The 253,107-nt window shown below is 48.3% G+C and overlaps 9 protein-coding genes, 1 long non-coding RNA gene and 1 pseudogene across 37 annotated transcripts; 5 read left to right on the top strand and 6 right to left on the bottom strand.

Annotated features, from left to right (window-relative positions):
* Nucleotides 1–70,668: 70,668 nt before the first annotated feature.
* HYI (hydroxypyruvate isomerase (putative)) lies at nucleotides 70,669–74,059 on the top strand. 2 transcript variants are annotated; one of them, XM_010371881.2, is made up of 8 exons: nucleotides 70,677–71,070; nucleotides 71,158–71,269; nucleotides 72,334–72,448; nucleotides 72,636–72,714; nucleotides 72,805–72,854; nucleotides 72,939–73,008; nucleotides 73,122–73,256; nucleotides 73,354–74,059. In XM_010371881.2, the coding sequence occupies exons 1-8, from the start codon at nucleotides 70,872–70,874 to the stop codon at nucleotides 73,464–73,466; spliced, it is 873 nt and encodes a 290-aa protein (XP_010370183.1). In that variant the 5' UTR covers nucleotides 70,677–70,871; the 3' UTR covers nucleotides 73,467–74,059. The 2 variants fall into 2 exon arrangements, with proteins under 2 accessions (XP_010370182.1, XP_010370183.1); XM_010371880.2 differs by having other exon boundaries at nucleotides 70,669–71,070; nucleotides 73,122–74,059.
* On the bottom strand, nucleotides 73,503–139,440 carry SZT2 (SZT2 subunit of KICSTOR complex). 11 transcript variants are annotated; one of them, XM_010371882.2, is made up of 72 exons: nucleotides 134,466–134,568; nucleotides 121,081–121,206; nucleotides 120,602–120,775; nucleotides 119,834–120,004; nucleotides 109,547–109,678; nucleotides 108,657–108,798; nucleotides 108,129–108,235; nucleotides 104,846–105,056; nucleotides 104,463–104,633; nucleotides 103,810–104,044; nucleotides 103,490–103,619; nucleotides 102,551–102,693; nucleotides 102,146–102,298; nucleotides 101,904–102,018; nucleotides 101,471–101,688; nucleotides 100,487–100,702; nucleotides 100,059–100,137; nucleotides 99,716–99,810; nucleotides 99,276–99,444; nucleotides 98,969–99,083; nucleotides 98,767–98,880; nucleotides 98,379–98,549; nucleotides 98,109–98,203; nucleotides 97,744–97,867; nucleotides 97,477–97,641; nucleotides 97,188–97,392; nucleotides 96,807–96,922; nucleotides 96,439–96,685; nucleotides 94,758–94,899; nucleotides 94,500–94,592; nucleotides 94,276–94,354; nucleotides 93,879–94,172; nucleotides 93,574–93,715; nucleotides 93,294–93,401; nucleotides 93,143–93,206; nucleotides 92,767–92,952; nucleotides 92,229–92,396; nucleotides 92,064–92,151; nucleotides 91,867–91,938; nucleotides 91,477–91,678; nucleotides 90,161–90,260; nucleotides 89,322–89,451; nucleotides 87,322–87,474; nucleotides 87,137–87,239; nucleotides 86,945–87,050; nucleotides 86,742–86,853; nucleotides 85,827–85,945; nucleotides 85,551–85,715; nucleotides 85,195–85,279; nucleotides 84,868–85,032; nucleotides 84,601–84,768; nucleotides 84,063–84,196; nucleotides 83,262–83,428; nucleotides 83,040–83,137; nucleotides 82,823–82,955; nucleotides 82,511–82,641; nucleotides 82,284–82,384; nucleotides 82,034–82,210; nucleotides 81,566–81,833; nucleotides 81,385–81,464; nucleotides 81,175–81,300; nucleotides 80,856–81,055; nucleotides 78,669–78,759; nucleotides 78,394–78,474; nucleotides 78,237–78,311; nucleotides 77,489–77,702; nucleotides 76,961–77,114; nucleotides 76,689–76,811; nucleotides 76,176–76,581; nucleotides 75,932–76,048; nucleotides 74,487–74,555; nucleotides 73,503–74,329 (listed from the first exon to the last, which is right to left on the bottom strand). In XM_010371882.2, the coding sequence occupies exons 1-72, from the start codon at nucleotides 134,490–134,492 to the stop codon at nucleotides 74,186–74,188; spliced, it is 10,299 nt and encodes a 3,432-aa protein (XP_010370184.1). In that variant the 5' UTR covers nucleotides 134,493–134,568; the 3' UTR covers nucleotides 73,503–74,185. The 11 variants fall into 11 exon arrangements, with proteins under 11 accessions (XP_010370184.1, XP_030769051.1, XP_030769057.1 ...); XM_030913191.1 differs by lacking the exon at nucleotides 134,466–134,568 and adding an exon at nucleotides 139,314–139,440 and having other exon boundaries at nucleotides 73,505–74,329; nucleotides 94,264–94,354; nucleotides 120,602–120,769; nucleotides 121,057–121,206; XM_030913197.1 differs by lacking the exon at nucleotides 134,466–134,568 and adding an exon at nucleotides 139,314–139,440 and having other exon boundaries at nucleotides 73,505–74,329; nucleotides 78,237–78,280; nucleotides 78,411–78,474; ... (1 more) ...; nucleotides 120,602–120,769; nucleotides 121,057–121,206.
* MED8 (mediator complex subunit 8) lies at nucleotides 134,653–140,517 on the top strand. Of its 2 annotated transcripts, none has more exons than XM_010371879.2 (7): nucleotides 134,653–134,699; nucleotides 136,032–136,150; nucleotides 136,805–136,949; nucleotides 137,454–137,594; nucleotides 137,782–137,863; nucleotides 138,226–138,474; nucleotides 139,349–140,517. In XM_010371879.2, exons 1-7 carry the CDS (start codon nucleotides 134,694–134,696, stop codon nucleotides 139,411–139,413), a joined length of 807 nt encoding a protein of 268 aa, XP_010370181.1. In that variant the 5' UTR covers nucleotides 134,653–134,693; the 3' UTR covers nucleotides 139,414–140,517. The 2 variants fall into 2 exon arrangements, with proteins under 2 accessions (XP_010370181.1, XP_030769061.1); XM_030913201.1 differs by lacking the exon at nucleotides 134,653–134,699 and adding an exon at nucleotides 135,189–135,211.
* Nucleotides 140,518–146,444: 5,927 nt separating this feature from the next.
* On the bottom strand, nucleotides 146,445–156,435 carry LOC115892273. The gene is made up of 3 exons (XR_004052172.1): nucleotides 155,486–156,435; nucleotides 151,836–152,028; nucleotides 146,445–147,004 (listed from the first exon to the last, which is right to left on the bottom strand). It is a non-coding gene; the product is annotated as an uncharacterized LOC115892273 (long non-coding RNA).
* A 91-nt stretch (nucleotides 156,436–156,526) lies between these two features.
* On the top strand, nucleotides 156,527–161,220 carry ELOVL1 (ELOVL fatty acid elongase 1). Of its 3 annotated transcripts, none has more exons than XM_010371878.2 (9): nucleotides 156,592–156,705; nucleotides 157,027–157,130; nucleotides 158,987–159,046; nucleotides 159,231–159,421; nucleotides 159,620–159,700; nucleotides 159,834–159,890; nucleotides 159,981–160,086; nucleotides 160,168–160,304; nucleotides 160,485–161,212. In XM_010371878.2, exons 3-9 carry the CDS (start codon nucleotides 159,001–159,003, stop codon nucleotides 160,704–160,706), a joined length of 840 nt encoding a protein of 279 aa, XP_010370180.1. In that variant the 5' UTR covers nucleotides 156,592–156,705; nucleotides 157,027–157,130; nucleotides 158,987–159,000; the 3' UTR covers nucleotides 160,707–161,212. The 3 variants fall into 3 exon arrangements, with proteins under 3 accessions (XP_010370178.1, XP_010370180.1, XP_030769050.1); XM_030913190.1 differs by having other exon boundaries at nucleotides 157,027–158,343; nucleotides 160,485–161,185; XM_010371876.2 differs by lacking the exon at nucleotides 157,027–157,130 and having other exon boundaries at nucleotides 156,527–156,705; nucleotides 160,485–161,220.
* A 198-nt stretch (nucleotides 161,221–161,418) lies between these two features.
* On the bottom strand, nucleotides 161,419–165,697 carry CDC20 (cell division cycle 20). The gene is made up of 11 exons (XM_010371875.2): nucleotides 165,612–165,697; nucleotides 165,222–165,451; nucleotides 164,980–165,128; nucleotides 164,797–164,893; nucleotides 164,522–164,650; nucleotides 164,230–164,426; nucleotides 164,026–164,120; nucleotides 163,658–163,886; nucleotides 163,374–163,499; nucleotides 162,305–162,422; nucleotides 161,419–161,668 (listed from the first exon to the last, which is right to left on the bottom strand). The coding sequence occupies exons 2-11, from the start codon at nucleotides 165,400–165,402 to the stop codon at nucleotides 161,490–161,492; spliced, it is 1,500 nt and encodes a 499-aa protein (XP_010370177.1). The 5' UTR covers nucleotides 165,403–165,451; nucleotides 165,612–165,697; the 3' UTR covers nucleotides 161,419–161,489.
* Nucleotides 165,698–170,055: 4,358 nt separating this feature from the next.
* Nucleotides 170,056–187,387, bottom strand: MPL (MPL proto-oncogene, thrombopoietin receptor). Of its 2 annotated transcripts, none has more exons than XM_010371873.2 (12): nucleotides 187,261–187,387; nucleotides 186,937–187,069; nucleotides 186,444–186,622; nucleotides 185,589–185,887; nucleotides 185,032–185,194; nucleotides 184,648–184,774; nucleotides 178,534–178,718; nucleotides 178,229–178,371; nucleotides 176,197–176,356; nucleotides 175,858–175,954; nucleotides 172,309–172,396; nucleotides 170,056–172,106 (listed from the first exon to the last, which is right to left on the bottom strand). In XM_010371873.2, exons 1-12 carry the CDS (start codon nucleotides 187,337–187,339, stop codon nucleotides 171,852–171,854), a joined length of 1,908 nt encoding a protein of 635 aa, XP_010370175.1. In that variant the 5' UTR covers nucleotides 187,340–187,387; the 3' UTR covers nucleotides 170,056–171,851. The 2 variants fall into 2 exon arrangements, with proteins under 2 accessions (XP_010370175.1, XP_030798119.1); XM_030942259.1 differs by having other exon boundaries at nucleotides 171,240–172,106; nucleotides 178,229–178,407.
* LOC104669026 lies at nucleotides 172,819–173,397 on the top strand (annotated as a pseudogene). Its single transcript, XR_748924.2, has one exon. The product of XR_748924.2 is annotated as a 40S ribosomal protein S13 pseudogene (transcript).
* A 9,648-nt stretch (nucleotides 187,388–197,035) lies between the features above and the next one.
* TIE1 (tyrosine kinase with immunoglobulin like and EGF like domains 1) lies at nucleotides 197,036–220,256 on the bottom strand. 3 transcript variants are annotated; one of them, XM_030942257.1, is made up of 24 exons: nucleotides 220,195–220,256; nucleotides 218,879–219,035; nucleotides 214,872–215,186; nucleotides 214,694–214,804; nucleotides 213,042–213,197; nucleotides 212,758–212,889; nucleotides 212,459–212,599; nucleotides 212,107–212,235; nucleotides 211,009–211,154; nucleotides 210,614–210,758; nucleotides 208,319–208,477; nucleotides 208,017–208,154; nucleotides 207,547–207,843; nucleotides 206,726–207,016; nucleotides 206,178–206,368; nucleotides 202,728–202,938; nucleotides 202,464–202,574; nucleotides 202,068–202,258; nucleotides 200,767–200,880; nucleotides 200,586–200,656; nucleotides 198,832–198,872; nucleotides 198,650–198,746; nucleotides 198,427–198,526; nucleotides 197,036–197,493 (listed from the first exon to the last, which is right to left on the bottom strand). In XM_030942257.1, the coding sequence occupies exons 2-24, from the start codon at nucleotides 218,934–218,936 to the stop codon at nucleotides 197,422–197,424; spliced, it is 3,417 nt and encodes a 1,138-aa protein (XP_030798117.1). In that variant the 5' UTR covers nucleotides 218,937–219,035; nucleotides 220,195–220,256; the 3' UTR covers nucleotides 197,036–197,421. The 3 variants fall into 3 exon arrangements, with proteins under 3 accessions (XP_030798117.1, XP_030798118.1, XP_010370173.1); XM_030942258.1 differs by lacking the exon at nucleotides 212,107–212,235; XM_010371871.2 differs by lacking the exon at nucleotides 220,195–220,256 and having other exon boundaries at nucleotides 218,879–219,039.
* A 13,642-nt stretch (nucleotides 220,257–233,898) lies between these two features.
* Nucleotides 233,899–237,273, top strand: C12H1orf210 (chromosome 12 C1orf210 homolog). Of its 5 annotated transcripts, none has more exons than XM_010371869.2 (4): nucleotides 233,899–234,046; nucleotides 235,689–235,787; nucleotides 236,444–236,560; nucleotides 236,705–237,273. In XM_010371869.2, the coding sequence occupies exons 3-4, from the start codon at nucleotides 236,542–236,544 to the stop codon at nucleotides 237,025–237,027; spliced, it is 342 nt and encodes a 113-aa protein (XP_010370171.2). In that variant the 5' UTR covers nucleotides 233,899–234,046; nucleotides 235,689–235,787; nucleotides 236,444–236,541; the 3' UTR covers nucleotides 237,028–237,273. The 5 variants fall into 5 exon arrangements, with proteins under 5 accessions (XP_010370171.2, XP_010370170.2, XP_010370167.2 ...); XM_010371868.2 differs by lacking the exon at nucleotides 235,689–235,787 and adding an exon at nucleotides 234,398–234,580; XM_010371867.2 differs by lacking the exon at nucleotides 233,899–234,046 and adding an exon at nucleotides 235,259–235,350.
* A 9,741-nt stretch (nucleotides 237,274–247,014) lies between these two features.
* TMEM125 (transmembrane protein 125) lies at nucleotides 247,015–251,090 on the bottom strand. Of its 6 annotated transcripts, XM_010371860.2 has the most exons (5): nucleotides 250,915–251,090; nucleotides 250,209–250,321; nucleotides 249,288–249,357; nucleotides 248,669–248,824; nucleotides 247,015–248,429 (listed from the first exon to the last, which is right to left on the bottom strand). In XM_010371860.2, exon 5 carries the CDS (start codon nucleotides 248,285–248,287, stop codon nucleotides 247,628–247,630), a length of 660 nt encoding a protein of 219 aa, XP_010370162.1. In that variant the 5' UTR covers nucleotides 248,288–248,429; nucleotides 248,669–248,824; nucleotides 249,288–249,357; nucleotides 250,209–250,321; nucleotides 250,915–251,090; the 3' UTR covers nucleotides 247,015–247,627. The 6 variants fall into 6 exon arrangements, with proteins under 6 accessions (XP_010370162.1, XP_010370161.1, XP_010370160.1 ...); XM_010371859.2 differs by lacking the exon at nucleotides 249,288–249,357 and having other exon boundaries at nucleotides 248,657–248,824; XM_010371858.2 differs by lacking the exon at nucleotides 249,288–249,357.
* Between the last annotated feature and the right edge of the window lie 2,017 nt (nucleotides 251,091–253,107).

The following is a 253,107-nucleotide window of genomic DNA, read 5'->3' as shown; positions in this document are numbered from 1 at the left end:
TCCTCACTACAGCATATTCCCATCTGCCCATGCGCATGTCTCTCCCATCCTAAAAAAAATTCCCTCCCTTGGCCCCACACGCCTCTCCAGAGTGGGAGAGACTCGAGTGCCTCTCTGTTCTCCTTCCCCACAAACCCAAGAGCCATTTCTATAAGACGCCTCTATTCCTCCATCTCCTGCTCGCTCCCCAGCCCACCACAACCCTGCTTTCTAGCTTTCACTGATGTTGCTCTTTTTTTTTTTTTTTTTTTTTTTTGAGACTGAGTCTTGCTCTGTCGCCCAGGCTGGAGTGCAGTGGCGCCATCTCAGCTCACTGCAACCTCCGCCTCCTGGGTTCAAGAGATTCTCCTTCCTCACCCTCCCACCCTTACAGGTGCCTGCCACCACGCCCAGCTAATTTTTGTCTTTTTAGTAGAGACGAGGTTTCACCATGTTGGCCAGGAGTTGATCTCGAACTCCTGACCTCAAGTGATCTGCCTGCCCCGACCTCCCAACGTGCTGGGATTATAGGCGTGAGCCACCATGCCTGGCCTGATGTTGCTCTTGACATAATGACTCTTCCCCTCCATTTTGCCAAAGCTAATGGCTGGGCCTCTGTTTCCAGCTTAGTGGACTCCTCAGTGGCCTTTGCTACTTCCTGCCATCAGCCTGGGTTCCTTCAGTGCCAGTGCAGACAGACAGCTCCTGGACCTCCCGTCACAGTGGCCGACCCCTGAAGGCTGCCCAGCCCACTCTTTCTAAGCATCCCACGCTGGGTCCTGTCCTCTTCCAAAACTGCTCCTCTCCTGCTCCCACTTGCTCCCTCTACCTCGCGATCACGGCTCCGTCTCATCGGATCTCTCTGCTGTTGACCTCGTGTTCTCCTAGAGAGCTCTCCTCAGCTCTCTCCTTTTCACTTTTCTCCTGGTCCAACTTAGATGCCAAGGTCCAACATTTTAATAACACTCTTGTCAATACCCCAAGCCTCTTCGCCTCTCTGCCTTTTTATCACATTTGTCTGGCAAAAAGCCAGCTCCAAGTGAGCCCTCCTGTCTGCCATCACAGGGCGGTGCTCAAGCAACAGCATGACTCCACAGGTCAGACGGATGTTCCCTTAAAGCGGGGCCACTGACTGCATAGGGGCCCTCCACGTGGTTCTTCAGTCAGCTTGGAACCCCACTGTTCGTAATGGTTATTTCCAGCCCTCCCCGTTCTCTTTACACCTTCAGCCAGCCCGTTTTGCCCTTGCTGTCAGATGGGACCTTGCCACCTCTTTATAGAGAGGATTAAAGCCATCACAGAATTTCCCTGGCTCTCGACGAGCACATTCACACACCTCCCCACATCTGCCCTCTCTCCTGCTGCCTTAAAGGAAGCACTCTCTTCCTCTCTCAGGCCAGTGTCTCTGCCAATCCTAGATTCCCTACCCTCTCCTGCTTCTCAGGCCCCTCATCTATCCATTGTCCCCTCCTTCCCTGAGCACCAACCCCAACCTTCAACTGGAGCCATCCATAAACCTACTCCCTGCATGCTTACTTTCTCCTGCCTTTCTCTATCCACTTTATTTATTTTATTTTTTGTAGAGGTGGGGTCTCGCTATATTGCCCAGGCTGGTCTCAAACTCCAGGCTTCTAATAATGCTTTCACCTTGGCCTCCCAAAGTGCTGGGATTACACATGTGAACCACAGCACATGGCCTTTTCTTTCTTTTAAAATTTCAAAAAGCTTTTGGAGTACAAGTGGTTTTTAATTATATGGACGAATTATACAGTGGTGAATTCTGAGATTTTGGTGCATCAGTCATCTGAGTATTGAACATTGTACCCAATATGTATCCCTCACCACCCCCATCCTCCCTGTTCTGAGCCTCTAAAGTCCACTATACCACTCTGTATGCCTTTGCATACTCACAGCTTAGCTCCTGCTTGTAAGTGAGGATGTATAGTATTTGGTTTTCCATTCCTGAGTTCCCGGCCTCTCCTCCCTCCCTCCCTCCCTTCCTTCCTTCCTTTGTCTCACTTTGTCACCCAGGCTGGAGTTCAGTGGTGCGATCTCGGCTCACTGCAACCTCCACCTCCCAAGTTCAGGTGATTCTTGTGCCTCAGCCTCCCGACTAGCTGGGACCACAAGTGCATGCCACCATGCCTGGCTAATTTTTTTTGCATTTTCTTTTTGTAGTAGATTTAGGGGATTCGCCATGTTGGCCAGGCTGGCCTTGAACTCCTGGCCTCAAGTGATCTGCCCACCTTGGCCTTCCAAAGTGCTGAGATTATAGGCGTGAGCCACCACGCCTGGCCCCAGCCTCTTCTTTCAGAAGAGTGTTCTGTTTGCCATTATGGCATTCCTACTCACTTCATCCAACATTTGGTCAAATCTGGCTTTTACTATCTCTGCCCCCAACATCTTCCCTGAAACACAGTGTTTGTGCTATGATCTCCATGTCTTAAAATTTGAAGGCCATTTTTTTTCCAGTATTCATTTTCTTAGACCTCTTAATTACTGCATTCTTCAAACCCTATCTTCTTTGGCTCCCTTGACACCATACTCTCCTGGTTTACCTCTTAACTCCTTGGTCTTCTTCTCAGTTTCCTTTGCGGAGTCCTCCTCCTCCACTCAATCCATTAAGTGCTCCTGTCTCCCAAGGCCCATGCCTTGGCCTTTCCCCTTCTTACTGTGGACTCTGCCCTGGTGATCTCATCCATGCCTACAGCATTGAGTACTGTCCATCTGCCGATGATTCACACCTTTATGACTCTTACCCAGGGAACCTCTTGTGTAAGCCCTTGATGGAGAGGAGCCCACCTAGCTGCCTAGTCAACATCTCTACCTGTGTCCCGAAGGCACCTCAGCCCCAGCATGCCCAAGACCTCCCTCCCGATCTTTACTCTCTGACTCCTTTCTCGAGTTCTCCGTCTGAGTCAGTTGCCCCACTGTCCATCTATAGGCAAGCCAGAATCCTAGGACCCATCACCAAATCCTGTTCATTTTACCTGCAGATCACCTGTCTAATCTGCACCTTTCTCTTCAACTCCGCTGATGCCTCACTGGTCCAAGCCACCATTAACTCTTATCTGGACCTCTGCAGCACCTCCTCACTGATCTCACTACATCTGCTCTGCCCCTCCCCCATCTTATCTCTGTGCTGCAGCCGCAAATGGGGTTATGTCACTCCCCCATGAAAACCTTCGAATGGCTTCCATGGGGCTGGATTAGGAGCCAACTCCTCCACATGGATGAAACGCCCTCCCTTTGCCTACCTCCCCGCCTCATCCAGCACAACATTCCCAGCTCAGTCCTCTGCAGCGGCACCAGCTTCCTTTCAATTCCTCAAACATACTGCATCTTCCCCTTCCCTCTCCCCATGCTTTCTAGAAGACTTTTCACCCCACCTCCTTCACATGGTAACTCATTCTTCATTTTTGGCTCAAGCATCACTGCCTTGGGGCAGCCTTTCCCTGACCCTTAGTCTGAATAAGTACAGGGCCCTGTTGCTGTCTGCCAGAGCATTCCTTTACACTTCTCATTACACATTTAGTGGATTGATGCCTGTCATCCATGTCATTCACTCAATAGCTATATGTTAAATCCATATAAGGTGTCTAGAGTAATGTCTGGCACCCAGTAACTACCCAATAAATGTTAGCTATTGTTATCCTCAATATCTGGAGACCAAGGAAAGACAGAAGAGCCCACAAAGGAGAACAAAGGGACGGTCACTAGGAAGGAAAGAAGAAAAGCAGGGGAAGTTACTCTTTCACTCATCTCCTCTATTAGGTTCACCCTTCAGATGCCGTTCCTCCTGTGGCACCTGGAGCTCTTCTCCCAGATATTTGCGTGGCTGGCTCCTTCTCATTTTTCATGTCTGTCTTAGGTCAGGTTCCCTAGGGGAAGACCCTGAGATGAAGTGATTTATTAAGGAAGGGTTCCCGGGGGAAACTGGCAAAGCAGAAGGGGAAGCAGAACAGAGAAGGGTGAGAAACCAAGCAAGCGGGGGATTTCAGGCCATGTTCTTGGAAGGGTAGCTTCAGCCTGACCTCAGGGGTCCCGGAGTGGAAATTTATGCCTCAGTATTGTCCCCACCCCCGCCAAGGGCATTGGAGTCTTCATACCTCCTACCCTCCTTAGTCATCTGTTGAGGGTTACAGTGGGGCTGAGAATGGTGGGTGATGAGTACACCCTCTTCAGGGCCTTTCTAGCTTGCATGCAGACACAGTGTCTCCAGGAAGTCGAGGACAGTCCTCCATAAAAGAGCTGGTGCTAGCTGCTGGAAGGCAAGGCACGCTGAAGGTGGGGCTCTGTCTGCCTCTCACCCCTCACCAAAAATGGTGGAAGGGGATCTGAGGGGTCTGTCGTGTCTCCGCTGAAATGTCACTGTCTCAGAGAAGCCTTTGCTGACCACCCTATCTAAGATAGTTTTCTATCACTGCAACAGCACTCTCTTTATTTCCTTCATAGAATTTAGAAGCATCTGTAGTTTGATTTCATTTTTGTTTAACAACTGTTTCTGCTGCTAGACTCTAAGGTCTAGCAGGGCAGGAATCTCCGTTACTTGACTCTCACCAGATCTTTAGCACTAGGACAATGCTTGGCATACAGGAGGTGCTCAATCCATCTTTTTTGAATGAATGCATTAGTGAATTAGGCACATGCACTGAGCGCTTAGTTGGGTGAGAGGCAGGTAACTCTAGACGTATGTATAGGAGGCTAGCTGCACCGCGCTGGCCAGAATGTGACCCGCACAGTTGTGCTTGTGAAAGGGGCCATAGAGGGTCAACTCCCCTCTGAGGCAGCAGACATTACCCCAAGGCTGTGTATCTCTCTGGGTCCCCAGCCCTTTGTGCAAAGTGGGATGGAGCCCATGGGGATCCAGGCATGTGGGCAGTGGGATTCAGAAGTATAGGGGAGCTTCTGGCAAGGGGCTTGAAGCTGCATAGGTGCATGTCATGGACACCTCCCTACACACGTGCCACCAACACCACCCAATGCCTCAGGCTAAACTGGCCTCAGTGAGGGTAGACTAGGCTGCAAGAGGGCGGCCTTACATTTGGGAAAATATGGCCCTGGCTCTGAATAAGACCCGTGGCACTTATTAGCTGTGTGGTCTTGGACTTCTCTAAGTCTCAGTTTCCTCTTTTGTAAAAAGGGGATAATACTTACTTTGCAGCATTACAGGAAGGACATGAAATTGTGTTTGTAAGGAGCTTCATCAGAGCCTGGCACATTGTAGGTTCTTGAAAATAGAAGCTATTTGATGATTGTTAGAATTAGCATAATCGAGCCTCTAATAGCACCAGTTTGGAGAACTATTTAAAAGCTAATCCCATCAGGCTCCATACCCTGGTAATCCCTGACTGTCTGAATGAGAGCCCGTTTCAACATCCATCCACCTTCTTCTGCAGTCGCCCTCCCCCATCCAGCTCCCCACTGCTCCTTCCTCAACCTCTTAAACTCTCAGCCCCTTCAGACTTCCTCCCTGCAATTCCCGCCTAACTGAGGACACAGCAGCTGCCTCCAGGGGAGGCCACCATTCCACAACCACAGAGTAGTGAGGCAGAGCAGCGTCTTCCTCACTTTCAAAAGCCACTCCCACATCATTATTCCTTCAGCCTCATGGAAAAATCCCTGCTCATTTAAGGCTCATGCCATCTGGCTCTTGCAATTCATTTATTCAACTAAGATTTATTGAGTGCTTTTTCCTCTTTCTATTTCCGTACTTTACCTTCTTGCAGAAAAGATTTCAGTGACTTATAAAAAAAACATGGAATAAAAGATTCCTGGCACATAGTAGGGCTCTCTATCTAGCTGTGAGTAGATGAATACGCTTTGAAATGTCACATAGATGTTCACCTCTCCCCAGTGCCCCTTCAGAGGTGGGTTTCATCAAACATAAATAGTGAAGTAGAAGACTCAGTCTTATGCCTCTCTTGAATTGTTCACTTGGGAGCTGGCTCACCATTTCAAATGCTCTTCTAAGCTCCACAGGGAATCACATCCCATAATGCTGGTCACCACCTGGAGCTTGCAATATCCTACCTCAAGAAAATAAATATTTGCTGTTGTTATTATCCATAAGAAACTCTATAAGCAAACCATTTTAAGGACATGTGGTGCATTTTAAGGGCTGCCACGTGTTGCAATTTGTCTCTGCTGGGAAGGATTTCCATGGGTCCCAATGAAGAGGTGGGGGATGAGGCAGGTTCTCTGCCCCTTCACCACAGCCCCTTTTTATTCTCTTTAAGACCATTGCCCAATACTGGGCTGCCATATTTACTTGCTTTAATGAAGGGCAGTGCAACTTGAAAGAGGAATTACAACGCAGGAAGAGAATGTGATAGCTGGGTAATAATGAGGATTTTCCCAGAGACCAAAGAGAAAAGTACCTAAGAATCAAGTGCTATCTTCTCTCTCCTGTCCTCCATTAGACAGCCTCTCTCCAAACTGCATTCTTCATCAACTCTTCCCACACCCACCAGCTCAGGTTTTTTCACTTTCAGAAAATCCCTTCCTTCCCCACCAGACTCGTGGCTTCCTTCCTTTCCCTGTGCAATTCTCCCAGTCAGGATAACTCCTTTGGAGTCATGTCTGCAGGCTTCATCCAGTTGCATCAGCAATGCTCCAGTTGGAACCTCCTTCAAGATCATTCTTGTGGAGAAGGGTGTTGGCATTTGACAGCCCATCCTTCAAGATGGGTGAGGACCATCTAATAGGATTTTCTTTTCAATATCCAATATTTCCATTGGCTTCTTTACATATTGAACCTACTAAATAAAATGCATTTGTATCCGTAGCCCGAACAGACATTACTTCTTAGGTCTAGTACATTCTAAAGCCACATTGAGAAAGGAAATAATTCCTTAATTGCCTCATAATTAGCAGTGTGTCTTCTCTATTCCCTGGGAATCAGTAAATCCGATTATTGTGGCAAGGGTAGATGTCTGTTCCTTTCTTTATCCCCTTTGGGGTTTGTTTGAATAAGAATATGGTCATAGTTCCTTTAATGATTTCTCAATAATTTTCACAAGAGGAGCTTTGATGGTTTGATTTTAGGGATCCTCAATTACATCCTTGCCAAGGGCTGATATCAATTTGGGGAAAGGGAAAGGGGAGGACCTATACTCCCAGTTAAATAAAATTAAAGATAAATATATAAAGAAACAGAAAAAAATGACAACAAGAACAGGAATCAAGACAGTGTGACACTGGCATGGGATAGACATCAAATCAATGGAACAGAAATGAGAGTCCAGAAATAAACCCTTGCACTTATGGTCAATTGATTTTCCACAAAAGTGCCAAGGAAATTCAATGGGGAAAGGATGGTCTTTTCAACAAATGGCTCTGACACAATTGAATATCCACATGCAAAAAATATGAATTTAGACTGTTGTCTCATGCCATGTGTAAAAATTAACTGGAAATGGGTCATAGACCTAAATGTAAGAGATAAAACCCTACAACTCTTAGAAGAAAACATAGTAATAATTCTTCATGACTTTGGGTTAGGCAAAGAGTTCTTAAATGCAATACCAAAAAGCACAAATAATTTAAAAAATGAAAAGTTGGACTTTATAAAGATTAAAAACTTCTCACAGAGCACCATTAGGAAAATGGAAAGACAAACCACAGACTGGGAGAAAATATTTGTGAATCATATATCTAATAAAAAAATTTGTACCCAGAACATATAAAGAACTCTTAACAACTAACTAATAAGAAGGCAAATAACTCAATTAAAAATTGCGTGGGATGACCGGGCACGGTGGCTCACGCCTGTAATCCCAGCACTTTGGGAAGCTGAAGCAGGCTCATCACCTGAGGTCAGGAGTTCAAGACCAGCCTGGCCAATGTGACAAAACCCCGTCTCTACTAAAAATACAACAACAACAACAAAATTAGCCAGGTGTGGTGGCATGCACCTGTAATCCCAGCTACTTGGGAGGCTGAAGCAGGAAAATCCTTTGAACCTGGGAGGTGGAGGTTGCAGTGAGCCAAGACCACGCCAATGCACTTCAGCCTGGGCAACAAGAAGGAAACTCCGTCTCAAAAAAAAAAAAAAAAAAAAGAAAATTTGTGGGAGGCTAAGGCTGACATAGGTGAATTGCTTGAGCCTAGGAGGTGCAGATTGCAGTGAGTCAAGATTGCGCCATTGCAGCCATAGAAAAGGATGAGTTCGTGTCCTTTGTAGGGACATGGATGCAGCTGGAAACCATCATTCTCAGCAAACTATCGCAAGAACAGAAAACCAAACACCGCATGTTCTCACTCATAGGTGCGAATTGAACAATGAGATCACTTGGACACAGGAAGGGGAACATCACACACCAGGACCTATTATGGGGAGGGGGAAAGGGGGAAGGGATGGCATTGGGAGTTATACCTGATGTAAATGACGAGTTGATGGGTGCTGACGAGTTGATGGGTACAGCACACCAACATGGCACAAGTATACATATGTAACAAACCTGCACGTTGTGCACACGTACCCTAAAAGATTGCGCCATTGCACCCCAGCCTGCGCAACAGAGCAAGACCTTTTCTCGAATAAATAAATAAATAATAAAATAAAAACAAATAAAAATTAAAACTAAAATTAAAAAAAATTGCAGATGAACGCAGTGGCTCATGCCTATAATCCCAGCACTTTGGGATGCCGAGGTGAGTGGATCACTTGAGGTCAGGAGTTTGAGACCAGCCTGGCCAACATGGTGAAACCCCATCTCTACTAAAAATACAAAAATTAGCCAGACGTGGTGGTGAGTACTTGTAATCTCAGCTACATGGGAAGCTGAGGCAGGAGAGTCGCTTGAACCCAGGAAACAGAGGTTGCAGTGAGCCAAGATTATGCCACTACACTCCAGCCTGGGCAACAGAGTGAGACTGTCTCAAAAAATAAAATAAGGCTTAAAAACTGAAGAGACATTTCACCAAATATCATGTATAAATGGCCAATAAGCACTTGAAAAGATGCTCAACCTCATTAGTCATTAGAGAAATACAAATTAAAACCCCAGCAAGACACCACTTCACACCCACTGGAAAGGCTATAATAGAAAAGATAGGCAATAACAAGTGTTGATGAGGATGTGGAGAAACTGGAACCCTCGTACATTGCTTACGGGAATGTATAATGGTGCCGTACTTTGGAGACAGTTTGTCAGATTCTTCACATAAATTTACCATGTGACCCAGTAATTTCACTCCTAGGTATCTATCTGCCCAAGAGAAATGAAAACATATGTCCACAGACGGATTTATGTGAGAATGCTCATAGTAGCATTATTCGTAATAGCCAAACAGTAGAAACAACCCAAATTTTTATCAACTGTGAATGGATAAACAAAATGGAGTATGTCCATACGGTAGAATACTATTCGGCAATAAAAAGGAATGCAATATGGATAGATGCTACAGATGAACCTCAAAAACATTATGCTCAGTGAAAGAAACTAGACCCAAAAGATCATATATTGTATGATTCCATTTGTAGAAAATGTCCAGGCAAAGAAAATCTATGGAGACAGAAAGTCGATGAGTGATTGACCGTGGGAAAAGGAACTGACTGGAAATGAGTGCAAGGATTCTTTGGGGGATGATAAAAATGTTTTTAAACTAAATGATGGTGATAGTTGCACAATTCTGTAAATTTACTAAAAATTATTGAACTGGTCAGGCGGGGTGGCTCATACCTGTAATCCCAGCATTTTGGGAGGCCAAGGAGAGTGGGTCATGAGGTCAGAAGTTCGAGACCAGCCTGGCCAACATGGTGAAACCCCATTTCTACTAAAAATACAAAAAAATTGCTGGATGTGGTGGTACGTGCCTGTAGTCCCAGCTACTCCAGAGGCTGAGGCAAGAGAATTGCTTAAACCTGGGGGTGGCGGTGGAGGTTGCAGTGAGCTGAGGTTGTGCCACCACACTCCAGCCTGTGTGACAGAGCAAGACTCTGTCATGGAAAATAAATACATAAATAAAAATTATTGAACTATACACTTTTTAAAAAGACAACAGGGTAGAAAAAAGAAACAGAACCGAGAGTAATATTAAGATCTGAAGGTATTCATAGTAGAGATGGACTCTAAATATGACTGAGCTTCCTGACAGTCAAAGGAAAAAGGGAAACAGGCTTGATTATGTGATTCCTAGGTATCCTTAAGATTAAGAACTAAACTAAACTAAACTAGGTATTAAGGAACAGCTTTGTTTTTTCAGTTCCTTAGACTTAAGAAAAATTTCTTCTAGCGAGAGGATAATACATGAACTAGTGAACATCCTGATACTAGCCTACAGTGAATTTATTTTATTTATTTATTTATTTATTTATCTATTTGAGACAGAATCTTGCTCTGTCACCCACGAGTGCATTGGCGTGATCCTGGCTCACTGCAACTTCCGCCTCCTGGGTTCAAACAATTCTCCTGCCTCAACCTCCCGAGTAGCTGGGATTACAAATGCCCATCACCACACCTGGCTGATTTTTTGTATTTTTAGCGGAGATGGGGTTTCACTATGTTGGTCAGGTTGGTCTCGATCTCCTAGCCTCAGGTGATCCGGCCTCCTTGGCCTCCCAAAGTGCTGGGATTACAGGCGCAAGCCACCGCGCCCAGCCTACGGTGACTTTAAATATTTTTTGACAGTTTCATATACTGTCTCTTATTGTCATTGGAGGAATGAAGCTAGAGTTGTGCTATCCAATATGGTAGACACTAGTGACATGTGGCTATTTAAACTAAAATTAAATAAAATTGGAAATTTGGTTCCTCAGTCACCCTAGTCAGTTCCAAGTTCTCAATGCTTACATGGGCTAGTGGCTTCCATACTGGACAGTGCCTATATAGAACATTTCCCTCAATGCAGAAAGTTCTGTTGGACCTGCTGGTTTGGAGGGCAGTTTAGTAAAAACACATAAAAGTTGGGAGTTGAAAATGGTGGTGAAGGGGTGATGCGGTCTCAACTTTGGCCAGGGCAGAGCTTTTAACTCTACTTTCATAACCTCACACATTGAAACAGGGACAGAAAGACGGGTTGGGGAGAGGAGTAGAAATTTTATTTTTAAAAATAGGACAAGGCTTAACATAGTTAATATTTGAGCTTTTGAACATGGCATGGTGGGATAAACTGAGGTCCATCAGGGCACACTTGCGGAACAATGTTTTGGTTAGTTGAGCTGTTTAGTTAATGACTGCGCTTTTGTTTTGCAGAGTACCCTTTGGCTAGCTTCTCATTTGCTGAATGGTATATTCGGGCTGGCAGGATTTTTATATACAAAACAGAAGAGGGCCAGAGCCAGCCTGGCAGGAAGAGGCTGTGGAGTGGACAGTGGGTGGGAGAAGGGGAATGAGAAGGGGAAAAATGTGGTTAATGACCTTGGGAGAGATGTTAAAGGGGTATGGATTTGGAAGGAGATTCTCCAGGGATTCTGCTGTGCATAGGGTCACGTAACCTTCTCCTCCAGCTCTTCAAGAAATGTTCAGTCACTTGGGAGTTGGCTTTGTACTGAGGGGCATTTCATGATATGCAGGGACTGACTTCAAGTCTGGTCTTGGGTGTCAGACGCAATGGCTCAAGAGGACCCAGTCATGTGTGGGTTAAAAGCTGGGCCTTGTCTGGGATTTTCTCCCCATCGAGTGATACCCAGCTGCATCATGGTTAAATTGTTCTTTTCAAACTCCAGAGTATAACTTCACTAGGACTGCCAAGCTTGCAGATTTATGGCACAAAGAAATGAAGATTGATCAGCCTGAGAGGGGATGGAATTTGGAATACCAACTTCAAATCAGGGGGAAACCGTGGCAATCACCCTGAGATAGAAATGACAACTATGGTGGTGCAAGTTCCTCTCTGTGCCCACATCTGCCTTCCTGAAGCATGACATGTACGATGACCAGGGTGACAAAAGGGACATATGGTCACCTGACTTGTCACCAGACAACAGCTCTTTCCGCATCATGACACAGGCCATATGCCAAGAGGGGATGGATCTTGGCAGTGTGAAAAGTCTGTCTGTCTTGTCAATATTCCACCAACCAGTGGTGCCCATCTCCACCCCAGCCTTCCTCATCTGGAGAGAAACTGAAGGAATGAACAGCTGATAGCTGTTCATTGAGGTAGAGGCAGACTACTGCAGGAGGTGAGGCAAGAGATTAGAGGAGACAACCAGTCCAGAGAAAGTGCTAGAGGGTTGGAAGAGGCTTTCCTCCTTCTGGCCTTGAGCAGGTGGCCATTTGGGGTGCAGCGAACGCCCGCATGAAAAGGCCCTTGCTTACTAAGGTGCTGTTTGGGTTCAGCCATTTCTGAAAACATTTCTCTGGCTACTCTCCTCATGTGTTGAAAGAAACACTCAAGTCAGATGTCAACAATGATTTCATACATTTTCCTTTGATTTTTTTGTTTGAGACAGGGTCTTGCTCTATTGCCCAGGCTGGAATGCAGTGGTGCAAACACAGCTTACTGCAGCCTCCACCTCCCAGGCTCAGTTGATCCTCCCACCTCAGCCTCCCGAGTAGCTGGGACTACAGGCATGTGCCACCACACTTGGCTAATTTTTGTTTTGTTTTGTACAGAAGCAGTCTCACTATATTGCCCAGGCTGATCTCAAACTCCCGAGCTCAAGTGATCTTCCCGCCTTGGCCTTCCAAAGTGCTGGGATTACCACTGCATCCAGGATTTTGTACATTTTTCTATGCTTCAAGTGTGCATTTTTTGACTGATATAGTTGTTTATGAGAAATTTTTTCCTTCCTTGCGTGCTTAGATTGTATCTTGGAGTGAAATCATCCAGAAGTGTGGAGTAAGGCCAGTGTCAGCTGTGACCAGATTCCAACACATCTGTGAAGTGAGCCAGCGTGGTGGCATCCGAGGAATGGTGAGCAACACACCCAGGAACAAAGGGCGTCTGGCATGAGAGGGAACAAGAAGCCACCCATGGGGGAGGCTGCAGTTTCTCCAGGCACTAGCACTGCCAGGGGATGTGGTTATTGAGAACTGATGGTTCAACCGGACAGCCACAGACAACCTCTAGGAGAGGCAGCTGGGAAGACAGCTGTGGGGACACATGTGATCTGACCAGGTCTGAGGCAGCAGCCGCAAATTGTTGTCACTAACGAACCATATGGTGATCCACTGCCACTTTCCAAGGCCTGTCTTTCTTTGGCTACAGCCAAATTGGAGAATTAGCTGGTATGTGGTAGCAATCACCAATTCTGTACATTTCAAGCTGTTTGTGGTTTCACTAACATCTCTAATTATCCCAGGGATGTAGTATAGCTTTTATTTTGTTTGGCTAGGGAAGGAGAAGGCAGGAGATCACACTAGGTCCTTCCTCTGGAAAAAAAAGAAAGCCCTTAATCCATGTAGATTGGGGATCTGGTGCGGGAATGCAGGCTGCCGGTGCTGTAGATTTCAACGACACCTTCGGAAACCAGGAGAATGACAGCAAGATACGGATGGGGCCTTGCTGGGCCTTCCGTGGGGTGGACTCAGGTCAACAGCTCCGTTTACCCTGACCCCGTACATTCCCACTCTGACCACGGCATCACGGTAGCATTCTGGAGTTCTAGAAATCGGTGTTAGCTCAGAGATGGTATCCAGGTATCTTGAAAATGTCAGGGGCAGCCTCAGGCCCTGAAAGAGGCTAGAGTATTAGGAACAGTAGGGATCAGCTAGTCCATGCTCTCACCTTACCCTGCTGACCCACGTAGCCCTTGCCTCCCTCACCACTCCCCCTCAGAAGGTGTATTACTCAAGATTCTTTCTGTTGCACCTGAACAAGAAAGGACAATATATTGGTTGAGATAACTCAAAAGCCCAGGGTGTGGAAGAAAAAGTTTAAATTGTGCATTGTGCTTTTAATATGAGTCCGTTATAACCAGTATTTGTTTTTCTTGTATAACTTATGCAAGGGGGAAAAAAAACTTTACAAATACTTTTTTTCCCAACACCAAGAAAGTATACCAGCCTTGTACTGCTGGTTGGTTTAAATAAAACAAGAGTACTGAAGTCATACTCAGCTCAGGTGAAATATTACAGGGTTGCTGGAAAGTTCAATTCCTTATAACAAACTTACAAGGAGTAAATACAATTTTCTACAATAAACAAGCGTCATAGTCTCAGGGTTAAGGGTTATAAAACAATAAACCATTGCAGTTAGAGTAGAAAGTCAGAGGAGAGCTTCACGCATACAAACTACTCAATATCATGATGACAAGGTATAAAATAAGAATAAATGTAATTTGAAATAAGATCTTAACTCCATATGGTTAATAGTCTCTCTCTTTCTCTCTCTCTCTCTCTCTCTCTGTGTGTGTGTGTGTATTTGTCTCCCTTTCTCTGTACTTTGTACCTTTCCCCTTACTCCTAATTTTTGCCACACAAAAAATTATGTCCAGTCCAGTGTTTTGTATTCTCAAACGCACTGTGTCAACAACTATTCATTCTCTGAAGATTCCTTATTTATTGGGATTGAAACCTCTGGTTTCAATTACAATGTTAAACAAAGATGAAATAATAGACTGGAGCTTATAATATTTTATTTTCTCAAAGCCTAGATTAGATACTCAGAAATGGCTGGGTTCAGGGACTCAAATAACAGTTATCACGTTTCTCTCTGTTTCTGTGCCTCCTTCCCTCTCCATCTCTCATCTTGGTTTATTCTCTGGTTCACATTGCTTGTTGCCCTCATTCTCTTCTATTGCAGAATTATTCCTTCACATGGACAGTGAAAATGGCTAAGGCAGCTCCATCTTCCACTCTCAGAGAATACAGGAGCATTTTCTTGATAGTTCTGACAGAAAACTCCCAGGGAAGAGTCTGATTGGCCCAGCTTGGTCATGTGCCCATCCCTGAACTAATCACTATGGCTATAGATTGGAAATGGAGTAGTCTGATTTGCAGGCTCATGTCACACACCCACCTTTGGGTCTTGAGGATGAGGACTGAGTGGGGATCAGTGCCCCCTAAGCCACATGGAATGAGGAAGGGGTGGTTCCCTAAAGGAAAGAATGCCGGCAGACAGTCTTGATCTAGGACAAACAGATGGAAGGTGGTGTTATATCAGGTTGATGGGGATAATAAAATTGTGATGTTGCTCATCAATGGCCATTTGGCAGTAAGGTCCAATACTCCATGAACAGACCAGGTTTTTTTTTTTTTTTTTTTTTTTTTTTTTTTTGAGACAGGATCTTGCTCTGTTACTCAGGCTGAAATACTGAAATACAGTGGCTTGATCATGGCTCACTGTAGCCTAGACCTCCCAGCTTCAAGTGATCCTTCTGCCCTAGTCTCCTGAGTAGCTGAGACTACAGGTGGATGCCACCATGCCCAGCTAAGTTTTAAAAATTTTTTGTAGAGATGAGTTCTCAGTATGTTGCCCAGGCTGGTCTTAAACTCCTGGGCTCAAGTGATCCTCCTGCCTTGGCCTCCCAAAGTGCTGGGATTATAAGTGTTGGCCACTGCCGCAGGCCCAGACCAGCATTTTTAATGCTGATATGGATTATCAGAATACATCTAAGGAATGTGAATTTGGAGCACCCTTCAGGTGTGGGCTGTCGCACCCTTCACTTCCCAGCACTGAACTGGGTATGGGGAGGCAGGCTGGGTCCCGCTCCAGTGGCCTGTAATTCCAACGTTGTTTTCATGTGCTCTGAAGGTTTAGCTGCTATGTTACAAAGGTCATGTCCTCGGGTCACTGAGACCATCTTTAATGAGGGAGCGTAGACCATTTGGAATGGCAAAGGGGTCTGGAAAAGAGGCTTGGCTGACAGCCTAGGGCAATGCTCAGAAGCTGTACTTAGAGCCTTGAATTATATAACCCAAATCTAGCTCCCTGCCCCAGATGAATGTAGGGGACTGGCAAAGAGCTTTGCTAGGAAAACGTCTAGCTGTGGTCGACAGCGAAAGGGAAGAAGTAGGTCTCTTGGCAGGAAGGGTACAAAGCTTCTCTTACGGCCTGAACGCCATTCTCTAGGAATGACAGAAATTGCCCTAATTATTAGGTATTGTACAGGATTCCTTGTGCCTCATACACGGTCTGTGGAAGCAGTTGGTACTGCTTCAATGCAAAGGCTACCCTGCGGCGCTGAGTCCACGCACGATGATTTTAGGCCTTGGGGAGGGAACAGATGCTAGGGCTAATTAGGGCATGATTCCTCTGGCCCAGGATGGCAGAGGATGTCCAGATAAAATGTGACACCTGCGCCCCAGTGCAGTTCATAGAAAACACTGCCCACCAACCCGCCCGTCTGGAGATGACTTAGCGTGGGATGCTCTTTGAAAATGGCACACCTTGATTGCTGTCTTCTGAAACTGGACAGTCGAGTCTGGAGGGCGTACTTCCTCCCGTGCCCAGCTACCCCAGCAAGGATCAAGCAGCATCCTCGGTGGCAGGAGGGTGGTGGGAGAAGTTCTTTTCAGTTTTTGGATCTTCTGTTTTGAGATCTTCTCACCAAAAAATGGTGAGATTTTAAGAATTATTTTACCCGCAGAACTTCAATTGGCAAGACTGGAATCGCTCCCCAAGGGGACTCCCCAGCCCAAGGGACTGAACAGAACATTATTAAATGTGCTTGGCACGCTCTATGCAAATCGGATAGGGCTGTAGGGCTGGTGTGAAGATGTCCTTATCCACACGCTGCCCCCGGAACGGTGCTGCTGACTGAGCAGTCTATCTTGATAGTCGGGCTGCAGCCATGATCACTTGTTGATTTTGTTTTGGGCTTCACAACAAGGAGACAGGGACAGTCTCATTCAGGATGCCACCAAGCTGAAGGATAAACTCCAAGTGGCTTATGGCTTGTCACTGCACAGAAAACAAGATCAGAGCCTGTAGAGCAGACATCTGTTGTTTTGGCCTGCTCCAAAGCCATTTATCCTTCTCCCCAGTCTTTACTTGGGGAGTCACACCTCAGCCACTCTCAGTCCTTGCAGTTTAGGGGGAAGGGCAAGGACATTAATGACAGCCTTTAGGCAATGAGAGATAAAGGCAGATTCCTGATGATATTGTTCAAGCCAGGGGTTGGCAAACTTTTTCTATAGAGAGCCAGTGGTAAATCTGTTCAGCTTTGTGGGCCATGTGGTCTCGGCTGCAACTACTCAGCTCTGTGGTTGTAGGGTACAAGCAGCCATAGACAATATGTAAACAAATAAGCATGGCTGCGTTCCAATAAAAAGTTATTTACAAAACAGGTGGCAGGCTAGATTTGGCTCACAGGCTGTCATTTACCAACTCTTTGTTTAAGCACCTGGATCCAGCTGAGCCTGAAGCTAACTGACTCTGTGATTTTTCAATGAATGAACCAGCAAATCCCCCTTTTTTTCCCCTATAGTAATTTGCGCTGCTGTTCTGTTATTGCAACTGAAAGATTTCTTTCATTTTATCCAGGTGTAGAGCCAGGTTTGCAGACTGGAGATTGAGTTTCAAAATGGGTTTGGTGGCCCCAGATAGGCAGGAGATAACTTAGCAATCGAGAAAATTCCATATCTGAGAGGGGATGGGGCAGGACTCCTGACAGTTTCTAACATGCAACCAGAGGCCAGGACTGTTAAGGCGGTATGTCCAAACAGCCAGCCACCCAAAGGAGACCTGGAGGAGTGGGAATCCACCTGTCTGAGGGCACTGACTATACCTCCCATGACAAGCTAAACAGGAAATGCCCCAGAGAAGCCAGCCTTCTTTTTTGATGAGGAGTGAGTAGGAGTTGGATGGTGAGGAGGAGGATGGGGAGACAAAGCTGACCGGTGACCCTTTGAAACGAAAACCCAGTGACACCTTGACCCCAGGTTGGGGTGAGACACCCATACATCTGTGGGGATGTGGGAAGCCTTCTCCACCACACTTTCTTTTTTTGAGATGGAGTCTTGCTCTGTCACCCCAGCTGGGGTGCATTGGGGTGATCTCGGCTCACTATAACTTCTATTGCCTGGGTTCAAGCGATTCTTGTGCCTCAGAGTCCTGAGTAGCTGGGACCATAGGCATGTGCCACCACATCCAGCTATTTTTTGTGTTTTTAGTAGAGACGGGGTTTCTGCCATGTTATCCAGGCTTGTCTCAAACTCCTGACCTCAAGTGATCCACCTGCCTCGGCCTCCCAAAGTCTCTCCACCACATTTAATCTGGAGACGGCAAAATATAATGAAGAGGAAAAGAGGAGCAACAAAGGACCGGTGATTCCCTCCTAGCCTGAGTGGCAGGTGGAGAGCTTGGTGCTGAAGCAGAGGGGCATGTTTCAGCTCCCCTGGGGGCTCAGAGAAATCCACTCATCATTCGGGTGAGGGCTTAGAGGATGGTTTTGCCTAGGACAAACATTCCCACTTGTCTAGAGGCTGTCTGCTCTGTGGGGCAGGTGGTATGCCCGAGGCCCTTGCTGCCCTTCATGTGGAAGGGATTTCCACACCCCTTTGTGAGGATATAGGAAACTCCAACCTCAACAGATTTCCCATTTCTTAAGGGGTTGAATCCTTTTCTGGAGAGGAGAGGAGCTGGGAGCAGAGACCCTTGGACTGGATCGGGTTCCAGGCCTGCCTCACCTGCTGGTAAGCAGATGCCAGGGGACAGACCCTGCAGCAAGCAAGGCGCTCTGCTCCCAGGATAGGAAGAGGCTGAGAGTGGAGGCTGGAACATGCTAGGGGAGCATGAGAGGTTTGCAGGCCTGGAATAGAAAGAGTTTGCATTGAGAAATGATTACAGAGAGACTCTGTAGCCAATGTCATCTGCATTTTGCCCCTATACCCCCGGGTCACTTTTGCACACCAGCAACCTGAGTGCTTTCACCTATAACAGCCTGTACTCTATCTTTGCCAGAGGCTGAGCTCAGGCTCCTGGAACCCATTTTAAGTGAATGCAAGGAGGGTGCAAGTACCTGGGAATTTATGTGGGACAAGGGCAGCCTTTACCAGGGATTAAGGGGTTCAGGCTTAAACCTTGCAGCTCCACTGCTCCCTGGATAGGATGCCAACTGACATGTGCCCTGCACCAGCCTCAAAGTCCTGTGAAGGGATTGGGCCAAAGTCACCCTCTGTGGGACACTGCTCAATAGCCCACCGTTACTCAACCCCCTTCCTTTCTTGGTCCCCACGCCTCACTCTCCTACTGGCTCTTCCTGGGAACTCTTCTTAAATCACCTGCATGCGAATCTTCCTTCCGGGGTTTGCTTCTGAAGAGGGAACCCACATCGAACTCCCAGCTGCTAAAGCTATTGTCCCTGTGGCTCTGTGAGCTGAGGGCTCTGACCCCTGATGGTGGACAGCTAGGAGGCCAGGTCTTGAGTTAGTAACCCCAGGTTACCAGATGTGGGAAGGCGCTCCACACATGTGCATGAGTTCCAGAGGTGTTCGGAATGAATTTGACAAGGGGCACTGCACAGCTTTGAGAATCTGGAATGTCTGAAGCCAGCTGGAGTGGAACCAATTTAGCCAGGGTTTCCTAACAATGTTAGACCCTCCAGAATCTAGAGGGTCACCTGCATTCCAGCCCTTAGTGAGCGGGCAGAGAGGAAGGCAACCCAAATCAGAGTTGGGATCAGAGGGGAGATGAATGTGGGGAGCTTAAGGTGAGCAGGTCCCAATCTCAATAGACAAGGCCCTGCTCTGAGGGGCCGTTTGTCAGCCCCTGGCCCTGGCGGGACACCGCTCCTGGTATGTCTCCGAGGGGGCAAGTTTAATCCGTTGGGATTGCAGGGCCAGGGTCATACAGCCTCAGGGACAGCACAGAACAGCCCAGGACTTTGTGGCACCCTCCACCCTCTCATGCCCTGGAAACATGTATGGCTGATGGCAGTGAAAGCCATCTGTGGCAGACGATGATGTGGAGAAAGAGCTTGGCAAAGACTACCTTTCCCCTGGGAGGGATGGGTCGGGGTGCCGTCGTGGGTGGGAGGAGCTGCCCCAGGCAGAAGGTTGGGCAGGCTGGCTCTGTTCCAGGTGAATCCCAGGTCTTGTGGACGTCCCTCCACAGAGTCAGACAGGCTCCAGGACATCACCTGGAACCTGTCCAGGGTGCTGGTGGTAATCACAGGGTTCCCCCGCGGGCCAGGCTGGGGCTGGCAAGAATATCCATAAGCAAAGTTTCAGAGTTGAAGGCAATGGATACGGGGAGGTGGGGAGGGGACGAGGGTGCTGTGGGGCTGGGCTGGAGCTGGAAATAACACACCCACTTCTCTTTGCTGAAGACCACAAGTATTTCTAGCAGGAGAGGGTGGGGAGATGAACCAAGGCCTCCTAGGGGGCCTCTGGCTAAGGATGCCCAGGTTTTACACGCTAACTTTGAGAGGGTGTCAGGGAGGAGGCTAGAGCACATAGAGAGAGAAGGCAAGGAAGAAAGGTCGGAGAGCAAGGAGAGGAGTGTGCAGCTGCTGTGGATGGGGAACTTGGGGGAACAAGCTTGTGGGGAGCACGATGACTCCTGAGTCGTCTCACAAAACCTTCAGTAAAAAGTCCACATTATCCATCACTGCCTTTGGAGTTGGAATTCTGTTTATTTGGGATGCAGTAACATGCGGGGACTGTCCTCAAGGCTGTCAGGAGGAGCAGGCCCAGCTCGGCGCAGTCCACTCACACAGGCGACATGATAAGCCGGAGAGACATAGAGAAGGTTCAAGTGGGGACATGAGAGAGGACCCTGTGCTTGGAATCCAGATGAAGATCTCTTTTTCTGCTCCTCTATTTTCCAGAACAAACATGATTCCATGCAGTCCGAAGAGGGCGGTTAAGACAGAAGAATGGCTTCGGGATTCAGAGAAGGCGTCCAGCTCTTCTCTAGCTCGGATGGGGAGTGCGGGCTGTGTTCATTTGGAGACCACCTCCAGCCAGACTGCCTGCCCTGGCCTGGAGAATATTTCAGGGGACCTGTGTCTGGGGAAAAGGGGATTGGGGAGCCCCCAGTGCCTGTCTTGAATTGGGTCCTAGGCCCATGAAGTGTGAGTCCTTCACAGCTATAAAGGATTCAGGAAAAAATGGAAGGACTCTGGGAGATCCTGAGAAAAGCAGTGGCCTTGAGCAAGTGATAATGCCACTGCTGAGTGGAGGAGGGGCCCTCTCCAAGCCTGGCCAGTCTGTCACTGCCAGGACTCTCCGTCTCCAGGGCTGGCCGACTGGGGAGCAGAAATGTCTCGGAGTGATGCTTGTGAGAGTAACAGGTGGAGGAATCGGAAGCATAGTGCTCTTGGGACCCCAGCTGTATCAAAGGCTGACACGCCTGGTGAAAGGCAGGTCTTATGTCTTTGCTATGGGTCTGTTATTAAGAAAAATAAGATTGGGCCGGGCCTGGTGGCTCATGCCGGTAATCTCAGCACTAGGCCAAGGCGGGTGGATCTTTTGAACTCAAGAGTTCGAGACCAGCCTGGCCAACATGGAGAAACCCCGTCTCTACTGAAAAATACAAAAAAAAAAAATTTACAATACAAAAAAAAAAAAAAAATAGCTTCACATTGTGGCACACTATTAGGGAGGCTGAGGCAGGAGAATTGCTTGAACCCAGGAGGCAGAGGTTGCAGTGAGCTGAGATTGCACCACTGCACTCCAGCCTGGGTGACAGAGGAAGACTTCATTTCAAAAAAAAAAAAGAAAGAAAAAAAAAGTAAGATCGTTCTGAATAACAACAAAAAAAATTCCTTCCTGTTGCTGACATCTGCCTAACTTCTAGGCTTATTGTTCTCAAGTCTATCACACCCAATTCATATTTATAACAAATGTTTTGCACCAACCAAATAACATTCTCTTTACCATCTTGAAATAAATACGTAAGTAGGCTGGGCGTGGTGGCTCATGCCTGTAGTCCCAGCACTTTGGGAGGCTGAGGCAGGCGAATCATTTGAGGTCAGGAGTTCGAGGCCAGCCTGACCAACATGATGAAACTCCATCTCTATTAAAATACAAAACTTAGCTGGGTATGGTGGCGGGCGCTTATAGTCCTAGCTACTCAGAAGGCTGAGACAGAAGAATTGCTTGAACCTAGGAGGTAGAGGTTGCAGTGAGCCGAGATCATGCCCCTGCACTCCAGCCTAGGCAACAGAGCAAGACTTCTTCTCAAAAAAAAAAAAAAAAAGTAAAAGAAACAAATGCATAAATAATATTACCTACTATGTATATAGTTTCAAACATCTAACATGTTCAAATGTCAAAATATCCAAATAAGGGCCCCACAGTAACATAAAGGTGACATAAAGGGAACGTGATACAGGATTAGATCTCAATTATGACAGCACTGTAGACATCATGCAGGGGCCACAGGCTTATATGTGGATGTACAGTCACTGAACATCACAGGCAATCACAGGCATAAATGCAGTCTGAGACACTGTGATGTGTTGGCACGAAAATACCTCAAGGGGCTTTGCTCCCAGTGGTTTTCCTAAGTGCTAAGCAACTATTGGAAAAGTTCTAAGCAAAACAAAGGTCACTCTTCCCTTGATCTACATTGTAGTTACCGCGTTCCTGGAGAAGGGATCCATGAGGGAGTGAAGTGGCTCGGGGTACCGGCAGGACTGGGAGGTATGGGGAGCAGTAAATCCAGGTTCAAAGCCTTCAAAAGATGAGAAACCATGTGTAGACAATCCCCCAGCATGCACTTAGAAAATTGTGGGGGACACTTTTTGGTGGTCACAATGATTAAAGGGGTGTGTGCCATTGGTATTTAGTGGTCAGGGACCAGGGACGCTGGATGCTCTGGGAGCCTGGGATGATCCTGCACAGTGGAAAATGGCTCCATATCCTGCCTGACTCGGGAATATCACGCTGGACTTCCATGCAAGTGCGTAAACCTGCTTATAATGATCTGAATCTAGACCCTAACTCTGCGTTATATGAAAACAGTGTGTGGTGTCCTCAGAACCGTGTGGCCCTAGGACTTGGAGCCTCTAAACTGATGCGGCAGATGCTGAGGGCACTGCACATGCATGAAGGGGTGCTCTAGTCTGTGGCCTGGCCCTTGAACACAGCCAGGGAAGTGGGCATCTGGGCAGCCCCTCTCCAGATGAAACGCTAGCTTCTCAACACCTGAAATCAGAGGGTTATCGGGGGTGGGGTGGTTCTACTAACCTGCTTTTCAGGCTTAGAGGGGCAAAATGACTTGATAGAGTCTGTGTAGCTCTTCTCCGGTGGATCATGACGATGGTGCCCATGACGCAGAGCTTCCCAAAGTATGAGGACGCCACCTGAGGCCCCTGTCCTCAAAATGTAGCTTTGTGTAGAGCAGGTACAAGGTGACTTGGACTCCTCCATTTCTCATCCTCAGCACAAAGCCAGCACCTTCAGGAAACTGTTACTAACAAAAAGACAGACGGGGCAGGCTGAGAGGGAGGCAGATGTGAAAAGCACTGGCTGCAGAAAGTAAGGAAGGCAAGAAGCCCATTATGCAAAAAATGAGGGAGCTACTGCATTTGTCCAGGTGGTACACTTCTTTCTTCTTGTTGGTAATACCTGTAATACCTGTTATACCTACTGAACTCTTGAGACTTCCTGGGGCAAAGGTCAACTGTGCTGCCCTGCCTACCTGACTTTCCCAGACCCTTAGGGAGAGGTGGACCACCCAGACCTGGCCAATCAGAATGGTTTTTTCTTTTGGACAGAGCAAAAACACCAGGGGATGTAAGCCAGACCAGTCCCCAGGTGTCTGGGCCCTGTGTATATACAGATGCTGAGAGAAACAAGTGCTTTTCTTTTCTTTCTTTTTTTTTTTTCCTGGTGTTGCTAAGCTGAGGATATGTGAATTTGGAACTGTCAGTACCCATCTCCCCTGGCAACATGGAGGAAATCCATCTATAGCTGGAGAAAATAAGATCAGCACATGCAGGGGAGCAGAGGGAGCCCTGCTGGCACTGAGCAAGACTCCAGACCCAGCTGTGCCAGATGCTAGAGCTGCCCACAGCCTTCCCAGCTAGTGAGCTGATACATCCACCCCTTGTTCTTTTTTTTTTTCTTTGCTGTAGCTAGTTTGAGACGGATTGCAACGTGAAAAAGTCCTGACTTCCACAAATAGCATTAATTCACCCATCAAACGTCTATTATATACCAGGCATGATCTTATATCCTAGAGTTATAAGACTCAACAAGTGGATTTGATCCCTGCCCTCATAGAGCTTACTGTTTTGTGGGGGAGACAGCACAAAAACAATTCCACGATCAATTAGTTTAAGTAATAAGGCTGAGAAATGCTATGAAGGAGCATCCGTGATATTAAGCTCCATGAGGGCAGCAACCTTAGTCTCTTTCATTCACGGCAGTATCTTTGATGTCTAGAATGGTGCCTGGCACATAGTAGGCACTCAATAAATACTTATGTGGAAAAAGGAATGAAAGACAAAGTTTAGGGAGCTATAACAGAACATCAAGAGGAGTAGAGGTGGAGGAGTTAGGGAGAGTTTTCCTGAGGAAGCAACATTTCAGCTGACATCTAAACAACCCTGAGGGGTTGGCCAGACCATGAAGGCAGAAGGAACAGAAAGTGAAGAGAAGGCAGGAGGGCACAGGTGTCGTGAAGGAGAAAGAGGAGGCCAGTGCAGCTACATTACAGGCAGCAGGGAGGAGTGTCATGGCTAGTGAGGCCACTAAGGTCGGGAACACTCACCAGAGGCTGCCATGGCCGCGCTAAGGAGTTTGGGTCATATTATGAGAGCTGTAGACAGCCAACATTCGCAGTAGTAAGTGAAGCCGTCAGGGGCTTTGCCCTCAAAAGTAATGAATGGAAGTGGAGAAAATTCGTGTATTTTCAATCTTGGGAGATGACAAAAGAAATAGAACATTCTATATAGCAAAAAGCAGAAAATAAAGTATTCCTAGGTAATGGAGATGCAATGTGAAAAAAGATTAAAAAAGAACCTGGTACTGGCCGGGCGCGGTGGCTCACGCCTGTAATCCCTGCACTTTGGGAGGCCAAGGCAAGTGGATCACTTGAGGTCAGGAGTTTGAGACCAGCCTGGCCAACATGGCGAAATCCTGTCTCTACTAAAAATACAAAAATTAGCCGGGCTTGGTGGCGGACCCCTGTAATCCAGCTATTCAGGAGGCTGAGAGAGGAGATCTCTTGAACCCGAGAGGCAGAGGTTGCAGTGAGCCGAGATCACGCCATTGCACTCCAGCCTGGGCAACAGAGCAAGATTCCATCTCCAAGAAAAACAAAACAAACAAACAAACAAAAAACTGGTACTAGGATCTCAAATGATTTCAATAAAACAAGGGACATGATTTCAATAAAACAAGGTTGTTCAATAAAACAAACCTGGGAAATTGGGTTCAAGTGTATTAATGATGTTTTCTTGTTTAAGGGAGGTTATGAATTGATTTGTTTCCTGACATTGACAGAAAAGGGAGAAGTGGGCTGAAGGAAATCAGAGAGATCCATCTGAAGGCTGTTGTGTTCCTCTAGTGGGAGCTGATGGAGAGGAGGGCATGGCCAAGAGATATTAGTGATCATGACAACCAAACAAACAGATATAATAGTCACATACCCAAGAGGAAGTGATTTCCTGAGCTGAAAATGATTGGGTAAACCAATCAATAAGTTCCAGAGAAAATTTATACAGAATTATATACCAGGACCTAGCCTTACTGAAAAAAGTCTTTTCAGCTGGGGGTGTGGTGGCTCACCCCTATAATCCCAGCACTTTGGGAGGCTGAGGCAAGCAGATCACTTGAGTCTAGGAGTTCAAGACTAGCCTGGGCAACATGGTAAAACCCCATCTCTACAAAAAAATACAAAAATTTTGTGTTTTTTTGGGGTGGGGTGGCACATGCCTGTAGTCCCAGCTACTTGGTGACTGCGGTGGGAGGATCGCCTGAGCCCAGGAGTTCGAGTCTAAAGTGAACTATAATCATGCCACTGTACTGCAGCCTGGGTAAGAGAATGAGACCCTGTCTCTAAAAAGAAAAAGAATTTTTCCAAGATGAAGGAAAAATATTAAATGAATCTGTCCAGGTGCGGCGGCTCATGCCTGCAATCTCAGCACTTTGGGATGCCGAGGCAGGTGGATCACGAGGTCAGGAGTTCAAGACCAGCCTGGCCAACATAGTGAAACCCCGTCTCTACTAAAAATACAAAAAAAAAAAAAAAAAAAAAATTAGCCAGACATGGTGGTGTGCGCCTGTAGTCCCAGGTACTTGGGAGGCTAAAGCAGGAGAATCACTTGAACCCGGAAGGCGGAGGTTGTGGTGAGCTGAGATTGCACCACTCCACTCCAGCCTGGGCAGTAGAACAAGACTCCGTCTCAAAAAAAAAAAAAAAAAAAAAAAGAAATGAATCCATACATGAAATTGTGTTACAAAGCAGGAAATTTAGGCTGGCCTTAGGTTTTTTTTTTTTTTTTTTTTTTTTTTGAGGCAGAGTCTCACTCTGTCGCGGGGCTGGAGTGCAGTGGCCGGATCTCAGCTCACTGCAAGCTCCGCCTCCCGGGTTCACGCCATTCTCCTGCCTCAGCCTCCCGAGTAGCTGGGACTACAGGCGCCCGCCACCTGTCTCTACCAAAAATACAAAAAATTAGCCAGGCGTGGTCAGACGCGGTGGCTCATGCCTGTAATCCCAGCACTTTGGGAGGCCAAGGTGGGCAGATCACGAGGTCAGGAGATCAAGACCATCCTGGCTAACACGATGAAATCCTGTCTCCACTAAAATTATACAAAATTAGCCGGGCGTGGTGGCGGGTGCCTGTAGTCCCAGTTACACAGGAGGCTGAGGCAGGAAAATGGCGTGAACTTGGGAGGCGGAGTTTGCGGTGAGCCAAGCTCGCACCATCGTACTCTAGGACAGAGCGAGACTCCATCTGAAAAAAAAAGAAAAATTGCCGGTCGTGGTGGCAGGTGCCTGTGATCCCAGCTACTCAGGAGGCTGAGGCAGGAGAATCACTTGAACCCAGGTGGTGGAGGTTGCAGTGAGCCAAGATAGCACCATTGCATTCTCTAGCCTGGGCAATAAGAGAGAAACTGCCTCAAAAATAAAAATAAAAATAAAAATAAAAAAAATTTAAAAAGTGTATATATATACATAACAAAAATAGTAGGCATAAGTCCAAATACATCAGTAATCACAATAAACCATTATTGCAAATGATACGATTGTCTCCCTAAGCAAAAAAGATAATCAATTGTAAAAGTATTAAAATCAAGAAAAATGTTCAGGAAGAATGCCAGAAATAAGACTGATGTACTAAAAATCAATAGCTTTTCTATTAATCTGTAGTAATCATTTACAACAACTTCAAAATATCTAGGAATAGACTTAAAGCAACATGTGCAAGATAAGGAAATGACAAACGATTCAATAGAAAGCAAAGGTTGTGAATAGTCAGTTTACAGAAAAAGAAAAACAGCCAATAAATGTAAAAAAAGTTCCACCTCACTAGCAACCGGAGATATGGAAATTGAAACAATACTAATATCAAAGGTGAAAAATGATTTTTAATATTTAGTGATGGTGATGGAGGGGGGAACAGACATTCCTATGGGAATAAAAATCGGTAAAGCATTTTTGTAGGGCAATTTGGGAATGTTTTAAATTTAAATGCTTATGTCTTTTGACCCAATATTCTGCTTTCAAGAATCTAGTCTCAAGAAATATTTTCCACTCATGCCAAGATATTCATTGCAGAATTATTTATAATAATAAAAAAGGAGGAAAAGAAATATTCAAAAGTAGAGGAACGACCAATTAAATTATAGTACATCCATATGTAAGACAGTGCCAAGGGGCTGCCCCTCTTCTCTGCTTATATAGATTGAATGTTTCACCTTGAAACAGGTCTCTTCCTTTCAGGGTAAGATAACTTTAGTGGTATCTGTTATTTATGGCAGTGTACATTAGATAGGGACTCCTTGCCCTAAGAGAATGGTGAAATGGAGCCTTTTATGGCTTCATAAAAGCAGGATTCTTACATATGTCTTCAATATGTAGACTTGGTTTTTGAGGAGAAGGTGAACAGGTTTGCAAAGAAGTCCAAGGCCTTCCGGGAAGGAGTGGATGGTCATTTCAGCCCCTCTTCTCTGATATTTGAGAATGGGGAGAGACCTGGTCAGGGGAAGCCTGATCCTGAAGTAGATCTGCTGGCAGGAGAACACACCATGGTTTCCAGTGGGGAAATCACCATGAAGGGAGAATCTGGACTCAAAGCAAGTATCCAAGAAATCACAGGGAAAGCTGTTTTGAGAATCTATAGCTAAGTTGCAGCACCACTAAGAAAGACTCAGGCTAGCAAGGAAGCACAGAGAAGAGACACATTCATCGGACTGTGGGGGCCAGGGCTCAACAGAACACCCTGTGGTGCCAGCTGAAGTGAAAGAGGATCCAGCTAACCCACTTTCACGGAATGATATGTAGAGACAGGAAACTACAGTGTTCTCTAAGGCGCGGTACCACTTGGGCCTCTACAGCAATCTGACCTTATCTCTTACTGCACCTGCTAACTCCACATCACACACACTGGTCTTGACTGTTCCCCTAAACACACTGGCAGGCACCTGCCAAGTCCTCCCTCCTGCTGTTCCCAGTACCTGGAGAGTTGTTTTCTCATACCACCTCACTTCTTCTGAGCCACTCAAACGTCACCTTCCTTGTTCACTCTTTAAATAATTTGCAAACACCTTCTCTTCCCAGATGGTTAGCAATCCTATTGCCTTTCCCACTTAATTTTTCTCCACAGCACGTAACACCTTATTTGTTTTGTTAATTGTTTATTTCTGATTCACCTCCTCCCACCCTAGATAGACTATAACCTCCATGAAGGCAAGTTTGGTTCACTGATTTATCTCCAGGACTTAGAACAGTGCCGGATACATAGCAAATGCTTTATGAATACCTAAGGAAAGAATAAATATGTACTCACAGAAAATCGCTAAAAAACATACTAAGTGAGGCCGGGCGCGGTGGCTCAAGCCTGTAATCCCAGCACTTTGGGAGGCCGAGACGGGCGGATCACAAGGTCAGGAGATCGAGACCATCCTGGCTAACACAGTGAAACCCCGTCTCTACTAAAAATACAAAAACTAGCCGGGCGAGGTGGCGGGCTCCTGTAGTCCCAGCTACTCGGGAGGCTGAGGCAGGAGAATGGCGTAAACCCGAGAGGCGGAGCTTGCAGTGAGCTGAGATCCGGCCACTGCACTCCAGTCCGGGCGACAGAGCGAGACTCCGCCTCAAAAAAAAAAAAAAAAAAAAAAAAAAAAAAAAAAAAAAAAACATACTAAGTGAAAACAAGGTAGATTACTAAATAATACACATAAAATCATATCATTTATGTAAAAGCCATGTATGTGTTTGTGTGTGTTTGTAAGGATGCATGCCAAATTATCATGGAGAGGGGAGTGGGGTGGGAATAATTAAAGTGATTAATTTTTTAATTACTTAAAAATTAAATTTTCTTTCGTATATTTCTGTATCATTTGGCAATTTTTAAATATATGAGTATTTATTACTTGTACAATAAAATAGGTAATGAATACCTAATAACATAGTACAAGGGTAACAGTTCTGGAACAAGGTCTTAACTTTTGGTATTGGCAGAGTGGCTTATATCAGACTAGTCCTCTTTAAGATAACAATGATAAACTCTGATCTAAATATTTTTTTAAATGGTATGAAGCTGCTGGAGAATGACAAAAAAAAAAAAAAAAAAACAACAGGCAGAAACTTGATGGGATTTAATTCTTAAAAGAAAGGAACCATGCTGGGTGAGAGCCACATTTCTATAGCTTTCTTTGGAGAGCACCTCCCAGTTCTTGTGGAACATGGGGACACAGAACAACTAGAAGTTGTGGCCTGAGGAGTCAGAGGACAGAGTTGGAGATTGCTGGAGTGGCAGGAAATTGAGGAGGTAAAACCGGACAGGACGGAGCTACAAAAGCAGAGCACCGAATCTATGTGCACATTTTTCTCAAATCTGCGGCTGACACCTAAACTACATGAGTGGAGATTCCAAAGAGATTAGGGGAAAATAACAGCTGGAAGCCTGAAATTGTTGAGCAGAGATGTCAGTACCTGTGCACTTCAGGGGAAACAGTGTTTGGAGTTTGAGTCTCATTATGTTAGGCGAGCTTGGTAAACACCTCGGGCCTTCCATTGACATCCCAGGGGGACCATGTCCAGGTCCAAGAGATTCTCCTTATAAATGAGGACAAAACTAAATAAATGCATTCTAAAAAGTGTGAAAACCAAGCCTCCACTAGATCTGAGTGATATGGCAGTAATCTACCTGTCTGCTAGAACAAAACTCAACTCTGTTTGAAGGCAGGTAATAGAATACAGAATCTCCCCAATGTTTTACCTGCAACATCCTGTACGCAATAATATATTACCAGACATGTGGAGAAACAGGAAAACATGACTCTTAGTTAAGAAAAAAATAAGATAATAGAAACAAATTATCAGATAATCCAATGTTGGAATTAGCAGGCAAGATAAGTGATAAATGTGTTAAAGATCCCATAGGAAAAGTTAAAAATAATGTGTTAAGAGATGGGGGGAATTTCAATAGAGATATAAAAATGGTTTAAAAAAAAAAACAACAACTGCAACTCTGTGATTATACCACAACTCTAAATGTGAACTGAATTGTACACTGTAACCAGTGAACTGTGTAGTATATAAATTATGTTTAAATAAAGCTATTATATTGAAAAGAAAAAAAGCCTGGCCTGGTACAGTGGCTCATGTCTGTAATCCCAGCCCAAGAGTTTGAGACCATCCTGGGAAACATAGTCAGACCTCATTTCTACAAAAAAATAAAAAATTAGCCACGTGTGGTGGCACATGCCTATAGTTCCAGCTATTCAAGAGCCTGAGGTGAGAGGATCACTTGAGCCCAGGGGGTTGAAGCTGCAGAGAGCTATGATTACACCACTGCACTCCAGCTTGGGCAACAGAGTGAGACCCTTATCTCAAAAACAAAACAAAACACCCTAATGAAAATTATTGTACTAAAAACATACTAATTAAACTAAAAACACTCATTGGTGTTACAGGCCGAGAAAATGGGGGTGATGACCAACTCAGTGTACCACTGGAGACTATATAAGCAAATGGAAAACTGTTTTCACGAAAGCAGGATGTTGGAGAACTGACAACTGTGTCTGCCGCCAGAAGGGATACTGAGGGTTTTCCCACCCCCCAGCACAGTGTTCCTTGTGATTATCTATAGGAAATCTGAAGCCTGTTGTACAAAAAAAGAAATTATGTGTACCTGTGATAAATCAAGCAACTGAGCAACCATTACCTCTCCCTCCCTGCTCTTTCCACCTCATAAATATGAGGGGCTGTGGAAGCTCAGGGCTGCATTTGCTCACTAGAAGCAAGGAGCCCCCTGACCCCTTCTTTTAAAATAGATCCTCTTGTATTTATCTTTATTTCTGCATTCATCTCCCTTCATTTACTCATATAGAAACCATCAGCAACACGTTGGCACTGGGTATGGTGGTGCACACTTGTAGTCCCAGCTACCCAGGAGGCTGAGGTAGAAGGACTGTTTGAGCCCAGGAGTTCAAGTCCAGACTGGGCGACATAGTGAGAAGCAAGACCCTGTCTCAATAAATAAATAAATAAATAAATAAATACTCATTGGACAGGATTAAAAGATTGGGAAAATGGCCTCCAAAGACCCTCCAAAACTTTACCCCTTCAGGCCCCATAAGCAGCAATAGCAACGATAACAACAACAAAAACTGGCAAAAATAGGCAGAATCAACTTTTTCAAAGTTCTGAAAATTAACCAAAGGCTTGCAGCTACTTGGGGACAGTGTACTTAGAAGAAACAAAAGTTGAATCTCAGTAAGAACAGCAAACTTTGTGCCATTTTAACTTACCCTAGTCTCATTCCCCACTCACCAGCTTGGCAGTAGCCTTGAAAAATAACAGCTTGCATTCCCTCTTAGGAAGTCCTCTTGGCAGCCACTAGAGGAGGCAAATAGAGGTGGAACCCTTCCAAAGACCTGTGCTTAAGGAAATTGTCATTATTTGGCCTATCTGGTAGTTCCTTGGAAGACCCCAGTTACAAGGATGACTTGAAGCTAGCCCATTGTGAATAGCCTTCCTCCTGGGTAGGAAGAAATGTTTGTTGGAAACAATTAAAGGCAAATGTTTTAACTTCATGGCTGCCTGAAGCAATGAATAACAGTTGGGACACACACACACACATACACACACACGGAACTTCCTTTCCACTCCCCACAAACTCAGACTAACTAAACGGCTTAAAAGGAAAAGCTGGGAAATTAGATGTCCAAAGGAGCCTCGAAGAACTCTGCCATATTCCTGGAAATTTGCAAGCTGACACACATGTGTAGGGCTGTGTGTGTGCTTAGGATAGAATGAGAAAGCTCTAAGCTCTCACTTGTGGCTGAGTTTGGTTTTCTGTGCAAGTAGGAAGTGAAGGCTAAGGCGCAGTTGGACACTACCTGGCTGAGTGTTAAAGGTATGTCCTAGGCTGGGTGAGGTGGCTCACCGTTTTGGAGGGTCTTCTGGAGGCCATTTTCCCAATCTTTTAATCCTGTCCAATGAGTATTTATTTATTGAGACAGGGTCTTGCTTCTCACTATGTTGCCCAGTCTGGACTTGAACTCCTAGGCTCAAACAGTCCTCCTGCCTCAGCCTCCTAGGCTGGGTGAGGTGGCTCACGCCTGTAATCCCAACACTTTGGGAGGCTAAGGTGGGTGGATCATGAGGTCAGGAGTTTGAGACCAGTCTGGCCAACATAATGAAACCCTGTCTGCACCAAAAATACAAAAATTAGCTGGGCATGGTGGTGGGTGCCATAATCCCAGCTGCTTGGGAGGCTGAGGCAGGAGAATCACTGGAACATGGGAAGTGGAGGCTGCAGTGAGCCGAGATCACATGTCCCTGCCCTCTAGCCTGGGTGACAGAGCGAGACTCTGTCTCAAAAAAAAAAAATTGTGTCCCAACACACACACACACACATACACACACAGCGCCCCTCAGTAAAGACTGGGATGACTTTTTTGCTTCTAGTTAATAAAAGAAATCACTGGCCAATCATTAACTGACCACTAAGATGGCTGACTAGAGACTTCATTGGCCACATACAATAAAGAATGTAGACTTTACAGAATTAATCCAGAGAAGTCACTGAATAAACAAACAGCTGTAACAACAACAACAACACAGGAGAGGGGGGAAGAGTCTGACTTTCAGGTTACCACATTATAGCATTTAAAAAGTCCAATTTCGGCTGGGCGTGGTGGCTCAAGCCTGTAATCCCAGCACTTTGGGAGGCCGAGACGGGCAGATCACGAGGTCAGGAGATCGAGGCCATCCTGGCTAACACGGTGAAACCCCGTCTCTACTAAAAAATACAAAAAAAACTAGCCGGGCGAGGTGGCGGTGCCTGTAGTCCCAGCTACTCGGGAGGCTGAGGCAGGAGAATGGCGTAAACCCAGGAGGCGGAGCTTGCAGTGAGCTGAGATCCGGCCACTGCACTCCAGCCTGGGCAGCAGAGCGAGACTCCGTCTCAAAAAAAAAAAAAAAAAAAAAGTCAAATTTCAACCAAACATTGTGAAACAAAATTGTATTCACAAGAAAAAAGGAATACATAGAAATTGCCTCTGAAGAAAGCCACATGTTGGACTTACTAGGCAAAGACTTTAAATCAACTATTTAAATATATTCAAAACACTGAAAAAAAATCTATGTCTGAATACTACATACTACAGGAAAGTATGAGAATATATCTGTATCTGTAATGTGTCACCAGGTATAAAATATCAATAGAGAGATATAAATTATTATTATTATTATTATTATTATTATTTTGAGCTGGGGTCTTACTCTGTCACCCAGGTTGGAGTGCAGTGGCACAATCTCAGTTCACTGTAATCTCTGCTTCCCAGACTCAAGCAATTCTCCCACCTTAGCCTCCAAAGTAGCTGGGACCACAGGCACACGCCACATCTGGCTAATATTTTGTATTTTTGGCAGAGATAGGGTTTTGTCATGTTGTCCAGGCTGGTCTCAAACTTCTGAGCTCAGGGCATCCACCCACCTTGGCCATCCAAAGTGCTGGGATTACAGGCATGAGCCACCACGCCTGGCTGAGAAATTTTTTTTTTTTTTTAATGGAAACTCTGGAGTTGAAAAATACCATAACTAGAATAAAATATTCACTAGAGGGGCTAAATAACAACTTTGATCTTACGGAAGAAATAGTGATTTTGGAGATAGCTTCAAATTACAAATGCAAAAATTGGCAATTAGAAAAAAGATCAGCAAAGAAAAAGAGGAATTAAACAACACTATAGACATCTATAGAACACTCCACCCAACAATAGCAGAATGCACATTTTTCTTAGGTGCATATGGACTATTCCTGAGGATAGATCATCTATTAGGCCATAAAACAAGTGTTAATAAACTTACAAAGATTGAATTTATACAGTATATGTTCTTCAACCATAACAAAATGAAATTAGAATTCAAAAACAAAAAGAATATGGAAATTCATAAATATGTGAAAATTAAACAGCACACTCCTAAATAATCAATTAGTCAAACAAGAAATCACCAGGGAACCGGGCAGAGTGGTGTGTGCCTCTAATCCCAGCTACTTGGGAGGCCAAAGAAAGAGGATCACTTGAGGGCAGGAGTTCAAGACCAGCATGGGCAACATAGAAAGAGCCTATCTCAAAAAATAGAAATCACAAGGGAAATTAAAAATTTCTTTGAACAGAATGGAAAAAAAAAATCACAACATGACAAAACTTATAAAATCCAGGAAAAGGTCAGGTGCAGTGGCTCACGCCTGTAATCCCAGCATTTTGGGAGGCCAAGGCGGGCAGATCATGAGGTCAGGAGATCGAGACCATTCTGGCTAACATGGTGAAATCCTGTCTCTACTAAAAACACAAAAAATTAACCTGGGCCTGTTGTCCCAGCTACTCAGGAGGCTGAGGCAGAAGAATGGCATGAACCCCAGAGGCGGAGCTTGCAGGGAGCCAAGATCATGCCACTGCACTCCAGCCTGGGCAACAGAGCGAGATTCCATCTCAAAAAAAAAAAAAAAAAAAAAAGATATCCAGGAAAAACAATGTTTAGAGGGAAATTTATAGCTGTTAAAGGCATACATAAAATAAGAAGGAAGCTCACAATTCAATAACCCAAACTTCCACCTTAAAAACCTAGAAAAAGAAAAGAAAATTAAATCCAAAGCAAGTAAAAAAGGGCAATAATAGGCTGGGCGCGGTGGCTCAAGCCTGTAATCCCAGCACTTTGGGAGGCCGAGACGGGCGGATCACGAGGTCGGGAGATCGAGACCATCCTGGCTAACATGGTGAAACCCCATCTCTACTAAAAAAAATACAAAAAAAACCCAGCCGGGGGAGGTGGCGGGAGCCTGTAGTCCCAGCTACTCGGGAGGCTGAGGCAGGAGAATGGCGTGAACCTGGGAGGCGGAGCTTGCAGTGAGCTGCTGAGATCGCGCCACTGCACTCCAGCCTGGGCGACACAGCGAGACTCCATCTCAAAAAAAAAAAAAAAAAATGGGGCAATAATAAAAATTAAAGCAGGAATAAACAAAATACACTATAGAAAAATAATAGAGAAAATTAACAAAACTAAAAATTAGTTCTTTAAAAAGATCAACAAAATTGACAAACCTTTACTAGACAGTTTTAAAAAAAGAAGACTCAAATTATTAAGATTAAGAATGAAAGTGGGGACTACTGACCTTACAGAAATAAAAAAAGGACTATAGTTGTATGTCAATAAGCTAGATACTCCAGACGAAATGGAAAAATTAATAGAAAGACACAAACTAGGCTGGGCACAGTGGCTCACGCCTATAATCCCGGCACTTTGGGAGGCTGAAGTGGGCTGATCATGAGGTCAGGAGATCAAGGCCATCCTGACCAACATGGTCAACTAAAAATACAAAAATTAGCTGGGCATGGTGGTGCATGCCTGCAATCCTAGCTACTCGGGAGGCTGAAGCAGGAGAATTGATTGAACCCAGGAGGTGGATGTTGCAGTGAGCCAAGATCATGCCACTACACTCCAGCCTGTTGACAGAGTGAGACTTTGTATAAAAAAAAAAAAGAAAAAAAAGACACAAACTACTGAAACAAACTCAAAAAGAAACAAATAATCTCAATAGACATAATAACGAGTAAAGAGATTGAATTAATAGTAGCAGTAGTAGTAATAGTAATAATAATAATATACTATCCACAAAGAAAATCCCATCCCAGATGGCTTCATTAGTGAATTCTGTCAAACATTTAGAGAATTAATACAAATTCTTCACAAACTCTTCCAAGAAATAGGAGAAAAGTAAATACTTCCCAAATCATTTTGTGAGGCCACTACCACTCTGATATCAAAACCAGACAAAGACAAGAAAACCACAGATCAACACCGCTTATGAATATGGATGCAAAACTTCAACAAGATAATAAACTGAATCCAGCAACATATAAACTCAATTATACACTTTGACCAAGTGAGATTTATCCCAGGAATGCAAGGTTAGTTTAATATCTGAAAATCAATTACCATAATGCACTGTATCAATAGAGTAAAACCTCAAAACTTCATGATCATCTCAATAGGTTCAGAAAAAGCATTTGACAAAATCCAACCCTTTTCATGAAAAAACACTCAACAAACTAGAAATTAATGTCTGAATTTATTCTACTGTGGTTGGAGAAGATATATTGTATGAGTTCAATCTTTGTAAATTTATTGACACTTGTTTTATGCCTAACATGTTGTGTATCCTGGGGAATAGTCCATGTGCACTTGAGAATAAAGTGCATTTGGTCTTTTTTGGGTAGAAGAGCACATCCTCCACATGATAAGGGGCATCTATGAAAAACCCACATCTAACTTCATATTTAATGGTGAAATACTGGATGTTTTCCTACTAAGTTCAGGAATAAGACGAAGGTGTCTGCTTTTGCTGTTTATACTCAACATTGTACTAGAGGTTCTATCCAGGGCATTTGGACAAGAAAAAGAAACAAAAGTCATCAAGATTGAAAAGAAAGAAGTAAAACTATTTCTATTTGTAAGTGGTATGACATAATGCTGTTATAGATAGTCCTGAGGAATCCACTTGAAAACTATTAGAAATAATCAACAAGATATTTTGTTGCAGAATTTAAGGTTGCAGAATTTAAGATTACATATGAAAATCAATTGTATTTTTTTTTTTCTGAGAAGGAGTCTCACTCTGTCACCCAGGCTGAAGTGCAGTGGCACAATCTCGGCTCATTGAACCCTCCTTCTTCTGGGTTCAAGTGATTCTCCCACCTCAGAACCTGAGTTGCTAGGATTACAGGTGCGGGCCACCATGCCCAGATAATTTTTGTATTTTTGGTAGAGACGGGGTTTTGCCATATTGGCCAGTGTGGTCTTGAACTTCTGACCTCAAGTGATCTGCCCACCTCAGCCTCCCAAAGTGCTGGTATTACAGGCATGGGCCACCACACCCAAGCAAAAATCAATTGTATTTCATAAAATATACACTAGTAATGAACTCTGAAAATAAAATTAAGAAAACAATTCTATTTATAATAGCATCAACATGAGCAAAATACTTAGGTATAAATTTAACAAAAGATGTACAAGACTTCTAATATGGTCTGTTTCTGTGTCCTAACCCAAATCTCACCTTGAATTGTAGTTCCCATAATCCCCACGTGTCATGGGAAGGACCTGGCAGGAGGTAATTGAATCATGGGGGCGGTTACCCCCATGCTGTTCTCATGATAGTGAGTGAGTTCTCATGAGATCTGATGGTTTTATAAGAGACTTTTCCACCTTTGCTTGGCACTTCTCTCTCCTGCCACCATGTGAAGAAGAACGTGTTTGCTTCCCCTTCTGCCATGCTTGTAAGTTTCCTGAGGCCTCCCCAGCCATGTGGAACTGTGAGTCAATTAAACCTATTTCCTTTATAAATTACCCAGTCTCTGGTATTTCTTCATAGTAGCATGAGAATAGTCTAATACAACTTCTATACTGAAGACTACAAAACACCGTTGAAAGAAATTAAGGGAGATTTAAATAAATGGAAAAACATCCTGTTTTCTTAAGTTGGAAGACTTAATATTGTTGCAATGGCAATATTCTCCAAATTGATATACAGATTTAATGCAATTTCTATCAAAATTTCAACTGCCTCTGTTGCAGAAATTGACAAGATGATCCTAAAAGTCATATGAAAATGCAAAGGATCCAGAAGGGCCAATATAATCCTGAAAAGGAACAAAGTTGGAGGACTCCCACTTTCTGATTTTCAAAACTTACTGTAAAGCTGCAGTAATTAAGACAGTGTAGTACTGGAAAAGGACAGCCATATAGATCAATGGAATAAAAGTGAGAGTCTATGGTTAATTGATTTTCAACAAGGATGCCAAGACTATGCAATGGAGAAAAGAACAAAAGAACAATCTTTTCAACAAATAGTAGTAGGACACTGGATATCCACATGCAAGGGAATGAATTTGGACCCCTGACTCACACCATGTACAAAAAACTAAATCAGAATGGATCAAGGATTGTCTTTTTTTCTTTTGAGATAAGGTCTCACTATGTTGCCCAGACTGTTCTTGAACTCCTGGGCTCAAGCAATCCTCCCACCTTTGCCTCCCAAATTGCTAGGATTATAGGCATGAGCCACAGTGCCTGCAGCCAGATCAAAGATCTTAAGAGCTAAAACTATAAAGCCCTTGGAAGAAAATATAGGGCTAAATCTTCATGACCTTGGATTAGGTAATAGTTTCTTAGGTATGACACCTGAAACACAAGGAATTAAATAAAAAAATAGATAAATTAGACTTCAAAATTAAAAACCTTTGTGCATCAAAGGACACTCACAGGAAAATGAAAAGACAACCCACAGAATGAGAGAAAATATTTGTAATTTACATATCTGACAAGTAACTTGTATCTAGAATAGAAAGAACTCCTACAATTCAATAATGAAAAAAAAGACAACCCAATTTTAAAATGGGGGCCGGATGTGGCATCTCATGTCTGTAATCCTGGCACTTTGGAAAGCCAACACGGGAGCATGGCTTGAGGCCAGAAATTAAAGACCAGCCTGGGCCACATAGTGGGATCCCATCCCTAAAAAAAAAAAAAAAAAAAAAAAAAAAAAAAATTAGCTGGATGTGGTGGCCTGTGCCTGTGGTTCCAGCTACTTGGGAGACTGAGGTGGGAGGATTGCTTGAGCCTGGGAGGTTGAGGCTGCAGTGAGCCATGATCAAGCCATTGCACTCCAGTGTAGGCAACAGAGCAAAAACCCATAAAAAAAAAAGAAAAAAAAAAAAAGGCAAAGGATCTGAATAAGTATTTCTCCAAAGTAGGTTTACAAATGGCCAATAAGCACATTAAAATATGCTTGATGTCATTAGTCATCAGGAAAATTCAAATCAAGGCCTCAAAGAGATATCACTTCACACCCACTAGAAAGAGGCTATAATAATAATTTTAAAAGAGCAATAGCAAGCATTGGCACAGCTGTGGAGAAATTTGAGCCTCATGCAAGGCTGGTAAAATGTAAAATGGTGTAGCTTCTGTGGAAAACAATTTGACAGTTCATTTAAAAGTTAAATATACAGGCTCAATACCGAATACAGGTGGCTCATGCCTATAATTTCAGCATTTTGGGAGGCCAGGGAAGGAGGATCTTTTGAGCCCAGGAGTTTGAGACCAGCCTGGGAAACATAGTGAGACTCCATCTCTATAAATAAATAAATAAATTAGCCAGGTGTGGTGGCACATGCCTATAGTCCCAGCTACTTGGGAGGCTGAGGTGGGAGGATCACTTGAGCCTAGGAGTTCAAGGCTGCTGTAAGCTGTGATCACGCTACTGCATTCCAGCCTGGGTAACAGAGTGAGACCTTGTCTCAAAAAAAAAAAAAAGAAAGAAAGAAAAAGAAAAAAAGACAAACACAAGAGTTATGATCTAGTAATTCTATTCTAGGTGTATTTCCAAGAGAAATGAAAACATGTGTCCACATAAAACTTATACATTAGTGTCAATAACAGCATTATTCATAGTAGCTTAAAGGTGGAAACTATGCAAATGTCCATCAACTAAATAATGGATAAGCAAATTGTGATATATCCATACAATAGAATATTATTTATGCATACGTGGAATGAAGTGTTAATTCGTACTACAATATGATGAACTTTGAAAAATTATGATATGTGAAAGAAGCCAGACATAAAACGTCAAATATTTTATGATTTCATTTAAATGAAATGCCCAAAATAGGCAAATCCATAGAGACAGAGAGTAGATTAGTTGCCCAGGGATGGTGGAAAGGGGGAATAAAAAGTGACTGCTAATGGTGATAGAGTTTCCTTTTAAGGTGATGAAATGTTCCAAAATTAAATAGTGATGGTAGTTGTGCAACTTTGTGAATATACTAAAAACCACTATTTGTACACTTAAAAAGGTGAATGTTATGGTATGTGAATTACATCTCAGTTAAAAATAAGCAGAGTAGACACAATCAAATAAAAGATTAGGGAACTTGAAGATAGATCAATATAAATAATCCAGACCAAAGCATGGAGATAGAAAAAGGAAAAGAGAGATGAGAGAAGGGCTCTTCAATGAGCATCGTGAGATCTGATGCAATGTGAGATTGCATCAAAAGTTAACACCCATGTAACTGAAGTCCCATAAGGAGAAGAGAAATAGAGTGGAGCACAAAACATGTGTGGATTCCATTTAAAGAAGTGTTGGGGGCCAGGTGTGGCAGCTCAAGCCTGTAATCCCAGCACTTTGGGAGGCCCAGGCAGGCAGATCACGTGAGGTCAGGAGTTTGAGCCTGGGCAACATGGTGAAATCCCATCTCTACCAAAAATACAAATATTAGCTGGGTGTGATGGTGGGTGCCTGTAATCCCAGCTACTCAGGAGGTTGAGGCAGGAGAATTGCTTGAACCCGGGAAGTGGAGTTGCAGTGAGCTGAGATTGCGCCCTTGCACTCCAGCCTCTGTCTCAAAAAAAGAGCAAGACTCTGTCTCAAAAGAAGAAAAAAAGAAAAAGAAGTTTTGGGCTGGACGTGGCGGCTGACGCCTGTAATCCAAACACTTTGGGAGGCCGAGAAGGGAGGATTGCTTGAGCCCAGGAGTTCCAGACCAGCCTGGGCAACACAGGGAGACCCTATCTATACAAATAAAAAAATTTGCTTTTTGAGATGGAGTCTCATTCACTGCAACCTCCACCTCCCAGGTTCAACCAATTATCTGCCTCAGCCTCCTGAGTAGCTGGGATTACAGGCGCCCACCACCACGCCCAGCTAATTTTTTGTATTTTTATTAGAGACGGGGTTTCACTATCTTGGCCAGGCTGGTCTTGAACTCCTGACCTCGTGATCCACCTGCCTCAGGCTCCCAAAGTGCTGGGATTACAGGCGTGAACCACTGTGCCTGGCCAAAATTTTTTAATTAAAAAAAAGTTTGCCTGAAAATGTTCTAAATTTGATAAAAGTGTATAACAACTCAAGATCCAAAAAGCTCAGAAATTCCTAAGCTGGATAAATACAAAAATAATAACACCAATGCACATCAGGGTCAAACTGTTGAAAGCCAGAAATAAAGGGAAAAAATCTTAAAAGCAAAAAGAGAAAATGGACACATTATACATAGAGAAACGATGATAAGAATGTCAGCCAAGTTCTCATGAGAAACAATATAGTTCAAAAGACAATTGAATGGCATCTTTAAAGTACTGAAAGAAAAAGATCAACCTAGAATTCTATATTGAGTGAAAATAGATCTTATTTTTAAAATTTTATTTAGAGATAGGGTCTCACTCTGTGGCCAAGGCTGGAGTGCAGTGACATGATCATGGCTCACTTACAGCCTCAACTTCCCAGGTTCAAGTGATCCTCCCACTTCAACCTCCCAAGTGGCTGGGACTGCAGGTGCCCACACCACATCCAGGTAATTTTGTTTATCTTTTGTAGAGATGAGGTCTCACTATGTTGTCTAGGCTGATCCCAAACTCCTGGGTTCCATCAATCCTCTCTCCTTGCCCTCCCAAAGTGCTGGGATTACAGGCATGAGCCACTGTGTCTGGCTAAAGATGTATTTTAAACATGAAAGTGAAATAAAAACATTTTCAGATAAGCAAAAGTTGAGAGAACTCGTTTTCCTTTAAATGTCTGTCTGTCTATGAGTGAATGGGGCTGAGCAGTGTATAATTCAATCCATTTATATTAACATTTATGAAAAACACATGGTAAATTATTTTGCAACATGTTCAATTTTCTTTCCTTTGGTATGAATTTGGCTAATATGAAGTTGACTTGGTCTTCAAACTGATATTAAACTATGTTCCAGTATAATTTTTGAGAAAACAAAGTTATGAATTCTTTCTTCTTTCAGTTATGAATTTTTAATGCAAAATGCTGTTGACCTGTGTTTGCTTCATCTCTACGTCAGGAGAGGACCTAGAACCCTTTTCTCTCTGATCAAATGATAAAATTGGATTGTTAAGGCAAAAAATTTTTGTTATATAAATTTCAAGAGATTTATTTGTTTGTTTGTTTGTTTATTTATTCATTTATTCTTTTAGGTTCTCACTTTGTTGCCCAGACCGGAGTGCAGTGGCACCATCACAGCCCACTGTAGCCTCAACCTCCTGGGTTCAGGGATCCTCCCACCTCAGTTTCCTGAGTAGCTAGGACTACAGGTGCACGCCACCACATTCGGGTAATTTTTTGTAGAGATGAGTTTTCATCATGTTGCCAGGCTGGTCTCAAACTTCTGGCCTCAAGCAATCCTCCTGCCTTGGCCTCCCAAAGTGCTGGGATTACAGGCATGAGCCATTGTGCTGGACCAATTCTTAAAGCCACACACAGGAGTAAAAAACTCAGAGCCACTGCGCCAGTCAATAGTATGATAATTTTGTTTTTGGGATATTTCACTTAAAAGCAGGTTTCTATGACTTTTTTAGATATCCAGCTGGCAATGAGCAACAGAAAATAGTGGGGAAATATTGTTTTAAAAGTTGATTCAGAGATATCACTTCTGAACAAAAAGAAGGAACAGTGAAATGGTAGCAGGACTCTTAGACCTCTGTTTTGTACAACACAAAAATAAGTTCCAGATGGGTAAAAAACATAAATAGTTTATTTCAAGCAAATGCTGTCTGGAGAAACCCTCCCAGTATAGAGCACTTAACATGCTGGATGAAATACAAGAAGCATCTTTCTTTTTAAAGGCATGGCAATGTTGTCAGAAAAGGAAGAAGAATGATCAGAAATAAGGAGAAAACACCACTCCAGAAAAATTCCAGCCAGAGCTGGTGTTTGCCTGGTGACATCTGCCAATCCCTGGAGAACTAGCAACGTGCAGAGGACAGAAGTTGAAGCGTGAGGCTTAAGGGGCAGGAAGGTTGGATTGGAACTCCCCACATAAAGCTGGGGTTCCCTGAGGATAAAGTAGAGAATTGAGCAAACTAAAAAAGTCCCACCAACAGAAAAGGACAATGAAGACTACCTGTTTCCTAACCATGGCACTGTCCTCACTTGCAAGCAATGCCTCATAACTGTGTGCTTCAAAAAGAAAATCTTTAAGCCTAAGATTTAGTTAAAGTGATTCTGGGATTGTAGTGCCCCAAACTGCCCCATAGAAACAAACATAAATTGACTGGGCATAGTGGCTCACACCTGTAATCCCAGCCCTTTGGGAGGCCGAGATGGGAGGATCACTTGAGGTTAGGAGCAAAAACAGCCTGGCCAACATGGTAAAACCCCATCACTACTAAAAATACATAAATTAGCCAGGTGTGGCGTCAGGCACCTGTAACCCCAGCTACTCAGGCAGCTGAGGTGAAAGAATCACTTGAACCTGGGAGGCAGAGGTTGCAGTGAGCCGAGATCACGCCACTGCACTCCAGCCTGGGTGACAGAGTAAGACTCCGTCTCAACAAAAAGGAAAAGGAAAAAGAAACAGACATAAATCTTCCATGGAGGAACACATTTTCATCCAGGGCTCAATTCTCACAGATAAATTTCCAAAGAATGTGAGTTCACACACATTTAAAAAAAAAAAAAAAGTCCTCAAACATAGGAGATAATAAGCCACTATGTGTGAGTCAACAGAAACAACACACAGCAGAAGCAGACCCGTACCTATGATAGCTACCAGAATTATTAGATGATTTGGCAATGGAACAACAGACCATTGAGAGGGATTAAACAGAGTCGAAAAGAAACCAAACAGAACTTCTGAAAACTGAAAATAAAATGGGAAAAAAATAGAGGTCAAAAGGGTAGTTTATACACAGGTGGAAAGAAGATAAATCTAGAAAATTGTCCAGAATGCATTAAGAGGAGATGAAGATAGTGAAAATATGAAAGGTTAAGAGACATGGAGGAGTGAATGAGAAGATCTCACATAAACCTAACAGAAATTCTAGAAGGAACAGGGGCTGCAATATTCAGAGACTGTGGCTGAGAATTTCAATACTAGATAAAATATGCTAATTCCCAATATCAGATTCATAAGGACACACTATTCCCAGACAGTATAAATAAGAAGAAATATACATCAGCACACATCTTAGTGAAACTGTAGAACATCAAAGATAAAGAGAAGAGAGAAAAGCCAGATTATTATATGAGGAAAATAATTAGACTAAAAGCTGACTTTTCAATAGCCACATTAGAAGTTAAAAGATGGGAGCACTGGCTGCGCGTGGTGACTCGCGCCTGTAATCCCAACACTTTGGGAGCCTGAGAAGGGCGGATTACCTGAGGTCAGGAGTTTGAGACCAACATGGCGAAACCCTGTCTCTACTAAAAATATAAAAATTAGCCAGGTATGGTGGCGGGCACCTGTAATCTCAGCTACTCAGGAGGCTGCAACAGGAGAATCACTTGAACCCCGGAGGCAGAGGTTGTGGTGAGCCAAGATCATGCCATTACACTTCAGACTGGGTGACAGAGCAAGACTTCGTCTCAAAAAAAAAAAAAAAAAAAAAAAAAAGAATGAAAGAAAACAAAGCTGTCCAACCAGTGCCAAACTGAACTTTCCACCATATCTCAGAATCTGATATTCCCCAAACTACTTGCCATTTTCTTTTCAGTAATCTTTCTGAAGGGCCTGTTGTTTAGTGAATTTCTCTGTTATTTTAAGCCTTTAAACTGTAAATTCCATCTCTTGCAATAAATTTATTTCTTTATTTGCTTTATTTTATTCAAAATTTCAGGTATTTGGCTCCCTTTTTATTATATGTATATATATGTGTGTGTGTATATATATAATATATATATAATTTTAAGACAGGGTCTCACTGCATTGCCCAGGCTGGAGTGCAGTGGTGCAATTTCAGCTCACTGTAGCCTCAACCTCCTGGGCTTGAGTAATCCTCCTGCCTCAGTCTCCCAACTACAGGTGCACACCACCACACCCAGCTAATTTGTGTGTGTGTGTGTGTTTTGTAGAGATGGGGTTTCCTCATGTTGCCTAGGCTGGTCTTGAATTGTGGAACTCAAGGATTCACCTGGCTTGACCTCTCAAAGTGCTGGGATTACCAGATGAGCCACCATGCCCAGCCCCTTTTATGTTACTTTTAAATTTTTCAAATTATCTGTTATAGGGCATTCTTCCAGCAACAAAGGGCAAAATTTAACTGTTGTGATGAACCACAAGGACTCTAATTTTTAATTCTATGTGTTTAATCATTGTCTCTTTATTTGAAGACTTTTAAAATACAGATATCATTTTTAAAGAAACAAACGAAAAAGAGGGGAGAATATTATCTGCAAAATACTGGAAAAAAGTAATTGTTCAATTGTATGCTCAGCAAAATCTTGTTCAAAAGTGAGTGCAGGCTGGGTGTGGTGGCTCATACCTGTAATTCCAACACATTGGGAGGCCGAGGTGGGAGGATCCCTTGAGGCCAGGAATTCCAGATCAGCCTGGGCTGGTTATGATGAAACCTTGTCTCTACAAAACACACAAAACTTTTCCAGGTGTGGTAGCATGCTCCTGTAATCCCAGTTACTCAGGAGGCTGAGGTGGGAGGATCACTTGAGCCCAAGAAGTCAAGGCTGCAGTGAGCCATAATTGTGTCACTGCACTCCAGCCTGAGTGACATAAGGAGACTCTGTCTCTAAAAACCAGAAATAAAAACAAAAGGGAAGAAAAATATAGGCATTTTTCAGGCAAACAAAACCAGAATATGCTGTATTTACTTTCAGTTGACTAAATAAACTGCTAAAGGGTAATCACATGACATACTCATCATTAAGGAAATACAAATTAATGCCACAGTGATACCACTACATACCCACTGGAATGGCTAAAATTTAAAAAGACTGACCTTATCAAGTGTTGGTGAGAAAGTGGAGCAACTGAAACTCTCATACACTGCTGATGGAAAATATAAAGTGGTACAATCACTTTGGAGAACAGTTTGGCATTTTCTTAAAAAGTTAAACATACATCTACCACATAGTCCAGTCATTACATTCCTTGGTACTTACCTAAGAAAGATGCAAATATCTGTCCACACAGAGACATGCTATTGTTTATAGAAGCTTTATTTGTAATTGCAAAAAACTAGAAACAACCCAAAGTCTATAAACAGGTGACTATATAAATAAATTGTGAATATACATATGATGTAAATATTATCTGGCAATAAAAAGAAATGAATACTGATACATACAAAAGAATGAACTTCAACATAATTATGCTAAAAGAAGCCAGACCAAAAAGAGGACATTTTATATCATTCTATTCATATGAAATGCTAGACTATGCAAATTAATCTTTAGTGATGGAAAACATCAGTGATTACCTGGGGATAGGGTGGGGTCAGGCAGGGGTGGGAGGGAAATGAGGAAACTTTTGCAGGTGATGGGTATGTTCACTATCTTGATTTTGGTGATGATGATGTGAGAGCTTATCTAATTTAAATACATATAGTTAATTGCCCTTCAGTTACACTTCAATAAAGCTGTAAAAAAAAAATAAACAAAAACAGAAAGAGAGAAAAGAAAAGAAAAGAAAAAGAAACAATTCAGTGCTGTGCTGGAGCCCACAAAATTTGAACATCTCTTCGCACCTGCACATTCAATGATGTTATGCTGATGGCTTGGAATAAGCCGTGATGGGAGTACATTTCCACACCAGAAATTGACTACAGTTCAGGCCCTTTCCCCACCCCTGAGCCAGTTTACTCATCACCAGTGGATGTGTATCAGGCATAATGTAACATCGCAAATTTCAAAAGCAGCACCTTAAATGCAAGAAAAAAATTGTGAACAGACATGAAAAGCATGTGAATAAATCTAAAAACAAAACTACAAAATTTTGTTGATGTCAACTTTGTGAGGTTAAAGACAACCAGGTAGATCTAACACACAGGACAACAGTAGCACGTATGTCTGAAGTGGGGCAGTTGGAGTTCGTACATCCCCAAATCCTTGACTTGATTGGGAGGATGATACAGATATTGACTTTAGACATTTTGAGATGAAATATGAATGCTAAACTGGTTTAGAATAACCACTAAAAGCACACCATTTGAATGCATGCTTTCAAAACTTATAGAGGAAAAATGCAATGAGAGAAAAACCTTAATTCAGTCCAAAAGAAGGCCTTGCCCTTCACCTGCAATTCCTCGCATGCTCCCACCACTGATAATGTGGGTGATGATGATGTCACCACATGCCATGGATTACTCACTTCCTCATTCTTCCCCAGCAAGGTTATCACTGTTTTCCTCAAATACATGAGCAACGGAATTCCAGAATCCCATTTTGAGGAACTATTTTCTGATTTCACAATTGCTGTGTTAGTCTGAGTTCAAATAGGAAACAGATGGCACACTGAAATTAGTATAATTCAAGGAGGCTTTTATGAAGGGGCCATTTATGAAGGTTTGGACAGGGTATAGGGGACTCACAAAGGATAATGTGGTCATCCAGAACTAATAACAGCAGAATTACTGACACCCCTAGATGAAGACAGGGAATGGTTTCTGGAATCCAGAAGGAAATTCCTGTAGAGTGGGCCACGTGGAGAGCAGTGGTGACTTGTGGTCAAAGGACACAGCCAGCCCAGGACCTGTAAGGGAGCTCTCTGGCTGGGGATCTGCATTGACTGAACCCAATACGAGGCCAGGAGGCAAGGACTCCACTGGCATAGACCATGCGGGGGCTCTCCTAGGAAAGGGAAGGGGGAGGAAGGGTGGAGAGTATATATATATATATATATGTATTTTTCTACACAGCGTCTTTCTCTGTTGCCCAGGCTGGAGTGCAGTGGTGTGATCACAGCTCGCTGCAGCCTCAACCTCCTGGGCCCAAGCAATTCTCCCACCTCAGCCTCCTGCGTGGCTGGGACTACAGGCATGTACCACCATGTCCAACTAATTTTAGTGTTTTTCGTAGAGACAGTCTCACCATACTGCCTAGGCTGGTGTTGAACTCCTGGGCTCAAGCAATCCACCCACCTTGGTCTCCCAAAGTGCTGGGATTACAGGCGTGAGCCACTGTGCCTGCCAAGAGTATTTTATATCTTTCATATACATTTACATATACATTTATATGATATATATCCATTTGTCTATATCCCCTCATATATTTGTCATATATCATACATATAGTGTATGTTTAAATTAATATGGATTGTTTAAAACAACAACAATAATGTCTTGTGGAGTTTAAAACAAGTAGAAATAACAGGCTGGGCGCAGTGTCTCACCCCTGTAATCCCAGCACTTTGGGAGGCCGAGGTGGATGGATCACTTGAGGTCAGGAGTTTGAGATCAGCCTGGTCAACATGGTGAAACCCTGTCTCTACTAAAAATACAAAAATTAGCCAGGCATGGTGGCAGGAACCTATAATCCCAGCCACTGGGAAGGCTGAGGCACAAGAATCCCTTGAACCTGGGAGATGGAGGTTGCAGTGAGCCGAGATCATGCCATTTCACTCCTGCCTAGGCAATGGAGCAAGATTCCATCTCAAAAAAAAAAAAAAGAAAAAGAAAAAAGAAGTAACATAGATGACAAAAATTACACAAAAAGGAGGAAGAGGAGGATAAATGGAATTAAACTGTTGTAAGTATCTTTCATTGTTTGAGAAGTAATAAAAGATAAAAGTACTAATTTAAGGCAAACTCTAGTGAGCCAAGGAGTTCTATTTTTTAAATATACTTGTTATTTTAGATAGTTTTAGATTTACAGAAACATTGAGAAGATAGTGCAGAGGGCTTTCCTATGCCCCACATCCAGTTTCCCATTATTAACATCTCACATTATGATATATTTGTCACAAGTAATGAATCAATATTGATACATTAGCTAAGGTTCACACTGTATTTACATTTCTCTAATTTTTACCTACTGTCTTTTTTTTTTTTTTTTTGTCCAGGATTTGATCAAGGATCCCACATTACATTTACTTGTTATGCCTGCTGAGGCTCCTTGTGGCTGTGACAGTCTCTCAAGTGGATATGCATATGACATACACATATACATTCATGTGTCCTTGTTTTTCACAGTTCTGAGCAGCACTGCTTTTGTATTTTGCAGAATGTCCCTCAGCTGGGATTTGTCTGATGTTTTTCTCATAATTAGATTGGGGTGATCTGTTTGGAAGGAAGATAGGACTAGTGGTAAATTGTGATTAGCATCACATCCCATCAAGGGGAACCCACTATCCACATGACCTATCGCTGGTGATGTTGACCTTGATCACCCAGCAGAGGTAGTGTTTGTCTGGTTTCTCCACCGTAAAATTATTTTATTTCACCTTTCAATAGTGTACTCTTTGGAAAGAAGTCACTATGTACACCTCATAATTAAGGAGTGGGGTATTATTCTTTCCCTCCTCTTCAAGGGCAGAGTATCTACATAAATTGTTTGGAATTGTTGTGCAAGAGAGATTTCTCCTCTCCCATTTATTTATATATTTAGTCATTCATTTATATCAGTCCGGAGTCATGGGTATGTATTTTATACTTTGAGTTATAATTCAGTACTATTTTATTTATTATTTTATTTATTTATTTATTTTTTGTTTAAAAATTTTCAGTGTTGCCCATGGGGAGCTCTTTCATTTGACTCCTGTGTCCTTTTGGCATACTCTCATCATTTTTTAACACTCCTTTACTTTCTGGAGCTACTGTATGATTCAGGGTCCTCCTATATATTTTCTGTTTCAACTTAAGCCATCCATTTCTCTGAGAAGCCCTGCTTTCTGTTATGAGAATGGCATTAGAACTGGATGCTAGGGGTGTTCTTTGTTCCTAGGCCTTCTCAGCTGACAGAGTAAGGGAAGCTATGTGTGTGCACTAGCCTGCGTACACACACATGTATGTATATGTGTATGTCATATATAAGTATGTATGATGTATGTCCTATGTATATATGTACGTATGTGTGATATACAAACATATTTCTAGATGTAATTATCTGTGTCTATACTAAACTAAACATGAGTTCATAGTGATGTAAGGAGATATCTTAATCTCTATAGTAACCGCTTGAAGAATAAGGAAAGAATGTATTAATAAAATTAACAAGGTAATAGAGGAAAAAATAGAATAATAAAAGTAATTAGTCCTGAAGAAGGCAAGGACAGAGAAATAAAGGAACAAAAACCGGATGAGACAAATAGAAAACAAAGAGCAAGATGATAGATTTAAATGTAAAGAAAAAGAAACAGTATCAGGAAAAGTTTAGGGAAACGTTCACCACGCCAAATCCACTCTCCACTCTTCTTCCCCCTGCGCTTTCCTAGGAGAGCCCCCGCATGGTCTATGCCAACGGGGTCCTTGCCTCCTGGCTTCGTGTTGGGTTCCGCCAATGCAGATCCCCAGCCAGAGAGCTCCCTTACAGGTCCTGGGCTGGCTGTATCCTTTGACCACAAGTCACCACTGCTCTCCACGTGGCCCACTCTACAGGGATTTCCTTCTGGATTCCAGAAACCATTCCCTGTCTTCATCCCTTCAGGCCTAGGGGGGGTCAGTAATTCTGCTGTTATTAGTTCTGGATGACCACGTTATCCTTTGTGAGTCCCCTATACCCTATCCCAACCTTCATAAATGGCCCCTTCATGAAAGCCTCCTTGAATTATACTAATTTCAGTGTGCCATCTGTTTCCTATTTGAACTCAGACTGACATAGCAATTGTGAAATCAGAAAATAGTTCCTCAAAATGGGATTCTGGAATTCCTTTGCTCATGTATTTGAGGAACACAGTGATAACCTTGCTGGGGAAGAATGAGGAAGTGAGTAATCCATGGCATGTGGTGACATCATCATCACGCACATTATCAATGGTGGAAGCATGGGAGGAATTGCAGGTGATGGGCAAGGCGTTAAGAGATCAGGCGGCGCTGGCACTTAATTGCTATGGCAACAACGGTGATTAAAAAGTAGCAGAACCAACTGGATTCTTTTACTATCCTAAGAAGTTATATAGGGAAAAAGAGAAAATCAAAGCTATGGAAATACAATTAAAAAGACGCGTGGAAAACCAGAATGCCTCTATGGTAGCACTGACGGGCTCCTTATTTCTGTTAATTGAAGGGTAAATATGGCTAAGAACTAAGCCTAGGATCTGACTGTTAAAGTTGTAGATTTGCAGCAGCAATTAAATGCGTAACATGGCCAAGTCTCTTATGCCAAGGCAAAGTTCTCGGGGAGGAGTGGGACTGTCAGATACAGGAAGGGGATACAGGATGCCCGAAAGGCAGGCCTGATAGGGCGGAGACTTTTGAACCTCTGTTGTCCTCTGAACCTTTTATTCTGGCTGAAGGAGCTATCTCTCCTCTGTATAAAAGCCTTACAATCATTGTTCCCAGGGCAGTTGACCGATAAGCTAATGCTAATTCTCCTTAGGTCCCCTCCCTTACCTCTTATTACCTTCAGGCCCATAACAAAGTACAAGGCCTGCTCCAGAAAAAGCTAGCTGTGCTCTTAAAGACATGCAAAACCTTGCCGAGGTGGACAGTCAGGATAGTCAAGGGAAAGGTCAGGGAGTGGACTGGGAGGATGGTAGACCGCCGATTCTCTAGGTGTGGTCCTTGGACCGACAGCATCAGCATTATCTGAGAACTTGTTAGAAATGCAAATTCTCAGGCCTAACCTCAGATCTATAGAATCAGAAACTGTAGGGGTGAGACCCAGAAATCTGTGTTTTAATAAGCCCTCCAGGTGATTCTGATTCGCACTAAAGTTTGAGACCCCCCACTCCCTGACATAATAGATCCATTAGATTCCCATGTTCCTGAGTCTTCAGACACCTTCCTCTACAGCATTGCTACTCAGAGCTGTTGTCCCAGATCAGAGGCATCAGCATCACCTGCATCAGAAAATGCAGAACCTTCGACCCCAGCCTAGACTTACCAAGCCAGATTCTGCATTTAAAAAGATGCTCAGGTGCTGTGCCTGTGCATTGAAGTCGGAGAGGCCTGTTCCACAGCGGTGGCTCTCGAACTTTGGCATGGATCAGAATCACCACACTGTGAGCAGCACTGTGCTCTGCAAACCTGCTCACTTCTCCCTCACCACGGGCCCTGAGAAGGTCTGAAGGACGCTTCCTTCACTAAGGTATTCAGAAGTCCTTGAAGAGCTCTGTGGTGACTGTCATCTATAGGCTGGAGATGAGAGTTGGGGACAATGCAAAGGAATTGGGTTCCTTGATCTTAAAGAGAATAATGGGACCCTACAGTAGATGAGGCAAGGTGGCCATGCTTGCTGGTCAGAGAGGAGGTAGCCTCCTGCGAGCCACAGAGGCAGAGTGGCCATCAGAGTGCTGTGATCTGTAGGGAATTGTGACGCAGCTCTCTAGAAATGAAATACTTGGGCAGCCTGTGAAGGTGCTGCCTGACAAATACAGGTGAAAAATTCTAGGTTTCTGGGTAGAAACTGGAGGAGGATTCTCGGCCTTTTACCCAATTCCTAGACCTAAGTCAGTTCATAAACTTGGAGACGTCAATGGAGGAGGGTCCCTGCAATGTGGTCACAGATGTATATTGTGTGTCTTCTCCAAAGCCTTCCTCAGAACGGCCTGCAGCCATTTACCAGGGAAATACCAGCTACACACGAGTGAGAAGGAAATATACTAGATCTTCCCAAGGTTAATAGATATTAGCCCTGAACTCACTCTGATCCCCAGAACCCTGAAGTGCCACCATCATCCACTAGTGAGATTTGGAACTTATGCAAATCAGGTGATGTATGGAATCCTAGCCCATACATCCTAGTCTGTCTAACGTGGTGTCCACAGGATCAGGTATTCATCCTATGTTTTCCCCTGACTCCTAGAATGTGTAGAGAAAAGGGAGATACGTAATAACTGGCAGAATGATTAGATTGGTCCTTTGACCAATGAAATGAAGGCTTTTGTAGTGAAAAGGAGGGCAAAGTGGAAGCTCCTGTTGGTGGAGATCCCTCCAATGCTCACTTCCATGCCTACCACACCAAGAAAGTCAAAAATGATCCTTCAACCTGGGGGAAACCACAGTGATTAATGCTACCACCAGAAACTTGAGATATGCAAACGTGACAATTCCCAGGACATCCCCATTTCACTTACTTATCTGGCTAGTGCAAAAGCCAGACGGGGCATGGAGAAAGAGATCTTTGTACATTTATTCACGTAGTGATGTGAGTCACAGATGCAGCACTAAATGTGAAATATTTACTGTGGTAATTCCACACAGCCCATAACACCTGGCATTCGGCTTCTGACCTGGAAAACATTTTTCCCCCCAGGAAAATCTGATGCAGTTTGCATTTACATAGCGGGGCAAATAGTATACCTCTGCTATTTTACACCAGGACAATATCAAGTTTCCTTTTCTCTGTCATAATATTGTGTGATGGGAACTTGATCATCTTGATACCCTACAGGATGTCATTCTGGTCCATGACATTGATGGAATTATGTTAACTGGACCTGGTGAGTAGGAAGCGTCAAGCACTCTAGATGCCTTTGTAAGACAAATGTATGCCTGAGGCCAAGAGGCATATTATGTAAGCGAAGTTTCTAGAGGGTCATTGGTCTGGGTAATCCTTCTCTAAAGTGGGAGACAAGTTGCTTGCCCTTGAATTTCACAACACAATGATGGAGACACATTTGGTTTGGAGGAAGCCGACCTTGGACTCCTCCATCTTGAAAGGAATAGAGGTTTTCCTTCATGCAGTAAACACGTATTCTGGGTACACATTTGTCTTCTCTGCCTGAAGTGCTTCTTCCCGCATCACTTGCAGACTTACGGAAGGCCTTATTCTTCACCACAGAATCAAATACAACGTCATCTCTGATAAGGGGACCCATTTTACAGCACAGGAAGTACGGCAGTGGGCTCCCGCCCATAAAATTCTCTGGTATTATGATGTGACTTATCACTTTGATGGCAGTGGCAGCCTGTCTGGAGTGGCTGCTATCATCATGCTGGCTGTGGCAGGGAGGTGTGGCCAGGGCGGCACACTCCGCAGAGCCAGCAGGAGCTGAGGACAAGTGGGAGCCCTGACCCTTCTGCGTTGGTGGGGCAGGAGCTCCCTGGGTGGTGCAGCTGCGGCTGCCCAAGTCGTGGCTGCGGACTCGGGCCTTTCACTCCACAGAGCAGGAAGAAGCCCCACCCTTCCAGGTACAGTTACAACTGCCCAAGTCATGATTGTGGACCCAGGCATCCCTGTGCTCTTGGGAGGTCCAGGAGCAGGCAGAAGTCTCACCTATCTGGGTGTAGCTGCAACCGCCCAAGCCACAGCTGTGGACCCAGGCATCTGGGCACTCTCAGGGGCCTGGGAGAGTCCCCCTTCCCCCTGCAGGCTCAGAGGTGTCTGCTCCCACTGCCTGGCCTCTTCCCACTCCCATGCCTGCTCCGATCTCAGAGCAAGGTTGGGGCCAAGGCTGAGTGCTGTCATAGCCTGGCTGGGTGTGAGAACACTTGGGGCAGTGCTAACATGCCAGCCCCCTGCCGCCTTGGCCCCCTCCAGACTTTGGGCACTAATCAGTACAGGAGGGAAGCCAAGAGGAAGTTGAGGGCATCTTGGCGCAGGCTTGCTCCTTGGCACAAACAGCCTGGGCACCATCAACAGCAGCAGGAGGCAGACAAGCTCCTGCACAGAAGGCCTGCTGCACAGAAGGGAATGGGTCTGTGGTGAGGCTCCACCTTCAGGCCAGGGAGGGCCTGAAAGCTGGGGGTGGGACTGCCAGTCTGAACTTGTGGTGCCTTTTCTGGGCCCACCCATGGCCACCCATGGACTAACCAGTCCACACTTTGGCCTCTCTGAGGCCCACAAAAGCCCCAGGCTTAGCCAGAGCTGAACAGATATCTGGATGACCATCTGTAGAGAAAAGTTTCCCACTCCAGGGCCTCCTCTGAGCTATTCTGTCACTCCATACAGCTCCTCTTTGCCTTGCTCATCCTGCACTTGTTCACATACCTCATTCTTCCTGGACGCAGGACCTGCCAAATGGCGGGGCTGAAAGAGCTGTAACACAAACAGGGCTGAAACATACCCCTTGCTCACCACATTGCGGGAGAAGAGGAAAGAAGAGCTGTGGCCCTTTGGAGAGCCCAGACCTGGGAGCTCCCCGAGCCAGGGCTGTGACTCCCTCTTTGAGGCCCTGAAGTTCCTGGAGCTTCTGAAGTTCCTGGAATCTTCAAGCTTCCAGGTGCCACCATGCTCCCTGGTGCCAGCCATAGAAGCTGCTTGCAGTGCACTTGGTCCAGCTGCAGCCTTTCCAAGAGTCAGCACCTGTGCTGACACCTGGAGCTGCCCACCCCACTGCAGCAGCCAGCATGCTTGCCTGTAAGCAATGACCAGATCCCATGCTTGCTCACTCACATACCCCTTACTACTCCACGCCTGGCTTGCCCTTGGCAGGCATGGCATCCAGGTCAGTGGCATGAGCTGAGTGCAGCCTGCCAGGCTGAGTGGGAGGAATGAGCCCAGTGGGCCCAAGCAACACTTGGGCAAAGGCGTTACTTGCCACAGAGGCTTCCAGCCAGAAATGCAACACCCAGGGATCCTGCAACAACTTGGAAGCAAGTAGCTTGAGAGAATGGTGAAACAGATTACTAAAGGTTCATTACAGTGCCTGCTGGAAGGCAACACCCTCCAATGTTGGGGTGCTCTCTCATAGGATACAGTGTGTGCTTTCAATCAGAAGTCAATATATGGTGCCCATAGCCAGGCTGCATAGGTGTAAGAACAAAGGGATAGTGGTGGGAGTGGTCCCTCTCACTATCATACCTAATAATCCATTTAAAGACTTAAAGACTATCCTTGCAATCTTAGGCTCCGTGGATCTGAAGGTCCTAGTGTTCAAAGTGGTAATTCTACCAGGAAAAATGACCGTTGTTCCAGTGAACAGACAAATAAGAAGCCCTCTTTCTTCACTGGGGCAATTGGTCCTGATTCCCAGGGGATGATTTTGTTGCTGGTATATGGTAGAGCCAGAAGAATGATGTTCAGGGCACCTCTTAGTCCTCTCTTGCTCTAAAGTCCTGGTCAGTGGAAATCTGTGACAACCCAACAATGTCAAGACCATCAAAGATTCAGATCCTACAAGAAAGAATGTTAGGGTCATTTCACCAGGTAAAGACACCCATCCACCTGAGGTGCTGGATGAGGACAAAAGGAACCTGGATCGAGTGATGGAAGAAGGCAGAGGTGATTAGCAGTTTAGGCCCCATTCCCAGCTATGGAAATGGGGACTATAAAAACTGGTTTTATGTTAGCTTACTGTTTGCTCCCTGTATTAGCTGCTGCTGCTTCTTCTTTTTCTTCTTCTTTTTTTTTTTTTTCTTTTTAGAAAGAGTCTCACTCTGTCACCCAGGCTGGAATGCAGTGGTGCAATCTTGGCTCACTGCAGCCTCAACCTCTTGGGCTCAAGTGATCTTCCCACCTCAGCCTCCCAATAGCTGGAACTAGAGGTGTGCCCTACCACACCCAGCTAATGTTTTTTCTTTTTGTAGAGATGGGGTTTCACTATGTTGCTCAGGCTGGTCTTGAACTCCTGGGTTCAAGAACTCCTTCTGTGTCGGCCTCCCAAAGTGCTGGGGGATTACAGGCATAAACCATTGCTCCCGGACTCCTGTATTAGTTTTTAGGGTTATATAACAAATTATCACAAGTTAAGCTGCTTAAAGCCACACCCATGTATTAGTCCACAGTTTTGTACGTCAGAAGTCTAGGCCTGGTGTACATGGCTGGATTCTCTGCTCAGGGTCTCACAGGACTAAAATCCAGGTACTGTATGGGCTGCCTTCTCATCTGGAGCTCAGGGTCCTTCTCCAAGCTCACATAATTGAGGCAGAATTCAGTTCCTGTGACTAGAGAACTGAGGCTCCATTTCCTTGCTGGCTGTCAGCCAGGGGCTGCTCTTAGCTCACTGAAACCACCCACACTTCTTGCCACAAAGCCCTCTCCATCTTCAAGGCCACCAATGGAGGGTTTTTCATGTATCACACTTCAAATCTCTTTCACCAGGAAGAGCACAGTTCCTTTTAAAGGCTCACCCAATTAGGTCAGATTTACCTAGGATAACCTCCCTTTTCTAACTGATTTGGGAACTCAGTTGCCTCTGCAAACTCCCATCACAGCAGCCCCTTGGTTTGTGTTTGATTGAATAACTGGGAGAAGGTGTGTGGCACTCCAGGGTGCAGGAATTTGGAAAGGCTATCTCCGAATTCTGCCTACCACACCACGCCTCACTTTTACCCAATTCCTTATTTGAAGAACACCAGTGGAAGTCATGCTTTAGGTTTCAGGGGGAATTATGCCGGATTGAAATTGCCTCTTGATAAAACAGTAGCCAATGGGACTTTGTGCATTCCCTTTGATGAGGACATGAATTTTTCACCCATATCAAAGATAAAAGTGTATACTGAGGGAAGAAAGAGAACTGTGCCAGATATATTCTATTTGTGCCTCCAGATCTCTTTCCTCCTCTCTCTCTGCCCAAGTAGATGGACCTGTGTTGATTACATCAATGGCTTCCCTTGCCCTTTGACTCTGTTTGCTTTATCAAGCAGGGAGGTCTAGCAGGAGATTAGAGGGAGAAAAGAGAGTAAGGTCAGGTTACTTATTTCTCGGGCTTCCTCCCTGTAGGCTTGCCTTGGCTACTTGTCTCCCACAGCCGGGGGCTTCTGCTCCTCTGAGGGCAGTTATGACTCTCTTCTCCTGGATTCCAGTAACTCCTGTGCCCCCCATCACTCTTGTAGGCCTCAGAGGCCCTAGGTTGCTGCAGTATCCCCTGTATCTCTTCTAGGTTTTGCCTACACCTTCATAAATAGTCCTGTTATTAAATCTCCTGAATTATCCTAATTTGAGCATGCCATCTGTTTTTTGTTTGGACTCTGACTGATTCAAGAACCTATTAAGAGATAGACACAGGAATGTGGCAGATGGAAATACAAATATTACTTTTATTACCATCAAAACTGATACTGGACAATATGGCTTAGGTCTGCTAGGCAGACAGGTTTGCTAATATTTCACTCCTGAGGTCAACCGCAAGGGCCGGCTCCTGTAAAACTTAGGGGCAGGCATGGAGGCAAAGCAGGGTGCATGCTTTTTCACAGAGGGGAGGGAGGATGTGGCTGAGCTGAGCATTTCGGCTTCTTCTTCTGCCAAAGTTACCCACCAGTTGAGTCACTTCCCATCCTCAGGGTAAGACTGGGAAGGTGGGGCAAGAGGCCAGGAGCCTTATTCTCAAAGGCTCCTTCCACATAGGAACAGAGTCCCGAGAGGGCCAATATTTTGAATAGTGAATGACACTTTAAATAAAATAGAAAGATAAGGAAAAACAACCAAACGTTTAATATCCAGAATTTTTATAAAGAACTCCTCTAAACTGATTAATTAAACACTGAGAATCCAACTGATAGCCAAGTACAGTGGCTCATGTCTATAATCACAGCACTTCGAGAGGTTGAGGTGGGAGGATCACTTGAGGCCAGTGGTTTGAGACTAGCCTGGGCAAAAATAGCAAGACCCCATCTCTACAAAAAAATATAAAAACTAGCTGGTATGCTCCTGTAATCTCAGCCACTTTGGAAGCTGAGTAGGGAGGATCGCTTGAGTCCAGGAGTTCAAGGTTACAGTTGTGCCACTGCACTCCAGCCTGGGCTACAAAGCGAAATCTTATCTCAAAAAAAAAAAAAAAAAAAAAAAAAGAAGGGGGATGAAGACTTCAAATAAGCAACTCACAGAATTTTTATTATTATTACTCCTGAGGTTGAACATCTATCCAGATACTAATGGCCAATAAATATCTGGAGAGATGTTCAACTTCAGGACTAGTTGAGGACTTGATTCTTACAAGTGTTTTTTCCCCTTCAGGTTGGTAAACATTTTAAAGACTGACGTTATCCAGTGTTGATGAAGACATGGGGAAACAGACACTCTTAGGGGCTGTTTAGTAGGAATATAAGTTGATAAAACTGAAGGACAATTTGGCAGTGAATTTGAACCTTAAATGTGCATATCCTTGACTCAGAAAGTCTACTTATGGGGACCTAAGCTGGAGAAATATGAATATTTGTATGCCACAAGAAAGCATATACAAGGATGTGTATTGCTTGTTATAGTAAAGATTTGGAAACACTATTGTTACCTATCAGTAGGGAAACAATAAAAACATATCTTTAATATAAACACAGTTAAAAGACTGGCTAAAGGGAGAGAGCACAATAAGGTAAATTGATTTATTTTTTTATTTTTGAGATGGAGTGTTGCTCTGTCATCCAGGTTGGAGTACAGTGGCACAATCTCAGCTCACTGCAACCTCTGCCTCTCAGGTTCAAGTGATTCTCCTGCCTCAGCCTCCCAAGTAGCTGTGACTACAGGCGCATGCCACCACGCCTGGCTAATTTTTGTATTTTTAGTAAAGACGGAGTTTCACCATGTTGGCCAGGCTGGTCTCAAACTCCTGATCTCAGATAATCCACCCCCCTTGGCCTTCCAAAGTGCTGGGATTACAGGCGTGAGCCACTGTGCCTGGCCTGATTTTATTTTTTTAAGGGAAGACTTCCTATATATATTGCTAAGGGGAAAAACCAAGTTGTAAAAAGTACATACATAACACCATGGGTAAAATTCATGAGTGTAAACATTAAACGAGGGAAGGATAGGATTGTGTAGTCAGGGTTACTGAGATTTTTTCCAAATTACAAACTTAATGTAAAAAACTGTTTATACCTGTACCCTTTGAATTTTACAAATGCTGGTTGTATTTAAGTTTGCATGTGGTTGAGTGTGCCGTTAGTTACCATTCCATAAGTTGAGACTGCCAAGGGCCTTTGTGTGTTACCAACAGCATGCAAATGTAAGGGAGGGGCCCAGAAAGGCTTCTGGATGAGATCCAGAATATTACCACCCAGTAATAGAACATAAACTAAAGATACAGGGCCGGTGATAGGAACTTCCTTTTAAAGACAAAAATGTATAACATGGAACGGCAAATATTATAATATTCTTCTAAGAATATAGATGATAGCTCATGCAAGCACAAATTTTGTAAAGTGACTCAATGCTGTTTTGTATAATGCTATTATTATTCAATGTACTGTGTGTGAGATGATTCTGTTTAAATTTACTGAAATTTTAGTTATAGAGTTCTAACGTAGATGTACCATGGATATTCCCGTATGAATGCTTGGATACAATAGGAAACTATGAAAGAAAAATTTTACCCAAGATTTAGTTTCCTTTTTGACATTGTTACAAGCCGTCACGAATCCATGTAATATGGACTATTACTGGTAAAATTGAGTAAAGTAGGAAAGAAAAATTCCGAAGCTTCAGAAATGCAGGCTCAATGGCTCAAAAAATAATAATAATAATAGAGTGACACTTGAATGTTGATATTCCTAAATCTAGACAGCTATAACTGAACACATGGTTGGGTGTGAAAATGTATAACATGATATATGGAATCTGATTTGAGCAGACTGTAGGAAAGTAGTAGAAAGATTAGTAGCTCAAACAAGAAAGTTGAATAGAAATGAGGATGCTCTTGTTTAGAACAAGATAGGAAAGACTTTAAAGAAGACTGGATGAAATAAAACACATTAGTATAATGTGTGAAAGACAAAGATTGCTCTTAGACACTGAAGTCCCTAATTCTCTGTCCCAACCTCCACTATAAGTTATATGAAATTATATAAATTCATAAATTGATATAAATACATAGCCCCAAAGCCCCAGGGTTTGGGTCTTTAAATTTGTTTTTACCGAGAGATCCAAGTATTTCCTGCAATGTGCACAATGCCAGATCTTTGGATGGGAAAAGCAAGTTAGTTCTGGGTTATCTTGATTTTGGAAACATTTAAGATGAAGTAAGAAGGCCAACCTGGCCAGGCGCGGTGGCTCACGCCTGTAATCCCAGCACTTTGGGGAGGCCGAGGCAGGCAGATCACGAGGTCAGGAGATCGAGACCATCCTGGCTAACACGGTGAAACCCCGTCTTTACTAAAAATACAAAAAATTAGCCAGGCGTGGTGGCGGGGTCCTGTAATCCCAGCTACTCAGGAGGCTGAGGCAGGAGAATGGTGTGAACCTGGGAGGTGGAGTTTGCAGTGAGCTAAGATTGTGCCACTGCACTCCAGCCTGGGCGACAGAGTGAGACTCCATCTCAAAAAATAAATAAATAAATAATAATAGTAATAATAATAATAATAATAAAAAGAAGGCCAACCTGGTTGATTCCCTTACAGAAGCTCCAAGCGCTAAACACAACGCCTCTCTTGGTTTTTCTTTGCCACTTCTCTTTGTACAGTTAGCTCTGGCTGACCATCCCCATAAGTATGGTTCTATTAGGATGCAGAAAAGAGGAAACATATCGGATGGGCAACCTGCAACATCTGAAAGAGGTATTGTGGCTGGGCCAGCTTGGGTCAGGTGCCCATTCACTGACCAATCACTATGGCTCAGAAGAAGCAATCATATAAGAAGATGATAGCCCCATTCATACATTAAGGTGAAGAAGTGGTGAAAGTGATATAGTTCCCCCAAACAAGGGAATTGTTCCTAGAAAAAGAAAGAGATCCTCTATTAATAATCAATTGTGGCTAATAAATTACTCCGAGACTCAGTGACTTAAAACAGCAAACATTTCCTACCAAAGAGTTTCTGTGGGTCAGGAGACCAGGTATAGTTTAGCTGGGTATCTCTTACAAGGTTGTAAGCAAAATGTGGGCCAGGGGACAGGGATTTTAAGGCTCAGTCGAGGGAGGATCTGCTTCTGAGCTCACTCATGTGGCTGTTGGCAGGCCTCAGGTTCTTGCCAGCTGTTGGCCAATGTATTAGCTTGGGCTGTGATAACAAAATACCATAGACTGGGTGGCTTCAACAATAGTCATGAATTTCACACAGCTCTGGAGGCTGGGAAGTCCAACACCAAGGTGCCTGCAGATTTGGTTCCTAGTGACAGCTTTCTTCCTGGCTTGCAGATGCTGCCTTCTCAATGTGTCCAGAGAGAGAGAGAGAGAGAGAGAGAGAGAGAGAGAGAGAGAGAGAGAGAGAGAGAGAGAGAGAGGGGTGGGGAGCAAACTCTGGTTTCTCTTCCTCTTCTTACAAGGACACTTATCCCATCATGGGATCCCACTCCCATGACCTTATCTAGACCTAGTCACCTCCCAAAGGCCTCATTCCTAAATGCCATCACATTAGTGGTTAGGACTTCAACATATGAATTTTGGGGAAACGCAAACACTCAGTCTGTAACAGCAAGAACATCAGTTCCTTGACACATAGGTGTTTCCACAGGGCAGCTCACAACACGGCAGTGGGTTTTCCTCAGAGCAAGTGAGTGAAAGAGTGAAAGGAGCCAAGACAGAACCCACAGCCTTTTTGCAATGTAATCTCTGAGATGACATCACACCACTTCTGCAATATTCTGTTTGTTTGAAGTGAGTTGCTAGGTCCAGCTCACAAACAAGGGAAAGGGGGTACATGGGGGCATGAATACCAGGAGACAGAGATAGAAGGAACCACTTTTTGTTTGTTTTATTTATTTATTTTTTGAGATGGAGTCTCACTCTGTCACCCAGGCTGGAGTACAGAGGCGCAATCTCTGCTCACTACACCTCCACCTCCCAGGTTCAATCAATTGTCCTGCTGCAGTCTCCCGAGTAGCTGAGATTACAGGCATGCACCATCATGCCCAGCTAATTTCTGTATGTTTAGTAGAAATGGGGTTTCCCCATGTTGGCCAGGCAGATCTTGAACTCCTGACCTCAAGTGATCCACCCGCCTCGGCTTCCCAAAATGTTGGGATTACAGGTGTGAGCCACTGCGCCTGGCTAATTTTAATTTTTAAAAAATTTTTCATAAGTTATTGGGGGACGGGTGGTATTTGGTTACATGACTAAACTCTTTAGTGGTGATTTGTGAGTAGTATATGCCACACCCTATTTGTAGTCCTTTATCCCTCACCTCCTCCCACTCTTCCCCCCAAGTCCCCAAAGTCCATTGTATCATTCTTATGCGTTTGCATCCTCATAACTTAGCTCCCACATATCAGTGAGAACATACAATGTTTGGTTTTCCATTCCTGAGTTATTCCACTTAGAATAAGTCTCCAATCTCATCCAGGTCATTGCAAATGTTATTACTTCATTCTTTTTTATGGCTGAGTAATATTCCACTATATATATATAATATATAATATAATATATATTATAGACATAAATACTATATAATACTATATATAATATATGTATCACAGTTTCTTTATCCGTTTGTTGATTAATGGGCATTTGGGTTGGTTCCACGATTTTGCAATTGTGAGTTGTGCTACTATAAACATGTGTGTGCCAGTATCTTTTTCGAATAATAATTTCTTTTCCTCTGGGTAGATACCCAGTAGTGGGACTCCTGGATCAAATGGTAGTTCTACTTTTAGTTCTTTATGGAATCTCCACACTGTTTTCCATTGTGGCTGTACTAGTTTACATCCTACCAGCAGTGTAGAAGTGTTCCCTGATCACGGCATCCATGCCAACATCTACTGTTTTTTGATTTTTTAATTATGGCCATTCTTGCAGGAGTGAGGTGGTATCACATTGTGGTTTTGATTTGCATTTCCCTTATCATTGGTAATGTTGAGCATTTTTTCATATATTTGTTGGTCATTTGTGTATCTTCTTTTGAGAATTGTTTATTAATGTCCTTAGCCTACTTTTTGATGGGATTTTTTTTTCTTACTGATTTGATTGAGTTTGTTGTAGATTCTGGATATTAGTCCTTTATCAGATGTACAGACTGTAAAGATTTTCTCCCACTCTGTGGGTTGTCTGTTTACTCTGCTGACTGTTCCTTTTGCCATGCAAAAGCTCTTTAGTTTAATTAGATCTCAGCTATTAATCTTTGTTTTTATTGCATTGGCTTTTGGGTTCTTGGTCATGAAATCCTTGCCTAAGTCAACATCTAGAAGGGTTTTTCCAATGTTATCTTCTAGAGTTTTTATAGTTTCAGGTCTTAGGTTTAAGTCCTTAATCCATCTTGAGTTGATTTTTGTAATAAGGTGAGAGATGAGGATCCAGTTTCATTCTCCTACGTGTGGCTAGCCAATTATCCCAGCACCATTTGTTGAAAAGGGTGTCCTTTCCCCAGTTTATGTTTTTATTTGCTTTGTCAAAGATCAGTTGGATGTAAGTGTTTGGGTTTATTTCTGGGTTCTCTATTCTATTCCATTGGTCTATATGTCTATTTTTATACCAGTACCATGCCATTTTGATGACTGTGGCCTTAAAGTATAGTTTGAAATAAGGTAGTGTGATGCCTCCAGAATTTTTCTTTTTGCTTAATCGTGCTTTGGTTATGCGGGCGGGCTCTTTTTTGGTTCCATATGAATTTTAGAATTGTTTTTTCTAACTCTGTTAAGAATGATAGTGGTATTTTGATGGGGATTGCATTGAATCTGTAGATTGCTTTTGGCAGTATAGTCATTTTCTTTTTTTCTTTTTCTTTTTTTTTTTTTTGAGACGGAGTCTTGCTCTGTCGTCTAGGCTGGACTGCAGTGGCATGATCTCAGCTCACTGCAACCTTTGCCTCCCAGGTTCAAGCTATTCTCCTGCCTCAGCCTCCCTAGTACCTGGGGCTACAGGCATGCACCACCACGTTCAGCTAATTTTTGTATTTTGAGTAGAGACGGAGTTTCACCATATTGGCCAGGCTGGTCTCAAACTCCTGACCTTAAGTGATCTGCCCTCCTTGGCCTCCCAAAGTGTTGGGATTATAGGCGTGAGCCACCACGTCCAGCTGACAGTATGATCATTTTCACAATATTGATTCTATCCATCCATGAACATGAAATGTGTTTCCATGTGTTTGTGTTGTCTATAATTTCTTTCAGCAGTGTTTTGTAGTTTTCCTTGTAGAGGTCTTTGAACTCCTTTGTTAGGTATATTCCTAAGTTTTCTTTTCTTTTTTTTTTTTTTCCAGCGTTTGTAAAAAGGGGTTGAATTCTTGATTTGATTCTCTGCTTGGTCACTGTTGGTGTACAGAAGAGCTACTGATTTGTGTACATTAATCTTGTATCCGGAAACTTTGCTGAATTATTTAATCAGTTCTAGGAGCTTTCTGGAGGAGTCCTTAGGGTTTTCAAGGTAAATAATCATATTGTTAGCAAACAGGGACAGTTTGACTCCCTCTTTACCAATGTGGATGCTCTTTATTTCTTTTCTTTTTTTTTTTTTTTTTTTTTTTGAGACGGAGTCTCTGTCGCCCAGGCTGGAGTGCAGTGGCGCGATCTCGGCTCACTGCAAGCTCTGCCTCCCGGGTTCACGCCATTCTCCTGCCTCAGCCTCCCGAGTAGCTGGGACTACAGGCGCCCGCCACCACGTCCAGCTAATTTTTTGTATTTTTAATAGAGACGGGGTTTCACCGTTTTTGCCAGGATGGTCTCGATCTCCTGACCTCGTGATCCGCCCACCTCGGCCTCCCAAAGTGCTGGGATTACAGGCGTGAGCCACCGCGCCCGGCCCTTTATTTTTTTCTCTTGTCTGATTGTTCTGGCTAGGACTTCCAGGACCATGCCGAAGAGGAGTGGTGAGAATGGGCAGCCTTGTCTTGTTTCCATTCTCGGAGGGAATGCTTTCAACTTTTCCCCATTCAGTATTATGTTGGCTGTGGGTTTGTCATAGATGGCTTTTATTACATTAAAGTATGTCCCTCATATGCCAATTTTGCTGAGGGTTTTAATCATAAAGGGATGCTGGATTTTGTCGAATGCTTTTTCTGCATCTGTTGAGATGATCGTGTGATTTTTGCTTTTAATTCTCGTTTATGTGATGTATCACATTTATTGACTTACCTATGTTAAACCATCCCTGCATCCCTGGAATGAAACCCACTTGACCGTGGTGGATTACCTTTTTGATATGTTGTTGGATTCGGTTAACTAGCATTTTGTTAAGGAGTTTAGCATCTATGTTCATCAAGGATATTCATCTGTAGTTTTCTTTTTTAGTTGTGTCCTTCCTGGTTTTGGTATTAGGGTGATGCTGGCTTCATAGAATGAATTAGGGAGGGTTCCTTCTTTCTCTGTCTTGTGGAATACTGTCAAAAGGATTGGTACCAATTCTTGGAATGTCTGGTAGAATTCTGCTGTGAATCCGTCTGGTCCTGGACTTTATTTTGTTGGTAATTTTTAAATTACCATTTCAGTCTTGCTGATTGCTCTGTTCAGAGTATCTAATTCTTCCTGATTTAAGCTACGAGGGTTGTGTTTTTCCAGAAATTTATCCACTTCTAGGTTTTCTAGTTTATGTGCATAAAGATGTTCATAGTTGCCTTGAATGATCTTTTGTATTTCTGCAGTGTCAGTTGTAATATTTCCTGTTTTGTTTCTTAGTGAGGTTATTTGGATTTTCACTCTTCCTGGTTAATCTTGCTAATGGTCTATCGATTTTATTTTATTTTATTTTATTATTTTTTTGTGACAGGGTTTTGCTCTGTCACCCAGGCTGGACTACAGTGGTGCAATTATGGCTCACTGCAGCCTGGATCCCCCAGACTCACGCGATCTTCCCACCTCAGCCTCTGGAATAGCTGGGACTACACACACATGCCACCATGCCTGGCCAATTTTTATATTTTTGTCGAGATGGGGTTTCACTAGGTTGCTAAGGCTGGTCTCAAACTCCTGGGCTCAAGTTATTCTCCCGCCTCAGCCTCCCAAAGTGCTGGGATTACAGGTGTGAGCCACCCGCTCTGACCCATTGGGAACCATTTTACAGGCTGCCTGCCATAGGTTCTGGGCAGACAATACAGTAAAAGATCACTATACTGAGCAGTGACAAGTTGAGTCTAAGAAGTGATCATTATAATTCAAACCAGACAAACAATACAAACAAGTTGAACCTGTAGAAAAATCTTGAGATTATGATACCACAATGAGGATGTTAATATCAAATGTGCTAACAGACGGCCGTAATGCATACAGGTTTTAAAAATGTGTTTTTATTAAATATAAAACAGATATAAAATGATATTTATAAAATATATGTTAACTGTAAAGAAGAGTAGTAAAATTAACATACATGAATGTGCTATCCAAGGTAAGAGAGAGGACAACTAATGCTTTCACAGGCTCCAATGCTACCTTCTTCCGTCCTCCTCTAGAGGTCGTCACCATTATGCTGAATTTTGTGATAATTATTCACTTGTTCTTCATTGTTTTACCAGAGATATCCATATTCCTGCACAAGATACTGTTGGTTTTCCCTGCCTTTGACTTTTTATCAATGGAATCACACTGTATGTATTTCTCCGTGATTTGCTTCTTCCTCTAGAGATTATGTTTCTGAGATGTATCCACTTGATGCTTTCATAATGATGTTTTTCAGTTCCAATTAAACTTCACTAAGCTCTTCATATATTGTCCTAACACAAGAACAAGTTCAGTTTTATCATTTGAGCCACCAGCTTTCTCTGGTACAACATGGTATGACTATACTATTACACAACTCATCTATGTATGTATGGATGGACATTTGAGTTAGTTCCATCTTTTTGCTACATAAATAGTTCTGCTGTGAACATCACTTTACTTTTTTCCCGGTACACTTGTGCAAAACTTTCTTCAGGGGATACACCTGGGAAAGGAACTGTTGGATCAAAGGCATATCAGCTTTAAGAGACAATGCCAAATTGTTTTCCAAGGAGGTTATAGTGATTTACACTCCTATCAGCAGTTGTTCCAAATCCTATCCAATATTTGATAATGTCTTTTTTATTTTTGCCAATCTGGAAGGCATAAAATAGAATTTCATTGAGGTTTTGATTTGCATTTCACATGAGTTGTAATATGTTTTACTGCATTGCCAAATGCTATCCAGTGATCAAATGAGACTCTGAACTCTGTACTAAAGTTTTTGCCATTATCCATGCAACTATTTACAAATTGTTGTTACTTTAATACCACACCTGTGCAAATTATTTGGTTAAAAGTTAAATACATATCTGTGAAGTACAATAAAGCTGGAAAAAAAAGGCAAATGCAAATAATCCAAACTTGTGATAACTTAGTCTCATGCCTGTGTTGCAAGGTGGGATAAGACATAGCTAAAGGTGAATAAAGCAAATAATTTTCATGGACATTGCACTCCTTATATATTTATTTGGGCATATCATGTGAAGGTGTTGTAAGGGAATTAAGGGGAAAGTGAGTCATGTATGTCTAGTTTATACATAATCTTTACTGCCCTAAGGGATGTCCAAGGAAAAAAGGGGTGGACCATTGGGAGTTGGACACATTTTGTTTCTGACGCAGAGCTCAGCAGATGGTGGTGCTTTCAACATCATAAATGGAATTTGCATACTCAGAGATCAACAGTGAGGTGGTAATAAAGGAATTACTTCCTCTGGATGTTACTCTGCATTGTCGATTTTGGATTGCACACACACTAAAGTTGGGATTGATTACAATGTTAAGCTTAGTGAGATCTTGACAGGACGATACCCAAGAAACACATTCCAAGACAAGGCAAAGGTCCTAGTATAAAACCAGTTGCAAATGAGCAAGAAATCAGGTGATCAGTGTCAGTTGGCAGCAGTCTGTTCTTTGAGGCAGAGCTGAAGAAACGGAACCTTCTAAGCATTTGGGTTCACCACGGGATCAGGCTGGATCCCTGGTGTCTGAGTTCGCCTCATTTGAGATGGAGTTGAGTGTTGACAGAACAATCAGTAGAAGCTGGGTGTTCCTAATGTTGTACTTTCAGCTTTTCTGTCAAAGGTAGCACAGACGATAGATCAAGATGACGTTTACTCATGAACTATTGGGATATAGATTTATATTTTTCAAAGGAAATTTAAGACATCAATAACTTAGATATGTTCCTATTTTTGACCATGTAATTCTACCCCTAAGAACCTGCCCAATCAAGTGGGTTATTGTAGATGAAAGTAAAATCATTCAAATTATCTCAAGAAACATTAAGAGGCTACACAAAGAAACCCAGGAAAGTCTAAGCATCCCAGCCTTAAGTGCACAGACCTGGGAGCAGCTATGGGTTTGGGCACCCCTGGGACGACATGGGCTTCTCACTGTGCTATCTCTATTCACAGGACTTGGTTCCCCTCCTGGAAAGGAGGCTCTAGCTTTTCTTTACCATAGGACTCTGTCTTATTTCGTTTCTACAGCCCAGTCACGTTCTGGCAACACCACCTGTTGACTCTCAGCATTTCTTTGTTTGAACTCTTGATTGGTCAGATTATTTTTCCAAACGACGCAAGTAAGAGGTCTTTGACCAGTCTATGGATTGGCTGTCCTGGGATCAGATGACCTCCCTGGTCCAATCAGCTGGGGCTAAGGCTAAGAGAGGACAGCTCACCCATAGCTGCTCAATGGTGCCGTTTCCCTTGCAAAAGACAAACGGCGTGAACGGGCAAACACTGTGATGCACATCTCTAGAAAAAGACTTGAAAAAGAGTCAGGGCCGGCCGGGCGCGGTGGCTCAAGCCTGTAATCCCAGCACTTTGGGAGGCCGAGGCGGGCGGATCACGAGGTCAGGAGATCGAGACCATCCTGGCTAACACGGTGAAACCCCGTCTCTACTAAAAAAATACAAAAAACTAGCCGGGCGAGGTGGCGGGCGCCTGTAGTCCCAGCTACTCGGGAGGCTGAGGCAGGAGAATGGCGTAAACCCGGGAGGCGGAGTTTGCAGTGAGCTGAGATCTGGCCACTGCACTCCAGCCCGGGTGACAGAGCGAGACTCCTTCTCAAAAAAAAAAAAAAAAAAAAAAAAAGAGTCAGAGATAGGGACTAAAAAGTGCATGAAAGTGCGCTTGCAGCGCGCGCGCGCACACACAATATCCAACCACAAAGTACAATAAATGACTTGCTGCTTAGGTGTGCAACAATGAGCAGCGAAGGCACAGATTTTGAAGGCTATTGGAAAACACGAGGAAATGCTCACAAAATAATATTCCATGAAAAAGGGCTATAAAACCGCATATCCCGAATGATCAGAATTTCCAAAGAAAAAAACTGCATATTTTAAAATTTGGACGGGAAAGCTAACAGGCTAGTGGTGTGATAACTGGTGGTATAAAAATGCTTCTTTATTTGGTTACACAGCTTTCAAATGTTGCTTAACGAACAGATAGCATTTTTATAAACAGAGGAAAGACTCAGTATTAAAGTGCACGTCCCACCATTGCAACCTGGCCCTCGGGCAGCCAGCTCTCTCTTGCCCCGCGTCCGGCTTTCGGTCCGAGAGCCCGGCCTCCCCACCTTCTCCCCGCGCGAGCCCCGCTCCTTTTCCGGCTGCCCTCGCCCCGCCCCTTCGCCTCTCCCCGCGCTCCCTCTCTCGCTCACGGAAGGCGCTTTTCGCGAAGGCCCGGATTTTTACAGCACTTCGCTTTTCTAACCCCGAAGAGTGCACGTTTGTTCGCAGGGCCAGGAAGGAGAGCCCCGCCCCGCCCGCCGCCTTTGGAGCCCTCGGACTCTGCCCGGCCCGGCCTCCCAGGCATGGCGGCGCTGCGCTTCTCCGCCAATCTGTCCTGGCTATTCCCCGAGCTCCTCGGCCTCCCCGCGCGGCTGCGGGCCGCGGGCAGCTCGGGCTTCGAGGCTGTCGAAGTGGCCTGGCCTTACGCGGAGCCGCCTGAGGTGCTGGCGCGCGCCGCGCGAGAAGCGGGGCTGCGGCTTGTGCTGATCAACACGCCCCCGGGTGCGCCGCGGGCCGGGAGGCTGGTGGGGGGCGGGGCGCGGGCAGGGCAGTGCCCGAGTCGGGGGCTGAGGTCCGTTCTCTTTGCAGGAGACCAAGAGAAAGGGGAAATGGGGCTGGGGGCCGTCCCCGGGAGACAGGCGGCCTTCCGACAGGGTCTGGAGCAGGCCGTGCGATACGCCAAGGCCCTGGGCTGTCCCAGGTACCCCGCCTCCATCCGAAGCCCCACCCCTCTGTGACCCATGACCCTGCCGCAGGTTCAGGGAGTCGAGGACCTGAGGTCTGAGACGCTCAGAAGTCTGAGCCCACTGGCCTATCTCCGCCTCTGCGGTCCTGGTCCTTTGTAAATTGCCTTTTATATTTTATCTGTCCTGTGCCAGTCCGTTTGCCACTCTTTCATGCTCACCCCATGCTGGGATCCCATGCTGGGAGCTCAGTCTGCCTAGGAAGATAGGAGAGTAAATATATGCAGTGATCCATTTGAGGACAGGCCTATTCCAGGAAGCTGTGGGAGCAGGGGTAAGCACCTAACCCTGTCTGGATCAGAGAAAGCTGCTTACAGGTAGTGATGCTTGGACTGTCTTCAAGGAGTGGGCATTGCTTGATGGGCAGAAGGTAAAGTATTCCCAGCAAGGGTGCTGTGGCAAGAGGCAGCCTGGTGTGTTCTGCAGCGTTCCTAAGGCTGGACATGTATGTAGCCTGTTGGGGTGGGGAGGCCTGGAATGTCTGTTCAGAGCTGGATGTGGCTGATAAGATCAGGGGATGATGGGAGGAGGTGGACGGCTCAAATGGGGCTGATCAAATGTCAAATCCTGCAGAGGCCAAACAGGCTCAGAAAGAATTAGCAAGAGGGGATCACTACGGGTCAATGGTGGGGGCAGAAAAAAGATGGGAAGAGTCTAAGTAGTAGATGCAAGGAGAGGAAGTAGAGACAGCAGCACGGAATACCTGAGAAGGGCAAGCAAGGGTCAGGATAATTTTTAAAGGTGAGAATTTAGCAGGTTATAGGTTGAGGAGGAGGACCGAGGGAAGGAAAGGTGGAAAGTACTGGAGGCAGGGGGCGGTGGGTGGACGCTGAGGTGTCTGGGAAAGGGCTTCCCCTAGGCCGTCACTGAAGTGTCTCTGAAAAGTGCTGGGATGCCTGGGCATTGTGGCTCGGGTGCCATGGACTGGAGACCTGGGGAGACAGGCAAGGGCCGGCAGGGAATCCTGGAAGAGGTGCAGAGAGCCAAGGGAGGCAAGGCCTCCAGTCCATCTTCCTCACAGGATCCACCTGATGGCTGGCCGAGTACCCCAGGGAGCTGATCGAAGAGCAGTCAAAGCTGAGATGGAGATGGTTTTTCTGGAGAATCTGAGGCATGCAGCTGGGGTTTTGGCTCAGGTGAGAAAGGTGGAAACACACATGTACTTACATGTCTTTGTGGGTGTGCGGAGGAGGGGGTGCACAGTGGGGACAGCACGTGAGGCTGCCAGCCTAGGTCAGAGGGACAGGTGAGGGCCTTGATCAGTGACTGATGGGGGACAAACTTGGGAAGGAGCTCTATTCACAGCACCCAACATGCTGCTAGGAGGACCTCGTGGGACTGCTGGAGCCCATCAATACCCGCATCACTGACCCCCAGTACTTCCTGGACACGCCCCAGCAGGGTATGACCCCAGCCCTGTCTCCTTCTGTCCCTTTTGATTCCTGTGTTCTCCTCGAGGCTCACGGCCCCCTCTCCCTGGCTTCTCTTACAGCGGCAGCCATCTTACAGAAGGTCGGAAGACCCAACCTCCAATTACAAATGGTAAGTGGAAGAAAGGGGGTACTTCGAAGACGGGAAGGAGGGTGGGGCCTGCGGGGTCTCGGACTGTAGTATCCTCTTCCCCAGGACATATTCCACTGGCAGATCATGGATGGGAACCTGACAGGAAACATTCGGGAGTTCCTACCCATTGTTGGTGAGAGGAGCTTCCTTTGCCCTCCCACCCTTTCAATCTCCACATCTGTTCTTCAGGCCCTGGCAGGAGCCTGGACCCCACATTTGTCCACATCTGTCCACATCTGTCCCCAGGGCATGTGCAGGTGGCACAGGTCCCAGGCCGAGGGGAGCCCAGCAGCCCCGGAGAGCTGAATTTCCCCTATCTGTTTCAACTGCTGGAAGATGAAGGCTACAAAGGCTTTGTGGGCTGCGAGTATCAGCCTCAAGGTGAGGGGTGGCCCTGGGGAAGGGAGCTCTGGAGGGACTGGACAGGGGCTGTTTTCTCCTTGTCGGCTGAGATGCCGAGGCCTCCCTCTCCCTACAGGAGACACAGTAGAGGGCTTGAGTTGGCTACGTTCATACTGGGATAGGCGGGGCCACCCAGAGGTGGCCAGCGAGGGCCTGCACACCACCCACATGCCTCTAGACAGCGAGTGAGATCCCATCTCCTCCTCTGCATTAAAGACGACCTGCTGAACATTGTCTTATGTCTCTGTTATGGGGTGGGGGGGACACATAGTGTCTAACACTTCAGTTTCTGTTGCTTCCCTCCCATTAAGAAGCCAGTGCCAGGGTTGCTGTGGAGATAGGAGAGCTTCTGAGCCCACCTTCTCATTAAAGGATGAGAATCCCAGGGTCTGAGAGCAAAGGGACTTGACAGTGGCCACAGGTGTTTCAAAGGCAAAGCTGGGATTGGAACCCAGGTGTCATCTCAATGGGAATGTCCAGCAGTGATGTCCAAGTGGGAAGTGAAGACCCGAGGGCTCAAGGGACACAGGTGGCTGACCGTGGTCAAAGGCTGGGGGGCAGGATCAGGTAGAGGAGCTCTAGGGGGTTTTTGCCACCCCGTGTGAACTCCTGAGACTCTACCAGGTGGGCAGAAAGGAGTACCCCAGAAGGGCCCAAGGGGTCCTTGGGGTTGACCTGACCCTCTGAAGTCCTGGATGGGTCACTGGCTGCGGGTGTTTGAGGAGGGCAGTTCTCTGCTGCCAGGCTGGGGCAGCAGACCCCCAAGACATAGTTACAAAGCCTTTGGTGTCACTCAGTGTCTGGCTTGCCGTGGGGCCCAGAATGGCTGGTCAGTCCTGCCTCTGGTGGGCAACCTTGTAGACCCATGATCCGAGGAACAGTGACATGCAGTGGTCCAGTCCACTCCCTCAGAGGAGGCGGGTCCAGAGGGTGAAACAGGCTGTGTTGATGACAGACTCCAAGTGGTGGTAGGTGGAGACTAGTTGGGCAGGGGGGCTCTCGCTGTCCTGGGGCTGTACTGGGAAGGGCTCTCGGAAAACCACTGTCAGAGACTGTGGGGAACATGGTGGGGGTGCGCTGGTGAGAGGAGGGCATGGGTGGGGACAGGAGGCAGGGCTCAGAAAGGGTGGGCACCCCAACCCGCAGGCTCCATACATTTGGGGTACAGCCTTCCACAAGGCTGACACAAAGCCCCCGACTTGTTCTCACCGTCTTTCCTAAGTGGGAGTCCAGAAACACCAGCACAAAGCAGTCAGTGAACTTCTGATTCAGCACAACCTGCAGTGAAAAGATGAGAAGGGGACTGAGGTCTCTTCCCCGAGGTGACACAGACCCTTCCACAGGGCATCCTGAGGTGAAGGGAGGATGAGGAGAGGCCTACTTCCATCTCCACGCCTCACCCCATCTGCACCCCGAGGTCACATAGAACCATGTCTCCAAATTGAGCCTCAGTCCTCATCCTCACTGGCTTGCCGGTCAGCCCATCTGAGCTGCGTCAGAATGTGGGGTAACAGTTGATCCTGGAGGCCCCACACAGAGCCTGGTACACTGAAGCCAATCAGTGGAGAGTGCTGTACCCCTGGCACAACCTCCTTGCCTCCTGTCCTGGGACTCCTCTCTGACCACCCCTGGGATTGTCCTGTCCCCTTATGTCTGTCTGCTCCCTAACACTCTGCTTGGTGATCCACCCCGGGATGATTTGCTCTCCCAAGGCTTCAGTTACCACCTGTTCACAGAGCTGCTGCCTACGACTCTCCTGAGCTTGAATCCCTGGTACCCACAAACCTTGCAGACAGTGAAGGGCCTTATGGACCCCAGACTCAGCTTCCCCCAGGTTGGACTTGTCACCCTTCCCCAAAACCCACTCCTGCTCCAGCCTTCCCACCACCCACAGGGGCACCCCCCTCTATTCACAACCGCTGACACTACTGCAGCCTCATCCTAACAAACGTCGGCTTCTCTGGGAGACCCTTCCTGCACCCTGAAATGAATCCTCTGCACAAGCGCTGTGCTGCAGGATACCTCACCTGGCTCCACCTCCTACTTTCTCACTTGGAATCTTCTCTCGTAATGCCTCCTCTCTTGAACCTCAGCTCTGGCCGGGCCCATCTCTGTGGGCTCCTTAATGCCCCATGCTCCACCACCACAGCTCTCTCTACCTGTCCTTTATAGCAGCGCTTTCAAACTTCAGTGTGCACACAAATCAACTGGGGAGACTGGCAACCTGCAGATCCCGAGTCAGCAGTCTCAGATGTGGCCGGAGAGCCTGCGTTTCAGCAAGCTCCCAGGTGCTGCGGCTGCTGGTCTGTGGACCACACTTTGAGTAACAACGCTTTAAAGCCCACGGAGTCCTTTCTGGGGCTCCAGCCTACTGACGAAGTTCTGAGAGCTCCTTGGGTTGTCAGTTCCAGAGCCTGGCCCTCAGGATCTCAAGCCAAGGCTTGTGTTCTTGGTGAGTCTTTGAGGGCAGAGCTGCTCAGAGAATCACGTACTGTAGCTCGACGCCCGGTACTGGAAGGGTTTTACATGTATCTGTGGAGTCCCATTCTGTCTAGGCCTCCAGAGGAGAGCTTGTTTGGTCAGGCTAGGGGCGCATCTGTCTGGTGAGGATTTCTGCTATGTTTCCCTTTCAGAGTAAGCTCAAGGGGACTTACCAGGTACTGAGTTCCCAAGTCTGGGCTTTGGAAATGGCGACAACTCTGGGGGAAGCGGCTTAGGAGAACTTTGATCAGGCTCTGGTACCAGGAGACTGTCATGGATAGGAAGCAGTCCTGGGGGAGGAGCCACAGGCCTGAGTCTTCTGTGCCAGTCACCTCAGATTCCTGTGCTCTCTGCCCTGGCTGCCAGTGGAATTCCTGGCATCTATCCCAGCTCTTTTGGGAGCCCACAGTCCCTTACCAGCTGGGGGTCGATGTCCCCAATGGATTTGGTATGGACTGCTTCTAGGAGCTCCTCTAGCTCTGCCAGAGCCAGGCGCCCCCCTAGCCGCAGTCGATCAGGCCCTGGTGGCTCCAGCAAGAAGAGGCGCTTCCAAAGGGTGTCCCGACGGCAGTGCCCTCCAGCCAGCCGTACCAGCTGAGCCAGTCGTGCCCGTGCCATGCCCACCTCTGCAGCCAGTGGTGGGAACAGAGGAGCCGGTCCTGGCGCTAGAACGAGCCCTGAGGCCTCCCCAGGGCTGCCAGCTGAACTCCCAGGAGCCTCTGGCTCAGGGGGCAGTCTGGGTGGCTTCCGGAAGCGGCGCATGTCAGCAGTGAGCCTGGGGAAGAGCTCTCGCTGGCTGGTGAGCACCACGAAGAACTGTAGCCTGGGGTGGGGAGCAGGGCAGGAGAGTGGTGGTCATAGCAAGAGACACACAGGGCAGGGCGGGGCAGGCTGGGAAATGGGCGTGTTCAAGGTAGGGGATCTGCTGACCGCAGAACGTGCCGCTCAGCCTCTCCTTGCTCCTCAAAGGGTGCAGCACAGTGACAGACAAGCAGAGACACATCAAAGTCATCCTGGTGGCGAAGTCCCTCAGAATCCAGGTAGGAGCCAGAGCTGTGAAGGACAGGTTGGGGAGATGTCAACTCTGGTGTTCTAATGAAACAAACCTCACCCTGCCCAAGAAAACACGGGTCTCCCTACTGCAAGTATGTCCCAGCCCCAGCTCCTGCAGCGTGCATGCTGGATGCCCCTCCCAGCCTTACCTGTGCCATGCCGACACCAGGGCATACTCATTGTGTTCTGGGCCCCCTGGCCGGGCCATTCGCAATGGCTTCATGTGATAAGAGCTGGCATGGTCAGCCACGTAGTTGTACAGCTGGTGGGCAGCGATGAGTGGTGTGGGGAGCTCCAATGTCCCTGAGGGGTAAGTAACAGGAGACAGCAGACACTAAGCCTAGGACAGACACACTGATCTGGTGGGGCACAGGGATGGGAGTCTTTAAAGCTCTGACTGGCAGGTAGAGAGGGTCTGCTTTCCTTAGGAGCTCCTGCATTCCTGTGGAACACTGAGATGGGACAAAAGTTACTCAGAGGGCAGGGAACATGTGACATGGGGTCCAAACTCTGGTAAGAAAGACACAGGACAGAAACATGGGGACATGATATATGTGACATGAGGTAATTAACAACATGGGACCACCTGTCCAGGGAGGTGGTTCCACCAGCCCTGACCTGGAGGCACCTGTGGCCTGTTCTTTTTTGGGTTCACTGGCTTGCCCTTGGGCACTGACCTTGGTAAATGTGATTGCGGCCGAAGTGGGGTCCGTCGGGGTGGTGGGCCAGGAAGTGTCGCAGGAAGGTGGTGAGGTGGTAGCCGTGCCGCAGCACCAGGTGGGCGCCTAGCACGTGCTGGTGCACAAGGCGCAGATGGAAGTCATAGCTGAACGAGTGCACGTGCATCAGGTCCCGCACCTTGTCACACTCCTCTGTGAACAGCATAGACAGCTGGGGAGGCAGCAGCAGGAGACAGGGTTAGGGTGTGGCTGCACTGGCTGCCCAATACATGTTTCCCTCCTTCCGCGGGATGAAGTGCAATCTTTCCTCTGCGGCTGTGGCCCAGTGGAATGCCCTCTGCCAGAATGGTTTCTGTGGGAAGGCCTCCTCATTCTAGCCTCCCTTTTTCATACTGTATTGTAACTACTTCCATGAAACTAGGGCCATTTTGAGAAACTGGGCCATTTTGCTGTATCCCAGATTCCACTAGGGTCTGCCACAGACCCTAGATGACTACAGGCCAGACCAGGCACTGTGCTGCCTCAGGGCTACAGCTGAACACACTTTGGATGACCGACGGGATCAGCCTGGTAGTGAGTGCAGCTCACCAGAATGAGCACTGACCTAGCCAGGCCACAGCACTGGATCAGTCACTAGGCCAGCCTGCCCACTGCATTACTCTACTGCCTGGCAAATGGGACATGGAGCTATGCTGCCCACAGGACACTGGGGTGCACTGACTGTGCCTACACCTCATCCACATACCTGTGAGTTGACAGCCTGCCCCATTGGGATTCGGGAACATTCCAGGGCAAACTGTTTGACACAGAAGTAACAGCCCTGGAGGGAAGGTGAAGATGAGATCAGGAAGGCAAGAGACAGGTGGGTCTGGCTCTCTCCACTCAGTGCTCCTCCTGCTTACCTGGAATGTCAGTTCCATGAGGATGATGCCCCCAGGCAGTGCCCGCTGCAGGTGGTAGGTGGTTACTGGAGAGCTAGTACTCTGAAGAAAGGAAAAACGGGGCAAGGATTGGGGGCTCACTAGCCTCGAATCAGTAGGGTGGAAGTCCCTTGGACCCTGACTTTAATGGTGTCAGTCTGGGATCAGTGACCTCGGTACATCACTCAGGGTCAATGACCTCAGGCCGTGGGAAAGTAATTCAGCATCAGTAACTTTACCATTATATGACACGTTACCTTGGGGCTCCCATCAGTCTTGGTTTTAGGGCAGGAGAAGGAGCCTCGACCCTCTGTTCCAAGGATAGCCATGGCCCGTGGCCGGCTGGTGCTGCAGAAAAGGAGGAGGGATAAGAGGATGAGGCAGGCAAGTGGCATGCAGTCACAGTGATCAGACCCAGAATCCGTTTTACATGGAATCATTTTGCAGGGTAGGAAACAGGCCCACAAAGGTGCCACTGTGAGTGGCAAGGCTGGGCCTGGAGTCCAGGTCTAGACTGCAGGGCCGGGCTTTCTCCACAGCAGCTGCTGCTTCAAGGGAGGCAAAAACAGTGCTCAGTAGGGAGGTGGAGTCTAAGCCTCTCTGCTACTGAGAGGGTGCGTGCTAGGCAGGAGAGAGAAGGGGGAGGGTGATGCATGTCTACGATTTGATTAGGAAAATTCAAGGAGATGCTTGATGCCTGGTTAGGTACCTTCCTCTGAGAGGGAAAAGCTGCTGTCTTTTGATTGGGGGATGGCAGTTCCAGGCTTTAAGAGGCATATTGCTCATCACAGTTTAGTGCAAAGGATAGGGGAGAAGGGAAGCATGGGAAGGACTGCGAAGAAGGGACAGAACAGAAGGGGTCAGGGGGACCCACTCACGCCAAGGGGCTATAGAATGCCAGAATTCTTGCTGGGGGTCAAAACCTCTGGCGGAAAAAGTGTCCCATTTAAACCTCAAGGAAACTGGGACAAGACTTAGTGATTGTTAAAGATTGGTGGGAAGGGAAGGCCTGGCTTTAAATTTTGCTGCAGAAACAGTTTTTTTTTTTAACTCAGTGTCTTGTTTTAAAAAGGAATTCAGATTTCGGGGGAAGAGCGTAACTGATGGCAAGTGTGCAAATTAAAGTCCTTTAGAGAAGCTCCTAGAGCTGGGAACTGTCAAGGCAGCACGCTGTGCAGCTCCTCCCCAGGGTTGGAGGGGCCAGCCTGGCCTCTGAGATGGGAACACAGGAGAGGCAGGCGCGCCTTCTCTTCCTAATGCCTGGAAGAGAGGGAAACCTGGGTAGTGGAGAGCTGGGCACAGAAACATGGGAGAGTTAGAACTGGCTTTCTGGACTACTGGCTTGAAAAGGTTCTAACTGAAAACAGAGGAAGGAGAACATGCCTTGATAAACTCACAAATCTGGAAACACAAAAGTAGCTGTGTGTAAGATGAACAGCTCATTTTTCGCATACAGCTACTGGGAAAGGGCAGGGAACACAGAATCTGGAGAGGAACATACAGCACGGGCCACAACCATGGGAATCTGAGATTTAATGGTGGATGAAAAGGTGGCTGCAGAGTTGTCCCTGCGCTCAGGGGAAATGGAGGTGGTGACAGAGGGGCTGCCTACTTCCCAAGACTCAGACCTGTCAGTACTGGCCAGTGGGTGAACATGACCAAGAACAGACCGAGAACAGTGATGCAAGTAGGCCTAGCATAGAGGTCCTTGGTGAGAAAAGGACTTCCCTGGGCCAAGAACCACATCAAATCTCAGGAGAGGTCAGTGGGATGATCAGGACAGGAATCATTAAGGCCTAGATCCAGAGACTTAGGAGTATGTACAAGATTCACATGTGCAGGCTGGACGTAATGGCTCACACCTACAATCCTAGCACTTTGGGAGGCTGAGGTGGGCAGACTGCCTGAGTTGAGGAGTTCAAGACCAGCTTAGGCAACATGGTGACACCCCATCTCTACTAAAATACAAAAAATTAGCCAGGCAGGGTGGTGTGCACCTGTAATCCCAGCTACTTGGCAGACTGAGGCACAAGAATTGCTCAAACCCAGGAGGTGGAGGTTGCAGTGAGCCGAGATCGCGCCACTGTACTCCAGCCTAGGCGACGGAGCGAGATTCCGTCTCCAAAAAAAATTCACATGGGGGGATGTATGCAAGCGTGTAAGTGTACAAGATAATGTGTGGGCATAAGCTTTGTGAGAATGGACACAGTTCTGTGTACAAGTGTCATCATGAGTTCCACAAAGCATACAAGGTCTGCAGGACACGTCCGAGGGCTGTGTGAAAGTATCCAAAACCCTCACACGTGTGCGAACCTGGTGGGATGAACATGCACGGGCCCAGCCCGAGTTGTCAACATAGGACCTTGTAAAAGGAAGAAGGGCCTGTGGGGCCTCACTTGCAGTGCAGGAGGAGAAGACAGAAGGGAAAGCAGGGACAGGCTCACCTGCGGGCAGGTGAGGGGGGCCGCAGTGGTACCAGCACAAAACCTATGCTCTGCAGATACTGCACATATTGCTGCAGGAAAGCCAAGCTCAGCTCCTTCAGCCAAGGCTCCTCACGGGCTCCCGGGGGCGACACATCCAAGGATTCACAGCTTGTGGGGGCCTCTCGGCTTCCAGACCCTGACTCAGGGCGATGGCGCCGCTGTGAGAGTAAAGATCAAGGAAGATTCTCCTCACCGTCAACCATCCTGCTGGGGATGGAAGAGGGGGGTCACTGTGGGGTAAGCAAAGGTCTCCTAGAAGTCTGGGAGTCAGCCTCACCTGCCCCTCAGGGAGTCCAGAGGTCTCTGGGGGCCCATGCAGCCAGGCAGCTGGGTCGAAGAGCATGGCTGTTGCACAGTAATGTACCAGGCGGGATGACTGCTTCAGGGTCTCCAGCTCTCCAGCCTGGGGAAACAGGGCAGTGAGCATGGAGCAGTGACGGGGCAGGATCACAGATCCTCGAGGAAGATGCAAGCTGGGGTCACTCACACTGATGGGCATGGTGGCTGGAGTAGAACGCTGCTGCCAGGTTACAAACAGGTTTTCCATCTTCATCTGGCGCTCCAGCTCTGAGGGTTGAAGGCATTAATAGTAGCCCCAGGCATTGTCACCCGCTTCCTCCCAGACTCTACAGATTTCCTGTCCCCGCTACCTGTCCCAGTACCCTCACCTCTGCGCTCTGCCATCTTGATCTCTAGGAACTGTTGTCCATGGTAGGTGACAGGATCAGGAGGTCTGGGCACAGGACCAAGTATGGAGCTGGGGCGGGCAGCCGTGATATCCCTTAGGGCCTCGTCAAAGGGGAATGTGTCCAGGGGAAGGGGACCCCCACCACGAGAGGACCCACTCAGCCGGCCCTGCTCACGGCTCAGCGGGGGACTTGCACTCCGGATGAGGGTCTCCACTTCCATGGTTGGCAGCAGGAATGGGTTTGGCTCCTGAGAGACGGAGCATTGCAATGGGTTCACAGCCTTTGCCCTCGGACCCTCTCTCTCATCCCATGGCTTCCTCTCTCAGACTCTCCCTCCCCACTACCTCTGCCCTCAGTCTGTCCCATCTTTCCAGCTTCTGAGCTGGTTTTTCCTTTAACTGACCTCCCAGTAGCCAGAACTATAGGAAGAGCCAGAGCAGCAGGTACCTTTTCGTCTCGCACGGGGAAGTCCAACTGGCCATAATGATGGAAGAGTCCAAGCTTCTGGCTGAGTAAGCAGAAGATGAGATGGGCTCGTGCATTCTGCCACTGCACCAGGCGAACCAGTGCTCGGCCCAATGCTGCCCCCAGGTCTGGAGCCCAGTTGTAGGTCAGCAGCTGTAGCTGGAGGTCGGGGGTCAGGGTCAGTGAGAATATGGAACCCCTCTTCCCACCCAGTCCCTAGCCCCATATCTACCTTCTTGTCCACGACCTCCAGTAGCAAGAGCCTCTGCCGGGGAGCATTTCGTCCTGAGCTCCCATCACCTCCTGGCTCGAAGCGCTGCATGGCTTTGGCAGCTACAGGGTGGGGGAGGGGCACAACAGGGGCCTGGGAACAGATCCCCCTTGATCCCACCCTCCCCTCTGCAAGGTTGGAGACCCCACCAGTTACTCTTAGCCTACCCCCACAGGCCATGCCCTCACCCTGCTGTGTTGGTCTCCTCCACTGCAAGAAGTTCCTTCCCAGAAGCAGCAGACGCCGCTCAGCTGCAGGGCGGGGAGACGGGCCCAGTTGCCCAGGGGAACAAGGGCTGAAGATCTCTGGCTCCGAACCCCTATTGAAAGGGAGGGCAGACAGAAAGGCCATCCATGACACCACTCCCTGGCCTAGTCTTCACCTCCCTGGGCCTTGTTTCCACCTCTCCTAGCTCAGTTTCCTCAGGTTTGGCTTCCTATAGGCCCAGCTTTTAGCAAGTTTAGGGGAGTTCCCTTCAATTCTATAGGATCTACACTCACAAACGCTGCTCAAAGATGCGGACACTGGTGTCTCCAGCCATTGAGGTGACTAGTGCGGTGAACTCAGACAGGATGGATGGAAGGAGGAACCGGGACACCATGTGGGTGGAGCTTCTGGACACTGAGGCACAACCTGGGAGGCAGAGGAGTCACTATGGAGCTGCAGGATGGAGACCAGGCTGGGGTTGAGGGATGGGAGGGGAGGCTGGGGTCTCACCAATCTGAACCATAAATTCCATCCAGCGCCGAGCAGCACGGGCAAACACAGGATGAAGGGTCCCCACCTCACCCTCTTCTAGCTGTGTGGTCCGGCGTCTGAAAGACAGTGGGAGTAAGAGCCTCATGTCCATACATGACACTTGTATGTTTATACAGACCACGGCCCATCTGTGACTTCACACCCATACTCTCTCAGGGCACAATACCACCACACACACACCTTTGTCTCTGGGCTCCAGAATCTGAGCCCGGTGCCCGCTCAGCTCCACCGGGAGTCCGAACACTCTCGGTTTTGTGACGCCTCCGGCCCCGAGTGTCTTCTGGCCGATCCAGGACAATGTCATCAGTTGTTTTGGGGGAACCCAAATCCCCACATTCTGTTTTACTCTGGGGGCAATGCAGTGAATGAGGAAGGGCTACTGGGAAGAGGAAAGGTGTGGGATGGAGGCACTATGGAACAGCAGTCAGCTAGGAGGATTCAGAGGTCTGGGTTCAGACCCTAGCTTCCCCAAGGGCAGGCTAAGGAGCCCTGGGCAGGTTACTTAACTTTCCTGAGCCTCACCTTCCTCACTGTAAAAGCTCTACTTATCTTGCAAGCTGTCGTGAGGATCCGACAAGAAAAATGGAAGTGAAGGTACATAGTAAGTTAAGGCTCCTTCTACATCAGTGAGAACTGCCACATTCTGCAAACTCTAGTCCAAAAGACAGAGCAGTTTTTGTTTTGTTTTTTTTAAGAGAGTGTTTCTATGTTGCCCAGGCTGGAGTGCAGTGGCCATTAACAGGCATGATCACAACGTACTACAGCCTTGAACTCTTGGCCTGAAGTAAAATCCTCCTACTTCATCCTCCTGAGGAGCTGGGACTAAAGGTACATGCCATGGTCTCTGGCAGGTCAGAGCAGTTTTATATGGAAGGAGACTGTGGCAAGGCCTATAGGGGACTGGGAGGCAGGAGGGAGTGTAAGAGGAGCTAGGAGGCAGGCAGAAAGGTAGATGCCCACTTCACCACTTCCTCCCATTACCAGCATATCCCAGAAGCTACGCCGGCCAGCTTTGCTGGGTGGAGTCACAGGCTCCCCAGGGACAGGGGCAGGGGGAAAGGTGCTAGCTCGGCCTGCAGAGCTCTTAGTTTCCAACGATCCGTTCCTGAGACTTCCTGCGGACACCAGATATTACAGACACCCATCACTGATCATCAATCCCCATTCCAGAAAACTGAATCTCAAGACTGATATGACAGTGACCTGCCTCCTCCTCTACCTGTCAGTGAATGACAGTATATACAACTGATAGTGTGCAGCCGCATGTGTTAATATGAAGTGAGCTTCTGATGCAACAGCCCTGTCTAAGTGGGTGAGCAGCTGCAGCCATTCACTGCTGCCAGTGTAGCACCTGGATGATGCACAGACAAGCTCATGGACAACTGTAAGTAAGTGATTCTGATGTAGTAGTTTTCTGTAATGCTTCCCCTAAACCCCATCTTTGTACCCTCACCTGCCACACTGTCTTGCCTGGATCTGTGACATTCTCTGGACCCCAAGGACCTCTTGACTTGCGTACCTGGGGGTGTGTCCTCTGTACATAGTGAAGCTGGTAGCAGCTGAAGTTCGATGATGGCATCGGCCAGGGCCTGGCGAGCTGCTCCTCGGAACTTCTCCTCCAGCTGCACAATACTGATGTTCCCCTTTTCCCACACATCCAGTCGAAGCCGTGGGGCCCCATTCTGAGCTGGAAGGAGAACAGGGGACCCTAGATCCCCCTCTACTCACCACCCTTACCTCCCACAGCAATAACTGAACACCTCATCCTCTGACCAAGCTGTCCCACCTGAAGAACCGTCCACAACAACCGGGCAGCGGATGACCTGGGTCAGTTGCTCAAATTCCTCCTCTCGCAGTGGGTCTGGGGGTCCCGGAGAGGAGGGGGGCCACAACGCCACTGACAAGGGGGCCCCTGCTTCATCCACAAAGGCTAGAGTGATGCAGGCAACCCCTGGGTAGAAATGCATAGGAAGGTTCAGCTGTGGGACTTGCAGACCACCCCTCCCAAGACCCTCCACTCAGCTGCAAGCCTGGGAAAGGTCCTCTCAGCAACAGGATGACAAAAGGCTTTCCCTCACCTGGTGGTGCCACAGGCCCGTGCCCTGCACCATACCTTTGCCCCCAGTGCCCTGTCCACCAGGCTTGTTATACAAGTAGATGTCCAAGTCAGGGAGGCCACCCTGTGGTGGGAGTGGATGCTGGGGAAAGAACAGCCACAGAGCACTAAGACCAAGCAAATGGACAAAACCCTCAGGGATGGGTGCCCACAGTGGGGAACATGGTGCAGGTAGACATGGGAGCACGAGAAGACACAGGTGGGTAATAATGGTCCCCAGGGGGCACGGGTATACCCGGGTCCATGGACAAAGGTACATATAGTGGTATCTGTAGGAAAGAGTCAGTAAGGATGTGCGTGGGGCAGGCGGCAGGGGTGCACATGAGTGTGGAGAGAGATGAGAGCAATCTCACTTGGAAGTGGTTCCGGCTGTTGCTGTCTGTGTACTTGGGAGAGTGCAGGAAGATGAGCAAGTTCTGCCGTAGGTACCACGCCAGGGCTGGAAGCCAGGGCCTGCAGGACGTGGGTAGGGCCAGATGCAGCACCTCTGAGGGGAGACTTCCAGGGGGCTGGATGAACTACAGAGTGGGAAGAAGAGGGCAGAGCTGAATGCAGAAGTTCCAGCCTAGACTGTCCCAGCACCTGTGGCTGAGTCTGGGAAGGATGCTGGTGCCTGGAGGGGAGCTGACCTCCACATCAGCTGGCGTTAGCTTGCAGTTCCGAACAAGCATGACTGTGATGACGTCCAGTGTGGCCTCATCCAGGCGCCGACACAGAACTCGCACGAGCTCATCCGTGATCTCAGGACCTTGACACAGCCATGGTGGGAAGGTGGGGACACTGGTAGAGGAACCAGCTACCCCCATAGCAACCCTAAGATGCCAAACTCAAACAATTCCCTGTATACTAGAGGCAGTGTTACGAATGCTGGCTCTGGAGGTAGTCAGCACTAGGTTCCAATTCTGCCAAGCTGCTCACTATGTGACTGTGGATACTTTTTGAGTTTTACTCTCAAAACCTCAGTGCCTTCATCCATAAAATAAAAATTATAATAGCATCATCCTCATTAGTTTGTTGCAAGAATTACACTAGAAGTTATGTAACAGTCTCAGCCCAAGACCAGCATGTTAACTGAGCTATAAATATTAGCTGGAAAATCCAGTTGCCTACTGAACACCTCGGGCAAAATATATCACAAATAACCATCCTCTTAACCCCGAACCCGGTCTGGTATCAAGCCGGTGGCACCACCAGTTCTCCAGTCACCCCAGCTCCTCTTCCCCAAGCTGCGCCTCAATCAACTGCAGTCCTATCCCTGAACATGGCGGAAGCCAGTCCCTTCCCATGCAGCTCCTGCTTGCGGAAAGCCCTGAGCACAGCAGGAACTAGAGGAGGGGCCCAAGGCGGAGTAATACAAGGTTCTAAGAGAAGTTCCAGAGGGTCTGGAGCCTCCAGCTAATATTTATGGCTCACTTAGTATGTGCCAGGTCTTGGGCTGCAACTGTTACATAACTTCAGTGTAATGCTTGCAAGGTTCTAAGAGAAGTCCCAGAGGGTTCTGGAGCCTCATGTGGCCACTCCCCTACCCCCTCCTCAGACCTTACCTGCCTGCCCAACACCATGGACCAGCAGCTGGATATGTCTGTCCACTTGGCCCACAGGACGAGCAGCATCTGAACTGCGGCTGGAGGCCATGTCTAAGGGAGAACGAGGACCCTACAGAGAAAACTGTGGTCAGGGTCCTGGCTCCAGAGAGCAAAGTGCAAGGGGGCACACAGGGGCATCAGGCAGTGGGAGTGATACATGCCGAGGCTTCCTCAGAGTAGATGGGCTCTTGGCTTCGGGACAGAGCGAGGGAAGGGGGCAACGCATCCCCTTTCCATGGTCGGTCACTGCAGGATGTCTCCAGGAGCCTGGGAGAGAGCAGCATGTCTTTGGACATGCCTCCTCCCATGCCATCCTTAACTCATGCCCTACCCACCTTCCAAGGGCCACGTACCGAAGATAGTACACAGCCTTCGTTGCTCGTTCCTGATAAACAAACATGTTTTTCCGGTTCACCACAGAGAAGGCATTGAGCACAGAGCGCAGGGCCTGGATGGCTGGGGAAGTAACATGGGCTCAGGAAACTGCCTTTTCCAGATCCTTCCAATGCTCACCTGCCCTGTCATGCCAATCACATACCCCGAGAGACCCCCATGCTGGGTCCCATTTTGAGGCGTGAATGGACTCGGATCACAGTTCCCCACACAACATCACAGGAGAAATGGCCAGGGACAAACTGCATTGTGGCTGCCAGGTACCCTCGAGGCGCACAGCTCTCATCAGCAGCATAATCTGGGGGAAGGGGAGCAGGGATTACAAATGGGACACGCCACCCTCTGCCCTCCACAGACTTCTCACCTGGGAACTGGTATACTTGCCCTCTCCTCCAGACCTGTCCCTGATTACTGCAGATAAATGATGATCATTTTGGGTAACACAACAGGGCCAGGCAGACACGTGCCCTTAGGAACACAGGTCATAGCACAAAGGTTTCTAGAAGTATCTAAAGGAGACTTAGAGAAGGAGCTAAGGAGAGGTAACAAGGCAGACAAAGCATGAGGAAATTCTCAAGATCATGCCAAGAGATTCTGACCCTGTCATAATATGTGTCAGTAGCACTGTAGCACTATGTCCTCCGGGGAGTTCCAACAGTAACCTCATTAAAACCAAAAGGGTATGGCTGCTTATGCACACCAGCTGCAGAGGAGGGATAAACTGTGTCCTGGGGTTTGGAGGACAGAAGCGCCAACAAACCCAAAGGGTAGTGTGGCAGTACACAGGAGCCCATGGCCACAGTACAATGCCTCCTTTGACCCTTTTCAGGTTTCCAGGGAGCTTGCGGTGGATCAAAGTGGCAGTTTTGCTCTCAGAGAAGCTGCTGTCAAGTGTGAACAGCACACAGGCTACCCAGGAGGCTGCAGTTTCTGTGTAGAGGCAGAGGCTCTGGAACGGAATGCTGGTTGCTAAGGGTTTCAGGGGAAAATTCTGGAGAGACTAAAATGAGGAAGGGCTGTGTCTGGGGTTCTGACTGGTCTTACATCTCAGGCTGCTGGAAGTCATTTTGAAGTAAAAGTGTTCGCCTGTCCTAGCGCATCTTCAATTTGCAGAAGATGCCTTCGAAACCATGAGAGTCCACTAATTATGGGGACTCTGCTTTGATAAGGAGGAGATCCCAGCATATGCTGAGAGATGCACTCTCCTGCAGATGTCAGAAACATTTGTCTACAGACTTGCTGAGAATGTTAAAAATAATGAGTAGTCTGATTTTACTTTTAAACCAGAGAAGAACTGCAAAGGAATGTTATGGTTCAGCTTTTCCTCTATCCGTTTGTGTGAGAGGTTATCAGGAGTAAGAGAAGGGAGAAGTGTTGAGACTTCAGTTACTATCTTGAATGGATTATCGTGTTCCCTTACCATGACCGGAAATCCCAAAGCAGTCCTGTGGCTGCCTGTCTGGAGGAACAGCCAATTAGAAGGCCAATTCTACTGGCCTTCAGGCTCCTCCCCTCTGGATTTCTCTTACATGGGAACTGGCCTGCTTGTCCTCACTCCCCCAAACTCTTCATTCCTGTCTATTTCCCTGCCAGGGAAAGACGGTCATTCTGGGTAACGAGACAGGGCCAGGCAGAGGCAGGCTCTTAGGAAGACGGATCATGGCCTGATGCCCCTTCAATGATCTCTCCTCTTCTGTATTCTTCAACCTCTCCCTCTCCACTGGCTCTTCCCCTATAGAATATAAACACGCTCAAGTCTCTACTTTATTTTAAAGCTCCTTCCTTGCCCCCATCTTCCTTTAGTTACTGCCGTATCTATTTTCTGTCTTCACTGCCAAGCTACTTGCAAGAGTAGTTATTCTCTGCCCCACCTATCACCCTCTTTCACTTTTAATTTCATCTGCTTTCTATTCCCATCTCTCTACTGAAAGTACTTCCATGAAAATCACTGACGTTCATCAGCCAATGACGTTCAGCAGCCAAGTCCAGTGATCCTTTCCTGTCCCATCCTTCTTGCTCTCTCTCTAGTACGTGGCACTGATGACCAAGTAATGAGGACTCTGCCCTCAGCTTTCATCAGAGTATTCAGTAAAAGAAAGGGCAGCAGCACTGCCTTGTGATGGAGGCTCGTGGGTGGGATCTCACCATCACTGGGCAGTGGTGCCCGCTGACGGGAGTGGAAGGGAGTCTCGCTGCGCCACAGATCTTCTTCACTCTCGGCCACCAGAAGAGAGTTACACACGTGGCTGTCATGAAGGTCTTGAAGAAGCAGTCGCTGGGAGAAGGAGCACGAGGTCAGGGAACGGAAGTATCTCCTCCTAAGTGGGTGGTGGTGGTCAGGGGTGATCAAATGCCAGAGAGAATGACCACTATCACTGGGGATTGGAGGTCAACAAGAGTATCAGTCATCACTGAGAGGTCAGAGCTCAGGCCTCTGAGAGTGATTCTCAGTCAGGGACACTTGCCCCTTTAGCGCCAGAATCTGTTCACCATCCTTCGGGTCTCAGCTTAAAAATCACTTCCTCTAAGAAGCTTCCCCTGATACTTCAGATGGTCAGATTCCTGTTACATGCTTTCATAGCAGCTTCTACTGTTCCTTCTAGGATTCTTCACAATTGTAATTGAAATAAGTTGTGTAATTCAGTTGTCAACTGTCCCCCATTCTATACAAACTCCACAGAGTTACAGCGTCCCTCTGTCTGGGTCACTGGTATATCACTAATGCTAGCACAGTGCAATGAGAGGGAGTATCTCATAGTTACTGGGATGGTTTGAGAGAGTAACCCACTGTTACTGGGGGTGGGTTGTGGAGCACTCCCAAGGTTGTAGGGAGCTGGGGGAGAAACAGCATCCTACTAACTGGGGGAGTCAAAGACTTTCCATAATTATTGATTCTGAAATGGACCAATAGCCTCTGAAAATCAAGTTCTTAGAAATTTGGTTCTCATCTCTTCTGTCTCAGGGCCTGGAGTCCTGCCCCTTACCTGGTTGACCTCCCTGCAGATTTCCCCAACTCGCCTCACCAGGAGCTGCTGCAGGTGGCGACACTCAGTGCCTGTCCCCCCATCCTCCCGAATCAGGCTCCTGGGAAGGAAGGATAATCTGACCAGAACTGCAGTGAGGAGTTATATGTAATGGCATGATACGTATATATGACATAACTGCAGTTATATGTATCACGAAGGGGAGGGAAAGTCATGGAGGTGGGGCCAAGGGAAACCATGAAAAGGGAGCAGGCTTGGACAGAGGTAAACTTGGTGGGAAATGGAAGAGACGGAATTCTCAAGAGCAGTTCTGGATGCCGAGGCTCCACACTTGCTTCACCAGCTCCCATACGGGCACCACACTGAGGCTCCTTTATGCTATGCACCTCTTCTTTCTTCTCAAGTCTTCGTCAGAATGGTGGTTTTCCTTTCTTCTCAACCCCACCTTACCCTGCACATCCAACCCACCTCTGAGATGACAGCAGTAGTAAACCGATGCCTATGCAGGAATCCTGGCTTTGTCACTTACTATGGCTATGTGTAGCCCTCCCTACACATGGTGAGCTATTTAACTGACCTGTGCTTCAGTTTCTTCACCCAAATAAGGATATTAATACGCCATAGGGTTGTTATGTAGATAAATGAGTGGATTCATGTAAGCACCAGAACAGTGCCTACCACACAGTATGCACCTGATAAATATTAGCTATTATGCCTTATTATTATTATTTTTTTGAGACAGTGTCTTGCTCTGTTGCCCTGGCTGGAGTGGAGTGGCACAATCTCATTCACTGCAACCTCCACCTCCCAGGTTCAAGATTCTTCTGCCTCAGCCTCCCAATTAGCTGGGACTACAGGCGCCTGCCACCACGCCCAACTAATTTTTGTATTTTTAATGGAGACAGGGTTTCACCATGTTGGCCAGGCTGGTCTCGAACTCCTGACCTCAAGTGATCCGCCTGCCTCGGCCTCCCAAAGTGCTGGGATTACAGGCATGAGCTACCACGCCCAGTCTTATTAGGCCTTATTTTTATACATGAACTTCTGAAGCTGTTGTGAACCTTATATGTTGTTAATGCTCAGCTAGAAGCCAAAATCCCCATCAGCTTTTTGACTCCTATAAGACAGTTGAATGTGATGTGCTTAGCTGTAAGATGTGGAAAGTGATCAGGAGCCACCAACCTAAGAATACAAGTTGGATCTCTACCCAAGCTCTCAGTCCCAAGTCTTACTTCTAACACTGGAGAGAGGTACTGTGGGAGCAGAGAGAAGAGGTTAATGGGAGTGTGAGGGTGCAGGCCCTGGCTTCTACTTACCGTGCATGTGCATACACTTCTACACGGTCCTGCAGGACCCGGACAATGAGCCAGAAGTCAGGCAGGCAGGGCCCAGGGAGGCCTGAGAGTGAAGGCTGTGGAGGTGCTGGCCCAGGTGGAGTCCGCAATGTGAAGGGGGCCTTCTCACCAAGGGTGTCATTGGGACCCTCACTGTCTGAGCCACTGCTGCCACCATCATAACCTGTGTCAGATGCACTGAAGGTCAATCCCATCCGAAGCTGGGCCTGACTCACCTGATCCTCCAGGTGCATCCAGCTTGATGCACTTCAGATTAGTCCCTTCTGCTGCCTCCTGCCCAGACCTTTCCCAGTGCAGCCCTAAGCCCACCTCCCATCAGCTTAGAGTCCTTCACCCCTCCCCCCAGCTTACCTAAGTGGTCTGAGTCCACACTGCCCTGACTGGACATGAGACTTAGTCCCCGGCTGGGCCCAGGCTGACTCCCTGGATAGAGAAGGAATATGCCTGGAGCCTCTCTCAATCCTGTCTAGGGCCTCCCTCCAAAAATGGAAGCATGGTCAGGGATCTGGTCCTGGCCCCCAGACTTTGCGGCCCAAGTACTCTCTTACCTCCCTGTGGCACGCTGGGCAGGCTGATGAGGGGGACACCCTCACAATCCTCTGGGGACCCAGGTGCTTGGGGGCTGGCTGTCAGGGTCTGAGAAATAGGAAGTCAGGACTGAGGTATAGGCCCCACACACCCACCACCCCGCTCCATTCCCAGGTGAGACTCACCTCCCTTTCGATGCCTTCAGCCCTGTCTTCGTGACTGTGCCAAGCCCAGGCTGCTGAAGAAGGCTCCCCATGGGACCCACCTGGCTGTTGGCCAGCTGCCACAAAGAAGAAGCCACTGTCAGGGTCTTCAAGAAGAACATGGCCAGGGAGATGGAGGCGACGAAACTCCTAGAGAGCAGGAGCCAAGATCACAGTTTAGGCAGGGCAGCCCTCCCTACACATGGTGAGCTACACTTCCTCATGAGACGCTCCTAACTACCTGGTAAAGCAGATGCTGGCATCCCCACTGCTGAGGTAAGAAAAGGTTCAGTGACTTGCCTAAGGTTCAACAGGAGCAGTGACCAGGTTGGGAGCTGGGTTTCTTTCCACTGAGTTGGGCTGCCAAGCACAGGGGTGAGGGCAGACGATGTGGTCAGTAGGGAGACAGGAAGGGTAACTCTATGAGCTCGAACTAACAGAGGGCCTTCCAGTACTGTGCCTGGGACCCAGGGAAGGATGGGCCCCAAGGTGACCCTGCAGTGTTCTGAGGGCAACTTACCTCCTTGAATTGTGTGAGGGAACGCTCTGGCCCAAATACAAAACTCAGTGGCAGAGTTTGGCGAAGGCAGGTGGAGCGTCCAGGCGAGCTATGGATATGGGCAGCTGCGCGGTGCAGGGCAGGGCTCTGGGGGATGCCCCCTCTTCGGAGTGCCCCCACCATCTCATCTTCCAACAACCAGCGGATCTACGGTTAGACAGCAAGTGACAAGGGCACCTCCCTTGCTTCCTTGGGCATCCCCTCAACCCAGACTAGAAGATACTTTGCCTCACAGACTGAGAGATGTCTCACTTCTATCCCAGAACAAAGGGGGTACCTTATCTTACTCACCTGATGGAAAGGGAATCAGTTACAGTGTTGGGGGTGAGGGGCTCACCTCATTCATGGTGGTCTCAATAGCCAGTCTGTGGGGCGTGGCCAAATTGGATAGTCCTGGGTGCCTAATTGGAAGAAAGGTTAAGATACTAGTTTCCAGAAAATGAAATTGAAAAGGAGTAATGGACTCTGAGAGGGAGATAAGGAAGTACCTCTCTTCCTCTGGGGGTGGCAGTGGGGGCCCTAGGCCATCATCTGACCTTAAAGATGATGGCTGCCCTGGGGATCGTGGGAATGAAGCACTGCTTTCAGATGTTGACCTGAACAGGGTGGGAACAAAAGTCAAAGGTCAGGAGCTACTATCCTACCAGGGCCTCCTCCTCACTCCTTTCGTGGACTCCTCAAGGTCTCCTTAGTCCTCAAGTGCTCTAGATTCCCTCAGTGGTCCCCCTACCCCCCTTCCAAAACCTCCCACCAAATTTGCTGCCACACCGGTGGTGCTGAGGGTCTGAGGCCGTGGGGAGCTCCACTTCCAGGGGCAAGGTCAGCACGAAGACATCCAGAGTCACACTGAGGTCCCTCAAGGGAACTCGGCCTCCAATTGGGGGGCCCTCCAGACTGGAAAGCACCTGGCCTGGGAGAGGAGGGAAGTTAGCAGTTGCTGAGGGCTGCTCTAAGACAAGCACAGATTCCAAATTCTAAGTGTTAAAAAACATAACCCCTAGGCTCCCCTCCACTCCCACACAGGCAGGCTGTTTCAGGACCTTTGGCTTTCCCCTGGGCTGCCTCAAACTCACCCAGGCAGGTAGGCAGGCTGCACACAGGTACTGAGCTGTGCTGCCCACGTAGCCGCACGGAGCATGTGAGGTGCAGGAAGAGTGGGGGCAGGTCGTGCAGGAGGCTCTCAGGCCCAGTGGGTGAGTCGTCCCCCAAGATACTGAAGGAGTCTTCATCAGGATTCACAGTGTCTACATCTGACAGCGAAGCAGAGTCTAGCCCAGCAGGCCCCAGGTCTGATTCACGGCTCTCCCGGTATTCTACCTCTAGCTCTGGGTCACTCTCAGTGACCACACAGCAGGCAGATGTGTCTCCTAGTAGTGCATGTCACGTGGTCAATGGGAGAGGCTGGCAGTGGAGGCCCCTGAATCTCGGTGTGAAGCAGCCTTCCCCACCTTGACTCACTTGCCCACACACCTTCTTCTCCCATAAGCTCAGCCTCTGAAAACTCCAGGTCACTGATTTTTCTGTCTACTGTGTCCCGAGGCTCCTCATCCTAGGCAAAAGAAAGAGACAGTTTGATCTAAGGCAAGACAAGAGCGACAGCCAGGTCTCAGGGAACCAAGACTCAAGAGGGTCTGGGTGGGCCTCTGGGGCTGTGGGTTGAGAGCACAAGAGAGGTAAGGAAGAGAGCCACTCACTTCTCGCCTGCTGGATGGAGGGCAATAGAAGAAGTAGTGGGGATTGGAAGGCACTGTGCGGAAGTGGAGACGACTTATCTCTAGGAACTTCTCCTGTTATGGGGTTTAGAAGGAGGTTAGAATGTCAGCTACCCCTCAACAGGACACTACTCCCTACCCTAGGGCAGGACACATGCATACCACCAACCCAGGAGAGAATCCTGTCCCTCTGCACAGGCAGGACTCTACACCTCTTCTACCCTCGCCCAAGCTTCCCACCTGGATGACGCTATGAAGGTCACCATGGGCCTCTCCTCTGAGCTGGCAGACATCTGTCAGAGAGATCTCTGGCCCAGGGTCTGGATTGCCAGGGACACGGGTGCTCTGACACTCAGGCTCGCTTAGGTCCTCGGTCTCTATGCTGAATGGTTGGGGTAAGGATGTTGAAGTGTTAAGAACCACCAAGTTCTGAAGAAGCCTGCCTCCCAACTAGGGAGCAGCACAGGAAGCCTTTTTGTCCATAGGAAGAGTGCTTAGCATAACGGCATGGGTGGTGAAAGAGGCAAGGAGAACCAACATAACACATTTTGGCTCTAACCTCCATATTGCTTTTTCTTTTTTCTTTCCTCTTTTTTTTTTTTTTTTGAGACAGGCTTTTACTCTGTTGCTGAGGTAGGAGTGCAGTGGTGCCATCACTGCTTGCCTTCTGAGTAACTGGGACCACAGGCATGTGCCACCACGCCCAGCTAATTTTTGAATTATTTTGTAGAAACAAGGTCTCCCTTGGTTGCTCAGGCTGGTCTTGAACTCCTGGGCTCAAGTGATCCTCCCGCCTCAGCCTCCCGAAGTGTTGGGATTACAGGAGTGAGTCACTGCACCTGGCCTTAACTTTAACATTTCTTTTTTTTTTTTTTTTTTTGAGGCGGAGTCTCGCTCTGTCGCCCGGACTGGAGTGCAGTGGCCAGATCTCAGCTCACTGCAAGCTCCGCCTCCCGGGTTTACGCCATTCTCCTGCCTCAGCCTCCCGAGTAGCTGGGACTACAGGCGCCCACCACCTCGCCCGGATAGTTTTTGTATTTTTAGTAGAGACGGGGTTTCACCATGTTAGCCAGGATGGTCTCCATCTCCTGACCTCGTGATCCGCCCGTCTCGGCCTCCCAAAGTGCTGGGATTACAGGCTTGAGCCACCGCGCCCGGCCAACTTTCACATTTCTTAATGGATGGGGATTTCTATGAAACAGAGTAGCGATAACTCCCAGTTTTCTGACTTGGATCACTAGGTTGAGGGTGGTATCTTTCACCACGAATGAAGAAGAAAGGTGGAGAATCAAGGGTTAGTGGGAAGAAAATGCATTCATTTGCGGTGCATGAAAAGTGGGTATCTAGAGCTCCAAAGAGAGAACTGGACTGGAGTTCCAATCTAGGAGTCATCAGCATATCCGTCCTTCTGGTTCTTCTGTTTCCCCAACGCTAACACACTGCAGATGCTAGACCCATAGCTGTCTGCCTGCTTGCCTTTCTCCTTCTCTCCTCCTCTTCCTCCCTTCAACAGTGACCTGTTGAGCCCCTAAGGTGAGCTGGGGACTTAGCAGTGAGCAAGATACAGTTTTGACCCCCATGAAATTCACAGATTGGTTGGGGAGATTCCTACTATTGTGTGGATGTCCTCAGAACAAGTCTCTACTTTCACGGTTAGCACCAGGGGACTCCCTATCCCTGACTCAGCTCATCACTCAACGTCAAAGCAGGGGAGATGGGGAGAGCCTGGGAGGGAGACTGCTGCCTGTGCCAAATGCGGAAGGAAGGCTGCATGGCAGTCAGCGAGCCGGCGACAAAGCACTACTGCTTCTCAGGTGCTTAGATACTACCTTGGAGAGTCATTCCCCTGGACTGGAAGGTCCTTGTTTATAGGGACTTGGTCTGTGTACCTCCTTATCCATCATTCAAGTACAATCCTAACCTGGATTCAGAAGCTAGGATAGCTCGTTCCCGAGGCTCAGCACCCTCCTCCATGCTGCTGCTGAAGGGCCCGGGGCTGAGAGGCCCAGGGCTTGGGGGTGCATGAGGCAAACCCCAAGTGTGGCCACACAGTGCAAGCAGAAATGGAGTGATGTCTACTTCTTGTAGTAGCTCCTCACAGGCATCTACCGCTGTCAGCAAATCCTGGGAAGTCACACTCTGTGCTTGCTGCAAGCTGCGGAATAGCCCTGATGGAAGTGGAAGGGGCCATGAGGCTCAAGCTCTGGAATGGCCTCTCCAGTCCCCACCCTATAATCCCTGTATCTCCCCCAGGGCCCCACTCCTCCCTCCCACCACCCTCCTGCTCACCACGGACATAGCACCGCTGTGCATGCTCCTGCAGTAGGGCACAATGGTTAGCTGCCTCCTTGTACCGGGGCTCCATCCAGGCTGAGGATGGGGAGGGGTGGTCAAGGAACTGAGTCCTAGGAAGGGGAGGGAAAATGGAGCTTGACTAACTCCTTTAAGTGATACCTCAGACTCATTAGCCATCTACACTCCAATGGATCATCTACAGACACATATCAAGTGTATTCATGGCCTAACAAGTTCAAGGGTTTGCTGAGGGAAATCAAGCAAGGAGCCAGCAGGATGTGGCAACTTACCTGCCCATGCCCATTAGTGTGTACTTACTTCTTGGCTGGGAGCCATGGCCCGGCGAGGACATAGGTCAACACTGAAGGCACTCACCGGAAGATGAGGTCTCGGGGCGCCTGAGGGGGCTGCATGCCAACCATTTGTTCCCTCAGCGCTTCCAGTGAACAGCTGTAGATGTAGACAGGACACCGGGTCCGGGGCCCATCTGTACTCTCAGTCTGGGAAGCCTGACGCCCAGCGTAAGCCTGTAAGTCTCGACGGAAGGGTGGGCTTAGCTCTCCTTGATTCTGGGCATTGTCTGTGAAGAAAAGGTGTCATGTGGTCTTCCAGCCCTGTCTGTTTCCCACTCCCACTCCTGCCCACCTTGAGTCGGCAGCCTTACCATCAGCCAGGGTTACACTGAGGACAGGGACTTGGGACTTTGTAGCTTTGACCCCAGTTCCTTCTAGATCTTTCAGACTGGGAGCCCCACTCCAATCCCCAAACTTAGGCTTTGTCTCCTCTTGAGGGGGTCCCTCCAGGCCACAGGCAGCCAGACGCTGGACATCTGAAGAAGATGAGACAATAAATCAGAGCTGCCTGGTGGGCTGGTGTGGGAGCTCAGGGGTTTGTATCTGAGGGAGTTCGTGAGGAGGTCAGTGGCTGGCACCTGAGAAGGTAGCTGGGAGAAAAGTCAGAAACACATGCTGGGGGTTCACAAGCCTTGCATAGCAGCGCCACTGAGGGGGCTGGGCAGAGATGAGAGGCTTGAGAGTTTCAGGAAGACCTACTCTCTGTAAGAGAAAAATAGAAATTAGAGCAATCTATAAGCGAATGTCCAGCCCGTTTCCCTCCACCACCCTAAAGCTGACTCATCTTAGGTACAGCTTGAAAGATCCAGGACAATGGAAAATGACGGCATTCTGTCATTGGCAGATGCCATTTAGTCTCAATGGCGGTAGAAGGTTGGGGCCTGAAGATGTGGTGCCAGGAGGTCAGTGTGACAAGGTCTCATGGAGAAGAATCGGTGCTGACCAGGGAAGTAACAGCGGAGTCTCCTGTGGCCTGGGTGCTGCCGAATGCTTGCTCCTTCAGGATCCCATGAACTCCCAGTAGTGGCCCCTCGGCACCTACAATCGGGGTAGAGATGAGTGAAAGAGGGCAGAGCCAGCAGAGAGGTAGGACTCTGGGTTGAAGAAAGGGGGAGGAAGGGGAAGGCCAAAACTCAAAGACGGAAACCACCCGTGAGGGTGGGGGAAAAGGGCTGGGCCAGGGTCTGGTGTCAGGAGGATGTGGGTAACTCACCTGGAACATGGCAGGTCCGCCGCAGCACCTCACTCAAGAAGGCAGCCTGGTCAATGGGTGTCAGTGGGATCTCCCGGTCACTCAGCTCCTGCCCTAGGCAGCTGTGCAGCAGGCACAGCACCATGTCGTTGGCGGGACAGGACCCCTCGGCGAAAGGGACACCCTCTGGCTCTGCCCGACACACACTCTGCTCAGCACCAAGAGCCTCCTGCTGCCCGGTGCCCCCGGCTCAGCCCTGACCAGCCAGGCCCCTCCTTCAGCCTCATGGGCTCCTCCTGCCCCCGCCGCTCATCTGCTCACTTGCTGACCCATCTGTTTGTTATTTTCTAATACTTCCAGGCTTGCTGGCCCTTTAGGTGTGGGGTGAAAGGGTACCAGGTTCACCCACCTCTGGCAAGCAAGAGGAAGAACATCTGGAGCTGCTGGCACTGTGGCAGCAATCCCATTAGGTCAAAATGGAAAGGGATCTCATGGACACAGGTGTCTCCTCCCTGATCCAATCCTACAAGGGAGGAAAGACAGGACACAGTGAGACAATGATTATTCTACCCACTCCCCTGCTCCACCAGTGGGCCACCTGCCCCACTCACCATCAGAGACCCTCGGCTCTGGGGGCACAGGACCCCACTCCTTGCTTTGGCACAGCTGTATCAGGTATTCAAAGCTCAGCATGGAGCCTATGCAGGCAGCATCCCGTGGATGGAGCTACAGGAAGAACATCAAAGGTCAGGAGTCAACCCCTCTTAGCCCAGGATACCCTGGGTTCCAGCTCTTCAGGAAGCTTCAACAGTCCCAGCCATTCAGAGGCACCAGGAAGCCCACAGACTGCAGTACTCCAAAGGAGATGGTACCCCAATCCAGTGAGAGAGGTTGGGGTACTGTTCTGAGGACACTCACAGCTTGTGGGATCTCAGAATATGTCAGGTCCTGGAGGTGCTTCCAGCTTCCAGGGCCAGGTCCCACTCGCCCATACTGTGGCTCCACCCACACCTCGGTGACCAGATTGAGCTCTGAGTCTCCCTCCAGGGCCTCCACTTCCACATCATTGTCATCATCTGTTGAGAAGCTAAAGGAGGAAGGGGTCTGAGTCCAATGCACAGCCTCATGGCAGGGAATGAACCTCATGGAGGGAAGGAGGCAGGCACAGAGGGCAGCCACGAGTCACACAAGGCCTTCCCAGACCAGCATCTGCCTGATGAAGCATCTAAACACCACACCACACCCACTCCCTGACTTTGGGATCAAGATCATTTCAGGATATGGGAGCCAGACCTCTAGGGGATGGTGGGGAGAAGGGTGACTCTGCGGAGGCGGCCCTCACAGAGGGCCTGTCTCACCTGTCTTTGGTGGAGGTAGAGTGTGGGGGGAAGAGGATATACTGGACAACACAGGTGTGCTTCTCTTCAGCTGCAGCCTGCCCTGGTGGTTCATTCTGTGGGCAAAATGGGAGATCTTGAGCAAATCCCAGCCGAGGCAGAGATCTGGCTTGGCTTAGCTCTGGCCCTCAGAATTTCAGTTCCCTCACCACACTGTCCTGACTGCAGCCTCAAACCTTGCACCCTCTGGCCACACTGTCCCTGTGAGGCAGAGTTTCCAGCAGTCCCAACCCAGCTCAGAGGCCAGTGTCCCTGAGATTATGACAGACCTTGGCAGGAAGGTGTCATGAGGGATGGCACATACCTGAATTGGAAGTTCCAGAACCATGTTGATGATTCCTTCTCCACTGCAGGCAAAGTGGAATCCTTCAGAAAGTCGGACTCTGAAGCCCCATAAAGGCCAAGGCAAGGCCAGGATAAGGGAAGAAGAGACACTGAGACTACAAGCTTTCCCCACACACACCCACCTCCCAGCAGTTCTCAAGGAGCCAAGTCTGCTGGTGGCCCTGCTCAAACTGGTGGTCCCTCAGGGTATAACAAGTCCAATGAGGATGAGAGAGGCCAAAACAAATTGAGTGATGGGAGCAGACAGGGAGGGCAGTAGCAGATGCTGCTCTATACTTGAGACTGGGAATTAGAGGGGAAGTGTGTGCTACAGGCTTTCTGCTAGTGCCCCAGTCTACACTTGCTCTCTCCTTGCCCTGAGTGGCCTGGCAGACTTGGATGACATACTCAGTGAGGATGGAGAGGAGCTGGGCAATGGCACTGAGAGGCAGCGCAGGGGCCAGTCCTGACGGGACACTCCAAAGCCAGCGCTGATGGTAGAGGTAGCGGGACAGTGATGCCAGGCTAGAAGAGGCTGAGCGGCCTGACACCAAAGGCAGTGGACCTGGTGGCTCCAGTGTCAGCAAGAAGGGTGCCCGGTAGTCCAAGGGTAGCTTCTCATATCTAGGAAATGGGACAACTCCCCAGCGATCTCTACTCATCCCCGGCTAAGCCACGCCCTCCACACCTCTGTACCATTCATACCCCGCTAAGCCACGCCCTTCCACACCTGTACCACTCATACCCCACTAAGCCACGCCCTTCCACACCTCTGTACCACTCATACCCCGCTAAGCCACACCCTCCATACCTCTATACCACTCATACCCCGCTAAGCCACACCCTTCCACATCTCTGACCTACTCATACTCTGCTAAGCCACGCCCTTCCACACCTGTACCACTCATACCCCACTAAGCCACACCCTCCACACCTCTGACTCATACCAGGCTAAGCCACGCCCTCCATACCTCTACCACTTGTACCCCGCTAAGCCACGCCCTTCCACACCTCTATATCACTCATACCCCGCCAAGCCACACCCTCCACACCTCTGTACCACTCACACCCCGCAAAGCCACGCCCTCCACACCTCTACCACTTGTACCCCGCTAAGCCACGCCCTTCCACACCTCTGACCTACTCATACCTCGCTAAGCCACGCCCTTCCACACCTCTGTACCACTCATACCCTAAGCCACGCCCTCCACACCTCTGTACCACTCATACCCCACCAAGCCACACCCTCCACACTTCTGTACCACTCACACCCCGCTAAGCCACACCCTTCCTTTGTGTGGTAGCACTCATACCCTGCTAAGCCAGACCATTCCACACCTCTGTACCACTCATACCCCACTAAGCCATGCCCTTCCACACCTCTGTACCAACCTGATGAGCAGTTTGTCCAGTGGCTTATGCAGGACCACAAGGCAGGGCCGGTCAGAGAGGGCCTGCTGTGGCCCCAGCACGGGGGATGACTTGGAGGGAGAGCTGCCCCCGCCAGCGCCCCCTAGCCCTTTTCGTTTCACCTTGGGCGTTGGCTCCTTGCTTTGTACCCGGTGAGGGAAACGCAGCTGCAGGATCTCTTCCCTCAAGCCTGACACAATCTGAGGGGAGAATGTGGTCAGATCCTCCTACTCCCATCTCCTACAGGTCTGGGAGACGGAGCCCACAGACAAGGTGAGACACAGCCTTCTTCTCCAGGTCTTCCTTGGTCTGGGGACTCCTCCCTCTATTAGACCTGGCCCTGTGGGGTTTGGGGAGAGGGAGCTAGTCTACACCCCAGGGCTCCTTGGTCAGAGTCAGTTAGGGCCCAGCTCACCTTGTGTCGGGCCGGTGCTGGTGTGCCAATGGGAAAACCCAGGCGAAGAACCATGCATGGGGCCTTGGAAATGATACGGACCATGTAGAAGGAGGAGGGGGGCTGGTCTGGGGCACTGGGGAGAAATGGGAGTCAGTGAGCAGTCCGAGGTTGGCAGGATGTAGGAGTGAGGTCTGGGGTTAGAGGTTAGAGGGAGACATGGGATGAGGTGGGGGGGCATGAGGGGACATCACTTTGCCCACCTGGAGAGCAGCTTGACATAAGAATAGCCCTCAACTAGTACGAAGCTGCTCCAGTCCCGAAGCAGAGAGGTCAGGGAGGAGTGGGAGATCCTGCACTGGATAGTGCTGTAGCGCCCATTGCTGCCCGGGGTATGCAAGTGCTTGGGGATTGGTCTAGGAAGAGGGGTGTGGATTGAGGTTAGACCTCCCGGCCCCAGTCTTGGAAAAAAGGAATAGACTACTATCTCTTCTAGGCCTTGCCTGAGGTTATGGGGACTGATGAGCAGGGAGGCAAGGAAAAGGCTATAGTTTTTCCTTGGCCACAGTTGGTAAGAGCTCATCTGCTGCTCCCCCCGTTCCCATCATTCCCTATCCCCCAACCCCGATACTCCACCCCAACTACGGCCCAGCCCTAAGGGCACCCACGTGTCGTGCTCCAGGATTAGCACCAGGCGATGCATGTGCAGCCATCGCTGCCAGGAATTTGCATCCATGGACAGCACTGGCTTCCAGTAGGCAGCAAACTGGGCATGGGATGAGTCAGAACCACTAGGCTGGAGGGAGAGCACCTGGGGACAGGAACGACAGCACTATATGAGCATTTGTAGAGGACCAGGGTACAAACTGCAAAGAGCGAACAAAACCATGGGTAAACTCCATTCAGAGTCAGAGACAGCAGTGGCTTGAGGCTACAGCCCAGCCTGAGACAAAGCACAGTGGAGACAAAAACTGCTTCCACTGTGAAGACTAGATTTGGATGACTGAGCCCAGGGACAGACTGCGTAGTCCTTTAAAGCTGAATCCAGGAGAAGGATGGAACCATGAGCCCAGCTTATGTCACTGACTTGGGAGAAAAGCCACCGAATGGTGGCAGGACCTCATGATGTGGCCACTGTACATTAGCATAAGCCACCTGCCCATCACTGTTAGGCTGACAGCGTGGACTGAGTGTGAAGACAGCACAGGACAAAGGAAGTTGTGGTATTCAGGAAGTACGCAGTTCATGGTGGCTGGTGGTGGATGCATACAAGTAAAGGTGACTGAGGGAGCCCAGAGTATGCCACATGGAGATGGGGCAAGTGCTAATGGTCTGCTGGGGCTGGGATACCACCACCTAGACAGTGTGTGAGTCTTTGCCTCTGCCACCTGTGCTCTGTTCAGGACAGCCTGTCTCTATAGATCCTCCTCTTCCCTGGGGCCTTAGGGTGAGGGAGAAGAGAAGCTCTCAAGGTTAAAGCTTGGGCTTCTGGTTTAGGTGCCCTAGACGTGAGAGAGAAAGCAATAGAAGGTGGTGGTCCTGGGCTCCAGATGCTATACAACCCAAATTGGCATGAAATGGGGCTACTACACTTCAGAGCTACTCACCGGGGTAGTGGAGCCTGGAGGGATGTAGAAGAGTGGCACTCCGCTCTTGGTGCTGTCAGGAAGCGTGAAATGCTCAGGCACTGACGAGAAGGACTGAAGGTGGGCAAGCATCTGGTCTGTCTGGTTGATGCTGTAGAATAAGGGCCAGGCCTGAGCCATATCTGACTCTGCTGGGTGCAGATGAGGGGAGCCTTAGAGGTATTTGGGACCCTGGATATAAGCCTGGTTCTCTGGGTGATGGTCCCCAGCTCCCACCTTCACAAATCTGTCCCTCCACACAACAAATGGGGCAGCATTCCTTGAGTGATGACTTCACTGACCTCTGCAGCGTGTTCCAGAAACGCCGGATAACATGGGTACGATACAATGAACGGATGGGCTGCCTTAGTGCACAGGACACATCATGCAAAATGTCGTAGCCGCCTTCCATTGTCACTTCCACCCGTGTTACTCGAGGGCCCTCAGGCTCCAGGGGCCAGGGTGCCATAGCCACGTACTCAATGCGCATGTTGTGTTTCCACAGCAGCACCAGCTTTACCTCCAATTGGGACCCTCCTTAGGGAGAAGTGGGAGGGCCAGTTAGGAGAAGGCATAGGACTCTACGCCTGGGATCGAGTTCTATCTGAAACCCCCACCTATCTCATGGAACCTAGCCCTGCCAAAGGTTCCAAGCATGGTTCCACAGGTTTCAGGCCTACAGCTGGCCAACTGACACACAAGTTTGTAGAAACAATCTGAAAACCAAGCCAAGTTCAGGACCCTACACCACCCTCAGCTGGTTCACCTTGGGCAAAAAGAGATGGAATTGGGAAGCTCCTGCTAAGAGAATTAAGCCTTGATGACAATTCAAAACCCACTGTCTCAAGCGATAAGGTTTTCACTGTGACACTCTTTCATGTGTGGTACATGGGGGTCTTCCCACACACAAATTCCTGAGAGATCTGTGAGATTACAGCAGGTTAATGACCCTTACCTTTGGCCAGTGTGACCTCTCGGACACTGTAGCCCTCTCGAAGTCGCACAGACACAGTGCTGACCAAGTCGGCTGGCACCTCCTTCTCAGTGTGCTTCTTCCGGCGCAAGGCCAGGGCAGGGTTGCTGCTTGCAGAGACCAGGTGCTCATTAAATAGTCGGTGCTGAGAGCCTGGAAGACCAGTGGGGATGGGGAAGGAGAAACTGGCTATCTGCCAACTAACTGACAGCTCTGTAGGGCGAAGGGGCTATGCTGAAATCACTGTGAGGTAACAGTGCCAGTGGAGCCAGCTCCAGTTACACTTTCAGTACTCCAGGGCACCATAATCTCTGGGCCCATTCTATATTCCCTCCTTCCCACACCCACCTCAGTGTGCCTCTCACCGCAGTAATATTCAGGGTTCAATGCTTCCCCACTGCGCAGGAAGGAATAGAGGAGAAATGCCCGGTGGTAGACAGTCAGACCCAGGTTGCCTGGCTCCGGCTCAGGACAAGTGGACAGGTAGGAGCCGAATGTTGCCATTGCGATGAACTTCATTAATTCCACATTGGGCACATGGCCAAAACTGCAGTCATAAGAGTAAACTCCTCCCACCTGAAAAAGTGAGCAACTGAAGACCTAGCTCCGACAGAGGCTCAGGAGAAGGAAGAACAGGAGAGAAAGAGACTGAGCTAGGTGGCTGCTCCCATTCCCTGGACCACAGAGTGGGAAGTAAGCCAGTGTTTTCCTAGGACAGACCACTGTCTGTGTCTTTCCTTCTTTGAGCCCTTCTGTCTGATGCCCATGCTAACTGGCCACAGTACCCTCTGCACTTCCTCCTCGATACCTAATGGCCCACCAGGCCCACCACCTCCTTCACTAAAGATTTTGGCAACTGGTTCACTGACTTCCTGTCATCATCCTGAGAGGCTTCAGTTTATCAACACTTCTCAAACTTTAGGGTGTATAAAAAACACCTGGGGATTTTGTTAAACTGCAGTAGGTCTGGGGTGGGGCCTGAGATTCTGCATTTCAAACAAGCTTTCTGCTAGTCTCTGGACTACATTTTGAATACAATAGCTGTAGATGAGAAATTAGCAAACTACATATACCCTGAGGGGCAAATCTAGTGCATCACCTATTTTTGTGAATTGAGTTTTATTGGAACACAGCCACACACATTCATTTTGTATTATCTATGGCTGCTTTCACGCTTCAACAGCAGAGCTGGTCCACAAGGCTTAAAGGTTAACTGGCCTTTGCAGAAAGTGTTCGCAGACCTGCTCCAGATGACTCATTCAAGTCCCTGCCCTCTCAGTTCCTTAACTCTCATCTCCAGTAACTTTCTCTATTCCGCTCACCTGCCTGTAGGCTACACGCTGGCTCTTGGCTTCACCTGGAACAAATTCATCTTTGCAATTTCTAATTGCCACAACCCACTGATTACATACAGCACTATACCCTTAGGTTCCTCCCACCCTCCTCCTGCTGCTGCTCTTTGACGTCACTGAGACTGTCAGGCCTTGAACCTCTGCTCTCTCCAAATCTATCCACATTGTCCTGACCCTCCTTTCTCGACCCAGCTTGGACCCTACATTCAGACAACTTTGTAAGCATTGCTCTCAAATCCTTGGCCCTCTTCACTCTCGTCTGCTTCTTCGAAACCCCAACTAGGATCACAGCCTCTGTTCTTGGCCAGTGGTGCCCAAACAGAAAAAACTGACAGTTGCGTAGGGTGGCACCACATCAAAATATGACACTCAACTCTGCTAGTCCTTCAGGGCAGTCCTCATTACTGTTCCTTCTTCCCAACTCTGGCCTCTCTTCCTTACAGTACTCGGCTTCACCTTTTACTTCAGAGATAAATCAGAGGCCCTTCGCAGAGCTGATCCACATCTTCACTTCTACTTTCTAGTTTCAGAGAAAGAAACGACACTTCCCTGCTCCAAAAGAATCCCTCAATCTGTTTCTTAAGCCTATGCCCTCCTGTCAATTCAGAGACTTTACTCCACCAGCCTCCCTTTTCCTTTCTTTATTTTCAAACTCTTCTTCACTACAGACCCTTAGACACATGCTTAAGTCTCTAGCTTTAAAAACAAAACAAAACACTCCTTTACCCTGTACTTCCCTCTGGTTACCATTCTCTCTCTTGCCCTGCTCTCGATCTCAACAGCCAAATTTCTTGTGTCAACACTTGTCCCTATTTCCTTCCTTCTATCCACTCTTCAATCCCCTCACCACCTCTTGACTAAAATGGCTCTGAAAAACATCCCCGTGACCTCCTAATCACCAAATCCAAAGGGCACTTTTCATTCCTCAGTTTTTACTTGATCTTTTTGCTGCTTCTCACAGTGTAGTTACCATTGTGAGAGGCAGCAGAAAGATCAAGTAAAATTTTCTTCCAAAAATTCTGACTTCTCTGACACCACAATCTTCTGGCTCCTGGCTGATTCTTTATTCTTTGCTGGGCCCTCTTCCTATGAAAGACCTCGAACACTGGTGTTCCCCAAAGTTCTTCCAGGACCCTCTTCTGTTCTCAATTACCATCTGTACCCTGACAAATCTTAAATCTCTACCTCTCAAGCAGTGTTCGTCTCCTGAATATCAGGATCTGTGTATTCAACTGCTATCTGCTACAAACAGCAGCCATTTATTAAGTGATTATGTACAACGCTAAATACTTTAAACACATCTCACCTCCCAGTGAGTTATGTATTTTTACAACCTCCATTTACAAATGAATCTGACCTAGAGGTGAAGCAATGTGCCCAATGTCACCCAGTTAATAACTGCAGTCAGGATTTAGACCAGCACGCCTAACTCCAAAGGTGATCTTAACTGGCTGTGTTGAACCACAGGCACCTCAAACACAACATACACAAACTTGCATTCATCATCTTATCCTCACTCTACCACAACTGCTTCTCTTCCTTTTGCTCTGCTGCTACCCAGTCATCACTGGAATCAGAGACTTGGAGACATCTTTAAGCCCTCTTCTCTTTCATCTCCTACCCCCATCTTGCTAATCATGAAGTCAGGTTGACTCTGCCTCTTCATTTTTCTCAATCCTCTTACCCCTAATTTAAGCCCTGATCCTCTCTCACTGACTTTCCCCCGTCCTTCACCCAGCAGCAAGAGTGACCTTTATAAAACATTAACCCAACTAATGACTTTCCTTCTATCTATCTGCATCACCCACAGAGTTATGCTTAATCTCATTAATAAAGCAGAACCAGATTTTCACGTTCTGGCCTGTGCCTACCCCTTCAGCCTTGTTTCCCATAGCTTTTTACCTCCTTCCCTACAGTCCGTCAATCCAATTTAGCTGCAGTCCCTGACTATGCCTTTTACCCCTTTGCTTAAGCTAGTTTGAGCGGGTTTTCTGACCCTTGCACTCAAAACAATAATGACTAATCTGCGGGGTGAGGTGGGACTGGAAAAGACTGTCAGATTTTAAATTCTGCATTCTTTCTGCTTTAACAGCTATTTCCAAAATCCCAAGGAAAGAGGAAAAAAATGAGAGTCCTCTCCTACCATGCTACCTACCTTCCAGACATGACTCCTTCCCCCCATGTAACTAATTAATTGACTTTACCTGGGAAATCACTGCCTGTAAGAAAGTAGCCAGCCATCCACCTTTGTGTGAGATATTCCATTTCTCTCTCATCCTTCCTAAAAAGTCCTCACCTGGACAAAGGAACAAGCCACAGTGCCACTGCGAAGCTGGTTCAGCAGTGTCTCACAGACAGCAACATCAGGAACACTGGTCACCCCATCCGTAATCACGATAATCCCTGGAGCAGGAAACACTAGATCAGACCCGGAGACACTGGACAGACCAAAGTCACAGGAAGGCACCCAACTGACCGGGCCCTGAAGGGCTCAGTGTCCTCCCACCAGTGTGGGCAGTTTCATAAACGATGAAGATTTACAAACTTCAAACACCTTTCCTTCTCCCTTACCCTCTTGCTTCTTCCTCTTGAGTGCCAGATCATAACCTCCCCTAAGTGATACCCTTGGAGCTCTACTCCTTCTAGGGAGTTGTCAGAGCCGAGGGTTCCTGACACACACTAATACAGACATATGTTTTGCAAACAAGGAAACAGATCCTCTTCCCTGGGGCCCACTGATTCCCCGGAACTGCTATCTTTGTTAGCAGTTAGCCCCACCCTTCTTCCCCGCTTCCCCAGTCCCACCAATATTCCTTCTACTGACCTGCACTGGAGTTTGACGGTAGTAACTGCAGCGCCAAGATGCCCTGACGAATCATACTGACCAGTCCAAGGTCAGCTGTCACCATGGAGACGCCTACCTTCCGGCCCAGTAGGTCCCCTGAGTCTGGGGACTGGTCTTCTGCCTGCCCCAAGTTACGGAAAAGACAAAATGGGGCAGATGGCATTGCTGCCCCATCCACAGCAAAGCCAGAATTTACAGTCCAGCACTTCTCAGGCCAGACAAGCCGAATCCTGTGAGGACCCCAATTCCTCTACTGTGCGACTGAGTCTTTACTGTGCTCCCTCCCCATGTGTGCTCAGATACTGAACTTCAGAGGCGAAGGGAGTTCGGCACCAGATGAAGCTTCAGACTGTACTGAAGTAGGGCTTCTCCATCTTTTGCCAAGAAGGGCCCCTTTCCATATTTTTCCATCACTGTTACGAAATATTTTATACCTCAATCAAATTACATGACCAGTCATCAGGCACACAGAACTGCCATTTGCCTGGCTACTTCTGGGGTACCCAAAGTGATGAGACAGGGAAGTCTAGTGGGCCCAGGCAGCTTTATCCCCGGTTGTACAAAATGCTAACTAGAGGTCAAAGCTACACATGACACCTTCTCAGATCCACTGGAGGAGAAGATCTGGGGCTAAAAAAAAATGCAAACAAATGGATTTCACATTTTCTCCCTGAAAGAATCTGTGTTTTGGGGAATATATCTGAGTCCTGCTCCAACAGGGAACGTGTCATGAGCATGCCTATCCTTGTCTCACTTTGCCCCAGCTCTTAGCCTTTTTCTGTGCTATTTGGACTATCCCTCCTCTCTGCCCTCTGTCCTTAGCTGCTCCTCTTTCTAAGCTGCCTCTGCCCACTTTCTCTCTTACATACCTGGCTCTGGGGATCATACTGCTGCTGCAGCATGGTGGCCACCTTATCCTCAAAGAGGCAGAGCTGCTCATATATCTGCTGCAGGAACACCTCCTGCTGGGACGGGTCCAAGAGGCAGCCTTGTACCAGCACCTAAGAAGCACAAGGGAAAGACTGAGACAGGACGGTCAGGGGGGCACAGACCACTACACTTCTGCTCTGTTTATTCTCCATAGCTCCATCTAGACGATCCTGACTTCCTACCCAACTAGGGTCTATGATTCCACAACCAATTTCCCCCTTATCCAATCTCCATCAGTCCTCAGCCCAGGTCCCCAGTTATTAGTCATCTTTATCTGGGGTCACAACTTCCCTCTGATTAGGGTCCTCCACACTGGGCTTCCCCAGTCCCCCACATGGGCACCATAAGATCTTCTATTAATAGCTTCTTCTACCTTGGTCTACAGGATGTCTTATGAGCCGCCCTCCTCAGCCTGGCAAAGTCTCTTTTATTCTCATACTTTTTAATGCTTTTTTATTTCTAAGCATACTGACCAGCCCAAGATCAGCTGTCACCATGGAGACGCCTACCTTCTGTATACACAGAGGCTATTCTGGACCTTTTCAATTTTACAAAAATTAGCTGGGCATGGTGGTGGGCACCTGTAATCCCAGCTACTCGGGAGGCTGAGGCAAGAGAATTGCTTAACCGGGACTTGGAAGGTGGAGGTTGCAGTGAGCAGAGATCACGCCACTGCACTCCAGCCTGGGCTACAGATAATTTTCTGTATCAAAAAAATTTTTTTTTTTTAAATTTTTGTGGGTACACAGAAAGTGTATATATTTATGGGGCACATGAGATATTTTGATACAGGAATACAATGTATAACAATTACATCATGGTAAATGGGGTATCACCCACTCTTTTTTTTTTTTTGAGACAGAGCCTTGCTCTGTCACCCAGGCTCGAGTGCAATGATGTGATCTTGGCTCACTGCAACCTCTGCCTCCCGGTTCAAGCGATTCTTCTGCCTCAGCCTTCCTCAGCTGGGATTACAGGCATCGGCCACCACACCCAGCTAATTTTTGTATTTTTAGTAGAGACGGGGTTTCACCATGTTGGCCAGGTTGGTCTCAAACTCCTGGCCTCAAGTGATCCACACACCTCGGCCTCCCAAAGTGCTGGGATTACAGGCATGAGCTACCATGCCTAGCCCAGCTCAGGCATTTATCCTATTTTTTGTGTTACAATCCAATTTTACTCTTTTATTTTAAAATGTACAATAAATTACTGTTGACTGTAGTCAATCTACTGTGCTATCAAGTACTGGATCTTACTCATTCTATTTTTGTACCCATTAACCATCTCCCCTTTCCACCTCCCCCAACTACCTTTCCCAGCCTTTGGTAACCATCGTTCTACTCTCCATGAGTTCAACTGTTTTAATTTTTAGCTCTCACAAATAAGTAACAACATGCCAAGTTTGTCTTTCTGTGCCTGGCTTATTTCACTTAACACAATGTCCTCCAGTTCCATCCATGTTGTTGCAAATGACAAGACCTCATTCTTTTTTATGGCCGAATAGTATTCCATTGTGTATATGTACCACCTTTTCTTTATCCATTCATCTGTCAATGAACACTTAGGCTGCTTCCAGATCTTGTCTATTGCGAATAGTGCTGTAATAAACATGGGAGTGCAGATATCTCTTCCATATACTGATTTCCTTTCTTTTCGGTATACACCTAGGAGTGAGGATTGCTAGATCATATGGTAGCTCTATTTTCAGGCTTTTGTTTTTGTTTGAGATGGAGTCTCACTCTGTCATCCAGGCTGGAGTGCAGTGGCACTATCTCGGCTCACTGCAATCTCTGCCTCCCAGATTTAAGCAAATTCTCCGCCTCAGGCTCCCAAGTAGCTGGGATTACAGGCATCTGCCACCACACCCAACTAATTTTTATATTTTTAGTAGAGATGAGGTTTCACCATGTTGGCCAGGCTGGTCTTGAACTCCCGACCTCATCATGATCCATCCACCTCAGCTTCCCAAAGTGCTGGGATTACAGGTGTGAGCCACTGCGCCCGGCCTATTTTCAGTTTTTTGAGGAACCTCCAAACTGTTCTTCATAGTGATTGTATTAATTTACATTTCTACCAACAGTGCGCAAGGTTACCTTTTCTCTACATCCTCACCAGCATTTGTTATTGCCTGTCTTTTGGATAAAAACCATTTTCACTGGGGTGAAATAATATCTCATTGTAGTTTTGATTTGCATTTCTCTGATGATCAATGATGTTGAGCACCTTTTCACATACCTGTTTGTCATATGTATGCCTTCTTTTGAGAAATGTCTATTGAGATTTTTTAAGAAAAAAATCCCATTTTAAAATCAGATTATTAAGTATTTTTTCTTATAGAGTTGTTTGAGCTCCTTATATATTTCTGGTTTTAATCCTTGTCAGATGGGTGGTTTGCAAATATTTTCTCCCATTCTGTGAGTTATTTCCTCACTTTGTTGATTGTTTCCTTTGCTGTGCAGAAGCTTTTTAACTCGATATGATCCTGTTTGTCCATTTTTGCTTTGGATGCTTGTGCTTGCAGGGTATTATCAAGAAATCTTTGAGCTAAGCACAGTGGTTCACATCTGTAATCCCAGCACTTTGGGAGGCCAAGGTGGGAAGACTGCTTGAGCCCAGGAGCCAGAGACCAGCTTGGTAGAGACCTCATCTCTATAAAAAACAAACAAACAAACAAACAAACAAAAAAACCCTAAAAATTAGCTGAGTGTGGTGAAATACACCTGTGGTCTCAGCTACTCAGGAGTCTGAGGCAGGAGCATCACTTGAGCCCAAGAGATCAAGGCTGCAGTGAACTATGTTCACACCACTGCACTCCAGCCTAGGAAACACAGCGAGACCTTCCATGGAGAACACAGCCAGTACCAGAGTTTATGCAGAGTGTGGGCTTAGTGGCAGGCACCTGTAATCCCAGCTACTCAGGAGGCTGAAGCAGGCGAATTGCTTGAACCCAGGAGGCAGAGGTTGCAGTGAACCAAGATCACACCACTGCACTCTACCCCGGGCAACAAAGTGAGACTCTGTCTCAAAAAAAAAAAAAAAAAAAAAAAAAGATAGTGAACTTTTCTGCTGTATCTTGTGGGCAGGTGATTTTGCTTTTGTTTTTGTTTTGCATTCTTCCCCCTCCACAAGCCAAAGTAATTTCATTTGGTTTCTACTGTGTGGACAGTGCTGGAGCTCAGTGCTTGACAGAGAATGTGGGGCTGGCTGAGCTGTCGGTCGCAGACATGGCAAAGCAGAGAAACTGTTCTGGTTCCTGCCCAATCACAAAGGGGCAAAAGCCTTTCCCAGGGAAGAGGGTATTCAGGAGCCAGACTTTTGGAGAGGAGGCAGTTTCCAGTCTGCTGGGTGACTGTCATTCTGCATGTGTTCCCTGAGCTGGAAAGGGCTGGAAGCATTACGCATGAACCATGGAGAAGTAGCAATCACCCCTGTCATGGGTAAAGGGGATCCTAACTGGGCCCCCTGGGTCAGGCTAGAGCCAACACTGTCAGCCACCCCCTCTGGCCTGCTGGCAATGCCACAGGTGCCCAAGAAGATGAGGGATACCTGTGCCAGAAGCCAACCTGGTCTTTCCAAGGGGCAGTGTCCCCTGTGAAGACAGAAGTGAGAGAATAAAGTTCCCTATAGGTCCTCTATCACTTTTAGGTTGTGTTTTTCAATTGCTGACATTTCAGAGGGGACCCTCCAGAAGGCCAGCTGGCTTCCCCCAAGGACTGCCCCTTTGCTGGGAGTGGATTTCCACATGTGCCTTTGATTTCATATAGATCACGCTTTACAGTCACCAATTCAGCTGCCAGTCCCTGGACTGGGGGTTGGTGTTTTCTACAGAAGAGGAATGGCCTCCCTCATCCTGCTCCCCACCCAGGCAGGACAGCACAGGATCCAGCAACTCAGTGCTATCAAGACCCCCCCAAAACCCCAATATACCCCACCTCAGAGGCCTTGCCTGGGCATCCTGAAGCCCCTGTTCCTTGCCATACACTGATGCCTGGCAGCTATAGCAAATGGCTCACGTTCTTTGTCAAAGGCCTGCAGTGAGATGGTTTTGTTTCCTTTGTTTTATGAGTTTGTTTAAAATTGAAATTAGTTATTTCCTTCTGCTGAACAGTATTAAATAGAGCAGGATGTTGAGTTAATCTGCTAGACTGCGGTTTAAAAAAAAAACCAGAAGAGAAATATTTGCCTAGTCCAGTGTCATGCGCGTTTCTCCAATGTTTTCTTTTAGTAGTTTCATAGTTTGAAGTCTTAGATTTAAGTCTTTTTTTTTTTTTTTCTTGAGATAGAGTCTTACTCTGTAGGCCAGGCTAGAGTATAGTGGCGTGATCTCGGCTCACTGCAACCTCTGCTGCCCAGGTTCAAGCGATTCTCCTGCTTCAGTCTCCCGAGTAGCTGGGATTATAGGCGCCTGCCACCGCGCCCAGCTAATTTTTTTTTTTTGTAGTTTTTTAGTAGAGATGGGGTTTCATCATCTTGGCCAGGCTGGTCTTGAACTCCTGACCTCATGATCCACCTGCCTTGGTCTCCCAAAGTGCTGGGATTACAGGCGTAAGCCACCGCGCCCAGCCAGATTTAAGTTTTTAATCCATTTTGATTTGATTTTTGTGAGATAGGAGTCTAGTTTCATCCTTCTGCATATGAATATCCAGTCTTCCCAGAACCATTTATTGAAGAGACTGTTCTTTCCCCAATGTATGTTCTTGGCATCTTTGTCAAAAATGAGTTCACTGTAGATACACGGCTTCTGGGTTCTCTATTCGGTTCCATTTGTCTATGTTGTCTGTTTTTATGCCAGCACCACACTGTTTTTGATTACTATAGCTTTGTAGTATAATTTGAAGTCAGGTAATGTGATTCCTCCAGTTTTGTTTGTTTTGCTCAGAACAGCTTCAGCTATTCTGGGTCTTTTGTGGTTCCATATAAATTTTAAGATTGTTTTCTCTATTTCTATGAAGAATGTCATTGGTATTTTGATAGGAATTGTACTGAATCTGTAGACTGCTTTAGGCAGTGTGGGCATTTTAACAATATTGATTCTCCCAATCCATGAACATGAATATCGTTCCAATTTTTGGAGTCCACTTCAATTTCTCTCATCAATGTTTTATAGTTTTCGTTGTAGAGATCTTTCACTTCTTTGGTTAAGTTAATTCCTAGGTATTTTATTTTAAACTATTGTAAATGGGATTACTTTCTTGATTTCTTCTTCACATTGTCTGCTGCTGGCATACAGAAATGCTACTGATTTTTTGTATGCTGATTTTGCATCTTGCAACTTTATTGAATTTGTTTATCAGTTCTAATAGTTTTTTGGTGGAGCCATTAGGTTTTTCCAAATAAAAGACCATATCATCTGTAAACAAGGATAATTTGACTTACTTTTTTCCAATTTGGATGCCCTTTCTTTCTTTCTCTTGTCTGACTATTCTAGGTAGAAGTTCCCTTTTCTCTTTTTCACCCTCAGTAGATAACTCCCACCCTGTGCCCTCTTCAAAGAGAAAGGAAGTCAGTCAACAGAAACGCCCTGCTTACCCCAGCCTCGAGGGTACACTACTCTCCAACTCTCTGAAAGCATCCCCAAAGTCTACTGAATGTTTACATCTGTGTCTTTGTTCTTCCTTCAAGGTGCTGAAGAAAGGATTCCTCTTCCTCCTCATTTTCCCTATAGCTAATCTGTCCATCTAAATCTTGAGCCTTTTGTCTAATATCTTCATTATTTCTCCATGGGCTCCTTTTCTTCTACTTCAAACATAAATAAGTGTCCCCATCCTAAAATTGTATATAGACCCAGCAGTCCCTGTGGTGGCCCTCAGGATCTCACCTCTCCCCATCACACTCCTACAACCAGCCCCACATGTCCACTTCTCCCAGACCCTGACCCCATGGAACAACTACTTTTTTACTCCCTGTTCCCAATTGGAAAGTGGGTGGGGTGAGCCAGAAGAGGGAAAGCGGGACATTGTCTCACTCTACAGGCCCATGGGAAGGAAAATGAGCAGAACTGGAGCCATAAAAAGGTGAGAAAGACGTTCCTATTCATGTTATTTAGAATAATGAAAATTGGGAAAACCCAAGTGGCCAAGAAGGGGCTGGCTAAACATATGATAAAATACGATGCAACAGTAAGTTAACAGGTCAGTAAAAATCACGTTTTCAAATAATATTTAGTGACATAGAATGCCCATACTATATGTTAAAAAAAAAAAAAAAAAAAAAAAGCAGGACAGGCTAGGCACAGCAGCTCATGCCTGTAATCCCAGTACTTTGGGAGGCTGAGGTGGGAGGATCACTTGAAGCCAGGAGTTTGAGACCAGCCTGGACAATATAACAAGATCCGGTCTCTACAAAAAAATTTTTAAAAATTAGTTGGGTGTGGTGGCACACACCTGCAGTCCTAGCTACTTGGGAGGCTGAGGTGGGAGATCACTTAAGCCCAGAAGTTCAAGGTTACATTGAGCTATGATCATGCCTCTGCACTCCAGCCTGGGCAACAGAGTGAGACCCTGTCTCTTAAACAGAACAAAAAACAGGACATAAAATCACGTGTCTAGAATGAGTCTCTTGATTCTCCCTTTCTCTTTAGGTAAAGAGATGGAGGTGAGGGAGGAAAATTCCATAAAATGTTTGCATTTAAGCAAGGCACAGTGGCTCACGCCTGCAATCCCAGCACTTTGGGAGGCTGAGGCGGGCAGATCACAAAGTCAGGAGATGGAGACCATCCTGGCCAACATGGTGAAATCCCGTGTCTACTAAAATTACAAAAAATTAGCCAGGCGTGGTGGCACGTGCCTGTAGTACCAGCTACTTGAAAGGCTGAGGCAGGAAAATCGCTTGAACCCAGGAGGTGGAGGTTGCAGTGAGCCCAGATTGCACCACTGCACTCCAGCCTGGGTAACAGAGTGAGACTCTGTCTCAAAAAAACCAAAACAAAACAAAACAAAAGGTTAGAATTTAATACAATACCCAGAAACAACTGCTGTTGTTTCTGGGTATTGTATTATAGATGAGTTTTTTTTCTTTATATTTTAATGTATTTTGCAAATCTTCTTTGATGAACATGTATTATATATGTGAACTAACTTTTTTGAGACTAACTTTTTTGAGACTTTTGGGTCTCACTCTGTGGCCCAAGCTAGTCTCAAACTCCTGGCCTCAAATAATCCTTTCGCCTCAGCCTCCCAAGTAACTGGGATTACAGGCACGCACTGCTGTGCTGTGATTTAACAGGATACATCTTGTTCTTTTTTTTTTTTTTGGAGACAGTCTCATTCTGTTGCTCAGGTTGGAGTACAGTGGCGTGATCTTAGCTCATGGCAACCTCTGCCTCCCAGGTTCAAGCGATTCTCATATTCGGCCTCCCAAGCAGTGGGGATTACAGATATGCACCACCACAACCAGCTAATTTTTTGTTGTTGTTGTATTTTTAGCAGACAGGGTTTCGCCACATTGGCCAGGCTGGTCTCAAATGCTTGGCTTCATGTGATCCACCTGCCTTGGCTTCCCAAAGTGTTAGGATTACAGGCGTGAGCCACTGCGCCCAGCCAGGATACATCTTGAGGGAGCTACAGAGAAAATGAAAAGACTGGCTCAGGGTGGCCAAGTGGCCCTGGGGCTTAACTGACGAAATCCTCTCCTTCCCTCTTCCCTCTTCCCTCTAGCTGCTGTCCTTATTCAGGCCTCCTCCTCTCACGCATGCTACAATAATCTTCGCCTATTCTCCCATCCAGACTTTGTCCCCAAATCCATCCTCCATATTAGCCACAAAATACTGTGATCTTCCCAATGTACACATGTGATCCTGTTACTGTCCGTTTAAAACTTTCAATGGTTCTCCACCACCTATGACTAATTATTTTAATAGCTAACATTTGCACATTTTCTATGTGGCAAGCACAGTTCTAAGTGCTTGATATGAATTAACTCAATCACCATATGATATAGGCAATGTTAATATCCCCATTTGGAGAAAGGACACAGATGAACAGAAAGGTTAAGTAACTTGCGAAGGACATACGACCAGTAGGTGGTACAACTAGGAAGCAAACACAGGCAATGTGATTCCAGATCCAGTGCTCTTATCCTCCACACTGAACTCCCCCCATAGAATAAAGCACAAAGTCCTTAGCGTCATATTCATGGCCTTTCATAACCAGCTCCCACTTATGTCTACGGTCTCTTTACCATCCCTTTCCACATTCAAATTTTACTCTGTTGACAATAATATGTAGTTCCCTAAAATACCTGTGATTGAGAGTACAGGTTCATAGTACCATGTATTTGTTTTTGCTGGTCCCTCTGTCAGAAAAGTCCATTTCCCCTTCTTTGAGTGGTTAACCTCAATTCTTTCTTCAAAACTCAGTTCAAATGCTGCTTTGGGCCAGACACAGTAGCTCATGCCTGTAATCCCAGCACTTTGGGAGACAGAGGCAGGTGGACCACTTGAGGTCAGAAGTTTGAGGCCAGCCTGGCCGACATGGTGAAACCCCATCTCTACTAAAAAAATAAATAAATAAATAAATTAGCCAGGCGTGCTGGTGGGCACCTGTAATCCCAGCTACTCGAAAGGCTGAGGCAGGAGAATCGCTTGAACCCAGGAGGTGGAGGGTGCAGTGAGCCAAGGTTGCACCACTGCACTCTAGCCTGGGCAACAGAGCAAGACTCTGTCTCAAAAACACAAAAAACAAATGCTGCTTGGTCTGAAAGATTTCTCTGTTGTGGCCCCATGCTTGGTTGGGTGCTCCCTCTTGGTGCTCCAATAGCACCTGAGTCATCTTATCGGTGCCCTTATCACATTCAACTGCAATTACCTCCCTTTAATGTCTGTCTTTCCCACTAAATCCTCAACTCTTCCCATCAGGAGAAAGACAAGATCTGATTCACCTGTGTGTTCAGGACCTGCTCAGGCCTGGTATAGATCAGGCTTCATTAAGTGTTTGCCAACCTGAACCAAGTTTTGAGTGATTATCTAACATCCATGCTCTCCCTGCCTTGGCTATCAGTGCCTGCAAAACCTGGCCCCCATCTGGGGATGCAGCCCACAACTGACAGTCCTAACAGCTATACTAGGAAAGCACTTTAAACTAGTGCAGAGGGTTGGCAATCCCTGCCCTGAGATCCAGGTATGCACCAATTTTGTAGATATATGTTTCAGACCCTTAGATCCTGTTCCCAATACCTTCTCTCTCAAAGCCAGTTTGATAGCTAAGGTGACAATGCAGCCATCAGGGACAGTTTCAGGGAAAGCCTTTACCAGTGAGTTAAGGGTGGTTAAAAGCAGATGAGGGGAAACTGGGCCAATGCTTATCTAAGTCAAAAACAGATATTCCAGTAACAGACTTGGCCATTCTCCCAAAGGAGTGTCTTGTGATAGCCTCCTTGAGTGCTGGATAAGCCCTGTAATTATCTGTGTGGTCAGTATTATACCCAACAGTTCACATGGCCCTCAAAAAAACAAATGACCCACGCTGGGCGTGGTGGCTCATGCCTGTAATCCCAGCACTTTGGGAGGCCGAGGCAGGCAGATCACCTGAGGTCAGGAGTTCAAGACCAGTCTGGTCAACATGGCAAAACCCTGTCTTTAATAAAAAATAAAAATAAAAAAAAATAAGCTGGGCCTGGTGGTCAGTGCCTGTAATCCCAGCTACTCGGGAGGCTGAGGCAGGAGAACCACTTGAACCCAGAGGGCAGAGGTTGCAGTGAGCCGAGATTGTGACATTGCACTCCAGCCTGGGCGAAAAGAGCAAAACTCCGTCTCAAAACAACAACAACAACAACAACAACAAAAACAAAAAATGACCCTCCTCTATCGTTGAAACCAATTATATTTCTGGGTTATTTGTTGTCTTTCAAAATCACAAAACTATTCCAAAATACCATCTCCTGAGGGTACAGCACATCAGCAAACCATCCAATAGAACTAAAGGAGAAGGAGGGAACAGAGAAAACAGACATCCAGTGATCAGAACCAAAGAGATTTACAGGAGCAGTGAAAAAGGCAGTTGTCCAATCAACACCAACTGACCCAAAGTCTATGAGAAAGCCCTTTAAGTCCAGAGGAACTGGTTCTTCTCAAGAGGAGAGAGACTCATGAGGATAACTAGAAAATAGGTTCAAGAAGCTAGCAGAGCTGGGGATTTTGGGGACAAACAGCAGAGACAGGATAAGGACTTGGTCAGAGGACTAATAGAAATTTGGTCTGAGGGTACAAACTTGGAGAGATGATGCAATACCTGGTGTGACTGCAGTCCAATGATGGAGGAGTAGGCCTGGATAGTTATGTAGATTTCAGGCTGGAAGTTGATGCAAGATCCAGGCACTCGGAAGGGCCGAAGCAGCCCGCCTAGGCAGCGGGACAGGGCATGGAAAACTTCATCAAACAAGATCTCCCCTGTGGAATCATCCTGAGGGCAGAGAAAGAGTGCTCAAGGGCATCCAAAGGCAGCCTTAACCAGAGGGCAGAAACATACAGCTTCCATGGGTCAGTAGGACCCTTATCTTATGGTTGATCATACACCCAAATACAGTGCCACACATGGAACAGTTTCTGGGATGTTTTTTGGAAACAAAAACAAAACCAGGGTCTTGCTTTCTTGCCCAGGCTGGATCGCAATGGCCTGATCCTGGCTCACTATAGCCTCGACCTCTTGGGCTCAAGCAATCCTCCCACCTCAGTCTCCCGAGTAGCCAGGACAGGTGCATGCCAGCATGCCTGGCTCATTTTTGTATTTTTTATAGAGAGGGAGTTTTGCCTTGTGGCCCAGGCTCGAACTCCTGAGCTCAAGCAATCAGCCCACCTTGGCTTCCCAAAGTGCTGCAATTGCAGGCATGAGCCACCACGGTTGGCCCAGTTCTGTTTTTAAACACCCACCATTCCTTTATAAGCCTGTCTTCTCTCCAAAATGGTAGGCTGGGACCATTTTTCACTTCCCCGCAGGCCTCTCCCTCTCCTCACCCCCCACCCCATCCTTTCTTCCCACAGTCTCCCTTCAATCCTTTACCACAATGCCAGTAGATGGGCTAAGGTCCAGCTCAATGACAAACCGATACTGCCAAGCCAGGAAGGTGACTCGGGTGGAAGGTACAAGGAGGAATGGCCTTGGGACCACTGGTTCATCTGGTTGCCACCCAGGGGGCAGGACACTGAGGACTTCCAATTCCTGTTCAGACTGAAGCTGAAAATTAGGATGGTAAGAAAAGGAAAGGATCAGGGAAGTACCCCTTTTTCCCAGGACCTGCCTTCTATATCCCAAATGACACATCAATGGCTCCACCTCCCTCAATCTAACCATATACTCTTCCTCTCACTTTCTGGAAAAATTATTTTTTAAAATTTCCATCATCTTGTAGGCAGTCCCTTGCCCTAACCAGACTTAGAGCCCTCAGAGTTAGTCTCCCTCCCTGTCTGTTTCCAGCACTCTCCTAAAAAACAGATCCTTTTGGGCTGGCCCCTCACATCTTTCGTGTGTCTAGGGCTCACCAGCATCTCCTGGGGTGTGGCCTGCACAGTTTGGTGCAGATGATTGAGGAACCAAGCCAGGCGAACATTTCGGGAGATTCGATAATCCTTTTTCATTAACAGGAACACCTGCCCAGCTTCTTCCACCTGGAAACAAAGAGATATTAATACATCTTTAAAAAATGGCACCAAGTACCTGGAACACACAGATCACTGTACAAGTAACTTGCCCAATGAACTCACCATCTGTGAGAGGGAAAGCAGCAGAGGTGAAAAGTTTACCCCAACCTCCATGCAAGGTGTTCCCGGGGAGTCAATTCTCAACTCTCTGTTCCTGTTGGCCCGACACAGACCTCCATATAGATGAAGTGACCTTTCCATATTGTTTCCACAAAGTTTATGTGAGTTTCACCTATAAACTATAAGATTTTGAGGGCAAGGGCTGCATCTTGATTCTATTTTTGTGCCCCTGTGCTTGGCAAACTGCTACAAACAGCAAATACTAGAACAAGTCCCTAATACATGACATGAATGCCAGATAGTTACTCCTAACAAGTCTTGACAACAGCAGGAACTGAAGACATTTTCACGGAAGGAATAGCAAGCCTTCCGAATACCTCAAAATCAAATCTGTGTGGGTCATAGTCCCCACCTCCGCACTTTCAGTTGTCAGCCCTCTAGTTCTTGCCTCCATTGCCTCATGGGTGGCCACTTCAACAATGTCCTTGCCCATGTCCTTGTCCTTCCACTATACAAGTCCTGTCAAATCTTATCTTGGGATGAATTTGACATTTTCCCTTAACCACACATATACTACGGCAGCTGCACTTGGACAGAAAGAAACTTGTCAGCTTGCCAGCAGTGCCCACTCTAGCAGGACTTTGCCAGTCCTCTGAATTCTCCTGGCCAGCAGTCTTTCCTGTTCCCCACAGGAGGTTTTCCAATCCCTCAATCCCCTCCCAGCAGATAAACTTGCCCACAGTTCACAGAGGAAACAAAGGTCAACTGGTCTGAACTCCCCAGTGTCTCTTCCTGATTAATCCTTATCGGTCACATTCCTTACTCCCTTTCTCTTGTCTGTCCTACACAAAATGGCAAATTTCTCCTCCTCTGTCCCTGATTAATGAGGGGAAGAACACCAGGTGGCAAGAACTGAAGAGTAGGTAGTAGAGGAGAAGCAAACAGAGTTAATAACTGCCTGTTGAGAACCACGATGTTGAAAGAAAGGAAGAATTTTTTTTTCCAAAATGGGGAAATATGCATGGAGAGAAGACTGAAAAAGCCCTGGAAAAGCAATAATGAAGAGTTTCTGATGTCAGAGAAAAGTATGGAGAACAGAGACACAATGGCTGTGAAGTTGTAGAGTCTTTCTTCTGCTCCAAGACAGAAGGGTAAAAAGATACAGAAAGAGGTACTGGAAAGTGATAAGGATGATAGCAGAAGACAAGAGGAACTCACATTTATTAAGCACCCAAAATATACGCAAAAGTACTCTGTAAAAGAAGAAAAAAAAAGGGGGGGCCGGGCACAGTGGCTCATGCCTATAATCCCAACACTTTGGGAGGCCGAGGCGGGTAGACCACCTGAGGTCAGGAGTTCGAGACCAGTCTGGCCAACATGGTGAAACAAACCCTATCTCTACTAAAAACACAAAAATTAGCTAGGCGTGGTGGTGGGCGCCTGTAATCCCAGCTACTTGAGAGGCTGAGGCAGGAGAATCGCTTGAACGCTGGCCAACATGGTGAAACAAACCCTATCTCTACTAAAAACACAAAAATTAGCTAGGCGTGATGGCGGGCGCCTGTAATCCCAGCTACTTGAGAGGCTGAGGCAGGAGAATCACTTGAACCCAGGAGGTGGAGGTTGCAGTGAGCCGAGATCACGCCCCTGCCCTCCAGTCTGGGCAACAGAGTGAGACTCCATCTCAAAAAAATAAAATAAAATAAAAAGTAAGAAAAAAAAAAGTACTCTGTAGAGGCCAAGTTCAAGAATTTCAGGTTCGGAAAGTCTGGGTTTGAATCCCAATTCAGCCTCTTATTAGCTGTGAGACAGTGGGAAGGGTGTATCACCTCTTTAAGCTTCAGTGTCCTCCTTTGTAAAATAGAGATAATTACAATACCAATCTAAAGTACTGTCCTGTGGAGCAAGGAAAATCACGCATATGAAGTGCTCAGTACAATGTCTGGTAAAAGTTAACAATAACAGCTAGGCATAACGGTTCAAGCCTATAACCCCAACACTTTGGGAGATTGAGGTGGGCAGACTGTTTGCATCTAGGAATTCAAGACTAGCCTGGGCAACACAATAAGACCTCAACTCTACTACGAAAAACACAAAAATTAGCCGGGTGTAGTGGCTCGCGCCTGTAGTCCCAGCTGCTCTGGAGGCTGAGATGGGAAGATCACCTGAGCCCAGGAGGTCGAGGCTGTAGCGAGCCATGATGGCACCACTGCACTCCAGCCTGAGCAACAGAGTGAGACCCTGTCCAAAAAAAAAAAAAAGTCAACTATTTATTACAGTTAACTATTACAACACTATACCAGGTTCTTTTTTTTTTTTTTTTTTTTTGAGACAGAGTTTTGCTCTTATTGGCCAGGCTGGAGTGGCATGATCTCGGCAGTGGCATGATCTTGGCTCACTGCAACCTCCGCCTCCTGGGTTCAGCGATTCTCCTGCCTCAGCCTCTCAAGTAGCTGGGATTACAAGCAACCGCCACCAAGCCTGGCTAATTTTTGTATTTTTAGTAGAGACGGGGTTTCACCATGTTGGCCAGGATGGTCTCGATCTCCTGACCTCGGGTGATTCACCTGCCTTGGTCTCCCGAAGTGCTGGGATTACAAGCGTGAGCCACCACACCCAGCCTATGCTAAGTTTTTTACGTAAGTAAGCTCATTCAGTATTCACAACAAAACATTTAACAGGAGAAAACAGAGGTCCAAAAAGTTAAGTGATTTAACATAAGCAGTAGGTGTAGGCTCAGAAGTCAAACCAAGGCCTGGTGAGCTGCAAAAGACCATCTACTGAGAGTGACAAATGGATAAAACTGAGGTCTCATGAGCATAAGAGATTTTGTCACGAAAAGGAACACAATGTGGGTAATTAGCAGAAAGGATGTTTTGACATAATCAGAAAGATAAAAAGAGAAGTTAAATATTAATACGTTGCGATTGCGTATTATATTATCTCTCAATAACATCTAAAATCACATCTTAGGGCCAGGCACTGTGGCTCAGGCTTGTAATTTCAGCACTTTGGGAGGCCAAAGCGGGCAAATCACTTAAGCCCAGCAGTTTGAGAACAGCCTAGGCAACATGGTGAAAGTCCATCTCTAAAAAAAAAATACAAAAATTAGCTGGGCATGGTGGTGAGCACCTGTAGTCCTAGCTACTCAGGAGATTGAGGTAGGAGCATCGCTTAAGTCTGGGAGGTTGAGGCTGCAATGAGCTATGATCATACCACTGCACTCCAGCCTGGGCAAAAGAGCAAGATTCTGTTTCAAAAAATAAATTTAAAAAAATAATAAAATGAAATTACACCTTGGGAGATACTACTCTCTATTACACTGCTTTCCAACACTGTGTTGAGACAGGCCCTGGCTAGGTTTTTGGATTCATCCTTTGAGTGAGTTTAAGCTACTAAAGGGATTCCACAAGACAGTAACATTATATGTGCATTTAAAAAATTACCTCTGGTGGCTGGGCACCGTGGCTCATGCCTGTAATCCCAGCATTATGGGAGGCCGAGGCAGGCGGATCACAAGGTCAGGAGATCGAGACCATCCTGGCTAATGCAGTGAAACCCCGTCTCTACTGAAAGCACAAAAAATTAGCCGGGCGTGGTGGCGGGCGCCTGTAGTCCCAGCTACTCGGGAGGCTGAGGCAGGAGAATGGCACGAACCTGGGAGGTGGAGCTTGCAGTGAGCTGAGATCACGCCACTGCACTCTAGCCTAGCAAGACTCCATCTCAAAATAAAATAAAATTAAATTTAAAAATTCCCTCTGGCTACTGTGTGATTCAGAAAGCACCCCACCGCTAACAACTAGGGGAGATGACAGTGGCTTTGACTAGAGCTACTCAAACTAGCCATTCTGTGAACTATGTGAGACTCAGTCTTGATGAGATAATGCCAGGATGCAAAACCACCCCTGTCTTTCATTGTGAAAATCTTATAATGGAAAACAAAAAGTTAGCTGAACAGTGAACTTAGTTGCATTTCAAGGGATCTTTAGGACAGGACAGAAAAGAACTGGTGATTAATTATAAGTCAGGACATAGGAGGAAAGTAACAAAAAGGAAGGTGTCAAGGATGATTAAAGTAGCACTGGAAACCAGTATGCTGCAAAATGATTTTTTTTTTTTTTTTTTTTTTGAGACGGAGTCTCACTCTGTTGCTCAGGTTGGAGTGTAGTGGTGCGATCTTGGCTCACTGCAACTTCTGTCTTCCCAGTTCAAGCGATTCTCCCACCTCAGCCTCCTGAGTAGCTGGGACTACAGGCATGTGCCACCATGCCCGGCTATATTTTACATTTTTAGTAGAGATGGTGTTTCACCATATTGGCCAGGCTGGTCTCGAACTCCTGACCTCGTGATCTGCCCGCCTCCACCTCCGAAAGTGCTGGGAATACAGGCGTGAGCCACCGCACCCAACCTACTGCAAAATGATTTCTAAGTTAGCTACAAAAATTAGATAGTTATTCCTGACTACTATACCCCATCGAAAAGTCCCATCAAATTGTACACTCTTATTGCCATGCTCCTAAAAGCAGAAAAGAGGTCTATTTATTGGCAAAGAAAGAAATCACAGCAATTACTTGCCCTTTCTTTCTCTGATCCTTGGTTTTAGTGTGGGATACTAAACCAGGCAACCTCTCCTTCAGGTTTCACTTAGCTAGTGTGGGTGGGATATTATGTGTTGACTATGCTGGATCCTGCCAAAGTTCTTATCTAAAAAAGGATGTACAAGAGACTTACTGGAGTTTTAAAAAAGAATATTTTTGTTAAGGGATGGTTTGGGGCTCCGAGCATTATCAGAATAGGAAGGCTATCCTAATTCAGCAGTCATTCATTTATCACTCTTATCTCCAGAGCCCAGTGCAATGCCTGGCACATAGGATGTTCAATAAAATTGTGCTAAATAAGTGAATTTGCTATGGATTTTTCTCCCCACCACCACCTTCTCCCCTCTCACTATATGTTCTAAGCAAAGCAAACTGGACATTTAAAACTAATCATAACTAGTACAACTTTTCTCAAGATGAGATCATCTTAACACTAGTGTCAATACTACTTTCCTTTTGTTCTTTGGTATTAAATACTTTTTTTTTTCAGATGCCAGCCTGTTTCAGCTATGCAAGGAGAAACCAAGGAAAAGCGTTTCAGCCACATAAGGCCAGGGTTAAAAGGGGACGAGCACGTGGTCATGGGTCAGCACTGTAAGGACAGAGTTGGGCACGTGGTCACCTCATCTTCTAGGACTAAAATCATGGCAAATCTAGGTTTAATAAATGAACCTTTCCATGACTGTCTGCACTAAGTTAGGGTCCTATGTTGGGCATTCACACAGTACTCTGTATTTTTTCTTCATGATACCTGCCAGAGTTTATAATTAAGAATTTGTAGGGGCTGGCCACAGTGGCTCACACCTGTAATCCCAGCACTTTGGGAGGCCAAGAGCTCGAGACAAGCCTGGCTAACGTGGCAAAAGCCCACCTCTACTAAAAAATAAAAAAATTAGCTGGGCATAGTGGAGCACATCTGTAGTCCCAGCTACTCAGGGGACCGAGACAGGAGAATTGCTTGAACCCAGGAGGTGGAGGCTACAGTGAACCAAGATTGCACCATTGCACTCCAGCCTGGGCAACAGAGCAAAACTCCATCCATCTCTCCATCTTAAAAAAAAAAAGAATTTGTATACTTTAGTGTTTGTTTCCCATAAAAGTCTGAAGATCTAGCGAGACAGAGGCCATGTCTATATATTAGTTCTCTTTTTTTTTTTTTAAGACAGAGTCTCGCTCTGTCACCCAGGCTGGAGTGTGGTGGCGTGATATCAGCTCACTGCAAGCTCTGCCTCCCGGGTTCACACCATTCTCCTGCCTCAGCCTCCCGAGTGGCTGGGACTACAGGTGCCTACCACCACACCCGGCTAATTTTTTAGAAACTCTACAAGTTTCCTCACTAGTAGAGATGGGGTTTCACTATGTTAGCCAGGATGGTCTCGATCTTCTGACCTCGTGATCTGCCTGCCTAGGCCTCCCAAAGTGCTGGGATTACAGGAGTGAGCCACCACGCCCGGCCTTTTCTTTTTTTTGTTTTTTGAGATGGAGTCCTGCTCTGTCACCCAGGATGGAATGCAGCGGTGCCATCTTGGCTCACTGCAACCTCTGTCTCTTAGGTTCAAGTGATTCTTCTGCCTCAGGCTCCTGAGTAGCTGGGACTATAAACACGTGCCACCACATCCAGTTAATTTTTGTATTTTCAGTAAAGACAGGGTTTTGCCATGTTAGCCAGGCTGGTCTCGAACTTCTACCTCAGGTGATCCACCAGCCTCAGCCTCCCAAAGTGCTGGGATTATAGTTGTAAGCCACCACACCTGGCCTATACATTGTTTCCTGCTGTAACCCTAGCACCTAGCACAGTGCCAAGACGTACTAAGTGTTCCAATAATAATTGTTGAATACATGTATGAACAAGGAAAACTAATCTCACAAGCTGTATTTATTGTTTCCAGCTATCCTTAATTTGTTACCAATAATTTCTAATTTTTCACTCTTCTATCAACATGGTTTTTGTTGCTGAGGAGTTCCTGTCCTTTATTCACTTCGTCTTTCAATCATTTATGGAAAAAGTAAGCTATTCCATTTTTGGAGTTTTTCCTTTGCTTCCAGAAACGTTGTTTTTACCATGTTTTCACTAGTATCTTCTTTTTCATTGTTCCTGGAACCCTGAGGGAGTGCAAATGGGGGTTCTAACAGATTTGCTTTACGTTCCATTAGCTTTGTTTTAGAAAGAACAGTGTTACAGAAAGAAAGTGTTGTGATTTGATAGCTAAGACTCTGGGTGAACTTCCTCCTGTATAAAAATACCACCTAGCCCAATGATGTGTGAAAGCACCTTGTAAAAAGTAATGTGTATAAATGCACAGATTAGTAATAACAAAGTGTTGCTGTTTACCTTGCTTCTTTGAATCAGAAGTCCTGCACAGCCATTCACTTCAGTTTTTTTTCCCCCATACCTGTTTAGTTGGCAGAGTTGGGAATGTCTTCACATAGAGCCAGAATCTGTCTTTTTGATAATATCTTGAAATCTTAAAATCTGTTGTCTTGAAAATATCTAACCCACTTTTTGTTTTACCTTCTAAGGCCACACAGGGAGAATCTGACCCTCTGCCAAACGAGAGTCTATTAAACACGTGATGACAGCCCCGAGTCTTTGCTTTTCTAAAATAAACATCTTTTGGGTTCTTTAAGTATGTCTCAAATGGCATGGTTTCAAGTTTCCTCACTATTTTATATCTTAGATTATGTGCCCATGAATGAATTCTGGCTGGGCTACTTTACAACTTAAAATGTGGGGACCAGAATGGAACATAACACTCAAGTGAGATCACAGACTCAGATTCTCCTACGTTATACTTGCTCAGGAAACCTCCATGACTTTCTCACTTGTGCTGCTGTCCAAACACATCTCCCATTTTATCCTCATGCAGCTGGCTTTTTTGGACACATAAAAGTATCCAATTAGTCCTGTCACATTGGATAAATTCAGTCTATTATTTTACGGTGAAGCTTAAGAGTGTTGCTTCTTCTTCTACTAAATCTCTCCAGTTTGATTTCCATGCTAATTGGTTCAGGGTGCTACCATGTCCTCATTGAACTCCAAAAAGAACAAAGGCAAGGTAAGCGTGCATGCATTCACTCAACAAATTTATGAAAAACCTGGTACATGCTAGGCACTGGGTTAGGTACTAATGATACAATGAAAAGCAAAAACATGCATTCCCTGCTCTCATAAAACTTACTCTATAATGAAGGACAAAAACATTGATCAAATAATCACTGTAACTATTGTATAATTACACACCAAGTAAGTGCTCTGAAGGATAAGAATGTGGTTCTACAAAAACAAGTAACAGCCAGGTGCAGTGGCTCATGCCTGCAATCCCAGCACTTTGGAAGACCAAAGTGGGCGGATCACTTGAGCCTCAGGAGTTTGAGACCGGCCTGGGCAACACGGCAAAACCCTGTCTTTACAAAAAATTATGAAAATGAGCTGGGTGTAGTGTCATGTGGCTGCAGTCCCAGCTACTTAGGAAATTAAGGTGGGAGGATGGCCTGAGCGGAGAGGTTGAGGCTTCAGTGAGCCATGATCGTACCACTGCACTCCAGCCTGGGTGACAGAGCAAGACCATACGCCCCACTCCCTGACCTCCCCCTCCCCGCAAAAAAGCAAGCAAGTAACAAAGTAACCCGATTCAGGCTAATACCTTAAGAGAAAGTGATGCTAAAGGTTGAGCAGTGTTTGTTAAGTGAGGAGAGAATGGGGATAAACGAGATGGAGGACAGACTACCAGAAAGCTTTCTTCTTATTACCAGTTAGTAGGCCACTAAATTTTACTACTGTACAGCTTCCATTTTTCCTACCTTTCCTTGAACGTTATTTTGAATGATGGACTGACTCTCCAAAGGCACAACGAAGTCTAGTTCATTAATCCGTTTTACAGAATCCACCTTTCTGAAATCAGGAACATTTGCTGAACATTTGCCTACCCTTCTTGCAACATCCCCCTTCACATATGATCCTTCAAAGTCAACAACTATATTTTCTTTTTCTTTCTTTTTTTTTGAGACGGAGTTTCACTCTTGTTGCCCAGGCTAGAGTGTAATGGCGCCATCTTGGCTCACCGCAACCTCCGCCTCCTAGGTTTAAGCGATTCTCCCGCCTCAGCCTTCAGAGTAGCTGGGATTACAGGCATGTACCACCACGCCCAGCTAATTTTGTATTTTTGGTAGAGATGAGGTTTCTCCATGTTGGTCAGGCTGGTCTCAAACTCCCGAACTCAGGTGATCCACCCACCTCGGCCTCCAAAAGTGTTGGGGTTACGGGCATGAGCCACCACGCCCAGCCCAACAACTATATTTTCAAAACATCATTTCTAAGTTCTCTTCACCTTCAAGATATAATTTATCATAACTAGAAGACTTAATAATTTAAGCAGCTAGAATGGTGTTTTTCAAAGTGGGATCCAAGGACCAGCTGCATGAAAAATCACCTGAAGTGCTTATGAAAATACAGAATTGAGTCCCAGACACCATCCCAGACCAACTGAATTAACAGTTGATGGGCTCCAGACTGGGTGCTGTGGCTCACACCTGTAGTCCCAGCTACTCGGGAGGCTGAGGCACAAGAACTGCTTGAACCTGGGAGGCGAAGGTTGCAGTGAGCCAAGATCACGCCACTGCACTCCAGCCTGGGTGACAGTGCAAGCAAGACTCCATCTCCAAAAAAAAAAAACAAAACAACAACAACAACAAAAAAAAACAGAGTTGATCGGCTCCAGAATCTACATTCTAACAAGGTCCCCAAGTGATTCTTCCATGTTAACATTTGAGAATCCCTGGATCAGTTCTCAGAGCATCCACACTCACATGGAGCTTCAAGTCCTCATATTAATCCCTCTTGAGTCTAAAGTTCATTACTCTTGGAGTAGTCTGGCAAGGTAGACAAAATAGAGTTTCGGAGTCAGGGACCTGGATTCAAATCTGGTTCTATCATTTGCTATCTAGGTGACCTTGGACAAGTTACTTAATTTTTCCAGGCCTCAGTTTCTTTATTGATAGCATGTAGATAAGATTATCTTCATAGGGATGTTGTTGCAATTAAACAGGAGAGGAAGGCTATCATTCTTTGGAACATTTATTGAGGCCTACATACCATTTATACCAAGATGAATAAAATATTACCAGGCACTGTGCTGCATACCATGTATACCAGGATGAATGAAGCATGGTCCATCTCATTAATTTGTTGCTTTGTCTTTTTGTACCTGTCCCTTCGTGATTAAGGTCTGATTTGTTTAGCCTTTTCTAACCCTTGTGCTGTCTTTTGTTAACACATTCCCACAAAATAATGTGGATTATTTCCCCTCTTGAACTGGTTAAACTCTTCTTACCACTATACATCAAAGTCTTGAGCCTTTAGCATGGCCTCAAGCTGCATCTTCTCCAGCCTTATCTCTCATCAATCCCCACTCAGTTAAATGCATGTATTCCAGTGTTATAGCACCTAGGATCAAATGCTTGTTCTGCTGATTTTTAACTACATGGCTTTGGCAGAGACTTATACTCTCTATGCCTTAGTTTCCTCATCTGTGAAACAGGGATAATAAAAATGCTTATTTTCAGATAATTTTTGAGTATCAGGTGATACTCAGGAACCATTCAGTAAGTGCTAGCTATTCTCATTGTCATACTGCAACCACACTAGGAGTTGCTTCCTCTTAGTTCTCTGAAGGCTCCAATGGGCTCCTTCTCACCTGAAGATCTTCACTATTCCCTTTGCCTGCAACGCTCTCTGCCTCTTCTTTCAGACAACTTCTACCTATTCACGCTTCAGTTTAAATGTCATTCTTCTGAGTCTTCCTGATTCACAACCCCTTGCCTCCCCACTTCTTAACAAGGTAGGTTGAGAACCACTGTTAAACACCCTAATTCACTCCTCTACAGCACTTATTATCCTAATTCAATCCTGTTTTCTCCATAAAGATAGGGACTTTGTCTGTCTTACACTGCTCTGTATCCACCCTGATACTTAGCACAATTCTGACTCATACCAGCACTCATAAAATATTTCAAGTGTGTGATGAATGAATGATTTCCTAAATCTGACTATACCTCAATCTTTCTCTCTTGGGATCCTGACAGCCTCTAAAAGTCAATCACTTTATCACAGGGCAGAACTCTTCAGTCTCTTTACCTTCTGATAAAATTTTCAGAAATGCAAATCAGGAACTTAAAAAATGCTCAACTTAGGCCGGGCCCGGTGGCTCACATCTGTAATCGAGCACTTTGGGAGGCCAAGGCGGGAGGATGACGAGGTCAGGAGATCGAGACCATCCTGGCTAACACGGTGAAATCCCGTCTCTACCAAAAATACAAAAAATTAGTGGGCACCTGTAGTCCCAGCTACTCAGGATGCTGAGGCAGAAGAATGATGTGAACCCAGGAGGCGGAGCTTGCAGTGAGCCAAGATGGCGCCACTGCACTCCAGCTTGGGCAGCAGAGCAAGACTTCATCTCAAAAAAAAAAAAAAAAAAAAAAAAACCTTAACTTTTGGCTGAGACTCCCAGATTGTGTGTCTTGACTTGAAATTACTTTCGATCTGTACTGCTCTATATGGTAAAGACTATCATATGGGGCTACTGAGCACCTACAATGTTGCTAGACCAAAATGGGATGTACTATAAGTATAAAATACAACACTAGATTTTAAAGACTTGGTACCAAAAAAATGTTAAATATCTCACAATATTTTGTATTTTATTACATTTTGAAAATGTTGGGAGTTTGGGTTAAATATATTATTAAAATTTATTTCATTTGTTTCTTGTTATTTTTTTATGTGGCTATCAGAAAACCTAGTATTACACACATGGCTTGCTTCAGATTTCTACAGGACGGTGTTGTTCTAGACTATCTGCCTAAACGGTAGGTTGTATTTCCCCACAACATCCCTCCACGTCCTTTCACTTTATAATGAAACATCCTCTAAACTGTTTCATAGTTTTTCTTGTATTAATATTTCTGATTGATCTTGACTGATATTTCTGATGCATGGACTATTCTACCACCTCTGTGAACATGACTATTTTAAATAAGGCATGGTTTCCCACCACCATATTCAATGTTGGGTCTTATCACACCAAATCCCAGTGAACTGGAGATTTACCATTCTGTGGCTACTTTATTATTTATACTATGAACAATATGGTTAAGAACACAAGGACTGGAGCCTGGCCATCTGTTTTGGAGTCCTGACTATAATATTTAACAGCTGTGTAACTTTGTTACTTTTTTTTTTTTTTTTTGAGACAGAGTTTCACTCTTGTTGCCCAGGCTGGAGTGCAATGGCCTGATCTCAGCTCATCGCAACCTCTACCTCCCGGGTTCAAGCAATTCTTCTGCCTCAGCCTCTGGAGTAGCTAGGATTACAGGCCTGCACCACCACACCCAGCTAATTTTGTATTTTTGGTATAGACGGGCTGTGTCCATATTGGTCAGGCTGGTCTCGAACTCCTGATCTCAGGTGATCCGCCCACCTTGGCCTCCCAAAGTGTTGGGATTACAGGTGTGAGCCACTGTGCCCGGCCTACTTTGTTACTCTTAATATCTCTGTGCCTCAGTTCCTAAACCAAAAAAAGGAGATAACAGTGTCCACTTCATAGGGCTGAGAGAATTAACTGATACTGGTAAAGCGCTTAGAATGGTGCCGAGCATGCAGTATGTATGCAGTAATGAATACTATTTGTATCATTATACACATCTCTCACCCTTTCCACCTACTAATATACTGGCACCTTTCCTAGTGGTGGTGTTTTATCCAAATCTGAGATTTTAAGCTCAGATCTTCTAACTCCAAATTGCTACTTCCTGGATGAGTGGCATTTGAGTAAGGTACTAAATCTTTCTCATTTTTCAGTTTTCTCCTCTGTGAGAATGCCATCTTCCTTGCAGAAGTCTGAATGACACCATGTATACAAGGTTCCTTGCATGTTCCTTAGCATCTAATGAATATCTCATATCCCCTTTCTGGTTTATTACATGTGAGCCTCACAACACACTGTAAGACACATATTTTATAAAGAAGGAAACAGGATCCGGGAAGACTCGCCTGAGCTTGCACAGATTAGCTACATGACAGCGCCAATATTGGAGCGACGTCTCAGTCCGACTCAAATGTTTTTTTTCATGAAATTAAAGCTGCTTTTCTAAAAGCATGGGCCCTAGAACTAAATGAATTCATGCTGTTTACCGCATTCCAATGCCTAAAGAAATGCAAAAACCGGCAAACTAAATCTACTGCAGTGTTGCCCATTGAAACTGCAACAGAAAGTCAAAATACAAATTTTGTTAATACCACTATCATTAGGTCAAAGAGTTGACGACGCGGATGACACGTCAGTAAACAAAACAAAGCGAAAAGAGTTACTCCTTTAGCTCCCCGAGGAAACTGTGGACCGCGTCCCATAGTCCGCAGGGGTACCATAGTCGGGCCTTCCGGGCTGGGCTGGTCCCTGCCGAGGCTACGCAGCCCGGCCACCACCAGACCCAGAGGAGGCCAACGCCACGCCTGCCCGCCGGACCCTCCCCCTCGGATCTCAGGGCCCAGTGCTGCGTCCGCCAGCCCCTCACCTCCGGCTCGGGGCGCTCCGAGGCCATCACACAGCCCTCCAGCGCCGGCCCGGGCCTGTGTGTTCCACTCTTGACCCCTGACCTGGCTACCTCGGCACCCGGAAGGAACCGGAAGTGGGTGGGAGGGCCGAGTTCCAGTTTTCTGATTGGTGGACGAAGCCTTCTCAGAGGCGTTTGCTGACAGGAAAACCGGAAGTGGAAATCGCTGCAGCCGCCTCGGCCGCCGCAATGCAGGTGAGAGCCGCGTTGGGCGTGCTAGCGGCTGGCCAGCTTCGGGTACAGGGAGCCAGAGTGGGCTGGCTAAGGAGAATGAAAAGTTGGGACTGAGAAGAGAGGGCAGAACCCACGGCTGATAAGGGAACGTGGGTTGGGGGGCGAGGTTAATTGGAGAGGGAGCGGCGCAGATGAGAGGTGGGGGTGGAGCTCGCCTGACAGAAGACGGTCGGGCTAAATCCGGAGGGAGGAGGCAGCACTGACTTGCTTGGCGTGGGAAAGGATTAGGTTGTAATACGGGGAGGCCGAGATGCACGTCCAAGGAAGACGGCTCAAGAAGGTGGTGGGTTGGCTCAGGCCCTGTCCTAAGCTGCTGGATGGAGGCTGTTGGATGCCGATATAGCAGGGGATCTAATTGGAAAGAAGCCCAAGCATTGAGGGAATTGTGGGCCGCGGTGTCCGAAAGCTAAGCAGCTTATAATGTGAGGCCATGGTGGAACCCAGGATGAAGTTCCTGTCAGGCACCTTAGCAGGTTTGCAAGACAGTTTTGCATCACTCTTCCCAGCCTGTGCCCTATAGTTGTTAAGGGTAAAGAAATGGAATAAAACAGGAGACCACCGATGGGAAGGAAATGCTTTGCAGACCCCCAGCATTTTAATTTGTTTGTTCAGTGCTTAGAAGCATGTGTGGTTTTGGTTTTCATTTGTCACTTAGTTTCCTGCAGCTGGTAGTCTCAAGAAATGTTAATGGGTCGACCGAGCTTGTGAAAGAGGCACGGGAATATTGACACAGAGATAGATGAGTGCATATTAATTCAGCAAGAAGGTTGAAACATGAAATGATGAGAGCAGATGGAAAGCTGGAGTGGTTGGTGGGGGGAGGGGAAGAGGAGAGCAGGGCTGGTATTCAGAGAATTCTTCATGAGTAGGCAGATTTCCCAGAGACTGATAAGAGAGCCAGGCTCACAGATGCTAGGATGGAGGAAGCTGGAGTACATGTGCTACAGAGGTGCACATGAGATAATGATCTGGTATTAGGTTTGTCGAAAATGTCTCAATGAGGGAGTGTAGGGTGCACCTAATACAGAGAAAAACCAGGCATAGATTAGGAGGTGATGGGAAAAAGGAATCAGTTGGTGGAAGGACTTGGGGTCAGGCAAACGGTTGAAAGGTCTCAGGGTTGATGCTGTCTATAACCCAAATACCACAGATAGGAAACAACCTGGTTATCCTATGCCAATGAGATCCTATTACCTGACTGGTGTTTGCACACCATCTCCTTGGCTTTTCAGCCCTCCTTTCTATGTGTCATACTCGTTTATCTGGGTAACCAACCTGTTCCTATTGGTGCAGAGAGAGGAGAAGCAGCTCGAGGCATCATTAGATGCACTGCTGAGTCAAGTGGCTGATCTGAAGAACTCACTGGGAAGTTTCATTTGCAAGTTGGAGAACGAGTATGGCCGGCTGACCTGGTAAGGGTTGCCAGGGCAAGCTAGGGAGGGCTTATGGGTGGGGGTCCTAGCCTCCTGATGAATAGGACATTTCTAATGATGTAACCATTTATCAGTTTGCAAACATCTTTTGATTTGGAAAGAGCTGGGTTTCCTAACATTTAGCAAGTGGCTTCCATGGCAAGGAAGTACAGAAATGCTCAGTTTCCTAACCCAAGTTCTTTATAGCTTTCAATTCTTACCCTTTGACTTCTCTGGTGAGGAGGTCCTCCTATTACAGCTCTATTTGTGCTGGATCTCTTGCCACAAATATGGCTGAGTCCTTTAGATCCAACCTACTCTGAAGTGTGGATCCTATTTGCAGGCTGAAAAGAAGGATTTTACCGGGTTTCTGAAGTTTTAGTTCTAATAGTATAGTCCTATTTTGCCACTGTTCCTCACCTCATTCAAACAATGAACTGGGTTTTTTCTACATTTGTTTCATAAACTGAAACTGTGTCCCTCTTTCATAGCCCTGTCATCCCTGTTAGTCTGTTCCCACTTAGGCTAGTCATAGGGCTATGAGACTTTTGGGGGTAAATCCGAGTGTTCCTAGCCTGAAGGAACTAGGACTATTTTACTAAGAACCACCCAGGGAAGGGGTGTAACATTCTGACACCTTCTTACTGCCAACAGGCCATCTGTCCTGGACAGCTTTGCCTTGCTTTCTGGACAGTTGAACACTCTGAACAAGGTCTTGAAGCATGAAAAAACACCGCTGTTCCGTAACCAGGTCATCATCCCTCTGGTGTTGTCTCCAGACCGAGATGAAGATCTCATGGTAAGAGAAGAAAAAGAATACAACTTGGGAAATTAAGGAGTTTTTTAGGCTTCTTTACTATTTAGGGAAATTAAGTTCTTAGCTGAGAGCTTAGAAATAATTTTGGAGGCCTTGCTTTCTGTTCTTCTGAAGGTGGGAGAGCCACTCCCAAATAGTGTTGTAATAACCTGAGGGGTATGTCACCAAGCCTGGTACCTTCCTTCTCCAACATCTGTCTCAAGCCACAAAGTCTGCCCTTTGGTGACTTTGTCTGTTTCAGTCTTTGAAACGTGGCAGACAGTGATAGTTTAATTTGCCTCTAGGTCTGGTAGAGATAGGGATGTGAGAAGACACAAAAAATGAAGGCTGGAGTAAAGGAGATTATGTCCTAGGAAACTAGATATTATGTCTTAGGTTGTATTTTCCTTGAAAATGCACTGTTTGCCTGTGGATGGGACTGTATATCAGGCCAGATAGAATCTTCTTGGAGTGCATAGTAGGATCAATAAAATCTGTGTGTTGCAGCGGCAGACTGAAGGACGGGTACCCGTTTTCAGCCATGAGGTAGTCCCTGACCATCTGAGAACCAAGCCTGACCCTGAGGTGGAAGAACAGGAGAAGCAACTGACGACAGATGCTGCCCGCATTGGTGCAGATGCAGCCCAGGTTGGACTGAGTCACTGCCTTGCTGCCCCATCCCCATCCCATCATGAGAAGCTAGGCATTACCATTCCTGTCTAGTAGGGATGCATAGTTGGTTGCACCTAAGTTGCTTCTGGCAGAACCCAAGGAATAAATTTATCCATATCATTTCCTAGTTACCCTAATCTCTGCACAAATTTGTGTGTTACAGAAGCAGATCCAGAGCTTGAATAAAATGTGTTCAAACCTTCTGGAGAAAATCAGCAAAGAGGAGCGAGAATCAGAGAGTGGAGGTATGGTGGACTGGTGGCAAAACAGAGAAGGAGAGGTATATAGGATCACTGGAATGGGAATGGTTGTTTTGAGAGTAGTGAAGTTAGGACACAAGAGTGAACTGCTTTAGGGTTTGCATCCATTCTGTTAGCCTTTTGTATTTAAGGCCAACCCTGAAGCAGTGGAGGAAATGGGCAAAGTAAGAAGAGAGAATTCTGAGATAGGCTTGGGGGTCCTCTGGCTCTTTTTATGGGCTGTGAGGGAGTCTAGATGCTGCTGAATTCAGAACTCTAAACCCTGGCACTCATACTGGTCTTCCAGCTGCCACGTTCAGTCCTGCATCAGAAACATACTTCAGGATCCCCACTTACTTTTTCTTCAGGTCTCCGGCCAAACAAGCAGACCTTTAACCCTACAGACACTAATGCCTTGGTGGCAGCTGTTGCCTTTGGGAAAGGACTGTCTAACTGGAGACCTTCAGGCAGCAGTGGTCCTGGCCAGCCAGGCCAGCCAGGAGCTGGGACGATCCTTGCAGGAACCTCAGGATTACAGCAGGTGCAGATGGCAGGAGCTCCAAGCCAGCAGCAGCCAATGCTCAGTGGGGTACAGATGGCTCAAGCAGGTCAACCAGGTAAGGTGGCAGGGGTTGAAATGAAGTTGACTTTGAGCAGGGGAGTTGGAGGGAATAAGCTAGATTATCTGGGCCTCCAGCATCTCTAGACCTAGAGATTTTCTCCATTTCTCCTTTGCACTGTGACCCAGGAAATAATTTTCAGAAGTAAAAAAATCTCATTTGAGACTCTGCAACAGGCACCAGAGAGTGAGGAAGAACTTTTGAGTAACAGAAACTGCTCTCATTTCCCATCTCCATCTCACATCTCTGTGTCAACTATCCTTTGGTCCCATTTATTCTCGTATTAGATATGTTGTCAGTGTCTCTTCTTAGGTAGAGAAATCAGCGGTCAGATCTTAAGACCATTTGGTAGGTGCATTAGGAATTGACACGCAGGCCAGTTTTCCAGTCCTACATGTATTCTTTTCTTTGTATCATGTCTCTCTTGCTCTTGGCTTCCTGCTTTCTCTCCTACTCATTTTTAGAACAGTCTAGATGGAGGCAGCTAGAAGAGTTACTTCCTCCAAGCTGTCTAGGAAAAGGGACAATTAAAACAAAGATTGGGCAGTTCTTATGATATAAAAAAAAAAAAAACAATGAGAGAAAGTACTCTTTTTACCTGTGACGTTAAATGGGGGTCACACAGGTTTAGCTATCTTTTCTAGGAGTGGATGAACAGACTATTCTCCCATATCACTTCTTTCCTCCTGGACACTTTCAGGGAGAGAGCTGGGTGAAGAACCATACTTCTGACCTTTGTCAAACAGGGTCAGATGCTACAGAGGTTCTGAGATGATAAAGGAGGTGACAGAGGAAACGTGAGATACCACATTTCTGATTTGTCGTGAAAGTCTTACCTTGCTTGAGATGTCTTTCTTCATGTTCCTTTCAGGGAAAATGCCAAGTGGAATAAAAACCAACATCAAGTCGGCTTCAATGCATCCCTACCAGCGGTGAGTGTGGCTGGCAACCTCGACTCCCTGGTGCTCTTTGCAGAGTTGGGCAGTGAAATTATCTTTTGCTCAAGGCTCACCTAGATGGGTACAATAAAAAGAACATGGGCTTTCGGCAACAGACAAATCCCACTTCCACCACTGACTGGCTGTGTGACCTTGGACAAGTGACCTAATTTTCTGAGCCTGTTTCTCATTTGTAAATGGTGATAATACCTACCTCATAGAGTTGTTGTGAGGATTAAAATGAGGAAATGAATGTAAAGCACTTAGCACAGTATATGAAATAATGCGTATTCAATAAATGATAGTTTCTACAGATCCTTCTCCCCACCACCCTCCACAGTCCTTGATCCAGAACTTACCCTGATCTGATACTGCCTCATGTCAATGGTGAGCTGATGGACACAAGATCAAATAAGGCTTTGCTTATTTTATGCTGCCAGAAACTGTAGCAACCTCTGTGTTCTTAGAGGCACACTGTCTTTGCAGGCCCTCCTGCCTGGTTTTCATTCTGGCTATCCCTCTAAGGTGCAAGGTGAAGAAGCTTCTGGGTCAGGAAGAAAAAAAATGCCCACCTACAACTCTGGTGAAGCTTGGGCCTGCTCTCCTTTCTATCCTCTGAAAAGCCAACTTGGCTCTTACCTGGCAAATAGTCATAAAGTCCCCTATTCTTTACCCCACCCTTATCACATGAGGCTTTCTCAGGAAGTGGCTCTGCCAGGCAGGACTATGTGGGAAAGGGTTTTTTCTTAGCACATGAAAAAGCTCCTTCCCCTGGACTCGTGTTTCTTATTTTGGAGGGAGAAGGGAATTGCACTTCACACTGCCATCAGGGTTTAGTTGACCTCATAATGGTGCCCAGTTTCTTGACTGGCCAGGATGGCTTTCCTTCATTTCCCTAAACCTGTGGCCCAAATGGTGAACCAGATTGATGGTGGGAGGGGGCAACCCCCAGTAACTTTGCCTGCTTTTATAAAGTTGAACAAAGTGAATTCAGACATTCAGGCTGACCTGCCTTTCTTAGTACTTGTTTGTCGGCATGGGCAGGGGTTGAGTCAGCAGAAGTGGACCAAAGGATTCCTCTGAATAAAGTTATTCAAATTGATGTTCACTGGCTCAGGGTTGTCTGACAGTAATTTATGAGAGCACTACATAGGGATCAGAGGCAATTTCAAGAGTGCTGCAAGGCAGTTCTAATTTGCTCTCCATAAAAAAGTTTTCATATCTTTAATTAGCTTTGATCTAAAAATCTGGCGACTTCCCTCCTGCTCGTACCTTCCAGCTGCCTTTTTTCTGTTCTCTTCTATCACACACTGGTGCTTTGGCATTTGTTCAGTGCCAAACAAAGTTCTGCCAGGCTGTGGCAGCAAAGGACTGGAAAAGTGGTCCCAGATGTCACATCTGTTACCATTCCATCAAGACAAGGAATGGTATCCACAAAGCTCACTGACCACAATACATAGCAGTAGGGGAGTCTGGTCACCAGCTCTGAGGCAAAGACAGACCTTTCCCCTACTTAAACTGTTCCAACTCATCAGCCTGCTGAGGTGTTCTCTATCTTCTCACCTCTTCCCTTCCCACTGGAAATGTCAAAGCTAATTGGCATATTGGGTAGAGTTGGAGCTGTGCTTCTCTGAAACCCCTGGAGCATCTATTGGTGACTGTTGCCCTTTACTCCACCAAAAGGTTCCCTCCTATTGAATGGCACCAACCGCAGGATTTTTTGTGTCCCAGGCAAATACTGACTTCATCCCCACCATACTATTAAAATGGATTCCTTGTCATCCAGGAATGGAAATGTCCTCTTGCCCCAACAGGAACGTATGCAGGATGTCACCTACATCTTGTTCCCCTAAGCAAACACTCCTTCCTCTAGAGGGACTCCTCTACATTCACCACTGTAGGAGTGCATGCTCTCATTTTTATCCCCCATCCTCAAAACAATCATTTGGGGTACACATATCTCACGAGTGTCTCCCACTTTGGGGTCCATACAGTCTAGTAAATGCCTCTAGAGAGTATGTATCTCCCACCCCTAACATACTCATTCCCTCAGAAGGGAATACATAGAGCATTTCCTTTGAAGAAGGGGACATGACCTATTTACTGGCTCAGATTTAGGATTTGCAAAAGGTGTCTATTGGCCTACTTTGGTAACATGCCTCTGTTTTTGACTGCCCTGTTTTGCTCGGAGATCGTGCTTTCTCCTATTCTTGGGTCCCCTGGAGAAAGAGATTAGGCCATTGTCTCCTAGGTTTGTATCTAGGATGGAGAAAGAAGCAGCAGCGGTGAAACGTCAAGAGCTTACTACAGGACAGAGTTCATCCTGCTGAAGGCGGAAGCTTATCCAATCAATGTCAGCATAAGGCCCATTGCCTAGGACCTCTCTCCAGCCCTGCCCTGAGCCTGGGATTCAGTCATTGCTGAACCTCTCTTTTGCTCATTGTGCCAGTCACCCCATTCTGTTCCCCTTCTGGTGTTTATTGCTGCCCTACTTAGCTGGTCCACCTCATTCAACCCTGTCGTTTTTTGGGAAACAGCCAAGATAGATAGGTTGTAGCCAAGTGCTCCTTACAACTCCATAGTGTAAGGGTCCCAGCATTAGGACTGAGCTGGAGGGGGTGTAATTGCCCACCTCCTCTTGTGCTGCTGCAGAAAAGAAGCTGAACTCTGCAGGAATGCCCTAGTGTGAGGCTGGTCCCTTTTCCCACCCCCTTCTCACCTCCCCCAGGCAGCTGGAAACAACCTCTCCCTTTGTCTGAGCTTGTACAGAATAATCCTCCTTATGGACAATGTATTCTCTGTGCCCTGTGGACACAGGAGCTGTGTAAGCTGATCCCAGCACCAGGCAGGACGGAGGCTGAGTCCTTCTAAACGCCCACCCTGGGTCAGCTCCTGATTACAGTCCAGATGAACTACGAAGGGGTGTACATTCTCTTCCATCTGCTTTTCCTATCTGCTCCAGAATTAGGGAATAGCCTACTGAAGTGTATAGCATTGGGCCAGGAGTAGGAACAGGGACTGTGGTCTTTTTCTGTTCAGTCTTGAGGGTTCACAGTGCCTACTTATGGAGGCTTGATGTGACTCTTGCCTGGAACCTTGAACACATGGGGACTAACCCTTGGAAAGGGCTTGCCACTGTGCACTTGGGGCTTTCTAATTGGAACAGAAGGCAAACTCCAACCCATATGATGAGACCATGGTGCCCCATCACTTCAGCATGTGTTTTGTCCCACAAGACAAAGTTCCTTTCTTCTTCCCTTTAACTACCATCTCTTGTTTTTGAGCTCCATGTGTCACTGAGGCAGCTCTTGGATTCCTGTTGTGGTCTCAATGAGTCACATGCCATTTGGACATGGCAGCTTCCTTAAGTACATCATGGACAAGGCACCTCACTTCCCTGAGCCTGTTTTCTCAGTTGGTGGTCCCAGTGATCCTTTTTAGGTCTAAAGTCTGTGGCAGTGATTTTCAAACCCATTTATCCCCAGGCATTTTGTTTTGTTTTGTTTTCCTTGGTGCATGACTGTTACATAAATAGGCCAAAATTTTCCTAGATGAGCCCCCAAGTCCCTCAAACTCCTATAAACTGTTCCTGAAGTTTCCTCGCTGTCACCTACACCTTAACATACCAACGTCCTTCAGACCACAACATTGAAACTGCTTTCTAAAACATCTTTCTCTAAGTGAAGATTCATCAAAGAGATGGTAAGTTACCACAAAGTTATCACAAGTTACAAGTTCTGACATACTTTGTGTGTTAGAAGTCACCCTCCCACTCTCAGACATCTCTCTCTCCCCGGGCAAGATATATGTACCAAAGACACTCCTCCAGTATAGGCAATAAATTATACTTTTTCCACATGAAGATAACCTTTCCTACTGAGTCAAATATAAAGTGCCTTGGGATGCTCGTCTTCCTGTGTTTTCTCTACCATTCCAATGCCTTCCCTAATTCTAACCCTAATTTCCCTTGTTTGTGGTCATTTTGATTCTTCATCTTTTCTTGCCCACATTCCCCATGTAGACATCCTTTGTTCTTTTTTTTTTTTTTTTTGAGGCAAGGTCTCACTCTGTCATCCAGGCTTGAGTGCAGTGGCACGACCACCTCTCACTGTGATCCTGTAACTCAGGTGATCCTCCAGGCTCAAGTGATCCTTCCACCTCTCAGCCTCCCAAGTAGCTGGGACCACAGGCATGTGCCACCATGCCCACTTAATTTTTTTAATTATTATTTTTAATGGAGACAAGGTCTCTGTGTTGCCCAGGCTGGTCTCAAACTCCTGAGCTCAAGCGATCCTCCCACCTCAGCCTCCCAAAGTGCTGGGATTGCAGGCGTGAGCCACCACACCCAGTCTATCTTTTGTTCTTTTTGCCAATTTCTCTGGGCTACATTTCATGGCCCTAGATAGTGCCATTTTAGTGTCTCGTCCATTTTAAAAGATCCTTCTTGACCCTACATCCCCTCTCACTGACTCACTCACAGCCATGCTCTTGAAACACAGTGCTTAGAATCACTGTTTCTTATACCTCCCATTCACTTTTCAACCCCTGTGGTTGGGCTTCTACTTCCACCATTCCTCAGAAACTCAGAGATCACTGTTGACCTAATGACTAAACCCAGAGTATTTTCAATCCTCATGGTAATGTATCTGCAGCATTTAATGCTGACCATTTCCTTTAGTCTCTTTCTCCCCCATGGTTTCTATGGCACACGCTCTCCTTGTTCATCTCCCTTTCTAGCCATTCCTTCTCTGCAGCTTTTGGACTTGTATACTTCTGCCTGCTTCTTAGATGTTATTCTCTAGCACTTGTCCTTAACCCGCTTCTTATTCTGCCTGCTTTCTCTGTGACCACCACTTTTATGTGCATAACTTAAGTGAGTTTTATTTTCAGCTCAGACCTCTTTGCTGAGCTGCAGATTCCTAGTGGATATCTCTACCTATATGATCCACAGCTGGTTGAATGTCCAAATCCAGTTATTCTAGCCTACACACCTGTTTTTCTTCTAAGCCAGGAATATGGAAACCATTCTAAACTATTCTCCCTCTGGGTCCCCAACCCCCTCATACCTAATCAGATACTAAATCCTACCAATTCTGTCTCTACCCTGTCCTACAGTTTAGGCTCTGGGCCTTTCTTACTAAAAGTATTGTTCAGACTCCATACCTCCAGCCGTGCCCACTCTAACTTATCTTCCAAAAGGCTGTTAGATAGGTCTTTCTAAACTGCAGATCTGATCTCATTACTCCCCTGATTAAAATCCTTTATCTTCAGTCCTGCCCACTTTAACTTGTCTTCCAAAAGGCTGTCAGATAGGTCTTTCTGAACTGCAGATCTGATCACATTATTCCTTTGATTGAAAGCCTTTTGATAGTTTACTCCCCATGTGTGCCAGGCATACTGAAAATCACAAGATAAAATCATCCTGGAATGTTCATTTTAAGGGTAATTTAAAACAGAGTACACATTTAGCATGTATTATTATTATTTTATTATTTTGAGACACGGTCTGTCTTACTATCATCCAGGCTAGAGTGCAGTGGTGTGATCTTGGCCTACCGCAACCTCCACCTCCCAGGCTCAAGTGATCCTCCCACTTCGGCTTCCTAAGTACTGGGACTGCAGGCACGTGCCACTATACCTGGCTAATTTTTGTATTTTTGGTAGAGGTGGGGGTATATGGACCCACCATACCTGGTTGGTAGGGGTGGGTGTGCCAGGCATACTGAAAATTATAAGGTAAAATTATCCTGGAATGTTCATTTTACTTAAGAGTAATTTAAAACAGAGAATACACATTTAGCATGCATTATTATTATTTTATTTTGAGACACTGTCTCACTGTGTCATACAGGTTAGAGTGCAGTGGTGTGATCTTGGCTCACTGCAACCTCCACCTCCTGGCTCAAGTGATCCTCCCACCTCAGCCTCCCAAGTAGCTGTGACTACAGGTGCACTCCACCGTACCTGGCTAATTTTTGAATTTTTGGTAGAGATGGGGTTTCGCCACGTTGCCCAAGCTGGTCTCAAACTCCTGAGCTCAAGTGATCCTCCTGCCTCAGCCTCCCAAAGTGCTGGGATTATAGGCATGAGCCACCATGCCCAGCCAGCATGCATGCGTTATTAAGATAAATAGTCTTCGGCCGGGAGCGGTGGCTCAAGCCTGTAATCCCAGCACTTTGGGAGGCCGAGATGGGCGGATCACGAGGTCAGGAGATCGAGACCATCCTGGTTAACATAGTGAAACCCCGTCTCTACTAAAAAATACAAAAAACTAGCCGGGCGAGGTGGCAGGCGCCTGTAGTCCCAGCTACTCCAGAGGCTAAGGCAGGAGAATGGCGTAAACCCGGGAGGCAGAGCTTGCAGTGAGCTGACATCTGGCCACTGCACTCCAGCCTGGGCAAGAGAGCGAGACTCCGCCTCAAAAAAAAAAAAAAAAAAAAGATAAATAGTCTTCAAAGAATTCCTACTAGTCTGAACAGCTTCAGACTAAGGCACCAGATTCCCTAGGAATATTTACTTACTCTTTTTGGCCATTACATTTACTTCATTGGAAAAGCTTAAAAAATAGCTCAGATTTTCTGGAAAGGCAAGTAAGATTCTATGTGATGCAGCCCCCTGCCTCCTTCTTCTTAGTGTCATGCCACCCACTCAATTCCCAAGCCATCCACATTGCTTGCAGTTTCCTGAATGTGACAGCTCTTTCAAACCTCCATTCCTTTATTCCCACTGTTCCCTCTGTATGGAACACTTTGCCCTATCATTCTGTCTGACAAATACCCAATCTTTCAAAATTCAGCTCACAAGTCACCCCACTCTCGCTGGTGTAGTGGCTCACACCTGTCATCCTAGCACTTTGGGAGCTGAGGCACGAGGACTGTGTGAGCCCAAGAGTTCAAGACCAGCCTGGACAGCACAGGAAGACCCTGTCTCTACTAAAAAATTAGCCAGGTGTGGTGGCATACACCTGTGGTCCCAGCCACTTGGGAGGCTGAGGTGAGAGGATTGCTTGGGCCTGGGAGGTCAAGGCTGCAGTGAGCTGTGATTGTGCCGCTGCACTCCAGCCTGGGCAACAGAGCCAGACCTTGTCTCAAAAAAAAAAAAAAAAAAGTCACCCCTATGTGAAGTTTTTTAGTAACCCACAACTCAACACTATTCCCACCAGGTAAGATTAATTACGTCCTCTTTTATGCTTCACATTTGTACCTTGTACAAACTTATTCTAGCTCCTGGTGCACTTTATTGTCTCCCAGGTTCAAGCATCCTGAAGTTTGAATCCCAGCTCTTCCACCTGAGAGCTGAGTGATCTTAAACAAGATAATGTGTGTGCCTGGCATACTATAGCATCTAGCCCATCATAAACACCATAAATGGTAGTGCTACTGTTATTATTACTATTATGATTTGTCTTTGGAGAAGTAGTATAAAATAACATTTTGGTTTAAAAAGCAGGTTCTTGTGCCAGACTGCTCCAGTTCAAATCCTAGCTGTGCGACTTACCAGGTGTGTGGCCTTGAGCAAGTTAGTTCACTTCTCTATGCCTTTGTTTTCTTATTCCTGGGGTCGGTAACAATGGCTATTTCATAGGGTTGCTGTGAAGTTTAAATGGGTTAATACATATGAAGTGCTTAGGATAATGCTGACAACAGTAGAAGCTCAATACATATTATATATCCATAGGGTAACATCTGGAAATCTCTGCTGTCAGTGATTGTTGCTTGAATAAACGATTGACCAATTCCTCCAAGAAGTCATAACCTCTCCTTCCCTCTGCAGCTCCCATGTCTCAGGCGCTTAGCCTCAGGAGACGCTTTTTGTGCATACTTCATCCCCCGTGGTATCTCCCTAGTAACGTGCAGAGTAGGCACTGGAGCATTTTTACATTGGATTACCTGACATAAGTCAATTTCAAATCTAGTTTTGTGAATTTTATTTCTCCCACCTAGTTGCCTACATTCTTTCATTAAGAAATTGTATCCTTTTGACTTGAGGCCAAATGACAAGACCTTTCTCCTGAAATATTATTTTTCATGCCTTCTGAACTGTATCTCTTCCCTGTCTAAACTAGCTAACCACTCAGTTCCATAGTCTTTCTACAGTCTGTCCCTAAAGGGGGACCTTCACCACTCATAGCTTTCTCTGTGCAGTTGTGATGAATTCTTGCCTCGCTTGTCTGTGTTTGCTGGGTCGGGCTCAGTTCTTTGTGGGTGGCTGTGTATAATTCACTGGAGATCAAAACCCGAGCTCTTTGGTGCCATGCTTGCCTCTCTTCCCACCACATTGACCACCAGTCCTTCAGACTTTGTTTTGTCATGGCATACTCCACGATTCTTGCCACTTTGCCATAAGTGCTCTCAGCTGTAGCCATAAGGACATAGCTGGGAGTCAGGTGTTGCCTTATACCTCCGTGGCTTACACATGCTCTGCCCTACGCAGAACACCCTCTCTTTTTCCTGCTCCAACCCCCTTATTCACCTGATAAATAATTCATCCTTCTAGTTCAAATGTCACCTACTCCTGTAAAGTCTTTACTACTACCTCTCCTGTACACTTGACCATTCTTAAACTGTACCTCTCCTGTGCCCTGTACACACTTCCATTCTCGCACCCATAGTTCTATTGCAGTTTATTTATTTTCAAGTTCATATCCTGCTTTGGACACTTATCCACTGTGTGGCCTTAGAAAGTTACTTTACTTCCAAGAACCTCAGTTTCCAGCTCTATAGGATGGGATTATAGTACCAACTTCAAAGAGCACCTTCAACAAAACATATTTAAAGTTAGTAGCTCTTAATTTTCTACCAGATAAAGTCCAAGCTTCTTAAAAAGGCCCTTCAGGCAAATAGTCAACACTCAAGTGGTAACTGTTAGTCTCTTCTACTTTCTCCTGAGCAATCTCATTTTTATGTGATGGTCTAGTAGACTGTTTTGATTGCAAGACATTATAATTAAACTAGCCTAATAAAAATTACAATTAAACTGGCTTAATCAAAAAAAAAAAAAAAAAAGAACCAGCTATATTTGGGTTATGTGGATGGCTCTAGGTGGGCTCAAAGGCTCAAATGTTGTCTGGACTCTCTGTCTCTACATTTCTCCACTCTACATTATTAGAACTCATCTCATGGGAGAGCTCTGGTTTCGCTTGGATTATGTGCCGTTAGGAGCTTGGACTGGGAGGAAGTAGGGAAGAATACCAGCATTAATGAGCCAATGGGGTAGGGAATTTCTCAAAGGAAATGAAAGCAGGGGATAGGAAAGTTTCTGAATACAGCCAAAACAAGAGCTACCACACTCCAGTCCACTTGTTTGGTTTCACCTCTATATAGAGAATCCTCAGATTTTTTTCTCAAGCTCCGTCCTTTCTCCTGAATGCACAGTATTATGTTTTAGATTGCTTGTTGAATGGGCCATCTCACCTCAAACTCAGGATGTCCCAAACTACATTCATTTTCTCCATCCTGCCCCACCTGAGTTATCCAGCTGGACATCTGCTGTTAGTTCTGGGTCTTCTTTCTGCTGTATCCCCTTTTCTTCCTTCTCACTGCCATTCTTCCAGGTCAGGCCTTTGTTATGTCACACCCAGACCTCTGAGCTGGCTCCCAGCTGGTATCCCTGCCTTCTTCTGCTTTCCTCTTGATAATATACCTTACTTTTGCCAAGTTTGTCTTTTTTTCTTTCTTTCTGAGACAGTCTTGCTCTGTCACCCAGGCTGGAGTGCAGTGGTGCGATCTTGGCTCACTGCAACCTCCACCTCCCAGGTTCAAGCGATTCTTCTGCCTCAGCTTTCCAAGTAGCTGGGACTACAGACACATGCCACCATGCCCACCTAATTTTGTATTTTTAGTAGAGATGGGGGTTTCACCATGTTGGTCCAGGCTGGTCTCGAACTCCTGACCTCAAGTGATCCACCCACCTTGGCCTCCCAAAGTGTTAGGATTACAGGTGTGAACCACTGTGCCCATCCCCAAATTTGTCTTTTTAAAGCACGGTGGGGATGTCTGATATGTCAGCCTGCCACTTAAAATCTTCAGAGACGGGCCGGGTACGGTGGCTCACACCTGTAATCCCAGCACTTTGGGAGGCCGAGGTGGGCGGGTCACGAGGTCAGGAGATCAGGAGCATCCTGGCTAACACAGTGAAATCCCATCTCTACTGAAAATACTAAAAATTAGCCGGGTGTGGTGGCGGGCGCCTGTAGTCCCAGCTACTCGGGAGGTTGAGGCAGGAGAATGGTGTGAACCCGGGAGGTAGAGCTTGCAGTGAGCTGAGATGGCACCACCGCACTCCAGCCTGGGCGACAGAGCGAGACTCCATGTCAGAAAAAAAAAAAAAAAGAAAGAAATCTTCAGAGACATCCCAATATAAAGTAAACTCCTCATTTTTAAAAATTCAAAACACTTCATGATCTGGGGCCACTCATTAACCTTCTATTATATGAAGGCCTTTCATTAACCATATCCTTTAGTCCAAGGGTCCCCAACCCCTGGGCCATGGACCAGTACCAGTCTATGGCCTGTTAGGAACCAGGCCGCACAGCAGAAGGTGAGTGGTGGGCAAGTGAGCAAGCATTAATGCCTGAGCTCCTCCTCCTGTCAGATCAGCAGCAGCATTAGATTCTCATAGGACCGGGAGCCCTATTGTGAACTGTGCATGCAAGGGATCTAGGTCGTGCGCTCCTTATGATAATCTAACGAATGCCTGATGATCTGAGGTGGAACAGTTTCCTCCTGAAACCATCCCCCTGCCCCTTGCCCCCCACATCACCCCACAAGTCCCCATCCTTGGAAAAATTGCCTTCAACCGCTGATTTCAATTTATCTGTTAAGAGGTGATCATAGAACTTACCGTACAGGATGGAAACATTCGAACATATGGAACGCAGCTGGCTTCATCCTTGCCAGAAAAAGTACTAATAGAATAATAAGTTTCTCATTCCCCTCTTGGTCCTTCTCACGTGTCTTCTGGATGTTGCTAACTCCCTTTCCTCCATCTTGATAGCATCCCCTGGTTTGCCCCCTAACAAAAGGCCTCTCCTTTTTTCTCTGCAGAGCTTTTCCTGCAGGTTCTGTCACATCACTTTCTCCCTCTCTAAGTTTCTTTTGTTCAGTTCAATGAACAGTGAATGATACCTATAGTATGTAGGCACTGGTTACCCACTGATGGATCAGACGTTGGCCCTGGCCTTTCAGGGGTCCAGGCCAACCCTCAAATTCCAGAATATACAAAGAATGTTTGCATGCAGTCTCTCCCCTCTGCCAGCCCGATGTCTTTCCAGCCCTGGTTCCTTCAGCCAAGGTCCCAGCCTGCTTTGGAAGAGGATACCAACTAGCTGGCTGGGGCCCAGGGACATGCAGAATTAACTGGCAAACTCTTTGCCCTCATTGTCGCTCTCCCACCCTCACAGGCTAACCCTCCCATCAGCTCTTCTGTGTGGGTACTGTGTAGGAAGTATCCTTTGTCCTTTACAGGATGGAAAATGGAGAAGCTTGACACAGCCCCCAGGAGGCTGCTTCCATCTCCACCTGCCAGTTCTGTTGCCCCTCAGTCTGGACCTTCAGTTCCTATTCATAGCTGATACCCCATCTCTTATTGTGTTTTCCCTCCACTCTTCCACTCACTCACTCACTCATGAACATGCAGGCGTACCTTTTTCCATTTTTTTCCTCATTGCCATTTCTGTTTCTCTGATCCTACCTCCATTTAATATTTGTGCTGAAACATATAAAGCCTCAGAAAATCATGGGAATTGAGTTCATATAGCTAGTGATTTTCAGGCTGAACTTCTGGAGAAACGACATCCATGGTTTATCTTCTTGAGAAAGAGGATGGAGACGGGCCCTTTGAAGAGCAGTGAGTTAGGAGTGAGTCAGACAGGGTGGGACCTGGGGGAAGTCGCCACCTCATTTCCCATTAGTCAGGAAGGCTCCATGAAAGGGATGGAATTTTAGTTGTTGGACTGGGTTTTCTTTCCCCACTGTACCTGGCCTTCATCCTTATCAAACCTATGAGTTCCTTGACCTCTTCAGTTTCTCCAGTTTATCAGTGTACCCTTGGTTTAGTTTAGTCTACTCAGCCTTCACTGAACCCTCTCCCAAGCAAGGCCTTCCATCTGGCTTCCCTACAGATCCCTATTTCCACTTTCCTGACTCCCACTCACTTAGCTCTGCTGGAGAACATCACAGCCTTCTAAACTGGTACACTCCTTATGGTCTCCCACCCAGCGGGGCCTTCCACTCTGTTCACCAAGCTTTCCCATCATTCCATCATCAGCTACTCTAGACTGTACCACTTCCCTACAATTCCTTATCCTACCACCTACCCATCCCCCATGTTCAGCAAATACCTGACATCTGACTGAAGGAAAAAATAGACTCCTTTAGACAAAACTCCCTCAATTTCCTCCCATTCCACTGACGAACTTACTCTATTTCCGTTCTCCTTAGCCAGAGGCTACTCTCTTCATGTGTATGCTGGATCCCATTGTCTCTCTCCACACAGCATATAAACATGCTTCGGCCTCTTCCCATTGAGAACAACCATCTAGCATCAATCTGGAGGTGAGAGCCAGGCACTGATATTTTAAAAGCTCCCCAGTTGATTCTAGTTGCAGCCAGGGCTGAAAAACAAAGAGAATAAAATCCAGTCTTCTTACTATGGCATGCAAGGCTCTTCATAAACTGACTCATGCCTTTCTTGCCCTTCCATATGCCCTCTGAACTGGAGTCATATACCAAACTACTTAGCGTTCCCAAATCCGCCACATCTCTTGCTTCTATGCCTTCATATACATGCTTCACTCTATTTAGAATGCCTTTCCCTGCTTTCTAGAAAGTGTCTTTTTTTTTCTTTTTTTTGAGATGGAGTCTCACTCTTGTTGCCCAGGCCGGAGTGCAGTGGTGCAACCTCGGCTCACTGCAACCTCCGCCTCCTGCCTTCAAGTGGTTCTCCTGCCTCAGCCTCCCAAGTAGCTGGAATTTTAGGCTCCTGCCACCAGGCCTGGCTAATTTTTGTGTATTTTTTAGTAGAGATGGGGTTTCACCATGTTGGCCAGTCTGGTTTCGAACTCCTGACCTCTGGTGATCCACCCACCTCGGCCTCCTAAAGTACTGGGATTACAGGCACGAGCCACCTCACCCAGCCTAGAAAGTGACCTTTAATGCTCAATTAAGTGTCATTTTTGCGTCACCTTCAAGAATTAGCCTCCACACTGAGTTAAGGTGCCCCTGCATCCCAGTGCTTTCATAACCCTCTGGGTTTATCTCTATGGGAACACTCACCACATATATAATTGCTCATCTATATGTCTGTCTTTCCTATCAGACTGAGTGTTTTGCAGGAACCCCAGGGCCATGAAGATGCCATTTGGTAGGATTTGGGGCTAAGTGGTCTATATCAGATGTTTAAGGATGCTCTCTCCGATCCATTCATTGTTTGCCAAACTGAACAAAAGAAACTCAGGAAAGGGGAGAGGGATGTGATAGAACCTGGGACAAGAGCTGAACAAATGTCTTTGAGCATGTTCATTCATGTAGTCAGCCAGCATTTATTGAGGGCTTGCCATGGTCATTTACCAATATGGTGCAGTTACCTGGACACAGTTGAAGTTTCCTATCACTACTGTGTTTGGCCTCTAGGACGGTTTCATCATCTATAATAGTCTGCTTTCTTTGTCTCTAGTGCACTCTTATGATGGACATTTAATCCAAAATCTCTCAATAGTGCTCTCACAACAGTGGTTTGCACAGAATAACTGTTTAGGAAATATTATTAAAAGAATGCTCATGAATCTACATATAAGTATGTATCTTCCTGATATTTTGGGCACTTTCCCACCTTCTCCATTACATGTTGAGACAGAAACAGTGCTAAGCACTTTACATGTGTTATCTCCTTCAGTCTTCACAGCAGTCCTATGAGATAGGTACTCTTATAGCTCCAATTTTATAGAAGTTCAGCAACTTACATAAGGTCACACAGGTACTAACTGGCACATTTAAACTCATGGCTTTGGAGTCAGGTGTGAACCCAACATCACTAGAGTTTACCTGGAACACAGGCTTTCAATAAATATTTATGGACTCAGTGATACCGTTCCCAAGGGAAATGGAAAGGCTTTCAAATTCTTATTGTCTTCTCCCCTTGACTCTGGATCCCTTGGCCTCTCTTCCTTTCCCACATCATCCCATTCACACTAACATTCATTCAACAAATGTAGAGGGTCAACTGAGTACCAGATAATGGGCCAGATGCTGGAGATACAGAGATGACAAAACATGGCCCATACTGAGAGGAACTTACAGTTTTGCGATGCGGATAAGCAGATAATTACAATTGTGGGAGCAAAAGGAGGGGGTGATTTACTGCCTGGGAGACCTGACTGTTCCTTGTGCTGAGCCAGGGGGCGAGGGTTGAGGGGGTTATGAAAGATGCTTACATCCTCGGGGAATGGTTAAAGCCCTGGGTGGGGCCCAGGAGAGTGTCACAGGTAGAATGAGAGGACAAGGCAGGGACCAGATCAGTTAGGGCCTTAGTGTTGGAGCTTTTTAAATAGTGAATTCTTCTGCCATTTCCTTTCAAGGGTGGGTACTAATGGGCTGGGTCATATCTGTACTTTGGCTCAGACCTCTTACCTAAGCTCTAGGACTAAACTTTCACATAGCTATATCCCACCATTTGTGAAGTCATTTATTTATTCATTTATTTAGAGACAAGGTTTCTGTCATTCAGACTGGAGTGCAATGACGTGATCTTGGCTCACTGCAACCTCCACTTCCTGGGCTCAAGTCATCCTCCCACCTCAGCCTCCAGAGTAGCTGGGACTATAGGCATGCATCACCATGCCTGGCTAATTTTTTTGTATTTTTTGTAGAGCCGGGGTCTCACGATGTTGCCCAGGCTCAAACTTGTGAGCTCAAGTGATCTGCCTGCCTCGGCCTTACAAAGTGCTGGGATTACAGGCGTGAGCCACCATCCCCAGCCTATCCTACCATTTGTGAACACCTTTTTTTTGTTTTTTTTTTTTTTTTTTTTGGAGACAGAGTCTCGCTCTGTCGCCCAGGCTGGAGTACAATGGCACAATCTCGGCTCACTGCAACCTCTACCTCCCAGGTTCAAACAATTCTCTTGCCTCAGCCTCCCGAGTAGCTGGGACAACAGGCGCACGCCGCCACACCCGGATAATTTTGTGTGTGTGTGTGTGTGTGTGTGTGTGTGTGTGTGTGTTTTAGTAGAGACAGGGTTTCACCGTGTTGCCCAGGCTGGTCTCGAACTCCGGAGCTCAGGCAATCCTCCCGCCGTGGCCTCCCAAAGTGCTAGTATTACAGGCGTGAGCCACCGTGCCTGGCCTGAACATCTTATTCTCCCAGCCACCACGTCTTCCGAATTCCCTCTTTTTTTTCGGAGACGGAGTCTTGCTCTGTCGCCAGGGTGGAGTATAGTGGCTCGATCTCGGCTCACTGCAACCTCTGCCTCCCAGGTTCAAGCAATTCTCCTGCCTCAACCTCCCGAATAGCTGGGATTACAGGCATGCGCCACCATGCCCGGCTAATTTTTGTATTTTCAGTAGAGACAGGTTTTCACCATGTTGGCCAGGCTGGTCCTGACCTCAGGTGATCTTTCCGCCTCAGCCTCCCAAAGTACTGGGATTACAGGCTTGAGCCACCGCACCCGGCCAATTCGTTTTTCTATTTTTTGAGAGGGAGTCTCGCTTTGTCGCCCAGGCTGGAGTGCAGTGGTGGAATCTGGGCTTACTGCAAGCTCCACCTCCCGGGGTCACGCCATTCTCCTGCCTCAGCCTCCCGAGTAGCTGGGACTACAGGCGCCCGCCACCACACCTGGCTAACTTTTTGTATTTTCAGTAGAGACGGGGTTTCACCGTGTTAACCAGGATGGTCTCAATCTCCTGACTTCCTGATCCGCCTGCCTCGGCCTCCCAAAGTGCTGGGATTACAGGCATGAGCCACCGTGCCCGGCCTTTTTTTTTAAAACTGTGTTTATTTTCCTTGCGGAGCAGGGCTGCCCCATAGGCAGTGTGCCCAGAGTAGCCCAGATTCCCAAATTCTGCCCACACTTACAAAATCCAATCCTGCAAGCAGTTATTAGATCGTTGTGTGCTCCTGTTCCAGAGGCCGCTGGAGGTAGAAATTCCATTTCACTAAAATCTAGTCCGTCCTTTGCACCCACTAGTTGAGTCCAGTTAGTGAGTGTGGAGGTGGGGGCTGGGGGTGTAGAATAGATAAACAAATATATAGAGAGCCAGTCCAGCTGTCTGGAGGAAAGCTCGACATTGTCCGCCTCTTCCAATCCCATCAGTTGCCACATCTTTGGTCAGGCTGGCTTTGTCACCTGGTCTCCTTCCTGTGCCCTCCTCACACTGACTGCCAGAGTAAATGATTAAGCCAGAGAGACTGCAAGCCCCGTGAGTGCAGGGACGTTTGGTGGTCCATAAACGTCTGATGAATTAATGATACAAGCCTGATTATAGTCTCCTCAAAAATCTTTACTGTTTCTCCTCTGCTTCTAGAATAAAAATCAGATCGCTCATTTGGCCTTCACGACCTACTACATTCAGCCGCAGTCAGCTTCATTTCCCTTTTTTCCTTTCACTACCTCGAAGGCCAGTTTAGCCAGTGATTCACTATGCTTGCCCCGGGCCACTTGTATCCTCCCACCTCCATTCCAGGCAGCCCTCGCAGCAGATCCTAACGCTTAGGGCTCCTCCAAGTGTACAGGTTCGTGAGGCTTCCCTCCCGCTAAGACCAGTCCGCCCTCAGCACACGCAGTGTGCTCCCGCCCGCCGCTCTGCGCTCACCCTGCAGGAGAGGGAGCTCTTTGAGGGCAAGGCCGAACCCTCCCCCGAGCCCTCAGCTGGGCCTGCCGCACACAGATGCGCGGTCCTGCCGGGGAGCAGTCACCCGGGGACAGGGCCGGGCCTGGGGCTGCACGTCGGGAAGAGACGGCGTGCTCCCGAGGTGGCCAGGCCGCTGTAATCGGCCAGGGCGGGCCCGGGCGGCGAGGGAAGAGGTGGGGAACCCGGGCCGCGGCGCTTCCTGCCAGGACCCGGCGGCCCGCCCCAGCCCCTGCCCCCGCCCCGGCCGAGCCTGCGCTGCCGGCCTCCGGCCCCGCTGGCCGCCCAATCAGCGGGCGCCCCCCGCGCGGCCCGCCCCTCCCCCTCTGGTGACAGAAAGTCGCCCCAGCAGATGAGGAAGTGGCAGGCAGGCAGGCTGGCCCCGGGGACTTCTCTGTGGCCCTGCTCCCTCCAAGCCCTCCGCCGTTGCCCGCCTGGCCCCTACGGGTGAGTCTGGACCTTCCACGGGCTCTCCACGTGCCGGCGCCCCCTGCCTTGCCAGCCCGGCCCAGCCCTGCCCTGCCCAGCCCTGCCCAGGCTGTGGGAGAGGCTGTTCCCGGGGCCAGTGGGTGGGAGGTCCCAGCTCCCTGGGGCCGGGCCTCGCCAGCACCCTCCCTCCCCCACACCCCCGTCTCTGGCCCCCATTTGCCTACACCCAGGCCTTCCTCCACCACCCCTGCTTTTACCCCTCTCCCTCCTCCTCTCCCTTCCCTCCCCCCGCTCCCCTAACTTTGTCAGGCTTCTTTTTCCCTTCGATCCATCTTAAAGGAAGGAAGGGACGGGCTGAGTTCCCCGACGAGGGACACACCCAGATTTTCCTGCAGCTTGGGGAGAGGTCCTCCCAGGAGCCTTGGTCCCTCCTGGTCTGCCGGGTGTGTGGGTTGATCTTGGGGGCTGGTGGTTGAGAGATAACAGGCTGGCTGGCTCCCATGTGTCAGGGAGGAACCTGTGTTGGCGCCCTCGCCCCGGCCTGGGCCCTGCCGGGGATGGGCGGCCAGCAAGCCCGATGGTGGGGGAGCAAGTAAGGAGGGGATCCGAGCGTGGCCAGGCAGCGCGCACACGTGTGTGAGTGGCCCCGCGGGTGAGCCCGTGCGTGTGCCTGGGCGGCGGCCGAGCTGCGTGAGGGCCGGGAGCCATGCGTGTCAGCCCACGGAGGTGTTGGGTGGTGTGTCAGGCAGGAAACATGTGTGCCAGCCCTTGGCGTGGCGCCTTCGCCGTTGGGGGTGGAGAGCTGGGTGAGGGGTGGGTGTGGACCGCAGGCTTGGGGCCTGACCACGGTGGGCCTAAAGAAGCCGGGCCTCCTGGAGGTGAGGGGTGTGCAGGGCGGGGAGGTGACAGAGGTGCGCCTCTTCCCTTCGCACCTGCACAGGTGCTTCTCTGGAAGCAAGGAGTCTGGGGCACCTGCTGCCCTGGGCCCTGCTCTGTTCCAAGAATGCCTTGTCCCTCAGGGACTGTCAGTACCATGCTCTCCTGGGTCTGGCCAGAGGCTTTTGTGTCCCTGGGAGCCTTCCCCCGACATTCCTTCAGGCCCTGAGGGGGAGGGGGCCTAGCCCATTAGGGTCCCTCCCTGAGGGAGGGGAAGATTCCTGTGACCTCCCCCACTCCCCAACCCCCTCACATGCCACTGGCTTCCCTGCCTTCCCAAAAAGGGAAGAGTGATTGTACCCATTCTGAAGTAGGACAGACTGAGAAGTTCTGGCCAGCTTAGGAGAGGATGCTGGGTGTGGATTTTCGGCAGTGCTTTGGGCCAGAGCTGGGGCTGGGACTAGGGTTGGAGGAGGTTTCTGGCTCAGAACCTAGGACCTTAGTTCATCAGGCTGGTTCCGGGTTGGTGGGTGGTGAGCCTGGGGCTTTACTTGGCTTTCCCAATCCTGGTGGGTCCTGCTTCCCCAGGCACTGACCTGTGGCCTGGACCCACCCTCCACCCCATGCGCAGTACAGCGGGGGCGGGCAGAGGGCGGGGCTGCTGCCAGATCTAGTCAGACAGGTGGAGCTGCCGGGGCAGGAGTCTCAAAGAGCCAGGCTCCAGGAGAGGAAGGGCTCTGCCAGAGGAGAGAGGAGAGCGCTGGAGAGGAGAGGCTGGAGGTGAGAGCCCCGGGAAGGCAGAGGAGAAACGTAGGGAGATGAATGTCCCAGCACAGGCAAGGAGGAATCCCAGGATAAGGTTCTGGAGGGAAAAGAAGGGCCCAGGGAGGTGAGAGTCCTGGCAGGGCAGGAGGGACCCTGGGAAGAAGAGAGTTCCTGGAAGGGTCCAGAGGGACGAGAAGTAGAGAGGGCAGGAGAGGAGAGATTGAAGGGGAGAATCCCGAGAGAGAAGAAAGACCCAGAGCTAGGGGGGTGAGGGACTCGGGTGAGGAAGGGAGACGGATTTCAAGAGCTCCCTGTTGGTGAGAAGGTAAGACTCTCCAATGAGAGACCTGGAATTGAGAGTCATTTTGTGGAGGAAGAGGGGAAGGGAGGCCAGGAAGTAAAACTGGAGAGGAGAGGAGAGTAAGGTATGGAGAGGAAGGGTAGAACAGCCCTTCCCAGGCAGGGAGGACGTGTGGGGAGCAGATGCCTCAACTAAACTGCCTCCTCCCTCTAGTTCCCAGTAATTCCTTCCTTTCACTGTTCTGTCCTTTCTGCAATGAGGCATTGGGAGTTTTCTTGTCTGGTTCTGTGTCTTATCTCTGTGGGATGGGGGTGTGCAGTGGGCTCTGTCTAACATCCACCCTCTGTACCTCCCCAGAGTCCTGAGCCAGGATGGAGGCTGTTATGAACTTGTACCAAGAGATGATGAAGCACGCAGGTAAGACACTGTTCACCAGCCCTTTCCTCTCTTCTTTCCTGGGATCCCTGGATCTAGGGCTGTCTTCTAATGGAGAGTTCCTATGAACCCCTTGACGCTTTGCGACCTGACCTCATGTCTGTAGACCTAATGAAGACCCTTCAAACCCTGTGACTCTTCCTGATTCTTTGACCCTTATTCATAGATCCCCGGATCCAGGGCTACCCTCTGATGGGGTCCCCTCTGCTAATGACCTCCATCCTCCTGACCTACGTGTACTTCGTTCTGTCACTTGGACCTCGCATCATGGCTAATCGAAAGCCCTTCCAGCTCCGTGGCTTCATGATTGTCTACAACTTCTCACTGGTGGCACTCTCCCTCTACATTGTCTATGAGGTGGGCCCCTGGGATGCCGGGCTTTAATTTCTGTCAGCAGGATAAGGAGCAGGCCATAGAGCCAGAGCATGGCATTTCTCCTTTCCAGAGAGGTTCAGATTCATGTCCTCAGCTAGCGAAGGGGAAGGATGGCTGGGAAGGGAGAACTTCCCTTCTCCCTTCCCAGGAGAGGATGGTCTAATCCACATCCCTTCCTAGTTCCTGATGTCAGGCTGGCTGAGCACCTATACCTGGCGCTGTGACCCTGTGGACTATTCCAACAGCCCTGAGGCACTTAGGGTAAGTAGGGGCTGGGGCTAGGTCACAAGCAACCTGGTAGATATGACCAGTTTGGGGCCTGTGCTCAAGGCCCAATTTAGGGAGGCTCTTAGAATAGTGTATGAGGTCCTAAGGCTATCCCAACTTCTTGCAGATGGTTCGGGTGGCCTGGCTCTTTCTCTTCTCCAAGTTCATTGAGCTGATGGACACAGTAAGTAGTTATATGAGATGTGAGAACTTGTGGGGAGAATGAGGTGGAGAGGCCCAGGTTCTGAATCCCCTTCCCTCACTCTTCTCTCAGGTGATCTTTATTCTCCGAAAGAAAGACGGGCAGGTGACCTTCCTACATGTCTTCCATCACTCTGTGCTTCCCTGGAGCTGGTGGTGGGGGGTAAAGATTGCCCCGGGTGAGTGGTGAAGGCCACTATGGGAAAGGGTGGGCACCAGAGGCTGGACTCTGCTGACCCTGTCTTATTGTCCACTCACAGGAGGAATGGGCTCTTTCCATGCCATGATAAACTCTTCTGTACATGTCATAATGTACCTGTACTACGGATTGTCTGCCATTGGCCCTATGGCTCAACCCTACCTTTGGTGGAAAAAGCACATGACAGCCATTCAGCTGGTGAGGGGCTTGGCCTGACTTACCTATAACCATCCCCCCACATTCCTAGCCTGGATCCTCCCTTTATCCAGTCTGTCTCACCTTTGACCCCATCTCTCCCTACTCAACATTTCTCTCTACATGCTCTTCCCCTCTAGTTCTCTCAGTATTCCCTCTGACCCTGGCCTTTATCTATCCTAGATCCAATTTGTCCTGGTCTCACTGCACATCTCCCAGTACTACTTTATGTCCAGCTGTAACTACCAGTACCCAGTCATTATTCACCTCATCTGGATGTATGGCACCATCTTCTTCATGCTGTTCTCCAACTTCTGGTATCACTCTTATACCAAGGGCAAGCGGCTGCCCCGTGCACTTCAGCAAAATGGAGCTCCAGGTATTGCCAAGGTCAAGGCCAACTGAGAAGCATGGCCTAGATAGGCGCCCACCTAAGTGCCTCAGGACTGACTGCACCTTGGGCAGCGTCCGTCAGTGCCCTCTCCACCTACACCTGTGACCAAGGCTTATGTGGCCAGGACTGAGCAGGGGACTGGCCCTCCCCTCCCCACAGCTGCTCTACAGGGACCACGGCTTTGGTTCCTCACCCACTTCCCCTGGCCAGCTCCAGGGATGTGGCCTCATTGCTGTCTGCCACTCCAGAGCTGGGGGCTAAAAGGGCTGTACAGTTACTTCCCACTCCCTGCCTTAAACTTGGGAGAGGAGCACTCAGGGCTGGCCCCACAAGGGTCTCGTGGCTTTTTTTCTCACAGAAGAGGTCAGCAATAATGTCACTGTGGACCCAGTCTCCCTCCTCCACCCCACACACTGAAGCAGTAGCTTCTGGGCCAAAGGTCAGGGTGGGCGGGGGCCTGGGAATACAGCCTGTAGAGGCTGCTTACTCACTTGTGTCTTAAATTAAAAGTGACAGAGGAAACCACAGAGGCTGTGTGTATACATGCGTGAATGGAGGAGGTGGGGGAACACAATATGCTTAGCCCTGTCCACAAGCAGGAGCAATGGATGGTCCAGGCTCCCAGAGGACATATCTAGCTCTCTGATCCTGGTAGAGCCCCTAGGAAGGCTGCTGGGACATAGGTCATGAAAGAAGAGGGATTAGCTGAAACAGATTAAAAAAAAAAAAAAAAAATTAAGGGAGACATGACTTTATTAGAAAAATAAAAAACAACTGAGGTGATGGGTTAGTCTTCAGCGGATGCCTTGGTGGATGAGGCTGCTTTTGGCTGCACTGGCCTTCTCCCGCTCCCGCCGCCGCGCAGGGTCCAACTCAAAACAGCGCCATAGCCTCAGGGTTTCATCTGCTGCTGCGGATGCCACTGTGGCCCCATCTGGGCTCATGGTCAGACTCAGGACCCGGGATGTGTGACCTGGAGCAAATGAGAACAGTACACATGAATGCTGATGCAGCCATAGCCCTCCCATAAAGGAGGCACATGCCTCCCTTTTTTTCTTTTTTTTTTTTTTGAGACGGAGCCTTGCTCTGTCACCCAGGCTGGAGTGCAGTGGCGCGATCTGGGCTCACTGCAAGCTCCGCCTCCCAGGTTCACGCCATTCTCCTGCCTCAGCCTCCTAAGTAGCTGGGACTACAGGCGCCCACCACCACGCCCAGCACTTTTTTGAGACAGGGTTTCACTGTGTTACCCAGGATGGCCTCTATCTCCTCACCTCATGATCCGCCCGCCTTGGCCTCCCAAAGTGCTGGGATTACAGGTGTGAGCCACCACGCCCGGCCTCCTCTCTTTTTTCAATGGTGTTACTGAGATATAATTCACATACCATAAAATGCATGCTTTTAAAGTATACGGTTTAGTGGTTTTTAGTATATTCACAAAATAGTACAACTGTTAAAACTAATTCTAAGACATTTTCAACACTTCCCATTACCCTCTCTCCTCAGCCCCTGGCAACCATTAATGTGTTTTTTCTGTGGATTTGCCTATTCTGGACATTTCAGTCATACATTATGTGGCCTTTTATGTCCGGCTTTTTACCTAGCCACTTACCTTTCAGTTCAGCCACCTTGGCCATGGTTGGGTACTTCCAAATAACCAGCTGGTTCTGTGCAAAGCCATGGCCTGAGATGAGCTCCTTGTAGTGGGGAGACCAGAGGATGGAGCACACCTGTGGAGAGGAGCTGGTGTGGGCATGGCATATAGCCAAGGCTACTTAAGTCAGAACTGAGCCCATTCTAGTGTTAGGCACCCTGCCACATGCTCCAGACTCAGAGTTGAATGATCACAGTCCATACAAAAGTTCCTTGAGAGGCAAATTATAGACACTCCCTGACGTAACCATTTTTTAACTTTACAGTGAGTTTACTGGGACTTAAATTGGGGAGTGTCTGTATTATCCATTGTATAGATGAGGAATCAATCAGAAGGAAGTTCAATAGGTTGCCAAAGGTTACATTCAAGTTTAGCAGATGACGGAGCCAGAATTTAACTTGGGCAGTCTGGCTCTAGAGTCCGTATCTACAGTGAAGGCTGAATGTGAGGGGAGTGGAAGGAGAGAGCCTCAAGTATCTTTCTAATGGATTTGGATTATATGCCATAGGTGATGAGAAGCCATCACAGGTTTAAGGACAGTACAGTGTAACAAACCACAGCATAGAGGATGCATTGCAGGAGATAACAAAGAATGCTTGACACCAATGAGGAAGCCATTGTAGTGGGCCTCCACTGGGAAGGATGAGGTTGAGGGGAGGGGACAGATGTCAGTGATATTTTAAGGTAAAACTGATAGATCCTGGTGAGGAGGATGAAAAATTCTAGGAGGTTTTTCAGATTTCTGAGCAGGTTCTGCCATTCCAAAGCAATGTGACAGAGGAAGGAACACATTTCAGGGAGGCAAGGGGAAAGTGACAAGGTTAATTTGGGACAGATCAAGGTAGTGGTGCCTATAGGACATAGGATTGGAGATAGCCACAGACTGTTGGAAATGAAGCTCATGAGTTAGAAGTTTAGGAATCACCAAGGCACAGAGAGCTGGTGAAGACATTGGAATGGATGCACTCTCGATGTGGATGCCCAGTAAGAATGCATGTGGGAGAGGCAGGAACAGGCAAAAGATTACCTGGGAATGGGCATCCACAGCACTCAGACAGGCCCCAGAGCACACGTTCCAGATGCGAATGTGTCGATCACTGGTGCCCCCTCCTGTTGCCAGGACATTGGACTGCCAGGGACACCATGCTACGGCCTAGATGGGATAAAGGTGGGGTCAGCAGGTACTAGAGCTAGACAAGGAGCTCGGGGGGTCACAGATTAACCCAGTCCAATCCTACCATCCCTTCTCCCCTTAACAGTCCCCAGGTTATAGGTGAGGGTCTGCAGAGGCTTCAGCCCAACCCTACTCACCTTGACAGCCCCTTGATGCTGGGTGAATGTCTGCAAAGGAACCCAGCCACCCTCTCCAGGAGCGCTAGGCCACACATTGACCAAGTTATCATTGCCACCACTGGCCAAATGTCGTCCATCTGGGGCCCAGCGCAGCCCACACACTTCCTGGCTGTGGCCACTCAGTGTAGCCACATGGTGTTCTGCTACCCGAACATCATGGTGGTGGATGTGGCCAGAACGTGAACCACTGGAGGAGGAAAGAAGGGAATCAGGTTCTGTGGCAGCACCAAATGCAAGCAAGCCAGAGGTAGTTCAGTTCAGGGTTGTATAGTCAAGGGTAGGGTGGGCAAATACCAGACTACCATAGACCAACAAAAACCACTGACCTGGAGAGGATATAGCTGTTCCAGCTTAGGGAGCCCACTCGGGCAGAGTGACTGGCCATATTTCGAAGCCGTTTCTGCTGCTGCACATCCCATAGCTAGAGAGAGAAGCCCACTAGGATCAGAGATTGGGACTTGGCATTAATATCCTCCAGCTGTGCAAGCCCATTGGGACTGGTGTGAATGGCAGCACAGGACATGTCTCACCTGCACCTCAGCACTGCTGGTGCCCACAGCCAAGTAGTTGCCCTCTTTGATCCAGGCCACAGAGGATACATATTCCCCAGGCTGCTCCATTTGCAAAAGCTGCAGGATGTCACCAGAGCTTGCGCTCCACAGGTACACACTGTTGTCCAGTGCCACTGCCAGTACATTCCCAGAGCTCCAATCCACAAGGTTCAGGTCTGTCAGAGGCGGAGAGAAGAGCATGAGCTTCCTTGTTTGTGTGGTCCCAGGCCCTCTTTCTGCATCCATGAGGCAAGGATAAGGATGCACTTACAGTAGTCGTTTCGGATTTCAGGGGCATCCAGGATACGGTCTGGCAGGGAAGGAATGTAACGGCAGGTCTTCCGGCTGGAGCCAGGAGTGGCCTTTTGGCTGTAGAGTACTTTCAGTCTGTTCTGGTAACCTGTGGCAACAGAGTGGGTCTAGACGCTGGAAAATCAACACCTCCCTTGCCCTCAGTCTTAGATAGGAAGAGCAGACAGATATCTGTGCTCAGCCCTGGAGATGAACTGACACCTCCCTCCAGGAACCAGGAACTTCGGGTCTTACCCTCTGGCGCATTTTGTGGTTTTCCACTGAGCCGAAGGATCTTGGCTTCCTCTACATCAAAACCGTTCAGGTTCAAAGCCCAGGCTTTCTGATGTTCCTGGCATAAAGGGTAGTGGAGAAGCAAGATGGTATTATCCAAAGAACAGTCTGGTCCCGTACCTTAAGCCCCTCTGGGACACATACCTTCTTGGTGGGCGTCTGGCTGTTTTCAGGCTGGTTCTCCTTGCTCAGGAGGAAGCTGGCCACCTCCATCTGGGCAGCACTGCGATGGGGGATATAGCGGTCACCGCCAGGTTTGCTAGGAGTGGTCTGAACCTTGGAACTGGATTTGCCTGGGGCGGAGAAAGAGAAGACAATCTGACCAGGCTCCCGGGGGAGAAAGTATGAAGGCTGCTCTCACCCAGTCCCTTTGGCACCTCACTGACCAGGAGTTCGGCCCGGAGTTCTGCCGGCGCTGTGGGATCGGTTGGCGGCCCGCATGGGTGAGGGGGCCGGGCCTGAGGCTTCCTTGGCTTTGCGCTGCCAGCGCGCAGGGGGCGCATTGGGGATGGGTGCATCCAGCTGAAGCAGCGAGTGCAGGTCACTCTCGAACGCGAATTGTGCCATGGGAACGCCCGCAGCGGGAGGGGTCCTTGCAGTTGGTGCCTGCGGAGCCCTGGAGGAAAAGAGGAGACGGTGCTCAGGGGACAGCAAAGGACCCCTTCGCTCCTGGCCGGCCACAAAATCAGGGCCACCCTCGGCTGCAGCCCCTTCCGGCCTAGCACCCCCTCCCCCTGGCCACGGCCCGAACCAGGCTCAGCCCCGCCACCTCTCACCGTGCCCTCCCGAGCAAGTTGCAGTTCCGACCGGCTTTAACACGCCTCGCTTACGCCTCTTAAACTCTCCGCTCCGAGCGCCCATTGGCTCCTTCAAAACCCAACCGTCGCAACCGTTGCCCTCGCCCATTGGCCTCTCCGGTGAAGGGGGCGGGCCTTCCGGGACAAGTCTCAGCTATCACGAGAGTCCAGCCGCGGAGCGCGATTTGAAGGGTGCGAGAGGGACTGGGAGCCGGCCCCAGAGAACTGGTGCTGGAAAGCGGGCGGGGCTGGCCCGGGGCGGGCCTGGTCTGCCTCAGCGTCCTCGAATCGTCCCGATTTGTTCTTCTGCGTCCCCTCGGGGGACGCGAGCTCGGAGTGTCTGGCCCCGGGTGCCTCAGGGTCCGAGAGCCTGCAGAAGTTCACACTTAAATCCTATACGAGGGTCATATTTATGATGCAGAACTCGGTGCAGAACCCGATGGAGGTGACCAAGGCGCCTGAGCTGTTCCTAGAAGGAAAGGAGAGCCGCGGGCGGCAGCGGGGCAGGGGACGGAATTGGGAAGCTAGGGAGCAGGAAGAAGGCCAGAGCTACTTAGGGTACGTTCCACTTTTGCTTGGCTCTGGGTAGGAACCCTGCTAGAAAGGAAGTAACGTGTGTTTGTCTTGTTTGCTGCTGTTGTTACAAACAGGGAAAATGAGTTTGAAAAGGGTGAATGAATTCCTTAAGGTCAGGAAAAAGGATCGGTATTCAAACCTGCCTATCTGAAGATAAGCTTAGACTGCCCTACAGGAGGCACTGTGGCTTACCCCCTTGGGGCTTTAAAGAGATATGAGGACCTGAGAGATCCATTAGCCTAATCTGTGCGTGGTGCACCCTCCCCACCCCGACAACAAATCCATATTTTACAGATGGAGAAACCGAGGCCCAGGGAAGGGATGTGCCCGAGGTCATACAAAGAAGTTTGTGGGAATCCAGGTCTGACTCCAGTCCAGTGCTCTAATAATGACTTGACTGAATTGTATGAATGTGCTCAGGGGTGGAGCAGCAATCATAAAAATAATAATGGTACCATTTATGGACCATCTAACTACTGTGTTAAAACAGTTTACAGGCCGGGCGCGGTGGCTCACGCCTGTAATCCCAGCACTTTGGGAGGCCGAGGCGGGCGGATCACGAAGTCAGGAGATTGAGACCATCCTGGTTAACACAGTGAAACCCCGTCTCTACTAAAAATACAAAAAATTAGCCGGGCGTGGTGGCGGGCGCCTGTAGTCCCAGCTACTCAGGAGGCTGAGGCAGGAGAATGGCGTGAACCTGGGAGGCGGAGCTTGCAGTGAGCAGAGATAGCACCACTGCACTCCAGCCTGGGCAACACAGGGAGACTCTGTCTCAAAAAAAAAAAAAAAAAAAAAAGTTTACATACATAATCGAGTTCAATCCTTAATCCCAATAAGGCAGATAGATACCCTATCTTCCCTTTACAGAAAAAAGAAACTGGGTCAGAAAGATTAGAAACTTGCCCAAAGGCTTGCAGCCAATAATAAGTAGGGGAGCCCAGGATTCAAACTATCTGACTAATCTCTTCACTCCTAACAATACGCTATACTATCCCAGAAAGAGGCTGGAAAAATCAGGTTTTCAATCATTAGCCTAAAGTCCACTCTGATGCTGACAGATAATGTTATTATCTTTGACTTGAAGACTTTGCATTCTCTATTTCCAATTACCTTGGAAAATGAGGAATTGGATATACTTAGGTTAGAGGTGGGGAGTTCCCAGAAAACAGAAAAGTTTGTCTCATGTCAAGTTGGTCAGGGTCTTAAATGTCAAGCTAAGGACTTTGGATTTTATCTGCTAGGCATTGTGGAACCTGTGGGGTTTCTGTGTAGGGAAGGACCAAATAAAATATATCTGAGCGGGGGAATATGGCAATAATTTGCAACTTCTGGACTAATGGTAGCTGTAGAGAGGGATAAAGGGTATAACCTCAGGGAATTTGCACATTTAAAAATAAAGGATTTGGGCCAGGTGTGGTGGTTCACTCCTGTAATCCCAGCACTTTGGGAGGCCGAGGCGGGCAGATCACTTGAGGTCAGTAGTTCAAGACCAGTCTGGCCAATGTGGCGAAACCCTGTCTCTACTAATAAAGTACAAAATTAGCCAGGTGCGGTGGTGCATGCCTGTAATCCCAGCTACTCGGGAGGCAGAGGCAGGGGAATCGCTTGAACCTGGGAGGTGGAGGTTGTAGTGAGCGAGATCACGCCACTGCACTCTAGCCTGGGTGACAGAGGGAGATTTTGTCTTAAAATAATAATAATAAAGGAATGAATAAAGGCAATGGAAATTATCCAGACATGGATCTTGAAGTGGGAGATACTCTAATATGATGTAAAGTAGTCAAGTGAAATGATGACAGAAAGGGTCAGATTTGTCCATTGAAAATCAAATCCCCGATGACTTTGGAGAGAGCAGGATCAGGAAAGTGGGTGGCCTGAGATCCATTTTGGAGGAGTTGCAGAAAGAATGAAATAGGGAGAACAGGAAGCCGGCAAGCATAGGCGACTTGTGTAGCCCATCCCCTGATATCCTCTGTATTCGTTTGCTAAAGTTACTGTAATAAAGTACCACAAACTGGCTTAAAATGTACCACAAACTGACTTAAATGACAGAAATTGGCTGTCTCACAATTCTGGAGGCTGGAAGTTCCAGATCAAGGTGTCATGAGAGTTGTGTGAGAACTGTGAGGAAGAATCTGTTCCATGCCTCTCCCCTGGCTTCTGGTGGTGGTTTGCCAGCAATCTTTGTCATTCCTTGGCTTGTAGAAGAATCATCTTCATCTTCACTTGGCTTTCTTTGTGTATGTGTGTCCAATTCTCTCTTCTTATAAGAATACCAATCACATTGAATTAGGGCCCTGACCTCATCTTAACTAATTATATCTGCAATGACCCTATTTCCTAATAAGGTGATATTTGAAGTACTGGGAGTTAAGATTTCAACATCTGGCTCAGTGTGGTGGCTTACACTTGTAATCCCAGCACTTTGGAAGGCCAAGGCCGGAGGACTGCTTGAGCCCAAGAGTTAGGGACCAGTCTGGGCAACATAGTATCACTCTGTCTCTAAAAAAATATAGAAAACAGGCCTGTGAGGTGGCTCATGCCTGTAATCCCAGCATTTTGGGAGGCTGAGGCGGGCAGATCACCAGATCAGGAGATTGAGACCATCCTAGCTAACACGGTGAAACCCCGTCCTACTAAAAATAATTTAAAAATTAGCCGGGCATGGTGGCAGGTGCCTGTCATCCCAGCTACTTGGGAGGCTGAGGCAGGAGAATGGCATGAACCCGGGAGGCTGAGCTTGCAGTAGGCTGAGATCACGCCACTGCACTCCAGCCTGGGTGACAGAGCGAGACTCCATCTAAAAAAAAAAAAAAACCAGAAAACATTAGCCAAGTTGGTGGTGCACACTTGTAAGTCCAGTAGTCCCAGCTACTTGGGAGGCTGAGGTGGGAGGGTTGCTTGAGACCAGGAGTTTGAGGCTGCAGTGAGCCATGACCACACCACTGCATTCCAGCAGTGCATTCCAGCAGAGACAGAGTGAAGACCTTTCTCAAAAAAAAAAAAAAAATAAAGACTTTTGTCTTTTTTTGTGGTATGGTCTTGGCTCACTGTTCATCTCTGCCTCCCAGTTTCAAGTGATTTTGTGCCTCAGCCTCCCAAGTAGCTGGGATTACAAGTGTGTGCCACCGCACCCGGCCAAAAAAAAAAAAAAAAAGAAGACTTTAACGTGAATTTGAGGGAGAGGAGGAGAATATCATTCAATCCATAATATCCTCCTATTGTTGGAACCCAAGCAGAAACCAAAGCCCAAGAGAATGCTTTGATTTTGATGCAGGCCATATGAATCAGCCTTGCTAAGCATAGGACAAGATGGAGAACAATGGAGAATAGGTCTGGGTGGGACAAATGGATGACATCCAGTATACCCAATCTCCATAATTCCTCCCCAGCCATGTGAAAGGCTCTGACTTTACTCCTAGGGACCCAAGACTGGAATGGGAGGAGCATGAAATTGAGCTATCTCCCTGGCTCTCTCATTGCCACCTGCCCATAGGCTGGCCGCATCCCTCCACCAAAGAAAGGCCATGACTCCTTCCAGGCAGCCCTGTCTTACAGCTACTCTCTGGTGATCTGGGAACCACTCCCTCCCTTACCCCTTGATGCCTAGGACTAGTGCCAGCACCTTGTTGTTGTTAGCCTCAGAGGCACTTGCACTATTCCTTGATGGTTTTCCCAAATCTTGCCCTCATCTTTGTAAATACTGTTTGCCCTTTATTACACTCTCATCATATTACCCAATTTGAGTGTGTCATCTATTTCTGCCAAGACCCTGACTGATACAGTGGGTATGTTTGGAGCCAACAAAAAACAACAATGACAACAAAACCATTTGTTTGAGAATTAGAATGTGTTAGGAGAGTCCATAACCAGAGCAGTCTGAGCACATTTACTACTGCCTGTGAATGGTTTAGAGGATGAGAACAGCTGGCATGGGATTAAGGTAACCTTGCCCAGAAAGATTTCATTCATTTAGAGAAAATTTATTGAAGGCCTACTATCATGCACCAAGCACTACTCTAGGTGCCGGGGGAAAAGGACAAATAAATCATGGTCCTTTCCCTCAAGGAGCTCACAATCTAGTAGCAGGGAACAGACATGTAAACAGTTAGTTGCATAAAGCATCACAGTGCTGTAGTAGGCGTCTGAGCTAGAGATAAGAACTTTGGAATGGTCAACATATAGTAAAGGCAGAGAATAGATGGGATTGGAGACTCTGTTAAGAAATGGAATCTTGAAGGACTGTAATAATTGGAAGAAATGCTAGAAGAGAGTAAGAAAGAATAATTACAAGAGTAGTTCAGATACATTAATCATTTACTATGTCCTAGGTACTGTGCTTTACTTAGATTACCTCAATCCTCGTAACAACTCTGTGGGGTGCTGTTATTATCCCTGTTTTATAGATGAAAAAACTAAGGCTCAAAGACATTAAGTTATGTGCCCAAGGTTGCACAGCTAGCAAATGTGAAGGACAGGAATTCAATCCAGCTCTGATTCTAGATCTAGTTTATTCTCTTAACTACTAGTACACTCAGCTGGGTGCAGTGGCTCATGCCTGTAATCCCATTACTTTGGGAGGCCAAGGTGGGTGGATCACCCGAGGTTAGGAGTTCAAGAGCAGCCTGGGCAACATGGCAAAACCCTGTCTCTACTAAAAATACGAAAATTAGCTGGGGCCGGGCGCGGTGGGTCACACTTGTAATCCCAGCACTTTGGGAGGCTGAGGCAGGCGGATCATGAGGTCAGGATATTGAGAGCATCCTGGCCAATGTGGCAAAACCCCATCTCTACTAAAAATACAAAAAAATTAGTCAGGTGTGGTGGCAGGCGCCTGTATCCTGGCTACTTGGGAGGCTGAGGCAGAACTGCTTGAATCTGGGAGGCGGAGGTTGCAGTGAGCCAAGATCACGCCACTGCACTCCAGTCTGGCGACAGAGTGAGACTCTGCCTCGAAAAAAAAAAATTAGCTGTGTGTGGTGATGTGCACCTGTAATCCCAACTACTAGGGAGGCCAAGACACAAGAATTGCTTGAACCCAGGAGGTGGAGGTTGCAGTGAGCTGAGATCGCGCCATTGCACTCCAGCCTGGGTGACAGAGTGAGACCCTGTCTCAAACAAACAAAAAAAACTACTAGTCTACTCAAAGAGGCAGGACCAAGGTAGGAAAGAATTTAAAGGAAAAGTGAGTAGTCAGCCATGACAAATCTCACAGAGAGATCAAAGGAACTGATGATTAATGAAATCCTGTTGGATCTTGGAATTAGAAGATTTGAGGTGCACTTTGCCTGGGCAGTTTTACTAGCAAAGTGTAGTGGGGAACTAATTGAAGTAGTCTGAAGAGTAAATGGGGAGTGTGGGGAAGTGAAGGCTTGTTTTCAAGGTGTTTGGCATTAAGGAGGAGAGAGAAAGTAAAAGAAGAGCTTAGTGAAATGAGTCTGCCTGTGGAGGAAGGGTCCTGGTTTTATGTCAGCAGCAGTAGAGTAAGATCAGTGCTATGAAGCCTAATTGTGAGGGCAGACAGAAGGGGATGGAGGTGAGGTCTGGGGTGCTTGTGTTGTGGGGGTAGGGTATGGAAGTTCACAGAGAAGTCTTGAGGGTTTAGCTCTGTCCAGGGAACTGGGAGTGAGGAGCCTGTCCTCAAGGCTGCTGCCAATAGCTTAGTGGTAGGTAGGAATGGTTGGCAATGTGGGTGGTACAGCAGGACCCTGATTCAGCCATGGGTGGGCACACAGACAGGGGCATGGTCCCCAGGCAAGAAGGCTGCAATCTTCGGTAGTCCATCTGGGACTGGGAGGAACACAGGGGCAAAGGAGTCCTCTCTGAGGACTTGGGGAGGATTTCAAGGAGGCTGGGTTCCACTTCTTCACAGGTATCTGAGACTGTGGCCTTGGGCTGGGAGAGATGAGGAGAGGCACTGGATTAGAGCAGATCCTGTGGGAGGAGGGGCTGGACTGTACAGGAAGGAGAAGGGCTGGGGTAGTGCTGGGGTATGGCACGCTGGTAGGGCAAGACCTTGAACAAGTTGTGTTGTTGGGGCAAAGATCCAGTACCAGGCAGGGTTGGTGGTGGGCACAGGGGAGGGAACCTCACTCACCGGACTCAGGGCTGCAGTGTCCCTAAGGTATTGGCCTAGGACTCGGTGCAGATCTGGAAGTGAGGGCCACAGGGCATGCCTCAGTCTCCTGGGGGAGAAGAAAAGCAGATTGAGCCATGGCAGTAAATTGGTGTGGAGGAGAAGAGCAGTTGGGATAGGGGAGCAGTGAGGCCAGGGAGTAAGACTTGAAGAGATAACAGCATGGTCAAGGCAACAAAGTCAGGCAGGGGAGTACAGTAAGAAGAAAACCTCAGGTAGGGGAGGGAAGTCAGTGGTGGGCAGGTTCAACAAAGGGTGCTGCAGTTTCCTCAAACATTCCAATGTTTGTTCTGTCTGGAACACTGGATTCATTCCCTCACCTCATTGTGGGCCTCTGTTCAAATGTCATCCCTGACTACCCTGCCTGAAACACAGTAGTCCCCCTTTATCCGCAGGGGATATGTTTCAAGACTCCCAGCAGATGTTTTTTCTATACGTACATACCTATGATAAAGTTTATAAGTTAGGCACAGTAAGAGATTAACAATGGTTCGCTGTCTGACCGCCGCCATCATGGGTCGCATGCATGCTCCCGGGAAGGGCCTGTCCCAGTCGGCTTTGCCCTATCGATGCAGCATCCCCACTTGGTTGAAGTTGACATCTGACGACGTGAAGGAGCAGATTTACAAACTGGCCAAGAAGGGCCTGACTCCTTCACAAATCGGTGTGATCCTGAGAGATTCACATGGTGTTGCACAAGTACGTTTTGTGACAGGCAATAAAATCTTAAGAATTCTTAAGTCTAAGGGACTTGCTCCTGATCTTCCTGAAGATCTCTACCATTTAATTAAGAAAGCAGTTGCTGTTCGAAAGCATCTTGAGAGGAACAGAAAGGATAAGGATGCTAAATTCCGTCTGATTCTGATAGAGAGCCGGATTCACCGTTTGGCTCGATATTATAAGACCAAGCGAGTCCTCCCTCCCAATTGGAAATATGAATCATCTACAGCCTCTGCCCTGGTCGCATAAATTTGTCTGTGTACTCAAGCAATAAAATGATTGTTTAACTAAAAAAAAAAAAAAAAAAAAAAAAAAAAAAAAAAAAAAAAAGAAAGATTAACAATGACTAATAATAAAATAGAACAAGCATAATAATGTGCCAACATCACTACTCTTGTCCTTTGGGGCCATTATTAACTAAAATAAGGGTTACTTGAACACAGCACTGCAATACCTCAACAAGTCAATCTGATAAGCAAGATAGCTGCTAAGTGACTGTGCGGCAGAGAGCATATACAGCGTGGAGATGCTGGACAAAGGGATGATTTACATCCCGGGTGGGACAGAGCGGCATGGCAAGAGATTTCATCATGTTACTTACAATTTAAAATATGTGAATTGTTTATTTCTGGAATTTTCCACTTAATTTTTTTCGGACCTTAATTGACCACGTGTAACTGAAACCACAAAAAGTGAAACTGTGGATAAGAGGGGACCACTGTAGTACCACTTCCTTTCCCCATGACAGGCTATCTCCTGCTGTACTTCATTTTTCTTTATAGCACTTGACTTGTTGCACATTTATTGTATTGTTATATATATTTCTTTTTGTCTGTCTCACCCCACTAGAACATATGGTCCCCGAGAACAGAGAGTTTGTCTATTCACTCCTATATTTCTAGGGTGTAGAATAGTGTCTGACCCATAGTATGTGCTCAGTAAATTAGCTGAATGAATGAATGAATGAATGAATAAAACCAGTGGAGCTTATTAGTAAGTTATCTGGGAAAAATATGGATTAAGGTGTGTTGGAGGAACCTCAATTCTTTTTTTTTGAGACGGAGTCTTGCTCTGTCACCCAGGCTGGAGTGTAGTGGCGCCATTTCCGCTCATTGCAAGCTCCGCCTCTCAGGTTCACGTCATTCTCTTGCCTAGCTGGGACTACAGGCACCCACCACCACGCCTGTCTAGTTTTTTTGTATTTTTAATAGAGACGGGGTTTCACCGTGTTAGCCAGGATGGTCTCAATCTCCTGACCTTGTGATCCGCCTACCTTGGCCTCCCAAAATGCTGGGATTACAGGCGTGAGACACCGCGCCCGGCCAGAACCTCAATTCTTTAGCCTCATATTTCCATGTGGAGGGACGTCAGCAGAACATTTCAGGCTGCTTCAGTGACCTCACTCATATCTCTCCAGAGGAGGAGGTGTCACTTACCTGGTAAATTGGGGAAAAGGAACTGAGTATGCCTTCTCAGCAGACCACCTCCTCCTACTTCTCCAACTTTTTTGTTGGATCTGGCTACCTTCATGGAGGCTACCTTTCAGTCTGCTCATACATATGGGCAGATTAAAAGTTCAAAGACTCCCTTAGTGAGCTGAGATCCGGCCACTGCACTCCAGCCTGGGCGACTGCGAGACTCCGTCTCAAAAAAAAAAAAAAAAAAAAAAAAAAAGTTCAAAGAGAGGTATGTTCAGAGGGAGATGGTAGCCCACGAGAGTGGCACCTGAACCAACCCAGGACCATCAAAAGACACCATCTGGAGGAGCTGACTTCTGAGCTAAGTCTTCAAGAAGCAGCAGATGAAGGACGGAGGTGGGATGCATTCTACCCTTCATGTTTATAGCCTCCAATGGCATTTCTCCTCAGCCTTCGTCTTCCCACATAAATGAGTCACTCATTAATAACATTTATTTAAGGGCCTGCTTTTTGGCAGGCACTGTGCTAAGGATTTAAAGATGACCAAGTAAGGTATAATAGGGAAGATATATAAAGAAATAAACACAGTAAAACACTACTGGTACTGTATTGGAGCACAAAGCAGCGGCCAAACGGGGGAGGGTCAGGAAAGGTTTCTTATGAGTTGGTGAAGAAAGTTATTTACAGATGAATGGGTTTAGTCAGACAGGGAGGCTATTTCAGGCAGAGGGGACATTATGTGCAAAGGCACTGAGAAGTAAAACCTGACTTGTGGAGAAAACCAGTTTGGAAAGGCTGATGCACAGGGTAGAAGAGGCTGAAGTGCTTGCTGGCAGGGGTCGATTTTGCAGAGCCTCGCTTGTCATCATAGGGAGCCTGGACTATATCCTGGGAGCTATTAAAGGGATTTAAGGAGGGAATTGATAGGTTCATGTGCGCATTTTAGAAAGATTATTCTGGTGGCTGTGTGAGGCTAGATCGGAGGGGGAAGAGGTTCTGTTTCAGTGAGTCAGGTCGTGTCCATAGGGCTAGAGAAAGGGGGCCATTGTTTGGACTAGGTTTAGGAGGTGGGACCTGATGGCCAATTGGATGGGGGTGGAGTGGGCAGTTTGGCTGAAGGGTGGACGGTGGCCTAGTCGCCAAGGTGAGCAGCAGGAGGCGGGGCTGTTCGAGGTGTGCGGTATAGTGGGCGTGTTAGAGTGTAAGGAGTCGCGGCGAGTCCCAGAGGAGACGTGCAGGAAGCGGCGAAGCCGTAGGTGCGCATGGGCGGTGACCGGAGATCTGGGGTCACAGAGCGAACCGAGAATGCCTGTTTAGAGGCCTCCGGCTCCGCCCGGTCCACCACCAGTCTCCTGCCTGGCGGGGGTGGTACCTGTAGTGTGCAGGAAACTGCCACCTCAGCAGCAGCAGGCCCAGGACGGCGCTGAGGCCCAGCGCTAAGAGCAGAGCGGTCACCAAGGAGATCCAGGCTAGAAGACAAAAAGGGTCAGACCTCGGCCCACCGGGCCTGAGCCCCGCCCTCAGCCCGCCAGCCCCTGCTCTGGCCCCGTCCCTCGCCGCCCTGGGCACTGCGGGCACCCGCGCAGCCTTCGACCCGTGCGGCCAAGGCCCCGCCCCTCTCCGAGCCCCGCCCCTCTCCGAGCCCCGCACCCGGCGCCCCGTCCCTGGCGCAGGCGCTGTGCGGCTTTGGCGCGGCCGGGGCCTGCCTCACCGGTGTCGGTGGCGGTCTCCACCTTAGCTGGGTCCGACCACGAGCTCCAGGGACCTTGGTAGGTGGGGCCATTGAGCCTGGCGCGCAGCTGTAAACGGTAGCGAGATCGCGGGCGCAGCTCCAGGGTCCCTCCTCGGGCCCCGAGAGGCGGCTCCAGCACCTGCACAAAGAAGTGTGCGGTGGCCCGGCGTCGGGGCTTCGACAGCCTGACGTCTGTTTGACCCAAATCCTACAGCTCCGAATCCCCAGGCTGTCGGAGATCCCCACAAAGAGCCCCACCGGCATAAAACACGCTTCCCGGCAGAAACAGGATAGAGCGCCCTAGCCGAGAGCCTCTCCCCAACAGGATCACGCTCTGCCCGAGAGAAAGGCGCCAGACCTCACCTCAGAGAGCTACGTATCCTAACACCAACACCCAGGTACAGTCTCGGCAAGGATCCCGGTACACACACACCCTGCCGTGTGCTCTCACAACTCCAGGTCGGGCGATAGACACCCCCAGAAACAGATATATTCAGAGTCACACAGACCATGCCACAAATAATACTCATGCTGCGGAGGATGCCAGATTTGCGTTAGGCTCTGGGGTACAAGCATCACGTGTACAAGCAGGAAGACAGCAAACATTTATGAACTGTGTGATACTTTAAACATTGGGTTAAGTAAGCACTGGGGAGAAAGCAATAAAGCATCGTCTCTTACATGTCTAATGAGGGAGACATCCAAACAGGTAAATAATCACAATTAATTAGTGCAAGGCACCATGGAAGTCCAGAGAAGCATTTAATGCTTGGTTTTGTGCCACAGAGTAGTTTAGTGTGCTAAAAGCCTGGATGACAAGGCTGGATGGTCACAGATAAGGCTAAGGCAATCCTGGTAGGAATTTGAGGACTGTTAGTACGTTATTGCCATCAACTTAGTTGTTGATGAGTAAGGGGAAGGGATAAGGGAAGAGCAAGAAGAGTCAAGGGTGCTTCCAAGCTTGGGTACTGGGTAAGTAGTGGTGCCATTGTCAGAGACAGGAAACAGAAGAGAAGTAAGTTTGAGGGAGATATACTTTAGGGTTCCATTTTATAGAGTTCAACAACAGTCCAGATGAATCAATGGTAATGTCAGGATGGTGATTACCTTTGGTGGCGGGGGATGTGGCGGGGCATTGGGAGCTTCTGAGGTGCTGGAAATAATTTATGTCTTGATCCTGGTTATGGTTACATGGATGTATACACATGTACAGACTATTTGTACACTTTGTTGTATGTAAGTTTTATCACAATAAAAAAGTAAAGCTTCAGGAGGAGGAGGAGTTCCATTCTGGATAGACTGAGTCTGAAATGTCCAGGGGGAGGAAGTTTTGGTGGAACCATAAGATGTTGCACATAGTTGTATATATGTGTGGCAAATGAGAATAAAAGTTGACAAACTAATATTTAAGTAACGTATATTGGGAACCTTCCTTATGCCAGTATTTAGATATAGTATTTAATTTTTACTATAACTCCATAAGGTAGATAGCTTCATCCCCATTTCACCAATGAGGAAACAGACTTCAAACGTTTTGGTAATTTGCCTGTGGTTTGTAAATTCCTTTCCATATGGGAATTAGAATGGTAAAATTGCGATTATAATGTATGGCCATTGAAACCACGGAGTTGAAGCACTCATCTGGGGAGAAGATATATTTTTTTTATCAGAGGAGAAAAGAGCCTAGGATGAGACTCTAGAAAGCACAGCATTTTGTGGAAGGCTGGCAAGGAGGAGACAGGAGAGGAGAGTGAGAAAGTTCAGTCAGAGAGGTAGGAGGAAAATCGGGGAAGACTGATATCGCAAAGACAAAGGGAAGAGAAATGTTAAGTAGGAGTAGCCAGAAGTATCGGATGCTCAAGAGAGACTAAGATACCAGTTGAATCTGATAAACATAGATATACTAGCAGAGACTGGATACATAGACACTTTCACTCCTGCTAACAGGCATGGCCAACCCCAGGGATCCCCTGTGTAGTGAGGTCTATGGGCGTTTGTTGCTTGACCATACCTTCCAGTCCTGATGGCCTTCTCCTGTGTATCGGAGTTGATAGCAGGTCTCTTGGGCTGCCCAGGACGATGGGTGCTGCCACTCCAATTCCAGATGGCCACTGGAGATCTCCCTCCAGTACAAGTTTGGGGTGGGGAGGCGCACTACAGGGATGTCAGCAGGGAGCAGCTTAAGTCCTTCTGTGTACGAGGCGTCGTGCCACCAGAACCATTGGTCAGAAGGGTCAGAGTTGGGGATCCTGGGCACAGGGTCAGATTCAGTGGGGCTGGGAACTATGTGGGAAGAATGGGGAAGAAAGTTCTTACCAGCCCGGTGGATCCAGAAAGGGGAGCCCAGGTAACTGTGAACAGCACCCGGGGCTGTGGTCACCTCCACAAGGATGTGAATAACGCTGTCATTTCGTGACTTGAAGTGGCAGCGAGAGAACTGTGAGGTCTGTAATCCTGGATCTGTTTTCTCTTCCTCTTCACAGTCTTCCCAGATGGGGTACCTAAGACCCAGCCCCACAGAGTCATTGAATCGGGCCTGCCCCAGAGACTATTCCCAAGGCTTCCCATCCCACAAGAATGATGGCCTGCAGGGATTATCATCTAACTCCTTCCTTTGAGGAGCCTCTAGAGCTTTCCCTCTGTCTTTATGCCATGATGTTTTCTTTTCTTTTTTTTTTTTCCTTTGTTCATTTGATCATTTGTTTTTGCTATTTTGCCATGATGTTTTCTGAAGTCAGCTTTGGTGTCTGGCCTCTTCCCTTTGAGGAAAGACCTAGCATGATATGTGAAAACAGCATGGGTTTTCACCAAGAGTTCAGGTCTTGGCTTACCTTTGTATAACTTTGGGCAAATTACTTGGTTTATTTCTGCTCCAGTTTCCTTCTATTTGCAAAATGGGTTAATGATACCAGCCTCACAGGATTGTTTCAAAGATTAAAGAACCCTCATCTTTCTGGAGAAAAATATCCTATATTTTTAACGTGTTCTCATACGTCATTCCTCCTACTCTCCCCTGTGTGTTATTTTGCTATTAGATTATTACAACAGTCTCCTAACTGGCTTTTCTGCTTTTGTTTTTGCCACTACCTTCAAGTTGTTCTCCACATGGCTACCAGAATTTGTTTCCACAAATGTTGATGTGATAATGTACAGAATATAATGTCACAAATCTATTGATTTTGATCTTTACCACTGCTATGTTAGATGAAGCCACTATTATTCCTTGCTTGGATTAAGGCAAATTTCTAACTGGTGATTCTGCTTCTACTCTCATTTATTTATTCACAGAGAAACATCTTTTAAAAATGTAAATCAAATTGTCATCGTTTACTGCTTAAAATCCTTTAGCAGTTCTTCATCCCACTTTGAATAAAACCCAAACTCTTTACCAGGCCTATGGGAGTCTGTGATTTGGTTTCTCCTTGCCTCACCATTCTCATCTCTTATGATTCTCATGCCAGTTTATCACCCTTTATCCACACAGGCCTTCTTTCTGTGCTGCAGATATGCCGAATGTGCTATCTTTGCACTTTGCCTTTGCCCTGGATTGCTCTGACTGCAGGTCTTCATGTGACTCATTCTTTCTTGCCATTTAGATCTCGGCTTATCTGTCACCTCCCTGGTGAGGCTTTTCCTGGCCACTCAGTCTAAATTAGCAGTACCCACCCCCCCACCCACCACACGCCCTCCTTTAGTCTCTATTATAACTTTGTTCCTTTATTTCTTTACTTACTTGTCTCCCCCTCTTTCCCCCCCCCCCCTCTACTAATGTAAGCCCCAACAGTGCTGGAATCTTTTCCATTTTATTTCTTTTTAAAAGTGTTTTGAGACAGTCTCGCTTTGTTGCCCAGGCTGGAGTGCAGTGGTGCGATCTCAGCTCACTGCAGCCTCTGCCTCCTGGGTCCAGGCCATTCTCCTGCCTCAGCCTCCTGAGTAGCTGGGATTACAGGCACCTACCACCACACCTGGCTAATTTCTGTATTTTTAGTAGAGATGGGGTTTCACCATGTTGGCCAGGCTCATCTCGAACTCCTGACCTCAAGTGATCTGCCCACCTTGGCCTCCCAAAGTGCTGGGGTTATAGGTGTGAGCCACTAAGCCTGGCCCCTTTTCCATTTTATTTGTTGTACTATTTATCCCCAGTGCCTTGTACAGAGTCACCCTCAATAATTCTTTATTGAACAATTGAATCATGTCTCCCTCTTGATTATAACCCCTAAGTGGCTCACCATCACTAAAATGGGTATGTTTACCCATTTAATCAACAAATAATTTATACTATGTGCCAATTGGTACTGTGCCAGGCCCTATGAGTGCATAGAGGAATAAGCTTCAAAGAGCTCTAATTTCAGTGGGAAAGACAGAAAAACAAACATGCTATTTTTCTGTGATGTGCATAGACTGGCTTAGGAGCATCAAAGGGGAGCATCCAACCCAGACTAGGAGGGTCAGGGAATGCTTCCTGGTTAAGGCGATGTTTAGACTGAGTTTTGGACTAAAAATAGGGTAGGCAAAAGGGACAAACAGGCATCCCAGGCACATGGTTGTGCATAGATAAGAGAGTGTGGTGCTTTGGGGGAGATTCTAAGTGGTGCAGATGGTTTTCGCATAAAGGGCCTGGTGCTAAGTGGTAAACGTGAGACTGCAGACCATGTCACAGATGGCCTTATGGCCTTTCTGGGGAGCTTGAACTTGAATTACTGCTAACTTTGTAGTAGTTATGTAGACATTTAAGGATTTTAAGCAGGGAAGTGCTTAAACTAGCTTTGTACTTTAGGACGATCATTCTAACTACAGTCTGTAGAAAGGATTTGTGAGGGCCGACTAGAAGCAGAGAAATCCATTATGACACTCTTGTAGTTTTTCATGTGCTAAGTGATGAGGATGTGAAAATAGAGTAGCGGCAGTGAGATAGAGGGAAAGAGACGACTGAAGAAATATTGAAAAGGTGAAAATGATGAGACTATTTCTGGTTAGGCCTGGAGGGTATAGGAACGAGAGAAGTCCAGGATGATTTCTGTTTTTCAGTCCAGGAAAACTGAGTTCGTGGTAGGATCGGGGACAATAAAGAAAAAGCAATTTAAAAAAAAAATTTTTTTTTTTGAGAAGGAGTCTTCTCTCTGTCGCCCAGGGTGGAGTGCAGGGGCATGAACTTGGCTCACTGCAACCTCCGCTTCCCCGGTTCAAGCATTTTTCCTGCCTCAGCCTCCCAAGAAGCTGGGACTACAGGCATGTGCCACCACGCCCGGCTAATTTTTGTATTTTTATTAGAGATGAGGTTTCACCATGTTGTCCAGGCTGATTTCCAACTGCTGACCTCAAATGATCCACCCACCTCAGCCTCCCAAAGTGCTGGGATTACAGGTGTGAGCCACTGTGCCCGGCAGGAAAAGCAAGTTTTGATAGAGGAAATGATGACTTCAGTTTTGCTACTCTTTAGTCCACTCAGGCATCTCTATCCTACGGATATCTATGCAGTGATTAAAAAGAATGAGGTACATCTTTTTGTAATGATCTCTGAGACATGTTTTTAAGCAAAAAGGTAAACTACATATATAATGTAATCCAATTTATATTTAAAAATTAAATATTAGGCTGGGTGTGGTGGCTTATGCCTATAATCCCAGCACTTTGGGAGGCTGAGGTGGGTGGATCACTTGAGGTCAAGAGTTCAAGACCAGCCTGGCTAACATGATGAAACCCCGTCTCCACTAAAAATACAAAAAATTAGCTGGGCGTGGTGGTGCATGTCTGTAATCCCGGCTACTTGGGAGGCTGAGGCAGGAGAATCACTTGAACCCAGGAGGTGGAGGTTGCAGTGAGCTGAGATTGCATCAGTGCACTCCAGCCTGGGCAACAGAGCAAGACTCCATCTCAAAAAAAAAAAAAAAAAAAAAAAAATTAAATATTAGGCTAGGCGTGGTAGCAGGGCTGAGATGGGAGGATTGCTTGAGCTCAGGAGTTTGAGACCAGTCTCGGCAACATAGGGAGACCTTGTCTCTACTTTAAAAAAAAAGAAAGAAAATGCCTGTAGTCCTAGCTAATCAGGAGGCTCAGGTGGGAGAATTGCTTGAGCCTGGGAGGTCAAGGTTGCAGTAAGCCATAATCACGCCACTGTACTCCAGCCTGGGCAACGGAGCAAGACCCTATCTCAAAAATAATAAAATGTAAATGTTGTATATAGATGTATGTAAATACATAGAAAAAACTGGAAGAATATATTTAAATAGTTAATAGTGTTTTTTTTTCATTATTCATTAGTTCAACAATTTTTTACTGGGCACCTACTATTGGTAGATGAGAGTATATTGGTGAATAAAAACAGACATTGATCTTGCCCTCATGGATCATTTTTGGTCAAGATCAGACTTTCTCAATTGGAGATCTAAGAGATTATTTTTTTGGAGGCAAAATCTTGATCTGTTGCCCAGGCTGGAGTCCAGTGGTGCAATCATAGCTCACGGTAACCTCAAACTCCTAGGCTCACGCCATCCTCCCACCTTAGCCTCCCAAGTAGCTAGGAATACAGGCACATGCTACCATGCCTGGCTAATTAAAAAAAAGAAATTTTGTAGAGACAAAGTCTCACCATGTTGTCTAGGCTGGTCTCAAATTCCTGACCTCAAGTGATCTTCACACCTTAGCCTCCCAAAGTGCTGGGATTACAGGTGTGAGCCACTGGGCCCAGCGAGATTTTTATTGTCAACCAAATAATCATATAAAGTGTAAATATAAAAGTGTGACTATGATAAGTACTCAAGAAGGAGAGGTATGGCCGGGTGCGGTGGCTCACGCCTGTAATCCCAGCACTTTGGGAGGCCGAGGTGGGTGGATCACGAGGTCAGATTGAGACCATTCTGGCTAACACGGTGAAACCGCGTCTCTCCTAAAAATACAAAAAATTAGCCAAGCATGGTAGCAGGCGCCTGTAGTCCCAGCTACTTGGGAGGCTGAGGCAGCAGAATGGCATGAACCCAGGAGGCGGGGCTTGCAGTGAGCCAAGATCGCACCACTGCACTCCAGCCTGGGCAACAGAGCGAGACTCTGTCTCAAAAAAAAAAAAAAAAAAAAAAAAAAAGGAGCGGTACATGGTACAACAAGAATATATAATAGTACTATTGGACTTAATAAAAAGGCCAGGGGAGGGTCCCTAAGAGAGTGATGCTTGAGTTGAGATTTGGATGGTAAGTAGAGGTTAAGTAAAGACAGGAGGGCTGGGTAAACAGCAGTATAAAGACCTAGAGCAGGAGGGAATATGCCAGATATGAGTGGACCACAGAAGGCCCGTGCCGGAACATGGGAATCAAAGGGCAGCATAGCACAAGATGAAGCTGAAGAGGTAGGTAGGGTCTGAGTCTCAGAACTTTTCAAGTCCATGATAGAGGTTTTTTTTTATCCTAAGACTAGTGGAAAGCTATTGAAGATTTTTAAGCAGTGAGTGTTATGTTCATTTTTGCACTTTTAAAAGATCCCTTCAGGCCAGGAACGGTGGCTCACACCTGTAATCCCAGCACTTTGGGAGGCCGAGGCAGGTGGATCACCTGAGGTCAGGAGTTCGAGATCAGCCTGACCAACATGGTGAAGCCCCCTCTCTACTAAATACAAAAAAAATTAATGGGGTGTGGTGGCACATGCCTGTAATCCCAGCTACATGGGAGGCTGAGGCAGGAGAATCACTTGATCCCAGGAGGTGGAGGTTGCAGTGAGCCAAGATTGTGCTATCGCACTCCAGCCTGGGCAACAGAGTGAGACTCTGTCTCAAAACAAAACAAAAAGTTCCCGTCAGCACCTGTGTGAAGAATTACTTGGAAGACTCAGGGTGGTCAGTTACTACATCTTTTCAGTAGCTGAAGAGAGAATTGATGATGAGTTGTAGTAGGATAACGGCAGTGATAGACAATTGGGCAGATTCTAGAGTTAGTTAATAGGTAAAATCAATACAACTTGGTTATAGATTTAGATATGGAGAGGATGAAGAATTAATGAGGTGCTTGGTGGAAGTCTTTGAAGGCCAGGCTAAATTTTTTATGGCTTTGATAATGAGAAATTGCAGTACATATTTGAGTAGGGGGAGACCATGCAAAGTTAGAGCTTTACAAAGGTCATACACAGTTTGAGCTTAACAAAGATCACTGTGTTAGCAGCATGGGGAATACATTGGAGGTGAATTAGACTGTAGGCTGTTGCAATGGTCCCAGTGACATGACTAAGGCTGAACTAAACCAAAGCATTCCCAATGGGAACAGAGAGGGGTTGAGAAGATAAAATATCGATTGGAGGATGAGAGAATAGATAAGAGAGCATTGAAAGCTGTATGGTTTTGGGACAAGGGAGGAGAGTGAAGAGGACCAAGAACACTCTCTTCCTTTTTTCTGCAAGACTGTGGCTCACTCCCATGACACCAACCTCAATCAGCAGTTCAGCTCTCACCTGTCTCTGGGGCAGCATCGTGCCCTGCTGTGGTAGAAGAAACCTTGGGAGCTAGCATGGTCCTCTTGCTGCCATTGACAGGTAACATTCTTCAGGTCCAAGGTAAAGCATTGCAGTCCAATTGCCACTAAAGTGAAAGAAGTAAGTCCCATCAGGATCCGTGTACCCCTACTGTATAGGGTGTTCGGATCATTTCTACACATACAACTTAGAACATGGACTCCTATTCTCTCTTCTTTCCCTGAACATAGTTCATCCTGTCCAATGGCAAGTTCGAGATCATCAGGAAGGACCCTGGTTCCCAGAGCTTCAGATCCAGCCCAGGCTTCCCTACAGATCTTCTTTTTATCTCCTCCCCATCTCCCTATTCCTTTGTTGACTCACCTGCATCTCCAGGCAGGTCCACAGTCACAGGGAGGGACCAGGATCCCCAGGAGCCACCAAGGGAGATCCCATCAGGTTCACTGCGCAGCTGCAGCCAGTAGGAGTTGCCAGGCTGGAGTCCTGAGATGAGGCAGCTTCCACCCCCTACTGTCAGAGCTGAAGCCTTGGGAGGAAAATCCCAGCTTCACAATCTAGGTCTGCCTGTCAGCTGAGACAACCTCCAACCCTTATATTTGCACACCATCCCTGTGGAGAGGAGCTCAGCTCCTTGCTGGATAGATATGCACACAGATCAGGGGCCAAGTTGGTGGGTTTCAGGTGGTGTTCAGGGTTTTGTTGGGAAATCTCCATTAATTTGGAGGCCTGAAAGGTTTCACTTTTATCAGTGGAAATGACCCAAAGTAGGAAGCCCCTAAGTAGACATGGCTCATATCTGAGCCTATACTAACTCTCCAAGGACGAACCCAGGTCTGGAATCCCCAAAGTATGGTCTGTCCTTTCCTGGGGCAAGATTGAAGGTAGGAGATAGGAGGTGAGGCAGAAGAAGGTCAGCATACTTCTCTAGTTGGGGAGGTCTGCTGTGGTCCATCTTGCCAGGGCATTGTGGGCTGAGCACATGGAGACTGGTCCAGAGCAGAGGCTGAGTGTGGCCTCTGCAGAGCAGGGCAGCAGGTTTCTGTGGCGATCAACTGTATGACCGTGGGACCAGTGGAGTTCTTGAGACCTTTGGGGCCATAGCGGAGTTCGTACCTCAGGAAATCACTGATTTCTGGAGCTGGGGCCTCCCAGCTGATCTGAAGTTCCCCTGGCTGGCTCCCACCCATGGCCTTGATGATACTGGGGGGAGCCGGCAGGCCTAAGGGCAAGACAGGGCACATCAGAACTCTGAGTACCACAGTCTATGGCTCAGCCTCTGGACTGCAGAGAGGGGTGCTGGGGGCTGAATTGGGGCAGCTTCTGGATTCAAAAATTGTAGGCTGTCATTCTCCTGGAGGGCAGGCTAGGGAGGCTCCTGATTCTGTTCTTCCCTCATGAGAACAGCGACTTCATTGCAGTATGATGGCTAGCAAGACTCAGTGCTTCTTGGAAGCAGGGATCCCTTTTTCTCCATATCCCATCACATAGCCCAGTGTCTGGCACACAGTAGGTATTCTGTAACTCTTGAATGGATGAATAAATGATTTGTTGATGATGGGAGGACCAGGGTGTCCCTGGTGTGAAATGATATGTGGGGCAGTTCTAGCTCTAGATGCCAAGGCTGGGAGGTATGACAAGGGAGTCTTGGGGTGCCTCGGGGGTCTGTTAATAGGGGTATCCGTGCTGAGCTGAAAGGGCACAGATAAGTCTGATTCCAGGAGCTGGATTGAGGGCAGCAAGTGGAGGGGGCCGGGTGACAGGAGGATGGCTCTTACCTACACTGTCCACAAAGAGGACTCGCTGAATCCGAGTCTGGTTTAGGAACACATTCTTCACCCAGAGGTGCAGCGGAAAGAAGAGACGCACTTCTTCCTGGGCTGGAAACTGGCACACGTATCGGGTTCCAAAGCGGGGCATGCTCTGATAACTCAGGGGGCAGGCACGGGGCTTCTCCCTGTTGGCATAGCAGAGATCCCTCCTACACAGCCACCAGGCAGAGCCCTGAGGACCCAGACCTGGGCTCATGCCCAACTTTTGTCTCTAGTACTGCCATTTTTCTTCTTAATGCCTGGGATAGGTGGGATTAGGGGTTATGTAGGGCTGGAGTTGGGGCCCACATATATCCAAAGCACATCTGTTCAAAAACTGGGTACTTAGGGCTTGTATTCAGAGTGATCCTCAGATGGGCGGGAAAGCTGCTGGTGTGGGACTAAGCTAAGTGCAGGGACAGATAGATATATGGGGAGTGGGGCACAGTCCAGCACCTACCCCGGGTAGGCATACAGCAGCTGGTATGTCCCACTGGGTGCTGCCTCTTCCTCATCCCAGAAGCAAGTGAGGTCCTCAAATGTTCGAGAGAAACACTTCAGGGGCTCTGAGTCCGAGGCCAGCAAGGAGACATCTAAGGAACAGCTGGTGAGTTGGCGCTGGGTCCTCCCAGGCATGTTTACGTGGAAGAGGAGGGGACCAGCAGGAGAGCCTCTTACTCTACCTCCCCTCCCAGGGCCTTGCATCACCTCCCAGGGCCCTGCATCACCTCCCAGAGCTCCCTCTTCCTGGGCATAGGTGATCTCCACCCTCCGTGCACCTCACCTTGGCTGCTGACTTGGGCCAGGTTTGGAGGGGCCAGGAGGAGGCAGGAGGTGACCATGAAGAGAGCCCAGGAGGGCATCTTCTCTGCCACTGTGTGCCTGCCTTAGCCCATCCTCCCTTCAGGAAGCCGGGCCCCAATCCCCTCCCAGGCCAGCCCCTCAGGTTCCTGTCAGATACAGCCCCACGTCCTGTCCCTGTCCCTGCCCCTCTGGGGCCCATCCAGACCACACTGGGGCCAGGGGCCAGGGGAGGGAGAGTGGGCAGGAGGGAAGGAGGAATTTGAAAGAGAGGACACAGGCCTTTTGGTGGGAGGGAGATGGGGGTTGTATATTTGACCGTGTACCAAAAGGCAAGTCAGCCTCTGTATCTATGTTAATGATTATAAAATGGTATAACAGCATCAGAATAGCAGCCTTTACTGAGTACTTACTATGCTGCCATGTGTTAAGCACTTTATATCCATTCACTTAGACAATCCTCACAATAGTCTTGTTATTTCCATTATAGAGATGAGGAAACAGAGATGTAGAGAAGTTAAGGATTTGCCCAAGATTACATATGTACTAAGACGTAAAGCTCAAGAGGTCAACCTTCAGAACCCATGTGAGTAACAACCATGCTGTGCTATGCTCTTAGGAGGCTAATCGGCTGAGAAATGACTGTCTGCCCCACAACATGCCAAATGGTGAGTATTTCCACTTTAATAGTTCTGTGACTTTGTGCATGAATAAACACATTCTCTCTGGAACTGGACATGCCCTCTCCGTTATGGGCGGCCTCCACGGCTGCCTCTAATCCCTTGCTACTCAAAGTGTGGTCTGTAGACCAGGAGCAACAGCATTAGGTGGACACTTATTAGAAATGCAGAATCTTAGGCCGGGCGTGGTGGCTCAAGCCTGTAATCCCAGCACTTTGGGAGGCCGAGACGGGCGGATCACGAGGTCAGAAGTTCGAGACCATCCTGGCTAACACGGTGAAACCCCGTCTCTACTAAAAAATACAAAAAGCTAGCCGGGCGAGGTGGCTGGCGCCTGTAGTCCCAGCTACTCAGGAGGCTGAGGCAGGAGAATGGCATAAACCCGGGAGGCGGAGCTTGCCGTGAGCTGAGATCTGGCCACTGCACTCCAGCCGGGCGACAGAGCGAGACTCCGTCTCAAAAAAAAAAAAAAAAGAAATGCAGAATCTTAGGCCCCGCCCCAGGCCTGTTAAAATAGAACCTGCATTTTACCAAAATCCCCAGATGGTTTGAATGTAACTTAAAGTTGGAGAAGCAATGGTCTTCAGTACTTTTATCCTGTTTGCTCAGAACCAGTGGGTCAGGCTGGGTGCAGTGGCTCACACTTGTAATATCAGCACTTTGGAAGGTCAAGCTGGGTGGATCATCTGAGGTCAGGAGTTTGAGACCAGCCGGGCCAGTATGGTGAAACCCCATCTCTACTAAAAATACAAAAAAAATTAGCCAGGCGTGGTAGCGCTTACCTGTAGTCCCAGCTACTCAGAAGACTGAGGCATGAGAATCTCTTAAACCCAAGGGGCAGAGGTTGCAGTGACCCAAGATTGCACCACTGCACTCCAGCCTGGGTGACACGGCAAGACTGTCTCAAAAAAAAAAAAAAAAAAAAAAAAAATTCAGTGGATGGCTGGTCTCAGCTCTTCAGCCTGTGCTCATCTCCTGTCACTGAACCCCAAGCCTTCTCCTGGGACTGCTCTGTATGTGGATTTTATGCCAATTCTAGGAGCCTTGACTCTTGTGTGGGTAGGGGTGGGGACAGGAGGTGAGTTGGGGGGAGGGTGCATAGCCACATTAACTCCCATTTTTAGCCCCTCAGGCCTTAGCTGGGGCTCCCATTGCTGGCTGTACAGATTAAATATCCTCAATATCACCTTCCTGTCTTCTTCCTTCTTAATTAATTTTACTAACAGAATTGTGGGAGGTGCTGGAGGAGATGGAACTCCTTTAGCCCTCCTGTGAAGTCTTAGTTTCTCTGGCACCATTTCTCTGCAAGCAGTCCCTGACTCAGATTTGTCTTTAGCTGTACCTGGCTCTCACATTATGAGGACTGATGGTAGTGACATTGGATGCCTTCCCCAGTCCCCAGGCAAGGGCTACCCAAACTTCTGTGAGATAAAGTGAGAGGGGAAACACAACTTGAGTGTTCATGCAGTCCCATGGCTTTGATACTCTGTATATGCTGATGACTTCAAAATGATATCTCTAGCTGTGACTTCTTCCCTGGGCTCCAGATTTGGATAGACAACTGCCTACTTGACTTCCCCACTTGCATATCTAAAAGCATCTTATACTTTAAAAAAAATTTTATAGATGAAATTTTGCTCTTGTTGCCCAGGCTGGAGTGCAATGGTGCAATCTCAGCTCACTGCAACCTCTGCCTCCCAGGTTCAAGCAATTCTCTTGCCTCAGCCTCCCAAGTAGCTGGGATTACAGGCGCCCGCCACCACACCTGGCTAATTTTTGTATTTTTAGTAGAGACAGGGTTTCGCCATGTTGACCAGGCTGGTCTCGAACTCCTGACCTCAGGTGATCCAGCTGCCTTAGCCTCCCAAAGTGCTGGGATTACAGGTGGGAGCCACCATGCCCGGCAAGCATCTTATACTTAAGGTGGTCAAAATAAAACTCTGGATTCTCATTCCCACCTCTAACCCTGTTTATTTTGTTTTCCTCTAGCCTTGCCTACCTCTGTAAATAGCATTACCACCTACTTAGTTGCTCGAACCAACACCCTCCATACTCATTGATCCCTGTCTTTCTCTTACTCTGCATTCTACATCCAATTAATTAGCCAGTCCTGTCAGACCTTCCTTCAAAATGTATACTGAATCTGAACACATTTAACCACCTCCACTCTTACTGTCCTAGTCCAAGTCTGGGTTACTATAATAGCTTCCTAACTGGTGTCCCACCTCCATTCCCACCCTCACCCCCCAGGCTGTCCTCCACACAACACTGTGATATGTTTAAAATGCACATCGGATTTCTTCTCCCCTCTTAAAATCCTCCAAAGATTTCCCACTTAGAATACCACTCAAATGCCTTCTGATGGCATGCCTGGCCCTGCCTGACCTGGCCCCTGCCTACTTGAATCTTATCTCCTACTTTCTTTCTTCCCTCTCAGCCAGCTGCAATCATCTCACTGTGTCTCTCATCTTAATCCTCTTCGTATTCAACCTTTCTGCAACACTTGATAATCTTCATCCTTCCAATGTCACATTCTCCTGGTTTCCTGCTACCTCCTATCACATCCCCACTCAGTTTCCTTCTGTGGTTGCTCTTTCTCTTAAATCTTGCTGCCTCCAGGTGTCCCTACTCAGCCTTTTCTATTGCCAGAGTGATCGCATGGCTTCAACTCTGTCTACACACTGGTAACTTGCAAGATCTCATCAGTCTCTCGAACTTCAGATTCTCAATTGGACATCTCTATTTGTTATCCCATAGGCACTTCAAACTCCCCAAGCCCCAAATATAACTAACTCCCATACACCCTTTGGGTCCTCTCTTCAAGCTCTGTTCTGCATCTCTCATGGGCTACCTAGGCTCCTAAGCCTAGAACCTGAGAGTTATCCTCAAATCTTCCTTCTCCCTCTACACCTACACTAAGTCCTGTGTCTTCTACAGGGAGGCGGTATAATAGCAGTTAAAGGTGCAGAGACCGCAAGGGGCTTGTGTATTACTGTCAGAAAGGGGCTTTCTGAGAGTTGAGAAAGGGGCTCTCTGCTTCTGCATGGGAGGAGGTCCACTCTCTATCCCTGTCATTTTCCCATTTTCTTTTGCTTCCACACAGCTGAAAAAAGTAGTCTTCTCCAGGCCTTGATTCCTTCCTTCCTTTCTTCCTTCCTTCCTTCCCTCCCTCCCTCCCTCCCTCCCTCCCTCCCTCCCTCCTCCTTCCTTCCTTCCTTCCTTCCTTCCTTCCTTCCTTCCTTCCTTCCTTCCTTCCTCCTTTCCCTCCCTTCCTCCCTCCCTCCCTCCCTCCCTCCTTCCTTCCTTCCTTTCTCTCTTTCCCTCCCTCCCTCCCTCCCTCCTTCCTTCCTTCCTTCCTTCCTTCTCCCCCCCACTTTTTTTTTTTTGATGGAGTCTCGCTCTCTCTCCCACACTGGAGTGCAATAGCACGGTCTCGGCTCACTGCAACCTCCGCCTCCCAGGTTCAAGCAATTCTCCTGTCTCAGCCTCCCGAGTAGCTGGGATTACTGGCGCCTGCCACCATGCCTGGCTAATTTTTGTATTTTTAGTAGAGATGGGGTGTCACCATGTTGGCCAGGCTGGTCTCAAACTGTTGACCTCGTGATCCACCTGCCTTGGCCTCCCAAAGTGTTGGGATTACAGGCGTGAGCCACTACGCCTGGCCCAGTTCTTGATTTCTCTAGAAAATCAAGCAGGAACTGGGATATCTAGGAGAAAGCAGGCCATATAGGTCTGCCTGCTTTGGTGAAGGAATTCTGCAGGCTCTTGAAAGTCCAGTGCTGCTCAGCAGGCCTAGGCTTTCCTTTTGGGATATAAGGCCAAAGACCCGGCTTATAAAACTGGTACTTGATCTCTGGGTAGCTATAGTTCAGAGAACTCAAGGGGTTGCTGGATGAGGATTGGCTCAGGCTATAGTGTGCTGACAAACTGGCTGGGGTGGGGTAGGGTGTTCTGTTTGGTAGCATATGCTGCTTTTTGTGGTGTAAATACTTCTGTCATGGCCTGTTTCAGGCTACTAACATGATGTCACTGAGCAGTGAGCTGGGAAGATAACTGGCTCTTGGCTCTCGTGAGCCTGTGCCTGTGCACTTGCCCTTTATCTCCCCATGTTTTCAGATTTCCCAACACCTGCCAGTTTTTTTCCAGTTAGAAAATTTGGGACAGGTAGCTTTAGGCACTAGGATTCTCTATCGCCTCATCTCTTTCTCAACATTGCTAGTTGTTTCTCTAGAACGATGGTTCTGGCCGGGCGCGGTGGCTCACCCCTGTAATCCCAGCACTTTGGGAGGCCGAGGCGGGCGGATCACCTGAGGTCAGGAGTTCAAGACCAGTCCGACCAACATGGAGAAACCCCATCTCTACTAAAAATACAAAATTAGCCGGGCGTGGTGGCACATGCCTGTAATCCCAGCTACTCGGGAGGCTGAGGCAGGAGAGTCGCTTGAACCTGAGAGGCGGAGGTTGCGGTAGGCCGAGTTTGTGCCATTGCGCTCCAGCCTGGGCAACAAGAGTGAAACTCCATCTCAAAATAAATAAATAAACACATAAATAAACAAATAATGATGGTTCCATTTATACGCTTAGCAGCGTGTTAGGGTGCTGTATTTCCCCCACATCTTTGTCAACTTTTTTGTTTGTTTGTTTTTGTTTTGACAGTCTTAACTCTGTCACCCAGGCAGGAGTGCAGTGTGCGATGCACAGCCCCTGGGAGGAGCCTGAGCTGCCTGCAGGAAATCACCCCTTCCTTGGGGGCAGGAGGGGAATGAATGACTCAGGGCCAACTGGTGGGAGTTCTGTTTTTGTGGTCAGGATGGGCTGTAGGGAGGTTCCCGGGATGAAGTACTCACTGGGTTCGCCTTTCCCAGCTGCCTCCTAATGAGGCTTTTCCTCTGACCTTTTCCATTCTATACCTGGAAACAAGTTTGTGCTACTGGTCTGGTCTTTTGCTCCAAGCCCCACCCAACCCAGGCCATCTTCTGTGAGAATATGGCTGTTGAGTGAAGCAGTGAGAACTGAGGCTGTAACAGGTGCGGGCAGGCGAGGCTGAGCATTTAGGACTGTGCTCTGGACGTGCAGTTTGCTGACTTGCGTGTATTGGGGTTCTGGGTCTTCAGTGTTACAGTGGAAATGGGGAGATCTTCTGTTGGGGGAGGGTATCTTTGGGGCCCACAGCCTGGAACGTGGTGTGTGACTGATATATTTGTGGTGAATTTGGAAGTGTACTATACCCAAATCTAGCCCTTTCCACTGTGCCAGAGAAGCAGCATAGTACTGTGGCTAAGAGAGGGAGCCAGAATATCCAGGTTTAAACATCAGCTCTTGGCCAGGTACAGTGGCTCACGCCTGTAATCCAAGCACTTTGAGAGGCTTGAGGCAGGAGGATCGCTTGAGCCCAGGATTTTGAGACCAGCCTGGGTAACATAGGGAGACACCCCTCTCTACAAAAAAATTTAAAAAAAAAAAACAAAGCTGAGCATGGTGGTGCATGCCTGTAGTCCCATCTACTTGGGAGACTGAGACAGGAGGATTGCTTGAGCCCAGGAGGTTGAGGCTGCAGTGAGCTATAATTGAATCACTGCACTCCAGCCTGGGAGACTAAGTGAGATCCTGTCTTAAAACAAGAACAACAGGCCGGGCGCGGTGGCTCAAGCCTGTAATCCCAGCACTTTGGGAGGCCGAGGTGGGTGGATCACGAGGTCAGGAGATCGAGACCATCCTGGCTAACATGGTGAAACCCCGTCTCTACTAAAAATACAAAAAACTAGCCGGGCGACCTGGCGGGCGCCTGTAGTCCCAGCTACTCGGGAGGCTGAGGCAGGAGAATGGCGTGAACCCGGGAGGCGGAGCTTGCAGTGAGCTGAGATCTGGCCACTGCACTCCAGCCTGGGCGACAGAGCAAGACTCCGTCTCAAAAAAAAAAAAAAAAAAAAAAAAAAAAAAAAAAAAAAAAAAAAAAAACAAGAACAACAAAAACATCCACAAAAAATCGCTCTGCCCCTTACTAGCTATCAGATTTTAGCCAAGTTACTAGCCTCTCTGGTCCTGTTCTCTGTAAAATGAGAATAATAATAGTACCTACTAATAGGATTGTTGAAGACTGAATGAATTAATACATGCAAAATGCTTGGAATGGTGCCCAGCAATTAAGTACTATGTAACTATTAGCTGTTTTTATTCTTTTAGTGACTGGTATCACCACCCACCCATCATATAAACAGAAGCTTGGCAGCGATCCTAGACTCTTCTCCTTTCAGTCCCATATTCAATCCCTGTCCATTCTTTCTTCGTGTTATTCCAGTTTGCTACCACCACACCATCATTTCACTCACATTACTGTATATAGTGGTCTTTCACTGATCTCCTTGCCTTCACTTAAAAAATAAACCCAGCTTGGCCAGGTGTGGTGGCTCACGCCTGTAATCCCAGCACTTTGGGAGGCCAAGGCTCACGAGGTCAGGAGATCGAGATCATCCTAGCTAACACAGCAAAATCCTGTCTCTACTAAAAAAAAAAAAAAAAAAAAAAAAAAAAAAAAAAAAAAATTAGCCAGGCGTGGTGGTGGGTGCCTGTAGTCCCAGCTACTTGGGAGACTGAGGCAGGAGAATGGTGTGAACCCGGGAGGTGGAGCTTGCAGTGAGCCAAGATCACACCACTGCACTCCAGCCTGAGTGACAGAGCGAGACTCCATCTCAAAAAAACAAATGAGTGAACAAACAAAAAACAACCCAGCTTTATTGGGATATATAATTCACACACCGTACAACTCACCCATTTAAAGTGTACAAATCAGTGGTTTTTAGTATATTCACATATATGTGCAACCAGTCAAGTTTAGATGATTTTTATCACCTCAAAAAGAAATCCTGTACCTTTTACACTCATCCTTTTATTTCCCCAACTTCCTTCTAGTCCTAAGAAACCACTAATCTACTTTCTACCTCTATAGATTTGCCTAGTATGGAAATTTCATATAAATGAAGTACGACTACCATATGTTGTCTTTTGTGACTGGCTTCTTTCACTTAGCATGGTATTTTCAATGTTCATTTACAATACAGCATGCATTAGTATTTCATTCACCGCCCCCCACTCTTTTTTTCTGAGACTGGATCTCACTCCATCGCCTAGGCTGGAGTACAGTGGCATGATCACAGCTCACTGCAGCCTTGACCTCCCAGGCTCAGGTGATCCACTCACCTGAGCTTCCCGAGTAGCTGGGACTACAGGCATGCACCACCACTCCTGGCAAATTTTTGTATTTTTTGTAGAGACAGGGTTTTGCCATGTTGCTCAGGCTGGTCTTGACCTCCTGGGCTTAAGCGATCTGCCTGCCTCAGCCTCTTAAAATGCTGGGGTTACAGGAACAAGCCATCATGCCCAGGCTTCATTCCCTTTTAATGGCTGAATAATATTCCACTGTATGGATATACCATATACCATTTATCCATTCATCAGATGATGAACATTTGAGTTGTTTCTACTTTTTGGCTATTATGAATAATATTGCTATAAACATCCATGTACATATTTTTGTGTGCACATACATTCTCATTTCTCTTGGGCATATATGCCTACGAGTGGAATTTCTGGGTCTTCTGAGAACTCTATGTGTAGAGTTTCCACATGTTTAAGGAACTGCCAGACTGGTTTCCAAAGAAGCTGCACAATTTTACATTCCCACCAACAATGTATGATGGTTCCATTTTCTTCCTTGCCAACACTTGTTATGTTTTTCATTGTAGCCATCTTAGTATGTATGAAGTAGTATCTCACAGTGGTTTTGATTTGCATTTCCTGATGACTCCTCATGTTGAATATCTTTTTCATGTGCTTATTGGCCATTTCTTTTTCTTTTTTGGAGAAAGGTCTATTCAGATCCTTTGTCCATTAAAAGATACTGGGTTATCTGCCACTTTACTATTGAGTTATAAGACTTCTTTATATTAATATATTCTAGATACAAGTCTCTTACAGGATATGTGACTTGCAAATGTTTTCTTCTATTCTGTGGTTTTCACTTTCCTGATAGTGTCCTTTGATGCACAAAAGTTTTCAATTTTGATGAATTCTAACTTACGTATTTTTGATTTTGTTACCTGTACCTTTGCTGTTATATCTAAAAATCCACTGCCAAATCTGAGGTAATTATGATTTACTTCTATGCTTTCTTTAAGGGCTTTATAATTTTGGTTCTAATATTTAGGTCTTTGACCCACTTTGAGTTAATTTTTGTATGTGGTGGTGTTTGGGTAGGAGTCCAAATTCATTCTTTTGCATGTAGCTATCCAGTTGTCCCCGCACCATTTGTTGAAGACTATTCTTTCCCCGTTAAATGGCCTTGGCACCTCTGTTGAAAATCAGTTGACCACAGACACATGGGTTTAGTTCTGCACTCTCAATTCTGTTCCATTGATCTCATATGTTTGTATCTAAAAAAAGATACAAAAAATTAGCCAGGCGTGGTGGCGGGCACCTGTAGTCCCAGCTACTGGGGAGGCTGAGGCAGGAGAATAGAGTGAACCCGGGAGGCAAAGCTTGCAGTGAGCCGAGATCGCGCCACTGCACTCCAGCCTGGATGACAGAGTGAGACTCTGTCTCAAAAAAGAAAAAAGTTTGCCAAAAAAAAAATTTGTATACTTTAATGTTTGTTTCCCATATAAGTCTGAAGATCCAGCGAGGTAGAGGCCATGTCTATATATTGTTTCTTTTTTCTTTTTTTTTTTTTTGAGACAGAGTCTTGTTCTATGGCCCAGGCTGGAGTGCAGTGGCGCTATCTTGGCTCAATGCAAGCTCCACCTCCTGGGTTCATGCCATTCTCCTGCCTCAGCCTCCCAAGTAGCTGGGACTACAGGTGCCTGCCACCTCGCCCAACTAATTTTTTGCATTTTTAGTAGAGGCGGGGTTTCACCGTATTAGCCAGGATGGTCTCCATCTTCTGACCTCGTGATCCGCCCGCCTCGGCCTCCCAAAGTGCTGGGATTACAGGCATGAGCCCCCGCGCCCAACCAATTTCTGTCTCTTGGGTTTAACTACGCCCCTCACCCCAAGATTGACCAGCAGTAAAAGGTAGACATTGAATGGAGCTTATTAGAATATTTATTTTTTTCTGAATGACAGGCCAGGAGTGGGAGTAGCTGAACAGGGCATGTTAGTGGTATGAGTGCTGGCTTAAGCAGAGGAGCTGGAGTGGGGGTTTGTGTTGGGGAAGGAGTGGGATGGGAAGCACACCTGTGGGGCAGCTGAACTAGAAGGAAGGATGCCCAGGATAGCTATGAGACACCTACAAAGCATGAGGACCCAGTTCCCCTAAGCCCACCCCATCCCCAGATCCCTTTTTTTCTCCCTTAAGTTAAAAAAATTCATTGAGGCAGCTTAAGTCAGAGGCTGTAAGGGTCAGACCGGTCACAGGTTAGACAGCAGAGTTTGCTCCGGCCAGCAGAGCCAGGTTCTGGCTGGATGGCAGCTCAGGCCTCCTCAGCTGTGGCATCAATGCCCGCGTAAGTGAAGTTCTCAAACAGCGACATGTTCACATAGGCCTGGGGGCAGAGCAAGCTTTAGTCGGGGCCAGGAATTGGGATGAATCTGGCTGCAAGCTCTTTGACTTCCATGTGGTTGGGGCATTTGAACTGACGCTGATTTGTTCTGGAGACTCAAGATGGCCCGATGGCCAAGAGTGGCCTTTACCAGCCCAGGGCAGTGAAGGCATCAGGCCACAGCTGGGGCCTCAGGTGAGAGGCCCTCAATGCCATTGTTAGAGGACGGTTTTTACATGCACTCTTTCAGTGAATTCTTGGCTTATACATTCATTCATTAAGTAACTTATCTGTTCAAAAGCCATTTTAGATGACTCACCCATTTATATGGTTATTTGATCATTCCCTCATTCTTAAGATGGTTAATCATTCATTTACTTGAAGAACTCTTCATATTTACTAATTTTGATATATTTTTCATTATATTTATTTGATAATTCACTTATTCACATGGTTAGTAGATTCAGTTATTGAATTACATGTTTATACGATTATTGTATCATCTATCCACTAATTCCATCCATTCATTCATTCATGCAGTTACTGTATCACTCATTCACCCATCCATCCATTTGGTTAGTGACCATTCATGCACTCTGCTCTGGCTCTGGCAGGTGGGGAGAGGTGTCCCAGATGAGAATGGGCTGATGGCCTCAGCAGAGGACAGGCAAGCAGTCTGGGACTTGGGACTCAAGGGAGGGATTTGCTGCTGGGGCTAAGCAGTGGCCTTGAAAGAGTTTTGGAAGGGCCTGGTGTCTAACCCAGTGAGGGCTGGAAAGGCAGGCTGCATCCTGGGGCCCAGCCTAGCGTGGTGACAGCCCCTAGTGAGGGAGTTTGGGCAGGTAGTGTGGTTGGGACAGGGTCATGACACCTCTGAGAGGGCACTCTGGAGCACTCTGTGAGCCCACCCCGCCACCTCAGCCCCAGTCTCCTCACCTTCCTGGCTTCCAGCATGCGGCCTAGCTGCAGCGCAATCTGGGCAAAGGGGGGTCGCTCATAGGGACGGTCCCGCCAGCACTGACGCATCAGCTCGTACCTGCGAGGGGGCATTGCTGAGATGAGGAGTCAGGCCAGCTGGGGTGATGGGGTCACAGGGATCAAAGCTGAGGTCACTCATCACAGAAACAGGGTCATGGAGCTCAAGGATGGGGTGACTCACACTTCATCGTCACAGTTTCGAGGCTGCTCCATGCGGTAGCCCTGGGGCAGCTTTTCGTAGAGCTCGGCACAGGTCATCCCACAGTAGGGTGTACCTCCTGCAGGAGGGGACAAAGTGCTCTTGGTCCAGCGCTCCAGTGGGGTAAGGTGGGGCACTCTGGGCAATGGGGGTTAGGAACTCACCGAGGCTCACTATCTCCCATAGAAGGACCCCAAAGGACCAGCTGAAATAAGAAGGATGCACTTAGTTACCTTCTAGGCCCTGGCCCCTAGCAGTTTAGTTTCTACCTACCCAAGATGTGCAGTACCTCCCAGCCCCCTGTATGTGTCTACTCTGTAAGTATCTGGCCTTGGCCAGCTGTTGTCTCTGCTCCAGTGAAGCTCCTTCATACTGCCCCCATCCCTGGGCTCAACACCATTAGAGCTAATTTTTTTTTCTTGAAACAGGGTCTCACTCTGTCACCCAGGCTGGAGTGCAGTGGCTTACTGCAGCCTCAACCTCCCAGGAACAGGTGGTCCTCCTGCCTCAGTCTCCCTTGTAGCTGGTATATGCCACCATGCTCAGCTAATGTTTTGTTTGTTTATTTGTTTATTTATTTATTTATGAGACAGAGTCTTGCTCTGTCGCCCAGGTTGGAGTGCAGTGGCGAGATCTCAGCTCACTGCAAGCTCTGCCTCCCGGGTTCACACCATTCTCCTGCCTCAGCCTCCCCAGTAGCTGGGAATACAGGCGCCCGCCACCACGCCTGGCTAATTTCTTTTTGTATTTTTAGTAGAGATGGGGTTTCACTGTGTTAACCAGGATGGTCTCAATCTCCTGACTTCGTGATCCGCCCGCCTTGGCCTCCCAAAGTGCTGGGATTACAGATGTGAGCCACCACGCCCGGCGATGTTTTGTATTTTTAGTAAAGACAGGGTCTTGCCATCTTGCCTAGGCTGGTCTCAAACTCCAGGTCTCCAGTGATTTGCCTGCCTGGCCTCCCATAGTGCTGGGATTACACACGCGGGCCACCACAGCCAGCCGAGCTAACATTTTTATTGAGCACTTACTGTGGTCCAGGCACTGGTCATTTAACAGATATGTTAATTCATTTAACCCTCACACCAACCCTATGATACAGGTTCTATTATTCTTGCCATTTTACAGATGAAGACACTAAGGCACTGAGAGGTTAGCTAGATTGCCCAAGGCCATACAGCTAGTTAGTGGCAGAGCAAGTGTTCAAACCCAGGCAGTCTGACTCCAAAGCTCTTGCTCTTGACTGCATCTCACTTTGTAGCAGCTTCTGTGTAGTGTGCATCAGGCCTGAGACCAGGGGAGAGAGTTCAAGGAGGTGGAGGGAATCTAGGGAGTGTTGGGGCAGAAGTAGGAAGTAGGCATGTAGTGGTCAGAGGGGTGATCAGTGTGGTAAGCAGTGAGCCGTGCAGGCAAGGCCAAAGGGCTTGGGGCAAGGGGTAGGTTCAGACCAAGATGGACATCCCTGAAGAGACAGGAGGAGTATGCCAAGAGGGCTGTCTGCAGGGGAGGGGGCACAGAGAGGGAGTCTTGGGGGTCATGCTCTGGTAAGATCCTCAGGTGGGCATGACATTGCCCTTCAGGGAGGAAGATGACAGCAATTCCTGAGTGGCCTCTCCATCTACCTCAGGAAGCATCCACCAGCATTCCCAAACCTTTCCAAGGCATCCCCCTGTCACTTACACAAACATAATCTGAAACTACCTTTACCCCAGTCCTATCCCTGAAACACCTTCCGAGATTCCTTCCAGCTAGCCCCACCTTGGCTGGGTACTTTATACCAAAAACACACCCGTGTCACACCTGGAACACAGCCCAGGTCATGCCTTAGACCACCCATGACATTTCTGTGATGTGTCTAGGTCAGGTCTGTGTTATTCTTGGGGCCAAGCCCTCCTGTGCCCTCCCATCCTACACTCACACATCACTCTTGGTGGTATAGACACTGTAGTTCAGGGACTCAATGGCCATCCAACGCACAGGGAGACGCCCCTAGGAGAGAATGGGTTTAAGGGGCTGAGTGTGGAGGAAGGGCCTGTTTGAGGCCCCTGTTGGGCAGGGCCAGGCACAAGCCCGAAGGGTGAGGGTTGAATGAGACTCACCATCGTCTTCTTCACATAAACCTCCTCTCCTCGAGAAAGGCCGAAGTCTGCAATCTTGGAGGCCAGGTTCTCTCCGACCAGCACATTCCGGGCAGCCAGGTCCCTGTGGATGAACTGTAGGCAGGGTCAGAAGTCAGGAGAGACTGGGGATGAGGGAGCCCAGGACAGTCAGGCCAGTAAGGAGTCAGTCTTTGTGGGTACCCTGGTTGCCTTCAGTACCCCATACTCTTTCTCCTCCCCGCCTGGCTGAAATCTCGTCAGCTGACTCATGTCTGAGAAAGATCAGTGTTGGCTCTCACCCGCTCCTTCCTGGGCCATGGCCAAGTTCAGGCTGGATCCCTTTTCCTGAGACAGTGGTGGCCATACTGCACCTTCTCCTCTTTCTATGCTTCTCCCCCTCCCTCTTCCCACCCCCTAGGTTCCAGTTTCTCTCCCTTAGAGAAACTTTCTTCTCCCCAGCTTCCCCAGAGACCTCTCTCCACCCGCCCCTCCCTCTGCTCTGGCCCTTTCCCCTGCCCCTCTGCTTTCAAACATACTCAAAACTTTACTATCTTTAAAATGCTGGCCAGGTGACACGGCTCATGCCTGTAATCCCAGCACTTTGGGAGGCTGAGGCGGGTGGATCACTTGAGGTCGCGAGTTCAAGACCAGCCTGACCAGCATGGTGAAACCCCGTCTCTACTAAAAATAAGAAAATTAGCTGAGTGTGGTGGTACATGCCTGTAATTCCAGCTACTCAGGAGACTGAGGCAGGAGAATTGCTTCAACCCAGGAGGCAGAGGTTGTAGTGAGCCAAAATCGTGCCACTGCACTCCAGCCTGGGCAAAAAAATGAGACTTAGTCTCAAAAAAAAAAAAAAAAAAAAGAATAAAATGCCTTCCCTCAGTCTTACATTCCCCTGGACAGTCACCCCCTGTCCTTTCATTCAGGCCTGAGCTGACTTGGGCTCAGATCTCTGCCCTTCCCTCTCTCCGGCAGATCGCACCAGGTCCATTGCCATTAGGCACCACCTGTGGGGTGACAGCTCACACGCACATGCTGTCTCCAGCCTGGGCCTCTCTCCTGAGTTCCAGGCTAGCATCTAGACCTGCTCACTCAACACCTGCACCCTCCATACTGGAAGTCCCCACCTCCTCCAAACCTGCCCCTTGGCCCTGCCTCCTCGCTCTGCTTGCACCCACACACCCACTTGGGCCAGGAACCTCAATCCCCATATCCAATCAGGGCTGGCTGACTTCTTCCCCTGACATCGGCCCAGTGGCTTCCCACTCTGGCCTCCACCCACCCCCACTCACACACACCTGCTTCTCACTCAGGTACTGCATGCCATTGGCCGCATCACTGGCAAAACGCAGCAGCTGCCGGGAGCTGAGGGTAGAGGCTGTCCCATGCTCTCGAGCAAAAGCTGGGTCAGTCTCTAGGACCCGGCTTTTCCGCAGAAAATCTAGCAGGTTCCCGTAGGGGGCATATTCGATAGCGATATACAAGTAACCTGAGAGGCAAAGAGAGACCGTGGTGGTTTAGACACAGGAAACCTAGGGTGGGAGCAGGCACCCGATGGTAACAGACAGGGATGAGGGAGGATCAAGGGTGATGCACAGGTCGCCAGCAGCCCCTGGCAAGCTACTCATGTGGTGGAGGTGATGGCTGAGGATGGGGGTTTGGAAGAAGGGGTAGGTGATGAGCTGGGGGCTCACCTCGGTTCTTACAGGCCCCTAGGAGGTTGATGATGTTGGGGTGATGCCCCAATTTGCACAGAACTTCCAGTTCTCCCGCAAAGTCACGATGGTCATTTTCGGAGGCATACTCTGTAAACAATCCAGTATTGCTTTTGCCAGAAATAACTCTGGAGAAAGGGCTGGCAAGGGCTGGGGTCAATTGCTGGAGGAAGCCAGGTGGGGCCTGGGATTTGTGGGATAAAGGAGAGCATTGGGGCTGGGCCAGGGGTCGCCCCAGTGGACCTTTCAGCATCTTGATGGCTGCATTCATCTTCAGCCCATCCTTCTTGATCATGGCCCGGATGACCTGGCCGAAGTTCCCCTCCCCGATGAGGTCCTCAAAGGTGATGTCCTCCCACTCCAGCACTGGGTAGCTCAGGGGCTCAGGCTGTGGTTTTGGCCGCCGGGTCAGTGTCAAAGTCCCTGAGCTGAACTGCAGGATGGTCTCCTCGCCCTTCACAGGATGAGACAAGAGGGTAGACAGTCCACACGAGAGTTAAAGGGGGCAGAAGGAGGCACAGACAGGCACACGAGGAGGTTTCAGTGTCAGACAAGTGGGCAGAGACCCAGACAGAGGGCACCCTGGTGGTCAGCCAGGGACAGACAGGCAGACAGAGGACATAACTGAGACAGAATCTTAGGTAACAGAGCCACGGGTAGGCTGCTGGGTGGGCAGATGTCCAAGGAGAGAAATGCAGAGGCTGCAGCGGGGGGATCAGGTGTGCAGGACTCCAGAAGGCAGAACCAGGGCTTGTGGGTAAAGTTGCTAGAAGCCACAATGTGGGTCAATGGAAGGAGGATATTTCTAACATTTAAAACAGAAAAGGATTGGAATGAGCTTCCTATGACTGTGCTAATCCCACAACCAGGTTTTTTTTTTTTTTTTTTGGAGGGGTCACCAGGGAAGCTCTGGAGAAGATTCCAGCCTTAGGGAGTAGGCCAGGGTATATTCCCTGAGCACCTACTACATGCTCAGCCCTGAGTTGCTGGGAGCCAGTAGAGGGGTTTTCTTCTCCACGGTAGCAGAGGCAGAGATTACCCTGTCCACACACTTGGCTTCTCTCCATAGCTCTAAAACCAGGCCAGGACCTGCAAATAGCAAGACCATAACAAAGAGGAATGTCCAATTCCCTAACTGTGTAGGAGGAGGCCATCTGGGCGGGGCTGATGGCAGGAAAAGGAAATAAGTGAACAGGACCAAAGAAGCTGCCAATATGAGAACTTAACCCTTAACAAGGGTTAAGATAGACCTTCTGGTGGGGCTTCCTAAGTGCACTGAAGCCCAGCTTGATGGGCAAGGGCTGAGGACCTGCGGCACAGGGATTTGCATGAAGCACTGGTGCTGATGGCACATACCAAATGCACGTGATGTTCTTGGTGCATGCATGTATAGGTCCATATACACATGCAGGCCTGAAGGTGCACAGGCATAGGGACACGTGCATCTGGGACACATGCATTTACACATGGGGCACTCACAGGGGATGCACATGTGCACTCATACATGGGGCGCACGCATTTGTGCACACACATTTCCTATCCATATGCAGGCACTTGTACCAGGGATATATCCTTTTGTTTGTTTTGAGACAGGGTCTCAGTCTGTTGCCTAGGCGGAAGCACAATGGCATGATCTCAGCTCATTGCAGCCTCGAGCTTTTGAGCACAAGCGATCCTCCCACCTCAGCCTCCCGAGTAGGGGAGCCCACAGGTGCACACCTCCACGCTCATCTAATGTTCATATTTTCTTTTATTGTAGAGATGGGGTTTTGCCATGTTGCCCAGGCTAGGGGGATATATCTTGATACATACTATGACACCATGTCTGTTAAAGACTGCTTTCCCACCTCCTACCGTCAACATCTGTGCCCACTGCCCTCCCCCACCACAGCAGTGAGGGCTTTCTGTGCACTGACCTCAGAGGAAGAGCCAACACAGCTTGGAACAAAGAAGCCAATTGAATCTCTGAACGGATTTTCTTTTTTGGAAATGGAGTCTCACTCACTCTGTCGCCCAGGCTGGAGAGCAGTGGCATGATCTCGGCTCACTGCAACTTCTGCTATCTGGGTTCAAGCGATTCTCCTGCCTCAGCCTCCCTAGTAGCTGGGATTACAGGCGCCTGCCACTGTGCCTGGCTAATTTTTGTTGTTTTAGTAGAGATGGGATTTCACCAATTGGGCAGGCTGGTCTTGAACTCCTGACCTCGTGATCCACCCGCCTCGGCCTCCCAAAGTGCTGGGATTACAGGCGTGAGCCACCGTGCCCAGTCTCTGAATGGCTTTTTTAAAGGCATAGCAGGGACACTAGCTTTTCTATCACAAGGGTCAGCCCTGGAGAGAGAAGAGGGTTTTCTTTCTTTTTTTATTTTTTATTTGAAATGCCAAAGCTTAGCTCTAAATATTAAGAGTCCAGGTCTGGAAGGCCAAGGACAGAGTTCAGATCCTAAGTGACGACAATGAGGAAGCCCTCAGAGGAGACAGGACCTGCGGATGGGTGGCTAGAAGGAAGAATGACAGGATGAAGGGATGGTGGGTCTGCTCCCACGCCCCACCTCTAAGCAGGGGCCTGAGGGATGGAAGGATGTGGGCCACAGGAGGACAGAAAACTCAGGCAGGATTACAGGGAAGCCAGGAGGAGTGGAGGTTTGTGCTTCCTCTTTCAAGGAGCAATGGGTGAGGTTGCAGGCCAGCACAATTCTAGAGTGGTAGAAACAGTTGTCTAAGTGGGAAGGGGTTGTGACAGTGGGTCTGAGGGCCACAGAATATGCCTCCCTCCATAAGGTATAAGGAAGCCCCTACAGTTCTTTAGTTCTTTTTCTTTTTCTTTTTTTATATTTTTGAGACAGGGTTTTGCGCTATTGCCCAGTCTGGAGTGCAGTAGCAACATCTCGGCTCACTGCAACCTCCACCTCCTGGGTTCAAGCAATTCTCCTGCCTCAGCCTCCTGAGTAGCTGGGATTACAGGCGTGTGCCACCACGCCTGGCTAATTTTTGTATTTTTAGTAGAGACGGGTTTTCACCATGTTGGTCAGGCTGGTCTTGAACTCCTGACTTCAGGTGATCCGCCCACCTCAGCCTCCTAAAATGCTGGGATTACAGGCGTGAGCCGCTGCGCCCGGCCCCTTTCTTAAGTCTCCGAAAGGAGGCCCTGGGATTTGCAAGAATGGAGGTTAGGATGAGGAGATCACAGCATGACTGGCCTACTGGCAGGTGACCACAGTAGAGCTAAGGACATCAGCCAAAGATGTGTGCAGACAGAGGCTGGCTCTCAAGTCCAGGAAGGCCTGCAAGGACAGAGGCCAGCATGAACCCCAAGTGTCCTTCCATTTGATCACTTTGCTATTTAGGCCTAGATAACCGCTAGGGAGAAGGAAAAGAGGAGAGAGGAAAATCTCCAATTGACAGAGCCCAAACCTGGAGTGTCCCTCATGAAATATGGTCATCACGGAATTCTTTTGAATTGGGAATATTAAATATTTCACCACTAATATAAATGGGCTCGTGAGCTGAGTTCAGTTTTAGAGAAATAAAGAAAATTATATTTTGTACCCTTTAACATTGCTGAGTATAATCTTATACCTGCAACACAAACACACGCACACACACACAAGGTGTACAAGGTCTTGTGTGTACTCAGATAGAAACGCACACACAGGCTGCGAGCATGCACCCGGGGGCGGGGCGGGTCACTGACCGAGCCTGACTGGTAGGTGAAGGTGCGTCTTCGATGCAGGCAGCTTCTGCGGATGCACACCAGGGTTAAAAGGGCCGCCAGGATGGTGAGGCAGGTGGCAGACACAGAGCCCACCACTGCCAGGATCAGCTGCTGATCCAGGCCCTCTTCTGCTGCCCGGCTCTCTTGGACTGGGCCCTCAGCCTGCAGCCCTGGACACAGTGAGAGGGGCAGATTGTGGGGACACCGGGGTCAGGGAACCCAGAGGCCACCATGGGGTTACACAAAGGGAGAGGTGACAGATCCCAGTGCCAGGACTGTCAGGAAACCACTTGGGCCACATGAAGGAAGGGATGAGGAGTGTCAGAGGGGCGACATGATTTTCCCAGCCCTAGGACAGTGGATCATGTCCTAGAGAAGGGAAGGCTGAGTCCCCCGGACCGGGGCTGAGTCTTTCTTGGGAAGGGCCTGGGATGCCCTAGTTCCACAGCAGGGGGTGATGTGGAGGGAGAGCACGCTGAGCTCTCCCTGCTCAGAGCCCAGGGGTCCTGTGGGCCTTCCCCTCTCACCGTTGCCCAGGGTGGACTCTTCTACTGTGTTGCTCCAGTCCCCGAGCCCCTGAATGCTGGCCCGCACGCGGAAGAGGTAGCGCGTGCTGGCGTTGAGGCCACGGACGATGGTGCTTGTCTCCTCAGGCCTGTCCACGTCTATCCACAGTGGGTCTCCTGCACCCCCAGCCACCTGCACCTCCACAACGTACTTGGATATCGGCCCAGGCAGAGCCTCCGGGTGCTGCCATGTCAGCTGGATCTCAGAGTCTGAGAGAGCCTGGGCGTGGAGGTGTCGGGGGGCTGGAGGCCCTGGGGAGATGGGGGCGGGAAGGCAAGGCTCAGACGGAACTGGGCTATGTAGCTGTGGCACTGGACACATCTGCTCTAGCTGTGCCCCTGCTCTGTGGGTCCATGCACAGGAGCCACCCTGCCAACTTCCTCCTCCCCACCAGCCTGAATTCCTCTCCATTCCCCCAGGCCACCTTCACCCTCAAGCTTCTGCTTCTCCTTGTACTACTTGTATCCCAAGTCCTCTCCACATCCGCCCATGCCCCCTGCTCCCCAAGTCTCTTGCCCTCCCATGACCCTGGTTCTTGCCATGAACCCTGACCTCCCCATGCTCTCCCCACATGCTTCTGGTGATCTGTGTTCTCCTGGTATCGGGGATCTTCCCCAAGTCCCATGTCCCCGCTGGGGTCACGTCTGCCTAATACCCTAGGCATGTCCCGTGTCCTCTACATGTCCATTAATCTATAGCCTCCTGTGTCCCCTAGGTCTCATATGTCCCTGCGTCCCACGTCCTCCCCCAACCCCCAGCTATCCCTGTGCCCTGGGCATACCACTGGGGGGCAGAAGCACGTGTGCAGGGGGCGAGGCTGGGCCCAGGAGGGTGCAGTGGTAGAGCTGCACATCCAGCTGGTAGTGAGTGCCAGGCATAAGTCCCGTCAGGAGGGCAGTGCGGGCCTGGGGGGATGAGACGTTCTCCCGCCGCTCCTGCCCCCGTGTCCCGTCCCACAGGCGCAGCAGGAAACCGTCGCCCACCAGTGGCCCGGGCACCAAGGGCAAGGACCAGCTCACTCGCAGCCGGTCAGGGCCTTCCACATGCCAGCCCTCCAGCCACGGCTGCAACAAAGGCTCTGGGGCCAAAGGTCAGGGGTCAGAACTGTCCAGTAGGTACTTGGGGCTGGACAGGACAGTGATCCCCAGTGAACAAGGAAGAACAACCTCCAATGGGAAAGGCAGGGGTCCCTGGGGTGGACAGGACAGTAACCGCTGGGGGGACAGGAAGGGATGACTCTTGGCCTCTCACCAGGACAGTCTGTGGTCATGAGGGTGGGAGGCCCCCAGGCCCCCTCTCCTCCTTCCCCTGGCCGGCTCAGCTGCACACGAACACTGTATCCTGTCTTTGGCCTCAGGTTCATTAACGTCACGTTCTCACTGGGGTCCACTGGGGGTGGGGTGTACAGCACACATCATTCAGCCCCCACCTCTTCTAGAAGCTGCCATGCTCCCTTCAGCCCCCTCGCACCATTTGCCCTCCCTCTCCTGCTCACCGTATCCCTTCACTATTACCCAACACCCCTGTCCTGCCCCAGCTCTCTCCCTACTCACCCACAATGGTCGACCAGTCCATGGTACTGTCCTGGGGCCGGTAGTGCAGGCGGACAGAGGAGATGGGTCCATCCCCAGAGAACGAGACCAGCGGGGAGACCACAAGCTGGCGGCTCTGCTTGGTCAGGAGCCGAGGTGCAGCCAGGGGCACGGGGGGCACTGCCAGGAGACTCAGGGTAAGGCATGGGCACACAGCCTATCCAGTCCACTTCTGTGTCTTTGTTTCAAGCTGGGGACCCTCTGGGCTTGAGGGACACCAAGTTCAACAGATGACCATAGTGGCCAGGGCCCAGGGAGGACAGAGTTCGGGCCCCTGGGTAGCTTGGGGCACAAGGATTAAGCAATAAAAGCATGAGGGTGTCCCAAGAGATAGTAGATGAGGAAGTGACATGGCCAGACATGGTTTGGGGGTGCACTCTTCCCATGCAGTGTAGGGGTAGACAGAAGGGGCTGAAACCCAGGGTAGGGAGACAACCTGGGCATCATCCTGCTCTCTGCCCCTGCCTTCATTCATCACTCTCTTAATTTAAAAAAATGGCACTGGCACTGAAGCACCTGCTCCCCACCACATGCTTCATAGCGTGACCTCTAATTCTCACAGCCACCTTTCCGTCAGGGCTCATTGGCCTGCATTATGAAAACACTGAGACTCAGAGACACCGAATAACTTGCCTAAGGACACACAACTAGGAGGAGATACAGCCATGTGTTCAACTAGGTCTGTCTGCACAGGCCGCCTCAGATCTATCCATTCTACTCCAAAACAGCCTTCATGTTCCTGTCCCACTTCCTCACCCCATGATCGCTGTTCCTATTCTGGCCTCAACTTTTTCTCTCTAGATTATTGCATTAGTGCTTTTAACAAGTTCCCTTGACTCTTACAAATGTTTATGAGATTGGCTTTTTGAGAGGAAAGGAAGGAAGGAAAGAGGGAGGGAGCAAGGGAGGAAAAGGATGCAGCACTGTAAGCTGAGGGAGTGTCAGGCAGCAATAAGCATGTCAGGAGGCGGTGCTGATTTGGGGGGAGATGAAGGTCCATTTTGGGTGCGGAGAAGCCCTTGGTGCCTTTGGCTCATGCAGGGGATTAGATGTCCAGGAAGTGGCTGGATATAAAATGGGCCTCTGAATCATACAGCAGCTACTTTCCACACTAACTTCAAAACCAGACTTCTAGAGAAGATGCCCCACTTCATGGAGGCCCCGCTAAATGATCTGGCGTCAGAAGAGGGTCCCGGCTGCAGATCATATGTGAGAGCTGCTAGAGAACAATCAAAATCTAGGGACTAGGTGACATTTTAAATAATAAGAACAATAATTATCAACATATATTGAGCACACACTCTGTATTGGGCACTGTGCTAAATGCTTAAATGCATCATCTAATTTAATCTTCCTAACAACCCCATCAAGTGCTAACTATCCCCACTTCACAGAGAGAGAAACAGAGTAAGAGAGGTTAAGTACTTTGCTTAAGGTGATGGGGCAAGGAATTTGTGGAGAGAGGATTCAAGCCCAGGTTGTCTGGCTCCTAAGCCTGGGCAGAGTGAGAAGAGAAAGGCGGAAGGTGGGGCATGATGGCAGAGAGGGATGCACAGTCACAGGATGGGGAGATGGCGAGGACCTGGGAGGCAGAGTGTGGCAATGAGAAAGCAGAAGGCGAGAGAGGGGGCTTACATGGGGTAACAGGAGGCAGGAGGAGAGGGACAGCAGGGTCGGGGGTGGCCGGGGTGCGAACGGTTAAGGCTTAAGGTGCTGGAGAAGCTGGAGAAGGTGAAGGGACTGGGGGTGGGGGGTGCTCTGGTCTGAGTAATCTTGGGCACTGGGAAGTCCCTCCTTATTTACCTGGCAGATTCCTAGGCATGCACCACTTCTAGGAAGCCAAGCTGGTCACCCTCTGAGCTCCACAGCCCCATGTACTCCCCCTGGGCTAGCACTGAGTGTCTGTGGGGTGACTCAGAGATGGGGGGCAGCATCCCTGAGCAGAGTTAAAGGTACACATGTGTGTGTGTGGTGGTTGGTGGGGGACAGCATGGCTGGGCAGGAGGAAGGGCGGGGCTGGAGAGTGTCCCCAGTTTCTGGGGCACAGGATGTCCTTTCCAGATGGGTCTAAGCTGTACTCCAGCCTTGACACTGCCCAGTCCGGACCTCTGGTTGACCACAACCCCTTTTTGCCTGGCGCTAGGCTATGACCTTAGATGTCCTTGTCCTTCCTGCTAGGACCTCCAGCCTGAGCAGCATCAGCTAGAGCCTACTGTGGTCACCGTCCATCCCCTGTGGACCTAGGACATCACTGACCTTTCACATTGACCTTGAAGCGCCGGCTGTCTTGGCCGCCAGATGTGGACACACGGCACTCCCAGAACCCACTGTCCGCAAGAACCAAGCGTGGCACCTCGAACTCAGCTGTGGTCTTATCTGGCTCCACAATGGCCTTGGTGGACTAAAAGAGATGGGGGAGGGGACAGGTCACAGGGAATGAGCACCCCTGTGGCAGGCACCCAGGTGTCCATCTGGACTGATGGCAGGACAGAGGCCCAGTGGCAGCCCCTCACCAATCAGCCTGACCTCATCTGAGCAGTGGTCAGGCCAATGGGTGGGCCCTATAGAAAGTTCTGAGGGACTAGGGGTTTAGGGATCAGCTGTGAAGCAGGCGGCTTGTGGGACTGGTGGGTTGGGTGACTGGGGCTGACCAGGAGCACAGTGCCATCTGGCTTGCGTAGCTCTATGCTGCCCCGCACTGGGAAGGGGTTCCCTGCAGCTGCACAGTTGATCCGGGGCATCGTCTCTAAGTTGAACTCCAGTTCTGAGGCCATGTTGAGGATTTGGGGGATCCGGTCTGGGGAGAGAGGACACTCATCCTGGAGCTTCCACAGGGGCAGACACGTGACCACCAAAGCGCCCCTCATCCATGTTCTCTTTCTCAGTGGAAGCACCGCCATCTACCCAGTCCCTCCAGCCTGAAAAACCAGCAAAGGCCTGCATGACTCCTCCAGCGTCCCAGCCCCACATCCCATCAGCGGCAAAGTCTACTTCCTAACTACCTCCCCACTTCCTGATACCCTCTAATACCCGCCAGCAGGCCCCTCACCATCCTCCCGGCCAGCACACTAGCTCAGGCCTCATCATTTCTGGTCTCCAGGTACAGACTCCTCCAGGGTCTCCTACTCCCGCTCCCCGGCCAACAGCTAGGGGTCCTTTCTCCAACACAGATCTGACCCCTTTGTTCCTCTTTAACAATTCCCTCTTGCCCCATCATATGAAGTGCAAACTCTTTGGCCTTCATTCAAAGGCCCCACGATTTGACCTCTTCTGACCATTTCCCCAATCCCCCACTCCACTGTCCCGGCACCCAAGCCTGAGTCCCCAATCCCTGGGTCCCCTACTCCACTGTCCCGGCACCCAAGCCTGAGTCCCCAGTCCCTGGGTCTTTGCTCTTGTTCTTTTCTCAGATATCTCTCTCTTGTCTTTCATATCCAATCTCAGATCACACCTGCTTCCAGACCCTTCCCTGACCTGCTCAGTCTGCCCAGGGGCATCCTCTGGGCTCCCACATTCTCTGGGCTGCTGCCCTTTCTGGTATGGCTGGCTGGCAGTGAGCTCCCTGCTGGACTGACTCCCTACCAGACTGACTCCCTGCCAGAGCTCCCTGCCCACCAGACTCTAAGCTCCCTGAGGGCAGGACTTGGACCCTTTCAGGGAAAGGAGGGACCAGTCTCTTCCACCAGGGAGAAGTGTTTGGTAAAGGCCGACTTATCTTGGGGGAGTCTCAAAGGTAATAGTGCTTATACCTGACTTCTCACAGTGCACTCCATGCCACCCAGAGGGGCAGACACAGCCACTGAACCGGTCACAAGTGCCACCGTTCTGACATTGGCACTGGAGTCGGCAATCAGCCCCAAAATGACCAGGGGTACAGGCTGGGAATAGAGGAGGTATGATTAGAGGGGCACGGGACAGGGGGCAATTAGGGCACAGATGAGGGCACAGATGGGGCACAGGTTATACAACAGGCTGAGGGTAGAAGGACTGGTCAAGTGAGCAGGGGGGCTTGCTGTGTAAGTCAGAGGCAGAGTGAAGGGTCCAGGTCAAGCTTGTGGCCAGCTGTCTTGGTCAGGGACCATGAGGGTGGGTTAAGCATACCTTCCTGGCACTGGCTTCCCCTCCAGCCAGATCCACAAGAGCAGCCATAGGGGTCTGGGAGGCAGAAGGTGAGGCCCCGGCAGCCTGATATGCCTGGGCACTGCTCCTGGCAGCTCTGCCCGAAACGGCCCTCTCTGCAGGCTAGAAAAAGAGTGTGTGGGGCGTATGGGCCTTTATGGGTCCCTGGGCCCAGGACCTGCCTGTTGCCCTCACCCTCCAAGCTCCACCCACATGGTTCTAGGGTCTCCTCCCAGTAAGGGATCCTCTCCTGCCTGGGTCCTAGCGCCCCTCCTCCTTACCCTGTTCGCAGCGGGTGCCAGTGAAGCCAGGGGGGCATACACATTCACCGTCATGGTCGTGGCAGACACCTCCATGTAGGCAGCCTGGGCACTCTTTGGTACAGCCTGGCCCCCAGCGCCCAGCCCCACAACCTGGAGGAAGGTGTCTTCAGCAGCAGACCCCCACCCACCTGACCACTGCTGCTGAGGACTGGAGATCCAGGGGCTTCAGGGGACCCACAGGAGGTACCCATAGGGCTCTCAGCCTCCCACCCTACCCACAACCTCTGGCCTCTGCCTCTGACCCCGCACGATGAGCCGAAAGAAGGCGCTGCCCAGGGGGCTGGCTTCCAGGTAAGTGGCACTGTAGATGCCGCTTGATGGTGGCTGCACATTTGGGAGCTGCAGCAGGAACCGCCCATCCTGGGCTTCATGCCAGTCCAGAGTGTAGCAGTAGGATCCTGGGGGAGCATGAATGGGTCAGGGGCCTCAGCACTCCATGAGGGTTGTGTTACCTCTCTCTGTCCGCCTCTGTACAGGTCACACCAGTGGGCCCCATGCATGATGAGACCTGGGGCCAGCACCATGAGAGCCGACGCCCATGCCACAAAGCTCAGAAGCGCCCTCTTCTTCATGCTCCATCAACCACCCAGTAAATCACCAAGTCCTGCTCAGTCCACCTCCTCCTCATCCCCTAACCCAGTCCGCTTCTCCCCACACCCACTGCCACTGCCCTGGTCCTAGCCTCCAGGGCCTCGCAAGCAGGCTCCTCTGCCTCTAGTGTCACCCCTTCTTGTCCCTCCTCCACCCAGCAGCCAGGGTGATTTTTTACAACAGACTCCTCTTTAACTCCTCCGCTGAAACTCTCCTGGTTCTACAGTGACCTCAGGACAAAAATTCAGCTCCTTAGACATCATTTTCACCAGTTTGGCCATGGCCAAGCCATCCAGCCCCATTCCTCTTCACACACTTCTTGACTCCGAACATTTCTGAATTCCCGAATGGATTGTTTATCTTCCAGAAACACCCTTGTGTTTCAGACCCCCCTGGTCTTCTCAGTCCCTCCTCCTGGAATGCCCTTCCTTGCCTTTCTGCCTTCTTTGTCTTCCCATTTCTCCTCTGAGCACGATTCAAGTGCCACTTACTCTGGGGTCTCTCCCGTGAGCCTGTCCCTCTTAGAAGAGTGCCCCAGTCCCAGCCCCACCCGTTTCTTGCCTCTTTGCTCAAGGCTGAACAGACAGCCTAGAGACCCAGGTCTGCCTGTGCCTCTTCACATCTCCTGTCAGTTCAGGGAGTCCAGAGCTCAGGAGGCAGCCCCCATGGCCAGAGGAAAGGGTCTTTCTCAGGAGCCCAGGGATTCAAGAGTCACCCAAGGGGTTGTGAACCTGAGGACTGAGGCAGGAATCTTGGGGCCACATAGGAAAACAGTTTCCTCCTATGGGGTGACCAAAGGGTCAGGATGGAGGACAGGCCTGGGACTGAGATCCCAGGGATCTACCCAGGCCTCAGCATCAGGCTGTCTTGGGTATCAAGGATCTGGGCTGGACAGATCTTTGGGAGAGGCTAGCCTCTGCCCTGCCTGTGTTGGGCATGATGTTACCAGTTCTTTTCTTCCTCAGGGGGACTGCTGCTGTCTGCCAGGTGGACTATGTGACAGCACCTGCTAACTCCCAGGGGAGAGTCAAAGATGAGGGTTTAATATCATGCTCATTTGGGGCTAAGAGGGAAGGGGCAGCTGACCACAGGCTCCTGGCCCTGTGTGTACAGTAGGAGGGCAGCTCAGAACTACAGATAAGATAGGTGCAGGTGCATCCCATGGGACCTAGTCCACCACAGAGGAGGGGCCCTCGAGGTCGGGTGTGTCAGGGACCAAAGCTGAGGGTTCCACGGGCGATGAAAGTGTTAAGCCCTCAAACGATGGGTCTACCTACCCCACCAGTTCAAATGCCCCTCTCACCGTTGCTCTTCCAGATCACATCTGTCTGCTTCTCCTTGTGCACACGTGCAGAAAGTACAGCGGTGTCGCCTTTGTTCACAGTGTGTGTGACCTTGTCTGGAAGCAGGTGGGCTGTGGGATGGAAGGTAGGTCAGCGGCCTGGTTTCCCCCGCGCCATCCCCTCGCCTGCCAGACTCACCTCCAGGGCTGTTGTGCACGTAGATGACGCGCGTGCGCCGTGTCCCGGCGCCGCCCACGCAGGAGAAGACACCCACAAGGTCCGAGGGCTTTGAGAAGCCGCGAAGCGTGACCTGGTGCGAACCGTTGCGTGCCAGGCGCAGGGGCTGCCCGGGCGGGGTGCGCACGATGCGGTCGTCCTTCTCCAGCAGCAGGGGCTGGCCCCAGGCGTCGGAGCCCCTCCCAGCCCCGGCCTCCCCAGACACGCAGGTCAGGAAGAAGCGCTGGGGGTCCGTGAGCCGCAGGTTGGCCAGCAGCGTCAGGTCCACCGCCGCTCCTGGGGCCAGGACACCAGTGACCCTATTGTAGTCCCAGCCAACCCTAGTGCCCCAGAACCCCCAGCCTCAGTCCTCTGGTCTTACTGAACCACTGTCCACTCAGAAGAGGGCCTCCAACCTTCACCCTTCTTCCTTCTCCTGCCCGGTTCTTCAGACCCCAGAGGCACCTCAGTTTAATCAGGCATGCCCATCCCCCTCTGCTTTCCCCTTCCATGCGCACTGGCCTCTTTCCCTCAAGTCTCTTCATTCTAAAAGAACAAAAAACCACGAATCCTCCTCTGGCCGCGTCCCCTCCCTTCTCCTGCCAGATGGCTTCCCTTTCGCCCCAGCTTTCGGAAAGAATGATCTATGCTCCCTGTCACCGTTTCCTCACTTTATTTTCTATCAGTCCTGTTTCCCCACTCGTCTCTAAAACAGCCCTGCAAAGGTCGCTATGAGCCACTTCTCCCTGCCCCCACCAGGAGAGTGCAGGCCAGGAGAGCCAGCCAGAACAGAAGTGTCCCATGGGTCCCCCTCTCTGTCACTATGGAGATCTAGAAATGTCTGCTGGGCTGGGATTTGAGATGGGAGAGACTGAGTCTTGCAGCCAGAAGGTTGTGGCGCAGAAATGGAGCTAGGGCTGGGTGCGGTGGCTCACGCCTGGAATCCCAGCACTTAAGGAGGCAGAGGCGGGAGGATCCCTTGAGCACAGGAGTTTGAGATCAGCCTGGGCGACATAGCAAGACCCCATTCTCCAGAAAAAGAAAAACAAAAAGAAATGGAGCTAAGCTTGGGGCAGGGCGCAGAGCCAAGGAGGGCAGCCCCAGGGCAGGCCTGGAGCCCAGCAGACTCAGACAGGAGGTGGGTCTTGGCCTTTGCCTTCCAAAGAGCTCACGCCCTACTTGGAGGAACAGGCATGGACATAGCTGCCAAATGTAGGGCGCCGTGCTTTTGAGCACAGAGAAGGGGCCCCTGATCCAGCCTGGGGGAGCGCAGGGAGATGAAGAGATGTTTCCTGGGAAGTAAAATTGGAGCAGGACACATTGGTGTGAGGACAATGGGGAGGGAGAGAAGTCAGGGGCAGGGAGAGGGCATCCTAGACAGAGGGAACAGCCTGGGCAAAGGCCTGCAGTGGCAATATTATGGCAGTTGAAGGCTCCAGGTTTGTGTGACTGGAGTACAAAATGTGAGACTGAGGCAGGAGAGACCAGGTGGAGTCAGAGTCCAGGTTGGACGGTGGAGAGCCTGCAAGCCTGCCTCAGCTCCAGGACCCAGCACCCCTCCACCAGCCCCTCCTTCTCTGTCTCTGCTAGCTGACTGTCAAGCAGTTAATTAGTTTAAAGGCCACCTAGGTTATCAGTGTTTGAAAGGCTACCATGAGCAAATGAAGCTGGCATTTACTGACCGCCCAGCACATACCAAACCCCCATTTTCCACTGGATCCTCACAACCAGTGAAGTGGATATTCTTTCATTTATAGAGGAGGATCATGGTAATTATTCTACTGGCTTCTTTGAGCAAGCTCGCCCACTCCCCTAGTTTTAACCATCACCTCTGAGTCAATAACTTGGGAACCGTCTTTCAGCTTGGACCTGCATTTCCATCAGCTTTTCCCAAACCTGCTCCTCTCCAGTGCTCCCTGACTCACTGGTCAGCACCTGCCACCTGAGACACAAACTATGGAGTCATCTCTACTCCCATTGTCATGAGAATGAATGTTTATTGGCTGCCAGTTATGCACCAGGCACTTTACTGATGTTGTCTCATTTTACCATCCCAGCTATCCTGGGAGGTGGATGTTATTATCCCTGTTTTATAGCCAGGAAAGGGAGGCTCAGAGAAGTTAAGTAACTTGCCCAAGGTCATACAATTAGTAAGCGGCAGGGCCAGGTTGTCTGATTCTAAAGTCCACACCTCTGAGCACTGTGCTGGCTGCCCCCTCAGTCACAGAATTCTGCACATTGTTTCCTGAACGCTTCTTCATCCCACACCCCCAGCCTGCCTTTGTTCAGCCCTCCTTACTCACCTGGACCATCCCAACAGCCACAGCCCCTCCTTCTGCAACTCATCCTCCACAGTGATCTAACACCAAATCTGACCTTGTGACTTTCTTGCCTACGACCTCCCATGGCTCCCTGTTGCCCTCAGGATAATGTCCATGCTCCTGAGCCCCCCATGCTGCTCCCACACTGTCCCTCCTGTTGTATTCCTAACAGGCGCCTTCTCTCCTATGCACCTCCATGCCTATGAGACTTGCATTTTTTATGTTCTGGCTGCCTGGAATGAAGACCACCCCTCTTAGTGAAATCTTCCCTGACTCCCTTTTTGTCTCCTACCCGAGGCAGTGTAAGCTGACTCCTCCTCAGTGCTCCTCTAGAGCTCCTGTGTCTGTCCCTGTTTAGCCCTCTCCCCCTGTTCTATGTTCTGCACCAGACCATGAACCACTCAAAGGCAGCCTCTGTGTGCTAATCCTCTGACCAGCAGACTGAAGGAATCAGCTGCTACTTATTCAGAAATCCTTAGCAAGCGCAGGGCACTATGCCAACTGCTCTGCATCATTTTCTCATTTAAACCCCATAACAACCATAGGACGCTGGCATCATTTAATCTCATTGTACAGAGTTGGGGGTTGCCAGCCTCTCAACTAATGGCCCAGCACTTAGCACAACTCCTGGAATATTGTTGGTGTGCAATAAATGTTTGTCCAGTGAATAATTGAATGAATCCAACACAATGATCCTAGAAACACCCCCTGAAAATGGCCCCCCACAGATCCTCAGATCCAACACAGTCAGCAGCTACTCCTCACTCCTCCCCTGATCTCAGGTTGCAGTGATTTCTGGCACTTGCCTGGGTTTTCCTGGCCTTGATCTCACTTTCTAGTGGATCAAAATGATGGCAGTGATGATAGAGTTTGTTTTCCAAAGTTTTTATTGTGGTGAAATACATATAATATACATTTTACTATCTTTTTTTTTTAGATGAGTCTCGCTTTATCACCCAGGCTGGAGTGCAATGGCACCATCTCGGCTTACTGCAACCTCCGCGTCCCAGATTCAAGCAATTCTCCTCCCTCAGCCTCCTGAGTAGCTGGGATTACAGGCACCTGCTACCACACCCGGTTAATTTTTGTATTTTTAGTAGAGATGGGGTTTCACCATGTTTGCCAGGCTGGTCTCAATCTCCTGACCCTGTGATCCGCCTGTTAGGCCTCCCAAAGTGCTGGGATTACAGGCATGAGCTACCACTCCTGGCAAATTTTACCATCTTAACCATTTGTAAGCAGCATATAACCCAATGTGATTAAATACATTCCTAATGTTGTCCCACCATCGCCACCATCCATCCTTTTTTTTTTGAAAAAGAAAAAAAGTTTAAACAAAATGGAGATGGGGTTTCACTATGTTGACCAGTCTGATCTTGAACTCCTGGCCTCAAGTGATCCTCCCATCTCGGCCACCTGAAGTGCTGGGATTACAGGTATGAGCCACCGCACCCGGCCCCATCTTTATAACTCTTTTAATCTTGTAAAACCGAGTAAAAATCTTATAAAAACTCTGTACCCTTTAAACAAAACTCCCCATTTCTTCCTCCCTGCCGCCCATGGCAACCACCATCCTACTTTCTGTCTCTACAATAAAATAGGGTTTCTTGGGTGGAAATCAGGGCCTCAGGGCCTAGAAATGGGGTGAGGGACTCAGGGGAGACTTACCCACATAAGAAGCCAAGAAGAGGATGGAGAGCAAGAAAGGGGGCACCCGCCAGACCATACTCCAGAGGCCGACCCAGGCCAGCCAGAATGAGCTGGGCCTGGGGTCAGATGCTGTGGGCCTGACTGCTCGGCCTGTGCTGGTCAGTGTGGGTCGGTGCTGGGGAGGAAGAGGAAATGAGATGGCTTGGGTGGGAGGGGTGGCAGGGGAGGGGGTGGAGGACTTATTCTGCCTTTGAGCCTCTAGGCCCCCAGTCTGGCCCCCATAAGGCTGGGGATGGGTGTGGCCTGGAAGGAGTCACTTGAGGTGGGGGGAAGGTTATGGTAAGGGCAGACCTGGGGACAGTTGGACTGATTTTTCCCAACCCCTGCCTCCCTCCAACCCTCAGTCTTGCTGGCACAAAGGAGGCAGGAGGCAGGAAAGGGAGGAAGCCAGTGGCTTCCGCCTATTGAGGAAGGGGGTGGGGTAGGGGACAGCGTTCTGGGGTCTCCCCTCCCCCTAGCGCAAACACACAATACGGCCCACGCGAGTCCTCATGTATGTGCCCCAGGACACAGGTGGTTACCTGGGTTTGCTAGAGAGCAGTTCACGTAGGAAACACAAAGGACCTTTGTGGGCCTGAGAACACGTACACTCAAAGGAACACAGGGCTCAGGCAACAAAGAGCCTTCGAGTCTACCTTGTGTACCTCTCTCATTTTACAAATGGGAAAACTGAGGCTTGCTGTGCTCGAGGGCACCCTGACGCTGTGACAGGGCTGGGACTTGAACTTCTGACTTAGTCCTTGCTTTCTTGGTGTCAGTCGCTTCACAAGGACACACATTAAGCAGACTCAGGGGAACACACAGGGCGTGTCGGTTGCCTAGATAGTCCTCAGCTTAAGCTGCTAATGAAAGCTTCAGCTTATTGTCTGCCAGGTGTCATTCATTTTGCAGCAAACCCATGTCTATCCCTGGGCACTGGGGCAGCAGAAGTCTGCCCAGGGAGGTGCACTCACTCTTGACGGCTGACAAAACCTGGGAGCAGTCCCACTGCCTTGGCAAAGTCTCTAAAGCCCCATGGATCTTGCCTCTGCTTCCCTCCCAGACTCACCTCTCCCTGCCCTGGCACCCGTTGCTCCACCTCTTGCCACCACTGGCAGTTCCCGGAACAGAACAAGACCTATAGGTACGGAATGCCCACGAAGAGGCCCTTCCAGGGAGCAGAGGGAGCAACCGTCGGATGGGCAGCCTCGCTGGTTGAATCGATGACCCCTCTGACCCGGAATGGAATGATTGGGATGGATGAGACCTGGTGACTTAGGTCTGGAAGTACAAACCTTAGGTGACTTAGGCCTGGGACATCTTCTCAGAGTCTGTTTTCGGTGAAGGCTTCATTCTCCTCTGGGTGCACCAGGCTCACGTCCACTTTCCTCAGGAGGCTGGGTCCCTGCAGCTTCGTTGAGCTAATTTAGCCCCAGTGTTCTTCTGAAGCTCCCTGAAAAGTCCCAGGAGAGGTTTTGACTCCTGGAGTAGCATGGGAAAGGATCAGGAAAGACCTCCCCACCAATGTGTGGCCCACAGAGACTCCCATTCCTGGGCCTCAGGCTGGGAAGAGCTTTCTCTGGACAAGGCTTTGGGTGGGATGGGAGTAGGAGCAGGGGGAGAGTGGTGGATGCCTTAGACTTCAGCTCATCCTGGTGCCAGACCTTTGAATCTGGAAAGAAAAAGGAGCTGGAAAGTGCTGGGACTGTTTGTGTGACAGGATTCACTTTTGTGAAACAAAAGGAACTTTTCCTCCGGTTCTTGGAAGACCTGGGGGGCCTGATGTCATTTTGCAAATGTATGGAGAGCACTTAGGCAGCATTCATTCTTCTTGGAAGTGACACAGATATTGGCACAGGTATTTGCTTTGAATGGAAACGTTTGAGACTGCACGATCCTGGCACATGTAAAGACTCCGAGCCCATCTGCCCTCCCCACTCTCAACTGGGAAACAAAAACTGGTAATAATGATCTGTACATAAATAAAATGTTAATGGAGTTTGTACACAAGAATTTGTATTATAAAACAATACCCTACAAGTGTAAAAGTATTTTTACATGTGTTGAGATTATGCTGCAAGTAATTTAAATAGCATCAATTTACAAACAATATGTCCCAAGTGAAATATTACTGCACAAACAAATTTTGAGTGGGTTGTGTATACATCTGCTGTTGCAGATGTATAAGAAGACTTAAGCCATAATGCACATCTTGAAGTCTCAGTCACTGGAAAATTATAGGCTAAAAATAATGCAAATATGAAGTTCTACACATTGGAGGGTTAACCTCTAAACCCAAAACAAACTCAACTGATAATAATAGAGTTAAACTCAAGGTCCCCGGCCAACTCAAGGTAATTTATTTTTTAACAGCCAGGCGCAGTGGCTAACACCTGTAATCCCAGCACTTTGGGAGGCCGAGGCAGGCAGATCACTTGAGGCCAGGAGTTCGAGACCAGCCTGGCCAACATGGTGAAACCCCGTCTCTACCAAAAATACAAAAATTAGCCAGGCGTGGTGGAGCGTGCCTGTAATCCCAGCTACTCAGGAGGCTGAGGTAGGAGAATCGCCTGAACCCGAGAGGTGGAGGTTGCAGTGGAACCGAGATCGTGCCACTGCATTCCAGCCTGGGTGACAGAGCTAGACTCCATCTCAAAAATAAAAATAAAAATAAAAATAAACAAAACTCTTCCTCACTACCATTCTCACCTATCAGTTTGGCAGAAGTCTGGGAGTTTTATAACACACATTCTTGACAAGGTCATGGGGAAATAGGCATGTGCTATATAGGCATGTTGATGTAACTCTGATGGAGGGCAACTTGGGAATATCTGTCAAATTCATGAACAAGGCCAGGGGCGGTGGCTCACGCCTGTAATCCCAGCACTTTGGGAGGCCAAGGCAGGCGGATCACGAGGTCAGGAGATCGAGACCATCCTGGCTAACACAGTGAAACCCCGTCTCTACTAAAAATACAAAGAATTAGCCGGGCATGGTGGCGTGTGCCTGTAGTCCCAGCTACTTGGGAGGCTGAGGCAGGAGAATGGCATGAACCCGGGAGGCGGAGCTTACAGTGAGCTGAGATTGCACCACTGCCCTCCAGCCAGGACGATAGAGTGAGACTCCGCCTCAAAAAAAAAAAAAAAAAAAAAAAAAAAAAAAAATTCATGAGCACATGTATCCTTGACTCACAATTGCATTCTTGGGACTTTATCCTGCAGATATACTCCCATAGCACAAAAAATGTCATGGTTATTCATTGTAGCATTATATGTAATGGCAGGAGATTAGGAACAATTCATGTGTCAATCAATGGGGAAATGGTTAAATAAATTTTGATGTAGCTATACAGTAAAATATAACAGCTGTGAAATTTGTTGAAGAAACTCTCCAAGTCTATACACTGGTTTTTAAAAGCTCTCCAAGACATACTAATTAGTAAGGGATAAAAAGAAGGTACAAAAATGTATATTGTATGTTAGCGTTTGCCTAAAAAAGAAAAAATAGGAATATGTATTCATACTGCTTGTACACGTTGAGTATCCCTTATCCAAAATGCTAGGGACAAGGAGTGTTCAGATTTCAGACTTTGAATTTTGGGATATTTGCATATACATAATGAAATATCTTGGGGATAAGACCCAAGTCTAAATATGAAATCCATTTATGTTTCATGCATACCTTATACACATAGCCTGAAGGTAATTTTAAACAATATTTCATATGATATATACGACCCATCACATGAGGTCAGATGTGGATTTTCCACTTGTGGCATTACAAAGCGCTCAAAAAGTTTCAAATTTGGGAGCATTTCAGATTTCACATTTTTGGATTAGGGGTGCTCAACCTGTGCACAGGGTGCACATCTGTTGTGGTATTAAGTTCCACTTTGGAGCCAGTGCTCATTTGGAAACCAAAGATTTTTTTTTTTTCTTTTATGTTAGGAAAGTAAAGGTCCATCCCCTGTGGCCACTCCAGCGAGTTGGACTCACTGTTCTCTAAGTGACTGTCATGATCAAGAGGGACAGGAAAGCCTGGTTCTCCAAGTTCCACTCATTTCCCTTAACAGGTGGCTCAGACAACTGATTTATGCCCCTTAGAACATTCATTTGGGTCTTTTGTGTGGCTTCTTACAATGTCCTTAGGGTTTTAGACCACATGTAAATACATGTGGAAACATTTGACAGACTCTTAAAAATGTCTATGAATTTGATTTAATTTTCTCTATAGAAAACTCCATAGTCTTCTTGCAGAAATGATGGCTCCGTTGAGATCCATTTGGGTGAAATTGTTGTGCAAATTATGCACCAAAAAGCTGGTGAAATTTGGGACTGGATCAACAGAGGATGAGTCAGGGGGAAAGAATGAACCTCTCCAAGTTGCTCCCCAAAAATGAAGTCAGGGCTATCTGAATTAAAGAGTCAAGTTGGTACTGTTCTAAGTAACAGAGACCTCTTCCAATTGAACTTGCCAGACTGGGGTGGGTTACATGAGTGACCATGCAGTTAGTTTTCAAAATAAACAGTGAGAGGCCTGGCACAGTGGCTCATGCCTGTAATCCCAGCACTTTGGGAGGTTGAGGCAGGCAGATTGCCTGAGGCCAGGAGTTAAAGACCACCCTGGCCAACATAGTGAAACCCCATGTCTACTAAAAATACAAAAAGATTAGCCGGATGTGGTGGCACACACCTGTAGTCCCAGCTACTTGGGAGGCTGAGGCACAAGAATTGCTCGAACCCAGGAGGCGGAGGTTGCAGTGAGCTGAGATCATGCCACTGCACTCCAGCCTGGGTGACAGAGTGAGACTTTGTCTCAAAAAATAAAAAGCAATAAATAAAACATAAAGAGTAAGAGTCCCATCTTTGCTTCTTAAAGTCAAACTATTATATATAAACTATGTAAAGTCAGTATGTGAAGTAGAATGCTGCTTTGTTTTGCTCAGTGATTTTAAAGGGAAGGAGTAGTTCCAATTTTCCTCCCAAATTACATTCCTATGTTCTCCTAAAGCACGCCCTTGTGTCTTGGCTCCTAGAATATTTTGAAAAGCATTTAAGATATTTCTTTGTTATGTGCAGCTCCAAACGTTGGCATCTTTGTGTATGCCATAAGTGCCTTAACTCTCTGTACTCTTTGTCACAATTGCTTTTCCAAGAACCAAGTAAATGCTGCCCAAACAAACTAGAACGTTTTCTTTTGGTTGAAATAAGCAACACTTTAACCCGATTCCTAAGTTCTACCTTTGCCTGAAATTGATTTTACTGATAAATCATTCTTCATATTGGTCAGCAAAGAAAGGAAAAATATCTTTATTTTGTTGTTGTCCAAAAAACAGAAAAAAAAAAAAAAAAAAAGAAAAGAAAAAGAAAGTAATTCTTTTAAGATTTTGTTTAGGTTAATAGTAACAATGGGCCGGGCGCGGTGGCTCAAGCCTGTAATCCCAGCACTTTGGGAGGCCGAGACGGGCGGATCACGAGGTCAGGAGATCGAGACCATCCTGGCTAACACGGTGAAACCCCGTCTCTACTAAAAACTACAAAAAAAACTAGCCAGGCGAGGTGGCGGCGCCTGTAGTCCCAGCTACTCAGGAGGCTGAGGCAGGAGAATGGCATAAACCTGGGAGGCGGAGCTTGCAGTGAGCTGAGATCCGGCCACTGCACTCCAGCCTGGGTGACAGAGCAAGACTCCGTCTCAAAAAAAAAAAAAAAAAAAAAAAAAAAAAAAAAAAAAAATAGTAACAATGGTACTTTCACTTAACTTCAGCAGCAACTAAAGCCATACTGTCAATTCCAAAACAACTTTTGTTGTTCTTCCAGGAAATCACTCTGTAGTGAGAGGAAGTTTGCAGTAAATGCTTTTGGAGCATCAGGCTGAGTCTGTGTCCCTGAAGCGTGTGTGTGTGTGTGTGTGTGTGTGTGTGTGTGTGTGTGTGCGCGCGCGCGTGCGCGTGTTTTCACTCTGGTCAGAAAAGACGTGCCAGGTGTTTGTGACAAGCTGTGATGAGGACTGGAGATTACTTGGAATCCATTGTGTTCTTTTCCTTGTTGGAAAAAGAAAGCTTCTAAAAACAAGCGCTTATTTAAAGGAAGCCCCAGTTAATTCAGCAAGGCTTTGAAAGAAGTCCCTTTTATAGAAACTGCTTGAAAAAGGCCATTTGGCCCAGAGGAGTCCTGTGAGGTCAGAAACTGAAATCAACCCCCACATAGGGTTCAGGCAGTTAGAAGCTCAGAGCGTATTTAGTAAAGCATAACAAACTTTTACCCACTTTGGTCAGAATGGAATTTACACAGCAATGCAGAGTCTTATGCTAGAACACCAACAAACCTCAATTATAATGACTAACAGTGGCTACACATTTACAGGTGCTGGGAAAAGGTGTTGGTTACACCCCATGGACTCAGCCTTTTGAGATGGGTGTCACTATTACTATTATTTTGAGATGGAGTCTTGTTCTGTCGCCCAGGCTGGAGTGCAATGGCACAATCTCGGCTCACTGCAACCACCACCTCCCGGGTCCAAGCCATTCTCCTGTGTCAGCCTCCTGAGTAGCTGGGATTATAGGCTAATTTTGTATTTTTTTTTAGTAGATACCGGGTTTCTCCATGTTGGTTGGGCTCAGGCTCGTCTTGAACTCCCGACCTCAGGTGATCCGCCCTCCTTGGCCTCCCTAAGTGCTGGGATTACAGGCGTGAGCCACTGCATCGGGCCGGTTGTCTTATCCCCATTTTACAGATGAGGAAACCGATGCATCCTCAGGTTAATTAAGTGGTGGCGTTCAATTCTGACCCCAGACAGTTTGATCCACAGCCAGAGAGCTTAACTATGCCCAAGGCCTGTTAGACTGTACTGCCTAGACAGGAAGAAGGCTAACAGTCTCTGCCAGCACACCCAGGGAGGCTGCTATCATCTGCATGTCATCCCTCAAACTCTTAAAAATGATTTAAGAAAACCAGTGCTTTTGTGTCCGGCATGCATCTGAGATTTTATTCTGGAAAACAATGAGGTCAATTCTGTGCTGTGTGATGATGGAGTGGTCCCCTTTAAAAGACAAGGGCCGACCAGGAGAGATGGGCAGGCATGAATTTTAAGGATGTCTTGCCTTTAAGTTCCACCAGGTCCTTGCTTCACCCCAGGTCACTCTGAGATCCTAGAAGAATAGCTCACCCAATAGCACGAGACACAAGTGACTCATTGTCTTTCTGCCTCAAACAACAGCAGCCTACTTAGCATACAAAACACGTTCTATGAGGGAAAGCTGGACCGGCCACAGCCGTGCATTCTTTGCAGGAGCCGCACATGGGGGTTGCTTTCTGGTTGTTCAGTCTTACTTTGTTTATTTATTATTATTATTATCACTATTACTTTAGAGACAGAGTCTCGCTCTGTTGCCCAGGCTGGAGTGCAGTGGTACAATCATAGCTTGCTGCAGCCTCGAACTCCTGGGCTCAAGCAATCCTCCCACCTCAGCTTCCTGAGTAGCTGGGACTATAGGTGTGTGCTACCACCCCTGGCTTCAGTCTTACTTTGAGGATAAGAGGTAGTGACAACACAAGTCCATTAGTGCTCATGATGCATGATTTATTTTGTGGTGATGCAGGGATAACAAGGAAAGGCTTGAAGGCAGTGTCCCAACTCCTCTTTCCCTAGCCCTTTCTCCCTGAAGGCATATTGGTGCTTTGCCAGCTCCACCCTTGCCGTTACCCTAAAGAAGGGACACTTGTTCCCACTGGGGAGTCGGAGTGAACTACTGCACCAGCACACAGCTGTGGGCTTCCTGCTCCCCTGGGGAGAGACCTCTCCTACAGGCTTAAGTGGTGCCTGCCCCCAGAGGATTTCTCTATGGGAACTGCTCCAACAGCCCTGGAGTCTCAAAGCTGGGGTCTCAGGTGGGCACCAACTTTCCTCCTTTCCCCTTTCTAACAGGGCCCCCATGAGAAAGCAAGAATGTGGCAGAGATGACTGTTGGTATTGCAGGGGCCCAGGGAAGCATGGCTGGGAGGGGCAGCTCTGTCCAGTGGGTCTATAGCCTCTGGCCAGCTGCATGGACACGACATCCTCAGGAGAGGGTGTGGGAGTCCCTGGCAGGCCTGCTGAGCTCTGTTCTTGCGAGACCTGGCTACCCCAGAGAAAATAACCAAGGGGATTCATAGACTGCCATTGTTACACTGTGCATGTGTGATATCTAATGATCTTCCTAGGTCAGATGTGGTGAGGTGGAGCTGGTGGCTTTGGGAGAAATTGTCCCATGAACCCGAGGTTAGATCTGATGTGGCAACTCCATGAGGTAATCACACTGGAGTTTCAGGGTGGTGTGGTTGGTGATCCATGAGGCTTGGTGAGCTCTCCCCCTCAGGATTTCATGGCATACATGGCCCTGGATAGGCTGGTCTCCTCCTGAAGAAGTGAGGAAAGCCTAGAAGTTGTGTCTCGAAACATTCCCTAGTCTCAGTCTCCTGAGATGCTCCACTGAGGATAGATCCTTTGAGCTGACTCAGGGAACTGTGACTTCTTAGGGATAACTGGGTCAGAGGGCTTGTTTTCACCAACCTTCAAGCACAGCCCTCAGTGGGACTGCAGGGATGCTTCCAATGCCAGGGCATGTGTAGGAGTTCAGGGAGGGCAGACTAGGAATAGGGAAAGGCAGCCTTCTGGGAAGGTGGAGCTTGAATGAAGGAGGAAGAGTGTGGTGTCCCTAAGGACAGTCCTAAGTCCCAAGAAGGGGCTGATTCCTCTCTGGGAGGCTGGGGCTGGAAGCAGCCAGAAGCCTGGGAAATGGGCAGCCTTCCTCCAAAGGTTTACAAAGAGAAGGAAGGTGTCCTCTACAGATTCAAAAGGGACATCTGCTTACAACAGAACAGAGATCCCTGTACAAAGAGTGGAAAGTGTTAACACCAGTTCCTTTTTTTTTTTTTTTTTTTTTTTTGAGACGCAGTCTCATTTCTAGGCTGGAGTGCAGTGTGGTGCAATCACAGCTCACTGCAGCCTTGATATCCAGGGCTCAAGCGATCCTCCTACCTCAGCCCCCTTAGTAGCTAGGACTACAGGTGCATACCACCACGTCTGGCTAATTTTTTTTTTAATTTTTTATTTTTGTAGATACGGGATTTCACCATGTTGTCCAGGCTGGTCTCCAGCTCCTGAGCTCAAGCGATCAGCCTGCCTCAACTTCTCAAAGTGCTGGGATTACAGGCATGTGTCACCGTGCCCAGCCCATAACACCAGTTCTTAATCTGGAGTGAGCAAGTGAGCTGCCTGGAATTCTAACCATTCATTCATCCAATAAGTTTTTATGGAGCATCTTATTAGCATCCGGCCTGCGAGCATATCTGCGCCTGGTTGAGACCTTGTCTCTTAAAAAAACAAAACAAAACAAAATAAAAACCCTGCAGGCCAGGCACAGTGGCTCACGCCTATAATCCCAGCACTTTGGAGGCCGAGGCGGGAGGATCATGAGGTCAGGAGATTGAGACTATCCTGGCCAACATGGTGAAACCCCGACTCTACTAAAAATACAGAAATTAGCTGGACGTGGTGGTGTGTGCCTGTAATTCCAGCTACTCAGGAGCCTGAGGCAGGAGAATTGCTTGAACCAGGGAGTTGGAGGTTGTAGTGAGCCGAGATCGCGCCACTGCACTCCAGCCTCGTGACAGAGTGAGACTCTGTCTAAAAAAAAACAAAAAAACAAACAACAAAAAAAAAAACAAACTGCATCCCCTAGTGTAACTTCCATTTCCTTCTGCCACCATCTGCCCACCACCTCCTGTTTATCTATTTTTTCTACTCACTCTCTCTAGTACACCAGCAATCCATCCTGAAATCCATTGATCCTACCACATTTTTGGGTTCTCTGCACCCCTCTGTCCCCACTTTCCCCTTTACCCTGACCAGATACTGTGGGCCATCATTACAACCACTCCCTTGCCCGCAGCTCAGCTCCCTTGCCCGCCCCCTTCTTGCTTTATCATATTTGCCCAGCACATCCCTAATCTTGGTAAAACCCCTCTCTCCATCTTCTCCCCACCTGCACTTGGAGGGACTAGAAAAGGAAAACTCAGACACCCTAACTGACCATGCCCATCTACCTTACAGGGGGCCTGAGGCTGTCTGGTAAACCCATTACACGGCTGGGCCCATTATCTCTGCCATGCTCTGGGGTGGTGAATTCACACCTTCTCTTCTCTTCTTCAGCCTCAGCACCCCCTTCCTGCTCTTCGCTCAGCTGAGGACACTGCTTCTTATTTCTCTGGAAAAACTGGAAGCCATCAGGGGAAAGCTTCCTAAGGTTCCCATCACAGACCTAGTGCATTTTACCTGTCTAAGCCACCTTCCTCCTGTGACTCAGAGGGACTCTGCTGCCAACCCTCCCCGCGCACTGGACCCCACCCTCTCGAATCCTCAGGGACTCTGCTTTTGCCTTGTCCCTTCCCTTCCTTCTGCATCATCAATTTCCGGTCTCTCCTGGCTTATTCTGGCCAGCATTACACACATGGTCTAACAGCTCCTCCCCTTAAAGCAAAATCCTCCCTTAGTCCCACACCCATCTCCAGGGTCAGTCCCATGTCTCTGCTCCTTTTATAGCAAAGTTCCTTGGAGGCGTGGTCTCCACTTCCTCTGGTCCCATACTTATGCTTCACTCCAATCAGGCGGTTGTCCCCAGAACACTCTCTTCTCTCTTAAAACTGCTCTCATTGCTGGGCACAGTGGCTCGTGCCTATAATACCAGCACTTTGGGAGGCCGAGGCAGGTGGATTGCTTGAGGTCAGGAGTTCAAGACCAGCCTGGCCAACATGGTGAAACCCCATCTCTACTACAGAAATTAGCCAGGTGTAGCGGCGTGCGCCTGTAGTCCCAGCTACTTGGGAGGCTGAGACAGGAGAATCGCTTGAACCTGGGAGGCAGAGGTTACAGAGAACTGAGATCATGCCACTGCACTCCAGCCTGGGCTACAGAGCAAGACTTCATCTCAAAACAAAAACAAAAACAAAACAAAACAAAACAAAAAAAACCCTGCTCTTGTCAAGGTCACTGGTGACCTCCACTTTGTCAATTTCAAAGGTCAATTCTCACTCCTTATCTTCACAAACCTTCCTGCAGCATTTGACTAACCAAGCTAGCTGAGCCCTTGCCCTTGAAACGCTTTTTTCCCTGGCCAGGACTCTCCCGCATTTGCCTCCTACCTTGTGGGCCCCTCCCTGGTCTCCTTTCCTGCTTTTCCTCCCCACCCTGACCTCTACTCCTGGCACATTCCAGGGCTCCTCTCTCTCTACACTTATCCTTGAGGATCTCATCCAGATGCCTGGCTTTGAAAATCATCTATGTTTTCTTGGTTCCTAAGTGTATATTTCTAGTCCCCACCGCCCATTACATCCAGGCCACTTGACGCTACACTCTACTCAGGATGCTACTGGGTGGCTCACAGGCATCCAATGTGTCCAAAACTGAGGTCCTAGTTTCCCTCCCAGACTCCTCCCACTTCATTAAACGACAGCTCTAGTCTTCCAGTTGCTCAGGCCAAAACTTTGGAGTTATTCTTGAATCCTTTCTTTTTCTCAAGCCCCACATTTAATCAGCCAATCATGTCAACTTTACCTTCAAATATATCTGGAGTCTGAGCACTTGTCCCCACCTTCACCAGACTTCCCGGCTGCCAGATGTCCTTTCCCCTAGATGATTGCAGCAGCCTCCTAACTGGCCTCCTGCTTCTACCCTGGCCTCCCCTGGTCCATACTTCATGCAGAAGACAGACCAGTTCCTTTACAATGCAAAGAGCAGTCCTCTGCTCAAACGCACAGTGGCTTCCTATCTCCCAGAGAGATCCGATGAGGCCCCTCAGGAATAGCTCCTGACATCACCTGGTGTAGCCCCTCGGATCTGCCCCCATCTTTCTGCACTCCATCCGGTGGCTGCCTTGCTGTAGTTGAACAAGCCAGCCGTGCTCCTACATCTCAGCATTTGTGCTGGCGGTTCCCTTTAGCTGCAATGCTCTGCCCCCAGATGTTGGCACAATCGCTGTCTCACTCTTAGCCAGATCTCAGCTCAAATGTGCCCTCTTCAGTGAGTCCCCTCTTCTGACTATCTAAAGTAGCAGCCGCCTCTCCTGTTCACATGAAGCTATCACGAAGCTGTTTTCTTCCCAACACTTACTGTTATCTGAAATAATCTTATTTATTTCTTTGTGTATTGTTCGTCTTATCCACCAGCATGGAAGCTTTATGGCCGCACAAATTGTCCCACAAGCTAGCACAGAGCCTACCACATGGTTGCCGGGGCTGCCACAGAAGGTTGTAAAGGTTGTTCACTACCTCAGAGCTCTTGGCTAAGGAGCCGTGGGTGCTGCTACCCGGTTTGCCCTCTGTTCTCCATGACGTGGGGCCGTCCAGCAGCTAGCCATCTGCTTTTCAGCAGTGTGTGACATATGGGCTGGCTGTGACTCTGGTGGCCATTCAAAAAATATTCATTGAATAAATTACTGAATGATGGATGTGCAGACCCTCTGCTTGTTTTCCTCTGCAGGACTTCATGCCAATTACCTTCTCATAGCCTCATTTTCCTTTTCTGCTAAGGGGACAGTTAACATCTACCTCAAAGCATGGTTACCAGGATTAAGTGAAACAGTTCATTAAAAAGCTGGCACAAATGTGATTCCATTTATATGAAATATCCAGAACAGGCAAATCCATAGAGACTGAAAGCAAATTAATGGTCGTGAAAGACTGGGGGGAAAGGGACATGGGAAATACTGCTTAATTGGTCAGGGGTATCCCTTTGGGGTGAGGAAAATGTTTTAGAAGTAGAGTGATGGTTGCATGACATTATGAATGTACTACACACTACTGAATCGTGTACCAGGAAATGGCTAACATGGGGAATTTTATGTTATATGAATTAGGTTATGGTATATGAACACCTCAATTTAACAAAACCTGGCACAGTGTCTAGGACGTGGTAGGTGCTCAGTGAATATCAGTTGAATCTCATGATTTCCTTGCTTCAAAAACAAAGTAAAACCCTAAGCCCTCCTTGGTGCCTCATTGCCCCATCCAGGATAATCCTCTCTTTCCTCAAATTTGTTTCAGAAGGGTATACTGTTGCCATTTTAGATATGGGGGATATGATAGAAACAAGACCAATGCAGAGCCCACTCCCAGGGTTTACAGGTTGGGGGAAACTAAAGAGAAAATCACACCCAACATGGTTCAGGATATGGGGGAGAAGGGCCACCATCTGCAGGGGTGCAGTGGAGAGTGGGGAAGGCAGGAGTCCCCGGAGAAGGGAGCAGAGCCTGCAGAGCCAGGGAGATGAGAGGGCATGGTGGGTTCTGGGAATAGAAAAGAGTTTGGTGGCCGGGCGCAGTGGCTCATGCCTCTAATCCCAGCACTTGGGAGGCTGAGGCGGGCAGATCACTTGAGGTCAGGAGTTCGAGACCAGCCTGGCCAACATGGCAAAAACCTGTCTCCACTAAGAATACAAAAATTAGCTGGGTGTGGTGGTGCATGCCTGTAATCTAGCCACTTGGGAGGCTGAGGGAGGAGAATCGCTTGAACCTCGGGGCCGGAGGTTGCAGTGAACTGAGATCACACCACTGTACTCTAACCTAGGTGACAGAGACTCTGTCTCAAAAAAATAAGAAAAAAAGAAAAAGAAAAAAGAAAATAGTTTGGTGTAGCTGCAGCAGAGGAGGCAGGATAGGTGGGAAGGGATGCCCTGAGGGTTCAGATTTCATCCTAAGATTTTCAAGGCCAAGTGTGAACTGGCCTCCACCTACCAGCCACAGTTCTACCATGCCTTGTTTGCATCTCCTCTCTGTACCCCCGTTTTATTTTTTTGAGACAGGGTCTTGCTCTGTAGCCCAGGCTGGAGTGTAATGGCGCAATCATGGCTCACTGTAGTCTAAAACTTCTGGGCTCTGGCAGTCCTCCCGCCTCAGCTTCCCCAGTAGCTAGGACTACAGGTGAGCGTTATCACGCCCAACTAATTTTTGTGTTTGTAGTAGAGATGGGGTCTCCCTATGTTGCCCAGGCTGATCTCCGACTCAAGGGCTCAAGCAATCAACCCGCTTCGGTGTCCCACAGTGCTGGGATTACAGATGTGAGCCACCATACCTGGCCTCTCTGCAGCCCTTGCTCCCACTGTGCCCTGTCTGTCCTTGTGAATTTGGGGCCTCCAGGCCTTGGCACATGCTGTCCTTCCTCCCTTAGGTAGTAGGGAGCCTGGCCTGGGTCAGTACTGTGCTGGGAGCCACAGGCTGTCAAAGCCTGGCCCCACCCTGGGAAAGTGAATAATCACAAGATAATGAGGAATGCTGTGGGTGCTCTGGGCATGGAAGAGTAAGGGCTTGCAGGGTAGAGGGAGGGCTCAGGGAAGATGATTCCTGAACTGGAACTTGAAGAACAGGGGCACCAGGCCCAGAGACGAGGAGTAAAGCTAAAGGGAATCAGAGAGCACCCGGGAGAGGTTCAGAGGCTGGCTTGTGGGGTCACAGGATCCTGAGATCCAGATGAAGGTTGAGCCCTCATCCAGATCCACCACTCACCCCCTACACAGTTACACACACATTTGGAGGCAATTTGGGAGAGTTCTTGGTCCTTCTGGCTTTGCCTGGAAAGAATGCCCTCCCCACCCGCTCTAGTTCCAGCCCACCACCCTTACAGGCCTGCAAAGCTCCTGCTTCAACTCTGGACTTTGTACCAGTCACCGGACATTCAGTTGTTTATCAGCCTGAGCATCTGCCTGCTGAAGTGTCTGCCCCTCTAGGGGCCGCTGGACCCTTCTCTGGATCCCAGCTGTACAAACCCCCAGCATTGGGGGGTGAGGGTGAGGTCTACACCCATCAAGTTCTTGGCAAAAGCTTGGGGGAGACGTAGAATGATCCCTCCCCACTGGAGGCGCTGCCGCAGCCCGCCCTCTGCCCGACCTGCAACTTCAGCCCCGCCCACTGCCTCCGCAGGTGAGTCAAGCTTGGCCTTGACCCGCCCACCTGTCCAGGTTCTGCCGGCCCCAGCCGGAAGCCTACTCCGCGGACTGTGCACAGTTCTTGAGGTGGGAACAGAAGAGAAGGCTCGGGCGGCCGGGGAGGGGGTGCCCAGGCTCTGCACAGATCCTCAGGGGCTCCTGGCAGCAGGAAAGAAGCTATACATCAGAGTGGGGGTAGGTGTCTGTGCATGTCAGAGGGTGTGTTTGTTGGTGGAGGAAAGTGTGACCTGGGGGGAGGGGCGACTATGTGTATGTGTGTATGGGGGATGGGCAGGTCAGTGTGGGCTGTGAGTTCAGAGGCTTGTTGGGGAGTGTATATGTGCCCTTGGAAGGTTAGTGTGTGTGTGTCTTCTTGGGAAGAATTCACAGGGCAGGGAGGAAAGGAATAGGAGTACAACCTTAGAAACGTCAGATTGAATTCAGTTCATTCCAGTGTTACACATTCTCATGTTTTGCGGACCAAGTGCTAGGATGAGGCCCACAGCAGGCTGAGAAATGAATGAGCAGGTGACCTCTCCTTCCCAGGACGTCTCTCCTGCTCCCCTCGTTAATTTCACAAGCACCACACTGAGCGGCTGAGTGCCCAGCTCCCTGCAGCGCGAGGGTACAGATCCATCAGCCAGCACTTGACCACGGGGAGCTGCCCGCCTAGCAATGACTGGTTCTGACTGATGGTTGACTGGGCAGGATGGTGACAGGTCACCCAGGGTAGGTCCAGGGACATCCTCACAGGCAGGTATGGTCTGATTTGTCCTTGACAGACTGGGGCCCCAAAAACTGAGGAGGGTGTGGCCAGGGAGCAGGAGGGTGGGTGAGTGGGAGGGTGGCGTGTGTGTCTGTCTGGAGTGCTGGGGAGGGAACTGTGGAGAAGAGGAAGAAGAGTTTGGCTTGAGGGCCATGTGCTGGATTGCAAGGCACTGTGGGGAATGGGGAGCGTTTAAAGGGATTTTAACCAGGCTAGTGATGGGGTCAGAGTTGGGTTGTAGGCCAGTTACTCTGGGGAAGAGACCAGAGGTGGGGAGACCAGTTAGGAGATTATGGCTAGAGTACAAGAGGAAGGTGGCTTGGACTCAGCTGTGGCAGAGGGGTGGAGAGAAGGGTGTTGTCATTCCAGAGACGGTTTTTTGTTTTTTTTTTTTTTTTTTTTTTGAGACGGAGTCTCGCTCTGTTGCCCGGGCTGGAGTGCAGTGGCCGGATCTCAGCTCACTGCAAGCTCCGCCTCCCGGGTTCCCGCCATTCTCCTGCCTCAGCCTCCCGAGTAGCTGGGACTACAGGCGCCCGCCACCTCGCCCGGCTAGTTTTTTGTATTTTTTTTTTAGTAGAGACGGGGTTTCACCGTGTTAGCCAGGATGGTCTCGATCTCCTGACCTCGTGATCCGCCCGCCTCGGCCTCCCAAAGTGCTGGGATTACAGGCGTGAGCCACCGCGCCCGGCCTCCAGAGATGTTTCGTGGAAGAGATGATGGGGCTTGATGCCAGGTTGGACGTGAGGAGGTGGGGGGGAGTTTTGAAGGCACTTGTATCAAAGCATATACTGGGGTACTCCCCTCAACTTCTCTCCTAAGTACTTCCCTAGCCTGGCTACTCTGCCCCCAAGGACTCCCCTGGTTCAGGTGCTCCACCTGCAGATATGCTCCTGCCCTAGCTCTTCCTCTGCCAGGTACTTCTAACTTTCATGCTCCTCCTCTAGATACTCCCCAGATGCAGGTGTGCCTCCTCCAGACACTCCTTTGATCCAGGTGCTCCTCCTCCAGGTGTTTCCAAGCCTGGATGATCTTCCTCCAGCTACTCCCCTAATTGAAGTGTTCCTCCTGTAGGTGTCCCCAGCCCTGGGTGATAATTTCCTGATTCAGGTGATCCTCATTTGGATACTCCCTGGCTTCAGCCTCCCTCTAGGGGCAGAGTGTGGGCCTCCTGTAAGTAGAGGTGAATGAACAGGGATTTGCTTGAAGGGCTGAGAGTAGAGGTGGGCAGCGGCTGCTTTCAACTTAGAGGCAGAAGGGCCAGGGCTGCTCTGGCTGTGTCCAGGGCCCCTGTCCTCAGTAGGGACTTGCATCACTCTCCACATATGTGGTCTCCGCTTTGACTGGGTAGCTCCAAGCAATTGCTGTTTTCTGACCTTTGGGAGCCAGGACCCACCTCTGCCCCTGTCTCCCATCCTTAGCTTACCAAGCAGTGCAACAGACTGGGCTCTGGGTTCGAATGTGAGGACTTTGGTTGAGTCAGTTCACCTTTCTCAGCCTCAGAGCCCTCATCTATAAAGTGGGGATAATGTTTATACCTACCTTACGGGGTTTTGTGAGCATGATGCTTGGTACTTGAATTATAAGGAATGCTCAGTAAGTTCTACAATTTAGTTATTTTTTTTTAGCATCTTCCAGAGCAAAACCTTGTGATGGTCCCTTACAAATAGCCAGTTTCTGTAGGCTCAGCTTGTTTCTCTTCTGTGGACAACTGGTGTGGTCAGCTGTCCGGTCGCCAGAGTTTGTGCAGCACTACCATCGCTGTGAGTGTGACCTGGAAAGTGCACCCTGTGACCATCCCCGACACCCATACCTATGTTATTTTCTAGGACTTGTGCCCTGGGGCTGCCTGGCATCTGGGGGCCTCCTCAGAGCCAGGGCTCTTTCTGGTTGAGGCTGAGACTCACTGGTGTCATCAGGCCCCTCTATGAATGAGACAAACAAAAGTGAGTGACAGTGGGAGGATGATGGGGGTGGGGGGCTTCCCCTTAGAGGCTGGGGTTGGGGGAAGGACCCTACCCGCACTCCTGTTTGTTGCTCCAGGGAGCCCCCTCTGGGGCCCACCTATAATGCTGTCCCTTTCTCTGCAGCACTTGTGGGGCCCTCGGAGCTCCCCACAGCATCTGCTGTGGTCCCTGGCCCAGGGACTGGGGCTCGGGCGTGGCCTGTGCTGGTAGGATTTGTGCTGGGAGCTGTGGTCCTCTCGCTCCTCATCGTACTTGCTGCCAAATGCCACCTCTGCCGCCGATACCATGCCAGCTACCGGCACCGCCCACTGCCTGGGACAGGAACAGGGGGCCGCCCACAGGTGGCTGAAGATGAGGATGATGATGGCTTCATCGAGGACAATTACATTCAGCCTGGGACTGGCGAGCTGGGGACAGAGGGTAGCAGGGACAACTTCTCCCTCTGAGCTCCCATCTTTGGATCCTCCCCATTCCCTCCATGCCTGACAGCTTAAGGACAGTGGTTATGACACAGGGGTTCCTCGAACCTCAGGGACAGAGGTGGCTGGGGCTTAAAGGTTGGTCAGGGATGGAGTAAACCTCACTTCCCTGACACTAGCCAGCAAAGTGACAATGACCCTCTCTTGCTCAATAACTCTCAATGGTTCCCTGCTGTTCTCAGGATAAAGCCAAAGGCTTGAGTGTGGACATAAGGCCCTCTGTGATCATGCCTCTGGGCCTCTTGGTTTCTTTTCTTGCCTTCCCCTACTTTACTCTCCAACTAAATGTTATTCTCCCTCCCACCACTTCCCATGCAGTTTCTCCAGGCACCTTTGCTCACATTGGTCCCCCTGCCTATGCTACTCTTCTCCTAAATCCTCTATGACTGTGATGGCCTGCCTACCTGCCAGCATTTCAAATATGCCCAGATGGTAACATTTGTGTAGGTGAAAACCAGTGCCAAGCTTCATTTTTTCTTTTTTCTTTCCTTTTTTTTTTTTTTTTTTTCCTGAGACGGAGTCTCGCTCTGTTGCCCAGGCTGGAGTGCTATGGCACATCTTGGCTCACTGCAACCTCTGCCTCCCAGGTTCAAGCAATTCTCCTGCCTCAGCCTCCCAAGTAGCTGGGATTGCAGGTGTCTGCCACCACGCCCGGCTAATTTTTTGTATTTTTAGTAGAGACAGGGTTTCACTGTGTTAGCCAGGATGGTCTCGATCTCCTGACTTCATGATCCACCTGCCTCAGCCTCCCAAAGTGCTGGGATTACAGGCGTAAGCCACTGCACCTGGCCGCTAATTTTTATATTTTTAGTAGAGACGGGGTTTTGCCATGTTGGCCAGGATAGTCTCCAACTCTTGACCTCAGGTAATCTGCCCGCCTTGGCTTCCCAAAGTGCTGGGATTACAGGCGTGAGCCACTGTGCCCAGCCAGCTTCTTAATGAATTGTTTTCCTATAAATAAAGTGGGTGATCTGGCTATAATATATTTTTCACAGGAATTAATAAATCTATTTTCATTTTGAATAAAAATAAAAAGTTGTCACTCATTTTTATTTTTCTTGAGCTGGGCTTTATCTCTCAGAGCTAGAAGACACTGCTCAGATGTTCCCCGCTCCACGACACCTTCCATGAGCCCTTCTCTAGTATTGTCCTGCCCACATTTTGTTTTCATCTTTTTGTTTGTTTGTTTTGAGACGGAGTCTTGCTCTTGTTGCCCAGGCTGGAGTGCAGTGGCGCAATCTTGGCTCACTGCAACCTCCACCTCCTGGGTTCAAGCGATTCTCCCACTTCAGCCTCCCAAGTAGCTGGGATTACAGGCACCCACCACCACACCCAGCTAATTTTTGTATTTTTAGTAGAGATGGGGTTTTTCCATACTGGCCAGGTTGGTCTCAAACTGCTGACCTCAGGTGATCTGCCCTCCAAAAGGTGAATCGGCCTCCCAAAGTGGTAGGATTACAGGTGTGAGCCACTGCACCTGGCCATCTTTTTTTTTTTTTTTTTTTTTTTTTTTTTTTTTTTGACACAGGGTCTCTCTCTTGTCACCCAAGCTGCAGTATGGTGGGGCTATCACACCTCACTGTAGCCTCGACCTCCTGTGCTTAAGTGATCCTCCCATCTCACTCAGCCTCCCAAGTAGCTGGGAATACATGCATGTGCCACTGTGCATGGCTAATTATTTTCTGTAGAGATGGCATCTCACTGTATCACCCAGGCTTGTCTTGAACTCCTAGACTTTAGTAATCCTCCTGCCTCTGCCTCCCAAAGTGCTGGGATTTACAGGCTTATTTTAATCTCTATGACAGTTTGTACTTGCCCATTACTATGCCTGCCCCCATAGCTAAACTGGGAGCTCCCTGAGGCCACAGACTGTGTCTTATTCTGTATCCTCAGATTCTTGCGCAAGGGAGCTAGTTTTAAGATGGAAAAGACTTGAATTAAGCTGTTTTTAATTGCAAGCAATAGAAAGCAGTTTGGGGGAGAATCCTGGCTGTTGCATGGAATCAGAGGGACAGCAGGAAGCAGGCAATCCCAGCAGCCAGAGGTTAGGCATTTCACATCTAGCATCCTGTCATTTAGGGGCAGTGATGGGACTCTCTATAACCAGGACTTCCAAACTCTCAATTCCAAGTTTCAAGTGCTCAGACAAGGGAATCAGTTTGGCCTAGCTTTGGTCAAGTATACATGGGTTTAAAGCATAATCTGCTATGAGTCCAACGGACACGGTTTGGGGAGCCCATCTGTTTGTTCCAGATCATTCTCAGACAAGAGGCAGTTCTCATGAGCCGGGCAGCCGCCCCCATGTGTTCCCCAAGTACAGTGTCAGCCTTTGAGGAATGAGCTGGTACAGAAGGAAAGTGAGGCACTGGCAAATGTAGTGAGGTGCTTGGCGGGAGATTGAGGAGGACTTGAGTGTAGTGTCTGAGAGGTGCCCATGGCAGTGAGGAAGCCCAAGAGTGGACTGGATCTGTTAGGGTCTTGGATGCCAAGCTCACACTTCAACCCGAGAACAACGGAGGCTCATCTGTGGACTCTTTTTGTGCAAGGGCATGACATAATCATGTTAGAAAAGTCATTCTGGCTGCTGTGCAGAGATGGATTAGAGGGGAGACACTGAGAGAAGGTGATAAGACCTGACTAAGGTGTGACATAGGAACAGACTCTGAGACAGGAGGGAGGAATTGCTGATAGGACCTGACCTGTTGACTTTGGATATGGGGAGTAGGTAGGTATCAGAAAAAACCGCCCTGGCTTCTGGCTTGGTTGCTGGGTGCATTGACAAAGAGCAGGTCGGGGCAATGGGGATTCAATGTTGGATGCAGGATTTCAGGGGAGATGCCTCGGGGCTGCTGGGTTCACAGGGAGAAGTCTAGTCTGCAGACACAGGCTTGGGAACACTTGGCACCAGGGTCACTGAGAGCGGGAGTGGATGAGAGCACCAGGGAGGAGCGGAGTGGGAAACACATCTCAAGACTGTCAGCGGACCAAGGCCTGGCAAGGGAGTTGGAGGAAGCAGAGAGGAGGGAAGCCCAGCTCACGTGAACCCCAACCTGGCCATGGTTCCTGAGTCCAGAGATGGTCTGCCCCTCACAGGCCTGGAGAGAGCAGAGGCTGCCCCAGCCTGAGACCCTGGAGGAGACCCCCAGAGGCTGACCTAAGGGGCATGTCCTGGCCTACAAGGAAAACCTGCTGCCCAGGCAGCTGGGCCTGCCCCCTGCCCCTGGGCTCCTTCGACTCCCACCACAGAGGGGCTGCCCTGCGTGCAGTTCTGTGCTCGGCTGGCCCTGTTCTCCTATACTCTTTCGGGCATCAGTCAGAACCTCTGAGGGACCCAGGAGAAGAAGGTAATGGCCTGATCCCAGACTCACAGTTGATTTTGCTGAGCCTATGCCCCACAGGGTGCCCGAGCCAGGGCTTCCCCTCGGAACCTGCTGTGGGTAGCCAGCCTGCCTGAGCAGGGCCCTGGAGTCACAAGAACCTTGGACCCTATTCTTGAAGGCCTTGATTCCTTGGAGGAATTTCTTCCCACTGTGGTTTGCGTGCCTGGCCCCAAGTGCAAGGAGGGAGCATGACCTAGGCCCAGAGGCGCAAAGGGCTAGGAGTGTTGGAGCTGCTGGGAGCTTGGGATTCGGCCAGGCACTCTTTGGTTTGGCCTCTTCTGGCTTCGGGTCCTGGCCCCGCCTGCCTCTGCCCCTGGCCCTTCACCTTGTCCTCCACTCCTTGGCAGCTACCACTACCTTCTCTGCCTTGGGAATCCCAACCCAGCCACCCACTATCTCATCCTGCTGCCTCAAAGGCAAGGCAACATCCCTTGCACTGTGTGGAGGCCAAAGATGGAGTCCCACAAAGCCACCAACATGACGTTTAAGAAACTCCAGCAGTTGGCCGGGCGCGGCGGCTCATGCCTGTAATCCCAGCACTTCGGGAAGCTGAGGCGGGTGGATCACGAGGTCAGGAGATCGAGACCATCCTGGATAACACGGTGAAACCCGTCTCTACTGAAAATACAAAACATCAGCTGGGTGTGGTGGCGGGTGCCTGTAGTCCCAGCTATTCAGGAGGCTGAGGCGGGAGAATGATGTGAACCTGGGAGGTGGAGCTTGCAGTGAGCTGAGATGGCGACACTGCACTCCAGCCTGGGTGACAGAGAGAGACTCAGTCTCAGAAAAAAAAAAAAAAAAAAGGAAACTCCAGCAGTTTCCTAGCAGACTGGCAAAGTGACATGAAGGCACATGTTACCTGAATTTAAATCCTGGCTCAGCCATGTATATGCTGGGAGGCCTTGGGCAAGTTACTTAGCCTCTCAGTGCCCCAACTTCTCAGTGAATGGGGATTATAACAGTACTTACCTCATAAGGTTGTTATCAGGATGAAATGAGTCTATGTCGAGTGGAACCGAGCTGAGCAAGTGCTCTGCAGTGTTAGTGATATCCCTGAGGGCAACAGCTCCTCATAAGAGGTAACCAGTGTTCGTCCTGAGGGAGGGGCTGGCTCGTCTCCTTCCTCTTCATTCCCTTCCCTCTGGGGATTTGACTGTCTTTCTCAGGACTTAGGTTGGAAGATCTGGTCAGGACAGCAAAGGATTTGAATTAGAATCTCTGATGCTATAGAATAATAGTACTGATGTTGTTCTAGCACTTTTTTTTTTTTTTGAGATGGAAGTCTTGCTCTGTCACCCAGGCTGGAGTGCAGTGGTGCGATCTCAGCTCACTGCAACCTCCACTTCCTGGGTTCAAGTGATTCTCCTGCCTCAGCCTCCCGAGTAGCTGGGATTACAGGCATGCACCATCACGCCTAGCTAAGTTTTTTGTATTTTTAGTAGAGACAGGGTTTCACCATGGTGGCCAGTCTGGTCTTGAACTTCTTTTTTTTTTTTTTTTTTGAGACGGAGTCTCGCTCTGTCACCCAGGCTGGAGTGCAGTGGCCGGATCTCAGCTCACTGCAAGCTCCGCCTCCCGGGTTCACGCCATTCTCCTGCCTCAGCCTCCCGGGTAGCTGGAACTACAGGCGCCCGCCACCTCGCCCGGCTAGTTTTTTTATTTTTTTTTAGTAGAGACGGGGTTTCACCATGTTAGCCAGGATGGTCTCGATCTCCTGACCTCGTGATCCACCCGTCTCGGCCTCCCAAAGTGCTGGGATTACAGGCTTGAGCCACCGCGCCCGGCTGGTCTTGAACTTCTGACCTCAAGTGATCTGCCTGCCTTGAACTCCCAAAGTGCTGGGATTACAGGCGTGAGCCACCGTGCCCGGCTGTTCTAACACTTTCTTACAACAGCCCTGCTTAATCTATGTTATAGATTGAGAAGATGAGGCTCAAACAAGTTCACTGTAATTTGCCCGCCTCACTCCACAATAACACCATTATCTCACCTTGAAGTAACAATGAAATAGACTCAGAGAAGGACCCTCTTGGCTGTTGGACTCTCATCTTGCCTGGGCTGGGTCCTCCCACCTTCACCCTCTACAGTGAATAGGGGCTGAGAAGTCTCAGGGCACAAGGTCCAGTTTTTGGAGAGCAGGTCATGAGGGTAGAGCTGGTGTGTCCCATCCCTGGCTGGGCCTGGTCCTCAGCTTCTGTTGTCCTCCAGGTATCTGGGGTGGCTGCCAGGGCTATGCCCAGGGGAGTCTCACAGGTCCCCTGCAGAAGGCAGAAAGGCAGCCCCTGTCCTTGTGCTCCTGCATGAGCTGAGTATGACGGGGCATGTGCAGGTCCTTTGGGGCCTGGAAGAAGCTCCTTCAAGGAGACCTGAGTGTCCAGAGGCCCGAGGTCTCCTGTGAGATGTGACTGGATGTGATGTAAGGACCACCTGGACTGGACCAGATTTGGCAGTTTTTTTTTTTTTTTTGAGACTGACTCTTGCTCTGTTGCCAGGCTGGAGTGCAGTGGCATGGTCTCGCCTCACTGAAACCTCCACCTCCTGGGTTCAAGCCATTCTCCTGCCTCAGCCTCCCAAGTAGCTGGGACTACAGGTGCCCGCCATCACGCCAGGCTAATTTTTGTATTTTTAGTAGAGATGGAATTTCACCATGTTGGCCAGGCTGGTCTTGAACTCCTGACCTTGTGATCTGCCCGCCTCAGCCTCCCAAAGTGCTGGGATTACAGGTATGAGCCACCGTGCCCGGCCTAGATTTGGCAGTTTCTAGAGCACATTCTTCCAGATATGAAGGGACATGGCTTAGAACCTAGAGTTTGACTGTTAAACCCAGGAGGAACATGTGTCAAGTCCCTCTCTCCACCTCACTACCATCCGAGGGGAGCCTCTAGGTCCAGACCAGCCTACGCTATCTCTCCATCAGCCCCCGTTTTGGCCTTTTCCTTCATCTAATGCCAGTTTAGATTTCCAGGTCTGGACCCTTCAGTAGGCCACAGTATCCTACTCCCCTGGTGAAAGTCTTTCCATGTTTTCCAGTGTCCTGAGGACAAAGTCCAAATTCCTCTGCTGGGTTGCCAAGGCCACTGGCCAAGCAGGAGTAAGGGAGGATAGATTTGGTGAAGGGCTCCTGTCACGGGCTCTCGCCTTGTCATGAAGGGAGGAGGCTAAGTCTTCTGCAGACAGTGGTGCTGGGGGTGGGAGGTGAGTGCAGAGGGAGGGGATGTTGGGGTTGGGGGTGGTGAAGAGGGTGGAGAGTCACTGTGGGAGCAGGAGCCAACCAGGAAAAGGCAATGTCACTGAGGAACCGCAGTGCAGATTCAGATGAGAACTTTTTTTTTTTTTGGTATCTTCAGTAGAGACAGGGTTTTTGCCGTGTTACCCAGGCTGGTTTTGAGCTCCTGGGCTTGAGCAATCCACCCATCTCAGCTTCCCAAAGTGCGGGGATTACAGGCGTGAGCCACTGTGCCTGGCCTCAGCTGAGAAGTTGATAGAGGAGTTCACAGTGACAGCAGGCTGTCTGGCTGTGCAGATTTCTCTAATGGCCACTCACAGTGGGGCAGGTGCATCCAAGGCAGATGGGTGGATTTGTCCATGGAGGGGGTTTGGCTGGGAGGGTGGGACCCAAAGGCAGGGGGCTAAGGACTTGACAAGTCTGTCAAAGAGCAGGTGAAATGATGGCCACAGAACCTTAACCAGATGGTAAGGGGGTGGACAGGAGAGGGCAGTGACGTTAGGAGGCAGCAGCTTTACAGAGGGAGAACGGAGATGCCAGTGAGCTTCTGGCTGCAGTGGAGGCAAAGAAAGTATTTAGCGAAATGATTTGAGCAGGCTGAAGGCAAGAGGTTGTGGGAAGCCTAGTTTAGTGATTGAGGAGGTAGACACATTTCTGCCCTGCCTGTGCCTCATGTAGCTCGTACCATCACCTGTCTCCTGTTATAGCTGGGTGTTCATTACCCTATGGGGTCAGTCCTCTGGGGCCATGAGCCCTAGTCTCCATCTCCTGTCCTTCCCGGGAGAGCCTGGTGCTGGACTCGCCCATGGCAGCTGCTCAGTCAGATGCTTATGCCAGGTAACCCCCTCTTTCCCCATTTTCTGAGCCTTTGTGCTTCTACTTTTTCTTTAGTTTCTTAAAAGAAATATTGTAAATAACCGGGCAAGGTGGCATGCGCCTGTAATCCCAGCTACCCGGGAGGGTGAGGCACAAGAACCTGCAAGGCAGAGGTTGCAGTGAGCAGAGATCACGTCACTGTAGTCCAGCCTGGGTGACTCATGGAGACTCGATCTCAAAGAAAAAAAAAAGAAATAATGTGAGAATTACAAGAGTCTAACTCTGTCTCAGATGAAAGGAAAAGGTATTTCTCCCCATATTACAGGAAAGCAGGACATTTTGTAGTCCCATATCAGGCCAGGAGTGGGTCATAGTGATCGATTGCTCTTGGGAACTCAGGAAGAGTGACAACTGCGGTAGAGAGTATAGGGCTTTGGGAGGGACAGATTCAGGGCCAACAGGGGCAGTGGCCTACTTTCCCTATCCCCTCCAAGTTATAGGTGGGTCTCTCCTTGCTCCTTGCACACACATTGCCATCTGGCCATGCCAGAGTCCTTCATCCATCCAATAAAGAACCTACTCTGTGTTGGCTGGGCGCGGTGGCTCACACCTATAATCCCAGCACTTGGGGAGGCCGAGGTGGGTGGATCATGAGGTCAGGAGTTCAAGACCAGCCTGACCAACATGGTGAAACCTCGTCTCTACTAAAAATACAATAATTAGCCAGGTGTGGTGGCACACGCCTGTAATCCCAGCTACTCAGGAGATGAGGCAGGAGAATCACTTGAACCTGGGAGGCAGAGGTTGCAGTGAGCCAAGATCTTGCCGCTGCACTCCAGCCTGGGCAACAGAGGGAGACTCTGTCTCAAAAAAAAAAAAAAAAAAGAACCTACTCTGTGTCAGGCCTATGCTGGGAGCAAGGGATGACCATATGAGCAGATGAGCACAATGCCAGTCTGGTTAGGACGAGCTCACCTGATCAAGGAGATAGGCACAAAAAGAAATAATTGCAGATGGGTCTACAATCGAGGGTGCTGTGGGCATAGAAAGAGGGAAACTCACTGGTCTAAGGGCCAAGGAAGATCCCTGGAGAACTGGATCTTGAAGGACGAGAAGGCAAAGATCACAGAACATGTAAAGGCTGGCACAAATGAGAGGGCCTGGGGAGTTGGTGGGAATAGCTCAGCGGGCTGCTCATGGGGTTTTCTGAGTGGGACCAAACCAGGTTAGGGAGCCTGGAAGGGGTGGGCAGCCACAGACAGGCTCTGAGGCACATTTTCGTTTTAACTTTAGGATGATCACTCTGGCTCAAGGGATGTGCGTGTGCATGGCCAGGGGAAGGGGAATGAAGAGGAGAAAAGAGCAGAAGCAGGGAGAGAGAAGGAGGCTGATGTGCCACTCAGGCAGGGATGAAGAGGGTCCCTTCTGGGCAGTGAGCATGCAGATACGACTTGCCAGACAAATCTGTGTGAGGGAAACCAGAGGAGTTGGTGATTTGTCACTGGACTTGGTGAGGAGACAGTGACGGTGCCATCTAGCACTACACCGAATCTCTAACCTAGATGCCCCCTGAGCATGGCACTTCTGGGTGAGAGAGAGGAGCTCGTTCAAGATGAGAGGAGCAGGGTCAGTTTGGAATATGGTGGATATGAGGCACCCCTGGAGCACCCAGGGGAGCCATTTCTGTTGTCCTTGGCGTTCTGGGACACGCCTTGTCTTTCTCTCCCGGGTCTGTTCACACTGTTCCCTCCCTCCATTGGCAACACTCTTCCCCTCATCTGTCAGCCCAGTGTTTTCTCCAGGAGACATCCTTGACGTTGCCTGCCGAAAGTCAACTTTTTGTTGTCAGAGCCTCTGTACCGTAACATCTCTTTGAAGACAGGTCTCATTTCCCTGCCTCTCTGGGCATCTTCCACGGGCTTCATGCAGTCTGCACCTCGAGAAGCAGGAAGTGATGAAACACCTGAGTGCTGCTTCTTGTGGATCTCCATCACCCAGGAAATGGCACTGCATGCTACAGAGGGGGGATCCTCCCAGGGCTGACTCCAAGCAGGAAGTGACCCTTACCACCCTAGGGCGTTTGAAACACCTCTCCCATGACCAGGAACCTAGAGCAGGCCAGCTGGCGCAGCCACTGCCCAGATGCAGGATGTTCTGGTTTCAGAGGTGGGGTAGGGAGCTGTAGCCTCCCAGTCGCCCTCAGGGAATCCGCTGAGGCACAGCCAACGGGAGGTGCAGTTGCCAGAGAAACCAGCTGATAACACCAAACACGTAAGGCCTCATCCTGAACCAGCATGTGAGCAAATGTGAAGGACTCAGGTCCCTCACCTCTCCCTGGGACTGGAAACCAACCACCTTCCCAAGGCTGGCATCCAGTCCGTCCTCTCCCTACCTAACAGGAGAAACTACAGGCCTGACTGAGGAGACCCTCAAGGCACCGTTCATGAGGCTGAGATAGGAGTGAGGAGTTCGTTTTGGATGGGGCGGGGCTTGGGGTAGGGGAGGAAGGGTCTCTGAGGTGAGATCCTGAGATGGAGACAATGACAACAGCAGCCGCCATTTTATTGCACATCAGCCACGAGCCCCGCCTTCCATGCACAATGACATTTCATCCCCACAATCGATGAACACAACCATGATAGCCACATACTCCCAACTCCTCCAGCTGCTAGTGCTCAACGGGGGAGTCCCCGCCAGGTCTGTCTCATTGCACAGCCCATATTCTTTCTGCCTGGCAGCAGTTACTCTCCTCAATGAGCAGGCACTGATGCAGTCTTGGGTGGACACCAGTCACCCCTATGGAAATCTTTGATGGATGTTACAGGACAGGATTGGATTTGAGGGGTTTTGGAAATGGGGCTTGAGAGTCTTCATCTGCGTCTACTGACCTGAGATACAGACAGGAAGTTCCATGGACACAAACACCCAGTTCCAAGGAGGCACGCATGAACCTTCCCATGATGTGGATGTGTAGGAACACATGGGCTGTTAATCACATTGCACCACTCTTCTGCAATCCACAGAAGAGCTGACCCAGCCTGGGGGCACACATGCACTCACGTATACTCAGCATCCACATGCACTCACACCCTGGCTCGGCTCTGGGGACGCTGAGGCTGGTGTGGGAAGAAGGGCTCTGGCTCTGTCAGATGAGGCTGGCGATGCTGGATGTGGTCTCGTGACGCCGGCCAGCAGACAACTGTCCTGAGATGCTGAAGATGCTGCTATGGCTGCCATGGCCACTGTGGGTGGAGGAGGTGGGCATACAGATGGAGGGGCAGTGTCCGCTCACGCCCACTTGATATAGCAGCAGGCCCAGCAGCAAAAGCGAGCCCAAGGCAGCCAGAGCAATGCCCACAGACAGCATGGCGGCCAGCGGCCGAGCAGGGGCAGGGGCAGCGGCCAGCCCGGCCAGAGTCAGGCCAGTGACCAGCAGCACGAGGCCACTCAGCAGCACCACGAGGGCATCGGCCCCTCCACCACTGCGCAGGAGGGCCACATGGTGGGCCTGGCGGATGCAGTTCATGTCCTGCACAGCTGAGCTCATCAGCTGTTTCACCAGAACCAGCAGAGCCAGCAGACAGAGCACAGTGCCCGTTGCTAGCCGCCATTCACCTGAGCGGCTGCTGGTGGTTGACAGCAGTGCCACACCGCCCGCCCCACAGCCTGCCACGAGGCCCACCGCCACGACAAAGCAGAGCGCCGAGCGCCGTGGCTGCTGGGACCACCACAGCTCCACTTGCTCTGCCAGCATGTCCGGGGGCAGCCCCCGGCCCCCTGGGGCTTGAGCCTGCTGTTCAGACATGGCTTGGTCAGGCAGAGGTCAGGGTAGGTCAGCGTCAGGGGTCAGCGGGTGCAGATCACAGCCTGGAGCACCTGCCACCTGCTTGGCAGCTACAGGCCCAGAGTCCCATTCCTCTCACAGTCCAGGATATAGTCACCCTCACCTGTAGGGGAAGAATCACAGTCTTACCTTCCCAGCCCACCTGTCCCCCATGGTCCCACCTGGGGAGCCTTGGGGATGACCCCTGAGAATCCACCCCGGTGTCCCCCCGAATCTCCCTTGGGAAAGCCCCCTCTGTAGCACTGTCCCTTGGAAATGGCTCTCCAATGACCGCAGAAGAGTATCCTGCCCATACAGTACCCCCCAAAACCCTCCAGGGAATCCCCTCACCCAGGTCCTGACCTCTCTGCCTCTGGCTGTCTCAGTCGCTGGTCCCATCCCGGCTGGCTGAGGGAGCTGGTGCCACGGTGGACGATGGGACCAACAGCCAGAGATAAAGCCTCATTCAGGATCCTACTCACATGGCCTCAGCTGTCACCGCTGGTTCCTGGCGGGGAGCTGTGGGGATGGAGGGTGCTTACGACTTAACCCTTCTGGAACCAGAAGCCTGACTGATCTTGACACTTCTCTTTTAGGGCTGTGTCTCCTTCTTCTCTGCGGGTTAGGACCAGACCCCTAACACCCTCCCTCCCCTAACATCCCATCCAATCCCACAGCCATGAGTTTGGTGATAGAAGCTGCCAGTTCCCAAATTCCTCTCTCCAACCTACATCTCCCTCCTGAGTCACTTGTCACTTTGATATCCCTGTGATGCAACAGGTCCCAACTCAAGCTCGTTATCTTACTCCAACCTGCTCCTCCTGCGTTCCTCACTTCAGGCATGCCATCACCGCCCTCTCAGTCAGCTCCTCCTCCCTCTGCAGTATCTAATCCACATCTTGTCCCCAGGGCTCCACCTCTAAACACTTCTTTAGCCAGTTCCCTGCTCCTGTATCCACAGCTCCCGCCTCCACCTCCTCACTGGTCTTTCTGCTCCCCTTGCTCTTCTCCACACTCGCCATTCCCTCATGCCATCCTCCTCCACGATTTCTCTAAAGTAGAGCAAAGGAAAAAAGAGGGCTCTGGATTTGAACCCCAGCTCCAGTCCTTCCCACCGGTAGGAGCATGGCCAGGCACCTAACAGTGGCTGCTGATTTAATCTGTCTTCCAGAGGACAGCAAGTCTCACACTGGGCAAAAATAAAGCACATGAGGTCCCTGCCCTCAAGGAGCCCCACTCTGCAGCAGGAGACAGAGACAGAAGCAAGCAGGCTGATGCCTGTGCTAAGTGTGGGTGGGAGTTAGTCAGTCCAGAGCCCTGCAGAGCCCAGGAGAGGGGTCTAGGGGAGGCGCCAGGAAGCCTGAGTGGTTCATCTACAGCCTCAGTCTCCTTATCTGAAAAGCGAGGACAATAACATTTATCTTGAGGGGTGGGGATGAGCCACCTGACATCTTCGTTTCAGAATTCCAATGGGGCCTAGAGCCTGCATAGATGCTCAAAGTGTGCTTTTTGAATACATGAAAACGATGTTACCCCTCCAAAGCAGGACAGGGCAGAAGACGTAGGTCCTGGGTCATTCTGGGAATATTACTATGTGGCTGTACACAGGTTACATCCTGACAAGGTATCTGTCCTCCCGGAGACTCCTCTGCAGAGGCTGACCCCTACCCCCCAGGTGGGCAGGGGCTGGTTCCAATGCCCCCAAGGAAGTGGGGGAGGTGGGCGTGGCCATGGAGTCTGTCCCAGCATTCCCCTGGGCTGTGACTTCACTGGTCTGAAAGTGCTTGCAGAGGTGTGCTGAGACAGCGGGGGCCAGGCTGGGAGCAGGGTGGAGGTTCTCAGGGGAAAAGCGAGTGGGAGAACGTAGGGGCGGTGGGGTGTGGGGGGACAATGGGTAACTCACGAGAAGCCTGGACGTGCTGGATCCGATCTGAGAAGGCAGGGCTGAGCAGGTGGGGCACTCTAGCTCGGTTTCCGGGGAGACACTTCACCTGCCTAACCTGCACTCAGGTGAGCCTGAGGGGAGGAGGATGAACAGGTGTCGTTTCCAGGGCAGGGCCTGAGCGGATTGGCTGACGTGGCACTGCTCTTTCTGCTGGGCAGAGGCATTCCCGGGAAGGGAGGGGCTTCTGTCCGCTGCTGTTAGGGCTGGGAACACAATTCGCCGACCTGGGCAGCAGGAGGAATGTTGTCTATCTTCCCCAGAGTCTGGGCGCCAACCCATTCCCCAGCTCCGACCCGATTTAACTTTAGCTCCAGCTTCAAAACCACCTCCCAACTCCAGCTGCAGCTGCAAACCCTAGCTAGAACTCCCAGCTTCCACCCCTGCCCCAGCTCCTGCCGCACATCTCAGCCCCAACCCCCAGCCCCATTTCCAAATTCAATTCCAGTTCCAACTCCAAATCCAACCTCAAATCTGGCTAGAAGTCTCAGCTCCCAACTCCTGACTCCAACTCAAATTCTGGACCAAGGTCCTAGATCCCAAACTCATGCTCAGCCCGAACCTCGACTCCTGTTCCTGAATCCAGCCCCCAAACCCAACGCCAACCTCAAACCTAGCTTTAGCCCCAAATTCCAACACCAGCAGACCACAAACACAGTCCCAGTACCTCCATTCCTTGGCCCTAGGCTGGAGCCTCCAAAAGCCCTTCGCTCATTCTCTCTCCAGCGCCTGGCTTGCCCCACAGATTGGATCCTACTGGGGAAGCAGGATTTGAGTGAAAAGGGAGGAGAGGTGAAGGCCTTTCAGGCGGGAGACAGGAGCTCCCAGAATAAACACTTCAGAATAAATGCCACACTCCTTCACAAGGCTCATAAAGCCTCTGCCACATGCACCAGGTCAGTCATTTGCCACTGGCACCCTGCCCTCCTCTCTGCCCTTCCAGTTTTTGAACTCAAGAGTTCTCTCTTGCCTGGGATATTTGCCACTCCCCAGCCTCAGTCTGGGCGACTTGCATTCTTCAACTGAGATGCCACCTCCTCCAGGAAGCCCTCCCTGATTTGCAGGCTGGTTTAGGTGCCTCTTGGGTGCACCCATGGTCCCTGTGCTTCCCCAACAACTACTCTTACTGCAATGTGCTTAATTGCCTATTATGCATTTACCTGTCATCCCCTGCTAGATGTGTGGTCCCCAGCAAGTACAGGGACAGTGTGTCTTTTACTAATCATCATGACCTCAGTAGCTAGTATGTAGGAAGTAATCAATACATATTTGTTGAATGATTGATTAGCAGACTAAACGATAGCGTGAACTGACAGCTGTGGGGGTTTTGAGCAGGAAGCATGTGAGATGAAGCTGGAAAGACAAGTTTGGCTCAGGCTGTTCAGGGTCTTGAAGGCCCATAGTGAGGCACTTGGACCGTGTAAGGGGCCCATGGAGGGTTCTGAAGTTTAACAGGGACACGGTCGGAGCTTCTAATAGGCAAATCTGGCACCACACACACACGCCACCCTCGGAATGGTGAAAGGCAGGCTGGCTGGAGCTGGTGTAGGCTGTCCCTCATCTCCTGGACCAGCCCCTGTGGTGTCTCTTGCTTTCTCCTCCTCATGTGTGTGAACTAGAAAAGAAAAACAAGATCACACTTACCTTGTCATTATCAGTTCACAAAATAATTGTACTTGGCCCGCTTTTGCCATCTCTTTGCTTTGTTCTGTGGAGATGACTGGAGGCCAGTCATAATTCTAGAACAGCCCTGTCCACTAGAAATATAGCCTGAGCTGCCGGGCACGGTGGCTCACGCCTGTAATCCCAGCACTTTGGGAGGCTGAGGTGGGTGGATCACAAGGTCAGGAGTTCAAGACCAGCCTGGCCAACATGGTGAAACCCTGTCTCTGTTAAAAACACAAAAATTAGCCAGGCATGGTGGTGGGTGCCTGTAGTCCCAGCTACTCAGGAGGCTGAGGCAGGAGAATCGCTTGAACCCGGGAAGCAGAAGTTGCAGTGAGGCGAGATTGCGACACTGCACTCCAATCTGGGTGACAGAGCGAGACTCCGTCTCGGTGGGGTGGGGGGAGAAAAAAGAAACATAGTGTGAGCCACAGATATAATTTAAACATTTCTTTTTTTTTTTTTTTTTTTTTTTTTTTTTGAGACGGAGTCTCGCTCTGTGGCCCGGGCTGGAGTGCAGTGGCCGGATCTCAGCTCACTGCAAGCTCCGCCTCCCGGGTTCACACCATTCTCCTGCCTCAGCCTCCCGAGTAGCTGGGACTACAGGGGCCCGCCACCTCGCCCGGCTAGCTGTTTGTATTTTTTAGTAGAGACGAGGTTTCACCGTGTTAGCCAGGATGGTCTTGATCTCCTGACCTCGTGATCCGCCCCTCTCGGCCTCCCAAAGTGCTGGGATTACAGGCTTGAGCCACCGCGCCCGGCCGACAATTTAAACATTTCTAATAGCTGCATTCAAAAATGAAAAAGAAACCCATACGATTAATACATTTAAATTAATATATTTTAATTGCAAAACACATTTTAATATATGTTATTGAGCTGTTTTACAGTTTTATTTTGTACAAAGTATTTTATTTTTATTTTTAAAAATAGAGATGGGGGTCTCGCTGTGTTGTCCAGGCTGTTCTCAAACTCCTGGGTTCAAGTGATCCTCCTGTCTCGGCTTCCCAAAGTGCTGAGATTACAGGCGTGAAAAAAGTCTTGAAAATCTGGTAGGTATTATTTTACACTTACCGTGCATCTCATTTATCCCAGCCACATTGCAAATGCCCAGGCACCACATCTGTCATGTGGCTGTGTCCCTGCTGGATGGCATGGCTCTAGAAGTCCTTCCCCTCAGAGAAAGGTCAGGGCA

This window comes from Rhinopithecus roxellana, chromosome 12, assembly GCF_007565055.1.
Source record: "Rhinopithecus roxellana isolate Shanxi Qingling chromosome 12, ASM756505v1, whole genome shotgun sequence".
Taxonomy (NCBI): domain Eukaryota; kingdom Metazoa; phylum Chordata; class Mammalia; order Primates; family Cercopithecidae; genus Rhinopithecus; species Rhinopithecus roxellana.
This window is presented reverse-complemented; position numbering and strand designations above follow the sequence as displayed.

What these genes read in the sequence shown, in the direction of transcription:
- HYI (XM_010371880.2), top strand. Translation starts at nt 70,872, where the DNA reads ATGGCGGCGCTGCGCTTCTCCGCCAATCTGTCCTGGCTATTCCCCGAG. An exon ending in CCTGGACACGCCCCAGCAGG is followed by an intron (nt 72,715 to 72,804) that starts GTATGACCCCAG and finishes CTTCTCTTACAG; the next exon opens with CGGCAGCCATCTTACAGAAG. An exon ending in GGAGTTCCTACCCATTGTTG is followed by an intron (nt 73,009 to 73,121) that starts GTGAGAGGAGCT and finishes ATCTGTCCCCAG; the next exon opens with GGCATGTGCAGGTGGCACAG.
- MED8 (XM_010371879.2), top strand. An exon ending in TTGGTGCAGATGCAGCCCAG is followed by an intron (nt 137,595 to 137,781) that starts GTTGGACTGAGT and finishes TGTGTGTTACAG; the next exon opens with AAGCAGATCCAGAGCTTGAA. An exon ending in GCGAGAATCAGAGAGTGGAG is followed by an intron (nt 137,864 to 138,225) that starts GTATGGTGGACT and finishes CTTTTTCTTCAG; the next exon opens with GTCTCCGGCCAAACAAGCAG.
- SZT2 (XM_030913191.1), bottom strand. Translation starts at nt 139,379, where the DNA reads ATGTTGGTTTTTATTCCACTTGGCATTTTCCCTGAAAGGAACATGAAG. An exon ending in AGAAAGACATCTCAAGCAAG is followed by an intron (nt 121,207 to 139,313) that starts GTAAGACTTTCA and finishes CTTTGTTTCCAG; the next exon opens with GTGGAAGAAGCTGGGCAGGT. An exon ending in ATCCTAGCTTCTGAATCCAG is followed by an intron (nt 94,900 to 96,438) that starts GTTAGGATTGTA and finishes CCAACCATTCAG; the next exon opens with CATAGAGACCGAGGACCTAA.
- ELOVL1 (XM_010371876.2), top strand. Translation starts at nt 159,001, where the DNA reads ATGGAGGCTGTTATGAACTTGTACCAAGAGATGATGAAGCACGCAG. An exon ending in AGAGATGATGAAGCACGCAG is followed by an intron (nt 159,047 to 159,230) that starts GTAAGACACTGT and finishes CCTTATTCATAG; the next exon opens with ATCCCCGGATCCAGGGCTAC. An exon ending in CCCTCTACATTGTCTATGAG is followed by an intron (nt 159,422 to 159,619) that starts GTGGGCCCCTGG and finishes ATCCCTTCCTAG; the next exon opens with TTCCTGATGTCAGGCTGGCT.
- CDC20 (XM_010371875.2), bottom strand. Translation starts at nt 165,402, where the DNA reads ATGGCACAATTCGCGTTCGAGAGTGACCTGCACTCGCTGCTTCAGCTG. An exon ending in AACTCCGGGCCGAACTCCTG is followed by an intron (nt 165,129 to 165,221) that starts GTCAGTGAGGTG and finishes TCTCCGCCCCAG; the next exon opens with GCAAATCCAGTTCCAAGGTT. An exon ending in ACCACAAAATGCGCCAGAGG is followed by an intron (nt 164,651 to 164,796) that starts GTAAGACCCGAA and finishes CTGTTGCCACAG; the next exon opens with GTTACCAGAACAGACTGAAA.
- MPL (XM_030942259.1), bottom strand. Translation starts at nt 187,339, where the DNA reads ATGCCCTCCTGGGCTCTCTTCATGGTCACCTCCTGCCTCCTCCTGGCC. An exon ending in GGAGACCGCCACCGACACCG is followed by an intron (nt 175,955 to 176,196) that starts GTGAGGCAGGCC and finishes TTTGTCTTCTAG; the next exon opens with CCTGGATCTCCTTGGTGACC. An exon ending in CAGTTTCCTGCACACTACAG is followed by an intron (nt 172,397 to 175,857) that starts GTACCACCCCCG and finishes CTTCTCCCCCAG; the next exon opens with GAGACTGAGGCATGCCCTGT.
- TIE1 (XM_030942257.1), bottom strand. Translation starts at nt 218,936, where the DNA reads ATGGTCTGGCGGGTGCCCCCTTTCTTGCTCTCCATCCTCTTCTTGGCT. An exon ending in AGAGTCCACCCTGGGCAACG is followed by an intron (nt 206,369 to 206,725) that starts GTGAGAGGGGAA and finishes CACTGTGTCCAG; the next exon opens with GGCTGCAGGCTGAGGGCCCA. An exon ending in TATACCACCAAGAGTGATGT is followed by an intron (nt 198,873 to 200,585) that starts GTGAGTGTAGGA and finishes TTCTTATTTCAG; the next exon opens with CTGGTCCTTTGGGGTCCTTC.
- TMEM125 (XM_010371860.2), bottom strand. Translation starts at nt 248,287, where the DNA reads ATGTCTGAACAGCAGGCTCAAGCCCCAGGGGGCCGGGGGCTGCCCCCG.